The sequence below is a fragment of the Manis pentadactyla genome, chromosome 13, assembly GCF_030020395.1.
Source record: "Manis pentadactyla isolate mManPen7 chromosome 13, mManPen7.hap1, whole genome shotgun sequence".
Taxonomy (NCBI): domain Eukaryota; kingdom Metazoa; phylum Chordata; class Mammalia; order Pholidota; family Manidae; genus Manis; species Manis pentadactyla.
In genome coordinates this window covers 65,424,998-65,713,355 of record NC_080031.1, presented here as the reverse complement: position 1 = coordinate 65,713,355, position 288,358 = coordinate 65,424,998, and the positions used below count along the sequence as shown (strand labels likewise).

Here is a 288,358-nt window from a genome sequence, read left to right as displayed (position 1 = left end):
CCCAGAACTCATTGCCACTTAAGAAGATTGCCAGCAGGAATTAGTCCTGAGGAGAAATATATATTAAAATAGATTAAAATTCTAGTGAACACAATAGGAGCTCTTTATACTTTTTCTGGTTCCTCAGCCCTTTATCTAACCCCACTCCACCCCTGCCTACACACATGCACGCATGCACGCACATACACACACACACACACGCACACACACACACACACACTATAAGGAAAAATTTGATTCATCATGCTCAGGGCAGTGGGTTCCAGTTTTACCAGCATCTTGCACATTTTGGGCCTGGCCTCTGTAGAGTCTTTGCACTGCCATCTGCAGCCTAAAGAACTGTATCAGCAATCATGGAATTGCCATACCTATCCCACTTCAGCACAAAAAAATAAAAAAAGATCATTTCACAGAACAGCAGCAGACTCACAGTACCCAAGAATGGACTAACAGTTACCAAAGGGAAAGGGACTGGGGAGGATGGGTGGAAAGGGAGGGGTAAGGAGGGGGAAAAAAAATAAAGGGGACACTATGATTAGCATGTATAATGTGGGAGGGGGGCACAGGGAGGGCTGTGCAACACAGAGAAGACAAGTAATGACTCTATAGCATCTTACTATGCTGATGGACAGTGACTGTAATGGGGTATGTCGGGGGGACTTGATAATAGGGGAAATCTAGTACCATAATGTTGTTCAAGTAATTGTACATTAATGATACCAAAATAAAAAATAATAATAATGTAAAAAAAAAAGATCGTTTCATCCTTACAAATACCACAATGAGGTATATAAGCCCAGAGTTGTAGCAGTTTTGCTCTGTTTTTGAAATCACACTCAGTATGGGACTCCATCTTCACTAGCAGCAGCCACAGTGCTGACAGGAGCAGAGTGGCAGGCTGGGATCAGCAACTCAGCAAAAATGAAGGGACATGAAGCTTCAAGTCGCGGCTCAGCAAACAGCAGTGAGGAACAATTGTGTACGTATGCGAGCACCCCTTGGCCGGCTCTGTAAAAAGACTGGGCTTCCTTGAGTCAATAAGAAGCTAGTCAAGCGGTTTGCTCACTACTATTGATATCTGGGGTTTAAGATAATGTGACTGCATTTACTTACAATCAGTAGCTGCTAAATCCTGAGACCCTTGGATTACATGCTATAAATGGCTTTTGCCTCTAAGTCTATGAAATTCACAGAGATACAAGCCTGCACTGTTATAGAATTATTCTGTGATTTTGACCCATTCTTCTGGCCATGTTTTCCAGAATGCCACTAGAAAAACTTCCATGCAAAATATGTGAATAAGTAATAATATCGGAACACCACCTATACATACTATGTAAAGTGCTTTACCTACCTTTTTCTCATTAAACCTCTACCATGGCCCTAAGAGGTAGATATTATTATCCTCATTTTAGAAATTCAAAAAGAGACTCAGAGATTTCAAATACTTGACAACCAATATTGAAACTGCTTAATCAAAGTCATGAAAATAAGCACTGAACTAGGGCAACTTAAAGCTTCTGACACCCTTTATCTTAGGTCAGGCTCTCTATAAGCAAAATTGGAAACAGGGATTCATATGCAAGTGATGTAGTGAGACCTTCCAGAGAACACCGATAGGGTGCGAGGGAAGCAGGACTGGGAAGGGCAGTAAGTCAAACAGATGTGTGATCTCAAGTAAACACAGCAGAAAATGACTTTATGCTCCTGCAGGGGCACTTTGGGGAGTAAGCTGCACCTCACAGTGGTCCAACCAGGCACATTCCTACCAGGGCCATCCCCTAAGAAAAAAAAGTCTCAGACCTGGCCACTGAAAAAAAATCATACCAAACCCACCAGTGCACACAGACAGTAAGAGGAGTCTGGCCAGAATGCAGACATGATCCGCTAACCCATGGCAGAGCTGCCAGTCATCCAGCTGCAAATCCTCAAAATCACCTCAGAGTGAGAGCAGAATAAGAGGGGTGTTTCCATAATTTGGACTTCAGATGGACTGCATATACCCAGAAGGAGTAGAAAGACTTAGGTCAGCCTTTCTGTTTATTGAAATTGATCTGTGATTTGGAAGCCCACCATTTTCAGGTTTCTGTAAGGGGAATAAGTGTGTGGTCAAAGAGGCAGCTTAATTTGACCAAAGGACCTCTGGCCTTACCCAAAGATGATGTGCGCCTCCTGCACAAGCCCCATTGCCCAGCTCTGTGACTCTGGACAAATGAGTTAACCATGTGAGCCTCATTTCCCCTAAAGAGAAAAAGAAAATAATTCACCCCAGAATTTGCTGGAATAATCAAATGAGGTGATGCCTATAAAAGCGTTTTGTAAATGGTTGTGATATAAAATTAGTTATTAGTAGTATTTGGTATTAGTTATTAATAGGATTAAACAGAGAATCATATTTCTATTCAAATGGGCTGCACATAGGCAGATATGACCATGGTTTGATGTAAATTTCATAGAAATGTAAGTTTTTTCTTATTCACAAAGCAGCCTGATTTTGCCTATTCCCTAACATCTCTATCCAAGCCATCGTCCAGCTGGAGATTAGATGGACTTGGAAAGAGAAAAGCTTTGAGCTTCAGGAAATTCCAGCTCACAATGACACATACCAGTCCATTTCTCCAGAGGCTTGGGCCTCAATGTCTTCTCAGCCCTGGAGGGGCCTGCATCTCACACCTTTACATATCCTGGGGCCCTGGCTCTCCCCATACAATGTGCACTGAAATCTCCTGCACCTGCAGAAGAATATGACTTGATAAACCTTCACGTGAAGGTGCAAAGGACATAAAAGAATAAACATTCCCACACTGGGTACACAGCCTTAGCCCAAAGAAATAGCTTTCAAACGTTGATGAAAAGCCGGTTACAGGGTGTGGGGTAGAGATTTGAACATCCAGAGCAATAGTCTGAACACCACACCAGATTTGGTAAAATGAAATTTGCATTGTTTCTAAGAAGATTGTTTCTCTTGAGAGTGACTTCCAAGTGCAGCACACATGGGGCCTCAATTATCACAGAATATTTCTTTCCCTATAATCTTTTGGGCAACCGAATAAGGATAGATACACTTTGGAACCAGAACAACCTAAGTTTTACTACTGACTTCAGCATTTGCCAGTGGTGTGATGGTCAGCATTATCAGAACCTCAGCTTTCCCAACTGTGAAATAGTATTGAGAACCCCCCTCATGAGGTTACTATAAGAATAAAGTGCATGCAAACTGCTTAGAACAGTTCCTGCTACACAGTAGACATTGCATAAATGTTAACAATAGAATCAATGATAACATGCAAAAAGCCTAAACCAGTGCCTATGATAGAAACATTTTATTATTATTATTATTGCTGTTGTCATTGTTGCTGTTTTGCTCCTTAGAGAGCATGTCAGTGATCTGTAGCTGGTAGACCTGTGGGAAATGTTGGTCTAATTAATGAATACAGAAATGGTTGCAGCCAACAAGCTTCTTAACCCCTACAGGAAGGAGGAAAATTTTGAAGTCCATGCCTGAAGAATCCCTCACCTAAATATCTTAAAAACAGTCCCTGTCCCTCAGCCCAGGTTTCATGTGCCACATTGTCATCACTGCAATTCCTCCCACACCAGAGAAAAAGCAGTCAGTGGTACACACAGCCTTCTCAGAAGAGGAGACAGGCATATGAGGGTGTCACCTCAGCAGGGCTGTCAGCCACCGGTCTGTTTGGAATTGGGGCAGGAAGCGCTGTGACCATAGGGTTGTGCTAATCTACCTGCTCCAAAGCCAAACGGCAGAGTGGGAACATCACAGATGTTTGGGTTTGTTTCTGGGATGACATCTACTTTGACTTTGCACAAAATATGATTAGGTATCCAAACACCTCCTCATGTCACTGAAAAAAGTGCAGAGATGCAGGACACCACCACAGTCACAATGAGATATCCTCACTCTCCCTCAACAGCCATCCCCACCACTGGCCGAAAACCCTTCTTTTGTAGATTTTGAAGGGGCAGAAGAGGGTGGACTGGCTGCCTCAAGCAGCCTATCCCGAAGAAGGCATGTCTCCGTGAGCCAGGATTGAAAAAAGCCAGAGGTAAGAATCCAGAACAGAAATAAGGGGAGGCTATGGGGAGAGGTGGCCTACTGCCCACGAAGAGGTTGTGTTGGCAGCATCCTCTTGGACACAAGAGAAAGCACCATATGGCCCAAAGTCCAATCTCAAACAGGCACCACAGGGGCACAGCTGAGGAATCGTGGAAAATTACAGCCTCTTCTGTGGGGTACAGAAGGGAATAATATTTACTGGATATCTACATGACAGTAACAAGTCACTTCTTAAGGACATATGTGGAATCTATGCAAAAATTATCTCATTTGTCTGCACAATAACCCTATAACAGGTACTGTATTAGTTGGCTAAGGCTGCCATAACAAAATGTCACAGAATGATATTAGGCAAGCACAGAAATCTATCTTCTCAAAGTCCACAGGCTGGAAGTCCAAGATCAAAGTGCCAGCTGGGCTGGTTTCCTCTGAGGGTCATAATGGAAGAATCTCTCCCAGGCCACTCCCTTGGCTTGCAGGTGGCCATCCTCTTGCTACCTCTTCACATGGCCTTCCATTTGTGCATTTACACCACTGGTGTCTCTCCTGTGTGTTCAATTTCCTCTTCTTTTAAGGTCACCAGTCAAACTGAATTAGGGCCCACCTTAACACGCTCATTCTAACTTAATCACCATTTTAAAGACCCTCTCACCAAATACAATCATGTTCTGAGGTACCAGGCATTAGAACTTCAACATCTGAATTTGGAGGAGGGGACAGAATTCAGCCCATAACAGGTACTATGATTCCTAGCTTACTGACGAGGATTTTTAAGATCTGCCATGTGTAACGTAGCTACCAAACGTACAGGCAGTATTTGAATTTGGGTCTTTTTGACATGAAAGTCTTATCTCCGCCATGTAACACTGTCTGTAAAGCTGATGAGCAGGGCAGAGACGAAGCTAAAAGTGACATCAACTTCAGTATTTATAAGCTATTGGAATGTCTAGAAGGTTTGGGTGGGTGGTTTACTTAGAAGCTTGCCTTGAAATGCATAGTAAATCCTGCAGTTGTGGATTAATTTACATTTTGTTTCTTCGTTACTATAGAAAATTTATCTAAACAACAGAAAAATCTGTTAATCTGCCCCTACACAGGCATATACCTGCCCTGACTAATTATTTAAGACATTGTTCAAAACTATGCTCCTAATTAACAGTGTGCACTGCTTATGCCAAAACAGGAGGCCAGCATCTAGCACAATTCGTAATCCATTGGGCCTTCAGACCCACACTGCCAGAGGCAGGGATGGCGGCATCCACTTGTTACCTCTGCCCGCGTGGGTGGGGAGGAGGGGTCCATGGCGGGTGATGAATCCATAATGCTCAGCCAACTCTGGACTTTGTTGACATGCATGGCCAGTTTCTCTCATGATTAATTACACTTGCTTTTGCAGGAGGATTAATTCACATTTCTGGAAAGCTTTTCTGATTTCTGCTATCGAAAAGCAAATCTCAACAATCCCCCCAGCTCAGAAGGAATGGAGTCTAGTTCACTGTGGGTGACTGCAGTTGTCAAAATCCACGGCTTGAACAAGGATGGTTACAGATGGAAGGAAGGATGTGTGTTTGTTTGTGTGTGTATAGGTATGTGTCATATGCACATACATGAGCATAAACATAAATCTTGTACAATTATGATTTTTCTCACTAATGTAACTGTATCTCCCTTTTTTCATGGTTGCCACCTATTTCAAAAAGCCTACTTAAATAAATGTTCAAGCAAATCAGATACTGCACATTTTGGATAATAGTACAGTCAAAAGAGAGGAGCAGATAATTGGAGACATATTCACAATTAGACACAACTCTCCTCAAACAAAGAACTACCCCTAGTTAATTAATGTTTGTCAAGCACTTTAAGATCGTACAATTCAACATCCTAGACATTGCCATCTAAAGGTAGGAAGACAAAAGGAAGGGGGGAGCAGCCTAGGCTGGCTCTGGGTCTGTCTTGCTAGGTTATTCATCAGATTTACCAAAGGTGGGGTGGAAAGCATATGCACACAGAGTAGCTGGAACTAAATTTCCTTAAAAGCTATTGCTCTGTCTCTCCCTCTCATTTTTCTTTATGAGTGAATGGGGAATAATTCTTCTGAAAATCATTTCACAGGAGCAGTAACATCAATTCTTAATTATTAATATCACTATTTGTTATTTATTGAGCATCAACAGTGCATTAGATGTTGTATAAAACACAGATAGCTCCAAGTCTTAAATCAAGCTTATTGACTCAGAAATGTGGGTGTCTAGCCTTTCTTTTTGGATGGGATTTGGGCAGTGAGATGGATAATGAGGTGCTGCCTGCCTTGGAGGGAAGTGTCTCTCTCTCACACTTAGGTTTTATCACCCACCAAATAAGAGCAGAGCATTTCCCTGATAATCAAAGACCTTAAACTAAGGAATGGAGCTTGAAGGACGTGACACCCAGTGGTCTCCAAACTTGGTTGACCAGGTGTCACACTTAGTAAATTATTTGAGCATACATCATTATTTTTATATATTGACTTAACATTGTATATATACACTATTGTACTGATACACCATAAACATTATAAAAGCATATAAAATGAGAAAAACTTGAAAGAGAACATGAAGATAAAATGTTTTAAGGTAATTTTTATTGTATTTTATTAATAAGAACAAAGAATTTTTGCTTTCACTAAAAAAAAATTGCCACCATCATTCCTTTGCTGAAACAATACAACTGAGTGTGATTCATTATTTTTTAACATCTTAGTTTAATATTTTCTGGCATAGGGATTTGAAAATCCAGTGCAACTTTAATGACTGCCACTGTTGAGAAAGATGCTTCTCAAAAATACATCCATCCATAGGAAAATACAACCTTCCAAGGCTGACCGAGGAAGAAACAGAAAATCTAAACAAATCAATTACCAGCAACGAAAATGAAGCGGTAATCAAAAAACTACCCAAGAACAAAACCCCCAGACCAGATGGATTCACCACTGAATTTTATCAGACATTTAGAGAAGACATAATACCCATTCTCCTTAAAGTTTTCCAAAAAATAGAAGGAGGGAATACTTCCAAACTCATTCTATGAAGCCAGCATCACTCTAATACCAAAACCAGGCAAAGACACCAAAAAAAAAAAAAGAAATGTATAGACCAATATCCCTGGTGAACATAGATGCAAAAATACTCAACAAAATATTAGCAAACCGAATGCAAAAATACATCAAGAGTATCATAAACCATGATCAAGCAGGATTCATCTCAGGGATGCAAGGATGGTACAACATTCGAAAATCCATCAACATCATCCACCACATCAACAAGAAGAAGGACAAAAACCACATGATCATCTCCATAGATGCTGAAAAAGCATTCAACAAAATCCAACATCCATTCAGATAAAAACTCAACAAAAAGAATATAGAGAGCAATTAACCTCAACATAATAAAGGCCATATATGACAAACCCACAGACAACATCATACTTAACAGCGAGAAGCTAAAAGCTTTTCACCTAAAATTGGGAACAAGACAGGGATGCCCACTCTCCCCACTATTATTCAACATAGTACTGGAGGTCCTCACCATGGCAATCAGACAAAACAAAGAAATACAGATTGGTAAAGAAGAAGTCAAACTGTCACTATTTGCAGATGACATGATATTGTACATAAAAAAACCCTAAAGACTCCATTCCAAAACTACTAGAACTAATATCTGAATTCAGCAAAGTTGTAGGATACAAAATTAATACACAGAAATCTGTTGTTTTCCTATACATTAATGACGAACTAGCAGAAAGAGAAATCAGGTAAACAATTCCATTCACAATTGCATCAAAAAGAATAAAATACCTAAGAATAAACCTAACCAAGGAAGTGAAAGATCTATATACTGAAAACTACAAGACACTCTTAAGAGAAATTAAAGAGGACACTAACAAATGGAAACTCATCCCATGCTCTTGGCTAGGAAGAATTAATATTGTCAAAATGGCCATCCTGCCTAAAGTAATCTACAGATTCAATGCAATCCCTATCAAAATACCAATGGCATTCTTCAAAAAACTAGAGCAAATAGTTCTAAAATTCATATGGAACCACAAAAAACCCAAAATAACTAAAGCAATCCTGAAAAGGAAGAATAAATTGGGGGGAGGGATCTCGCTTCCAAACTTCAAGCTCTACTACAAAGCCACAGTAATGAAGACAATTTGGTAATGGCACAAGAACAGACCCATAGACCAGTGGAACAGAATAGAGAGTCCAGATATTAACCCAGGCATATATGGTCAATTAATGTACGATAAAGGAGCCATGGATATACAATGGGGAAATGACAGCCTCTTCAACAGCTGGTGTTGGCAAAACTGGACAGCTACTTGTAAGAGAATTAAACTAGATTACTGCCTAACTCCATACACAAAAGTAAACTCGAAATGGATCAAAGACCTGAATGTAAGTCATGAAACCACAAAACTGTTAGAAGAAAACATAGGCAAAACTCTCTTGGACATAAACATGACCAACTTCTTCATGAACATATCTCCCCAGGCAAGGGAAACAAAAGCAAAAATGAACAAGTGGGACTATATCAAGCTAAAATGTTTCTGTACAGCAAAGGACACCATCAGTAGAACAAAAAGGCATCCTACAGTATGGGACAATATATTCATAAATGACTACCCAAATGATAAGGGGTTGACATACAAAATATATAAAGAGCTCACACACCTCAATAAACAAAAAGCAAATAATCCAATTAAAAAATGGGCAGAGGATCTGAACAGACACTTCTCCAAAGAAGAAATTCAGATGGCCTACAGACACATGAAAAGATGCTCCACATCACTAATCATCAGAGAAATGCAAATTAAAACCATAATGAGATATCACCTCACACCAGTTAGGATGGCCAACATCCAAAAGACAAACAACAACAAATGTTGGCGAGAATGTGGAAAAAGGGGAACCCTCTTACACTGCTGGTGGGAATGTAAATTAGTTCAACCATTGTGGAAAGCAGTATGGAGGTTCCTCAAAAAGCTCAAAATAGAAATACCATTTGACCCAGGAATTCCACTTCTAGGAATTTACCCTAAGAATGCAGCAGCTCAGTTTGAAAAAGACAGATGCACCCCTATGTTTATCGCAGCACTATTTACAATAGCCAAGAAATGGAAGCAACCTAAGTGTCCATCAGTAGATGAATGGATAAAGAAGATGTGGTACATATACACAATGGAATATTATTCAGCCATAAGAAGAAAACAAATCCTACTATTTGCAACAAGATGGATGGAGCTAGAGGGTATTATGCTCAGTGAAATAAGCCAGGCAGAGAAAGACAAGTACCAAATGATATCACTCATATGTGGAGTATAAGAACAAAGGAAAAACTGTAAGAACAAACCAGCAGCAGACTCACAGCACCCAATGGACTAACAGTTACCAAAGGGAAAGGGACTGGTTAGGGGAGGGTGGGAAGGGAGGGATAAGGGGGAAGAAGGGGCATTATGATTAGCACACGTAATGTAGGGGAGTCATGGGGAAGGCAGTATAACACAGAGAAGACAAGTAGTGATTTTATGGCATCTTACTATGCTGATGGACAGTGACTGTAATGGGGTATGTGGTGGGGACTTGATAATGGGGGGTGTCTAGTAACCATAATGTTGCTCATGTAATTGTATATTAATGATACAAAAAATTAAAAAATAGATACATCCAAACAGGGAAGAGATATGCATTGTTAGCTGTGCTTATTAAATCCTTAAACTTATTTTTAATCTCACCCACCAATTATGTGAAAGTTCTTGTAAAAATTTGCTAGTAAATTTTGATTTTTTCCTGCTCTGTCACTTGTTCTTGCCAAGAAATCAGAGCTTACTGTATTTTTATATATTTAATAATGAATTCAAAATACACTGAAATTCTTCATTTTAAAATCAGTTTGGAACTTCTATTACTAAGTTTTTCTAAATTTGTGATGTTATGGGTTTTAAACTTTACACATTTAAATAGCTTTGGCAATAAAAAAGTACATTAATGATGGAAACTTTTTCAGCTGTTACTTTTAAAATGCTTTCTACATAGCCCAAGTTTCTTGCAAAAAGCAGCTGATTACATATTTTAGAGAAGTTACATTAGTTGACCGATTAAAATGTTTCATTAAATCTTTCATTGACTGAGTGATCTTGGGAAGTGACCGTCCTATGCCTCCATTTATTGATCTGTAAAATGGAGTTAGTAGTCCCTGTATGAAGACTAAGAGTCAATGACTTAATCCAATTAAAATAGAACAATGCTTGACCCATACTAAACCTTATATAAGTGGGACATGTTAAGTGTGTTTACTTTTGCAGAAATTAATGCCAAGAATCCTACTACCAACAGCTCCTTGTCATCACAGGAGGTCAGCATAATTGGACCCATGTCTTTGTAAAAGAAAAATACACAGCTTTAACTTTGACAATGCTTTAACCATTTTGATCCAAGATAACCCACAAACTCTCTGTGACACAAAAGATTGCCATGGTTATTCCCCATTTTATTCAAAACACTGTATAGATGCTACTATTTGTAATTCTGTTATTTAAGGTAATATTGTCTGCAAGGTTCTTTAACTGGGCACAATGAACCACCACATATGACAAAAACAAGCTACTGTGAATGAACAAATGAAGATGTTATACAGCCTTCAGCACTGGAGGACCCCTGCTCTACCCACAGCACCTGTGTGACATCTCAGGTGTGACATCAAATACTAGTAAGCTTACTTCATTTTTTTCACTTTTAGATAAAGTGTAACTATTAAGGAGATGTCCTTTTTCTTCTGCCCTCCACTGCAGAATCCATGCATCTAGCCCAGTGGTTTCCCAACAGAGCTTCTTGGGATTCCACCTAGATCTGCTGAATCAGACTGCTGGGATAGACCCGTTTCTCAATTAGCTCCCATCCTGTGTTAGTCTGATGACTAGATGACTCTCACCTCCCCACGAGGGAGGCTCCTTTGGCATAGCCCTGACAGGTGGTCATCTTCTTTGGCATTTTTGATGACAAAGAGCTTATTGCCTTTCAGTGCAGCCCATCTCATTTCTGGCGTCCTGTAACTCTCTGAAAATGTTTTCTTCCTTCTCCCAGTCATTTCTCCACTGGTGTTAGTATTTTACTCTCCGGGGTCACACAGAAAACAATTCACACCATCTGCCCTACCATTCCCCCTCTCTCCTTCCAAGACACTTCAATCAATCCCTGTTTGACTTGGTTTCAGGGGTGTTCTTCCATCCCTATTTCCCTCCCTTGGTGCTCTCTCACTTGGAAATGTTGCTCAATATCCCATATGTCATCAGACCAGGTCAGGATGCTGTGAGTGTGTGACCTCCTCTGCCTGTTGCTGCAGGGGCATCATTAATGTGAAAGAGATTCATCATTGCCAGGTGAGTTTCATGTGTTCTTGCCGCTGGGGGGCTCCACGTAGATGCACCATATATATTTATTGATAACAGAAATACCTTTCATAATTGAGTTGAGGTATTTCAAACTCTCATCAAGAGATTCTTTCTGTGTCTTTGTGTATAGAATATACTAGCTCACCGCACAAAACCCTAAAGATCTGATATTTTCTATTTTGTGTCTCTATCTCAGTCTTCTTTTTCATACCATAAAAATGATAGGATCCACACCAGTAAGGATCACTACCATCCAAAAGACAAACAACAACAAATGTTGGCGAGGTTGTGGAGAAAGGGGAACCCTCCTACACTGCTGGTGGGAATGTAAATTAGTTCAACCATTGTGGAAAGCAGTATGGAGATTCCTCAAAAAGTTCAAAATAGACATACCATTTGACCCAGGAATTCCACTTCTAGGAATTTACCCTAAGAATGCAGCAGCTCAGTTTGAAAAAGACAGATGCACCCCTGTTTATCGCAGCACTATTTACAATAGCCAAGAAATGGAAGCAACCTAAATGTCCATCAGTAGATGAATGGATAAAGAAGAGGTGGTACATATACACAATGGAATATTATTCAGCCATAAGAAGAAAACAAATCCTACCGTTTGCAACAAGATGGATGGAGCTAGAGGGTATTATGCTCAGTGAAATAAGCCAGGTGGAGAAAGACAAGTATCAAATGATTTCAATCATATGTGGAGTATAAGAATAAAGAAAAACTGAAGGAACAAAACAGCAGCAGAATCACAGAACCCAAGAATGGACTAACAGTTACCAAAGGGAAAGGGACTGAGGAGGATGGGTGGGAAGGGAGGGATAAGGGGGAGGAGAAAGAAAGGGGGTATTACGATTAGCATGTATAATTAGCATCTGGGGGGGCATGGGGAGGGCTGTGCAACACAGAGAAGACAAGTAGTGATTCTACGCTGATGGATAGTGACTGTAATGGGGTGTGTGTGGGGGTACTTGGTGAAGGGGGAAGCCTAGTAAACATAATGTTCTTCATGTAATTGTAGATTAATGATAACAAACAAACAAACAAAAAATTATAGGATCAAGACAAACAGTGAATACAGAAAAAGGTTAGCTGGTACCATTTAGGCCCCATTGTGCTGTGTAACTTTTAGCAGGATGCTTACCCTTTCTACATCTCCCTCTGTTTACCAGTAAAATGAGCATATCAGTGCCTATCCTGGCCACAGAAAGTTTTTAGTGAGAATTAAATGGGCTACAAATTGTGAAAGCCTTTTAAAATGGTTTTAAGAAGATGTTTTCTTAAATAATAATTTATTATTTATTATTATTACAGTGCAACCTGTAGGCACTTAATAAATATTAATGGAGAAATGAAACAGAGAAATGATAGAGAGCAGACTGAATAATGACAAGAAGGGAGGATCAGAAGAAAGATAAGACATAACATCAGTTCAAGCTTTTGGCACCTTAAGCATTAAGAATCACAATGCCTGAAGTCCAGTGCAGTGTTTAAAGAATGCAGGGCATAGTTTCTGCAGAGGGATCATCTCACCCACAGTTTCTACAGTTCCATGTGGTTAATGAGGCATCTAGAAGCACCTGTTCAGAATTCACCCAGGAAGAAATGTAATGGGTAGGAGGCAGGAGCCAAGGAGCAAGGCTCACATTCATCAGCAGACATTGCTAGTCTTCCAGGGACAGCAAAATATTAAACTGCTGAGCAGCAAATCCCATTTGACTGTTTAAGTAAAAGGTAATGATTAATATCAAGCTAAAGTGTGTGCCTTTCCACATTTTATTATGTAAAATACACTAATGGCATATATATGAAATAAAATTGCATTTTCAACAAGTTTTTCCTTCTCCCATGAACTCAGCATCACAGGATATTTGGTCCTATGCATTCAGTCATACATCCATTTATTCAAATAAACATCTCTTAAGTGAATATTATGTGCCAGGCTTTATCCCACATAGAGCAGGACTAAAAGATGAATAACCTTATAGTCTGAGCACTTAGGAGATGGCAGGAAGGAGACAGAGAGGGAGAGAGCAACTTAAATGCAGTATGACATGATAAGAACACAGCTGACTCAGGGTGCAATGGGCTCACAGATGATCTCTGAGTGGCAGGTAAGTCAGGACTCAATTGCAGATCACAGAAACTACTCTAACTACTTTAAGTAGCAAGAGTTTTAGTGCAAGGAACTAGGTGCTGACAAAATCCTTGAGAGGTCAGGAGGAGCAGTCTCTGCAAAGCCTGGAAAGAAGAGACCTAGAGCAATATCGCCAAATGCACCACAGGGAGCTGCCCTCCCTGCCATACCCAGGAAGCCTGGGAACCAGGAGGCTGCCGAGGCAATGCTGACTCCAGGAATGTGCCTCATTACTAGCTCTCTGGGGATCACAATTGGTTGGTTCTGCTAAATTCTTACTGGAAAAATAAGTAAGTAAATAAAAGAACCTCATTGCTCTTGCTATTTAACTCGCTTCTGAACTTAAGTCGTATGTGAATGCATCTGATTAGCAGAGCCCTAAATCATATCTGGAGCTGCAAGGAGTGTCCAGCCTCTGTGGTCCAAGAGCACGGGGAGGAGGTGTGGACAGCTTTGAGTGGGCGCATTCAGTACACTCCGCCCCGTGGAGAGTGTAAAGATGGAGAAATCTCAGGGCAAAGAAGGGAAAGGGCTGAAGGTGGGGGGATCAGCATGTGCGTGAACCTAACCAGCATTGAACTATGCCCCTGATGAACTACGCAAAGAACCAGGGACAGCATTTCAAATGTCACGATCTTTCTTCACTGATATTGTAACACTCGGGTCAAATCCACATGAGTGCAGTGTTCTGGCAGAGTGAATATGAACTCAGAGTTGAGAGACAGCAAAGCTCTTCCTGTCTCTGCCACTAACAGTGCCCCCTCTGGGGGATGAGGGGTGTCACTTAACATCTTTGACTCAGTTTTTCCCATCTGTGAAATAGGGAGAGATTCCACGATTCTCTGCTAATAAACCAGGAATTGATAAGAAACAGAAACATTAAAACTCATCATCTTGGTGTGAATAGTTTTACACACACTAGTTGGATATTCTATTTAATGGGGAGAGGGGAATCTTCACAGTATTTGTAGAAACTTACCTTATGACTGGTAAATTCCTTTCCTTAATGATACAAGATGGCAGTTTTATTAGAATAATATTAGAACAAAGGGCTCCCAGTAAGCCCTTGTTGAAATAAAACGTGAGCATCACAGAATTCAGTTCTCCTTGAAAATGCACAACACTTCCCAGTTTTCTCCTCATAGCCTGTTGCAGAAACCTGCACTCCTGCTACGTGTGTTGGCTGGCAAGGTAAATAAAGGAGAGTGACAGAGCTTTGCATATTTGCTGGGCCTTGCACTCAGCCAAGGTGAGTGCTTAGCACACGGATGTCTTCTGCTTCGCAGTTTTCATGAAAACTGTACTCAAATGGTCACAATGGATGTATTACAGGCAGTTTGGAAAGCCACATATTATTTCCCTATTGTAATGGCCTTCTCTGCCCCTGTTTAGAGATGAAGAGGCTCAGCAGCTGTTCAAGGTCAAGCTACCACTCAGTTACTGAGATACAGCACACAGACAGTGGAGACCATGTGGCGTGCAAATCACCTGCAGGAACACAGGTGACAGTAGATGGTGAAGAACTTTAAACACCTCCCATCCCCCACCCCCACCCACTCTCCAGACCAAGAGGAAAGAGGAGTACAAACAATCAGATACTATATAATTAGATAAGCTTTTAAAACAGGTGATAGGTGGAGAAAATACAATGAAGCATGAACAGACTATTATAATTTTTGGTTAGATTTTCCTACCTCGTCATCTGTGCTCATGTGAGAATCAGCAGTGATCAGGAATGAGCCCAGTGCTAAACAAGGAAGCCTCAAATAACCCAAGAATTAGATTCAGGGTGGGGAGTGGGCAAAAACTGTGGGTAGATGTCTTCAAAATGACTACCTCACCATAGCAGAAGGAAAGAGTAATACTGGGTTGTGAGCTTTCCCCAGATGAGTGGAGCTAGTAACATATGTCTCTGCGGTATCCCTGCCTCTCCATTTCTAAACACACACACACACACACACACACACACACACACACACACGGGAAGACAGAAATTCCATGAATATGCTCTGCACCTTAACTATAATAATTACAAAATAAGAAATATGACTATACTATAATTGAATTGTCACCAGCAACACAAGAGGGCAATGCCAAAGTTTGTGTACTTATAATGAGATTTTTCTTATATTGAATGTCTTGTATTAGACCAAACTTAAGCCAATTACTTCTCTCTTGTCTTTCTGACAAATGCGAGTAATGGATCCCCACTTCCGTTCTAATATTCATATCTGCCAAATTATTATCTTTCAGTCTTCCTGCTTTTTTCCCATAAAGTAGCTAACGCTCTTGATTTTATAAAGAAGCTTTTAAAATGTATTACCATTTCAAAAGATTTCTTCTGAATCCTGGCCAACCTGACTTGCTGTTATTAAAAAAATGAAATGTTTCAAACCTGAGAACGCTTTGTGCCTGCAGGGTAACACGGACCAGTGGGCAGCTGTGCAGCTGGTTTGAGCTGAGCTTTCCTTTTCCCTCTACTTTAATCTTTCTAGTGTGTGGTAGCCATTGAGAGTTTGCACAGAGCTATGAGAAGATGGTCTTGGGATTAGGGTTTGGTCACAATGTTGTTATCATAGAAGACTGGCACCTCTTATATCGGAGGAATATCCATCTTTCAGCGGTTGTTGCGAGGACTTACAAGGGCACAGCAGGAATTACAGAGAAGACCACCATACAGAACTGGAGAGCCTGGCACATGGTGGAGGCTTGGGTCAACCTCAGAGGCCATTCCCCCAGCAGTCTCTGGGCCAGCCCAGCACCCCTGGCCCTGACGTAAGTGCCCACTCTGCACAGGACACTTTCCCTCAACAGGCAGGGGTCACGCAGACATGGTTTGGTTCAAGAGAGACCAGCTGGTTCTGGAAGGCTGAAGAGCATGACTAGCAGGTTGACCAAGAGGACCCATCTTCCCTCAGCAGCCGGAGAACATATTTTCCCTGACATAATGTGGGGGAATGGACAGGGTAGCCAGCTCCTGCAGGGGTAAAGGAGAGCATTATCCAGCCACTCCAATGGACACCCAGGCAGGGTTCACAAAGAGGGAGAAGACATTACAGATCTCTTGCCCAAATATCCAAACATAACCTCATATTGTACTCATGGTCTCTGTATAATTGCTCTGCTTTTTGCTTCATTTGCCTGAGGAAGAGCCTGCAATATAGGGTGAGGGCTTCCATAGAGGCACGATGTATGAGCCACAAATAACACCTTGGCCAACAGCAAAGTTTCTCATTTTCTTCAAGCTGCTTTCAGAAGAAAAAAAGACAAAACAAAAACCTGCTTTATTAATTATTCTAACCATTTGCCATTACTTAGGTTTTAAGGAAGGCCTTTATTGTTTTAAGCCCACATTTGTGTTAAATACCAGCGTAAATGAAGCACAGAAATGAACAGAAAGGCTGTCGGGTAGGATCATAGTTTGTGGGGATGATAGTTCTTTCCCATTTCAGCTATGTCACTCTGAGGACACTAAGCTATTACCAAGACCGTCGTCTCTTCCAGGCCTCAAGGACAGATTTAATTTTGTACAACTCTCAAACTTGATGGCTAATAGCAATAATGCTGAACACAAACATCTAGACTCACTATGGGAATCATTTCCTTCGTTTGGACGCCGGGGCCCAAACCAGAGTGAAAGGTGTGGAAGAGCTTTCTCCCTTCTGCCATGGACAGAGAAATTAAACGGAAAGGTTTTCTATGACGTAAGAAGGGAGGCTGACAATAAATAAAACCTGAACTTTACAGAATAGTCAGTCTTCTGCCATCAAAGTGGTGTCTATATGGAATTTTTATATTTAGAACATGGTAGAGCAAGAGATAATAGCATACAGGATTTTTTATTCTTTTTTTAAGTAACTCACAAACACTGCTCATTTAGATAAAATCACATACTGTACACAAAAAGGCTGATAGAACAAAGTGAAAGGGAAGATTTTTTGTAATTATATTTGTAACCTTGGTTGTAACCCAAAAACATGGAGATAAGCATGACCCAAACCCCATGCTAGAGATGGTGTGGAAGTCCAAAATACCTCCAAATATCTGGAAGGGGAGAGGCATTTAGAGTCACAAAATTACTTTTTTTCAGCTTTCCAGCATCTACGGAATTATTCTCTGTGAGGTTTCCTGATGACACCCTTTATGTCAGTGACCCTAACACTGAACAATAAATCCTTCTTGGTGACTCCGCTTGTCACTTACCCCAACCCCATATCTACCACCAAAGCATCAGTGAACACCCGCAGCAGAACTCTGACTGTTAAGGTGGGAGGCACCACATGGGTACAAAGGGAGAGACCCTGTGCAAGCCGTCACATCTTACACTGTAAGAAAAGCGCTTAAAAACCCCATATTTGTCCTTTCAGCTATCCAATTTCTTTCTGGCAGTAGCCACTCAGGCCATTAATTTCTCACAGTTTTTCTGATCTCTCCCTTCATACCTGCTATGAGTTGAATAATGTCCCCCAAAAAGATATACTCAAGTTCTAACCCTGATTATCTGTGGATGTGGCCTTGGTCAGAAAGTGGGTCTTTACAGATGTGATCAACTAAGATGAACTCACTAGGGTGGTCTTTGGTCTTAACCCAGTACTACTGGCGTCCTTATAAGGGATGGAGAAGAGGCACAGAGGCACACGGGGAGAATGGCATGTGGCCGCAGAGGCAGAGACTGGAGGGAGGCAGCGACAAGCCAAGCAACGCTTACTTACGTATACATAAGTATACATATGTATATAATTTAAGACTGCCAGCAACCACCAAAAACTAGGAAGAGGCAAGGCAAGATTCTACCCAGACCCTCAGAGAGAACACAGCCCACTGACACCTTGATTTCAGACGTCCAGCCTCTGTGAGAAAACAGATATCCCTTATTTAAACCCCCAGTTTGTGGTACTTTGTTACAGCAGCCCTAGGAAACTAACACAACACCCCTCTCTTCCTTCTATCTCCTCCCTCCCACTTTCTCAGCAGAGATATTTAGCATCTCTTTAATTACTTTGACACCTACCCTCAGATCCTCAACTTTGACCCACAAGCCTCTAATGTATGTTCCTATTGAAGGACTGTTCCCTCCACAAGAGAAATTCTGGGGCCAGAGGTTAAGAAAATATTTTTTCTCCACTACCTATAGTGTATTTAGATTGTAAAAACAATCCAGGGGCCCAAATTAGATTTGGGGGTCAAAATGTAATAACTTAGCTATTGATCAAATAAGCAGACCCTCGCTCATAACCATGGAGGGCTTACGGCTGTCAAAGGGATGAGGACCCTCAGTTATCAGAACCCATAAAGCTGGTGTGAACCGGCCTCTGACTCCCTCTGCCTGGTAAGAGCTCTGACCTTAAAGGCTTCCTTCAGCTCATTTTCAACACATACTCCCTTGGCTCTCCCAGCATCAACTCTCCTGTTCTGGCAGCATGCAACTCTTTTTTTCAGGACCCCTACCCCAGCCCCCCACTGAGAAAATGCCAGATCTTTCATCTGATCTCAGCTCAACTGTCAAGTCCTCCAGAAGCCTCTCCCGCAGCCCCAGGGCTGAGTCACATCCCCCAGTCACAGATCTTAATGGCACTCACTGCTTTTCTGTAGTAATGTTTATTAGTTTTTAATTACAATAGAAACTCTTTTAATTGAACTCCTTGGGGAATTAACTGATGTTTTCAAATCCATCTGTACAGCATAATGACCAATTGCCCAGAAGATGACACTTTTGTCCTCTGCCACTTAATACCTTCATCACTTCCACCCTCCACCACGAGGCTCAGTCCTCACTAAGAGGGGGTTGTCCTTGTTCCCAAACCTGTTTATGGCAGTCGTACTTGATTACCATCATTATGTAGTTTAATTAAATATCACATAACCTGGTCAAATATGAATATCAAAAGAGAGTTGCCATTTCTATGAAAATATGTTAAATGCTTTGGAAAGACTTGAAAAAGCTGGAGGAAAAAAATTGCTCTTAAATTAGTCATAAGCAAGGCAAGTGTAAAAGAGTGGCAAAAAAATAATAAAATCTAAATGGATTGAAATTACTTTGCAAGTGACTAAGATTTCCCTCCACTTTAAAGTGTCTGAAACTGGAAATTGTTGATGATATACATTTTGAGGGGGACTTTAGGCAAGAAAATGACCCTATTCAATTTAGCAAATAAATATTCATTTATGTATTTTAAGTAGAAAATAAAAGTATATATGTGTACCTGTATCTATAATTTTATTTATATATATACATATTATACATATGTATATATATACATACATGTACATATTTTAATAATTTACCACTTTAATTGCATTTTTCAGTTACCTAATCAGCTACTAGTCTTGCTCTCATTGGAAAAAGTGCCTTCTACAATAAATATTTATTGATGTGATCATTTGATTAACACTCATCTCCTCCACTTGACTGTGAGTTCTGTTACAGGCTATCTGTCTGGTTCCACCCCAGAGTTCTAGCGTCTAGCACTGGCACATGGTACACCCTCAGTACTCATTATTCTGAATAAATGGCTGAAAGATAATTTGCTTTTATTCTGGGCTGTGCAGACATAGCAGCAGGTAATATAACAAAATATTTAAGCGTATTTCTGAAAGATGCTCAAAGCAGTGAAAAAAATTATCCCTTAGAATTTTTCTGAGCAATAAGCATTAACTTCAACTCTGTGGCAGACTGTTCAGTATGTCAGGGCATGTTTGAAGAGAGCAGTGTCTTTTCTTTCTGACAGATCAGCTGGCTGCCCTGTTTTGTCTGAACAGAACTCCCTGGATGGGTGTGGATCTGAACCAGGGAACAAAGGAGGCACTTTTGATTCTCCTCTCCTCTCTTTATACTGTGAGAAATCTATCTATCCTCCTCCATGATCTAGGCTTAGTGAACATAACAGATGGGTTCAATCCATACAAAATGAAAAACTTTTCCCATTTCAACTCCATTTCCTGCTTCTCTAGGTAAAAGAAAACTTTCCCTGAGGAAATGATGTAAATGCACTCAAATCCTTTTGAAATTGCTATGAAATAAACCATGTTTCTTTTCACTCACATTTAAAAAGAATATGAATGTAGTGATAGAAAAAATACATAGATATGAGTTAGGAAATGTTTTCTAATCCCTGGTTTATTATGATCGCCCTCCATAAGCTACAACTTCCTTGTCTGTAAAATGGGTTTGGTAAAAATACATACCATACATATCTTATAGAATTATTACAAAGGATCAAATTCAATAATATACATGAAAATCCTTGACATACCACAAAAAGCGATACAGAGGCTTACTGTCACTGTTACTACAAGGTCCCCATGCCCCATTTCCCTAACAGCTCCAGTCCCTGACCTTCCATGTGCTTGGCAGGCTGCTCATGATTCATTTTCTTTAGCACAGACACATGTAGTCTTCTGTTACTGCATTGGAGGCTATTGATTTTGGAAGAGGCAATAATAGTCCTGCTCCAGCAAGCCTTCTGGAGAAATCCATGGGACACTCAATCCACATCTTCCCCCACAGTCTTTTCAAAACAGATCTAGAGAGAGGGCATGAGTCAAGACCCCTGTGAAAACTGTAATTTCATTGCCTGTATGGGTTTAAACTTTAACAGCTTTGGTATCCATCTGTAAAATGTCATTTCTGTCAGTTCCATCCTAGTAGCTCAAACAATAGAAAAATCACAAATCTACCTCAATAAAATGTGAAAGTCTAGAGTCTCTGTATAATGTATGTGCACTCAAGCTACACTAATTTATTCTACAATTGTTTTTATTTTTTAGCATTTTTATTTGGCTCTTGTACTACATAATTAATGATGTTTACATGGAAAGGTTCTTTAACTAATGTAAATGGCATAAATGGATTACTGAGCAAGCCTTAAAACAAATAAACATTTTTCTCCTTATAAGATTTTCCTCATTCTCCTCTGAATGTCTAGCAGAAGAGCAGAGATCTTTTTAAATGTCCAGGGCGGTAGAGAAATCAGGCTTCTGAGGTCCATTCTCCCCTGGTAAGACAGTCTTATAATTCTTTTTCCTGTAATAGTTGGCCTGGGGGAGTCAACAATAACCCTGCTGACCTACGACATCCAGACCCAGAAGCCTGTCTTTTCTTTGGGAGGTTGCCATTGTTTTTCTCCATGACCTTAAACTTAACACACTATCTGGCCCTTACAGATAAATTTCCTGCAGTTTGCAGTACTGAGGATGAGACACTCATGAGATAAACAAGTAAGCTCACTGTAAAGACCAGGAAAAAACCAGGAAAGAAAACCTACCAGGTTTCCAAATACCTACACCATAACGATTGTATCACCTAGTTGTGGCAATTACTGGGACTGTCCCTCCTAGTTAAAGTTCAGATTGCAGGTTATTTGAGTGTCAGCACAGAGGCAGTTAGTGTAAACCAGAGTTGACAGGACACTCACTACCTGTCAGGACATGTATTATTTTTCTAAGATATTCTCAAGGGAAAGCATTGACATCAAAAGCCGTTTCTTTACTCCTGCTCTCCCAGAGGCAAAGCCAGGGGAACTGGAGCAAAGACGCCTCCCTCCACACCCTACATCCAGCCATTAGGAGGCCTTGGGGGAAGTCTGCCTCCAGATCATCTCTGAAAGAGCAAGCAACGTGTCCTCTAAAGTACCCTTGGCAATATCTCAGGGATTGCAGACCAGACTATACCAGCAGGCTTTCTCCAGAGTAGTCTTCAGCCTCAGAACTGACCACCAAGCTGGCAGGGCCTTGAGATCTAAGAGAACTCAATCCAGATGAGTTCTGAACTGACATCCCAGAACACAGAGATCCTTGCACCAGTCCTACCCGGACTCCCAGGGCAAAGCTTGGAACTGGGGTCCAGATCTAGAGGACAAGATAAAGGTCGAACGCCTGTGACAACATGCATGTTTTGAGGGAACAAAATTGTACAAGCCCCATGGTTATACTAGGACATTCTTATTCTCTAAACACTCTTACTTTCAGATCACTTGAAATATTAAAATGTATTCATATCCCACATTTAATAGTTCTGCTACAAAGGATTTTTTAAGTTTTGCTTTTGGAATTATTTGGCTAAAGGAAATAATTTAAAATATGCTCTCATTTCTCAGCAATCATCATATATATTTAAGAACTCTCACTTGGGAAGAGCATCTCATCTAAAAACTGATTTCAAATACAATGAAATTGTTATGAACACTAAATGCAGCAATTAATGAAGCTGAAACAGTATTATATTTTGTGACCATTTAAGAAATGTTTATTAATTTGGCTTTGGCAGTTTTCTTTTTTTATGTTGGAGACAATATTTTTCCTGGTTAGAATCCAGACATTTTCCCAAGCACAGCTCATAAGCCCAGCACTGAGTCCTGTACCTAGAGGCTGAACTGGTCTCATGGGCTCATGGCAAGTAGCCAAGCATTCCCAGGTACTGGGCATCTATCACAGTGAATTCTTCAGGATTCCCAGCCATTTCATGGGACTTCTGACCTCAACCAAAACAATCATGTGGAGGTACCAAGTCTTGTGGTACCACCTAAACACCCAATAAATTGTTACTAATCAAACTCAAATTCTGAAAGTTTTGTGAATTTTTGGCTCCTTGGATAAATTTACCCATAAACAATGCTAAAAGCCTCTACTGTTGGCCTTTGGTAAAGTCATTCTTCTCCTTTAGTGGATGAAATCAGGTTTTATAAATTCAATTTATTTCATTTTCCAACAAGACATTAGATTTGGAAGCTGATCTGGAGTTGTATTTCTAGGAAACTTTTCTATCATTCATGTGAGTACACATGCTCTACCAAAGGTGTTTATAACTAGACCCAAGATAACTTCATTAAAGATATTATATTATCAGTAACTGTTAAGTAAAGTATACTTTCTCAATTAACCTTTTTTCCCCCAAAAAGATTAGATTGTCTTATCAGTGTATCAACTCAAAAATACTCATAAGTAATCTGTTGACTGTCACAAAATCCCCTTTTGCTATCAGCAAATGCTGAAGTGATAAGAATTTAAAAACTACTTTCTAGATGTGTTCTACAACAGTACCATATAATCAATGTGGTTATTTAGGGGATTCATTCCTGACCTTGGTTTACTTTATATCTCTTTAGAAATCACCGAATACATATTGACTAAGCTCATGGACACTGGCATCAGAGAGAATGAGATGGAATTTTCTAGCTCTGAGAATTAGGGCAAGTTATTAAGCCTCCACTTCTTCATCTGTAAAATGGTACTAATAGTACTTAACAGGATTGTTCTCAGGATTAAACAAGTTAATGAGTGTAAAGCTGATGGTGAGCAATCAAAAAATGTTAGCTATGGGTATTACTATTATTAGCCATCATTTCTCCACTATTTACAGTACCACCATTCAAGCCAACACATCTCACCCCTGAACTACTTAGTGGCCTCCAGCCTTCCCTGCTTTGTACTCTAACCCCTGTCCCATCTCATCTCCTTCCAGGAGTTGACTGATCCTTTCAGAATGGAAAGTCTCTGATCAACCCCCTTCCCACATACAAACAGAAACTAAGTAAAACAAAAATTCCTTCAGCTGTACTTAGCACAAACATGAAAGGCCCTGCTTGGCCTGGGTCCTGCCTTCCTTCTTCAATCTGTTTCCATTTCTCTCCCACTCCCTCTGTGCCTGAGTCACACCAGTCTTTTGCGCATTTCCCATTCTTGGTTCCCTCCAGTCCTACACTTTCCTTAGGCCTGGAGAGCTCTGTTCTTGCCCAGTGGCGCCCTCCACATTCCAGCACAAAAGCTACCTCTTCAACTGGATCACACTTTCTTTTCATAGGTCCATTATCCTTCCTTTTCAAAGCACTTAGCTCAGTGAATGCATGACCTACCTAAAGGGAAATTTCCTGATGTCTGACTTGCCTGTGAAACTTTAAGTTTGAAGAGGATAGAGTTTCCAGTTTCATTCATCATCTCGTTAGGGAGGGAGGGAGGGAGGGAGGAAGGAAGGAAGGAAGGAAGGAAGGGAGGGAAGGAAGGAAGAAGGGAGGGAGGAAGGAAGGAAGAAGGAAGGAAGGAAGGAAGGAAGGAAGGAAGGAAGGAAGGAAGGAAGGAAGGAAGGAAGGAAGGAAGGAAGGAAGGAAGGAAGGAAGGAAGGAAGGAAGGGAGGGAGGGAGGGAGGGAGGAAGGGAAGGAAGGAAGGAAGGAAGGAAGGAAGGAATGAAGGAAGGAAGGAAGGAAGGAAGGAAGGAAGGAAAGAAGGGAGGGAGGGAGGGAGGGAAGGAAGCATGCAGGGAGGGATTAAAATGGCTCGGGTTGCACATTCTCAGAAGGTTGGCTCCAACACATGAGACTCATTATTATATGGTTCCCGAACAGGCAGGGTCACTTTTCCGTGGCTTTTTTTTTTTTTTTTTTTTTAACAATTCGTCCTTGATTTTTGCACCTCTCTTTCTGCGCTCTTGAATGCCCAGGCGTGGCCACCGCCGCGACCACTCTGAGCGGCCGTCTGCTGGGATGTGGGAAGACCCACCGAGCGGCGGGCCGCCGGGGCGGAAGTGCACGGGGCGGGGAGCGGGGCGGGCGCCCTCGGGCGGAAGTGCCGGGTGCGCGGCGAAGGCGGCGCCGTGGGCGGCGGGAGGCTCAGGTGGGTGCCGGCGTCCTGGCGCAGGCTGGTGGGCGCTCGCGTCCCCCGCCCCGAGCTGGTGCGCGGGCGGGAGGGGGGCCCCGCGAACTCATTGCTGCGTCGCACTCTGCCGATTTCGCTGGTTGTTAGAATGTAATTAAACCGGGGACCATAAATCCATGCGCCGCCGCGGGGAGATTGTAAGCGTGTGTGTGTGTGTTGGGAAGTGAACAATATAACGCACGCATCTTTTCAAGAGAAAGCAGGAAACATCTCAACTTCATGCTTCTTCATGATTCATAGATGACCCGTTCCAGGTGTAATTGAATTATATGAAGTGATAATATAATCTCAATTGGCTGCCTTTTTAAATAAATATTTTTGAGCAGCCATATTGACCTTTATTGGGGGTGAAAAAGGTTAAAAGGTGCAGTAGAAACATTGTGAGTCCCGGGGATTTCTGGACCTCCTCTTGGGCTTCATCTGGCAAAAGCAGCCCTCTGGGTGCTGAACAATGAGAGAATAAATCAAAGACTGTACAATTCTCCATAAATACTTAGTCTTGTCAGTCACCCCTGACAAATATCAGCTCATACAATTTTTTAATAAGTCCAGAGGTAGAAAAGTTGCAACAAAATTGTTATTAACATGAATAGGCAACTGTCTATTTCTAAGGTTGTTCCGTTAAAGAACAGGAGGGTTTTTGCCTGGGTGATTTTTATTATTCTTTCTTAACAGAAAGTATTTTATATAATACATTATATTTCAGAACACTGTCTTAAAAAAATCTATAGTGTGGCACAGCTTGACCCAAGATTCTCAGATCCTCCTGGAAAGGGACAGCATCTAGGATCTGTTATACTGCCAACACTTCCTAGCACATTTACCTACACACATAAGCAGGCTCCTGCAACTACACATTTCCTTGGTTATGCAGCCATTATAGCCATGTTTCAGTGTCCATGACACTGTACAAGTTGAGGTAGCAATTAGACACCATGCTCTTCTCATTCTGTAATTATCTGAGGAATAGCTTATGAAAAGCTCTCTACCAAAATCTGGAGCCATATACATTGAAACTTAAAATATTTGGAAAAAGAGGTACCCTAGAAATAGTGAGTGATTATAGTAATGTTGGAGTAAGGTAGAACTAATCATGGTTCTGTGTGAAAGGTCATAGCCTAATAACCTGGGTTCTGCTCTGCTGAGGAATTGCCTGGAATCAGAAAGGTCCTGTTAAGAAAATTCAGATTGGTGAAGCTGATGTTTTAGACGGACAGACTGCCTGGATTTTCTTTCTTCATGCTTGCTGTGGTCAGTAGAAGCTGCCTGCCAAGGAAGAATCAATATTTTTTTGTCTCCTTCACCAGAGGAAAATGTGGCTATGTGGTTTTATTTAGATAGATTGATGGCAGGTAAGGTAATAGAAATGAGGATTTTTCCAACCTGAGAATTTATTGGACTGTATTTCTATTTTATTCCAGATGCCTGGCTCTATTGTACCCTTAAGTCAAAGGCAATGTGAAGATATGCCTTCAAAATAAGTGGGTTTTTTTATTAAAGTTTTTGTATTTCATAACGTGCACACTCTAGGTAGTTGATAGATTCACTCACTCTAATGCCAGGGCTTGGAATTTCACACACAGCAGGACCTTGAGGTGATCTGGTACAAGTAGTAAGGTTTTTATGTTTCTTATTTTAAATCTAATTTGCCTCTGCTTTATTCAAGGAGTGTACATCAGAGGAAGCCAAAAGCCAGCTGGAATAGTTCCTCCATGCAGTTTTAATCTTGTTTGCAATTATTTTGAAGAGAAGAAACCATCTGGATACAGGGATGTGTAACTACACAGGTAGCAGGAACTAGGTGAGTTTCCTTAGTATCCTGGTATCACATAGCAAGTTTGAGGGACACAGTCATGTTAGGAAGAATATATAAAATAAAAGGTTTTGGCTAAGTTTTGCTTGAGTATTATTCCACATCCCTAACTCCCCAACCCAGTTACAGCCATGGGAAGCTAGAAGCACGAAAGCATTATTCTCTTTTTTAGTCCAGTCCTTACCGAAGATAAGGTTTTCAGAGGTAGAGGCAAAACTCAAAATACCTTCTATTTTAAGGAAGTATCTATCTCCAAGGATTTCAGAGCCTTTTACTAATAATATCTAGCAATACTCATTTTACTGCTATAGACCTCATCACTGTGGTACAGAATTATTTGTTTGTAAATCTTTCTCCTACCCAAGATGTGAGGTCCTTAAGGGCAGGGTAAGTATCTTAATCACTTTTATATTTCTAATAACTGGCACAGTGCCTGGCACAATGCAGACACTTAGTACATGCTATGGAAATGAAAAGACAGTGTTCCTGAAGGGAGGCTGGTGCTATAACAAGTATGAAAACATTATTGGCAACAAGGTAGAGAAAAGGATATAAAATACTAACCTTTCAAGGGGTTACTAGATGCAGTTATAAATGCTGCAGTTACTAATGCCTTGATAAACAGCTTGGAGTAGGGAAGGACGTATTTGAAAGTCAATAGATGGTTGCCAAACTTTCTTCTAAGGTGATCTGGCCTGGTCACTTTGCAGGGCCTTCATTGTGCTAAATGAAATATGCAAGCCAAAAGGCTCCACCAGCCCTGTGTCCACCCTTCCTCTGAGAACTGCCATGCTCTACTCAAAGCACCCATTGAGTCAATATTTGAAGACGATCCATTTGAAAGTATACCACATTATTAGCTTACCGAGGGCCTCAACATCATACTTTGGTCCTGCCTTAAGGATAGAGGACCTATGTATGGTCACTATTTTCAGGTAGTTTGCCGAAATAATACTGAAAAGAAAGCCACAATCATCTTTTTAACTTTACTAACATTCCAGAGGACCTCAAAGTTGACAGCATTTTGTGTTGTCATAGGGCAGGCATGTGGTATATACTGCTTCCTTCTGTTGCCAATGGGATTGCAACAGAAACCAGAATGTTACTTCTGGAAACAAATGAGCTTCCTCTCATTGTTTCTGTACGTTTTCATATTGATCATGAAATAATAGGAAAATGGCTCCTCATTTAGTCAGAAAAATGACATGAGATTGATTTTTTTTTTAACAGGTGACTTAAAACATGTAGTTCTTCCAGTAAGCCAAGAGAAAGGATACTATTGTTTAATAGAAATTCACTCACTTGAGTCATCTTAGGACATAAGACATAAAAAGAGATCTAAATTCAGTTCTGTTTCTCCAGGTTCAAAAACAAAGTTAATCTGAATCTTCTTAGATTTGGAAATCAGAACCTCATTCTCTAAGGAAAAGAAACCTGCCATCCGAAGCTGAGAGTTTCTTCATTCTCTCCTTCTTTAAATTAAGCCTTAAACAAAATGAAGTATCTGTTATTTGATATACTCTGAGGATTAATATATAAAGCTTTTTGAGATTTCTTTGGGAAAAGGGGTTGAACTTGGCGATCCCTTCTAGTTCTGAAAATTCTGTGCTGGTCTCATTATGTATAAAAATAGGGCATTGTTCAAGGAGAAAATATACAGAAATGAACAAAAAGAGAAAAAGGCAGTATGAAAGGCTTTGGTTAAACATTAGTTTCTTTATCCATAAGCAAGAGCATCTCCAAAGGTATTTCCCAGTTCCAAACATTAAGAAATTTTATCAGTTATAGCTCTTAAGTAACAGAATAGGATTCAGAGGATTGTAGAATCTCACATAACTGAGGGCCTGACTTCAAGAGTGGTTGGTTCCCAACTTACAGGCTACAAAATGCCTAAAAAATGAATGAAACCCTTTTAGGTCCTTTGTGGTTGTGAGAATAACTGCCTCCTTGGCAAGAGGAATTGGAAAGGTAGAGTATAAGTGACAAATAGAAGACATTGCCTTGATGGATGGATTTTGAATTGCAGTTGTTTTGGAAATGGGATTGTGTGCTTTTTAAATATCAAGGAAACCAGCATTACTAGCTAAGTACAATAGACTAAGATGTATTAATGAAATTGCCTTCTTTCTGGGTCACTATTAAATATCAGTGATATCTTCAAAGGGAATGGGTCATTTTGGCTAGGAAGGATAATGTGAAAAGGAGCCTTCATAATTCCTTTTCCATTAGTTTCTTTATCCATAAGCAAGAGCATCTCCAAAGGTATTTCCCAGTTCCAAACATTAAGAAATTTTATCAGTTATAGCTCTTAAGTTCCCATCCCTTGAACTAGAATGATTTTGCCCTCATCTTAATGCTATCTTTATGGATTGAAGGAATTTTCAAATTGGTTTTTAAACTCTATTAAGCCCTCATGTAGGATATAACCCAACCACATTATTCAGGTTTTCTTGGCTTTCAGGAACAGCTTTGCAGCCATTATGTTGTAATTGTTCTGAACATTGTTGCACACTCTCAATTCAGAATGTGCCTCTCTGGCTCCAGGCCAGAGGCTGAGTCAGTGTCTTTGGGGTTGAGGATGAGGGGAGGGGTGCAGTGTATGCAGCCCCATTGTGTACTGACAGGAGTTAGTCCAGAATCCCCTTTGGGCCTCTGGGTGTTAGAGGGCTAGTGTATAGTAATGTACATTACTGTTCTTGATAAGCATCTTCATTTTGTTTTTCTCAGCTGAATGTTTTCCTGGAAACCCTTCCCTGACATTGTCATGTGCACCAATCCCATTACTGAGTAGACTCCTCTGAAGCAGTGATCTGGCAACTGACTGCTAAGGTCCAAAGATTCTAAAATAAATGCTTACACTGAAGATTCCTCTCACCTTCCATGACATTCTTCAGCTTGCTATAGGCTGAGGCAAACACAGCGGGGCTTCTGGACGCGTAGGAGAATGGCACAATGATGTGTCCTACTGGTGTTTCTGCCTGGTCCACACCGCCATCCTTTCTCACCCAGACTCCTGCAGAAGCCCCCTAACTGGGTCTCTGCATCCACTCTTGCCCCCAACAATCCATGCACACAGTAGGCTAGTTGATCATTTAAAATTGTATATTAGATCATGTCACGTCCCTCCTGTAAGTCTAATTATACTTACAACCTCAGTTCCTAAACATACCACATGAGGCCTTGGCTGATCTGGTCCCCACAGTCCATTTTTGAGCCCTGTCTCCTGCCACTTCCCTCTTGTTTACTGTACTTCAGCCTCATGGTCCCTTTCATTTCTTCCAGTAAGTCCAGGTTGTCCTCAGAGTCCTTTGCACTTACTGTTTCCTCTCCCCAAAATGCTCCTCCTCCAGATTTTTGCATCGCCTCATCCTTTGCATAGTCTCAGCAAAAATGAAGCGTGCTCAGAGTACCTTATTTAAGGGACCTGCCTTAGTCGCCATCACATCTCCTTGTTTTGCTCCCCCCATCTACTGACTACTATCTGATGTCTGATATTAAAGAGACCTGAGGGCAGGTACCTTGCTTTCCTATTTACTAATGAACCCAGAACCTGAAATAGTAGCTTATATATGGAAAACATCATATAATTGTGGAATGAATAAATGAATGAATCTCATCCCACACCTGGATTGTCTTGACCTCTAATTCTTTCCTCCCTTTATTCTCCTTTCTACTGCTGCATGCTGCTAGATCAGTATTCTAAAGTACTGATTTTGTCTCATCACTCCCTTGTTCAAAATCCTCAGTGGCTCCCATCAAACAGGCTACGGCATTCCTACCTCAACATCTTTATGCCTGACCCCATGTTTGGAATGTTTCCCATGTTTTCTACATATACAAATCCTACATGATTTAGGATCTTTTTCTTGTGAAACCACCTCCAGTCTCAGCCCACCATACTCTTCATTTCTCCTATAACATTTAAAGTTGCCTATTAGATGTCCCTGTTGTAATCTCTCCTACAGTTGTACTGTTCCAGTTAAGAATTTAACTCTCTTCTCCTGAATCCACTGAAGTATATCTCTCTATAATTCTTGTTCTTGTATCTAGCATGTGGAGTTGATTTCTCTTCCTGAGAGTTTTTTTTTGGAGAGAAAGAAATGGGCTTCACCAGAATGAAGAAAAAAAAGTCTTAATTTTACTGAGAATTTGAAGGGGGTGGGATATGAGGACAGAGTATGTACTAAGTGGTAGATACGTAAATGCTGTATATCTTCGGTGAAATTGTTATCTTACTGGATAGGCAAGGCCCACATTTCACAGTTTTTCACAGAGCAGTGTGTTGAATGCAAATTAACATATCACCCACTGAATACAAACAGTGGAATAGAGACATCCAGATACTTGGAAATCCCACAGTTGTGATAATGATTTAAAGGGAAATAGAAAGGGGTTTAATCTCTAGGCACTCATGTGACCAGTCGTTCCTTTCAGGGATTGATTCTCTTCCAGCTTCCCTTTCTGTGCAGCCCCTGTGCAGTGAGGCTGTTGGCACTGAAATCTGCAACTGGAAACTGTAGGGGGTGTGGTGGGCATGTGTGTGAGAGCTGTTCCTCACTCCCCAGTACCGGACATAATGTAGGCCTTCTCATTGTTTCATATGTTGTGAGATCAAATCAGCAGTCCAACTGCATGGTCAGAATGAAACTGTGGTGACCATTTCACAATGTATACAAATACTGAATCATTATGTTGTGCAACTGAAGCTAATGATATAATGTTATGTCAGTTAACCTCCAAAAAAAAGAAATGATGCTAAGCCTGATGCTGTGTACAAGTGCGCCCACGGGTGGGTGGTTAGCTTTGGATCTTTGTTGCAATATCTTATTTGAGTTGGTTCTACCTCCTAGGGAGTCGCCCTGGCCAGATATCATGACTATTAGGCTGAAGTGCTAGAAAAGCACCTGAGATCCCACCCATGCCAGTGAGGGCCCCACTCCAGGTTAGGCCTTCTACTCACCACTCCCTGTTTCTGTCTGTAGCTAGCCATGCTTAGCCCCTTGGGATCGACACTTCAAAGAATCTGCTCAATTTTCAGCTTAGGTTATGTCCTCTTAGGCTGCCTCTCCTTGTCACTCTTAGCTCCACACTTGTGCCCAATATCCCAAGCTAGGCTCCTACTTGTTTGGGACAGAGGGAGGTTTGAAGACAGTTGACTGACCCAAAGCACGGAGGAGCAGAGGAGGCATCATTTGTCCCTGTTTCCCTGGATTAGGGAGAGCCTAGTGACCCAGATGGGTCCCTTAAGAGCAACCTCACCTCATTATATAAACTTTCAGTCATCTAAAAGAACATGTTTTGTTCCCAGTAGAGGTGTGTGTGTGTACATGTGTTTCTTGTCATTTGGGTAAAAATAGGAACATTATGCTTAGATGTTAATGAATGTGAAATGGAGCACTTAACATCTCACAGGGCACAGATGATTAAATGGAAGCTCTGCGCCTCTCTTTATAGAACATAGGTTCAGCAAAAGCTACAGTAATAGTGTTTGGTTAATGTCAGCTCAGCATTAAATTTACATTATACTCTTGTGAAGAAGCTACATTACCTGTTAATAACCAAGGCGGTACCTAGGCTTATACAGAATTTTTGATTTTGCACATGAACTAACACTGCAGCTTGCTGGTTATGGATCATGTGAGCTTGGAAATTCCGTGTGCCAAAGGATTATTTGTATGAATAAAAATTCTGGTCAGTGAAGGTCAGTTTCTCTACTCAAGCAAGAACAATGTTATTTCCCTTCTAATCAGACACACACACTGTTTGAAGAATCCAGGAGCCTGAGATACATGATATGCAGCCATAGCCTGGGCAGCTCTTCATGCAAGAAATGAATAATCCTTAATAAAGGCTCAAATGACCCTGGCTTCTTTCTGTACCATAATCAGTCGCTTTAATGGTATGCCCTTCAGTGCTTCGCAGGGAAAATGTTATAAAGCTATCTTCCTTATGTTGCTTCAAGGTGGTTCTGAATTGGTCCAATCAGTTCTCCCCCCATATTGTGTTTGATTCTACCATAAAGACCACTGAAGTCAGCCTCAGTTTTGTTGAAAAACCAGCATTCCCATTCTGTTTGAGGGTGATCCGTGCCTCTAAGCAGCAGTGGACTTGAAACAGCAGGAGTCACCATCTTTACTGTTAGACTGTGCACATTCTAAATCCAGTCTTATACCTTTTTTGTTGTTGTTTTATTCTGGTCTGTGACAAAGGTGACCCAGTTGTGCTTCTTTGATATTATGAATGCAGCTCTTTTTGCTCATATGACAGAGGCATATAACGAAATACAAAGGATAAAATTGTGTTTGTGTGTGTAGTAAGGACACATATTTCAAGACTAAATTCAGTGACATAATCAAGAAGGTGTTGTCCTTTCACAGGCATGAGCTAACAGGCAGAGACTGCCTTTCAGAATATTTTTTATAGTGCTGAGATACTGTTAAAAAATAATAGAACTAATGAAAATGTCACATTGACAGAGTAGCCTGTATTAAGATTTTACTTCAAGAATGCATGATTCAGTGAATGTGACACTGACAGCAATGCTGTTAGGGTTTACAGAGTTAGTAAAAGATTCTAAAGAATATTATAGAGTCCCAACTGGAGTGTATCATTTTTCATTTCATTTTTTATATCTAGAACTAAGTGAACTCCAGCATTCAGAACTTCAGCCTTAATATCTTATTTTTGCCTAGGATCGGTATAGGGAGCTTTTTCTTTATATCAGACCCTAATATGATTTTATAATACAGTGCTTATGAAGAAATAAGTTAATTTAACAATGTAAAATGTACTTGCCTTAGGGCATTTGGGAAATAGGTAGTAAAATTGCATAATGCTAATGAATTTCTCAATAAACAAATGTGCCATGTTAAATGATTAAATGCATGTAAAAAACAAGTGGAGACTAACAGTAGAAAAGAGAACTGGTTTTAAACAGAATGTTTTTAGCACCACTGAAGACTTTACTTAGCTTTTTAGGTTGTTTGAACAAATACTCCAGCAAATCTGGAATGAATAGCAACTTTGTTTACTATGACAGGTTTTATTTGTCTTGGGCACAGCCAAGACCACATGCCGTGTTTTTTCATGTTGGAAATACTGAAGCAGATTTCCATTATGAACTAGAATTTTTTAAAAGCCTTAACACCTCAGTCTCAACTCAGCTAGGTAAAAGCAGTAAGTTTTCCTTTCCTGATCAGCCAGACATCAATAAATCTTAAATCCCTCCACCAAAAGCATATAGCTGCAGTTCACTGTTCTGGTTGTAGTCATAGGTCACTGCCAGAGATGGTGTGATCCTTCTTATTTCCAAGCACTGTCTTCCTCCTCCATGTAGTGCAGCTTAACTCTACACCCTAGGAGTGTGTGCCACTGCTGGCATAGGGCCTTCCGAAAACCAATGGTGCAGAAATTTATACCTAGTGTAAACATGACTAACATTCTACTTTCCCCCTCACATATATCCTGTATAGACAAAACCATGTTTAGAAGCTGTTGTCTCCAAACACATTTATCTAGTGGAGTTTTTGATTCTGCTGAATTTATGGAAAATGTGTATACCAGGGCTTAACACTTAGTTGAGAGTCGCTCAGCATATTGTGAAATTGTTTAGATCCACTTTCCACCTTGGAATAATGCTGGGTAGCAGATCATTGCAAAGTTCTCAGCACATTCCTTTTTTATGCATTATCAGTATCGTTTAGTAGCAGGGAGAGCCAAGAAGAAGTGGAAGACTACAGGGTTAAGAGTGAAGGGAAGATTATTGTTTTCACAGATCAGAATCCGATCTTTCTGTCCTGTGGTCTTTACTCTGGTTTGATATGGGTTGGTGTTTTTCTCTAAAGTCATATCATTCTGTTTGAAATGAGTTTTAGGCTAATCTTTTTTTTTTAAATTAAAGTATCATTGACATACAATCTTATGATGGTTTCCACATTCACACATATTATCAAGTTGTTCTCCGGCCCCACTGCAGTCACCATCTATCAGTGTAATAAGATGCTATAGAGTCATTACTTGTCTTCTCCATGCTGTACCGCCTTCCCCATGACCTACCTATATTGTGATTGAGAATTATAGTGCCCCTGAATCCCCTTCTCCTTCCCCACCCACCCTCCCTAGTCCCTCCCCTTTGGTAACCAGTAGTCCCTTCTCCGTGTCTGTGAGTCTGCTGCTATTTTGTTCCTTCAGTTTTGCTTTGTTTTTATACTCCACAAATGAGTGAAGTCATTTGGTGAGTTTGTCTTTCTCTGAGTTTTAAGCTAAACTTACACTAGAAGCCTAGCCACCAGGGGAGATGAGCACATAATATTGTTCCACTCTGTGAAGCAGAGCAGGGTAAGATTCAAGGTGGTGGTGAAGGGGTTGGGCCAGCTACAGCACCCTGGCCACAACCTCATGGCCATCCAGAGGAGCACTAACCTTTAATTATGATATGAGATCTGCTCAAATAGTGACTACTGTGCACACTGAATGTCTGGGCAGGGTTGGAGGTGAGAATAAAGAGGAGGAGAAAGGTTCACTCCAAAACTTTCAACATTGAAACAAATATTTGAACACCTACTATATGCCAGGTTAATAGTAGATGCTCAGAGATACTGGGGTGAACAAGTACCTGCTCCTCTGGAACTCACATTGTAGTACACAGGACATGCAGGTAAAGAAATAATTCTAGATAGTGGGGAATAAAAGAAAACTGTAATAAGTTATAAGGACAGAGAGTGGTGGGCTGGCCAACATTGGGAAGGTAGTTAAACTAAGGCATCTCTAAGGAGGTGACATGATCCCAGGTCAAAAGAGGAGAAGCTACTTAAGAGCTTTTCATGCAAAGGAGCAGCAAATGCAGAGATCCAGATGAAGAAATGACCTCTGGGTATTCAAGGAATAGAAAGAGAACCTTCATAGCTATAACTTGTCAAAATAAGGGAGGGAAAAGTGAAAGATGAAGTTGGAGGGATAGTGTAAAAGTTAAGAAATAAAGATCCCAGGAATGAATTCATCTTGCGAGTAGCTAAATGAGAAAGTCAACAGTGCATATGTGTTTTGAAAGTGAAATTACCGTTTTTGTAGTTTTAAGGACATAGCTGGGGGCTCAGCAGAATAACTAGGAGTAAGTACGGTGCCTTATGTCGAGCAGAGTAGCAGGATGAGGGAGCTTCAAGGCCTAGTGTTTGACATGCTGCTATTACCAAGCTGTTCTTACTGGAATATCGCCAATAGAAACACCAGTACTCTTGTGTATGTTTTCGAAAATGGTGACACTCTCCTTTTAAAATTCTTCTTAAGAAGTTGAGTAGACTTTTGTTTCTGACTAGTTAGCTCGGCCTGATTCTCCCCAGTAGCCTCTCTAAGCCCAGCTGTGCGTCTCCCCATCTCTTGCAGCAGAGGATGCACAGATCTTGTGATAGCCTTAATCTGCAGCTGGAGACTTGTGCTCTACCCTGTTGTTTCCTTTACCATGAAGGTGCATGGCTGTAGTTGAATGCTTGCCAATAAGATGAGTTATCTCTGCCAATAAGTACCATCTCAGGAAACCTCCCCATCTTAGGGAATCATCAGGATGTTGGCAAAATCTGAAGGTAAAATTAAATTTTGTATTTAAATTAATAAATCCATGCAGTTTGCTTACAGAAACCAAGTGGTTAGGCACACAGCTTATCTATAAATATGTATTTTTTTTCCCATTCTAAATTCTGTTTTGTTTGGAATACAGTGACTGTTGGGATGTCATGGAGACCTGCCAAACATCTGGGCCTGTCTGACACTCCAGGACTCCAAGAACAAACTCTGAAGTCTTCAAACTCCATCATCGGCTTGCAGCTTACTGTTCATACTATAAAGAGCAAAGTCAAGGGCACATAAATTTACTGGCCTATTTTTCTTTTGGCAGAATTAAGATGCTCTGGTTTCAGAGAAATAGCATGCAACTTGCCAAATACTCCTTTCGACTCCTCCTCAGAAACCTCTCTGCCTCCAAGACTACTCTGCCTGTGCTGACCTTATTCACAAAGGTACAGAGTGAAAAAGTAAAATTACTACTTTAAAAACATAAAGTATTAAAATTGTTGGATGAAGAAAGTTGTCTATTTAAGAAAGTTGTCTATTTAAGAAAGCAATGGAATAAACTTTTTTCAGACCTGTTCCTTAATTTTTCTGTTCAGTTACAGAAGTAGTAACTGTTGCCTACCCAGATAATTCATTGTCTCACAATTATCAGAGGGTAAAGCAATATATTTAATAGTTTTCTGATTCCTACCTTGAAAGAAAGAACTATCAGATTAGAATATGATGTTTACAAATGTATCACTTAAAAATATAGTCAATGCTCATTATTTGTGATACTTACATTCCATAAAGCTGAATTAGGTAATACTGAACCATTGCTCCTAGAAGAAATGTAGGACTAGATACCCATAAACTTCTGGTCACATTTTTGTCAATCAATCAATACATAACCTTGTTTTATGTATGCTTCTGTTAAGGACAGCATATTTAAAATATATTGTTGATTCACTAACAGTGAACTTACGACCAATAGCACTGTATATATAAAACGCATGCCTGAACACAGTATTTTCTCCATAAGGCACAGCACAGCCTTCTTGTGCTTAGAAACACTAGACAGCACTTCAGCACTATGCTTGGGGAACATTTTAAACAGCAAAATCAACAAAAACACAAAAATGTGAAGAAGTGGCACTAAATAAATCGTGGAAAGGACACATGTTTACAATATAAGAGCTGAAATAAGGCAGAGCATTGTCTTGTTTGACCTCAGCTGGGCAGGTGGTCTTTGGGCAACTCAAATTTTTCGCTGCTCTGTTCAAGTGTATGTCCATGAATGACAGCAGAACTGCCATAAGTATTGATTTTGGGTTACAAATATATTTTAGAATAGGCAAGTCCCCAAATATGGAATCCATAAATAAAAAGAATTGACCATACGTGCTTTCTTATCCCTAACACTAGTTTTAAGCCATAAAGCTAGTTTAATTTTTTAAGAGCTTTTTCCCCCTGAAATTTATAATATGAACATTGCTAGTTTCCTTTGCACATTAACATTATTTTGTGAGATTTATAATCAGAAAGAAATAGAGGGTTGGGTAATAGAATTAAATTAATAATACTATAGTTCAAACAAGAAAGGTCTCTTGTTTAATAGATTTTTCAGATTCAGTCATTTTAGTAATTTGAAGATACCTGTGGTTATCTAATAACAAAATTTAAGTGTTTTTAAAATAAATTTCTTACTGACAATAGTTAATCTAAATATTTTCCATATCTATAAGTATATACCACACTGTTGGAAATCATGTAACAAAATATTTCATCATCTATATCTACATATGAAAGATGCATGTGAGAATTAACCACAAAAGTAAAAGAATTCCTTAAGACTAAACTGCTCACTAAGCCTAACTATGAGCAATAGCCAAGTTGGCTGAATATGTTTGCCAAAAAAACCACACTAATCTTCCTTTCAGCTTAAAATGCGTATTGAACCCTTGATTTGTGTTCATTAAGCCTGTAAAGTAACAGTCATCTTCAGTTCACAATCCAATGAAAGAAAAAGTACAGTATCAGTTGTCTTTCAGTTATAAATAATAGAAAGTACTTCCCAGAGTGACTTAGACAAAAAAGAGATATTTATGGGTTGATCTGGTTCCGCAGTAACTTGAATCAGAAACTAAGCATGTACCGATCTCTTCAGCTCCACATCCCCTGGGTTAAATCTGTCCTCACTCTGACTCTTCATGGATGACTGCAGCAATCTGAAACCCCAGATCTCATACATTGGGTATCTACAGAAACTCCAGCAAAAGCATCTCAGTTTCCACTGGCTCTGATTGGTCAATCCCTAAACCATTAGGGATTGCCTCAGCCTAAGTCAAATGTTCCAACCTTGCTGGAACTACCTACTACAAAGCAGGAGGTGGATGACCAACCCAACAAATGTCTACTACTACAACTCAGAGTAAATAAGTGCTCTATTGACACCATGGAAAATCCCAGAAAAGGATGTTTGAATGGTCTAAACCAATGGGTCTGACCCTTTTTTCGGTTCATAGGCCTTTTTAAAATTCAATGAACCTTCCTCATAAAAATACATATACCTGTGATAATTTGAACAGACTTCCATGTTTAAAAAACAAAACTAAACAAAAACCCTAATCTAGACTCTCCTAAAGTTTTTAAATATAAAAGCAAAATGTTGGTAGTTCTGCAATTTAGCTTTTTCTTGTTTTGCTTTTGCTTTTAAGATCCTCTGTTGACTTTTTTAAACTTTCTCAGAAAATTTCAACACAGTCACTTTAAAATACCAGACTATCCATAATTTGTTTCTTACTGGTTAATGCTAATAATCACATGATGAACCTAATTCTGTAAGCCTGGAAGTTAGGGCCAGAAAGACCCTTCTGAAGCGAAAATGCCTTTTGGTGATCTGGGTCTTTACTTCACAGCAAGCTGTGAGTTAAGCTGGAGGAGGGGCCTTTCTTTAACATAACAACACATCTCTTCCTGTCATGTTAAAAAGCAGGTTTTATATAAGCATCAGTAATGTTGAGTCTATTTGGAGCTCATGCAAGAGAACCTGGTCCCTGGTCATAGAGTGAAGGACTGAGAAGCCTTTAAAATCCCAACAATCCATAGCATGCTCAACAGACTTATCCAGTAGGTGGTTAAAGAGTGCAGATAACAATGGGCACTTAAGTTTCCTTGATCCTCAGACAGAGAATTAGTTTGGGAAACCGCTGCTGACAATTTTATTGAGAAAACAGGCAAAACACTGAAGAATTTGGTAAAATCATCACCCAAAGTAAATAGAGATTTTTCCCTTTTTAAAGATGGGGCAGTCACTATCTAACTCCATCTCAATGGATTTATTCCTATGGACTGAGAAGGAAAAATAGGCTTGCAAAGCTCACTGTCCCCCAGTCACAACTGACTTTAAGTCATTCTGGTGATATCAGCCAGGCCAGAAAGATGCTTCTGACATAGAAAGCACAAAGTCCTAGGACTATAGATCAGTGAAAAATCATCTTCCCAGATATCAATTAGATGAACCAGTAACAAAAAATAAATGTAAATATCTGATTTTTTTATTGAACTATATTGCTATACAGTCTTGTATTAGTCTCAAGTATACAACAGTGGTTCAGCAATTACCCACATTATTAAGTCCTGACCCTAAATAGTGCAGCCACCATCTGTCAACACAGGGATGATACAGAATCACTGGCTATATTATCCATGCTGTGCTACCATCTCCATGACCAAAGTGATGCCAGGGTTCTTGTTCATGAAGCTGAAGAATGAGCTTCACAAACACTCAAGGTAGGAGAGCAAGGTACAGGCTTTTATTTAGAGATAAAGTGAGAGGACAGAGCTCCTGGCTCACGCCAGGAGGGGACAAGAGAGTCCGTGGTTGGCTCATTGTCTAGGGGTTTTATGCGCAGTTGAGGATTTTCAGGAATGAGGGTAAAGGGTTAGGGGTGCAGACTTGTTGAATGGTCCCAGAGTGCTCATTTTTGATGAGTAATAGAAAAAAATTTCTGCTCTGATTCTTTCTCAAGGTAGCAGTTTCCCTCTGGGAGTATGTCAATTAAGACCGCCTACCCTGCCCCCAAGGTGGGCTGGTTTGTTGCCTGTTTGCTGAATTAAGTTAAGAATTTTACTTCTTAACTTCTTGGGCTGTTTATAGTTGGGCTTGCTTACTAAATTAGTCTTTTTCCTAAGTTGCAGATTACTTGGTTAGGATCAGAGAAGGAAATATAGCACATAGGTAAGGTTAAAGTAAGCTGGGCCTTTTAGCAGGCTAAGGTAAATTTTACAGTGTCATGTTTTAAATTGATACGGTGAAGTCACGGGTTATGCTGAGACACTTTTCTTTATCTGCAGAACACTCAAACATTCCAGGTCAAGTTACTGCTGGCCTTTTGAGTTTTACCTGATCTCACTGAAGATGTCTATATTCCTAGTCTGGTATCTTTACCCTAGAGAATTAGTGTGACTCTGACTTTGCCTAATGCTTATCACAGAGTTCCAATAGGGACTTCTTTGCACATTGCTACATTGTTCTGACTGTAATTATCTTGCTCTGCTTTTTCTCCAGAGGCCCTCACCTTACTTTGCCTAATCCCATGGTCCCTGTCTCAAAAGCATATCATGACTGAAAATTTTTGTGCTCCTTTACCCCTTCACCCTCCCCTCCCCCCCACCGCAACCCCTCCCCCATGATAGCCACCAATCACCACTCAGTGTACCTGAGTCTACTGTTTTGTTCATTTTGTTTTGTTTTGTTTTTAGATTCTGCAAATAAGTGAAATCCTATGGTATTTGTCTTTCTCGACCTGGATTATTCACTTAGCATAATACCCTGTAGGTCCATCCATGTTGTCACAAATGGAAAAATTTCTTTTCTTTTTAATGACTGAATAATATTCCATCATGCACATGTACCACATTTTCTTTATCCATTCATCTGTTGATAGACACTTAGATTGCTTCCATATCTTGGCTGTTGTAAATAATGTGGCAATAAACATAAGGGAACAGATAACTTTTCACATCAGGGATTTTGTTTTCTTTGGGTAAATTCCTAGAAGTGGAATTACTGGGTTGAATGGTATTTCTATTTTTAGCTTTTTGAGGAACCTCCATACTGCTTTCCACAGTGGCTGTACCAATTTACATTCCCACCAACAATGTAGGAGGGTTCCCTTTTCTCCACATCCTTGCCATCACTTGTTATTTCTTGCCTTTTGGATAGTGGCTATTCTGACTCGTGGAAGGTGCTATCTCATTGTGGTTTTGATTTGCATTTCCCAGATGATTACTGAAATGGAGCATCCTTTCACGTGCCTGTTGGCCATCTGTATTTCTTCTTTAGAGAAGTGTCTGTTCAGGTCATCCACCCATTTTTTAATAGGGTTATTTGTTTTTTTGGTGTTGAGTTGTATGCGCTCTTTATGTATTTTGGGTGTTAACTCCTTATCACATAAATCATTTATGAATATATTCTCCCATACTGTAGGATGGCTTTTTATTCTGCTGATTCAGGTGTCCTTTGCTGTACAGAGAAGCTTTTTAGTTTGATGTATCCCACTTGTTCACTTTTTATTTTGTTTCCCTTGCCCAGGGAGGTGTTGCTCATACTTATATTCAAGAGATGTTTGCCTTTGTTTTCTTCTAAGAGTTTTATAGTTTCATGTCTTACATTTAAGTATTTAATCCATTTTGAGTTTGCTTTTGTATATGGAGTTAGACAGTAATCCAGTTTCATTGTCTTTCATGTAGCTGTCCAGTTTTCCCAACACAAGTTATTGAAGAAACTCTCATTTTCCCATTGTATATTTGCTGTTCCTTTATTATATATTAATTGGTCATATATGTGTGGGTTTATTTCTGGGCTCTCTATCCTGTTCCATTGACCTATGGATCTGTTGTTGTGGCAGAACCAAACTGCTTTGATTACTGTAGCTTTTTAGGATAGCTTGAAGTTAGGGAGCATAATACCCCCAGCTTTATTCTTCTTTATCAGAATTGCTTTGGCTATTTGGGGCATTTTGTGGTTCCTTGTGAATTTTAGGATTATTTACTCCAGTTCATTTAAAAATGACATTGGTATTTTGATAGGGATTGCATTGAATCTGTAAATTGCTTTCAGCAGGATAGCCATTTTGGCAATATTCTTCCTATCCATGAGCACAGGACAGATTTCCATTTATTTGTGTCCTCTTTAATTTCTCTCATGAGTGTCTTTAGTTTTCAGAGTACAGATCTTTTGCCTCTTTGGTTAGATTTATTCCTAGGCACTTAATAATTTTAATGCAATTGTAAATGGAATTGTTTTCCAGATTTCTCTTTCTGCTAGTTTCTTGTTAGTATAAAGGAATGCAACAGATTTCTGTGTATTAATTTTGTATCCTGCAACTTGACTGAATCCAGTTACTAGTTCTAATAGTTATTTGGTGGAGTCTTTAGGGTTTTCTCTATATAGTATCATGTCATCTGCAAAGAGTGACAGTTTAACTTCTTCCTTACCAATTTGGATGCCTTTTATCTCTTTATCTTGTCTGATTTCCATGGCTAGGACTTGCTGTACTATGTTGAATAAAAGTGGTGAGAGTGGATTTCCATGGTGGTGTCAGTTGTAATTATTCCTTTCTGATCTTAGAGGAAAGGCTTTCAGCTTTCCACCATTAGCTGTGGGTTTTTCACCTATGACCTTCATTATGTTGAGGTATGTACCTTCTATACCCATTTTGTTGAGAGTTTTTATCATGAATGGATGTTGAATTTTGTCAAATGCTTTTTCAACATCTGGTGACATGATAATATGGTTTTTACCCTTCTTTTTGTTAATGTTTGTATGACATTGATTGGTTTACAAATATTGTGCCATCTTTGTATCCCTGGAATAAATACCACTTGGTCTGGTCATGATGGATGATCCTTTTGATATATTTTTAAATTTGGTTTGCTAATATTTTGTTGACAATTTTTACATCTATGTTCACCAGAGATATTGGTCTAAAATTTTCTTTTTTTGTAGTATCTTTGCCTGATTTTGGTATTAGAGTGATGTTGGCCTCACAGAATGTGTTTGGAAGTATTCCCTCCTCTTCTACATTTTGGAATATGTTAAGAAGGACGGGTATTAGCTCTTCTTTAAATGTTTGGTAGAATTCAGCTGTGAAGCCATCTGGACCTGGAATTTTGTTTGTTGGAAGTTTTGATTATCAATTTCATTATTGGTAATTGGTCTGTTCAGATTTTCTGCTTCTTCCTGGGTCAGTCTTGGAAAGTTGTACATTTATATGGAATTTTTCCATTTCTTCTAAGTTGTCCAATTTATTAGCATATAATTTTCATAGAATTCTCTAATAATTCTTTGTATTTTTGTGGTGTCAGTTGTAACTATTCCTTTTGTTCCTAATCTTGTTTATTTGTGTCCTCTTTTCTTAGTAAGTCTGGCTAGGGGTTTATTTATTTTGTTTATCTTCTCAGAGAACCAACTCTTGGTTTTATTGATTTTTCTATTGTTTTAGTCTTCTCTATTTATTTCTGCTCTTATTTTTATTATGTCCTTCCTTCTACTGTCTTTGTTGCTTCATTTGTTCTTTCTTTTCTAGTTTGTTTAGTTGTGAGTTTAGACTATTTGGGATTGTTCTTATTTCTTGAGGCAGGGCTGTATTGCTGTGTACTTCCCTATAGAACCACTTTTGTGGTGTCCCACATATTTTGAGCTGTTGTACTTTTGTTTTCATTTGTCTCTATGTGTTGCTTGATGTCTGTTTTAATTTGTTCATTTGCCCATTGATTATTTAGAAGCATGTTATTTAGCGTTTATGTATTTGTGGGTTGCTGTTTTCTTTGTGTCATTTATTTCTAGTTTCATATCATTGTGATCTGAAATGATATGTGCTACAATTTCAATCTTTTTTAATTTATTGAGGCTCTCTGTTTCCTAATATGTGTTCTATTCTGGAGAATTTCCATGTGCACTTGAGAAAAAGGTATCTTGCTGCTTTTGGGTGGAATGTTCTGTATATATCTGTTAAGTCTTTCTGATCTAGTGTGTTGTTCAGTGCCTGTTTCCTTAATTTTCTGTCTAGTTGATCTGTCCATTGTTGTAAGTGTTGTGGTAAAGTCCCCTAATATGATTGAGTTGCACTCTTGTTTCTCCCTTTAGTTCTGTTAGTATTTGTTTTACATATTTAGCTCCTATGTTGGGTGCATAGATATTTATAATTGTTATATCCACTTGTTGGACTGACCCCTTTGTCATTATGTAATGTCCCTCTTTGTCTCTTGTTACCTTCTTTGTTTTGAAGTTTATTTTGTCTGATGTAAGTACTGTTAGTCCTGCTTTTTTCTCCCTATTATTTACATGAAATAACTTATTCCATCCCTTCACTTTGTTTAAGTATGTCTTTAGGTCTGAAATGAGTCTCTTGTAGACTGCAAATAGATGGGTCTTGTTTCTTTACCCATTCTGCCACTCTGTGTCTTTTGATTGGCACATTCTGTCGATTTACATTTAAGATAGTTATGGATAGGTCTGTGCTTATTGCCATTTTACTAATTGTTTTCTGTTTTCTTTTTTATAGTTCCTCTCTGTTACTTTCTTCCTCTCTTGTTATTTGATAGTTTTCTTTAGTGCTGTGACTGGATTTATTTAAAAAAATTTTTTTTGTATATCTATTATAGGCTTTTGGCTTGTGGTTACCATAAGGTTCATAGATAGTTTCTTAAGTATATAACAGTCTATATTAAATTGATGGTTGCTCTATTTCTAATGGGCTCTAAAAGTATTTCTTTTTCATTCTTCCTCCTCCCCCACACTTTATGTATTAGATGTCAAAATCTGCATTTTTTGGGTATCTCTTGACTGATTTTTGTGTCGTTGGTTTCACTACTTTGGGGGTTTTTTTTCCTATTTTTTTTTAACTTCATACTTGCTTAGTTAGTAATTGGCCTACTACCTTTACTGTGAGTTCATTTTCACTGATGAAAATATCTAGGCTTGAGAACATTTCCATCTACAGAAGTCCATTTAACATATCCTGTAAGGCTAGTTTAGTGGTGGTAAATTCCTTTAACTTTCGTTTATCTAGGACATTTTAATTTCCCCTTCAATTCTGAATGATAACCTTACTGGGTAGAAGATGCTTGGTTGAAGATCCTTCTGTTTCAATATATTAGATATTTCATGTCACTCCCTTCTACTCTGTAAAGTTTCTGCTGAGAAAGCTGCCCTACTTACAAGGTTTCCCTTGTAAGTAATTTTTTGTTCTCTCTACTGCTTTCAATACCCTCTCTTTATCCTTAATATTTGTCATTTTAGTTATTATATGTCTTTCTGGGGTTCCTTTTTTTATATTAGGGGCTTTCTGCACTTCTAGGAACTGGGTATCTGTTTCTTTCCCCAGATTGGGGAATTTTTCAGCAATTATTTCTTCAAAGAGACTTTCTACTCCTTTGTCTCTTTTCTCTTTCTGGTACCCCTATTATGCAAATATTGTTTAATTTGGATTGGTCACACAGCTCTCTTAGCATCCTCTCATTTCTAGAGATTCTTTTTCCTTTCTGTTCCCCAGCTTCATTTTTTTCCTGTTTTCTAATTTCCTTCTCACTGATTGTCTCTTCTGCTTGCAGCAATGTATTGTTCGTTCCCTCCATTGTATTTTTCATTTCAGTTACCATGTCCTTCAGCTCTGAGTGGCTCTTTTTCCACTCTTCTATCTCTTTGTTGAAGTCATCCTGAAGATTGTCAGTACTTTTCCACAGATCAGTGAGTATATTTATGACTGTTATTTTGAAATCTTTATCAAGAAGATTGGTGATCTCCATTTCATTTGACCTTCTTTCTGGTGTCTTACCCTGTTCTTTTGTATGGAACCTATTCCTCTACCTCCTCATTTTGTCAGGGTTTCTGTGTTTCTTCCTTTGTATTACATAGATCTGCTATGCTTCCTGGTCTGGAGAGTAATGGCTTTTTAAAGAAGGTGTTCTGTGGTGCCCAGAAGCTCAACTCTTTGCTCACCTATGCCTGGTTCTCCTTTGCAGTGGAGCTGCAGTTGCTGTTGGTGGGCTGTAGACTGTCCACCTTTGTTTCTACTGACAGTAGCTGATCTGTTAGCAGAGGCCCTTTGTGGGCCTTCCAGCTGTGCTTCTGCTGGGATCATTGTGGATGGGCCTACCCTCTGCCTGCCTGGCAGTGATGGCAGCACTGCTGGGCCAGCAGAGTGGGTGGGGTGGGTACCAAGGGGAGCATAGGGGCAGAACTGGGCTGCCAGCAAGGAGGAAGGAGCATTCGAGCTGGCTCCCACAGGCACCCCCTAGTTGGGCTGAGAGAGGGCCAGGAAAGCTTGGAAAGCTTCCCTCTGCCTGCCAGTCAGCAAAGTCTGACCACTGCTGGGTGGAGCAGGTAGGGTGGGCCCACACGCAGGGAAGCCCCTTGGGGCTAAAATGCCAGTGAGGGGGATGGAGCATTTGGGGCTGGCTCCTGCAAGTATTGAGCAGTTGGGCTGAGGGAGGGCTGGAGAAGTGCTGTCCACCTGCCCTTTCTCCTGCAGAGAGAGCTCCCTCTGACTTCCACCCACACTTCCCACTGCTGGTAAACCTTCCAAACTGCCACCTCTGTGTTGGGCCTCAGCAGGACCAACAGAGCATGACTGTCCTTCACACGTGGCAGGAGTCTCAGCCTCCCAGAGTGCTCCAACTCTCCCTGGTGTCCAGCCCTACTAATCACCAAAGCCCAGTGTAATGTGGACTTGTTTTCCACAGCAGATCTCCAGGGTCAGTTGTGCAGAGTTCCTAAGAGCTTATCCTCTCTCTTCTCCATCCTCTCCCTCCTGCTTGAGGCTGGAATCAGGGAAGGGCTTGGGTCCCCCTCCATCGCAGCTCTGCTACTTTACCATTCTCTGTGTGGTCTTCTTCCCCAGGTGTAGATGGTCTGTTATTCAGTCTTCAGGTCTTTTTCAGGCTTATTTGTATTTGCTGTAGTTGCTTCCTTGGTGTGTATGTGGGAGGAAGTTTCCACCTTGCCTTTTTACTTCATCTTTTTCACAGTCTCCCCATAAATATTAAAATTTTTTTTTGTGTGTATATATATCCATCTGTCCATATATGTAATAAATTAAGATGCTTACATTTGTTACACATATATATGTGTCTATGTATATATTATATACACATACATATACATAGTAAATATGTCTAACAAATGTAAGCATCTAAATTTATTATATACATGGAGAAATAGATAGGTAGATTTGTTTATGGAAAAAAATCACGACAAAACAACCACAAAATATGAGAGCCCATTTATGATGAAATACTAGCTATTTATAAGATTCTGTGGCAGTGTTTTGCTTTGGAAATAAAACAGTGTAATTAGCCTGGTATAAGTATAATCTGCTGCTTGTGGTTTTTGTCAAGCTGCATGCAACTCTTTGGATTTAATGACTTTTTTTTTTTCCTGTAGGATCCATGCCCTCTTTGTGATGAAGCCAAGGAAGTACTGGAACCTTATAAAAACAGGGTAATACAGGTTTCCTCCACTATCCAAGAGTGGAGCAGTCCCCATGAAAGCTTTCATGCATAAAGGGCACAAGTAATTACCATTAATTTATTTGGAATTTTTTCTTGAGTGTTCCCAGATCCAAAAAATAACCTCTCTTGGGCATTTCTGGTACCTTAGGACACATTTTGCTAACAGATGCACAAAATAAATAGATACAAAGTATAGCTGCTCAGACAGTTTAAATCTATGGGTGGCTTGATAAGTCAGGTACTGAGTGTAGTTCCCAGGGAAAGAGCTCAGCTGTGCCACTCTTGCTGGTCGTGGTACACACTTGCCTCACTAATGGCTTGTTGCAAAACAGGCTGAACACTATTTTCACTTTTCACCATATTTTGTAAAATTTAAAATCGTCTTTGGATTCCTTCTGGTTAGCAAAAACAAGTACTAATGTAGGTCTTTTGTAAAAGGTGAAGTGGCGTAACAAGAACTTTTGAAAAGCAGGGGATACCTGTAGAATACAGTGGGACTTTAGGATACGGAGCGGATAGTGTATGGGGTATAAAGTATCTGCCTGGTTCCTTTCTTTAGGAAAAGAGATTAAATGATTTTCATTTAAATTCTCTTTCTATTCTTCAGAGAGAGATTTTTAGAGCTAATTTCCATAAAACTCATTACTTCTAAGTGTTTTTCTCTGAGCAGTACTGGTTTTCTTACTCTGACTCTTAATATGGATCAAAGTTAACTAGCAGGTATAGTATTCATGCTTTCTTTAAACTTTTGTCCCCATCCTTTTTATCTTATTTTGTCATTTCCATGGAAACATTTTCCTGAAGCAAACCATGACACCTTTCCCATTCTTAGAACCAAAACAGGTCTGTCCTGATTCTCAGGCAGCTTCCCAATTGGAAAATATTTTATTTCATTGAGAACTGAGCAGTACTGGATGCTGAATATAACATAAGGTGTAACAGAAAGTAGCAAAATTGGGAGTTAGGGAATATACTGAAATCAAGTTGTGGAAATCGGGCCATTAGATCATTTTGGATTTCAAACAAATAACAACAAAAACCTCTGCATTAGAACTAGTCTGGGGATCAGTTTGTCACTGCAGTTGTTCCCATGTTCTCTAAAATGTAGGGCTTTAGTCTATCTCCATTTCAGTTTATTTTACAGGAGGTGGACATCACACTTCCAGAAAACACTGCGTGGTATGAAAGGTATAAATTTGACATCCCTGTTTTTCATCTGAATGGCCAGTTTCTGATGATGCATCGTGTAAACATCTCAAAACTTGAAAGCGACCTCCAGAAACTTGAGCAGCAAGGTGCTGAAGGCTGATGAATACCTTTGTGAATGCCCTCCTTGTTCAGAAGGCATCTTCCTGAGGAAACGACCACAGCCTCATACTCCTTTTGTCACTTCACCTCAGCCCTAACATTATTCTGTACTCCATGTGCCAAATAAATGATAATCCTTTTGATTGATGGAAGTAGCAATGTGGGGACTGTTCACCTATTGGCATTTTTTAAAATAAGAAGAGTATATTGGCAAGGAGGAGATGATGTAGAGGGGAGAGATCCATTTGTTTTATTTATTTTTCCCTTTTGAATTCAAGTGGAAGCATTTCACATTCACTGGACAGTGCTGTTTATAGGAGGAAGGCTCTGCATCCCTGCTGCTGCCCTAAGGGCTTAATTTTTTAATGAGAGAATAAATGCTCTTCCACTCAGTAGATAAAATGAAATGTGAATTGTTAATAACTGTGCACAGTCAATAAGGGATGTTTTAACAAATACATCTGCATGAAGCCTATTTCCGTGGGATTTAATAATACCTGTTTAAAACCAGAGTTCTTTTTGGGGAGGTAAAAGAGAATAATTATCCTGGTCAGAAAGGCTTCATTTGAGAAAAAACAAAAGAAAGACATAAACCCCCAAAATGTATATAAGAGTCTCAACATGATTTACACATAGACAGTGAATTGATTTGTAATATTTGAGGACTGCCTTTGATGGTTACTCAATTATCATCAATTGAGTTAATTCAACTTATAAAACAGTTTTACAAGGTTTTGATATCTTAGGGAAAATTCAGTTCTGACCATAACTGGATGGATATATCAGATATATAGACAAAATAATTCTTCACCATTTTACATAAAGTATTTAAAATGTAGTTGTGTACCCTTATTTATATTTAGTCAGGTTCAACCAATATAGCAACAGATTCATTTAAAAATTAAACTGTCTTTTCCTCTGAAAATCATATTGCAATTTCATCTATGAAATCCTTTTGTGAACTATTTTAATGAATTTGGATACTGTAAATCACTTTGCTAGATTTTAATTTGAGTAGGATGATTCAGTCTTAGAAATAATAGAATATGACAGCTGACCAACCTTATACATTGTGTAGTCCCACCCTGTCATTTTATGCACAAAGAAGAATGTGACATTCTAAGGGTTTCAGAGACTTAGCCTAGGGTCACACAGCCAATCAGCTGTCAGACCAGGTCTTGCCACTCACTCCAAATTTCCAGTACTACCTGGGTTCACCATAGCAGTCTCATTGTGTTACCTCACATACAGCATCCTCAACAATTCTAGATCCAACATAAATATGAAGCCTTCCAAAGTGACAATAGAAAAAAAAATCTTACAATTGAATTGCAGTGGTTATAATTTACAAATTTCTGGAACACATCTTACTTGATATTATAAATATTGTCTGAGCCCTGTAGTAAGCAAAATTGTAGGATGACCCCAGTGAACCCTCACCCTTGTGTAATGCCCTCCCTTTTGAGTATGGGTGGAACCCATGAATATGATTAAATATCACGACTGATTATTATTGTGGGTGAGACTGATCTAATCAGGCAAGCCCTTTAAAAGCAGAGAATTATCTCTGACTAGTTGCAGAAGAGGAAATCAGAAGGACGTGCTACAGCTAGCTTAGAAGAGAGCAACCGTCAATGTTGTAGAACTGCATAGTGTGGCCACATGGCAAGAAACTATGGGCAGCCTCGAGGAGCTAAGAGTAGTCCTTGGACAACAGTTGGGAGGAAAATGCGGACGTCAGTCCTACAGCTTCAGGAAATGAATTCTGTCAACAGTCGAGCCTAGAAGAGGATCTTGAGCCTGAGATGGAGACTATAGCCCTAGCTAACACCTTGATTGCCCAGGATGGCATCAGCTCAGTGAGACTAATCAGAGAATCCAGCCACACCATGCCTAGACTTCTGATATATAGAAACTATGAGATAATAGATACATGTTTCAAACTGCTAAGTTTGTGGTAATTTGTTATACAGCAGTAGGAATCTAATAGAAATCCCTACAACACTGAAGCATCATGGTAGATGGTGGGAGCACAAGAATAAATAAAGCACAGTCCTTGTCTTAGATACTCACTGTCTATACTACAGCAGAGTGCAGTAAGCTGGAACATAGACATGAATAAAAAGCAGCTAGATGGGGAAAGTAGCAAGAAGGCTTCACAGAAACTTAGACTTAAACTAAGTTTTGATAGTTGAATAGAAGCAATGGGGGTGGAGTGGTAGGGAGGTTAGAGAATGAGGATGATATTCCATCCTGAAGGAACAAAATGTGAAATAAGAGTGTGGAAGGGCATGGCATATTTAGAAAATGGCAGGTAGCTGTGTGTAGTGGAGTGAGGAAGATTAGTGAAGGCAGTGAGGCCGGCAGGAGAGACTGGGGTCCACACCACGAAGGACCTCAGGTAATGTGATCTTTTCCCTGTGGCAGTGTCCTCCCATGCTTCCTGCCCTTCTGGCTCCTGACTCCTCAGGAGAGTCTGGCCACTCTTCCCTGCCCTCCTGAGGCCTTCTAGCCCTCAAGCATGATAAGCTCAACAGTCCTTCTCTCTAATAATCCTGCAGGATATTCACACATCAGAACAAGCAGGGAAGAGGGGACCATAGCCATGATCGCCTGCTTGTGCCTGTGCATCTGGTCCTTTCTCCCTGCTCCAGGTAGCGTGATAGTCATGGGTCCCTGTGTTCAGGGTTGCTGAGCCTTCTCCTGGGCCACCAGCTGGAAAAGTTCAAAGAATTTCAGTCTGCTCACCTAAGAGGGAAAGAATACAAGGGCTGGCCAGAGAACTCATGGGGCTGGTTCTTTCAGATCCCTTCCTGCCTGAGTGTAATCACATGGTTAGGGGCATTTAAGAAGTACAGTCAACCAAACAACAAATTTCTGACATTAGCATTTCAAAAAAGTAAATAAAAACCCATAGATATGCACAGTGTGTTAAAGTGCTCGCTAAAGCTCCCAAGAAACAAAGGTGTTCCAACCAAAGAAAACACTAGATCACTTAAGGACTGTTGGAGATTGGGGATAAAGGATATTTGGAGGATATTTTTTAAAGAAAGGTGTGCTCTCACTTTCCACCGAAGTAAAATGTTGAGAGTCACTTAATGTCAAGAGGAAGAGACCTAAGTGGGACTCACCAGAAAGCCTAATGTGTGTCCCATGGTAGAAGAGCACAGTGGACTAACTCCCTCCTGGGAAATCACGTGAGAGCTGGGCCAGCAACCTGCTTCTGCGGCAGTGAAGGAGAGTTGCTGTTGCTCCAAGTTCATCCAGGGGAAGAATGTGTGTGTTTTCTTCACTAATCAGATACCGGCCATATGTTAGAGAGGCCTGACTTCGGGGCTCCTTAGGTGCAGGCAGGCCTCAGGAGAGAAGCAGAGGGAGAGCACTGGCTCCCTGGGGCTGAGGAAGCTGGCAGCTGCTCAGATGGAAAGCACATTTGCCTGAATCAGGGAACTGCAGATGAGACATAACAGCTATGAGAGCAATCTCCCAAGAACCCACAAAAGCCTCTGTGAAATGTGGCCTTTTCTAAATGTCAACCAGTCCCAAAAGCTGGAGGCCATCACCCCAACTTCATCATCCAAGTGACAACACACGTGCCCCTCTGCACATCCCCTGCCTTCCCCCATCCCAACCACAGAGGGATCAGAGGCTGCCAGGAGCAAGGGAAGAAAGACCTTCCCCTTCCACAGCTTCCCACCTGCACATGGCTTCTCACTGGGCTATAGGCAAGACTCAACTTTAAATTGTTTACACACTATTTAAAGTGACCAGAGGACTTTCTGTTGCTTGAGAATGCCAAAAGTCCTGAGTAAGAAATTCCCCACTGAATACATTTTATAGAGAGAGTGGGAGACATAAATAAAGATGCTGATTGGATTCCACAATCAGAGTTTTGATTACATACGTCTCATGCTGTTTTAGATCTATAAATGTTCAATAAATGTATTTATTAATTCTTGTGACTAAGATTCCTAGAGATAGTTAGCAATTCCTCTGGTCTGGCAGTTGGCAAATTGAAAGGCAGATATCTAGAAACATGGCATCTAAAAGGCGATTTGATGATCCCACTGTTGATAGGTATCAGACAATGTTATATCATTTATTATAGTCATTTTCATACTTTTCCTTTCTGAAATGATGTGTGCAGGGATCCATTTGTTTTTATATAAAGATTAATTTTTACACAATTTAAAAGATACATCATATCTTCCTCCTCCCATATGAAATAGTGACAGAACCGTCTCTTTTTTTTCCCGAAGCTAATGATTTTAAAGGAGCAGAGCAAATATTGAGTTTGGGATGGCATATTGCTCCTCTTAGTTACAATGCTGCTCTTCTTCCAGATGTCTTATCATAATGCTAAAAGGGCTTACCAGAGCACATATCTCTTTGGCCAATTTATTGCAGAAATGGGTTCACTCAGGCTAGGGTTGTTTTGTTTGTTGGCTTATAATAATGCAGCAGCTCATGGAAATCTGACAATAGGAATCACAGTGGGGCCAGGCCTCACAGTATTCTTAAAGAACCACCCATGAGACAGCACGACAGCACCCTTCTCCTAAGGCCTCAGCTTCTTTCTGTCACTGTTCTGTTCTGGCTCACCAGCTCCCCTGCTTACTCACAGTACCTGCTTTCTCCTAACTGCAGCTTACTCATGCCCATTTCTGCTGACCTTTCTGTTCAGCAATACAGTGAGTCTCAGCTTCTGAAATGCCAAAAGAGGAATTTTACTCAGCTTATATTTTACAACCAGCCATCCAAGTCATATGTTGGCTGGTCAAACCTATAGAAGGAGCACCTTTGGGTCAGGTACCCATCCCAGACCCAGTTAACTCTGGGGGTCACGATTAGGTGGTATGCAAATCAGTCATGACCCACTAAGCAGAGACTGAAAGCAAGCTGGCAATGATCAATCACGCTGGTACACATGCAAACAATTGAAGAGCATGTTCTTCTATCATATTCAAATCGAGAGTGACAGTTTGGTAAGTTCACTCATATCCTACTCATAGGAGTAACTGAACCAGAGGAGGACTTGAACCAGAGCAATGGGAGTTAGAAAGAGTTATTGGGAGATATTTGGGAAGGGGGTTAACAATATTTCATAATTGACTAGAGGGAATGGGAGAAGAGTGAGTAGAAGAGAAAGGATGGAGTCAGCGATGATGCCTAGACTTGTTGATGTGCCTATTGGGTAAATCCTGGTAATTAATATTCCCTGAGACAGGGAGCATGAGAGGAAGGTAAGGTTAGTTCTGGGACATGTTGGTGGATGGGAAAGATGAGACAGGATGAACTGGACCTGCTTGTGGGATATCCAGATAAAGATTAAAGTTGGAAGTTCAAATCAGAGGTCCGGGCTTGAGGTGCAGGCTCAAAAACCCACAGAATATGACTGGAACTGAATCCATTTAGCATACAAGGAAAGACATGGGCTAGGACTAAGCCCTGGGAAGTAAAAAAATTGACCACATGGGTAGAAGAAGGACCAGTGGAAGAAAATGAGAATGAGAGGTGATAGAACTGGGACTGGGAAAAATTCAGCCTGCTTATATTATTTGATGCCTTTCATTATTTGACAGCACCAGGCATTATTCAAAGCAGTCGGAGTAGAGCAACAAACTAGATTAGGCAAGGTTCCTACTCAGGGGCTTGCATTCTAGGACAGACCATAAAAAGTAGTGGAAAACAGCCATATCTTAAAAGTCAAGAGGATGAGTTTCTCATAGTAGTTGACAGTATCTAATGTCAGAAGAGCTAGGATGAGGAGTTAAAAAAAGACACTGGATTTGGAAATCAATGGTGTGGTAGGCTGAATAATGGCCCCCAAAGATATATAGGTTCTAATCCCTGGAACCTGTGAATGTTACTTTATATGCAAGAGGTACTTTGTAGATTCCATTATATTTAGGATCTTGAGATGGGGAAATTATCCTGGATTATTCAGGTGGGTCCCAAATGTAACCACAAGTGTTCTTATAAGAGGGAGACAGAGGGAGATTTAATTATAGAAATGGAAGCAGGAGATATGACAATGAAGCAAGAGGTTGGAGTGATACAAGACAGGAGCCATGAGCTAAGGAATGCAAGTGGCCCCAGAAGCTGGAAAAGGCAAAGAAACAGATTCTCCCGTAGAGCCCTCACAAGGAACAAGCTCTGCTGACATCTTGACTTTAGCCCAGTGAACTTGATTTAGGACTTCTGACCTGCAGAACTGTAACAGAATACACTGGTATTGTCTTAAACCACCAAGTCCACGGTGATTTGTTACAGCAGCAATAAGAAACTAATAAAAATGGTAACCTTGAGAGGACTAAAGATGGCAGCATGAGAGGTGAGACAGAGGCTTCCTCCTAAAACCGCATATAATACGAAAATATAATTAATACAACTAATCCTGAGAGAGCAACAGGAAAGAGGACTGCGCCAGACTGTATACACCTGGAGAAAAGAGCAGACCTCACAGAACAGGGTAACATACCAAAGCTGTGTCCCAGCGGGACCCAAGTCCTTCCCCTTCCCCAGCTCACCATTGGGAGGAAGAGAAGCTGAGCAGGGAGGGAGTGGAGGCCTGGGACTGATGAATACCTAACTCTGGAGATCTGCTCTGGGAGCACAAACATACATTTCATGGTGCTTTCATGATACTCTCGTGATTAGGGGATTGGAAAGCTAACAGAGGCAGAATTTCTGGAGAGACTGAGATTTTAGCCACTTGTGGAAAGCAGGGATCCATATCCAACTGCTCTGGGACAAAAGCTTATACCTATGTGCTCAGCCCAGTGGTTCAAGCAGTGGAGACAAGGCATAGCAGCCGGGAAGAAGGAAACAGCTCTTTCCTCCCCCCCCGGCACCAATCCCACTCCCCTGTGACCCATGACACTGCCTCAGGGGCTGAGCAGCTCCAGAGAGTAGAGCTTCTGGACACTAGAGGGCGCCACACACAAATATGAAACGCCAAAGGAACCTGGTACAGAGTAAAATTAATATAACCCCTGAGAAAGATGATATGGACCTCATGACTCTTCCTGAAAGGGAGTTCAAAATTAAAATCATTAACATGTTAATGGAGATATGGAAAGATATTCAAGAACTCACGAATGAATTCCAGTCAGAGATCCAATCATTGAAGAGCACAATGGAGGGAATTAAAAGCAGATTGGATACAGTGGAGGAGATGATAAATGAAATAGAAATTAGAGAAGAGGAATACAAAGAAGCTGAGGCACAGAGAGAAGAAAGGATCTCTAAGAATGAAAGAATATTGAGAGAACTGTGTGACCAATCCAAATGGAACAATATTCACATTATAGGGGTACCAGAAGAAGAATAAGAGAGAGAAAGGGATAGAAAGTATCTTTGAGAAGGTAATTACTGAGAACTTCCCCAATCTGGGGAAGGAGATAGTCTCTCAGGCCATGGAGATCCACAGATCTCTCAACACAAGGGACCCAAGGAAGACAACACCAAGACATATAGTAATTAAAATGGCAAAGAGCAAGGATAAGGACAGACTGTTAAAAGCAGCCAGAGAGAGAAATAAGATCACATACAAAGGAAAGCCCATCAGGCTAACATCAGACTTCTCAGCAGAAACCTTACAGGACAGAAGGGAGTGGCATGATGTACTTAATGCAATGAAACAGAAGGGCCTGGAACCAAGATTATGTTATCTGGCAAGATTATCATTTAAATGTGATGGAGGGATTAAATAATTTCCAGATAAGCAAAAGCTGAGAGAATTTACCTCCCACAAACCATCTCCACAGTATTTTGGAGGGACTGCTATAGTTGGAAATGTTCCTAAGGTTTAATAGCTGTCACCAGAGGTAATGAAACCACAGTAAAGAAAGTAGAACAGCGAATTACTAAGCAAATGCAAAATTAAATTAACTATCTCCAAAGTCAATCAAGGGATAGACAAAGAGTACAGAATATGATACCTAATATATAAAGAATGGAGGAGGAAGAAAAAGGAGGAGAAAAAGAAAAGAACCCTTAGATTGTGTTTGTAATAGCATATTAAGTGAGTTAAGTTAGACTCTTAGACAGTAAGGAAGTTAACCTTGAACCTTTGGTAACCACGAATCTCAAGTCTGCAATGGCAATAAGTACATACCTATCGATAATCACCCTAAATATAAATGGACTGAAATACCAATCAAAAGACATAGAGTCACTGAATGGGTAAAAAAACAAGACCCATCTATATGCTGCCTATAAGAGACTCACTTTAAACCCAAAGACATACACAGACTAAAAGTGAATGGATGGAAAAAGATATTTCATGAGAGAAAAAAGCAGATGTTTCAGTACAGTACTTGTATCAGACAAAATAGACTTCAAAACAAAGTCACAAGAGGCAAAGAAGGACATTACATAATGATAAAGGGGTATATCCAACAAGAAGATATAACCACTATAAATATCTATGATCCCAACACAGAAGCAACTACATATGTGAAACAAATACTAACTGAATTAAAAGGGGAAATAGAATGCAATGCATTCATTCTAGGAGACTCCAATACTCCATTCACTCTGAAGGACAGATCAACCAGACAGAAAATAAGTAAGGACACAGAGGCACTGAACAACACATTAGAACAGATGGAACTAACAGACATCCACAGAACTCTATACCCAAAATCAGCAGAATATACATTCTTCTCAAGTGTACATGGAACATTTTCAAGAATAGATCATATACTAGGCCACAAAAAGAGCCTCAGTAAATTCAAGTAGATTGAAATTGTACCAACCAGTTTCTCAGACCACAAAGGTATGAAACTAAAAATAAACTATGCAAAGAAAAAGAAAAATCCCACAAACACATGGAGGCTTCACAACATGCTCCTAAATAACCAATGGATCAATGACCAAATAAAAATGGAGATCAAGCAATATATGGAGACAAATGACAACAATAATTCAACACCGCAAAATCTGTGGGATGCAGCCAAGGCCACGCTAAGAGGAAAGTATATTGCAGTACAGGCCTACCTCCAGAAAGAAGAACAATTCCATATAAGCAGTCTAAACTCACAATTAATGAAACTAGAAAAAGAAGAACAAATGAGGCACAAAGTCAGTAGAAGGAGGGACATAATAAAGATTAGAGCAGAAATAAATAAAATTGGGAAGAATAAAACAATAGAAAGAATCAATGAAAGCAAGAGCTGGTTCCTCAAGAAAATAAACAAAATAGATAAACCCCTAGCCAGACTTATCAAGAAAAAAAGAGAGTCTACACACATAAACAGAATCAGAAATGAGAGAGGAAAAATCACTACGGACACCACAGAAATACAAGGAATTATTAGAGAATACTATGAAAAATTATATGCTAACAAACTGGATAACCTAGAAGAAATGGACAACTTTCTAGAAAAATACAACCTTCCAAGGCTGACCAAGGAAGAAACAGAAAATCTGAACAGACCAATTACCAGCAATGAAATTGAACTGGTAATCAAAAAACTACCTAAGAACAAAACCCCTGGACCAAATGGCTTCACCGTTGAATTTTATCAAACATTTAGTGAAGACCTAATACCCATTCTCCTTAAAGTTTTCCAAAGAGTAGAAGAAGAGGGAATACTTCCAAACTCATTCTATGAGGCCAGCATCACTCTAATACCAAAACCAGGCAAAGACACCACAAAAAAAGAAAATTACAGGCCAATATCCCTGATGAACATACATGCAAAAATACTCAACAAAATATTAGCAACCGAATTCAAAAATACATCAAAAAGATCATCCATCATGATCAAATTAGATTTATGCCAGGGATGCAAGGATGGTACAACATTCGAAAATCCATCAACATCATCCACCACATCAACAAAAAGAAGGACAAAAACCACATGATCATCTCCATAGATGCTGAAAAAGCATATGACAAAATTCAACATCCATTCATGATAAAAACTCTCAATAAAATGGGTATAGAGGGCAAGTACCTCAACATAATAAAGGCCATATATGACAAACCCACAGCCAACATCATACTTAACAGCAAGAAGCTGAAAGCTTTTCACCTGAGATCAGGAACAAGATAAGGATGCCACTTTCCCACTCCTGTTCAGCATAGTACTAGAGGTTCTTGCCACGGCAATCAGAAAACACAAAGAAATCAAAGGCATCCAGATTGGCAAGGAAGAAGTTAAACTGTCCCTGTTTGCAGATGACATGATATTGTACATAAAAAACCCTAAAGACTCCACTCCAAAACTACTAGATCTAATATCTGAATTCAGCAAAGTTGCAGGATACAAAATTAATACACAGAAATCTGTGGCATTCCTATACACAATGAACTAACAGAGAGAGAAATCAGGAAAACAATTCCATTCACAACTGCATCAAAAAGAATAAAATACCTAGGAATAAACCTAACTAAGGAAGTGAAAGACCTATACCCTGAAAACTACGAGACACTCTTAAGAGAAATTAAAGAGAACACTAACAAATGGAAATTCATCCCATGCTCTTGGCTAGGAAGAATTAATTTTGTCAAAATGGCCATCCTCCCTAAAGTAATCTATAGACTCAATGCAATTCCTGTCAAAATACCAACAGCATTCTTCAACAAACTAGAGAAAATTGTTCTAAAATTCATATGGAACCACAAAAGACCTCGAATAGCTAAAGCAATTCTGAGAAGGAAGAATAAAGCTGGGGGCATTAGGTTCCCCAACTTCAAGCTCTACTACAAAGCCACAGTAATTAAGATAATTTGGTACTGGCACAAGAACAGACCCATAGACCAATGGAACAGACTAGAGAGCCCTGATATAAACCCAACCATATATAGTCAATTAATATATGATAAAGGAGCCATTGACATACAATGGGGAAATGACAGCCTCTTCAACAGCTGGTGTTGGCAAAACTGGACAGGTACATGCAAGAGAATGAAACTGGATTATTGTTTAACCCCATACACAAAAGTAAACTCAAAATGGATTAAACACTTGAATGGAAGTCATGAAACCATAAAACTCTTAGAAGACAACATAGGCAAACATCTCCTGAATATAAGCATGAGCAACTTCTTCCTGAACGCATCTCCTCAAGCAAGGGAAACAAAAGCAGAAATGAACTCACGGGACTACATCAAACTAAAAAGTTTCTGTATGGCAAAGGATACCATCAACAGAACAAAAAGGCATCCTACAGTATGGGAGAATATATTTGTAAATGACATATCTGACAAGGGATTAACATCCAAAATATATAAAGAACTTACATGCCTCAACACCCAAAAAGCAAATAACCCTATTAACAAATGGGCAGAGGATATGAAGAGACAGTTCTCCAAAGAAGAAATTCAGATGGCCAACAGACACATGAAAAGATGCTCCACATCACTAATCATCAGAGAAATGCGAATTAAAACCACAATGAGATATCATCTCACACCAGTAAGGATGGCCAGCATCGAAAAGACTAACAACAACAAATACTGGTGAAGATGTGGAGAAAGGAGAACCCTCTTACACTGCTGGTGGGAATGTAAGCTAGTTCAAGCATTGTGGAAAGCAATATGGAGGGTCCTCAAAAAACTAAAAGTAGAAATACCATTTAACCTGGGAATCCCACTCCTTGGAATTTACCCAAAGAATATAACTTCTCAGATTCAAAAAGACATATGTACCCCTATGTTTATCACAGCAGTTTTTATAATAGCCAAGATATGGAAGCAACCTAAGTGTCCATCAATAGATGAATGGATAAAGAAAATGTGGTACATATACACAATGGAATACTATTCGGCCATAAGAAAGAAACAAATCCTACCATTTGCAACAACATGGATAGAGCTGGAGAACATTATGCTCAGTGAAATAAGCCAGGCAGAGAAAGACAAATGCCAAATGATTTCCCTCATTTGTGGAGTAGAATAGTGAAGCAAAACTAAAGGAACAAAATAGCAGCAGACTCAGAGACTCCAAGAATGAACTAGTGGTTACCAAAGGGGAGGGGTGTGAGAGGGCGGGTGGGGAGGGAGGGAGAAGGGGATTGAGGGGTATTATGTTTGGTACACATGGTGTGGGGGTTCATGGGGAGAGAACAGTGTAGCACAGGGAAGGCACATAGTAGGTATGTGGCATCTTACTACACTGATGGACAGTGACTGTATTGGGGTATGGGTGGGGACTTGATAATATGGGTAAATGCAGTAACCACATTGTTTTCTCATGTGAAACCTTCAGAAGAGTGTATATCAATCATACCTTAATAAAAAATGGTAACCTTATTGCAAACAGTTTTGGTGGGGAAAGGGAAGAGGTAGACTGAAAGAAAATTACAGTAGGATGATTAGTGGAAGTTTCAGAAAAGATAGCAGAGTACCCATCTTTCAGGAAACATATCTTGTTTGATCCAGTAAGAAAAAGCATCAGAGAGAAGACCTGAAGACCTGATAAACTGCTTAACTCCATACCAAAATATGGCAAGCCATGTTGGGGAAGTACCGTAACCTTCAGCCTACCTTAGAAGAGTGAACAAGGTGACTGTAATTTTCAGCCTATCCTATAAGTGCAACAGAGTTCAGGGCTTCCGAGTGGCCCTGACCCTGGAAAGTAAACCGTGGCAATCCATTGTAGCCCACAGACACATGCACCAGACCCAGGGCTCCTGGTCACCACAGAGAGCAGAATACTTTGTTAATGGAACCCAAATCCTACACTCAGCTCAGGTCTTACCTCTCTATTGACACAGAAATCCATGCTGACCACTGAGAATAGGCTTATCTGGCCGATCTTTCATTCAGGCAGTGATGTTTTGCATTTTACCTCCCCTCTCAGGTTCAAAAAGGGTAACTACTAAAGCCAAATTACTTTTGAATTCTGAAACACAGAAGGACATAAAGCTATAGCGAAAGGGAGAGGTATTAAATACATACAAAAGGTGGAGAAGTGCAGCTCATGGGAGCAGTACCAGCCAGCAGGTTCAACACAAGAAGAAGAATCCAGCCATGGGCTCACACTGAATGTCAAAGGTGACCCTTCCTTATGCCAAAATGTTTGAACTATTTTCAACTATTCGAACTATTCCTGTCAGAAAGCTTTCTACTCTCAGAACCAGGATAGGACTTGTATTAATTGGACTTTTCTTAATGATTCAGAAACACTAAGAAGTAGAGAGGATGCAAGTTAAAGACAAGTTCAGCCTATGGCCTGACTGTGCTACTCACAGGGCACCAACACAACCCAGCTTCCCTGAGAAGCCCTGGTGGCCTTCCTGCAGCACTGCATTGCACAGAAGACCCAAGCAATGATCCCAAGTCCTCTCAGCAGGGTCAATCCATGGCCTGTCCACTAAGGCAGGAAGAGGGAATTAAACTGTGGAAAATACTTCTCTCAAAGCTAGGCTAAAATGTACAATCACATCATGGAACTGTGTTAACTATCAGCTAGGAAACTCCCTTATTCCTTGACCAGGCGAGGAAGGCACTGCCATATGTTCTTTGTAATGTAATGCTAAGAAGAGGAAATGATCTGGTAATAAAGAGGTGTTAGAAGTTGGGAAGAACTGCTGGAAGAATTAAGTTTCAGGATTGAACCCTACCTCCTCCATGTTTTCTTTGTAAAGTTATCCTCAGAGTAAGGCCAGCATCATTCTTGTAAGGTTGGAGGAGATTAAGACATTCAGGAACCACAGATTGTAGGATTTATTCCCATTGTGACTGCTGACTTCTAGTATCAGCCTTTTGTTCTGCATAACAGCTCTCATCTTTTAAACTAGCAAGATTCCTGATTTTAGAAAAATGTGAAGCATTTTCAGGTTAGACTTTTAGCAATGTCACATTTCTCTAAGGCAGTAATAAAGAAAAGGTTGGGCAGGCAAAGGATACCACTGAGTTCTCACTTAACAGCACAAAACAGCCTTTCAGCTGGCAGGTCCAGGCCAGCACATCCAGGGTGATCACCACCTTTGAGTTACAAATGTTTTTGGTTTTTTAAATCTCTTTACCTTATCAAGAAACTTTAACAGATCAAACATAATTAGATATTTCCCCCTTTCACTCTATTCATTTAAAGTGGTGTCTCCTATTTGTATATATGTGGCTATATGTAAAGTACAGTATTGCCTTTCTCAATGTTTTATGACCTGTTCACAATGTGAGCCCAAAGAGTGCCACCAAGAGAAATAAAGGACAGTGCTGTCATATTTCACGGATTTTCCCAGAGGAGTAGAGTGGGATAGATGATTACAAACACCTAGGAAGAAGCATCACTTTGCTGATGGTGCAGAGCCTACAATAATAGCAATTCCCTACTTAGACTTTTTAGTTATGCTAAACGTTGAAAAAAGCTAAATGATGGGGAGGAGAAAAGAGGGAGAAATTTAAAGGGGGCAGTTAAGAGTTTGATAGGTGCAGTGGCATTCTACTGTCAAATAATCTTCTTTTCCTAAACCAAGATGTGGGATTCTTAAAAATCGTCCTTATTATTTTGAAGTCAAGAATGGGTCTTCCTGCTCACAAACCATGATCACTTTTCATTGATATTTTTAATGCCCTGATTGGTTTTGAAAATCTGGAAAAGATCAATCTTCAGCCCTCGGAAATAAATCTTCTTTTTCTCTGCCAATCCATAAAATGATCCTTTTCTGTCACTCACAGCACCATCAGACAAGTAGGTGTGCTTTATATGGTTAGAAGTGTGCTGTGATTTTCAGCACAAATAATAACGTAGTTGGAGACTCAGACTAAGACATGTTCACTGCATGTGACAAATTCTTTTTGGTTCTGTCCTGGAGGTGTCCCCTCAAGTCCCAGTTTGACTGTGGGATTCATTCAAGACTGATATCCTCTCAAATCAGGTATTCTAGGTAGGGGAGAGAGGAGTCCTTCAAAACTTGGTCCACAGTAGGTGATGTGAAGATAAGACAAGATGGGTGCAGGGTGTTGGCACTCTGAATAAACTGGGCAGTGGGAGGCAAATCTGAAGATAAGCAAACCATAGGATCATTCAGAGGCATCATAAAATGAAACTTGAGATTGTACAACAGCACAGGTGTTTTTTCTTGCTTCCTTTCATCATTTTAAGTAAAATTAGACCAAGAGAAGGGGAACAACAGTCACACTACCTAGAGTTGTATGGTATTTTCTATTTTTCTCCAACTTTAAAAAATACATATATTTGAAAAATATACTTTATTCTTTCAGCAATCTCATAATATAAATAAGGCTAGTATTATTATCCTTAGTTTTGAAATAAAAACAGTGAGGCCCAGAAAGGGGAAGTGGTCTCCATCAGGTTATGCAGTGAGTCAAAGACAGCCCAGGGAATGATACCCAGTTCTGCTTGCATTTAATCCAGAACATTTACCCTACTGGCTTTAAGGCTCCCTTTCCTCCTTCTCCCCTTGGTGGTTCTCTTTTGAACACAATCCCTCATCAACTGTGAAGTGAAGCTGGATCCCTGTTCAGAGTTGCAGAGAACTGTTGTTTAAAGGACCCCGAAGGGGCTTGTTTCCATTGCTTACCTGCAAAGCCAAAGTTTGATCCTATGATGGAAGTCCCTTAGAGGCATCTGCTGGGATTCCTCCCACCCGAGACTGCTGTAATTAGCTCTGCTAACAACTGTGATTGAACACTGCTTGTTGTAGTTATTGTTCACTGGCAGGCACAGATAAGAGCCACATCTCAGCAAGTGGTGTTCTAAATGGTGTTCCCTGCTTGGTTAAACTCATGTGAGGCACTTGTCAGGGACGCTGTTCCCAAACTCTGCTAACAGCAGGCAATGTCATTGAAGCACCTTCCAGAGCCCACAAAGAAGGCCATAACAGATCCCAGTGAGTGCACTACCATGCAGTGGGAGAGACTGTTCCTATTTTGACCTTGCCCAGGATCTGGCTTCCCTTCCATCTTCCAGACAACATAAGTGTGGCCTTGCACGGTTAAGAGAAAAGGTAATTTTTGTCTTCCTGATCTTTGAGTCTCCCTGTGTTTCAAACCTTCCCTCTGAAAACACTTGTAAATGAAAGTTATAATGTGTAATACATTCATTCAGCCTATGCTTTTCAGACACTGTGCTCTTATTAGAAACAAAACAAAATGCTGCTTATGAGCACCTGCTCGTGAGGACCAAGCCAAGAGGCAGCGTGGGTGTTAGATGGAGGCGTTGCCCTGGCAGTAAATCCAAGTTGCTCACACCAAAGGAAGTGTTTCTAGGGAAGCCATCTGAGCAAGAGGTAAATACTTAGTCATTCAAAATAGCCACAAATTACTGCTTCATTTCCAACAAGGGAAGGTCTGATTCTAAAGACTCATAAAATGGTAGGGTAGCATTTCTCTCTTCAATCCACTCTTTATTCAAAATACACATTCCTTTGTTAAGAAATATAAGAGCCTCTGTTATCAAACTGTTGTTGACAAGGTGCTAAAGAGCTGCAAATTTGGCTGCAGGTGTTATTTCAACAATAGTTTTTGCATTATGATTCTAAATAGCTTCACGACAACAAAACCTAAGCCCTTCTGTGGTCAAACATGCTGTGCCATATGTATCCGACGCCTCCTCACCTACTCCCCAGTGTTGCCAAGTTTTATGAATCTACTTAAACATTTTCTCTAACCCCTTTCCTGTTTCAGTGCTCACTGCTGATGTCATAGATGAGGGCTTCATCACCTCTTGCCTACATATCGCAATAGCTTAGCCTCCTAAATGATCTCCCCTGCTCACCGCCTTCCCACCCCACCTCCCATCCTCCTCATCACCACCTCCAATTATCTTTCCAAATCATGGACTTGATCAGACCACTCACAAACTCACAAACTCAGATACATGCTACAACATGGGTGAACTTTGAGAAAATTGCCTCTCCTAGGCCTACAACATGAAAAACAGCCTACAGAACTTACATTGCAGTAAAAAAGCCCTTCATCTAGCCTCCCTCTACTCTATACTTAATGTACCCTAAACTCCATCGATCCCAGATAATTTGCCCTTGCATGAAAGCACTGTACTTTGTCTGGCTCTTTGAGCATGCCTTCCTTCCTTACAAAATTACCCTTTTTGACTCAGGTCAGATGTCAGTCGTTTGTTCCAGGAAATTTTCCAACACTTTTTCCCAATATAAATTAATTAATCATCTTTCAAGTTCCTATGTGTGTGTGTGTATACATACAAATATATGTATGCATATATATATAGACATTCTTGGAAATATAATTCACATGCCATATTATTCACTCTTTTAAAATGTACAATTTAGTGGTTTTTTAGTATAGTCACAAAGTTGTGAAATAGCACCACAATTTTAGATTATTTTAATCACCCCACAAAGAAACCCCATACCCATTAACAGTCTCTACCCATCCCCTCCTCAGTACCCGCCTCCCCCTAAGCCTTAGGCAACCACTATTCTATTTCCTTTATCTACAGATTTGCCTACGCAGGCCATTTCATATAAATGGAATCCTATAATTTCATTGTGACTGGTTTCTTTCACTTAACATAATTTTCTCAAAGATCCCCCATGTTGTAGCATGTATCAGTACTTGATTACATTTTATTGGTGAATAATAGTCCATTGTATGGACATACCACTTTTATTTATTTATTTATCAGTTGATAGACATTTCAGTTGTTTCAACTTTTCAGCAGTTAGGAACAGTGTTTTATGTACACTTTCATTATCATTTAATATGTGTGGTTTGGTATTATAGGATCTCTGTGTGGCCTGTTTTGGTTTTATCACTTGATTATAAATTCCTTGTGGACAAAGCCTATTATTTTTACTCTGTAATCATCACATAGCAAGTATTCAATAAATGTTTGACAGATGAATGAATGAGCAGGTATTATAGGTTCTTCCTATGTTGAGCATCATACAAAGTCATCACAATAAAAACAGTAGAGTGGACCCAGTAAATTTACTCAGTAAATTACAGCATTCCAGCACTGGTGGTTCTTAAACATTAATCTCTGTACTATGCTCTGGAATTCCAACACATGGCTACTACAGCTGAGTATTTCATGGAGGCAGTTACTTTGCTAATAATAGTTGTAAACTGGGTGGACAGAAGCCTGGAAGATGCCAGACTTTTTGTCTTAGATTGAGTCTACAGTTTCTTGTTGTTACTCTTGGCTTGACTGATGTTGTTATTCTAGTCTAGAGTAGTGGTTCTCAACCTTGGCTGAGCATCTGAATCTCCCATGGAGGTTTTTCAAGATACAAATTATCTGGGTCCCACCTCCCAGATTATGATTCTGTTTCTTGGGTAGGGGCTCTGGTGGTCATGTGTTCTAAAAGCTGTAAAGATGTTTCTGATGCATAGCTAGGTTCAAGAATTCCTGTTTCAAAAGTTGCCCTGAGGTTAAAAAGAATTTATCTTATAGAGCATGTATAAGCACTTTTATTCCTGGAGAGTCCTTTATTCATCCTGGGATCATGCCCATTAATACTACCTCACATTTATAAAGCACTTTTTATTTGGAAAGAGTTTTGCAGTCATCTTTTATTAACGAGGCCTGCATACTGGGCAACCTTATACAAATCACATTATCCCTTGGTGTCTTACATTTCCTCAAATGTAAACTGTAGGCGGTTATACTGACCCACCCTCAAGTGGTATTGTGGAGACTAATGGGAGACAATACAGCTCTCAGCAAACATAAAAACATTATATGCATGTGTATTAGACAGCATGAAGTCCTAGCCTTTTAAAGTGAAACAAATACCAAAATAAACTCAAGCCTTCCTGTAACCTTCATCATCATCTGAAAGATTCTTTCCCAGCACCAAAGTACAGCAATTCCCCCTTTCTACCAAATCTAATAAACAGACATAAGCTATAGTAACAAATAAAGACAGAACTTTGAGGGCACCAACCCCCTACATAGTCAAACATCCGCATATAAATTTTGACTCCCTGAAAACTTAACTACTGATAGCTACTATTGATCTGAAGCCTTACCAATGATATAAACACTTATTTTGTATGTTATAATTATATACTATATTCCTACAATATAGAAGCTAGAGAAAAGAAAATGTTTTTTTTAATTGTCACAAATCTTCAAATAGCTTTCCAATATAATTATTGGGAAAAAAACAAGTATAAAATAGAACCATACTTTCAAACCCGTATTGTTCAAGGATCAACTGTAAATATATAAAACCATCCTGAAATATAGTTTAACTTTCTCATTTATCATTCACAATGCAATTAGAGATTATCTCTATAAATACACTTTTCTGAAAAATATCTTTAGACAATATTTGTGCATGTTCACACAAGTCTTTAAGCTGATGCTATATACTCACTATTGATGTTAAGCCTGAAGTTGTCCAGTTTGCTGATGATTTTTACATGGCTGGATTTGGCCTCTTCTCATCACCCCTATGTAGCTGAAAGAGTATATCGTCAAAATGAGACCTTGAGACCTGTCTCAAGTTGGGACAGCAGATAAGAATAGGGAGGCAAGGGAAGAGTCTCCAGGAGCCTTGAAACCAGAGACAGATCTTGTAAGGAAGATGACCCACAACTAAAGGCTTATTTGTACTGTGTTTTCAGCTCCTTGGTAAATGGAGTCAGAAAGCAGACATGATTTTTCCTTTCTTCCATTTTGCTTGGAAAGGACCACAGAGGTTTCAAGGGCCAAGTCTATATACATATTCCAGTTCATTTACAATTGAATGATTTCTGTGACTCTGAATGTGAATTAATGCCCTCAAAGCCACCCTAGCTGATCGGAGCTATGAATCCTAAGTAAGCACCAACTTTCTGGGGCCACTTGACCTGACTGTGCTCTTTCCTCTTTGGACTCACTCCTAAGGGCTTGGGTTATATTCCCAAGGGCAGTTGTCTGCTTTGTTTAAGCTCGGGATCTGCTGTCAATTGAATTCTGTTAAACATACATTCATTGAGTACTTAGTCTGTGGATAATACTGTAGTACTTACTGTGGAAGCTACCAAAAATTCTCTGAGATGCTTACAGGGTTGCTATCATAATGACATTGGGTCCTTGAGCCAGGACAATACCAGCAATCCCTGCACAGAGACCTCCAGAGTTTGGTCAGTGTGACATGCTGGTTGATTTCCTGGGGACTCCAAGACTGGGCTTCAGCAGACACCAAGTTGAAACATCATTTAACTTCTTACACATTTTTCTATCTGTGATATTCCATTAGGCCTCCATCAGCATTCAGAAGCTCCTATGAAAAAAGCCTCATTGCAGGGAGCCTCATTGATTGGGGAAATTACCTATTATGCATAGTTATTGTATTTTAAATAAGGTTAATTCCAGCATGTTTCTACCTCAGTAATCTTTGAGAGTCTCAGCATTTTTGTCGAACATTTTAAGGGGAGAAAGAGCCACACAGGCTTCATTTTAGTAGTTAAGAGAAATTAACACTAATACATGCCTTCAATGGGATTCACTTAGGTATCCTGAACATTTTCTTCCATCAGTAAGGAAAATCCCCAGATTGTATGCATTGTGGATTTTTCCTCTGTAAAGAGATGCAAATAGTTACAATATGTTTATGATTTCCTGAGTCTTTCAAAATCCCACTTTCTCTCTGCATTTCAAGGTAAACATCCCTGCTTTGCAGATTGAAGCCAGACATCATGAATTACTTTCACCACTTTCCTCAGTGAAACACAGGCCACCATGTCCCAGATCATTGCTCTCCTTGATATCAGAGGAAAAACTCATGACATTTTAAGACAGAGGAGCAATCAGGTACAATTTTTTGGTTTAGTGCTTGGTTTCCATATCTTTCACAGAAGATCCTTAAGATCTTAGATGAAATTTAATCATCCTTACAGGTAAACTTTATTTTCTCTTTTCAACTTCCTAAAACAAAACAGAACAAAAAGCGCATAGAGAAACACTCAACCATTTACTCATGAATCTCTATGATTTGGGTCATAAACTACAATCTGGGCAAAGCCAAGCAAGGCACTAGAGGGTTGAGAGACAAGGAGAATGTTGTGTATTGGATTTAGAATTTTGAAATGCCCCATTTTGGTGGTCTCCCACTTGTCTTTATGCACAAGGTCAACAAAGGTCTGGCATTTATGGTAGATATTTGCTCTTGAGAAAGATTTCTCTGACTGATCATGTATAGGAATTTAAAAAAAGAAAGAAAAAAAAGCTCTTCCACAAAACCAGATCAATAAGAAGCACTCTATTTAACAGATGTTAAAATTTTCACAGTTTTAATTTTTATGTCATCCAAGTATCCACCCACCTCCTTAGAGCATCTCTTTATTTCTTTGTAGGAAGATATAAGCAATCTGTTTCCTTTCTAAATATTTTTGGGTTAACAATACTTCTCTCACTTTATTTTAGTCCTGATGATTAAACAATAAAAATGCTCATTAGTAACCTGTATCTGGAGAGAAAAAGCTATTTCTTGATGAGCAAAAGTCAAGCTGAGATGAAGACCTCATAGGGCACAATGTTAAATGGGTTAGTTGCATGCTAAGAGGAAAGGATTAGGGACCCAATTGACCAACTCCAAGGAGAGATTCTGGTTTAGTGGAAAAACTAACCTAAGATCAGAATATATTAAAGATATAAGACTAAAGTTATCAAAATGCAGATATTTGTTGTTAATTATAGGGCACAAAAAATAGGAGAAAATACCCATTGTCCTTCTTTTTGACCTGGAACTGACTTTAAACATAAAACAACTTACATGTGAAGAAATAATTTTATTTCTCTTTTATTTATTTTTCATTTCTAGAAAGCCACTGAGCTAGGGTGATGGGGTATATTTTTAGATGGGCATCCTGAGAACACCATCCAGAATCTGCACTCATTCTTCCCATAAAGTATCCATGAACAAGTCAAACTTTCAAATTTCACATCTGTCAGTTATTAGCTACATGATTGTGGGCGAATTGGAATCTCTAAATGCATTACTTTTTTCATCCATTTAAGGAGGAAAAATAATATGTATCTCATTGGAATGCTGTAAAGGTTAGAAAAACCTATGTATGGGAAAATACCCAAGAGTAAGCAAATATTAGCACTCAGTTCTTGTTAGTATAATGAGAGAATAGGAGAACTCAGAGTTGAGCCCAGCCCCCATGGCCCATAGGCTGAAATCCATATATTTCGCTGGGCATTCACTGTTCTGGAAAATCCGGTCCTTTCCAGTCTCCAGCCCTTTTCCACAACCGCCCTGCTGTGGTCAAACATTCTTTAATACATTTTGAATGTGCCCACCTCCGTGTCTCAGTATGTCTTTCCCACATCCTTTAGCCTCCATTTGCCAAAATTCTACTATCTCTCAAGGGCCTCAAATCCTACTGTTCCAGGAATCTTGGGGGACTCAGCTTGTCCTCCTCTAAACCCTAGTCCTTGCTTTCCAGAGCCCTGGTAGAGATGTAACTCATGAACCACTTTACAAGCTCCTGAAAGGAATAGGCCACATACACAGCACCGATCTCTGTGCACCACAGAAAGTGGTGCCTTGCCAAGAGTAGGTGCTGAATAGATTCATCATTGATTGAATGAATGCACAATTTCTTGTCCTGCCCTTTGTGCTCTTGGACAAAACACTCTGCCTCCTTCAGGCTCAGTTGCCCCAGCTGTGAAGAGGATAACGGCACGGATGTACTCCCCAGGTGTCCTGTGAAGAATAACCAATGACTGAAAAGCAATTTGAGAATGCAAAATGAAACACTATATATAAATGTTACATAATCAAAATCATTTCCTGCTGTATTATGTTTTATTTGGCTTTATATCTTGGAATCCTTTGTGGATTTCAGAATTTCACAGATGCAATACCATCCACATTAGCACCTAAATTCTCTTGGGTAATAAACTATTTTGTGTATTATAGCTCACGGCTACTCTTCCCTGGCATACTTACACATGAATCTGTCATAATTTGGGGTATTCATAATAACTAATGATACAATTCATTTCTAAGGGATAATCAATTTTTTCCCTTTTTTGGCTGGCCAGTTATCATTCCCATATTGCTGCCTCAAGGGAACTAACTTCCATTAAACCCAAAATCTAGATGATAAATACATTGTTCAGAAACCCAAAGCCTTTAGGAGCTTATAGTCTGAGATGCCAAAAGTGGTTTTGATTTTGAAACACTCCTTGTTTTCTATGGCCCTTTTGGTTCCCAAACTCTAAATCCCTCATCTGTTTATTACAATATATGGGCTACCAAGTGCTCAATGCAGCTTGATTTCCTAGTACCAGGAAAGGCTGGTTAGCCCTTTTCACAGGAAAACAAGGCAATGCTAGTTTACAAATGCCATTTTCTTTTTTGATGCGTTCAAGAAAGAAGTTGCCTACAGAAAAATAAAATTTTTGGAATATTCCAGTGACTATAAAAAGTGGCTTTTGACTTTTAGTGCATGGCAGAATATTATTCTTAGAATAGTCCTTCGACATAGAAACGCTGAGGAAGAAGAGATGGCAGTGACATCACAGGGAGGTCATGAAGATCCAGGGAGTCAGGAGATGAAAGGGCTTGGCACAGTGCACAGAACAAGTGCTTGATAAATACTAGGTATTGTTATGATTGGCAGAGGGCCCACTATGAACCTGGTCCTGTGCTAGGAGTTACACAGAATATCTCACTGGAGATTCCTAACAAGCCAATGAGAAAAACCTAATAATCACCTTTCATGCCCCACCCCATTTAACACAGAGAAACTAAGCAACTTGTCCAAGATCTCAAAGATAGGAAGCAGTGAAAATAAAATACAGCCCTGTCTAGAGTGTTTCCAGAGCCCATATTCTTTATCCTGTTTCTTACAACATCCTACTGTTTGTTCCTATTTTTTACTTAGGTTGGGAGTCCCTTTTTCCTCCCTGAGTACACGATACTTCCTTTCCAAATGACTGTCTAATCCCTCTGCATTACTCATTTTGTTATCAAGTTTTAAAATTAAGAGTATTTTTTATCTCTTCTGGCAGACTTCTAACCAATTTTTCTAGTTTTATATGAGACCATTTTTTGGAGATCATTCTAGTCTTTCATCAGACTTGTCCTCACATAATGGTATCCATTTTTTAAAGAAGTTCAATGTAATTTTTCTTCTGGGGCATATATGAGTAAATCCTATATTTTTATGGAATATAGGCTTCCCTTCCCCACCCATTTCTGTTATCACATTTTTACTTACTTGGATCTGTGGCAATATAACTCTCATAGGGATACTTGCATTGTCATTCAAATGTAATGAGATATCATTGTTTGGTGGGTGTTATCACCCTGGCTGCAGATATTGTACCAGAGTAATCTCTCTGTTACAAAAATATCTCCTAGTTATGATATACAAACCAACACCATACTAGTTTGCAAAATCACCTATTTGTTATTTTGTAATTTATACAGCAATTAATATTTCAAAGTGCCTTATTAGTTATCTCTCTTATCTATGTGAAATTAAGCAGAAGCATCACTGCAGTGTTACAGATGGGAAACTAAGGTATTGAGAAGGTTAATGGCTTGCCCAAGCTCCTAGAATGAACCGGTATTAGAATCTGCTGTTTCTGATTGCATTTCTTTACTAAGGTCTGCAACTCAATCTGTTCAAATTCTGAATAATTTTCAAAGTGAACATCTCCAGAAAGGCGGTGGAAACAGAAAGAGGGGGAAATAAAACTGTTCACTTATAAAGTACAGCTTCCAAAACATTTGATAAATAAGAATAAGGATTGGGGGGCCCTTTTCCCTCATTTCTATTTACAGAATGAAAGGACAGTAATCCAGTGAGATTAAAATGAATACAAATTGCAAATGTAAAGAGTGTTCAGACCTCACTATTTTCCCATTTCAACATCATTTTGTTCTTTTCAGCAGTCAGTACCAACTATAAATGCCATGCATTTGCAGTGCTTTGTAACCATTACCACGGCATACCCCTTAAGCAGCTAAACACAGGGGGTCAATTCTGCCACTGCTGTTTTATGGCCTAAGAAGCAAGGGTAAACAGAGGTTAAGTGATTGCCAGGAGCACTCACATCTCAGATTAGAACCAGTGATCCCATGAGTCACACCCTATAGAAATTTGGAAGGTTCCAAATTATTGTTTCAGTGTCAGAGATGGGTAACAGTGCCTGAAGGCAAATTTGCTCACCATCCACAAAGGGACCTGTCCTGCTTCCATGTCTCACCTCCATCTTATTCCCAAACCATTCCACAAACTTCTTACCCCTTTGAGGGAAATCTCCTTTGATGAAATAGGTTAGAACTAAACAAGTGATTTCCACATCTAGATTTCCAAGGTTTTCTGTTTGTTTCATGCAGACAGAGCTATAAAGAGTTTTTGGACAAGTAACAGATCTCATTTTCCCTTACAGAATATTGGGATGGCTCCAAATCAGGAGACCATAAAGGTCAACTGCAACCAAAGGAATAAAAACAGTGTCTGAGGGATAAACTCTTGTCAAATACCAACTACAACAGAAGACGGTATGGAAATATGAATATAGCCTAGATGTGTTCTCTTTCATGTCATCCATTCTATAAGAGAAAATGAAAACCAGTTACTCACCCACAAACCCACAGACAGGCATATCTGTATGAAACAAACAGAAAACCTTAGAAATTGGAACATAGGAGTAACTTATTTCATGAAAACAAACTTCCTATTTTCTTTTTTCATCATCTACCATAAATACTATAACTACAGTCAACAGACAGTGTTTGGCTCCTATTATCAGGGTGATTTTTTAAAATAATCATTAGCATCTGTGAAAAACCTTCACAGGGTGTTAATATGATAAACACTGCTGGCAAACTTTTTTTCTAGTTATAACCAGGAAAAAATTCAAGGAATATATTTTTCTTCTTACCACCCAATCCCAACCAGGGCAGAGACATGATGTATATTCCACTCAAATGGTCTACATCTAATTCCTTGTGGGCAAAGGCCATTCTTCCAGGCCATTCAGCAACATGCTCAGCAAGCACTGGAACTGAATGTGGTCTCTCTCACCTGTACCATTTCTTTGATTCAACAGATGAGGAAGAGTTTAAATTATGTGTAATTTCTACATCACTAAGGACTGTCCAGGCAGATTTTCTTGTCTTTTGGACAACCTGCCTTTGCCCTGTGGACCGTTCTCTACTGAGTCAGGGAGCTGAGGAGACACAAACTGAAATTCAATACAGGCCAGAACACACCTCACAGCTGTAGCCTTCCTTGCTGGAGGGGCCATTCCACTCCTTTTCGGGCACAGGTCTTTGGCCTTCCTTCTTGTCAAAGACCCTCATCAGACCTGCTCATAAGAAGCAGGTTATGAAGCAGGTTCTCATGGGGGCCACCCAACCACTGAAATACCTGTAGAGGTGCATACTCCTCACACAGTATCTTGAATAGTTACCCACACTGAGAGACTAACACTTTTGTGACTTCTAGGAACTAAGGGGACAAAGCTCAGTGGTGAAGAGGAGTGTCAGGGCACCAGGAAGCCTTACCCCTTTCTTGCCATGCATGCCTTCATTTTACTAACATGGGTTGGGTGCCTACCTATGAGCAGTTCCAGGCACATAAAGGCCACCATGCATACAAAGGTTACAGTGTAGGTCTTGCTAACATTTTCATGGCGTCAGCCTGGAAAGCAACACCCAGCTTTTTTGCTCTTTTGCCTCTTTATACCCAGAGCTCCGTATAACTGTGTGCTGTAGCCAAGGTAAGGGCTTGCAAACCAGCTTTAGGCCTCATTCGTCGACCAAACAGGCAGCAGAGAACCGGCCGGCCAGAGCCCACAAAGTCTTTGGGGGTTACCCCGCCACGACTGGCCCAGCAAGCTCAGGTTCTCCCATGCCGGCCACTGCAGAGGTCTCTGAGCTCGGTCCAGGGACTTTCGAAGGCAAAGAGACGACAGTGTGCAGAGTGGGCTATGTGGCTCGCTCTGTGGCGTCCCTGCCAGAAGACGGACGGTTCTGGCCCATCTGCGGACCCAAGAAGCAGCAGCAGGAGCAGCAGCCGCTGCGTATGCCACCCTGCTGGGCGGCCCGACTGGAGGGAGGTCCTCGCGGGTGCCGACCACGTCGAGCGCGGGACCCTCCCTGTCGCCCCAGGCTCTGCGCAAGTGCCCGGGGCGTTTTGGGTCCAGAGGGGGCCTAAGCGCCGGGGAGGGTCCCCCCTTCCGGCGGTGTGGAGAGCAAGGGTGAGGAGGGGGCGTGTAAGGAACTTTCGGAGTTTCGTTTTGGAGATAAACCACCAGACCGCAATCAGAGCCTTTTCCAGAGAGCCCGGGGCTCCCAGGTCGGGCCTGGGCCTCCACTGGTGACTGGGTGTCCGCCTGGGACCCACCCTGGGTCTCGGTTTCCTCCAACTGCTGCGGCTCCTTGGGGCGGCCAAGCCGGGCCTCCTGCGGGCGCCAGGTGTGGACGTTGCAGACCCGGTGTCTGCCGCGCTGCGGTTGGGCTGTTCTCTTCACAGACAGCAAACAGGCGGCAACTCTGGAGGCTCTGGGCGGCCCCAGGTCTCTCTCAGCCAGGAGCGGGGCCGCCACTTCCTTCCCGAGGCGCCCGGGTCCCGCCGCAGCCGCCCCCACAGCTCCAGCCCTCAGCCACCGCTCCTCACCACAGACAACTTCCCCGCCAGCCGCGCGTGTCCTCGCCAGCCCTCAGCCGCAGGCGATTGGATGGCGGCGGGAGGCGGGGCCAGGCTCTCGACCCTGCCCGCGGCCCCCCGGGGCCCCTGAGACACAGCGATTGGCTGAAGGTCCCGCCAGTCACGGGTTGAGGGGCGCCCCGCCCCTGCAGGGCCGGCCAGGGGCTGGCTCCGCCCCGCACGCCGCCGGGACCCGCCTTCCTCCTGAGCTCTGTCTGCTCAGCCCGGCGGTCCGCCTCATTCGCTGAGCAGGTCCATGAATTGTCACGGCGTTCCGGGAGGCTGCTGAGCCGGGGCGCCCGCCGGGCTTGTCGTGTCCTCTCTGAGGTGTCTGCGGAGCCTAGGTGCCCCGTCCGCTGAGGCGAGAGCGGTCTCCGATTCGGGGCAACTTGAAATTCAGGACCCGAAGCAGGGGCGCCGGTTTGCGATCGCGACTCAGCGAGGAGGGTGAGTGGCAGCTCGCGAGGCGAACGGCTCCTCCCGGCGCTGTTCGTCGAGTCGGGGGCACTGAACGCGTCCCGGTGCGCGTCGGTCAGTCGGTCCGAGCGTGGCCGCTGTGGGGAGATCGGGGCTGGGCGGGATTTGCTCCTTGCCAGTATCCCCACTTCCGAACTTCTTGTTTCAAAGCGTCGCAACCCGGCCCGGGACGCGGTTCTGCGTCCGCACGAACTTGGCGTGCCGTAATTGCCATCATTAGGTGGGGCGCGGGGACGCGCCCCTGGCCCTCTGCGGCGGCAACACGCGCGGGGTGTATGGCCAGCAGTCCTAGATGGCTTGCGGACGGGTTTCTGAGAAATGAACCCGCGCGGGAGGCGGTGAGGCGGGAGCCCGCGGCCCGTGTCTGATCCGTAGCTGGAGCCAGAGATCGTCGTGTTTGGGGTGGCTCCTTGGCGGTCGGCCAGAAAGCTGAAACGACCACCGGGTTCTGTAGCGGGGGCTTCAGTTCTTTGCGGTTACTGAAAGGAATTGACAGCACGTATATTAAACTTTGTAAAGTAATTACTTTTTATTAGCACTTGAATCCATATCCCTCATGAGGTGCTCGGACTTCCACATCACTTGCAAGGTGTGTCCGAAGGACTTCGTTAGGACGAGGGGGCAGCTACTGTCTGTCCCAGAACCCGGGGCCCCGGAGAATCCAAGAGCAGACCGTAAAAAGGACCACCAGACCAGCTGGTTGATGTTTGAGCACCTGCGTGTTTAAGTGATGAAGTTGTGACAGGAACTGACAACAGAGGATTCAAGGTTAATCATGACACTTCATTTGTGACTCAGTCTGGGATAGTTTTTTTTTTTTCTTTTCTTTTCTTCTCTTAATGATAAGGGGTAAAAGCAGCTGGTTTTTCTGAGGGCAGTTACATACATGTAGTTTATATTATATATAGGTGGATTAAATGAAATTCAACACAGTATTTTCTTGTACTTCTTATTTGACATGAAGGAGAGTTAATTGAGAGTACTAGACAGACTTGCATAAAGAATTTGGGACTTTTTTGATTTTTGAAAATATGTAAAAGTTGAGATATATAGCTATTCATCCATGTATATGCATGCATTTGTACATGTGTGTGTATAAAATTGATACATGAATGAGGTAGAAATATATGGAGGGGAAAACTCAGCCTTGAACTTCCCCTGCATGGAGAGAAAGACCCTCTCATCTGGGAGTTTATGATGAGTGTGTAAGCATGTCTGGATCTGCCTGGTCTGTCTGGGTCAGTGTATGTCCATGAACTTTACGAGCATTCAATTCAATACCACTCCGTGCAGATTTGGAGTTCCTGTTTTACAGCCCAGCAGTCGCCAGTCAGCCCATCTGTTAAAACATAACATGTACACTTTAGTCAGAGAACTAGGGTGGAGTGTGGGTAGGGGGCAACCCTTACTAAAAACAACATGCTACAAACAAAGCCTGCCTCTTAAGTTCTATTTTCATTTAATATTCAGTCTGAACTTGTGACTTTGGTGACAAGAAAAGGAGTGTTTGACTCTTCAGAAATGGCAGACTACATTTTGTGGAGTAATGATAGCCATGGTTTGGGGTGGGGAGTTGATAGGAGAAAAAAAAATTCCTCTAGAAAATAAATATGGTGCTTGTCACATTACCATGCAACACTGGTTTACTGCTTTGCAGTAGCATGTATATCAGAAACTGTTTTCTTTTGCTTCTTTAAAGAATGCATTAAAGCTGAATTGTTTTGCACCAAAAAAAAAAATCCTTAATAGAAGTAAATAGAGCTTTACTGCAGAAGCTATTTAATCTACTAGAGTTGACTGCCTTAGTAATTCTGATGAAACATTTTTTTAAGAATTTATAACTTGCATATGAATTCATATTCAGTCTAATCCTTAGTTGCAATGGTTCACAATTTATAGTTTTAAAAAATAATAAAAAATCTTTATCACAAAAATTCTGATGACTAAAAGGGTATATAGGAGGAACATAACAGCTTAATAAGTTCCTGCAGTCAAGTGACTGATACTTAAAAAAACTATAAATTCCTTTAATAGCATAATTACTTTTGGTGACAAATAAAGACAATATTTTTGAGAGACAGTTGATATTTTTCCCAATAATTTTAAGCTCATAATTACATTTTAATAATGGTGTTCATTATTTGTGGGCAGAAGAATGGTTCTTAGGAACTCATTACAAGTATTATTTTCATTTTTATGATACTTAAAACATTTTATGGAAAATATGCAAATCCCAAATCTGTGACTTTAAATATATAACAGACTACAAAGACACCATAATTCTGCCTTTATATGGATCATTACCATGATGAATCAACTGGGTTGCTCCTTAGAAATTCAGTTTGTAGGCTGGACTCTGGTCTCTGGGATTAGATTCAGGAATCTGGGGTGGGGCTTAAGAATCTGCTTTTTTAACAAGCACCCCCAAGTGATTCTGATGCCAGTGATCCCCTTACCATATTTTGAGAAACACTGGAATGGTGGTTATGATATATAAGAACAACATATAGGCTGTGAGTTGATTTAAAAAATAATTGTTTTGAAATTTCCAGGTGGCATTAACCAGCCTTCTGAAATTTATAGGTGACACTTTAACTCCCTGTCCTCAACAACGGCTCCTTTTGTCCTGTGTTCAGAAGTGTTTTGGAATCCTCAGATATCCCTGTCCCAGATTAGACTCAGTTGTTAGGAAGTCTGTCAGGGGAAGCAATGTTATTTAAGACCACTGTCCATCTCCATTCCCTACTCCAGGTATAGTGGGTTCCTGGGGTGTTCTGGGGTGGCTGCCAGTCCCAATAACGTTCTTGGGCATTTCTCCCTGGAGGGTAAAAGAATACCAGTCCTTGGAACCAACTTTGCCTCTTTAAAGTCATTCCAGGCTTTGGGACCAACACCTTAGCAGGGGCTAGTACAATTTATCTGAGATCAACGATCTCTTTGGAAGGAAGGCTGTAGCTGATACGCTTCTTGGTCAGAAAAGTATCCCACACCACCCACTCAAAGGCCCAGGGAGTCTCAGTTTCTGAAAGTCATCTTAGAAGTATTTGAAGCCATCCAGTTAACTGGGTAGACTTTCTCAGCATCATGGAGAGATGGGATGAAAATTGATTACGACCTCTCTTTTCAAATCAGTGTGAATTTTGACTTATTAATTATTACCAATTAGTTGATTTTTAGTTTGATACTGACACTTTGATATGGTTCTCCCATTTCAGACTGGTGTAATTCTCCACTTAAGACTTCTAGATAAGATTTAAAAGAGAACGTATGTATCAGATGCTGTTGCATCCCCATTTCTATCATTCAAGTACCTGAAAAACCAAATGACTTCTCAGAGGTCAGAAGTACCTGAAATATTTCCTTCCCTGATGACAAAAGGACATAGGCTGGGGCACTGAACTTGGATTGTTCCAGGCAACTGGGGCTTTTACAGAACAACTGCTGTTTTAAGGAACAACTTGGCAGACATGTTTATAGGTCACTTATCTTAATAATTCTTTGAGTACAATGACTTTTTTCCCATGTTGTTACAGATGAGCAAACAGCAGCCACAAAAGGAGAATAATATTTAGATCCTGTCTTTCACATTCAAAGATGACACCAATAACTGAGAAGTTGGCCATGCATTTTGAATTGTTTTTATTTAGCATCATGGTGAATGATAGGGTTGTGCTTAGTTATTCATATCATCTACATTTTTTTAACATCATTCTTCAATTTTTTTTCATACTGAATATGACCATGGAACAGTTTTTTTAATAAAGTTAACCACCCTATATGATAATTGGTTCAATGACTCTGACCTTAACCAGCCAGCCTTGACCCAGAATGGCAAATAATTTGCTAAAGGTCACAGAGCACAATGGCAGCAAAGCCTACATATAGAATTCTCTGGACTAATATTTTAAACCTGTGCTATTTGCCTATTGAGTCATGTTATACTGTTAATAATGTTTTTACACTGGTAAAATTGAGTTGCTTTTATTTCATTTGCCCAGCTTCTGCATGTTTGGAGGGACCAAGAAAATTTTAAAAGCCGAAGGTATAATCACTCCTGATTATACAATGGGACCAATTTGTGCCTAGTTAACAAACTATAGTAGAATCCTACTGTTCTTGAAACTGGGCCATAGGCCACTGCAAGCTTCTAAGCAACAATTGTTAACTTCTTTTTCCTTCTGACCGTGACATACTTCTGGCAAAATTCTTTGGTGAACAGAATTTGGCAAATTCTTTTCAACTTTTTGATCCTGCTTTCCTTACCCTATTCCATGGTGAAATCTACTTTAAAAATTCACTTCTCAAGTCAGTCTGCCCTTTTAACATCTCCTAATACATAAGTTTTAGTCATTTTGACTATTTCTCCTCCAAGCACCTGTCTTCCACTTTAGTATTTTGGATCTAATAATGTCCTCTAATCTAGAACAGTCAGCAAACTATAGAATTTTTGCTTTAGGTTTTTGAACTTAATTATAACAATGGTTAGAAAAAAAAGAAAAAAGGAGGATAATATCAAAGTCATGTTGATAAGTGTATCATATTAGATACTCCCAGCTTACAGTTTCTGTCAGAAATTTAAGATCCAGATGAATGAAGTGACAGAAACACTCATGTGGCCTTACAGACACTCTTCTGATACAAGCTGAGGAATACAACTGGAGACAGCATCCTATGTTACAGAAGAAAAACAAATGTGAAGCTCTGAGAAATGAACGGGCAAAAAGTGAAGGGTCAGGGATGGGAAAGGATGGGGAGAGTGGTGGGAAAGAATACCTGCAAGACAGGGTGGTAAGAAATAGAGGTGCCGATGGTTTGGGGTTTCTTGGGGCCATTGATTCTGTTTTATATTGTCTTCACAACCCACTCACCCTGCTTGCTTTAAATAATTTATTATAGCAGCAGGCCTTCCTCTGGTTAGTTTCTTTTTTTTTTTATAACTTTTTCCTTCTCATCTCTGGGTCTAATCAGAGGCATATGTAATAATGTGACTGCTCTAGAGTACTTAGGAAAATCCATTATCAATATCACTACATTATAAACCCATAGCTGTTCTGTTCTATTTTGCAGTGTTTTCTTCCATATTGTATTAACTCAGTATATGTGTTTCAAACAATATTTTATTAATCTTTGCACAATGAGACTTCTAGGCTTATTCTTCTTGGCTGGAACTATCTTTTGAGTAATCCATCATCAGACCACCATCGATCTAATGATGTATTTATTGCTCACTATTGCAGCACTGGCAAGAGACCCAGTATGGGTCTAAAAATTTGATTAAAAAGAAATCAAGGTTTTGCAAGGCATAGCCATGCAATTATGTTAGCAGCTGCCGAGTATATTTTATGCTAAAATACACACACATATTTCAAGTGAGCAAAATGTAATCTTTTCAAAAGCTTTAAGAACTTTTTGTTAAGAACAAGAAGATGCCTGTAATTAGAAAAATTATGAGTGTACTCTCCACCTTAGCCAAAGGTTAGGTATGATATTTCTTTATATTATATCCCTCAACACTAAAATAGATAATTTTATCTTTTTAATTCACAATAACAAAAACAATGGTGATAAGAACTAGCTCCTAGTCCGTGAAGGATCTTCCATGTAATCATTACTAATCAAAATGAGCAGAAATTAATTAACAAATAGTAACTGAGTACCTATTATGGGTAGCACCGCTTCTCTGCTTAGCTAACTGCAAATGCAGTTCAAGTATTAGTGCCCTTGGGAAGCTTTTCCATGTCCCCCTTTGGCGCACTTGTATACTGTCCCAGAGCACTTCCTATAATCACCCCCTCCAACATGGAGCCCCTTAAGGGCAGGGATGACACCTTTCATCTTGTAGGTTCTCAAGAAAGGGCATTTAAGAAATAGTTGCCAGGCATACTGGAAGCTACAAGGAATTATAAGTGAACACTTGCAAGGCCTTAAAAGGATATGCACAAAGATATTCACCAAAAGTTTGAAGGTGGCAATAACTGAAGTCTACCGCCAGACTTCCAGCTTTAGCATCAATCTCAACACTTCACCTCTCTTCCATTCCTGCCCCCCAATCATCTTCAGTGTCCCTCCCCTTCATTCCTGCCTAGCCTCCTCCTCTCACTACTTCCCTATTGTGACTTGCTCCAGAATATCTCCTGCCGCCCCACTCTAGGCCTTCTCCCCTGGTCCCTTCTTTGTTCCCACACCCCTTGTCACATCTTGAAAAGGCAGCTGACTCATGGTGACCCACTTTGAGACTTCGGACAGCCTGACTCTTTTCTTCTGAAGTCTAGATAGCTTGGTTCCCTTATAGCATCGCATGCAGGTGACTAGTTGGCTTTGGCTGTGGGGGCTTGGGGCCTTGCAGGCATGTGATGGCACTGGGCCTAGGGGCTGCTGACATCCAAAGGTCCACATAATGGGGAAACCTGACGTTTGTTAAGAGAAGCTTTTTTTTAAATTTCAGATTTTTATTTCAACACTTTCATAATTTCCATTTATGAATCTCTTTTTTGTCCAAGAAGCACGCCTTACATAGTCATGTTTATGACAAGGTCTGACAGCTTAGGTAGACTCTACTTCTTACCTCAGAGCGGGGTTACTGAGGTCATGCACAGACCATGTGTCCAGGTGGAGTTTACGGATTTGCTGAATTAAGATAACTGCTCAAGATCAGGGCCGCTAGTAAAAGCCCTTTTATGTTAGATCTTAATGGGCTTTGAATAACTACAAGAGATCAAGGACCCCCATTTTCTGTCTCATCTGGGAGATTGTCTCACTTAACAAAGGTGCTTTCTTCTCATATCTGCCAGGAAAATATCATTAGAAAATTGAAGGATTCCATCTAAAAGTTATTTAGATGTTCAAGGCAACAGAGAAGATGAGCCAACCCTAGATTAGGTCATGGACTCAAACACTGGTTTCTTTTGGATCTTGTAAGTCGGGAGCACCTGCCCCTGCTTCTCCCAGAGCTTCTGCTTTCACCACAAGCTGGGGCTGAGCCGGGGCCCGGGAGGACTTGGGAGAGGCTCCAGTGAGGGACAGAGGCAAACATCTGTTAATTTACCCCGCTCATCTCCTTTACTGGATGCCTTTCTTTTGGCATTTTCTCAGATCTGCTTTTCATCATCCCAAATACCAAATCTTCCTCTTAAACTTTGCGTGTATATGATGCAAACAGATTATCCTAGGCATAAAGTTCTGCTTCTTAACCTATGTTTCCCTAATTTCCACTTCTCTCCTTCATTTAGCCTCACCCTCCCATAATGTTTTCCTTTCTTTGACATTCTCTTTCCCTTCTGTTTAGGTAAAAACTCTACTTTATCAATGGTTACTATTAATCTTTTTCCTGCAGGAGTAACTGCTTTTCTGACCATTTTCAAGGCACTTTCCTAGAGCATTCCAGTGTGTCTTTCTAATGCTAAGAAAAAGAATCACAGTAAACAGCTTCTCCTCTCTGGGAAACTGACAGCCTTACACAGTGCAAAAGTAATTAGCCTCACAAAACCTCACTCTTCACCCACCTAACCTATACTTGCCAGTGAAAATTCCCCCTTACCAGCCTAATCACTCTCACCAACCCCTGCTCACTTTTATATCATTAAGAAACATGATCACAAGTCTCTACTAGAAATAGATTCATTGCAACCAAGGAGATGCAGCTTTCTATAAAAACCAAAACAGATATACTCAGAACAGGGAAAAGAGGGCACTCCTGATTTCTTTAAAACCAGGACATGTCGCCTGATCCATCTTTTGTTAAGTTCTTGATCTTTTTTTTCTAACTAACCATGGCCTGTTTCTCTTTTGAGGCTGGATTATTGTTAACAGCTGACATTAGCTTATTGCCATTGAGTTTCTGTTTTCTCTCCTTATTTATTTTACTCAATTTTTATTTTCAGCATTTTAGGTTGTTTTTCCTGATCTACCTACTTCAGGTGTGTTGTTTCTAACCTCTCTAGGTAGTTTTCTACCACTTCCCTGCCTCTGACAATATCTCACAGTCCAATAGCATTCTCACATGGAATGAATTTCCATTTTCGCTGCAGATTGGTAATGAAGATATTAAGTGGAATCCTGATAGTGACCCTTTCAATAGCTAAGGCACCATTTGCTGTTTTAATTATGGTCTTGTAGAAAATTTTCACCAGTTATAATGTTCACCCATTTTCTAAGTAATGTTTCTCAAATATTGTATGGGATTATGAAATTTGTGTGCCTTACATTTTCTGCTCTCCATTATGGACTAAATTTATAATTCTATAATTTTCTTGTAGGAAAAATGCTTAATAGACTGGAATGGTTAATTTGGTTTCAAGCCATATTGCTTTTTTTACTTGTTGTGAACCATTAGACATTTATGTAATCCTTGATTTTACTTCATTCCCAACCTCCACCCACTGCTCCCCAAGCAGTAATCTCAGTCCATCCCTTCCCTCTACAGTCAGTTATCATCTCTGCTTTTTTGTGTAAGATATTCATATTCTCTTACTGGTCTCTAGCATTTTCAAATTTAAAATAAGGCTACATATCTGAGACAAAATAGGCAGTGTCCTCTTGTTATGATACATCCCCATCCTTTTGAGGCAGGTCTCCTTACTGGTGGCAATCACAGTGTTACACCTCTTCTTTGCAACGTTTCTGCCTCTTAATCCTTGTACAGTGGAGTATGAAGCTGCTTCTGATTCTTAATATCTGGCCTCTGCCTGGGATCTGTGCTGGTCTTATGTGGTTTCTGTTGAATTTCCTGTAATTGAATAACAGCTCAGAACTGGTAGCCAGCCTTCTGGAGCAAAAGACCAGTGAGCAATGTGCTTCATTTAGTCTTGGGGGACAACGGATGTATGAGGGAGGCAGGAGGTGAAAGTCAAAGTTTTTAAACAGATAGGGAAAGCCAAAGACAGACTATTTGGTACCAGGTACACATGCCGAAGTACTATCTTCCTGTTGTGATTTCTAGGGTGTTTTCCCCTAGGGCTTTTCTGGGTGATAATCATAGTGTTGTAAACTAAAATGGTACACCATCCTAGTTCCATTCCGAAACCTTCCCAGAGACAAAGAAGTGGGTAATGTATCCAAATGGAAATGTCCATGTGGAGGTAATGTGGTACACCTACTAGGAGACCTTCAACACAAAACACAAGACCCCATCTCCAATAGGCCTACACAGTAACAAAGGGTATTATCTCATGGAGAAGTATGGGCAAGCAGCAGGATTGGTTGATTCAGTTGCACAGTGACATCATCAAGGATACAGTTCCCTTCATCTCTCTGCCACTGCCATCCTCAGGGACTATTTGACTTTAAGACTGATTCTTTACTTCTTTGCAAGAAGGCTACAGTCATTCAGATGTCACTTGTGGGCAAGACAATATCTAGAGCACAGAAAATGGATTCCCCCTTCCAGGGCCTCCTTTTGAAGGGTGTGAAAGCACTACTAGGAAGAATCTGAGAAGACCTCTCTTCTCACCTCATTGATCAAAACATCATCACATGTCCCATCTCTAAATCAGACACTAACAAGAGGATCGCCATTATTGCCTGAAGGAGGGAAGAGGTGAATTTAAACAAAATCAAGATTCTGTTAGTAAGAAAGAAGTAAGTGTGTTGAGAGTGAGGGAGCAATAGATGATGGCAGGCAATTTTAAGTGTCTACTATACAATATAACTTGGAAGAAACTATAAAATTCCCTCAATGGCTGCTGTGTAGTTGGTAGGTACCATTGAACTGCTACACATTTCTGGATATAAAATGGCTAGACTCGGTTGACGGGGAGAGAAAAGCCACAATGCAGACTAATTAAGAACAGAAAAATGCACCAAGATTAATAATTATTCTGATTGGAACCACAATAAACCATAATGAATTTGAATGCACTAATTTATGTCCATTTGTACTCGATAAGCATGTGATCTTTGCTGAATGAAAGAGATTAGAATAATTTGCTTATTTCTCAATACTTCTGTATTTCCAGCATTATTTTGCCCTATAGGTCCATTTGAAGATAAAGGGTTATTTATTAACTTTATTTACATATCATAGCATTAAATCATAATAATTACTTATGATTGTAACTGGCTATTATTTATTGAGGGCCTCTTATAACTTAGGTATTTAGCATTGAAGAGGAGATAGTAATTTGCTTAGGTCCCATAGCTACTGAGTGGTTAAGCTAGAATTTAGACTCAGATTTCTATCTGCCCATGTCCCTTCCCTGCTCTCCATGGCTTCCCTTTGCCTTGGAAGACAGTCACAAGACGACCATGGCCTGCAGATCTCTGTGACTTCCCATCTCTATGACTTCATTACTTACCTTCTTGCCTTCATTTAGTTTTACAACCACAGTAGCTTCCTTGTTGTTTGTCTGATAAGCCATTCTCATTCCCACCTCTGACGCTTTGCATTTGCTCTTCCCTCTCTTGGATTACATATCCTCAGTTTGTATAGCTGCATGCTTTCCATTCAGGGCTCCTCTTCATAGGCACCTCCCAGGACTTTCCTATCTGATCTATTCAGGGGACTTGCCCCTACCCCTTCTCTTTTTCTGCCCCATTTTTGTTTCCATTATGGTAGTTGCCATAGTCTTATGTAATTCACCTATTTGTCTACTTGTTATAGTCTGCCCCTACTACAGTATAAGTTCCTTGAGAGCAGAGGTCCTGACTTTTTATAAAATGAATGAATAATCAAGTGAATAAGTTAATGAAGGAATGAACATTCAGAAGTTACGAACTCCTTCTGTCCCACTAGGATAAAGTAGGATGCTGACTGTCATTGAGCTGAGTACATAAACCTTAGATTTTTTTCCTATAAAGTCTGAAAATAACAGAACCACTTTTCATTCTCAGGGTAAAATAAGATACAGATATACAAGTTCTTTGGAGAAAAGGTAGACTTACTACAATAGTATTCCATAAGAGTTCAAGTAAGCTCGGTACAAGAGGAAAATTTGAGTAATACTCTTTAGTTTTTATATTGATTATAGTTTTAAGGATGCCAACTCCTTTTAATTTTATTTTAGGGCATAAATCCTTAAACATAAGGTACACATCTGAAGCTAAAGTGTAAATTGGGAGAATTATAATTGCATGATAACTTGCAGTGGCAAGCCACTTAAAATATTTTCCCTGCTTACACATAATTTTTCATTTGAATTCACATATCTACTAAAATGATTTATTCTTAGAACTGGGTTCTTAATTATTCTGAGGTAATTATGAAGGTGCAAATTGAAAAATTGCTTTACCTCCCATATTAATTTGGGGGGGATTGACAGTAATGAAGCAGAGTGCCTCCTCTGAAGTCCCTTTCCCAGGCATTCAGCTCAGGGTCTTCTCCACTGAAGTACGTGCTTATTGTGTCTTTTCTTTTCTTGTTCTGTGGGTTGCTGTACCATTTACCAACTACATTGTGAGCCATTATTTTCTGAGGCTTGCAGTGTGACTTATCACTCACCCAAATAAATCATCATTTCAACTTCAACAACAACTTCACGTTTCCTTCCTCTTCCCAGGTGACCTCACAAGCTACAGTGTCTCTTCTGTGCAGACTATCTGTCTAACCCCCTGTGCCTTTTCAGACTTGTGGGGTTCCCACTATCACAAAAACCTGTTGGAGTTGCTTACTATGAAATATGCTTCTGAGCTATACTCTTTCAGACTTTTGAAAGCAGATCTGAATTTTATAATGAATAGAATGCGTCTATAATTGAGAGTAATTTTTAATCTAGTTCTTGCAGATTGTTTCTGGTTTTGCATCAGAAATAAGTGAGAAGAAATTGAAGGGGGAGGAAAGGAATGAGGATGTTTTTGATGTTGTTCACATTGTACCTTCTTCCTATGTATCCTGGCAGGGGCTCCTTTCTTCCTCACTTTATAACCTGGGTAGATTTGGGGAGGGTAATAGGGTAAGAGCCCATCAGGATCCAGGTGACAATGAGATCAGTAATTAAAGGGCTGGGTCAACATGTCATTGCGATTTAAGTTAGACAGGTGCATGGGCTATGTAAGCTCCTGAGAAACTGCCTTTGATGGGGTGGTTTTCATATACAGTAGATTGGCCCTTTTATGGCTAAACAAAGGCTTTCTTTCTTTCTTTTTGTTCTAAGCTGTGTGGGTGGGAAACAGCATGAGGTTATAGAAAATGTATAGCAAAAGCAGTAGCAATGAGAAAGAATCCATAAAGGGTACACACACATTGCTGGAATATTTCCCAAGTACTTGGGGGTGGTCAGGGGTGGCACTGAGGCTTCGTTAGCAGAGGCAAAGTAAAACATGTGCTTCTGCATGTGTGAACACTCTTCTTTGAAAGTTCCTTTATGATTCACGAAAGCAGCCGCTTTTTGAGCTGGTAGCCATGGAGTTTTGGAAATTCACTTAAATAAGTGTATTGCAGACTCTTGATATCTGTTTTGGGGATTCATTGAGTGTTGGGAATTTGCTTACTCACAAGTGCCATGGAACAAATATTCTTCCTTAGAGTGTTGGGCCCTTTGTTCATTTCTTTAAGGTTTATAGATCAAGGCTAACAAGAAAACACTTAACACTTTGAACCCTCATTTGCTATGTTATATACACACCTACGTAAGTTTGTAATGATGGCTTTCTTCTTAATTTTGAAAGCTATGTTATGACAGTTTTACTTTGACTAGTAAATCAACTTCCCTGAGTTACTTCCAGACTTATTTTGTTGCATTGTAAGTCTTTCTTGCTAGGTATTTGAAATCTTGTTATACATTGTTTTTTGGTGAGCTTTTAGTTTTGCTTGTAGTTTTACCTAACAAATCCTGTGGCTCTGTCTTTTTTGTACAAGTCTATTCCATTTCTGAGTATAGTTCTTCCCTACTCTTTTATCATTAATAAGTTATTTCCAATAGTCCAAAGATTTCAAACATAAATAATATCAGCCGTGTTGTTTCCTGTCACTTTCAACAAGAGTCATCTCTGTCCATTTCTTCCAACAAGATAAATAACTAGGACATGATTCTTTCACTTTTTGCTAGTTAGTTTTCAATTTATTAGATAATGACATAACATAACATTTTCACAGGTTGCTTTTGTAAAAAAGATAAAGGTGAAAGCTTTGTTTTTAATGGGTCATAACTATGTTTCTAAATGACAAAGCAGAAAAAGATTGCCACAAAATAAGATTAGTGTGGGTATCTTGAACTGGAAATCATTTGAAATGTTTCAAGACTATGCTTTGTGCTAAATATAAAAATAATTGTGTTTCCCATGTGTAAGCATCAAAAGCCCCCAGCTGGAAAAATCACATGGTATAGCAAGTAGGTCACTATTGATGGTAGAACATGAGAAGGAAATGTCACAGCTGAGAGTAGAGGTCCAAGCAATATGTCTCGCCATGCTTGCTGCATTGTTCAGCATAAGAAGTAGAAGAACTCAACAGGGTATAACTAACTTTAGCCCAATTTGAAAGTATCAGCAAGGATAGCCTTTTAATCTGTCATTCCCCTTCGTTTCTGATTAACTCACTTTCCCAGTTGGGCAAAATAATTGAACTGCTTGGGTTTACACATTGGCAGACCTCTGAATACCAATTAAAATGGCAGACTTTATGTTCTCAAAGTATAAAGGTAGAAATAAGCAGCTATAAACAGTTACAGCTACAGATTTACTGGTGTTTGAAACCACTAACAAGGAATAAGCAATCAGTTAAAAAGGAATTATCTTAAAATCTCATTTATCTTCATATTTGAAAGTGAGATGATGTAGGGATACGGGAAAAAGTACATTTTTAGGGAATCCAGTTTCCTTTTCCTTTCCTCTTTTGAGCAATATGAGGAAGATTTGATATTTATATGTGGGAATTTTCACCACAAAAAGTACCTATATTTGCATATTCTAATTTTTTAATAAAAGGCTTGTTTATTTTAAATGAAAGGCTAAGAAAACAAGCAGTGCTCTCCTGCATCTGCCTCAATGAGAGATGATACCTCATTTTAGGGGGCTAGACCAAGATGGAGCCCTGGATTCTGAGAGAAGCCATCTCCTCATGCTAGATTAAGCAGTTGAGCACAAACCCAGAAAGCCGGTGATTATTTGGATGAGTGGATGGTGGCGTGCGGAGACTGAATTTGAACCTGTCGTTAGAGCACTGAGTATTCCTCCCATCCAGCACAGAGTCCTTCACAGAAATGCCCGGCTTTTGGATTCTGTGTACTCTGCGTGGATAGTTTCATTGTTTGAACCTCAGAGGTCTTCCTAGGCTCATATTTTCAAAGGTCATTAATGCAGATTAAAACATTCTATTTTGAACTAGGATTATTTAGTGCAGATTATAGCTTTCAGAAGGGAAGATGAGTGGTGTGGAAGCTCGATGGAAAAAGCATTTTCACAGCATTTTTTGTCCTTACTGCTTTTCCACATTGAACACAGAGCCCAGATAGATTTCTCTCCCTGATCCAGGGATGGTGTGCTGGAAAAGGTGTGGGAAGCACACTCTCCCTCACATCCCTCTGGAGTGAAAATTCTGGGAATGGTTTCCAATTGGCAGGAAGAGGCGCTGGCTTCTGATCGGAAAGAACGCAAGTGATGTGGCCATCAGGCCTGATTGTGCCGGTATGTGTACCTGGTTCTCACGCATCATGAAGCAAGCTGGTGGTGAGCTCCAGTTAGCTCGTTTTTGAGGCCTCTGTCAGAGAAGATCAGTTGACAGAGGTTGATGGGAACATCCTGGAAAATATTCTTGGGTGTCTGAAATAGATTATTGCTTTGAAAACCTGTGAAAAACCCCATTTCTAGTTTCAAAAAAGTAGGAATAGCTAATAAATATCTAAATCTTTATGTGCCTTGTGGAACTCCTTTCCATCCCATGAAATTGGTTATCTGATTTTAGTTAGTGCTATGAGATTTCTCTTTGACGTCACTGTCAATGACCAGATGGCCAGGTCCCCCACTCTGCTTCCACTCCAGTCAGAACCATGAGCCTGTTCCTGGCTCGGCCACTGACTAGAGGTAGATGTAGAGTGAGTCACCAGGCTCCTCTCTAGGCCTATGTTCCCCTGTGAGAAAGGAATGGAAAACTGGATCCTTTCTATGGACTTGTTCCAGTGTTAACACTATGTGGTTCTATTCATCTTTCAAGACTGTTTTTTTCTCCCTCCTGTAGGTAGAAAGATGTAAATTTTTCTAGTTGGTAACTTCCAATTGTAAGGACAATATTCACCAGGTTACTAGTTGGCTGCTTAAGTTCTATTTTGGCTGTTTCTTTTACCCGTGTCGCATGGAAGAGCTCAAATACAAGTTGATCACAAATTTCAAGCAAGAGTAACTAGGTTTCCTACTTTAATGCAAGAAACAGCAAGACTTTTTGGGGGGTAAGGGTGGGGTGAGGTGGTTGGGATTTGTGGTGTATGGAGGGTCTGGTTTCATAGGAAAATAAGGAGAGAGAATCCAGGATGCAAACATGTAACAGGAACCCAGTCAGGAGTCACACAGGTACAACCTCTGTCCCTTCGTATAGGAAATACAAAACCACTGCTTATAAACCTGTGTGCAAGGGAGTAGCACAAATAAAAACTTCATTTAGAAGAACTGTCTTGTCACTTTCTAAAAGGTCTAATGAAAAGGGTTTTATAATTTTAACTGAGATACAGGTTAATTTTAACCTCTATTACCTTTAGTCTTTCTAATGATAACATTGGTAGAATCTCTAAAATATAGAAAACAACCTAGATTGGATTATTTTTCCTGTGGTCTTCCTTTTTGTTAACAAAACATTTTTTGGAAGACAGAAATACTGAATGGCATCGACATTCTCTACACCTTCCCTTCCTCAAACACAGACATAGCCAATCAAGATGCTTTTCCTAAGGATGAATTATTCTTAACTTTTGTGAAAGACTCTCTGGTTGGGTGAGTGGTTGACCTCTGAAAGGATCTGAATCTGCTTCTTAGAGTTCTCAAAAAATAAGAGAGAATCTAGTTTTCATGGAGAAAGTTTGGACAAATTCTGGAGATCATCTTCTGGTCGTATCTTTAATTTAAAACCTACACCATGTTGTTTTAAGTTAGTGCCTTAAGAGATTTTACTTACAGGTAACCAGGTCTTGCTGCTATATGACTAATTTCTCCTAGATGTTATGACAGTTCTTTCAGAATCTGGATATAGGCCTTGGTCACTGGACTGGTTGTCTGGCCCACTGCCTGGCATGTGACTGTGTTACCACCGGCTGCAGTCAAGCACACTGGACTTCCTGAGCTCCTGCTCTTCAGTCTGGCAAATGTAGAAAACAATAATCCAGGTGATAAAAGACTCTAAATTTAGAAAGCTTCCCCCTTCCACATAATAGAACATGGTTTGTTTCTTCTTCCCACACAAAATAGAGCTGTCCAGAAGAACAACCACAAAAACACAGGACCCCCGGCACATCCCTCCCACTTGCAGCTGTCAAGGCTTCCAAGTGAAATTTGTGTGCTGAATAATTTTGCTTTGAAACACATCACAATCACATGTCCTAATATTTATTGAGGCTGAAAACTGCCAGCCCATTTGAGGGGTCTGTGAATGTAGGCTAATGGGGAGACAGAAACTTGTTGACCTTACCAGTTCCTCTGGATAGAGTCAACCCAACTCTCTTCAAGGTGAGATCAGGAGAAAACTCACCCAGGTAACCCCTTCATTCCTCACTCAGTGGGCTTTTGGGTGGCATGTTTCTCTGGCGCTACATAAGTTCTTTGAGCAGTCAGAAAATGAGAGCCAGTGCCCTTCTAGCAGAAACATCCATTAATTTTTTATGTTTTAGTTGGAAATGGCACTAGAGATTACCTAAATCAGGGCTTCCAAAGTGGAGCTTGCAAGATAAACTACTGGGGCATGGGAAGAAAATACTTAAACTTGTATTCACTTTTTATACACTCCCAAACAAGGAAAATTGTTTCGCTAATATATGTAAATTGATATTCTCACCCTCCCTTGGTCTTTAGATCTGAAGACCCTATGTTCTGGGGGAGGAGTATGTTCCCTCAACATATATGAGTTGAAGCTGGTCACCTCACTTGTCTGCAAGAATGTGGCATTGTATTTGTATGTGTCCAGTTAAAGTAATTTGCATAATTAGTCTTGATTAAACTAGCCTTCAACATAAAACAAGGCAAGTAGCTTAAAAAGATTCTGGGAAAAACTAAAACAAATATGGATTGAAGATATCACTATTGTGCAAGCAAGCTCAAGGAACAATTGAGAAACGGAGGAGCTAACACTTCATCCTAGAACAACCTATTTGTTAGCCAAGCTATGAATTAAAAATAGTAACAATGCTATCAATTCCAGTCAGGAGTTAGCCCCCAAATCTGGCAACTGTGGAGATGACTAACTGAAATACAAATTTATATCTACTGCTATTAAGAATGGACATATTAGAAGCAAGTATATACTTTGCCTTGAGAAATTTCTTAATGATAATAGGAAGGTACCATGATTAGAAAAACATGGAGAGTAACTTCTGCAATTTAAAACCAGTGCTTAAATTCACTAATCTTTACAAAATTTTTATAAAATTTCACTAAACTAAATGGTGTTTTGAAGCCTCTTTTGAAGCTTTTTACTTGTATGCAAAAGTAAAAATGTGGGAAACACTTGTTCTTCCTCCTAATACAAGACCTGATAAAATAATATGTTAAACACTATCTAAAATGAATTTCTTTGTCAGAACCTGCTGTTGAAAGTATTTTGAAGATACTATTGAAACCTTAAAGAAACGAATGCTGCATTAGGACAAGTCATGGAGGACAAAAGACTAGCTTTACATCTGTAAGATGTTACATCTAACCTATTGTATTTGTTCATTTCAGTTTCACCAATGAAATAGACTGCTTCTTTTTGGTGAGCCACCACTGGATGAGATTCATTCACAATCTTTGTGGAAATGTTTTGTGAAAATAACAGAGCAGTGTTTCCTCTTAAGAAGTAGCTGTTTCTTAGAGAAGGATTCTAGGGTAAGGTTGCAAGAGAGAAATTCATCCACTGCACCATTCATAAGCCAGCTAGTGCAACCAAGATGCTCAAGCCAGAGAGATAAGCAAAATGCTGCAGGATGTTACTCTGTAGTTAATTTTATAAAAACTAAACTTCTACATGCAGTGTAGTAGAAGCCATACAAAATTTTTATTAAACTGAGAAGGGTCCATGAAAATCTTTTGTACCTCACAGAGGGTTGCTTGTTATCTTGTTGAAAAATAATTTAGTTGTCAAACTTACAGATAAGTTATATTCATTCTTTTTGTGAAAACAAAAAGGTTCCATATTTTGTTAACCATTTCTGTGGTAATCAGTAAGTTCAGTACTATCTACCTAGAGGTCATTTTTTTAAAAAGCATAATTAATTTGTCCTTTCGAGATAAAGTTGTCATTTACACTAAGAAGTGACTGGTGGTTACCATGGGGGAGGGGTTGGGGTGGGTGGCTGGGGTGGGAGAGGGGGATAAAACGGCACAAAAATTCTCAATCGTAATATAAGTTGGTCACCAGGACGGTAGCACAGCATGGAGAATATAGCCAATGATTCTGTAACATCTTCTTAGGTTGACAGATAGCAACTACACTAGTGGGGGTGAGGATTTAATAATATGGGTAATTTATTGTGTACTTGAAACCAATATAAGATTGTATATCAATGATACTTCAAGTTTAGAAAAAGATAAAGGTGTCATTTTAAGAATAAGACAATAACTGAATTAAAAAAAAACTCTCACGATAGGTTGTAAAAACCAGTGCTTGGAAATGTTTACATTGTGTGTAATTTTATTCTTAAAACTGTAATAGCCATTAAAATCAAGCTATGTTAAATAAAAGAACTTCCAACTAGGCCTTCAAATTAACATATCGTGAAAAATTAAATCCAGATTTTCAAACATGAAGCGTATTTGTTCATTGCTCTTGATAAAATGATTTAGTAAGATTTAAAAAGGTTTGAACTCTAAGATAAAATTAAAGATAATATTTAAAATATTTCTTTCATATTTACCTTATACTTCAATCATTTTGATGTTCACTTTACCTAATGTAGTACATTCTACATATTGAGTACATGAGATGGTATGCACATTCAAAAGTTTTAGTTTTGGGATTCATAATCCAGTAATTTTGGAGACTGTTACTCCTAGCTAAAGATTCTTAAACTTTTGGGATTAGGGAGCAATCACAGATTCCTTGAGACAATAAAGGATAATGTACCCTCATTTCAGAAAAATTATACCTACATACATTCTTCCAAATAAAATTTTGCCCAGAATTTTAGGGCAATCACATGCCCCCGATGGCTGTTGTCATAGATTCCATTAAACACCCAAGATTACATTCATGGATGAGGACATGAATGCCCTAAGGAGTTATGTGACTTACCCAGGGTCACACAGTGACATCATCTGAACTTCCAACAAGACCTTCTGAGCCCACATCATTCCAGCTTTGGTCTGGCTGCTGGGGGTGCAACATGAGAAGGGAGCTATATCTGGGCTCCTAAAGAATTCACAAGTTCACTGGGGACTCCAGCGTGTAACAAATAATCACAATACTATTTGTGTTTAGGAGAAATTTGTTTATTTGACCACCAATAAACTACCCCAGCTGTGTGAGGGCTTTATGCTGAACTCCACAGAAAATGCAGAGATGGGTAAGGCAGCCCTCGTAGAGACCCAAGTCCCGATTACTTGCTTCAGCTTCCAGTGCTTTTCCTAATACCTGTTTTATATTGCTGAACCCCATGATGCTCCTCATTGGGGTTTACAGCTCTGTTTCCTTCATGTGCTGAACGATGATGTACCAGGAAAGGGAGGGACGGAGGGCGTCATACTCTTTCCTATTTCTAAGCCACCCAAAGCTTGCTCTTTGGGTTTACATATACTAACATGCACTTCTTTGCCTGTGGAATAGAGAACTGAACTCTCAGATAAATTGGCAAATGGAAAAAAACAGTAATAAAGGAGGTATGGAATTTCATAAGCTTCGTGATCTCCTTCCCCAAAGGCCTGGAACTATATAATGAGGTAGTACAACAAATTCTTGCCGACTCTGAATTTATTCCTATAAAAAAAAAAAGGAATGATAAGAATAAAGTAAATGTGAAATTTTGTTTTCTGCCTAGGTCATTAGTTGGTGATATTCTTAAAAATGATACAGAGTTTTCTAACAGATATGAGGCTCTTTGTAGCTTGTAGGGGCTAAAAATAAACAGGGCAGGGAACAGGGAAATAAGCAAGCAATATTGATCTGGGTCGGGGCCATTTCCACTTTAATGTTTGCAAAAGGCACAGACCAGTTTTGCAAACCTATTTATAGAGAGCAGCTCATTCACTGCTATATATAGGTGATAAAAACAAGATGGATTGTCAGGTAAATTTTGGTTTATATTAGAAAATGGGACTAGAAGGAATCTCCTTCGAAATTAGTGAAGAGGGCTCATCCCTTGTGTTCCTGTGGAACAGAGGACCGCACGGTGGAGGTCGTGGCTGCATTGTCCACAGACGTGTTTCGGCCCTGGGTGCTGCTTCCAGCCAGTGTTCACCCCACCTCAGCCTCCCTCAGCCGCCCCTCTGCCGTGGGAACAAGGGCTAAGCCGAACAGGGCGCCCCCCGCCCCTCTTCTGCCCTTCCATCCTTCTGGAGATTTCCAGCTCCTCATTGCTACTGATCTGGCTGCCTGCACGTGCGGGCACACCTGCAGTATGCGTGCGCATGCACCTGTGCATGAATGGGATTTTCTGTACAATCCTCTTTATCATTTGGTTCTCCTTTCACTTCTTGTACATTTCTGTAACTTTTTTCTCTCCACTCATTTCCCACCAGAGTTATTTACTCCTTTACTACACCCAAACCTGTATTTTTCTAGTTTCCTTCCTGCCCCACTCACCAAGCTTCTATCCCTGAGCTTTTTCCTTTTTCTTTTTTACAAGTGTCAGTTCAGTTCAATAAGCATTTAGTAAGTGCTGGGCACCTGCAAGGTTCTGGGACTAAGGAGACAAATAAGACAGAATGTCCTGAAGTTGCTCAATCCAGTGAGGCTGGCAGTCTGTGCTCTGCCTTCTTCCCTCTACTGTGGTTATCGATCGCTCCCTCCAGGCAGTGTCTCCTGCCAGCATTCTCCATTGTAGTAATAGCTAAGCACTGGCTCAGTAGAAATTAATTCCCCCAGTAACCTCTGATTTATGAAAGGAACTGGGCTTGTAGCAAGGGGCTCATGCACCCTGAGATGTGATCTGAGAGAGGGTTGAATTCTGTGTGTGTTCAAAATGCCAAAGGGATGCTAATGGGCCCCACCACTTTCTAAACGTTCTGTGGTGATGTTTCACCTAAGGGCACAGTTACCCAGGCTCTCGAAAATGGGCTGCTGACAGCTTCGACTCTGATGTGGTGATCTTACTGTCAGTGCAGCACTAGAATGCAAAAATACCTAACCACTTTTAAATCAGCACAGAAAACAGACAAACCAACCAGCCCTAAGCATAGTAACAGTTTACTCCAGTTTGGGGCTGGTGACGTTTGCTTTCCACCATCTCTGTGCCCATCTCTTCCCTTTAGATCTTTTATACATAAAAGTTTCTCTGCTCGTCCAAATGCAGCATGAGTTTATTTTCCATGAGTTTATTTTCAAGTGTCCAGGAAAAGGAAATCCCAGGACAAAATACCTCTAAAGACTGAAACCAGTCAAAGGGAGAAATAAAGTTTAAAATCCGTTTATTGTTCACAAACTGCAGTCCCGGGTGGTCTCTTTCCTGCTCCAACAGAAGCAAAACCAGCCCTCCCCCTCACCTCTCAGGTATGGATTAGCCCTCCATTGTCCAGGTAATTACCCACTGATATGGAGATGAACTTCTCTCCACCCCTGAGGAATGATGCAAATGCACTAAAGCCATACTTCTTTCCACCTCTGAATGCCTATTGATAAGATGTACTGAAGCCAGGCGAGATATTCTGGAAATACCACAATTTTACCCACAGGCCACCCCTCCAGAAATCTCGCCTTACAAGTTACCATGAAAGACCTTAGGATAGTGACAGGCAGTACATCTTTGACAGTCACAAAACTCTGCCAGTTGTATATAGGGCCTGCAAATAAGCAGTGGGGAAGTAACTTGAAAAACAACAAGCATTTTAAATATGACCCTCATCTCTGTTGCTCAGTCTTCTGATAGTCACCAGACAAATGGTATCAGGGCTGAGATAATGCGAAACCTTTTCCCATCAAGACCTTGCTGTGTGTGGATGGAATTGTTAACTGGTGTCATCATTCTTGATGGGGCTAACGTCTTCCTGGTGGTTGGCTCTCAGTGGTTTCCCAGCTTCATTCTTCAAATCCTTTTACACCATGTCATTCTCTACAAAGTGTACTCCGTTCATCCCCAGCCTTCCTCTGTGTCTCATTCCATACCCCCTGGAATGTGTCACTATGTGCAGCATCCATTCTGTAGTGTCTCCAAGTGGCATGTGTCCAAGTGATTACAGCTGTCTTCCTTGAGCCTTATATAGTTATTCATTCTTGCTTTTTCAAAGAAGAGTGATGCTATGAAGTCCCTGGCCCTTCCAACTTCAAGTGACTCCTCATCCCCCTGCATGCTATTTCACTGCCCAATGTTCTAAGCCTAATAAAAGTTGTTGGGACCAAATTCACCACAACTGACTTGCATGCTCTAGGCAACCTGATCACTGGCTGTTGTCTGGAGAACAGATTGCACACGGCCAAAAATGGAGGCAAGGCAACTAATTAGGAGATTACTCCGGTAATTCAGGTAGGATCTGATGATGGCTTTGGTAAGGTGATAGCAGTGGAGATGAAAAGAGGTGTACCATTTCAAGGTGGTAGAACAGTCTTGATAAAGGATTTAATAAAGAGTTGAATACATGGGGTGAAGAATGGAATGCAAGCATGATGCCTGCTAAATTTTTGGGAGAGGGAGAAATTTTTTTATGAGGGAGGTATGCCATAGGGGAGGGGAATAGAGATAGCACAAATACATGTAAGTGGGGTAAAGGCTTTCTTTCAATTAACTAGTATTTGCCATAAGATTATTAATATTAAAATATATGTAATAGCCCTTGGAAAACTATAAGGTTTAAAATAACCCTAAGACTTTTTATTCTTTTTTTTTAATTGAGGTACATACAGTAAAGTGCACAAATCTTAGGGTACAGCTCAATGCATTTTGACATGTGAATACTCTCATATGTGATCACCCAGATCAAAATATCAACCATTCCCTAATTTTTCCCTCTTCTCATATTTCACCCATCCCCCACTGTCCTTAAGACATTGATAATATTTTCTACTCCGCATAGTACATTAGTAATGGGTAAGTTCTTTTAGGGTAAAAGCAGTATCTTCAACATGAACAGTCTTGCAATAATAGGTGTTTGGTATATTTGTTGAACAAAAAAGTTAGTTCATGTATTTGATTCATAGAGAAATTGACAATCTGGAAACAAATAGAACATTTTGAAAGTATGTATCTCTTTGAGAGGAAGTGTTGTCCTTAGCAGTGGCCAAGTGCCAGGCTACCAGGGGGCTGAATCAACTGTAGGACACAGTGAGGTAACTGGATGAGCAGGAATTGTGACAGTGGTGAGGTAAATTTACGCCTGGAAGTAGAACAGTGAGGGTCAACCTAAAAGCCAGTGAGAGGATAGCCTGGAAGAACAAGCATGGTAGTTGGGCTTCGAGGCCTGGGATGCAGGTCAAGTCACCCAGGATTGTGCCCTGTAAATAAACTCTCCGTCCTCAGTGTGCAGGCTGCCCGCAAGGTTGCACTGGGCTGGCTGGCTCTAATGGGCTCACTGGAAGCTGGTCTGGACACATAAAAATGGGCAATGTGTAAGGGGGAAAAAAATCTGTCATCTGGAGGAAACAAGAAAATGGACCTACTTTCTGCATCATCTCCATTACATTACAACTTCTTATCCCAACTGGCAATATTTTATGTGTTTATCCCAACTGAGGCCTATAGCTCACAGACCTGCCAGTGTTAGAGGATCGATATAAAAATTCCTGTTGTTTCGCTGACTTGGGTGTTCACTGAGGGATTCTTTGGAAGACAGACCTGAGAAACAATTATGTGAGAAGCTTAGTGTGCTAGTTCTCCTTGAGAGGGGTCCCTGAGAGGGAACTTACTGGGATCTTCTCCTGTTTTTTTGGCACGTGCATTCTCCTTCTAATGTCTTGTGGCATGTGGCAATTTATCTTCCAATTGTTCATTTTTTACTTCAGTCTATCAGTTTGGAGCCTTTTTAGATAACATCCACAAATATTTTGGTATTTGTTCTTTTACCATAAATCTTTACAACTTTTCAATTTGTTTTTGGGGATTGACATGGAGGGAGTGGAGCAGGGGAACAAATGAGACTTTTGTTTAAAAGCTGGCCCGGCATGAATTTTAAAGCATTCATGAGGTGCTCTCCTCCCCACCTCGTTCTTGACTTTCCCCCACCTCATCTCTCAACCTCTTCTCCCCAGTGTGAGAAAGTACATTTGTGGCCATTACCACCTGATGGCTTCTGTATGTGGCCTCAGCTCTGGAATGCTGAGTTGTTTGCACTAGACTTGTCAAGAAATAAGCACGTTTGCATGCGGCCATGTGCTCATCTAGTGTAGCTGCTCTGGTTTCACTCCCAGTCAAGCTGGAGCATATTCTCCCAATCTGGGGAAGGCTGAGGAGGGACTTGAAAAAGAAACAGGAACTCTGTGCTTTATTCCTAGCTACCAGGCTGGAATTCTGGGCCACCATAAGTCAGCACTTTGCCTTTTCTGAGCAGCAGCTGGGCCATACAGATAACATGGTTATACAGGGCTGACCCCTGGTTATACAGATAACATCTGCCACGTGGACCACTTGGAAGCTGCTGCTTTTGTGCTTCCACAATGCCCCCAACCCTTGTATGTGAAACTTCCTAACTACCACAAAGTAAAAGAAAAAAAGTTCTACCAAGACCTAAGATTTCCTGTGTTGTGAGATGTATTATTTCCTGCCATTGAAGAGATTGTTTTATGATGCCAGCCAGAAAAGTTTTTAGGAATAGGCTAATACTCTTTTTTTTTCTCTTAGTATTTCCTCGGTTGTTCTTAAATGGTCAATAGTTTCCAATGGGTTTCTCTAATAAAAGTACTTCAATATTTTCTTTCCAGTGATAAATAATCATCTAATTATTTATGATTATTTTAGAAAATAACTGTGTTTCTTCACTATATTGATACTATAGCATAATTGGTTAATTTCCCAAGAATGATAGCAGTCAAGCCTAGGTTGACCAGATGTACTAAATGGACACAGAAAATTATTACTGATCTAATGTAATTTCTCAAGAGATGGAGGAGGTATGAAAAAAGGATAATCCTACCAAAAAATAAAGTATCTGGTCATCTTGGTTTTAAAAATAAACTGAGTACATGATTGTTTCTATTAGAATAAGGATCTGAGTCTATAGGAAAGACTACTCTGAGGCCCTCCCCTTGCACTTTGGGGTAATAGCAATGGTGAGTAATAGCAGGCCTACGGATTAGGGAGGAGATTCTCCTCTTCTTACTCCCTTCCCCATACTTGCAAAAAGAGGACAGAATTTCTCAAGAATGTTCTTAACATAGAGTACTAAGCAAATACATTTACAATGAATGGTCTTTTAAAAGGGAGGCTGGCTGCTTTAATTAAACATTTTTCAAATATGTGGTAAAGCCTTTTACCTCTGATACAGAAAAGGAGCTTGAAATTTGTTTTAAAGTGCACGTGTACACACTCAGGCACACATGGTGTGGTGGGGGAGGAGATTCCTTAGTAGTGTTCTCCCATTATTAAGTCTAGTCGCTGGGTCTTGGTCCAAGTAGCTTCAGTCTTTTTTTAAGCCTTGGATGGAAAAGTATTCCCTTGGTGACTGAGAGTGGTTGGGATTTTCCGATTTGGTGATTCTTTCTTCCTTCCAGTATTAACTGGATCTGAACCAGAATTAAGAAAGGCAAATATCTATTTGTCAAGCAAAGGGCTCATCATACTGTTTTGTTTTCTCATTGTTTCTCTTTCTTTGCTGCTTCTGCTTCACTAACCCAAACCCTAGTCCTTGCCTCCATTGGGAAGTTGTCTCTGGATGGCTTTCCCATACACTCACATCATGTCTGTTGTCTTTCTCCTTGTCTCAACTTGCCACTGAACTCTATGGTTAGCTGCTCAAGGATTGGGACAATAACATATCCATTAGCCACTTATTTAATTAAACTGTTTAGTCGTTGTTAAGTTGAACTTCTAGGCTTGATGGGCCCTGTTACAAACTTTAACCACTGGTCCTCACACTAAATTGCAGGTCAGCCCCAGGAAGTATTATAAGTATTCTGTACAACTTTATATGATCATCAGCATCAACGGCATCATCATCATATGCACCAGTGGTTAAAAATAAACTCAGTTGCAGAAGGGTATACATTGAAAAGTAAATGTTTCTCTATCTTCTACCCTCATTTTTTGCTCCCCAGTTGTAACCAGTGTTAACAATTTTTATGTATCCTTCTAGAAGTTTGTATGCATATTCAAATGTAAATGGAAACCTATTATACATACTCTGGTGCACCCTGATTTTTTAGCAATTTAAGTAACTTATCCTAGATATCTTTCTATCATCTCACACTGTTTTTTTTTTTCTTACTGGCTCTGTACTATCCCACTGTGTAAATAAAACAGTTCCCTGTTGATGAACATTTGAATGACTTCCGTTTTCTTATTAGTAATGGCAGTGCTGCAGTGAAGGTTCTACTGCATTTGTTATAGGGTTTTTTGCTAATACCTCTCGCTGATGGGGTTTAAGATCCTGGATCCATCCCCAGCTAGGGAGGAGAAAGTGCTCCAACCCCTCTTGAAACTGCCACCAGCATGCCCTCTTCCCTCTTTCCTGTTGTTTTTGTACTCAACTCTTCATAACTCAATCTGCTTAAACTAGGGTCCCCACTGAAATGCCTCTATGGACAAGTGTATAACTTAAATGTGTGAAGCTATAGTGTATGAGAGAATAGGAAATGGTGAAACTCCTGAGGCCTGAAGATGCTGAAATTCCAAAAAGAAATGTAAATACTCATGGTTTTCAGACTTTAGATGCCAGCTGATGATAACAATCTGCAAATTTAAACAAATCTGCACCCACAAGGCCCTTTATGCAAAGTTGTTCTTCACCCTGTAAGGTCTGCTGTCTCTCATCTCTATCCTTCAGGGGGCCCAGTTTAAATTCCTCCTTTCCAGATTGTTCCAGTCTCCCCTTCCCCTTGCTGCCTTAGCACTGTATTTATGCCTCTGTTTATCACATATCACACTCTGCCTTCCACTGCAGTAACTGTAGTAGGTTGCAAAGGCTGGGTCTTTGAGTTTCTCTGTTCATCTGTCCTTAGCATATATTTCCATATAGTGGATTCTCAGTAAATGTTTTTATTGGGAGAAGGATGGGGAGAAACAGAACCTTGTTTTAAATCACAGCTATTCAAAGTGGACACAGTATGTTATGGTCATGGTATTCAGTGGACAGTGGAACAAAAACCTAACAGTAGTTCTGTACAAACAATCTATAAGAATATCACTGACTTTAGGGGAGTCCTTCTTCTGTGTGTTATGTCCAGTTGGAGTAATAAAGATTGCTTAATTCATTCATAGATGTCTTCACTTATTTCTTCATTTATAGAAAATACCAGTACAGGACAGTCTTGAATTCTCAGTCTGAAATAATTTCTTGACCCCAGTGACATCCAGGCAGTTAGACTCTAGGTGAAGTGGGAACACATCCAGCACCCAAAAAATAAATTGCACCTTCATGTCAGAATGTCAGATGCTCTCTATGAAGAGCAAGCTTGAAAACATCCTAAATGAGTCACCCCATGTGTGGTAGCATGCTGGTGCACAGGCTGTATTGATTTATGTACTGGTGCTTGATTTAAACTGTGTGCCCAAGATTAACTGAGTGCCTGGCTTCTGAGTGCTACCAGACACAGTTTAGAAGAAGGCCTTCAGATCTGAATGTAGATGGGAAGGTATTCAGCTGTCTTGAAGTCTGCCTGTCTTAATCACTGAGTATTTTACACTGAGATTTTGTTTTCAAGTTGGGTATATTGAGGTATAATTCACATGCAGTAAAAATCATTCTTCATATGCAGTAATATTTTAATAAATGTTTACAGTTGTGCAACTACCACCACAATGAAGATACAGAATTGTGCCATCACTCCCAAAAATCCTCTTGTGCCCTTTTGAAGTCAACTCTACCTTCCACCCCCAGCCCCTGGCCACTACTGATCAGTCTGCCTTTTCCAGGCTATATAGAAATGGAATCCATATGGTATGTAGCCTTTTGAGTCTGTTTTTTTCCACATACCATAATGCACTTGAAATCCATCTATGTTGTTGCATGACCAGTGATTAGTTCCTTTTGATTGCTGAGCAGTATTCCACTGTAGGATATACTACATTTATCTCTTAACCAGTTGAAGGACATTTGGGTTGTTTCCAGATTTGGGTCATTATGCATAAGTTCACTATAAACATTCACATACTATTTTTTTTTGTCAACATATGTTTTCATTTCTCTTTCAAAAATACCTAAGCCTGAGATTGCTGGGTTGAATGACAGGTATAGGCTTAATTCTTAAAAGTAACTGTGGAATTATTTTCCAAAGGGGTGATTCTATTTTGCATTCCTATAATATTCACTGAGAAAGGTCTAGGACTAAGGTTACATCTACACCATTTGAGATCATTTCAATAGGATTATCTATTTCAGGTAGATTGAAAGTCACTTTAAAGGTGTTGATTGGGTTGCTCCACCTCAGCTATGGTTTCAATGAGAGTATGGGAGAGAAGTGGAATAGAGATGTTGACCCCATCTCAGTGAGTTAAACTTTTTATTTATATCCAGAACATTTTTTTTTTCTGCCTGAAAATGATTAAAGTGTTTGGCTGCTTGGCAAGACTCTGCCCTGATATTTAGGGGAGATTACAGCAGCTTTGAAGATAAACTCAGAAAATCCAGGGGGCCACAGAGTAATTTCCCAGGTCCTTCAGGCCGTTGCCAGTGTTGTGGTGTGGATGGGATCTGATTATTTCAAGTTTGGGAACCTGATGATGGCACATCTTTTAAGGATGGTATTTCCAAGTTTTATTCAAACTCTAATTGTAATAACTAATTTCTTTTAGTTCTTTACCTAAATGCTTTTAGATTCTGAGCATGGAGGTAACATTGCTCCTAAGGCTTCCTATCATCTAGATTTCATATGGTGGAAACAGGGGGTTATGGATTTGACCTCCACACCTGGCCTTGGAACCTCAGCTCTAATCAGGAGAGATGCACCTGTGTGCTTTCTGGCTGCAGCTGCAGTCAGCACCTTTGTACTCCACAGGAAGATCAGTTCAAAGTCTGGCTTGGAGGCCTCGTCCTCCTGTGGCTTGTGTGGGTCACGGTGGTCTGCTTTTGAATCAGCTGGGCATCAAAAATAGGAAGGAAAAAAAAATAGGTGATGTGTGGACCTCTCATGCCCCTTTGTAACCTTTAGAGTTCTGGGGCAACCATAAGGGCACCCTAACCTGGAAATCTGGCCAGTAGCCTTCAGGATCCAGTTACTTGTAGGACTTCAGTAGGAATGACCAGAATGATCCTGACTAAGGAAAACTCTCAACCAAGGGCACTATACTCCATGGGGGTTTTGTACTTTTCTCACAAGCCACTTGAACAAAATGAAAAGGAGATGGGAAAGCAAATGGAAAATGATTAACTTTTGCCTGATTTTGCTGCAGGGGCTTGTCCTTTCAGTGCCTGCCTATCAACGGCAGAGCTCCAAGCTCCCCACCCTTCCCTGAGCTGTGTCCTCAGAGGTGCTCCGGAAGGCTCTGCAGCATCAGTAGGAACGTATTGTGCTTCGGGCTGATTTGACATTCTTATGGATGCATTTGGACAGAGTGGTAAAGAACAATAAATATGATACCTGTGGTATCTAGAGGAAGAGGTTGGTTTCATTTCCAAAACCAAATTTGACGGCAGGTGAACTTTTTAAGGCTGAGCTGTCAGAATGTGAGAGTAGAATAGAAGCTGGCGAAGGGGCGTGGGGAGGAGGAGCAGGCAGACAATCCCAGATTTTGAGTGTACCCTATACCCTCGGGCACCCAGCAGGTTTGTTACTCTTCACTGGGCATTAACTAAGTTCACAGAATGGCTTTTCCTTTTACTGTCCTGTAAGTCCTTTCCCCAGAGCTGCCAGCATTTACTTTGTATATACCATGTGGCCTGAAGAAGATCCCAAAGGCAGACCCTATACATTAATTGCGAGAGGCAGCAAGTACATGGAAATATCTTTGGGAACTCTTTCTTACTAGGCATATGACGAGTTCACAAAGCTAGACATTTCATCAGGCCAAGGAATACAATTTGCCAAGGAAATGAAAACAGGAAATGAGAAGAAAACCCAGTAGTAGGAGAAGCTATCACGCTGCTCAACTTTACTCATAAGGCAAGTTGATGTTATTGCAGAAGACACCAAGGATCATAGCATAATATAACAGGAAGCAGTTGAGAACTATCACTGGTCTGCATTAAGTGTTATAACTACTATATTCATGCTAGTAGAACATCCCCTCCTCCCCGTGTGTTACACTTCATGGTTTGCTACGTCAGCGTGGTACTAAACACGCCACAGATCTCACTCCTCGGCCTAGGGAAGGGGTCACAATGAATCTGTGGCCCAGCTTGTCCAGTATTTGGTCCATTTTTACAGTTGATTTTGCAGGGGACTGGTACCCACACACTGACGAGATCCACAGCATCTCAGGGAGCGGAAAGCGTTACTAAATTGTTTTTTAAAACTTCTTTGCTTTCTGACAGAGGACAGTTCAGACATTTCCAAATTGTCTTGCTGCTTGAGCCTCTGAATTTGCATTTGAAATTGTTCCTCCTTAGTCCTGTTATTACAGGCTTTTTTCTTCTCCCCTGAAGCGTATTGGTGATATTGGTGTGACTTACATTTTAAAAAAAATCTCCTCCACCTACATAAAAAATGCTTCTCTTTCATGCCTGAGGGAATGAATGTTCTCGAAGAACTTCTTTTTCTCCTTTTAAGTTTTTGTTAAAATGATACATTGTAATAAAATAGCACAGAAATGCTTATATTGGAAAGTCACCATTCCCCGCCCTCCCCTGCCCCACAAGGCTCTAGTTTTAGTCAGGAGTTGGTGGGTTGGGAGTGGGCTCCAAATGCCTGATGGGAGGGCTTTACTCGAGAGTGTCAGCAGAGAGTTTCTGTGTATCCCTCACCCAGCTTCCCTTAATGTTACTATCTTACATACAGTACAATTTCCAGGCAATTTTCAAATTTCTTTGTAGCTGTAGAGGCCTCTGCACATAGTATCCACTCTAGTGGGGGTGAGGATTTAATAATGTGGGTAACTGTTGAACCACTGTGTTGCGTACTTGAAACCAATGTAAGATTGTATAGAAACGATACTTCAGTTAAAAAAAAAGAGTCCTCTGCTGGTTGCCCACGAGTACAATTGTGGATTTCTAGCACAATACATGGGCCCAAGGCAGGGGACAGCGAAGAGTGTGACGTGCGCCCACAGGCCCTGTGTGCCTTAGGCAGACTTCAGTGAGCTTCTGTCTTTTCACTCCACTTTGAAATCCCAGCCTCTGTTGCAGCTGCCCAATGAGCCTGGGGTTTTACTAGTATATTGTCAGGCAGCTCACCCTCACACTCCTGCTTTCCCAAAGTTTTCTCCTACGTGTTCTAGGTTCTTATATTCTCTCTGTATCAGTCAGGGTTCTCCGAAGAAACACACAGATCGATGTAGAGACCCATGTAAAGGACAGAGGACAGAGGATAGGGATAAGGATAGAGATAGAGACAGAGAGATAGATCTGTGTTAAGACATTGGCTCACATGATTGTGGGGACGGGTGAATCCAAAATCCATAGGTCAGGCAGACAGGCTAGAAATTCAGATAAATTCAAACACTGCCTGAGTCCCAAATCCATAGGGCAGGCCAGCAGGCTGGAAACTCAGGCAGGCTTTCTATGTTAGAACCTTGAGGCAGAATTCCTTCTTCTCTGGGAAACCTCAGTTTTTGCTCTTAAAGCCTTCACTGATTTAAATGAGTCCCTCAACCCCCTGCCCCCAGTGCATTATAGAGCGTAATGTTTGCTTGAAATCAAATATCCTAAATGGCAATCACTTTACAAAATACCTTCACAGCAATTTTACACTAGCATTTGCCAAGCTGGGCATCATAACCTACCCACGTTGACACATAAAATGAGCCATCCTCTGCTCTGTTCTCTGTGCCATCCTCTCCTTGACCTCCAGAAACTTGTTGAGATCTTTCTTTTTTCCCTGATGTTCTTTTCCAGTTGCTTCACTGGTATGTTGCTCCCACTTTTAGCATCATTTTATTAGCATCTAGGGAGACACATGCTTTACTCATTCCACTATCTTCTTCTAGTAAAAACCAAAGTTTATTTTTTAAGGGAAGCTAATTGCTCACACAAGTACATCTCCTAAACACTGGCATGTCACCCAAGATTGGCAGCTCTTTTGAGATTGTTTTTTTAAAAAAGGCATCACATGAGTTAGCTCAAATTTATTTGCTTTACATATTACTCTGGACAGGTTTGCCAATGTTGATTCTTAGGTATCTGTTGCACTGTACTTATTTAGAATTTTTCAAATATTCAGTTTATTTCATCTGACCTAGTTAAATGAAATTGTTTATTTTCCTACTTGTTTCCTACTTGTTCAATGTTGAAATATTTGAAAAATCTTCATAATATGAATTCCCAGCTTTCTAATCTGTTGACTTAATTTTTAAAATCATAAGCAAAGGTCTTTGAGGGCTTATTCACCTTTAATAATTCACAACACTTAGAACAGTGCTTTGTCCAAAGTAGGCACTCAAAAAAATATTTTTAATAGGCTTAAGTTTTCCAAAAAATGCCTTAGTTTTATGTAATACTGGCATAATTTAATATGATACTTTAGAGATTTCAAATGCTTAATTTCTGGCATTTCATTCACTGCTCCCATTTGATGCTACTTATGAGGTAGGAAAATGGCCATTTTTAGTCTCATTTTGCAGGAAGGATACTTGGGCTCTGTCTGAAATGGTAAATAATTTGCCGAGGTTGTGTACCTTACATTTTCTGTATCTGCTTGACTCTATGTGTTCCAACTCTGCTCTTTATTTTGCATATGTTACAGTAGACTATACATATCCCTGGGGACGTTAAACAATGAGCATATTTCTATAAATCGTAGTACTGTTAGATATACTTCTGAAGGACTCATATTGAGGGGCATGTTCTGCAATGATCTAAATTAAAAACTCTCTTTTCTTTTGTAAGAAGGTAAGTTTCTTTGTTTTGTCAGTCCACCTCCTTATGTGTTCTGTACCCATGGAGAGTCATGCGCGACAAATACTCTCAAAGTCAAGCTCTCTCCCAGCAAAAGTGTGTTTAAGAATCAAAAACCACTGATATCCATTCATCTGTTGATGGACGTTAGGTTATTTCCATATCTTAGCTATTGTAAAGAATGCTGCAACAAACATAGGAGTAGAATTACTGGGTCATGTGGCATTTCTATTTTTAATTTGTTGAGGAACATCCATATTGTTCTACATAGTAGCTGCAGCAGTTTACATTCCCACCAATACCACACGAGGGTTCCCTTTTCTCCACATCCTCAGCAACACTTGTCATTTCTTGTCTTTTTGGTAATTGCCATTCTGACCAGTATCTCATAGTGGTTCTGATTTGCATTTCTCTGATGATTAGTGATAGTGAGCATTTTTCATGTGTCTTTTGGCCACCTATATATCTTTTTTGGAAAAATGTCTATTCAGGTCTTCTGACCATTTTTTAATCGATTATTTGGTTTTGGGTGTTGACTTGTTTGAGTTCTTTATATATTTTGGATATCAAATCTTTATCAGATATATCATTTGTGAATATATTCTCCTATATAGTAACTTGCCTTTTTGTTTTGTTGGTTTCCTTTCTGTGTAAAAGCATTTTAGTTTGATCTAATTCCATTTGTTTATTTTTGCTTTTGTTCCCTTTGCTTGGGGAGATATATCCAAAAAAAAAAATTCTAAGGCCTATGTCCCAGAGTTTACTGCCTGTCTTCTTTTAGGAGTTTTATGATTCCAGATCTTATATTTATATATTTGGTCCATTTCGAGTTTATTTTTGTATATGGTATTAAAACAGTAATCCAGTTTCATTCTTTTGCATGAAGCTGTCCAGTTGTCCCAGCATCATTTATTGAAGACACTGTCTTTTACCCATTGTATATTCCTGCCTCTTTTGTTGTAGACTAACTGATCATATAAGCATGGGTTTACTTTTGGGCTCTCTCTTCTGTTCCACTGAACTATGTATCTATTTTTTGTGCCAGTACCATGCAGTTTTGATTATTATAGCTTTGTAGTATAGTTTGAAATCAGGGAGTATAATACCTCCAAGTGTGTTCTTCTTTCTTGAGTATAATACCTCCAAGTGTGTTCTTCTTTCTCAAGACTACTTTAGCTATTTGGGGTCTTTTGTCATTCCATACAAATTTTAGGATTATTTGTTCTAGTTCTGTAAAAAATGCCATTGGTATATTGATAATGATTACATTGAATCTATAGATTGCTTTGAGTAGTATGGACATTTAAACAATACTAATTCTTCCAATCCATGAACACAGTATATATTTCCTTTTACTTGTGTCATCTTCAATATCCTCTATTAATGTCTTACAGTTTTCAGAACACAGATTTTTTAACTCCTTGGTTAAATTTACTACTCGGTATTTTATTATTTTTGGAGCAATTGTAAATGGGATAGTTTTCTTAATTTTTCTTTCTGCCAGTTCATTTTTGGAATACAGAAACACAACACATACCTGTATATTGATTTTATATGCTGCAACTTTATTGAGTAGATGAATGGCTAAAGAAGATGTGGTTATCTATATATAATGGACTATCACTCAGCCATAAAAAAAGAATGAAATCTTGCCATTTGTGACAACATGGATGTACCTGGGGGTATTATTCTAAATGAAATAAGTCAGACAGAGCAAGACAAATACCATATGACTCCACTTATATGTGGAATCTAATAAACAAAACTAATGAACAAACAAAAGACAAATAAACTCATTAACACAGAGTACAGGCTAGAGGTTGCCAGAAGGGAGTGGATAGGGCTGTAGGCAAAACAGGTGAAGGGGATTAGGAGGTATAAACTTCCAGTTCTTAAATAAGTCACAGGGATGAAATTTATAGTAAGGGGAATATTGTCAATATATATAGTCAATATGTAATAACTCTGTATGCTGACAGATGGTAACCACACTTACCATGGTGAGCATTTTGTAATGTATATAAATTCAAATCACTGTGTTGTACACCTGAAACTATTATGTATCAACTATGCTTCAGTAAAAAAACACTGATAAATAAGACAGAAGGATTCAATGTACCACACCACCTGGGGAATATAGTTAGTAATATTGTAGCAGCTTAGTATGGTGACAGATGAAAGCTAGATGTATCTTGGTGATCACTTCATTGAGTCACTATGTTATACACCTAAAACTAATACAATGTTGTATGTCAACTATACTTAAATGAAAATTGTCTTCAGAACTAGAGCATCCTCACAACCACCACCAAAAATTCATCCATACAAAAAATTCAATCTCTATTGTTAGTAAAAAAATACCCCCCAACTTAAACCTGTCACAAAACTTACTAACAGCAATCAGAGCTGCAACCCTTTCCTTCCCATACCTCCCAAAACACACCTTTTAAAAAATCAGATTGTGGTTTCGTTAAATAACTAGATGAAAAAGAGGGATACCTCAGTTGAAAAAAACACACAAAAAAACACCATCTCAATATAAATACAGGCTCACTGTCACCAATATTGACATCTCCTTTTTTTAAAGAAATACCATATGTCTTAATTTAATATGAAACATATGTCACAAAAGCCAAGAGTGGTCCCCAAAGACAAAATCATATCATTCATGGCCATCCACCATTGCTCTGAATTAACTTTGTCCCACCACTCCCTGGGGGTGAAAAGAGGGAGAGTATCCTTGCTAAACACTCTCCACCTGCAGTTTTCCAATTTTTCTTTATTCCTCCTTTTTTCAAGGCTGCTTCTGAGACTTCTCTCCTGCCCTCCCTGCCCCCGCCTTTCCCCTGGACTCACACGCACACTGTCATCTTAGGAGCCTAACTAATCTTTGCCACAAATTATGTATTATCCAGACCAATTTCAGTCCAGGTCTCATACTATTCCATTTAGTTTGCCAGAGGTTTAAAGCCTTCAACAATCCTTCAAGTATTTCCTGTTATCTCTCCTCTTCCTCAGTGCATAGGAGCATCCTTTGGGCCTGGGGTTCATAGTCTTGGGTCTGGGACTTGGCCCACAGGGACCTGTGAATCCCCACAAGTGAAGGTGGAATAATGTGAACATAAGTACATTTTCTTAGGGAGTGGCTTTCTAGTTTCCCTCAGATCCCAAAAGCGACCTGCGACCCAAGAATGTTTCAGAAGCAAGGCTGGCTTTCAGAGGCCCTGTGCTCTCGCCAGCTCTTTCTGTTTATTCTTGAAGCCTGGGCTGGGCTCTGGCCTCGGCCTTCATCCTGCAGGCTTGGGAGCAAGCAGCCTGTCTCCCATCTGCTTCCTCTGTCAGCCTCCCCCAATCTGCTGGGCTTGGCCTCCTGCACTTTCTCTCCAGTCTGCTGCCCCTTGGCTGGACCCAACCTCTGCTTGGCATTTCTTCTCCCTTCCACATATCCCCTGTCCTGGTGTAGAGTGTGTTCCTGTTCTATTTATTTCCCAAGGACCGTTACTGTAGTTTGATTTATCCTAGAGTTTCTTTTCTGAATATAAGAGACTCACTGGCAGTTTTCCTCAAGCCCCCACTCCCTCGTTAGTGCCCCTGACCCATCCCAGAGCCACCCTCCTTGAGGGTGACACATTCCCTTCTCAGAGAATCGCATCACTCAGGGAATCGCACCCCCACACCCTGAGAAATCCTGGCATTGTCTTGCCTCCCAAACCCCTACAACTGCAGGATCCCCACACTAACACGGTATCATATCCCCCCACCCAAGTCCCAGCTAGAATCTGCAGCAGGTCCCAAGTAGGTTTTACAGTAGCAGCTTCTACATTTTCTGGTTAATTTTTCAATGCTAGCATTGTAAAAATGGCCAACACCAATTAAGTATGAAAAACATGAAGGAAGCTGGACATAGATAAAAGATAAGAATAAAACAAAGGAACGTAGACTTCCAGTGCTTTTCTTTGGTTTGGGTCTTTGCTTAGGCCTCTTCTAAGAGAACCCTTGCATCCTGTGTACTGATTTGCCACCCGTGAAGTGTCTGACATGCGGAGGCACCCAGCTGGGAAGAAAGTTGAGGGATCTAGCTCCTCCACCGTGTGAGCCCCAGTGGGCTTACCGTCTTGAATCAGGTTGGCAGTGGGGCTGGGCTTGGAGCCCTGAGCACACTGCCGTTCCAGTCCAAAGTTAGCTGCCCACGAGGTCTACGTTATGAGCCTGCTGACACTTCCGACAGCCTTGCTGGTACCTGAACAAGAAAATTCAAGTGCTGCCACATTTAGATCTGTCCTAAGTCGGAGCTCTGAGCTGCTGTTGCAGTTTCTGATACACGATCCTGAGCTGAGGAAGTGACCAGCCTGTGACCCCACAGACACACAGGAAAGCCTGGTCATGGGCAGAGAGCTGTTCCTGTCCTCAGGCAGGGATGGGGCGCTACAGCCCTGCCAGGTCACTTGCCCATCCATCCCTTCTCTCCCGTCCCAAGGCTAACTTTTCAGGAGGAATCATCTGTTCCTTCATTACTGAAAAATAAGCAGCTCTCCTGGGAAGCCAAATCCAGCTCTCTCCTGGGACCCATGAGAGCTGCTGGGTGCTGCATGCGCCATCCAACTATGTGATTCCTCCACGTGTTTGTTCATTTAGTGCTCTTCCTGCAGAGGGAAGATAATGAAGGCATGCACAGCCCACTCCACAAGAAGCCTTTTTCACAGTTAAGAATCATCAACTAGACTTTGCACAGAATTTTACAGCCCATTGCTACCAGGTATCTCACTCAGTTTAATCTGCCTAAAGAGCCTGTAGGAGGAGAAAAATTATGCTCAGTGTTTAGTTGGCTGTGTGAATCTGGTGCTAAGAGCAGCCTAAATCTGTGTGTACACAGAGGAAGTTTCCACCCATCACACAGCACATCAAGTTATGACTGTAACCCCACATCCCTCCACGCACCACAGTGCCTACCTGCACTACCACTCCTTCCTACATTTTAAGGAACTAAAACAACACAAAATGTTGGGGCCCAGAGGGGCCCCTGTGTCAGGATTAGTTGTAAAGTCCATAGTATCCTCAGACAGCTGAGTCATTTTGTCTTTCATCAAAGGAGTCACCCTAATATAGGGCCTTGTGGGAGATAAAGGGGTTCTTGGTGGTCACCAAGCCATGTTAGCGGTAAGACAAAGCCAATTCAGAACAAAGCATATACACACCCCACTCCACACCCCACTTTCTGAGGGCATCCTGTGTGCCAGGCCTTCCACTTGTATACACTCAGAGCATTTCCGTGAAGGCATATTTAGCCCATGTCACAGATGACAAAATCGAGAGTAGAGAGTTAATGCTCCAATTATCACAGGTCATCTTGCAGACCAAGGTGGCACCCCAGCCTTCTGATGCCAGGAGCCCTTGCTTGTCCTACCACACCATGCTATTGTGGCAGTGCATCAGATCCTGGAACTGTACATTAGAATCATGTGGGCCCTCTTGAAAATGAGTCTGTCCAAACCTCTTGGGGGCAGGGGCCCAGGCCACCTAGGGAAGAATTACCATGCACTCAGCTTCCTCTCCAGCACCGAGAGACCAGCCTGCCTCACCATCATCCCAGAGCCCAGCATGGGCCACAGCAAAACCACTAGCTCCCCTGCTTTTCCTTCCCCACACCTGCCCTCGAGTTGGAGCAGTTTACTACAGTTCATCCAGCTCAGAGCTCAGCCATGGAGAGATTGGAGGTGATTGTGGAGCACTGAGCAGGCAGGCTTCAATGGGATGTAGGGTGAGGGGGTGTCACTGAGGGTGGGAAGGCAGGTTAACAGGAGAGGAACAGGGAGAACTGGCATTCAGCACAGTGATTGCTGAATTAGCCCTGTCAAGGTAAAAATGGCTAGGTTTTAAAATTAGTGCAAGCAGAAGGTTTTGTTGTTAACAAAAATGAGTAAATGAAGAGGAGTACTGTGTTTAGAAAAGGAAAGTACTGAGATCACGCTGTATAGGCTGAGTCTGAGGTGTTCTAAATCTTGATGTGGAGATGTCTATTGCCAAGTGAAAATGTGTCATGAGAGACTGCAAAACTTGCTTAGTTTCCCAAATGCATGGAGAGGTGATGTGAATACTCTGAAGAAGGTGAGGAAGTTTAATAGCAAGAACAGCACTGCCCAGGTCCTTCTAAAGCATTCAGCTGACACTGTGTGTGTGTGTGTGTGTGTGTGTGTGTGTGTGACATTTCTCTCTCTCTCAAAAACATTATGCTAAGTAAAAAGAAAAACAGACACTAAAGGCCACATATTGTATGATTCCAATTCTAAGAAATGTCCACAAGAGGCAATTCCATAGAGACAGAAAGCAAATTAGTGGCTGCCAGAGGCTGGGAGAAGAGAGTTATCCATACCACTGATGGGTATGGAATTTTTTGGGGGGATGATGACAGTGTTCTAAAATCACCTATGGCAATAGTCACACAACTCTAGGACTGTAGTAAAACATACTTTAAATGAGTACGTTGTATGGCCTACGAATTACATCTTAATTAAAAATATGGATATATACATATATCCTACTCAAATTGTCATTATTTACTTGACTGAAAATAAAATCCAAACAAGAAACAAATTCCACATCTTAGCCAACATTTAACTCAAGTATATGTGGTCTCCTTGACTCCTTATGCAGAGAAAAACAATACCTCTTTATTCAGCTCCCTTTCATAGGTGACCTTAAATATCAGTGCGAGAAGCAGAAACCTGCAGTTTAAAGAATAACTAGATTCTCTGTCTAAAGACCCACATTGATTTACAGGAGAGAAAAAGCCATGGTCCTTTGCTGCCTTGTTTGTTCACTGTGAGAACCATGCTTACTTCACCTCTATTGAAATACAGGTTCTTATATTTAGGAATTGAAAAAATGGGATAGAAAAGGAGAGATTGAAACACAGGTTCTTTCTCTGAGATTTGAACTAAAATATAAATTTGATCTTGGTCCACCATTTTTAAACCTGAAAAAGTACAAATGTTTGGATGGGTCACCAGGTTTCCCCATTATTGGGCTGTCCTTGTAATATATTGGAACTAGGTATTGAAAAATGTGAGATAGCCTGACACTTAGAAAGGCACAATCTATCAAGTTGACTTTCAAGGAAAGTGCTAACAAAAGCAGAAAGTACTGTTTGGAAACAGCCTTAGATATTACATGGAAAACCTTGAGAATACTCCAGTATAAGAATTCTAAATACTGTAGTAGTCAACTAATGCTTTCTTTAAATATAAAGTTAAAATGAGCATTCCTGGCAGCCAATGAAGAACTAAGCTTCACTCCAAACATAATATTTAATACTGTCCACACTTTAGTACTGTTTCTCTTGGCTTAGGTATCAGCTGTGCTATTTTCTTTTGTTGTTGTTTCAAGAAAAAAGGTTGAAAATTTCTCCATTTGCTGGTATGGCTAGAGGAAAATTCTGTGCATGCCTAAGCATAGACCTAAACTAAACATATATACAACACCTTCAGTTTGAAGAGAACACTGTTTCCCAAGCCCTGCAAAGTACATTAACATTCCACATCCATTTCTCTAATGTATTTATAGAGAGGCATGAGGACTTTTTCTCTACATACAATTCTTAGATCTGAGTGGGACATAATTCTTAAAGGTCTCAAAAGTCTTGTCTTCTAAACTGTGCTTTTGCATGGCTTTCTCCATCAAACTCTCAGAGACCATGCTGTCCAGGAAGCAGACTGAGGGCCTCAGATGCTCATATGACAGAGTAGCTGATCTCTGAATGGACCCAGATTTACCTGGTGTTTCGCACAGTGTTACTTGACAGAGAAAAAGGCAATGTAGGGTCCCTCAATTAGGAAAAAGCCCCTTCTGAGCAGCCTTTCTTCCTAACTGGACAGGAACTATCCAAAGAAATCCTGGAAGCCATCATTTGTTCATGCTGGAAGCTGATGCTGCCCCACAGAAGCATGTTCAATGCAAGAAGACACGCAGCAGGCTGTGGATTTTCTGCAGATTCAGCAGAGTACTGCACACTAACAACCAGCTTGAAGAATGCTGAAGTCATGTGTCCGTGGACACTAGAACAATTCTTTGTGCAGCTCAAAGCGTGACTGGTAGCTTAAGGGAGAAAGTCGCACACAGCTATCACTACCCACTCTTGATTTTTAGTTTGGGGCCATGGATAGCTCATTTCAAATCCACAGGTAGTCTAAAACCAATTGTAGCCTCTCAACCACTTCCTTCACTAAACCTTTCGGTAGAGATGCTAACTAGCAGCAAAACTGAGACTATTAATTTCACCTCTCGTGCATATCCTTCATCTGCCTGACTGGGCCAGAAGATGATTCTGGGTGTTCCCCAAATGAAAACCCAGTTCAAAAACTAGCTGATGGGCCACAGGCCCACCCCCACACAGGCTGTGTTGTACATAGCCTGTTCAGTGTCTTTTAAAACATTTGAATGAGTTGTCAACATTTAAAACTCAAGAAATTCCACATAAAATCTACATTTCTGATTTCCCTTAAATTTCTGAAGAGCTGGTCATCCAGGGCCCCCATTCTCCGTGACGATGTGGTGAGACCAAGGGGTAAGTCAGCCCTGCTGACTGCATGTGGCTCCCTTCCTGGCTGCCAGCCCACTTCCTTTGCCTGCTGCTGTGGGGCTTGGGAGCCCCATCCAGAGAAGGATTCCAGAAGAGGAGAGATTCGCTTTCCTTGCAGATGTCCATGGTGGCACAGTCCTTGCCAGTATGAAATTTCATGTAGTGATAAACAAGATTATCGTAAGCACACCAGAGTCCTGAATTCAGAGACAGGTAAAATGAGCTCAGTGAGAATACAGCATTTCACTTTCATCCCTAATAAGGAATAAAGACTATTTCAAACAAAGAGAGGTGTAAGGAAAAGTACACTTAAATGAAAGACAGGTCACCTGAGTTTTTTATGCAATTCCCCTCCCTCCAATGCTACTAGCTTGGTTTCCTTACTTGCATGATGGAAGTGTTAGTAAGCACCCTCTGTCATCTCCTCCAGCATTCATCCATTTAATGACATTTATAGAGTGGTTGACTTGGAAGTTTTAGAGTCTTACATAGATATGCACTTATGATTTCATTTTCCTCATCTATAAAATATGGATCATAATAAATACCATAATACAGTAATAAATAAATATCATAATAAAGCCTGGTAGACTGTCTACTTGATCATTATGAGCTTTTTGTTATTATTGTTATTATTATTACTAAGTACCAGATGTTTGCCAAGCTTTGTGCTAACCTTGGGAACATGAGTTTTCTTTTAGAAGAGTTCCTTATCAGCTGTCTAAATCAGAAGTCCTGGACCTTTAGGGGGGCGTCCCATTGATATTTGAAGGAGAGCCATGACCCGCTCCCCAGAAAAATGTACACCTGCAATCATTGGCATGACATCCCAGGGATTTGGGAACCCTTGAAGCCCACCCAGGGCATGCTGCATTAATTCCTTACTGGGTTGGTCACATAATATGTGGAAGCAGTGGTTCCGGAAAAGACAGAGCTGCAGGTGGGAACAGACAGGGTAGTTCCGTGTGAGGGCAAGGGGCTGAGGTACGCAGAGGTGAAGTGGGCAGAAGGGGAGTTTTTAATGAAGACTTTTTTTTTTTTGGTCAGATAAGAAAGGTATTCTATAACAAGTAATGTAGTCAGAGCTAGCATTCTGTCTATCATGTGTATAATTGTAGCTACTCTGACATGTTAAGTTCTGGAATTTTCTTCTCTCCTGTGATCCTTTTCACTTAATTTTCTAAATTGCTATCTATCATCTCAGGTATGAAAACAAATCTCAGTATTTATTAAGCTAGACCCTTGCTTTTGCATAGGGCTGATTTGGCTTATTGCTCTTTCCTCTTTATTCCAGTCTTTTCCAAGTCTCCAACCTACAGTTCCCAATAAGCACAGAACTAATTGCACAGGAGACGTGATTATCTGTTGGTGGCCCAGATGGAGCTAGTCACTCTGTGCCACCTCTGTCCTTAACCCTCTCTGACCTTTAGTCTGGATGCAACACTTTATTGCATTCTCTCCAAATAAATGTGCTGCAAAAGTATGGGGAAACAGATAGGTTTACTGAGGGTTTGGGAGGCACAGTGAGAAGAAAATATGCTGAATTTCACACCAAAATTCCCACTAGGTGACCCTCAACTGCCGAAGCTCTTCTCTTTTGAAGGCCACCCCCTCATCTCTACTTTACCCACCCCCCACCTCTTCTCCCTCTATAGCTTGTGCTAGCTCAGAGAATGGAGCTCCCTAAGCTTCTGCAATTTTGCTTCCTTATTCCTGTTATTTAATACTGCCCTGAGTTACGAGAAAGCCTCTGTGCTGAGGATGACAATTTTGTTTATACCTTCAGCCCTCCTTAGTATTTGTGCTATTTGTGATAGGGTCGGGAGGAAGTTTAAATAACAAATGTGTCCTCCTCTTCTCCCTACCCCCACCACGAATTTCTGTCTCCACTTAATACATCCAAGGCATCCTTGAGGTTAAGACATACACACTCATCTCTCATTTCAGAACAGCTGCACACTGTGTCATTGTATTCATGCAACATGATGTATTTAGCCATTCCTGGACACCTACTTTATTTCCTTTTCTTTTTTTCCATTACAAACAATGCTACAGTCAAACAAATATTGCACACTTCTGTATGTCTGTAGGATAGATTCCGGAGTTTTTATTTCTGTGTCATGAATATGTACATTATAACACTTAGGAGCTATTGCTGTCCAGAAATATATCTTCCAACCAACTGTGCAAAAGAGACTCTGTTTCAGTGTTCCACAAAATTACCTTGTTTTATATCTTTGTTTATTCATATCCTTCTTTGATTCAGGAAAGGTTTAAGGTGGCTGGCAGGGAAATATAAATTAGAGGTAGATGGGAAGGGAAAGTGGAAAACAAAGATAAAAACAAAATGGACTGGTGAGAAAGGTTATTATAAAAATTCATTCAAATTCATTTGGTGCCCCAGGCAGCCATCAAGTTTGGCTTTAAGCTTTCCAGCAGCCAGTGCAAAGAGAGGAAACTGACATATTATAGAATCCATGACTGAAAACAATGCACGGCTTAGCAGCCTCAAATAAAGATGTTGTACAGTAAGACAGTGTCCTCATGTGAACTCCAGAGCACCCCCCCACACCGAATGCCCATTTTTCTCAGAGCCAAACATGTTGTCCAAGAGCAGAGCCCTATCTTCAGGTACACATGTGCTGATCATGTTGGGTGGGGAGCAGCCTGGCCCGGGCTGATAAACACCTCTGCCTCGGAACGTGGCCAAACAGCAGACATTCAGAGCGGGTATTGTCTCTCAAACACATAGACCCTGCTTCCCCCTAAAAGCTTCTCGAATTGACTCAGAGGATGAGATCAGAAGCCAATCCAGGCCAGAGTGTGTAAGCCAGGTCAGGAAAACCCTCCTAAAGGGGCATTTCCAGGTACAGCATGTGGGCTGCCTGCAGGGTGAGCAGCCAGAGGGCACGAAGGATGTGCTCTCCGTGCTGCCCTGCAGGGTGGCAGGGATCCCCTGAGAGAGTGAGGAGCCAGGAGCCACTATGCAAACTGCAGACACCAAAGAATGGGCTCTTCAAGGGGCCTGGGGCATGACCTCAGAGAGAGGTGCTGGGCAGCTGAGGGAGCTGGGCTGGGTGGAGAGCCTGGGTTCCCTGCTGTGGAGCTGGTAGAGAGCAGGTGGAGGATGTAAGGAGGCTAGACAGAAAGCAGACTCAGTTATACCAGAAATCACCAAGGGGCTCAGCCTCCTGTTCAAGGGTCAGACAGCTCTGCAGGGAAACTGGCCAAAGCAGAGGAAGTAGAACTGGACATCAACCAGCAGAGGAGCTAAGAGAGCTGGGCTCGGACCTGAATTTGAAAGGAGGGCAAACTAGCAAGAAAAGAGAGGGACTCCAAGAGTCAGGGCTGATAAAACACAAAACAAAATTGACTGGGTCACCCAAGATTTTGTTCCCAAGCCCCAATGAGTTATGGATAATTTTACCCACAAGATACCCCACTCTGTGGCATGGGTGCCCATGTCCTATAGAAGACGTTTGGGGAATGTATCATAAGCAGGCAGAAAAAGAGTTAAAAGTATGTGGCTCAGCCCCATGAATGCAGAAGTGGGAATTTCTTCCTTTGTCATTCCCTGGATGATGAAGTAGAAAAAGGCATCCAAGGGGAAGAAAAATCAGATAATGGACATCTGATGAAAGGATCTTGTTTTGAAAGTCATCCTGGAGAGCCACAAAAGAGAAATAAGGGCCTCAGAACAGTAGGTGGCTCCAAAGGAAATAATGGAAACCAAAAGAGGCGCTGGGACAGGCCTACTGGGGATCTGCAAGTGAGGTACATTTTCCAGTTAGAGAAGACTGATCCAATAGAGGGGCTTTAATTTCCGTGATCCCTTTCAAGTGCATCCACATGAAGGTTTGAGTTTTGAATCATCATGAGTTTTAGCCAGAACAGATGTTTGGGGTTTTAACTTCACCCACAAAGACCCTGATCCGCTATGTAAAACCTGCTGCCCTTCACATCAGTCTGCTAACAGACTCTGCGTTCCTGGGAGGGCGTCTTCCTGGCTGGTAGCAAGAGCTTCCCAGGTGTCTGGTTTGTTCCACTGGTGAACGTGGCTTATGAGGAAATATGACCCCAGCTTAGGTTCTGGTATAATTCTGGTACAATTTTACCAGAATATTATACAAGTAAAAACATAATTTGAACTTATATATGGGAAAACATGAAAATGTGATGGTAAAGTTTCAGTGTTAGAATACCATATTCTACTTTAAAAAAGGTTTAAGAATGAATGTTACCCAGATGACATCAGCTGTCACATGTAACTTAAAAAAGCTCTATATTAAGACTTTTAAGTCATAGGTAAGAATTTATTGGAATTAAGTAATGCTCAGAATGTAATTGAATATGTAAAAACTTAATAAATGGAGCATAGGTTACAAAGAGACCCATTTCCTTATTGTCTAAATAAGTTCCCATAAACTAATGTGGTGATCTGAAATCTTGGTCAGGAACTCCCTGAAATCTATTTTTAAGTGAGGTCGTCAGATGAACACTGATAGAAAAGTGCCACCTTTGATCAATGTAATGATTTTGATTTGAAAACCCCCAATTAAGGTTCTTAATCATTTCCTTGGTAACAGTTTTGAACAAAACCCAAGAGCAAGAGTGTTATAAAAAGGTTACTTATTTTTCCCTCCACCTTTGATTATCCAGAGAACAATGCCAAGATACAGAGGAAAACAAGGTGCTCTTTTGGCCAAAATAACCAAATTCAGAATTAGAACATATTAGTAAGACTTCTCTCTCCTCAGACGGTGGTTTCTAGGATTCTATTCCCCTCAGTTGGGTGTAGCCTTGACAGAGGACGACAGGAGCCAGGGACTGGACCATTATCCCCAGCAACTAAACCCTCTTGGGAGAAGGAGGGTTCCCCTTCCATTTTTTTCATTCTGGGCCCCACCTTAAAAAAAAGCTTTTGCTTAGTATTATGGATATGAAGTACATATTCCTCTAAGTCATCCTTCAGTCCCTAAGTAATGATGAATGGTTTTAAATAATGTATTTTTCTGCCATCACCTTAGGCAGTTTTTGTATAATGATGATCTACAAAAATACTATGATGTATATTCTAAGAGTGATGACATACTACTCTATAACTGCAACAGAAGCAATAATCTACAAACATTTTTTTCCTAGCACTATTGAATGGGGTGAAGTGATTATAATGCATTTCAGGCAAAAGGGATGTAGGATTATGGATTACAGAGGCTGCATGAATCAGCCTTGAGACCTCCAGGCTGCCACGCGTGCACATGCATCCCCTGCAGGTGGAAGCCTTACTTCCTGTGGCTGGCCCCACCTCCCAGGAGTCCCAGAAGTGGAATTCCACTGGGTTGCGCTTAGGCCTCCACTCTCCAGGCTGCTGCAGAACGTGTTTGCTCGGTTAGTTTGACCTAGCACGCAACATGTGGACACAGGGTAGGCACAACTCCCGTGGCAGCCCCAAGGAATTATACAGGCCAGGTTGTGAAATAGCCCCCATGGTTATTTGGAAGGGCGTTTGGGATTCCCGGGAAGGCTGGTTTTGTTTTAAATTCTGCTCATTGCACAAGTAGAAAACAATGAGTGTAATTACTCACTATTCTCCTCCCTAATATCAGTACTTCTCAAAGGACATACTTGCCATGTGATTCTCCAGGGAGACATGGTGACATAGTATTTGGTCTTCTACCCAGGTATATGGCAAAAATAACTAAATAAAGAGCCTGGGAAAAAACACTGAAATCAGAAGTAAAAGCAAAATGTGAAAATGTGAGATTATGAACAAAGATATCATTTGTATTCAATATAAAAAGGAGAGAAAATATTTTATAACTAACATGATATGTGATCCAAAGAAATAGGTCTATAATTTTTGCTGGGTACAGAGGGAAATGCAGTATATAAATTATGCAGAGAACAAGTTTTTCTCCATCGCCAGAAGATATTTGGAATTCTTCTCTAAATCCTCTGAATTTGCAAGTTTTTTCAGGGTTGCTTTTACATCCTGTCTCAACATCTAGGGCCTAGATATTGGAACTGTCTTCCCCAAGATCTGGATATTTTTCTCTTTCCCTCCTTTGAACAGGAGGCCAGTGAGAATAAATTGGAGCAGACAGTGGTAAAAGCCTCTCTCTCCTTCCACTTAACATTTTTACAACAGCCCCAAAAGATGAAACCTGCTGGGGATGTGACTGGATGGTGATAAGGCTGTGCCAGGTGGAAGGAATATGCTGAGGGAGGAGCTAGCATGCAATTAATGAGTGACATCAGTGCCTTTCAAGTTGAATGGCACACCCGAGGGCTTGGGGAGACAAGCAGGAAAGAAGAGAAAGATCCCATCTTATTAATTGACCTAATTGTACCTCCTCCCCAGAATCACAGGTAATTTGTAACATAGAACTTCCTTTAATTTCATCAAACCACCTCTCCCAGAAATGAAGCATAGTAGTGATTATGCATAGTGATTATGAATGAGGAGATACTCTGGCCCTATTCTTACCATTATTTCTTCTACGAACTTACTCAAGGAAAGCTGACATGAAACTCACTCATGGTTTTTTGGGGTGGCTGTGGGTTTGTGTATGTGTCGTTTAATTTTAAGCGGTCACACCCTCTGCTCCAGAGTGCAGATCCTACCCTTGTATTCCTAACTGCATTATAAATGTTGGCCTCTGTGAAAGCAGCAACAGTAATGGTGGAACCAGCGTGGATAATGGAAGCTTTTGGTCTTGGAAAGAAAAAAATGGAAAGACCTGCTCAAAATTGTAGGGCCAGGGAGTCTGGCATTTCTCCTCATATTTCTAGGTGATAGACAAATTGTTAGCTACCACATGTATAATTTATTAATAATTGCTCTAATTTGCCCCCTCAGTTTCTAAGTTGCCAGTTCACTGAGATCAACTATTTGTACCCATAAAATAGGAATCATGTGATAATTGAATGAAGTACCTAGCCAGGCAGGGCGATTTCTGTGCAAATGCAGTTATTGCCATTGTAATGTAGAAGTGGGGGAGGAATAACACAGTCAAACGTCTTAGAAGCCCAGTGACTATTATCACTCCCTGGGATGAAATGCTACATGCATATTTTCCTCTTGTGGACATATGGATGCTAAGATAACTGGCTCTCCTTTGGGTTAGGTTACAGCCTATCTAAATGAAAATGCTTCCTTCCTCCTTGGAAAATGGTTAAGAGCTGCTGAGCGATAGATGCTGAATTCCCCCTGTGAGTGGTCTAGAAGGACAGAGGGCTCAAGAGTCTGCAAATGAATGTAGAGCAAAGTTGGGCGGCCCAGCATGGATGTTACAGACAGTGTTGGCATAGAACTTTTGCTTCTTCTTCTCAAAGCAAATGTTCCACTTCTCTCAAAAAATAAGTAGCTGACTTCAGCTGTTGTTGTAAAAGCTTAAGTGCAAAATGTCGTCTTGAGGCAAGCTTGTCAGATTTTCTCTCTGTTCCTGAGTCTCCTCGATTTACCAACAGAAACATTTTCTGTTTATCTTTTCTACTGAACAGCCAAACAAGCTGAGGTCTCATTCTGTCTCTGTGCCATCAGCAAAACTGTGAACTCCCTTCTGTTTACTGAACTCTGAGATTCTTGCTGATTTGTAAGGGGCAGGAACGCAGCTTAACTTCTGGTTCTCAGGTTTAAGCTTGTGGTCCTGGAAATGGCAGAAAGTAAGACAATGAAGTTTTTAGCTGGCCTTTGAGAAAACTGGAAGTAGAAGTGACAGAATAAATGTGGATTGCTCAGGATGTTTTGGAAAGTTACTCTTTTGCCCAACTCAGCTGGCAAACATCCTGGGACTGATAAAATGCCTTTGCAATTCATCAGAATTTAAGTTTGGCTCAATCTGTCAAAGTCACAATGGCATCTCTCAAGAGTACTATTTGGCTACAGGTCAAGTCCATTATCGCAAACACAGTGGATGTTCCTGAACAGCATTCCTAATCACAGCTGGTGTCCACATGCATCGAGCAGGATCAAACACCAAAAAGTATCAGGAAAACAAAGTGATTTAGATGATCTCTGTTAGTTTAATGAAATCAAGACACTTTCCCAAGTGACCAAATGGCATTTGGAAAAATGACCAGACTTCTGGAACCTGAAATTAGTTTGTCAATGACTAAGAATTTAAACCAAATTTGGAAACTATATCTAAGGCCCATGGCTTCCTTAGTATATTATTAGCATGTTCATGACCATGGAGGAGGACCAGATGAGTCTCCTGGCTTCACACTTGCTTGGTCAGTATTCAGTAAGCAACAGGGCTGGGTGGGGAGCTCATTTATCCTCAACGTGTGGTCTTAGGGCCAGTATCATTAGCATAACCAGGGAGCATATTGGAAAGGCAAATTCATAGCCCCACCCTGGCCTACTGAAGCAACATTTCTGGGGATGGGACCCAGGAATCTGAGTTTTTACAAGCTTTCCTGGTGATTCTGATGTTCACTCAAGTTTGAGAACCACTAGCCTCAGGGTCTCTAGATCAAATTGTCAACTAGCCATGGTTTGTGGTTGTACCTGGTGTCTTTCTTTCTGCAGGCGAAAGAAGTGTGGCCATCACGCTCTCCTCTTTTGGAAGCTAGGTTCCAGCTGCTGAGTTTTTTGCTTACTTTTCTTCACAGCATTTACTAATATGTGGATTAGAACTATGGGGCACCACACTTGAAATTGACTTAAGATGACACCGTGTTTCTAAACTTGGAACTGTAAGAAGCTCCTCCTATATACACTTAGACTGTTTTAGTATTTTGGTATTAAGAGGTGACCATACACATAAGTAGTAATATACACTTTCCCTGAATCAGCTCTCTGAACATCTCAGCAATCTGCACTATAACAAAAATCAGAAACTACACAATAAATACTTATCATCACTTAGGTATAAATCTTTGTGATCTTGGATTAGGCAATAGTTTCTTGGATATGACACCTAAAGCACAGATAACCAAAGGAAAAACAGACAACTAAAATAAAAAACTTTAGTGCTTCAAAGGACACTCTCAAGATGGTAAAAAGCCCACAGAATATTAGAAAGTATTTGCAAATCCTATACTGAAAAGAGGCTAGTATTTAGAATATGTATTTTAAAAACTATTACATCTAAACAGTAAAAAATAATAATAACCCAATTAAAAGATAGGCAAAAGAATTGAATTGGTACTTCTCCAAAGAAGTATGAATGTCTGAAAAGCACACAAAAAGATGCTCAACATCATATGTCATTAGGGAAATAGAAATCAAAACCACAGTGAGATACCATTTCACACTAACATGCCTAGAATAAAAGAGATAAACAATAACCAGTGTTGGCAAGGATTTGGAGAAACTGGAACCCTCATACATTGCTAGTATGACTATAAAATGGGGCAGCTACTTTGGGAAACAGTCTGGTGGTTCCTCAAAAAGTCAGAGTTACCATATGATCCAGCAGTTCTACTCCTAGTAATATACTCAGTAGAACTGGAGGCATAAAAACTTATCCATGAATGTTCATAAAAGTCTTGTTCATAATAGTCACAAAGTAGAAACAACCCAAAGAGCCATCAACTGATGAATGGATAAACCACATGTGCTGCTTTATACAGTAGGATATAATTCACCCATACAAAGGAATGAAGTGCTGATACACGCTACCACATGAATGAACCTTGAAAACATTAAGCTAAATGAAAGAAGCCAGCTACAAAGAGCCACACATTGTGTTAATCCATTTATATGAAATACCCAGAATGGATAAAGCCATAAAAACAGAAAGCTGATCCGTGGCTGTCAGGGGCTAGGGGAAGTGGAGAATGAGTGACGGCTAATGGGCTTCTTCAGTGGTGATGAATTAGGTGATGGTGATAGTTTCACAACTTGGTGAAATACTAAAACCACTAAATTGTACACTTAAAAGGGTATATTTTATGGTATGTGAATCTTACCTCAGTTTTTTAAAAACAGGCAGCAAATTGGATTTGGCCTGCAGGGCCACATATTTCCAATCCCAGTTCTAGGAGAGGAGCAGGTACATGAAAAAGACTGACAAAATGTTGATTCTTGTTGGACTGAATGACATGGTAGGTCATTAGAAGATCTTTTTCTACTGTTGTGTATGTTCCAACATATACAACCATATTTCCATAATTTAAAAAAGTATGATTTATACTGAATTAGATATTAGAATCACCAAGGATGGAGCTGGGCATCTGTCATTTTATCAAGTCTTCAGGTAATTCATTCACTTGAAATCAATCAGTTGCTGGTTTGAAAAGCAGTAGTTGGGGACCACTGTGCTATATATATGCTACTGATAATTTGATTATCTGAGAAAGTCAGAGGAAAACAACTCCTATAGGGTGATAAATAGGCAACAGCAAAAAATGAAAGGTTACTGACATCTCACCAGAGAGAGATAGGGAAGAATATGCAAATACAAAAACTTAAAAAGCTCAGTATTTGAGACCATTTAGTACAGAAGCAAACAGTCCTATGTGCCATAACAAACTGCAATCATTACTGTATATAGAATAGCACAACTTTTGGTATTCTTAATGGTGTCCTGGAGACATTCAGAGAGGATTAAATTGGGTTCAGTAAATGTTATTTAAGGCATGTGGAGGTAAATATTCATTTTAGAAAATAGCATTTTAAGAATGCTCCAAGTGGGATGGGCGGAAGATGGCAGTGTGAGTAGAGCAGCGGAAATCTCCTCCCAAAACCACATATATCTATGAAAATATAACAAAGACAACCCTTCCTAGAATAAAGACCAGAGGACACAGGACAATATCCAGACCACATCCGCACCTGAGAGAACCCAGCGCCTCGCGAAGGGAGTAAGATACAAGCCCCGGCCTGGTGGGAGCCGAGCGCCCATCCCCCCAACTCCTGGCGGGAGAAGAATAGGCAGAGCGGGAGGGAGACGGAGCCCAGGACTGCCGAACACCCAGCCCCAGCCATCCGGGCCAGAGTGCAGACACAGGGTGTGCGCAGGGGGCCCTGGATACTAGGGAAACAGGGCAGCAAGAACAGTGAGCGGGCACCAGTGGCCTGGCGCTGGAGGACACCAGAAAAGTGAGCGACCATGTTTTTTTTTTTTTTTTTTTTGCTGTTTTGTTTTGGTGAGCACTTTTTGGAAGTCTTAAAGGGATAGGGACCCCAATACTAGGGAAACAGGGCAGCAAGACCGGTGAGCAGATGCCTGAGGCTGGCGCCAGAGAATAAAGAAAAACGAGCGGCCACCTTTTTTTTTTTTTGTGGTCGTTGTTTTGTTTTGGCAGGTGCTTTTTGGAAGTCTTAAAGGGGCAGGGCGGGACACTTAATCCAGAGGTAGGGAATCCGGGGATCTCTGGGCACCCTAACCTCTGGGCTGCAGGGAGCAGGGAGGACCCTTACAGAGATAAATAGCCTCCTGGGCGCTCCCCCTCCAACGAGACTCCACCACTTTGGAGCAGAGGCCCGAACCAGGCCACACCCACAACAACAGCGGAGATAAACTCCATAGCAGCCGGGCAGGAAGCAGAAACCCTGTCTGCGCACAGCTGACCAGCACAAGCCACTAGAGGTCGCTGTTCTCCCAGGAGAGGAGGGCCACACACCAACAAGAAGGGAAGTTCTTCCAGCCGTCACTCGTCCCAGCTCTGCAAACTATTCCGATCACCATGAAAAGGCAAAGCTACAGGCAGACAAAGATCACAGAGACAACACCAGAGAAGGAGACAGACCTAACCAGTCTTCCTGACAAAGAATTCAAAATAAGAATCATAAACATGCTGACAGAGATGCAGAGAAATACGCAAGAGAAATGGGATGAAGTCTGGAGGGAAATCACAGATGCCACAAAGGAGATTGCAGAAATGAAACAAACTCTGGAAGGGTTTATAAGCAGAATGGATAGGATGCAAGAGGCCATTGATGGAATTGAAACCAGAGAACAGGAATGCATAGAAGCTAACATAGAGAGAGACAAAAGGATCTCCAGGAATGAAACAATATTAAGAGAACTGTGTGACCAATCAAAAAGGAACAATATCCTTATTATATGGGTTCCAGAAGAAGAAGAGAGAGGAAAAGAGATGGAAAGTATCTTAGAAGAAATAATTGCTGAAAACGTCCCCAAACTGGGGGAGGAAATGATCGAACGCAGCACAGAAATACACAGAACCCCCAACAGAAAGCATCCAAGGAGGGCAACACCAAGACACATAATAATTAAAATGGCAAAGATCAAGGACAAGGAAAGAGTTTTAAAGGCAGCTAGAGAGAAAAAGGTCACCTATAAAGGAAAACCCAGCAGGCTAACATCAGACTTCTAGACAGAAACCCTACAGGCCAGGAGAGAATGGCATGATATATTTAATACAATGAAACAGAAGGGCCTTGAACCAAGGATACTGTATCCAGCACGACTATCATTCAAATATGACGGTGGGATTAAACAATTCACAGACAAACAAAAGCTGAGGGAATTTGCTTCCCACAAACCACCTCTACAGAACATCTTACAGGGACTGCTCTAGATGGGAGCACTCCTAGAAAGAGCACAGCACAAAACACCCAACATATGAAGAATCGAGGAGGAGGAATAAGAAGGGAGAGAAGAAAAGAATCTCCAGGCAGTGTATATAGCAGCTCAATAAGCGAGCTAAGTTAGGCAGTAAGATACTAAAGAGGCTAACCTTGAACCTTTGGTAACCACGAATTTAAAGCCTGCAATGGCAATAAGTACATATCTTTCAATAGTCACCCTAATTGTTAATGGGCTGAATGCACCAATCAAAAGACATAGAGTAATAGAATGGATAAAAAAGCAAGACCCATCTATACGCTGCTTACAAGAAACTCACCTCAAACCCAAAGACATGTACAGACTAAAAGTCAAGGGATGGAAAAACATATCTCAAGCAAACAACAGCGAGAAGAAAGCAGGGGTTGCAGTACTAATATCAGACAAAATAGACTTCAAAACAAAGAAAGTAACAAGAGATAAAGAAGGACACTACATAATGATAAAGGGCTCACTCAAACAAGAGAATATAACCATTCTAAATATAAATGCACCCAACACAGGAGCACCACCATATGTGAAACAAATACTAACAGAACTAAAGGGGCAAATAGACTGCAATGCATTCATTCTAGGAGACTTCAACACACCACTCACCCCAAAGGATAGATCCACCAGGCAGAAAATAAGTAAGGACACGGAAGCACTGAACAACACAGTGGAGCAGATGGACCTAATAGATATCTATAGAACTCTACATCCAAAAGCAACAGGATATACATTCTTCTCAAGTGCACATGGAACATTCTCCACAATAGACCACATACTAGGCCACAAAAAGAGCCTTAGAAAATTCCAAAAGATTGAAATCCTACCAACCAACTTTTCAGACCACAAAGGCATAAAACTAGAAATAAACTGTACAAAGAAAGCAAAGAGGCTCACAAACACATGGAGGCTTAACAACACGCTCCTAAATAATCAATGGATCAATGACCAAATCAAAATGGAGATCCAGCAATATATGGAAACAAATGACAACAACAACACTAAGCCCCAACTTCTGTGGGACACAGCAAAAGCAGTCTTAAGAGGAAAGTATATAGCAATCCAAGCATATTTAAAAAAGGAAGAACAATCCCAAATGAATGGTCTAATGTCACAATTATCGAAATTGGAAAAAGAAGAACAAATGAGGCCTAAGGTCAGCAGAAGGAGGGACATAATAAAGATCAGAGAAGAAATAAATAAAATTGAGAAGAATAAAACAATAGCAAAAATCAATGAAACCAAGAGCTGGTTCTTCGAGAAAATAAACAAAATAGATAAGCCTCTAGCCAGACTTATTAAGAAGAAAAGAGAGTCAACACAAATCAACAGTATCAGAAACGAGAAAGGAAAAATCACGACGGACCCCACGGAAATGCAAAGAATTATTGGAGAATACTATGAAAACCTATATGCTAACAAGCTGGGAAACCTAGGAGAAATGGACAACTTCCTAGAAAAATATAACCTTCCAAGATTGACCCAGGAAGAAACAGAAAATCTAAACAGACCAATTACCAGCAACGAAATTGAAGCGGTAATCAAAAAACTACCAAAGAACAAAACCCCCGGGCCAGATGGATTTACCTCGGAATTTTATCAGACATACAGGGAAGACATAATACCCATTCTCCTTAAAGTTTTCCAAAAAATAGAGGAGGAGGGGATACTCCCAAACTCATTCTATGAAGCTAACATCACCCTAATACCAAAACCAGGCAAAGACCCCACCAAAAAAGAAAACTACAGACCAATATCCCTGATGAATGTAGATGCAAAAATACTCAACAAAATATTAGCAAACCGAATTCAAAAATACATCAAAAGGATCATACACCATGACCAAGTGGGATTCATCCCAGGGATGCAAGGATGGTACAACATTTGAAAGTCCATCAACATCATCCACCACATCAACAAAAAGAAAGACAAAAACCACATGATCATCTCCATAGATGCTGAAAAAGCATTTGACAAAGTTCAACATCCATTCATGATAAAAACTCTCAGCAAAATGGGAATAGAGGGCAAGTACCTCAACATAATAAAGGCCATCTATGATAAACCCACAGCCAACATTATATTGAACAGCGAGAAGCTGAAAGCATTTCCTCTGAGATCGGGAACTAGACAGGGATGCCCACTCTCTCCACTGTTATTTAACATAGTACTGGAGGTCCTAGCCACGGCAATCAGACAAAACAAAGAAATACAAGGAATCCAGATTGGTAAAGAAGAAGTTAAACTGTCACTATTTGCAGATACTGTACATAAAAAACCCTAAAGACTCCACCCCAAAACTACTAGAACTGATATCGGAATACAGCAAAGTTGCAGGATACAAAATCAACACACAGAAATCTGTGGCTTTCCTATACACTAACAATGAACCAACAGAAAGAGAAATCAGGAAAACAACTCCATTCACAATTGCATCAAAAAAAATAAAATACCTAGGAACAAACCTAACCAAAGAAGTGAAAGACTTATACTCTGAAAACTACAAGTCACTCTTAAGAGAAATTAAAGGGGACACTAACAGATGGAAACTCATCCCATGCTTGTGGCTAGGAAGAATTAATATCGTCAAAATGGCCATCCTGCCCAAAGCAATATACAGATTTGATGCAATCCCTATGAAACTACCAGCAACATTCTTCAATGAACTGGAACAAATAATTCAAAAATTCATATGGAAACACCAAAGACCCCGAATAGCCAAAGCAATCCTGAGAAAGAAGAATAAAGTAGGGGGGATCTCACTCCCCAACTTCAAGCTCTACTATAAAGCCATAGTAATCAAGACAATTTGGTACTGGCACAAGAGCAGAGCCACAGACCAATGGAACAGACTAGAGAATCCAGACATTAACCCAGACATATATGGTCAATTAATATTTGATAAAGGATCCATGGACATACAATGGCGAAATGACAGTCTCTTCAACAGATGGTGCTGGCAAAACTGGACAGCTACATGTAGGAGAATGAAACTGGACCATTGTCTAACCCCATATACAAAAGTAAACTCAAAATGGATCAAAGACCTGAATGTAAGTCATGAAACCATTAAACTCTTGGAAGAAAACATAGGCAAAATCCTCTTAGACATAAACATGAGTGACCTCTTCTTGAACATATCTCCCCGGGCAAGGAAAACAGCAGCAAAAATGAATAAGTGGGACTATATTAAGCTGAAAAGCTTCTGTACAGCAAAAGACACCATCAATAGAACAAAAAGGAACCCTACAGTATGGGAGAATATATTTGAAAATGACACATCCGATAAAGGCTTGACGTCCAGAATATATAAAGAGCTCACACGCCTCAACAAACAAAAAACAAATAACCCAATTAAAAAATGGGCAGAGGAACTGAACAGACAGTTCTCCAAAAAAGAAATACAGATGGCCAACAGACACATGAAAAGATGCTCCACATCGCTAATTATCAGAGAAATGCAAATTAAAACTACAATGAGGTATCACCTCACACCAGTAAGGATGGCTGCCATCCAAAAGAAAAAACAACAAATGTTGGCGAGGCTGTGGAGAAAGGGGAACCCTCCTACACTGCTGGTGGGAATGTAAGTTAGTTCAACCATTGTGGAAAGCAGTATGGAGGTACATCAAAATGCTCTAAACAGACTTACCATTTGACCCAGGAATTGCACTCCTAGAAATTTACCCTAAGAATGCATCAATCAAGTATGAGAAAGATCAGTGCACCCCTATGTTTATCACAGCACTATTTACAATAGCCAAAAATTGGAAGCAACCTAAATGTCCATCGATAGATGAATGGATAAAGAAGAAGTGGTACATATACGCAATGGAATACTACTCAGCCATAAGAAAAGGGAAAATCCAACCATTTGCAGCAACATGGATGGAGCTGGAGGGTATTATGCTCAGTGAAACAAGCCAAGCGGAGAAAGAGAAATACCAAATGATTTCACTTATCTGTGGAATATAAGAACAAAGGAAAAACTGAAGGAACAAAACAGCAGCAGAATCACAGAACTCAAGAATGGACTAACAGGTACCAAAGGGAAAGGGACTGGGGAGGATGGGTGGGTAGGGAGGGATAAGGGGGGGGAGAAGTAGGGGGGTATTAAGATTAGCATGCATGGGGGGTGGGAGAAAACGGAGGGCTGTACAACACAGAGAAGGCAAGTAGTGATTCTACAACATTCTGCTATGCTGATGGACAGTAACTGTAAAGGGGTTTATAGGGGGGACCTGGTATAGAGGAGAGCCTAGTAAACATAATATTCGTCATGTAAGTGTAGATTAGTGATACAAAGAAAAAAAAATGGCAGTTCCTGTGTGGTGACCTCCAATGAGTTCTACACAAGGTTATAAAGGGCATTTAAAAGTGTAGGCAAAGGGTCTGTTTGTGTTTATACAGAGGATCAAAGCCTAATTGGGCTACCCCGAAAATGAACTAAGATACGATATGAAAAAGAACTTCCAACATCTGCACTCTCTGGAAGACTCATGCCAGAAGATGATCATCAAAAAACCCCAACAAAGATCCACGCACTGCTACAGCTGTAGATGCACTCATCCCACCAGTTCCTGGACTTGCCATGGGAATGAGGAAGGAGATATCTAAGCTGGCCTGTGCATACAGTAAAACAACAAATTTGACTGGATCTATACTGTTGGAACTCAATCAAGAATTAGGAGAAGTGCAAATTGTAGTGGTCCAAAATCTTATAAGTACAGACTATTTACTGTTAAAAGAACATAAGGGATGTGAACATTCCCCAGGAATGGATTGTTTTAATTTGTCTGATTTCTCTCAGACTGTTCAAGTTCAGTTGGACAATATCCACCATATCATAGATAAGTTTTCACAAATGCCTAAGGTGCCTAACTGGTTTTCTTGGTTTCACTGGAGATGGTTGGTAATTACAGGTATGCTTTGGTTACGTACTGTACTCCTATTATGTTAATGTGTGTGCGCAATTTAATTAGTAGTTTAAAACCTATACATGCTGAAGTTACTCTACAAGAAGATATGTCAAAGAAATAATCAATCTTCCCATGTTTTCTTCCGTCTGCTACTTCTATAGCTTTTCTTCTTCCTTCCTAATTACAACCCTTAAATAGAATTCGTGCCTCATATCAAATTTACCGAGTATCATATTTCTTCCAAGTGGTAAAGATACCTCAAGACAAATGCTGGGCATAGAAGCTACAGGGCATAAATATGCAAAGAAATAAAAAGCTAACCATTTCAAACAATAAGGCTTCTCTCTCACTTACCAACTTTACATTTCCCTGTATGGCCCTGGAAGATGACTGGTTAGCCAGAGACGGGTAAGATTCCTCAAGGGAGGAACAACCTAAGACAGGCACAGTTGCAGGGGGGTCATCAGGTGAGAAATTGGGGATCAACAGAGGTGAGGCTTAGAACCTCACCCCCCCTGTTCTGAGAGAAATCTTCTGCATACGTGGATGTTTTATTGCCCTTGTCTAGCTTGGATTAACACATAGTCTACAGGCACACACCTGATCATCTACATTTGCTCTCTTACAACACTAAACTATGTTTTCTACCTTTATGTTGTATCTACCTACCACTTCATCATTTTATTAAAAATAATAATAATAAAGAGAGAAATGTGGTATCCACATATAAATCAAGTATAAAAATCAAATGAGTATTCATATTTGAACTGACCGTTTATAGTTCATAATGCATGAGCAAAACCGAAGGTTTCTGTGATGGCTGCCCTTGTACTGTTCACCATGTAAGAACTTATTCACTATGTAAGAATTTGTTCCCCATGTAAGAACTTGTTTGTTATGCCTCAGAAGATTGGAGACTGATGAAAATTAGGCTTGGGGTGGATTAATTATTGTGCATTGAGCATTGACTCCTCTATACAGAATTTTATTGTTGTTAACAACCATTTGATCAATAAATATGAGAGATGCCCTCACAAGAAAAAAAAAAAGAGAATGCTCCAAGTGCTGAAAAGTGAAATATCAAGGAAATCTGTTTATCCCGGTAAGACAGTTTATCCTTAATAGCTTCAAAGTCTTCTAATTTTTTCCACTTGGCTTTTATAAACAAAAATCTACCTTGCAACTAAGGAAAAATAACAGGATGTAAACTTCTGGAAACAAGCATCAGATACAGAAAATATTTCGACGAATAAAAACTGAGATGGAGGAATACTTATATTTTAATGCATATGCTCTTCTAAGCCAGTTTTTTTTTTAAAACTTTATTGGCTGTTCCTGACCTCTCAGGCCACTGCTTTCTCTGTCTGGGAGCATCCTTTTGCCTCACTAAATAAAACTGTCTTCTAGCCTTCTCAAGAATAAATAAAAATAAAAAACTTTATTGAGGTGTAATTTACATGTAATAAAATATCTTAAGATTATTTGAGTACCTTTAACAAATGTTTACACACACCCATGCAACTGCCATCCCAATCAGCACATAGAATATTTCCACCTCCCCAGAATTTTGTGGCCCTCTGCAGTCAATCTTCCCTGCCCTTAACACCCACCTTGTCACAGGAAAACTGCTGTTATTTTTATCCCTATGGATTAATTTTGCCTCTAGAATTTCAGGCCCCTACTGTCTATATTCTTGTTGTAGCTTCTTTCAGTATGAGATGCATGTGATTAGTAGTTCATTCCATATTATTGCTGAGTAGTACTCATTATATGAATAGAACAAATTTATTTGTCCAGTCACCTGTTGTTTTCTGTTTCGAGCTTTTAGGAATAAAAATGCACTTTTATAGACATATGTGTTCCTTTATCTTGGTAATGCTGGGCCATATGTTCATGTTAAATATATTTTTAACTTGATAAGAGACTTGTCAGATTCCTGTCCCAAGTAGTTTCTCCATATTATAGTTCCTAGCAATGCACGAGGGTGCCACTTAAAGCCCATAAACTTGACTCACAAATTAGTACAGAGAAAATTCTCTCATTGGTGTTCATCTTCCATTGTCTCATTAGTTTGTCTACTGACTTAGAAGCTTCACCTTGTATTTATGTAGATTTTTCTCCATATGGTTCCAAACCCTCTTGAGGCTTCAACCAGTATTAATCTTGACATACTGTTAATTAATCACATGTATATATAATTAACATTATATGTAATATATTGTTAATAAAACTGAAGTTATAAGGATGAAATATTTTTTTCCTAGCACTGATAGCTAATAACTGTTTCTAAAACAGCGTTTATTTATGTTTCTTTCTCGTAAGTAGGCAGTGACTATGAATGAACCCTTCAATATCATGGCAATTTTTGTTGTTTACCTTTCTGAAAGTTGACTTTCTGTGGAAGTGAGTACCTCTGCTCGTGAAAGAGGAGCAGTACAGTTTGATTATGAAGAGACAGTCAGACCAGCGTAAGAACCTTGGCTTCTTCCCACGGGCCCATTCTGTAACATACAGAACCTTGGTTTCCTCATCTGCAGTGTAGGGAACAAGGTCATAATTATACAGGTGTCATATGATTACTCTAAAGACGGTGATCTCAGGTATGTAAAGTCTTTGGCAATGTTCTAGTCCATATTCATTGCTCAACAAATGGAAGCTTTAAAAAAGTGCATTCCAATGTGACTGAAAAAAGTCGTCATAGGAAACACAGGATATGTTCCAGAATGTAAATTCCCCCTCCCTAGCTTTGACCAGAATCACATTTTCCCAGTTCCTTTGGAAGCCAGACTCCCCTTTCCATTAGTTCCCAATAAGCTACACCCTCCTCAAGGTCATTCCCTCCCAGCCCTCTGCTCCTGCTGGGGCTGGCTGGTGGGAGCAGGTGTGACCCTTCTCTCACCAGGTTCCAGTCAAGCTCAGAAGGCTGGACTGGAAACTGGCCGACCGTGTTGCCCGCTGCCTCAGCTGTTTCAACTAATCTCACATCGAAACATCCTGCTTCCTACAGGAGCTTTATAAGACCTGTGAGCTGAGGGATTAGGATGGATCTGTGATGTGGATCCTTGCTGCAAACAACCATAACAGGACAATAGGAAAAAAAACTCACTAGACTCACATCTTAAAATTCCAGAAAATTTTCCAACGACATGGACCCTAAGGAAGGGAAACCCTCCAGTCCCAAGCTTTCCATGTAAAGGCCATTTGGTAAATGTGTCTCTTTCCACCTGTGATTAGGGCCCTTATTAGCCAGTACTGCATCTTCCTTCCCCACCTCCTGAATCTGAAGAAACTGAATCGGTCTGCCAGGAGTTGCCCTCTGCCTCAGCTGTGCCTCAGGAGGTGAATGAATCATACCAGTAAGCAAGTTAATTAAGAAAATTAAGAAATGTAATATGTTCATGTGTATCTAGCAAATAGAGCAACTAGAGAAACTCAGGTTGAACCAGCATTATGATGTCAGACTACTCATCTGAACACCTCATTGAGGCCAATCTTGTTATCCATGCCTATGTGCCCTTGGCCCTGTGGCATTATATCCACCTTCTGGCCAAGGACAGATAAGGCACAGATGAGTGGAAAGGGGGAGGAAGGTGGAGGTTATATTCTAGCAGTATTTGGGTGAAGTCATACTAACCTTAGCTCAAAATCTTTCTGCCAAGTACCTTACAAGGTATCAGCTGAAGGATAGGCTGTCATCTCTGACCACCTGGTGCTCACAAGCAGCTAGCTCCCTCAGGGAGTCCCCTTAGCCAAAACTGGTAGAGGTGTGAGACAAACTTTTTATTTAATACTGAAAATAGGGCCATCTGATGCAGCCCCTTAGTAAATGCCATTTACTTCTATGCCATTCCAAATGAATAAGTGAAGGTCCTTAGATGTGAAGTGGCTAGCCAACAGGGACACGGCCCCATTAACTGGATTTCAGAATCAATCAGCAGTTGTATACCGTGTATCTCCTGTGAACCCAGGTTCCTCAAACCTGGGTTAGCAATTTGTCCAAAACTGACTTCCCTGAGTTCTCACACTGCAGAACTACCGTGCTCATAACACAGACCCCTTCTTGTTTCTTCTTGGTTGTCTTGTGAAAGTGTAACCATGGTAACTCCAGAGTTGTCACTAGCAAACCTGCCCATATAGTTGTGAAGTGCTATCACTGGAGTTGTGAAACCACCATGAATATATGTCCTTGTGTTTATATTTAGCAATGACTGTTAATGGTGTGATTATAGGATGTAAACAAGCCCCGCCCAGAGTGAGGCTGAATGACTAAATGATTGCCTGGGGGCCTAGGTTACCCAATGCATATTGTGCTCTGAAATGAAAATATCCAGCACAGACAACTTTATTATGACTATAAATTTGGCCTCCTACTATTACCACTTCAAGCCAAATTATATATGTTTGATGAGGCATAATTTCTTATTAGATCCAGAAAATACCAGGGCAGAATACATCATGATGGAATTACAATTTGAATTTTAATCAAGTTTTGTTCATTCCCCAATACAAGCTAAGGAAATAAATTTGATACAGTGGTTCTACACATGAGTAGGGGGCAACAGAGGACAAAAAACGGAGCAAATTGTAGTGCTTACCATAAACATTAATACAATATTTTATAATAGTTAAGCATAAATTTTGGTGTTTTTCTCCTGACCGTTCCACGTACCCTCCCTTCATCAGCTGTACGGTGATTGCTTCTGAAAGACAGAAGTGTGTCTGCCTCTGGGGTTTGGCGTTTCTGATTAGGGATTTAACCTACTGAATCCAGCCTTTTAATGATTCTCTAACATTTTATTTTGATAACCTCTATGCAAGCCCAGCATGGAGATCAATGTTCCTCATTTCTGACAAAGAGAATGTGTTGAAACCTTTCCAACAAAACATCATTAGTGAAGTGGCAAGGGAACTGAGTGTGAAAGACTCTGGTTTGCTCCATTCTGCTTGCTGTATTTCTCTCCTTCATCTAGCAAACCCAGAATTCAGGCATTTGGAATAAATGTTTATAACAAGAGATACCATTAAATGTATGAAGTCATAGCTAGAATTACCTCTAACATTTCATCTTCCTGCATCCGTACTAACCACACCATCAGCTACATGAGAATAATGTGAATAACAGAAAATTGAGTTTCTCCTTAAAACTAGGCACTTTTAATTTATTCTGGTGAATACTTAGCTTCTAACCAGGGTATTTATTTTCTGTTCATTTTTCTAAATCACAATTTCGTGTTTGAGTATCACAATTAGAGTTTCATAAACATGGTGTCAGGTAGAATAAGCCAGTGGCATTTGAATATTTAAACAATGGCATTTGCCACACTTCAGGGAGCTCTCTCTTTTATTAGTGTGCAAAAAATAGCAAAATACCATTTCTGTAAATGGCTTGGGAGCCCGGTGATATATTGTTTTTCTAAAGCATTTAAGTCATCAAAGCAGTAGTGGGAGGTCAGTGTCTAGTGTTGCTTAAGTAGCTAGAGGCAGATCAGGACAATCTTTGACTTGCTTTTCAAAACATTTTCACAAAGGAAACTACTAATAAAAATTAAAAAGAAAAGTTTTAATTTGCATAAAATAAGCAGAAATAAGATTTGTGCTCTGCCTCACTAAGGGTATTAAACATCATTTTAGTTTGCAAATATTGGTACAAGTGCCATATTACTTTCACATTGTGACAATTTTGTTTTCTTCACTTGAAACATTGTCCCAGGGGGCACTGTGACTGTTAATCTAATCTTCATTCATGATTTATGCAGTCTGAACTCAAATCTCTGAAACAAAATAAATAAATCATATGTTGATGGAGAGAATGTCACACATAGACAATGTGAACAATTTCTATGTCACTGGTACTGCTTGTGCCAACCTTCAGCTTATGGATATTTTCAATTTAAGATATAAAACCCTTAGGACCTCCTGGAAACTAGAAATTCATTTTCTTGCCTAATTTACTCCAAAATGGGCTGAAGCCAGACTGGACCAAACCAATATTTGGTTGACTCACCCTTTAAAGATAGTCAGCAAAGAATAACACAGCTTGACTTCACAGCACACCCAAACTCTAACTCTAGCCCTTCCTGCTGCAATTTACGTCCATTTGTTCTTGCTATTTTCTCAGAGGAGCTCTTAGTGTGTAACTCAGCACCCTCTGTGGAAACATATCTAAGCAATAACCTGGGAGACAAAGAAAGGTACATTGGAAATTAGTCCAGCAAGTGATGCTGTTTGGAAACCAAGCAGGGCTGTTAGTTACTGAGTTGTTTTCCATGGTGGTAATCACAGCTTTAAGATCCTTCAGGAATTATTGGCTATAATTAATTAAGGTGTGACTTTTTCTTCAATAAACTTAATTTTTTAGAACAGTTTTATATTTACAGAGAAAGTGCACAGACACTACAGGAAGTTCCCACATACCTCACACCTAGCTTCCCTGATTATTAGCATCTTACATTAGTATGGCATATTTGTTACAACTAATGAACCAATATCGGTATGTTATTAACATACGCCCATAATTCTTCACTCCGATTGTCTCCGTTTGCTACCTAATATCCTTTTTCTGCTCCACGATTTAATTGTCATTTCTCCTAAGTCTCCTGTTTTCGACAACCTCGACAGTTTTAACGAACACCAGTCAGGTATTTCGTAGGGACTGGTTTGATGTTTTTCTCATAAGTAGACGGGGGTTATGAGTTTCAGAGAAGAAGACCTCAGAAATAAAGTGCCAGTGTCATCACATGTCAAGAGTACATACTGTCAACATGACTTATCATTTTCGATGCTGACGCTGATCACCAGACACAGATAGTGTTTTTTCAGGCTTCTCCACTGTAAAGCTACTCTCCCCCCAACACCCCTCGACCTCTTCCCATACTGTATCGTTGAAGTCAGTGTGCAGAGCCCACAGTTAAGGAATGAGATGTTATGCTTCACCTCCTTCAGGGTGAAGTGTCTATATATATTATTTAGATTTCTTCTGTACAGTCATCTCTCTTCTCTCTCCTCCTCTCTGTGTTTATTTATTCAATCACTTATTTGTATACATATAGGTCTTATACTTTGGGTTATAATGCAGTACTATTTTATTGATCTTGTTGCCCAGATTGTCCCACCTCTAGTCATCTGAGCTCTTACACTTGGATCCTATACTTCTTTGAAATAACCCCATCATAGTGGGTTTTGGTTTTTTGTGGGGTTTCTTTCTTAGTGATTATTTGTTTTTAAGTGAACTGTATCGTACACATAGAAATCAGCCAAATAGGAGGTTATTAACTTTTCTCCTCTGTATTCCCATAATCAATTGATTTTTAGTCAAGTGAATAAGTAGCATTTAAAAAAAAATGAGTCACATTTGGTTATCAACCAGAAGATTATGCAGTACCTTTGATTTTTCTTCTCCCTATATATATACTACCCAGTCATGAGACCTTATTTGGATTCAAAGAGTAATTATTTTAAAAGCAGTGAGAAGCAGATTAGATCAGAAGAAAATGAGATCAGAAGATACAGAATGGAATATTAAGAATTAGATTATGAAAAACAAAAAAACTGCAGAATACAAAAGCACTGGGCTTTTAGAAAGAATTTTAAATGAATTCTGTAAAAAAAAAATTAAATTCACGATAAGTAGGTACACTAGACCTCTTATTGAACTAACACACATCTTAATAGACTCAGGAGTGTCTCGGCCAGAGAAACAGCTTAGAGCATACTGAACAGCAAACTGGAGGCACCTCGTTAAAATCAGAAACAAGACTCACTTTTCACCATGACCATTCAGTACCCTTCTGGAAGCTACAGCACATCCAAGAAACAGAAAACTGAGGAAAGGAGAAAGTTAATCATTATCTGTATGTCATAGTTCTCTTTACCTAAAAACTCAACAGAGTCAACAAAATAGTATAAATTGAAATATGACAAAACATTAAAATATGTATAGAAAATAAACCAACATAATAGCTTTTCTATGAATGAGCAATAAGTAGTTGCAAAATACAATGAAAAAGGTCTCATTTACTACAGTATAAAATATTCAGAAATAAATCAACATTTGAACATTAAAATACTTTACTGAGGGAAATAAAAGAAAACTTGAATAAATGCAATGTACCTAGATGGGAAGACTAAATATTTTCAAGATGTAATTTTTTTCGATATTATTGTCCAGGTTAAATATATTTTTAACAAAATCTTAACTTTAAAATGGTGACACACACAAAAAATCTGGAATAATAAACAAAAATGATGAGTAAAATCTAGGAAACAAAAATGTTGAGATATTCCTTTGCCCATTATTAAAATGAATTATAAAGCTGTAATAACTTTAAAATATTATATTTTATGAAAACAGACAGATTAATGAAGCAGAACCTAGGAAAAGATTCTAGTCACGTATCAGAATTTACTATAGATAAAGGTGACATATAAATGAAGTTATCAATAAAGAGGATTGAAACAACTGATAAACCATTAAGAGGAAATGAAAGTTAGCTTTTGACATCATACCAGACACCAAAATAAAGTATAAATGGATTGACAAATTTATGAAATCATAAAAGTCATAGAAAATCTGGGATGAGTATTTACCTGCACTTGGAATGAAAAGCCTTCTAAGCAGAGGAATAGTAAAAGAAACCACAGAGAATAGGATTGGTAGGTTTAACTTCTAAAGCTTTTGTATTGAGTAGGTGATAAAATGAGAAGACAAATAACAGGATTTCTTAAAAGTTAAATATGTATAACAAAGAGTTAATATTTTATATATGTATATATATATATATATATACAAAGTTCCTAAACACCACTAATAAAAAGGCAGAAAATGGAAAAGAGGATTGGCAAAAAGTCATGACTAGACAAATCAGGAAGACAAAATACTGTGGCCAAGAAATACATAACAAAGTTTTAAAGTAATATTTATTAACTCAATATTTACTTAAATATTTAGTTATATCAAGAAACTCTAATAATAAAATACCATCCTTATCCTGCCAATTTGAACAGATGTTTAAAAATGATAAAACCTAGTCTTGGCAAAGATTCAGCAAAATGGACAGTTCCATTCACTGATGGTGGAAGTAAAAATTTGACTGAAAATGGAAACTTTAAGGGGAGGGAACATTAGTGGAAAGAGGCTTGTAATATCAGCTAATATCCTAAGCCAGGCTTTCTAACTATCTTACTTTGCCACCCTGAACAGGAAGTGTAAGATCTCTGCATCTTTATTTCTGCATCTGTGAAAGTAGGTTTAAAAATATGGTCATTGTAAGGGAAGATAAGAGAAATCCTGAGATTGGGAGAAAGATGGGAAATTTAGGGACTAGATATGATATTATAATCTCAGTCCTATTCATTCTAACAGCCTAGAACCTCCTAAAAACAATCCCCAAAATGGATGTGAGAACTTGGTAGAGAGTAGGCATTAAAAATAGGTGGCGAAAGGAAGAATTTCTTAATAAAAGATTCAGCTCTTGTTATGAAAAAAGAAAAGTAGACTAATGCCTCACCTCATACAGATGAACAATTTTAGATGGATTAAGGGCCTGAATGTGTAAAATAAACCTTTAAAATTATTAGCAGGAAGTACAGGAGAATATTTTAATGACTGTAGGGGAGAGAATATTTTTTCAATCAGTACACAGAAAGGACAGGTCATGAGGGAAAATATTACATTAAGAAGTAAAACTCTTTTATGCAAAAGCTACTATAAATAAGGTTAAGACACAAACCCCAAACTGGCAAAATATATTTCCAATACATAAAACCGAAAATATGTTGGTTTCCAGACTATATAGATGGAGAATCCTTACAAATCAGTAATGAAAAGACAAACAACTGACTAGAAAACTAAGTAGTAAAGGATACCAGGATACCTTCAGGCAGATTTAAAGGATAATAAATGTAAGAAGGGATGCTAAGCCTTACTAGCAATTAGGAGAAATGCTTACTAATACAAAGAGATGCCGTTCCTCACCCATGAGAGGGGCAAAACTAAAGAAGTATGACTGTCCAAATTTGGGGCAGGATGAACTGAGCAGAGAATTTCCTTAGCTTGCTGGGCATGAAATCCGGTACACCACTTTAGAAGACAAGTTGGCAATACCTGGTAAAGTTGAACATGTGGTCTATGAACAAGTTTTGCTCCTAAAAATATTCCCTAGAGAAGCATTTGTAACAGAAGGACATTTGCTGAAGCATTCCTTATCATGGCAAACCTACTGTTTGTGAATGGAGGAAGAATAAAATAAATCATACTGTGTTCATACATGGTTTCCTTCATTGATGTGTCCTCAGACACCAGACCAGTTCCAGGAACATTGTTGGTGCACGTATCTGTTAAATGAATGAATACCGAGACACTCACAGCAATTAAAAATGAATAAACAAGATCCATATGTATTGACATGGATAGACTTCAGAACTGGTGTTAGGTGAGCAAAATGATTTTGGAATATGAATGCTATGGTACAAATTCGGTACACATAAAACAATACTACGTACTGTTCATAGATACCAGTATACACAGTAAACATATTCAAGCATAGACTGGAAGAAACCACACACAATTTACAACAGTGGTTGCCTCTGGGAAGGAAGGGAAAGAATGTAGGAAAGAGAAAGAAGAAAGAAAATGGGAATAGGGGCTGGGAAACAGAGAGACTTCAGTTTACCTATATGGTCTTATTACTTTTAATAAGGAAATTCATCTGAAGCAAAAATGACAAACTGTAAACTTTTCAAAATATTCTGAGTTGTAAATATTTAGGCATTTATTTTTCTCTATTTATAAATCTTTTTAAATAAAAATATTTTATATCCATAAAACAAGAAGAGGTAGCCATATAAATAAGAGTAAGGAACAGTGAAGACTAAAACTATGGTGGAAGAAATTTAAAAATTCATTTACTGGGTTTAAAATAAAGTCAAGTAAATCTAGAACTTAGAATAAAAAGACAAGAAGATAGAATATCCATGACAACATTTAACGAATCTGGACAATCAATCCTAGAAGTCCAACACCTGATTAACAAGAGCTCCAGAAAAAGAATAAAGACAAAGGTAGATACAAATATTTAAAGAAATAACAACATTTCCCAGAGTTGAGAAAAGGCAAGAGCCTTCAGGTTAAAAGGGCAAATCCTTATGAAATTCTGAGCACAAAAGAAGAAAGAGAAGTTGCTAACGGTATTCAGAGGTTGGAGGAAACTACAAAAAACATAAGAATCAGGCTGGCATTCTATTTCCAGTTAGCAGCACATTAGATGAATGAATTCACAGCTCTGAGAGGAAATTATTATGAACCTAGAATTTATATACTATTGAGCTATTTATCAGTGTAAAGGCAGAATAAAGATTTATGGAAATCTTTGGAACAAAGGACTCTGGAGAAAAAAATGTTTGAGAATATTCTCTAACAAAGGAAGCAAGAACCCAAAAGAGAGAAAGGAGAACATCATTCAAGAAATACCAACCCTAATCTCAGAGAGCACAACAAAAACAAGTCCTAGGGTTGTGGCAGGTTTAGAAACAATATTTCTGAATTACAGCATGAAGTCAGAGAGCAACAGGAAGCACAACTTAAAGAAGAACATGGATTATCTGAAATGATTTGATTTACCAGCTGAATGATCTTAACATTAAGGTGAAAAATGTGCTACTATTGTCAACAAGAAAAAAAAGGCAATTCGAACTGTCAGGAAAAACAGAAAGCTCCATAAGAAATATGTGGTCCAAATATGAAGCAAATGAAAAATGTGTTTTGATTTTGAGCCATTGATACAATATAATAAAATAGAAAGAGGCTTAACTTTGAAGCTTGGCAAGTTCTCTTACAGAAACGTGGATTAAGGAATCCATCATCTCCTGTTTGGGCCCAATCACCCTCCTCAGTTCTGAAGTAATTAATATCTATAGAGAATCATACTACTAAAATGCTCTTTCTTGGTTTCCATTTTATACATTTCCAAAGAATCTGTAGAAGGCAATTGTTATTACAAACAATTAAATTACAAACCCTACAAGTGCAAAATTAATGTTATGGCTGATAGAATTGGGGTGATGGAAAAGAGGAACAGTGCAGGGAGGTGAAAAGGGGCTGGTTTCCTCAACTTACACTATTGGGGGAGCTTAAGAGATACTGGTTTAAGTTAATGGTTAAGAAGCATTTAGCAATATTATTTAAAGCTATAAAGTTATCAAAGAACTTAAAAGTAAAAAGTATAATAGAATTTGGAGAAAGGAGGGAGGAGGGAAGTAAAGGTAGTGAGCTAAATTTCCAATGTTTTTAGAACAGGGAGTTAGCTGATACTGCTTAAATTTGATAATTTAAGAGAAGAAGTAAAAGAACTGCAGGAAGAACTAAAACCAAGAATTGTTACAACTGGTTACCAGGTCCAGGGGTGGTATTGAACAGGAGGTGTATGTCTCCATTTACACTCTTCATTTAATGAGTGAATTGGTATTACCATGACAATACATTACTTTTATAAAAAATTTGAAATGAGAAAAAATTTAAGGTTCTCTCTTCCTTGCTGATTTCCCCTGCCCATCCCATAAAGAGAGAGTCTAGCTGTAGAAAGTGTCAGAGGTTGCTGTTGAAGCTGTCTATCTTGTTAACTTCCGTAGAAGTAGAGAGCCTAGATTTTGGTGGTGCCAAAACTCAAAAACCTGCAAACACTGAACAAAGGACAAAAATGTCCAAAGAACTCAAACTGAAACATTAAAGGTCAATGCCTTGCAGACAAGGCTATTGTTGTACATCTAACTACTCTTGGCTAGATATGTCAAACATCACTAAAAGTCAACTGATGAGTCTCGTGAACACAGTCAGCAGAGAAATGGATGGGCTTGGAATGATTCCAGGGAGTGTAAAGAGGTATAATAATAAAGGTGAGATTCTACACTCAAGTTCATTGTTCACTCAAAGGAAGTTGAAATAAAGTATGGCTCAAAATATTTCATGAAAAAATTCTGCAAGTAGTACATTTTGAACTCCATGGTTATTACAAAGGTAACAGTAAATAACATAGACTTTAGGGGAAATAAGATTAGGAGACCATCGTAGTGCTCCAAGCAAGAAATGATGGTGGCTCAGATCAGGGTAGAAGCAGTGGAAACCATGAAAGTGGTTGGATGCTAGGCATGTTTTGAAAGTAGAGCCAGCTAGATTTTCCAATAGATTTGGTGGCCGTGGTTAAGAGAAAGAAATGGTCAAGAATAACTACAAGTCCTTTAGTTGCTGGAGCATCTGGAAGGATGGAGATGCCATTGGCTGAAATGAACACGAATGCAAGTGAAGCAGCTTTTTTTGCAGGGGGTGGGGGGTGGGGGGAGGGGGAGTCAGCTTTTGATATGTTAAATTGGAGAAGTCTCTGCTAGGTCATGAGGAGATGTTAAATACGCAGTTGGATATACAAGGGTGGAGTAGAAGAGCAGGGTCTTGGATAGAGATATAATTTGGGATTAACCATCTTACTGGTTGAGGATTATGAAGACATGAGTGAAGACAGAGAGGAAAAAGAGGACCATGGACTCCACCCTGGGGCTGTCTAGCCTAACGATAGTGAGAGATGGGGAGGAACTAATAAAGAGCATCAATGAGGTAAGAAGCAAACCAATCAAGTGTGATGTCCTGACAATCAGGTCAAAATGCTGAAGAGAGCTCAAGTAAGATGACTGAAGATTGACTATTAGATTTAGCAACATGGAGATTACTGGTGACCTCGACAAGCAATTTCTTTGGAGTGGTGGTGGCAAAAGCTGGATTGGAATGGGTGTAGGAGAGAAGGAAAGGTGCAGAAGGAAACCCTTGAGGGTGATGAATAGGTTTGTTACTGGGTTGTGGTAGTGGTCTCACCGTGTGTACATATGTCAAAACTGATCAAACTCTACACTTAAAATTTGTGCACATTAGGGTATTTCAGTTATACTTTAATAAAGATAAAATTTGAGATAATGGAAATAAAGAAATAAAAATCTCTTTGGAGGATATTTGCTGCAGGGGGAGCAGAGAAGTGAGGTGACAGTGACAGAAGAAGGTGGGTAAAGGATTTTTTTGTTGTGTAAGAAATAACCACATATGTGTATGCTTTGGGGCATGGTCCAGAAAGAGACAAATTGGTGATATGGAAGATGGGAGAGTTGCTAGAGTAAGTCCTGTAGGGTTGATAGACCTGTGCGAGGTAGGGTCTAGGGGACAGATGGAGAGTGAGGAGCACAGGCGGTTCATTTATGGTGACAGGTAGAGAAGCAGAGTCTTCATGTGCACATATCAGTAGAGGAAGTAATGGCATGGTGGGGTCTGTAGGAGTTCTCTCTGGATTGCTTCCCTTTCCTCCATGAAGTGAGAAGCAATACCATCAGTGCAAATGAGGACATGGTGTGGGTTTGAGGGCAGAAAGGTCAATGTGAAATCATTGTCAAGGAGAGTGAGACTGTGTAAAAGCACAGACTGAGGAATGGTTGCTGGGCAGCATTTAGGTCTTCTTGAGTTTTGAGATCATGAATTTCTATTCAGTGCAGTTGTGTGTTTTTCTACACCACGTTCAACAGCAAGGGTACAGGCATAGAACTGGCAAAGAATTGGGTCTTGGTTTCACCAAGAAAGGTGAGAAAGGCAAAAGAGTTGTAGGTACACGCAAGAGGTTGATTGTAATGATAGGCCTTTTGTTTACACTGGGTCAGGAGGGAAGAAGGGAGTTCAAGAGGGTGAGGGAGACTGAAAAGATGGTGGAATCAATTGATCAGAAATCCCGGGGTAGTCAGAGATTGTTGGAGGTGGGGTACCTGAGGGACTGAGTCAAAACGGTGGGGCTAATGGTCAGAGAGTGGGATACAGATCACAGTATCCCATTATGTGGATGTACAGTTTGTTCAACCAGTTAGGGCCCCTTCCTAAGATGAGCCTGTAGGATTCCAGAAGCTCCCTCCTTTGCTTCTGCCATCTCTGACTTGGCCATTGCTGATTGTCCCTGTGAACCCAAGATTTTCTGCAAGGTTCAAGCCCTTCCTTCTCCGATCACTTAACCCCAACCTAACTATTCTCTGTGAGCACCCCTGTCTCTCTGACCACAGCTCTCTAGTAGCATCTACCCTTGAATTATGCTGAGAATTCTGTGATTCCTTTGAGAACCAGAAGGGAAATGAAGGGAACCAGTCCACTTGCCCTATGTCTGTCCCTCCAGGGTCTCCCTAGGGGCAGTCCACCTTGTAAAGGGCTGAAGCTTGAATGAAGCACTGTTAGCACGGAGAAAGGGTGTTTTCCTTTTACAACTGGGATTCTAGCTCCCTGATGCAGAACTGCAAAGGTCAAAGGGTTTAGGCTTTCCAGAGTGTAGCTTGACCCTTCTAGGGATCTCACTGTGTAGAGAGTGATCAGCCACTTTGTCCTAGAAGACACTCTCTGTGTACTGTTCCTTCAGAACCATTAAAATGTTATGTGGAGACACATCAACTATTGAGATAATCCCATATTTTTTTTTATTTAAATGATCTGTGTGTTATGCTCTTTATGGGAAATCAGTTTAACAGGATAAGTAAATCCTTTAGGGAGGATTAATTTGGGATTTCCTATCATTTATTAGCTGGTAGTGTCATGTTTTCTTTAACATACGTACGTGAAGTGGTTAGCATTTAGATTTGAATGCATTCATAACTGTGTTTTCCTTCTAAACATTGCCTCATAACATCTTTTAAGGTATTTCCTTCACTGGGATTTCCTTTTAATAGAGCTAAAATTCTATTCAAAATAATTTCTTTATCCTGGTATAAGCTTTGTTGATTACCGAGAAGGATTTTCCTTCATAGTGGGAAAAATCCCCCCAACTCTGTCCATGCCACCTCGTTCCCCTTCCCACCCTCCACGGCCACAAACCGACAAAGGCACACATCCACAACAACACTGGTATAAACACTGCCCCGCCAACAAGTCTTCCCTCACCATGGCTACTCCCACAGCCCGTTAACAACATCTCACCGGCACCTACATGTCTGTTAGTTCCCTGTGGACTCTACCCATTTTGTACACTCGTCTTTCTGTAACTGTCACCCAGTTCCATGCTGCTGGCCTGTGTCACAGGTGACACAGACGTGATGAAATCCATGCGCACTCAAGAAATAACCCACATCAAACCTAACCCAAAGATCAGACCTACACAGAACTCTGTAATAGAGAAACACCAGGGCCACAGCTTCAGGCTCTTTCAACTCTTCCCTTCAGTATGTGGTTTCTCCAAGGTGCACACAGGTCCTCAGGGGCAAAGTTTTCTCTATTTCTTTGTGTGTTTCTGAATAAGCCCTAGTGTGGTGCACACAGTGGATATTCAGTTATTGACAGATGAGCGAGAGACTGGCGCTCCCCGGAGGAGAGCCACAGAGCCTAGCAGGGACCCACCCTGCAGGGGGAAGTGCTTTCAGTAGTGTTAGGGCAGTGGGAGTGCGCAGTTCCTGGCTCAGGGTTGTTTTATTGATGTAGGAACTATACTGCTTTCTCCCTCCCCCAGAAGATGATTTTGATGAGAGAGAAGCATGATGGGAAAATGTAGTTAAGCCAAGAAGTGGTACCAGCAGATCACTGATGTGGATGTTTTCTCCAGCCAAATACACAATTGTCATGTTTAGGGTATCTGTTCTCATACTGTCCACGTCCCCAAACACACACCCTTCTAAACCCCCGTGAGAGCTGGTCTCCTAATGGCTGTAAGTTCAGTGCCTGCCTGAACTGGGTGCATGATGGGCCCATGTGGGGAAAAGATGTTCTTTTGCTCCCTCACCTTCCTCAGGGGCATCAAGGGTTTAACGGTTCTTTTTAGCCACTTTTCTCAGGAGGGAAAGGAGAAGAGGGAAAGTGAAGGAGCCTCTGCTGCAATTTCCTCTAAAGAATGGGCTTTAAAGACATCACTGGTGAAGATCAATTCCTTTGTCAATAAATGTCAGCAGCTAATCTAGTGCCAATTGCACATGCCTGGGGAATGAGCCCTGTGCAAATTCAGGAAAACTAGATCATTATGCAGTGTGGTGCTTGTTTTTCTCCCCAACACTGACCGGCATCTGCCATTACTTCCATTTTTCAAATTGCAAAGGCAAAAGAAATGCCAAATGGTTTTTGCAACTCCAAAGGGCAGATTGGATATGTTTTGACATATGTTGAAAACAAATTGTTCTAAAATCTATTCACATAATCATCTGTCTGGGACACACCAAACTCGGTGTCAGTTTCCCTGCTCAGGTCCTTCCTGGTCTAAGCCTCTGAGCAGCCTCCTGCCATGGATGGTTTTAGTTACTAAGTTAACTCACAGTTGAGGTTGGGCCTAGTAACAAGAGGGCAGTCAAAGGTCTTTATTACCACTTCCCTATAAACTCACCAGCCCTTGCTTAGGAGAGATGCTCTCCCTCCCTGGCCTTTGCCTTAGGAGTCACTTTTTGGGCTGTTAGTTACCATGGCTGCTCAATAGCAGATAAAGGTGAGGGTCCTACCTGGTCCAAGGTGCATCCCTTTTCATAGGAAGCTAAAACCTTTGGAAGCCTAATGGGGTGTCCATCCCTACTGGAGACATTTCCAGGTCCTGAGGCAGGAAAGGTCAGGCAGCCAGCTTGCCTCATCCTCCCTTCCCCAGCCCCCAAAGCTCAGGAAGTTTCCTGTTGGAGCGGGGCTTTCACCCCTTTTAACTGCTGCCCCCAGGAATAAATTTTAACTGGTAACCCAGTACACACAAACACAGCGAAACGTACCTTGCAACATACAATGGATTCCAGGGCTTGTTTTTTGACTTGGACTTAATTCCACTTAATTCCATGTCTTTTTTTTTAAGTGCTGCTCAAGACACTAAAATTGATTTAGAAAAACACTGTCCTAGACTAACAGGACCCCAGTATTCCAAGATGGGCAGGGACTGCAGAAACAACTCTTCCCCTTCAGAATGCGGGCATCTGTTCCGAGGTTGGTGGATCTGTTCTCGGATGCCTGCTGAGCAATCTGAGGAGTCAGGCTTCTGCTGCACACTTCCTATGCAGCTTCACAGCCACCCGCAGAGGCCTGAGCATTAGAATTACCCTCAGTGCGCAGATGAGACTCAGCTGAGGTAAGAAGCTCGCCTGAGGTCCCCAGCTGGCAGAGCCCGAAATCAAATGCTGTCACTCTGACTCTGAGCCCCACACTCAGAACCATGACCCTGCCTGCTCAAAGCCCATTGGTAGCCACTCATTGCCTCAGGGTCAAGCGGAACCTCTTACTGCTCCAGCTTTATTTTTCTCCTCTTCTTCACCCACCCCCAGTTTTGCACTACAACCTTAAGGAACTTCCTTCAGCTGCTCTAACACCCTGGGTCTTTATGCATGTTGTTATCTCTCCCTGGAACTCACTTCTCCCTCCCCTTTGCCTGGCTGGGTCCTCTCATTATTTAGCTCTCATCTGAAACCTTATTTCCTCCAGGGCACCTTCTCTGAATGCCTTTGCCCACACACAGCCTACACGCATCCCTGCCCCGCAGCCATGTAAGTGCCTCCCTCTATGCTTCCAGACCACTCTGTACTTTCCCTGTCCCAGCTCCTGGGCCATTTTATTATTTTGCTTCTATACCCAGTGCTGGTAAATATTCAACAACCAATCTCTAGGGAAAAAGAGAGGGAGGGGTGATTTGTTAACTCTTGCCATGGTATAAGTATTTCCAGTGTTGCCAGTTTCAAGCCATCAACGTGGCTTCACTGCACGTGGAGTTGGGAAAAATTGGGGCACGCTCCAGGGTATCACCCACATGCCACTGGATGTCTTGTCCTCTGTGACCTGGGGCAGGGGAGGGATCACCTTTAACTTGCTGACCATTGCATATCTCCAACAAATCAAAAGGAGGAGCTGGCAAGAAAAGGGGCTAGTATTCTGAGAAAGTATTCTAAGACACCCAACTGTTTTGCTTCTTCACAGTGAATAGAGAAGAAAGGGGAGCAGAAAGGATAAAGGCTGTGTGTAATAAAAATAATAACCAACACTCACCCCCTCCTTATAGATTATAAATTACTTCCACACACGTGTCCTTTGATCGTTTTCACAGAAATGTAAGGATAGGTGTTATTTAGCAGATGAAGAAACTGTGCCTCTCAGAGGTGAAATGCTCCACGCAGTCACTCAGTTCACCCCTGAGCTAGAAACAAGGCCTCTTAAATTTTAGCCCCACATCCCTTTGCGTTCAGTGTGCCCATCCATATCAACATCCCCATTCATGGTGTGAAAGCAGATATTTGGACACATGCAGGGATTGAGTAAGAGAGAGTAGCAATGCCAGGGAGGGCAAAGGCAGTGCCAGTGTGATGGATGCTGTGTATATGTGTGTGAACAGGCCAGCACACATGTGACATGGTACCTGGGAAAGGAGGGCCAAGTGAGTGACAGAGCATTGGCGGCAAATCCCCTACTGAGCACTGGGAGGTGGGATGTGAGTGGTTCAGAGCAGGGATTTAGGAATCTGGTACCTGGGTTCAAATCCTGTTTCACCACTTCACTACATGACCTTGGACCTATAACCTTTTATGCCATTATTTCCTACTACTAATAATTGTTTTAAAAAAAGAGTTCCTATCTCAGAGGAGTGTTAGGGTGATTAAATGAGATAATACATGCTAAATGCTTAGAGCAGTACTTGTCATATAGTACACATTCAACATTACTTTTTTTTATCTTTTATTACCTTCTCTTTTTTCTTCAATGTTTTCCATATGACACTGAGGTACTTTAGCATCCCTTACTGATGCAAATCACAGGAAAGAAAACCTTGCCAGTAGTGCAGAGCTGTTAGTACAAGTAGGGATAAACGCCAGCCTGCGTTCGACAAGTGTGTTTCTGAGGAAGTTTCCAAACACATCAGACAACTGTCTGAGGCAGTCACAGAGTTCAAATGAAAGCCAGCGACCACTTGGACTTTTCTCTTAGAAAACCGCGAAGATTCCCCTGCTCCGTGTTAACTCACTAGTGGTTTAACATAGCCTAAGACATGCTTTGTAAATAAAATCATGAGTAAAAGGTTAAGAGACATTAAATTTCATCCAATATAAATGATGTATCCTCTACCATCTTCTTACCATGGCTGGTGTATAGTTACTTCTCTGTGTTTTAATTGTATGTCTATGTCTATAGTCCTCACAGTGCAGATGGGAAACCCCGTTAAGGTAGGATCGTGCTTGGTCTTTGGGACCAAAAAGATGATCTTTACAGCTTTTACTGGTTTTTTACAAAACTAAAACAAAGACTTATATTTTGTGACCTGTAAAAATTATATGATATTCAGATTTCAGCATTCATAAATAAAGTTTTATTTCTTTTCTTATAGCCAGGCTTTGTTTAATATTGTCTGTAGCTGTTTTCATGCTACGATGGCAGAGTTGAGTGGTTGTTAACAGATCATACGGCCTGCAAAGCCTAAAATATTTACCATCTGACCCTTTATAGAAAAGATTTGCTGACTCCTGGCCTAGAATAACTAGTAGATCCCCTAAAAAGTTAAGGTTTCATCAGTAAGTGCTACGATGGCCATATTGATGCTTTCCAGATTTTTATTGCTTCTTAAACCACATGGGAATGGTGGAAATACTGCTGAGGTGACATTTTTTTTAAACCACAGTATGATTAAATAGCTCAAAATGCTCAAGAAGGCTTCCTTTCGGTCTCTAAGATAGCTCTGACGGAGTTACAAAGTTAATTTTAAGTAAGAAACAGAAGGCAGAAAGACGGCAACCTTGATTCTCAGGCAGCACCAAGATTCTCTAAACGAGCAAAAATGGCTGAGGTTGAACAGGGCCCTATACAAGATTAACTGAGGACTATCTCTTCACTGTTGTAAGATGCCGTCATTGCTTGCTTACATCTTATAGGACCCAAATCCCAGTTCCTCCCCAGACAGACCTCTTCCACAGGTTGAGCACCTGCTGGTCTGTCTTGGGTGCAAACAAGGGTGGTCATGGGGTCAGCGTGACTGCTGACAGCACCCCCAACAGAAGGGCCCCGGGCACATCCATGGTCCTCCCACCAGTGAACCTAAATGAGCAAACGAGCATGCTTTCCCTGCATCGGGGCCCAAATGCAAACAGGGACTCTGCCAGAATCTTACCTGGATGTTGTCTCAGACCTATGTGCACATCAGTCCTGCCTCATTCAGATTCTACTCCGTGGGACATTATGTTCACATATAATGCATGCTTTGGCTTAAGTTTTAAAAACCCAAGCACAAGTCTGAAAACTGTTTCTAGCAAGTGTGAATTTTCCCACCTGTTTTTTTTTTTCCCCCTCACCTCCCATGTTGGGTGGATGATGTCAGATTTTTCTCCATAGGTTAGAGAAGACAACGAGTTTTAAAAATTGAGTTTGAACTTCTAATCTTTCCTTTGGTGTTAGAATGCTCCCGAAATGCAGCTTTTCACAAAGGGACTTTGAGGACAGAGGCCTTATTTTTCACTCATGAAGCTCAGAATTGCTCCCTTTCCACAGTATTTAGTTGTTCATCATTCTTCTGCCAAATTCTGAACATACCTTTTCAGAACCAGAATAAGTTAATGCACCAATGGTGGTCTTACCTCAGTTATAAAAATTAACTGCTGTGTATGTTCAAATGATAACTCAGACTCAACACTTTCTCTATTTTCTTTCTAAAACAGGGAATCATAGGAAGTTTTATGAACTTGTGGTTTTAAAGTTTCCACCACTCACAGTGTAATGTTCATTAATTATTGAAAATCAAAGCTTCTAACACCCGTTTACTCAAAAAGCAGCAAAGCAAATAAATGACACACAGTTGCACTACGGTTGTAATGGCCAGTTATCTAGCATAAAAATATTTCTCACTATCTAGCATGAAAGATCACTTCGATTGAAGCCATATCAGTATTTGGGACAAAAGATGGTAAACAATGCATGCTCTGCTATGGATAAGAGGTAGAATTTCTACAACCCAATTCCTATTATTCACGGATTCCATATTTGAGAATTCACCTACTTGCTAAAATGTATCTGTAACCCCAAATCAGTACTCACAGTGTTTTCACAGTAATTTGCAGACATGTGCGGAGTAGCAAGAAAGTTGAGTCACCCAATGCACACATTCCCAGCTGAGATCTAGCAAGGCAATGCTCAGCTGTTTCAGATCTCATAAAATCACAAGGTGTCTTTCTTTATAATCTACTTTTGTGTTTTTGTTGGTGATTTTTCCCTTTAAAATGACCCCGAACAGGGCTGAAGGGCTACATAGTGCTCCTGGGCACAAGAAGGTTGTGATGTGCCTTACAGAAAAAATTTAAGTTAGGTAACTTTAATTATCTAACTTATATAAGAAAACATATTAGATGAGTTTCATTCAGACATTATAGTATTGTTGTCCTTGAGTTCAGTATAAGTAAGCCAACAATATACATTAAATGGTATCTTCAAACAGCAACACACATAAAATAAGGCTGTGTATTGATTGATAGACAAAAATGTTGTGACCAGAGGCTTGTAGGAACCTAATCCTGTATTTCCATTAGAAGCAGTGGTTCATCATTCACTAAGTCAGTGTTCACTGCAATTGATAAGAACATAACTATTTCAAATAACAACAATCAACTGTATTTGAAATTCCTTTCTATTCAAGCCTTACATTTGGGGCTTAAGTACCTTGAGTCCAGAAGAATCTCTGGCTGTTAAAATTATGACTATTTTTTTATAATTACAACAATTATTTTCAGAGCACTAACAGGAATTTCTTACAATTCTTCCAAGATAATCACAGTTCTCTATTTTATTTATTATTACTGTACCGTGTTCCAAAACGAAGTACAGAAGGTTGATCACCCAACATAGATGATATATGAAGGGGTCAGGGATAAGAGGGAAATGAAGAAATGGGGAGTGTTAGTCAGGGTGCTCCTATCCCAACCACTCCTTTTGTCCACCCAGGCCAAACAGTTTATGCCACTTGGGGAAGCCTTCCTTTCAAATGAAGAAAGAATATAAAGAGAGGGGGATTGTACGGGTGATACATTGATCCTAACCTTTTCCTATAGGGAAAGATACTCAAGGGGATGGAGCTGCCAGTGAATAAATAGTAACAGAGTTTAATTTGAGGGTCACCTGTTATAATCAAACCTAGCATAACATTTTGTTTGTTACAGAGTCAGACACTAACAGGCATTTGTACTTTTGCTATAATTCCACAGTAACCAAAAGGGGGGAACCTCTGGCAACCTTTATAATGTTGAAAAAGAGCCATTTGCAACCTTAATGTCTAATATATCCACAGATTTCACTTTCATTCAATGAGAGGACTCTTAAACTTCCTCGCCCCCACGCCCCAAATCCCTGATTTTAATAGCAAAGGAGATCTAGATGGTTTTTCTTGTTGTTGGTAAGAAATAGGAAAACTTTATCTTGGCCTCTGCAAAACTGAGGAAATATTACATTTTCTTCATTGTAATGCACATGTGAAATTATTTCCCTCAAACCAGATACTGATTTTCTGTAATTCAGTAGGACAGCTCATAGAAATGTCTTGCCTACCTACAGTTCTACAGTGCTGTGGGGGGAAATTAAATCATTGCACAAGATGGGAAGTAAATGCGTTGTGATGCCCAGAAAAATACATGATGACTCAGATATGAAGGGAGGTTCATCCCCAGTGTGAGACGTTAGGAATACTAAGGGAAGTAATTTGGCTTTAAGTTCCTTTGTATTCATTCTCTACTTTCTTGCCCTCTACATTAATTCCTAGCTTAGGAAAAAAAAAAAAGTTCTATAGAATCAGATCAGTGGAGCTGAGAATTATGCTCTCCTCTCCTCTAAGTTCGTAAAGTGGGGATTGAAAAAATTTGAGGTACTTGTCAATGTCAGTGATAGCCAATGCAACCATAGATTGTAAAATTTAATCATGAAATCTTGTAGCTGTTACACACGGTCTTGCCCAAGCATAAAATACCAAGAACTGTTCCTATTTCAGAATTTGAGTCTGATCCAACGAGCACATACTTTCCTTTTCAGCCTTCAATCTTACCCAATGTTATTAGGAAACTCGGGAGCTTTGGGGGAAATATGCTGGTCATAATGGGAGAAGTGACCTGCTTTGTTAACTTTAACTTTGGGGAAGAAAGATTTTTTATTTCTGTTCCCCTGCCCTACTCTCCCTTCTTACCCCAACCAGGATGACGAAGGGCACCTTGCATCATACGTGCATATAATCAGTATTTAGTAATAACAGTGGTAGCGAGGCACCCTTGGGGTGAAATTGGGGTCAGAAATGAAGTTACCAGATTTCTTCTGCTAACTTGAGAGAGCTGAGAAAATCATAAAATCCCTTTGCTTTGGTTTCCTTATTTATGAAACAGAAGTGAAAATATTCACCAATCCTTGCAAAACTGCATGGTTTAAATATACCCTTGATGGCCAGGCAATTTGGATATATAAATTCCAAACAGGAATGATAAATGATGCTTTAGAAAAGCTTGTCTGATTATTCACAGCTCCTCTTTATAGATTTGTCTTCTCTAGCAAGGATATGACTCATGTTAAGTATATGCATTCTTAATCTAAATTGGCATGTTTCTGGTTAAAAAGAAAAAAGCCAACCAAATGTTAATTTAGGCAGATTGTATTTATATGGGGAACAAAAGAGAACCTATCCTGTCTGGGTCATTTTGTCTCTCCACTGTTGGCATCTGTGACCTCCATCAAGTGGGGAGGAGGAGCCACCAGAGGATTCAGTCCTGAACCCCGTGTCCAGGACTGTTGATGACTGTTTGTTATGTGGGTGCAGCGCTTTGTACTGGGAGCGTTTGTGAATTTACCACTTCATTTTATTCTGACGGCCAGTGTGGCGCCGAGGCTGTCTTAGTTCTCGTGTATTACTGATGGCAGAACCAAAGCTGGCGAGAAGTAAACGACACACTGGTGGCCCCAAGGCCAGTCAGCAGCAAAGAGCCAGGGCCCCTGGGACCCCTTCCAGGGGTCTCCTCACTACCCCAGCTGTTTCGTGGAGCAGGCTGCCTCGACGGGCTGCTGAATTGCCTTCTCTGGATATTCTGTAATGTCACGTCTGCACCTGAGGAGTAAAGGAAAGGCTTGCAGTCCCTTTTTGGGTCGTGGTGATGATGGCATATGCTTTTTTGGGTTTTGGTTTGGCTTTCCTTGGTTGGGTTTTTGTGTTTATGGTTTGCTTCCCCTCCTGAAGGCTATAAAATGTTATTTTGTTCATCCTTTTCTTTTTCTAAATATGATTAAAAAAATTTTCCTTTTAGAAAATTTAGAAAATACAAAAAACATAAAAAATACAAGTAAATATTACCCAGAGAGAACCACGGCTCACATAATGATGTACCACCTTTCTGTCTTTGCTGGCTGAAATTATAGACACAGATATTTGTATATCCTAGTTTTTCCACACAGCCTTATATTATATTTCCCAGGACCGGTAAACATTTATTATAAAAGTAATGCTAATGGCCTCACTCATAACCCATATGGCTGTACTCTATTTATTTAACCTTTCCCCAGCTGTTGGACAGGTGGTCTTCAGCAATGGGAAAGGACCAGTGCAGTGTACCAGAGCAATGCAGGGTGTGCTTAAGCCCTTGTTTGCATTTCTGATAATGTCCCTCAAATAGATTCCTTAAAGAAAAGACTCACACATTATGTCCTAAAAATAGATTCCCTAAAGGAAAAGGCAACCCTATTAAGGCTGTGGGTATGCATCACCCAGTTGCTGTTCAGTGCGTGGGAGAGCTCGTCACCCACACTGCGAAGAGCCTGTGTCATCTCTGTCCAGCACGCTCCAGTCATCCACGTCCTTAATGTGTGATCAGGGACCAGGGACTACTTTTCACATAGCCTGTGAGCATCGCCAACAAAGTGATTGGGAATTCGCTTAAATTTTACTTCATGGATTTTAAAGCTGTATATTCATGTACATACATACATACGTTTTAGATTACCAACTCTTTGGTGTTTCCTGCTGTGTTAGCATTCTTTAGAGAAACATAAACAACAAGAAAGGGGATAGATAGATGATAGATGGATATAAAGAGATTTAGTGTAAGGAATTGACTCATGCAGGTATGGAGGTGAACAAGCCCCAAATCTGCAGGGTGAACTGCAAGTTGATAGTGTAAATTCTAGGCTAACACCTGGCAGGTTTGAGACCCAAGGAGAGCCAGCGCTTCCATTTGAATCTGAAGGCAGGAAAAAAATGATGTCACATCTCAAAAATAGTCAGGCAGAAGGAAATTCCTTCTTATTTGGGGGAGAGTCAGCCTTTTGTTTCATGCAGACCTTCAACTGATTAAATGAGGCCACCCACATCAGGGAGAACCATCTGTTTTACTCAGTCTATCTTTCAAATGTTAAATTCATCCAAAAGTACTAGCAGAAACAGCCAGAATAATATTTGACTAAATGTCTGGGCATCCCATGGCCCAGTCCAGTGGCACATAAAATTAACCATCCCACCTACACTCTTGTACCACCTGCCTGCCTGTCTGTCCCAACCATCTGCTACAGGTGACTGAAATAGCAACATATTTTTTTCTTTACAACAGTAGCTGTTTACTACTTCTTGTCATGCAGAAACAGAAGCGGCAGCTTGGGAGCTTGGTATATTGTGACAAATAGAAACCTGATCATGTGATACTTAGATTCCAACACCAGCTTATAGGAGCCCGGTCACCTGGTCGTGTTTCTGAATATGGAAGCAATGGTACCATTTCAACTATAATCAGCCATTCCCCCATGCTTCTGCCTCACACAGCAAACCAGCAACCTGGGCCCGGGTAGACAGAATGAGACATTCTTTGAGCCTGAGATCCTCCTGTCCCTCACTTTCAAAGTGTCCTGAATTGATAGGAAAATAGGGATTGCTTTACCTCTGAAGTATTTGGGATCTTTACTCATTCAGTCATTTATTCACACATTCATTCATTCTTTTTTCATTATTTAAACAATACTCTATTTGCCAACTTAAGGAAACACCATGTGGGTGAGTAGGGAAGGATATTAGAAGGTCTTTGTTTTAGATATACTTTTGAGCCATTCCTAGATTAAGAGTTCAAATTCATGGTCTGCCTATTAATCTTCCTAAATGACCTGTACTGGGGAGCATCTGATCTCAAGTTTGGCAATGAACATAAGGATTATTTAAAATTCAAGAAAAATAAATTAAAATATAGGCAAACCACCAAAGAACAGAGGGAGTATTAGACTGCTCAGGATTATGTCAGATAGAGGATATTGCATCTCTAAGTAAGAAGACTGTGTCAGTCCTAGGATTGTGTGACTTGAAGCCTGGATCCAGAATTTGATATAAAGGCAGTAAATTCATTTATTCATTCAATGAGTCAGCAAATATTTCTAAGTACTATGTATATGGCAAACACTTGTGAAAAAGCAGTGAGTCTTAATAATATTTAAGAAAACAAAGAAGAAGAAGGTAGAGAGGGCCTGGAATGTGGAGGGAAGATCTATAAAATATACCTTTTAATGCGATCTTCCTAATCACTTCATTGCCATTAAAGAAGATTGCTCATGTGAGGAAACTGCATGTTTTTTGTAGTTTAAAAAATAATGCCGTTTACTGAAGCAAATTGAAGCTTTATTCCTTGAACTAAGAAAAGGAGCTTTGTGGGAGTTGGAAAGAAATAAAGAGAATGACTTAACAATCATTTGTAGATACACAAGTATCTTTAGATGGCCTTTTTACTCTTTTTTAATGAAAATATCCAAAAACCTCCTCAGGAATGGGCCATTCACCTAGGAACTCATTTCCATTATTTGTGTAATGTTTAATTCCCCCAGCTTTTAGTTTCGTGTACACCAAAAACACTTAAGGACTCTAAAAAGGTACTGAAGGGAATGCCCTGTTTTTGAGCAGAAAATTCTATTTTTGAATTTCCCATAGTGATCATCATTTGTAAATCTAAGAAATTAGTCCAATTTATGGACAGACCAAGCTAAAGAAATCAGCACACCTTATTTGCATACACACTGTCATCATAGATTAACTTTGGTTACATTTTTTCCCCTAACAGACGGGACACATATTTATGTCACCTTGAAAGTAGAACTTAATAAAAATCATGATGTAGTATATTCTAGCCCCTTTCAAGTATCCAGATCTTCATGACCCAGATATCCAAAAAGATGTAAATTTCACCTTCTGCATGTTCCTGTTTTATTAAAAGAGCATACATTTCTCCCTAAAGTACCTAGTAAACATCTAAGTGAGCCCTGTGCTAAGTACTGTGTAAACAAGATAAAGAAGGTTTTAGAAATGTTGGCATCAACAGATGGAAGTGGAATTACAAACTCAGTCTGATTCTCGCCTTTGTTGATCAGAAAGTGCCAAGATACATCCTCTCCCAAAAAGAATGGGATCATTCATACCTCTGTATCTCACTTGCTTCAGAGTAGCTACCCCATTCTGGGGCCAAAATGGTACGTGGCTCTTAGGCAAACTCAGGGAGATGGAGAGAAGGTTCCAAGAGCTGTCATGGCCACCTGGCTCCCCAGAGTCTCATTTTTGCCCTCCAGCAAAAACAAAGGGAGACAGGTTTCTATTCTGTGTTGTATTGATGCTGTGTTTTAGGACAATTATCTCTGCACACTTTATCTTCCAGTAACACCTAATTTCTTTAGATTCCAGGTGCTCCTGGGTACGTGTGTTTTTGCTCAACCCAATATTCCCCTGACAAGTTCTGGTCCATCTGCTACAGCCCAAGATCATCTGATGGCAAGAGCTAAGGAGGCCCAATTCCATCTCTCCCAAGCCTTATCTAATATTCTGATAATAATGAAGGACACCACTGAGAGGGCACCTACCGAGCAGGGCACTTTACAAACCTTGAGGGGGAAGTTATCTTCCTTCTTTTTCACAGATGGTCAAATTGACACATAGAGAAGTTAAGTAACTTACCAAGACCGAACCCTAGTAACCAGTGGCAAAAGCCAGGAGTCAAAGCCATGTGTCTGATTCCTAAGCTCATATTCTTTCTCTGCTCCCCAGCTCTGCTTTCAAAGTACTGTGGTACCTTCTGTATTAGCATCGGTATTGTGATACACGTCTGCTGACCTGAACAGAAATGACAAAAGCAAGACATGTCCTGGACACGTTTGAAGGTGCCGTGGCCCTAGCCCAATAGCAGCCAGCACTATTTGCTGTGTCCCCAACTCTGAGCCGGGCACGTCATATACATTATTTCATTTAATACTCAGATATGAAATGGGCACCATTTTATCCCCAGCCTGAGGACACATAGCTGATAAATGGAGAAATTGGGATTCCCCAAGTCTCACGTGCATCTCACATGCTGAATTGCTGCAGCAGGTAACCTCCCCCTGCTTTGTTTTTAAGAAAGAAAATTTAACGCTGTTTACTGGGGAAGCTAGTGATTTCTGGCCTCTATCCCAGTTAAGTTGACAATTGCCACTGGATATGATGGCCCCTATTTCTCTCCCTTTGTTCTCATATTAGAATTTTACAGTTGGGATTACACTTCAATAGTGCTGAATGCCATGGCTAAGTCCAGGATGGTACAACTTCATGGTGAACCATTAGCAGAAAGATGGCATTATATATATATATAGAGTGTGTGTGTGTGTGTGTGTGTGTGTGTGTTGGAAGATGTGCTTTTATTTGCATTAGCCAATAAAATATGACTGGAGATCCAAATATATGAGTAACAATATTGCTTTCTGACAAAGGACTATTTACTAGAAAGATTCTCAGTAAGAACTGAATTGCTTGTATTAGTTTATTTATAGTGTGCGCATCCCTTTTCGCCTCTATTCGAAAAGAGGGTATTCATGCCTTTTCAGAATGTGTGAATGTGCTCCACTTACAGAGTCATGGAAGATATTTTTTGCCAGTTCCTTGGTTCAGCAGCTCTCAGTGAGCTCCAAAAAAAAAAGCTCCCATTCTGCATGTCCTCTTTAGCATGCATTTCCTAAGCTAGTCTCCTGCTGAGGGCAGCCATCCCCACACTGGTGTCTACAGGGTGGTTTAGGAATCTCCATCCCTCTGTCACTCCCCTTCTCACTGCTTTGCTGTTCTACACTCAATCTCCAACTAAATGGAAATGGAAGTAGGCCTGTGAGCTTCTGAGTTTCCCAAAATACACGTTTTTTATGAGTGCTTCCCTTTTAAAGTGTGTGGACAGAGCCAGCATATTATCTTCCCATTATCACTCTGTTTTAATGTCTAACTGACAGATGCCTGTCAGTAAAACAAGCCAATAATGGGTAAAAAATGTCTCTGCTCTTAGCAAAAAAGACAGACCCCAGATTCCTGTCAGTCTCAGAGACACTCGCCAGCCATTGTTAAGGACTTATAAATGCCTCTGTGGGGAATACCTATGAATGGTCCAAGTGTTTTCACCCTTATTAATGAGAAGAAAAAGGAGCTTTTTCTCATACATGTGCAGATTCTGCCCCCAGTGGAAGCTTGCCCAGCATGTTAGTGTGTCACCACCACCACCATGGAGCAGGCTGTGGCTGTGCCAGGTGGCACCTACAGACTTCAGTGGATGAGAATGGCTTCCTGATGGGACAGCCATCAGACAAGGTCCAAGGTGATACAGGCTTGATGACCTCAGCTTGTCAGACCGATGCAGTGCAGTTCTGCCAATCCACCTCCCCACCTCCGAGGCACCTCCCGATGTATCTAGTAACTAATGTGAAAGTGAAAGTCTGCAGGGGCAAGTGACACCAAGTGGTCTGTGCTGCAGTAAGCAAAAGAGGGGATATTTCAAAATAGTTCTTATTTTCCTAGGTGATCAGTTGATGCAGAAGACCTCTGACTGCAAGGAGTATTAAGGCTAAGAAGAGACTACCTCAGCCATAAAGACAACAGTCAGATACCAATGCAGATGAGGGAAATATCACTTAGCCTTCCTATGGAGAGTGCTACAAGATATCAGGGACCCTGTCCTTGTCTTATTTTGTGTCCCTTTAAATGACAAGTCTAGTTCTCTATACTCAAGAAGAAGGATTCACTATGGGGTGGTGATTTTTTTTAAATTTCAGTAAAGATAGGTGGACCTTTAAGAATACTATAAACAACAAGAAACACAATTCAGTTACTCTAGCATGTAACTAGGGCACTGAGCCCTTACTCTGAAAAGTGCCTTTCAAGGAATTAAGCAGTGACTATGTCTTTTCTGTGCAAAGTGTCTTCCAAGGTAACCAGATTTGCATTGCTTGATGAAGGAAAGTTCCTTAAATGAGAATTCCAGCTACTAAATGTGGATGAGATGTTAGAATTGGAAAAGCATAATTTTGTAGCCCCCAAGTGGAACCAAACAATTATCATCAGTGGATGTCATCATTAGACCATTAAAAATGTTGGTGGGGAACTTCACAATGGAGGAATCAGGCTGCCGTCACCTGAACCCACTAAAAGTGGGACAGTGACACTTTGGGAGCCCCCTGATGTGATGCAATGAGAAGTACACTGCATCACCTATCAGCTATTGTGTGTAAGAGTTGAACTTGAACTTCAGCAAGCCAATCCATAAGTTTCCAGAAAATATAGAAGACAGAGGAGCAAATTAAATGATACCACAAGGAGGCAAATAAAGAATGTGGCTATTGGGACAGGGCTCAAAAGAAGCCCTGTGTGAGTTTCTTCAGCAAAACAATGGCATGGCATGGGAAAAAGAGGGAGGTGTCTGTGTGTACACAGGAGAGATGTCAGAGACACAACGTCCAAATGCTACACCTTGTTTGGATCATTCAAACAAACAACATAAAAGATTTTTTGAGACAATTGAAGAAATTTGAATACAATTTGGGTGTTAGATGATATCAAGGAATTATTGTATTTGTTAAGTGTGACAATGGCATTGTGGTTATATAAAAAAGGTCCATATTTTTAGAAATTCATACAGAAGGATATAGGAGTAAAATGACATGACTTCTAGGATTTGCTTATAAATCTTAGTAGGAAAGAAGGAGAGGAGGGAGGGGGAAACAAAATCTTGATTAATTAGTAGATTGGAGTGATGGAGTATATGTGGGTTTACTGTAATATTCCCTCTATTTGTTTGAAAATTTTTATGATAAAATTGTTAAGGAAAAGAGTAACAGATCTCTTTCAGAAATGGTGTTAGGGATCCATTGGAGTTATGACTAGGAAAAGGTCATTATCTGATGAGCAAAACTCTTGTGCTTTTTTAAGATATCCTTTATTTTAAAATAAAACTAGTTCTGTTAGTTTTTTTTCAGATAGTCATGAGAAACCAATTTCATTGCCTTACATCAAGCAATTGGAAAAGAATTTGGGAAACAAATAATCTCTGGTGTGGAAGTGAGTGCTGATCTTAGCTGGAATAACTTGCTTTCTTCAGCATCTGCATGGCTGATCTCTGGGGACTTATCTGGCTACATGTGTTTTTCACATTTATTAATGAAATTGGAGATTCAAGAATAAAACACAGTCCTCAGGAACATTGTGTTAATTTGTGACACGCTAGAGATTTTTTAGCCCATAAAGCAAATGAATGAGCTCCTTGGGGATATAACTGTTATTTTCACCCTGGAAGGCAGTAAAGACCCACTATATTTATTAAGCACTTAGAGAATGGAAAATGAATAGTGCTATGAAAATAGAAAAATACTCTCGCCCTATTGCTATTAACAGTGTAATACTTATGTCGGTTCTGAAGGAAAACTACCCTCATATGAAAATGTGCTTATTTATTAATTTTTAATTGAAAAATAAAGGTAGACCTCAGTATAATATTTGGTGGTTTTGTCGGAGATAGTCATTTAATTCAATGTCAACATAAAATTTTTTGATGTCTATCAAACAGGCTGGGTCAACTTAAGGAAACTTACCCATTATTTTTGGCATGGCTGCATATACAGAGGAATGAACAGACTGGATATTTGATTCAGAACCGTCCTTTGAGTGGCTTCTGGGCCTCCAGGGAAGTTCTGGTGGCAGCACGGCCCTCCATGTAAGCTGAGGGGCCGGGGCGTTTCTAACAGGCTGTAAACACTCAGCTCCTCAGGAGGTGTGGGCAAAGAGCAGGCTGGTCCAAAGCCAGAGTTCCAGAAGGTGAGGGCTGTGTAAGATGCAGCCCCCAGAGTCAGGTGCAGGGTGAGCTGGGCCTGGCAGCCAAAAGAGCACGTGCAGAAAGGCAGCATATGCTCGCTGCAGAAAATGTGACTCCTCAGAACTTCCTGTGGAGGGGCTTGGAAGTGCCTTGCACTGAGGGAAGTAGGACGTAAGAAGGAGGCCTCACTCCCCATCAATGTCATAGTCCACAAGAAGCCAGGATATACAGCTGTGAAGAGATTAAGTTTTGTGAAGCAATCTCAGGTGACTTGGTCCTTGCCTATGTGTTGCTTTTTTCTGGTGCATGTTTGTATCTTGACGATTTAAAAGACTGGGCCCCTTTTAGGGAAGCAAGGATAAAGAACCTGTGCGTGTGTGTGTGGGTGCGTGAGGGTGTGTGTGGGTGTGTGAGAGGATGTGTGTGGGTGTGTGTGAGGGTGTGTGTAGTGGTGGAGCAGGGAGCAGCATCTAAGGGCCGAGGAGGCATTTCAGGGAACGTGTTTGTGCTTTACTCCAGCGTTCACACAAGCCTGCCAAAGCAGATGTGAGCAGTTCCACCTGCATGAGATGTTTGTTTGGAAAGATGGGAGGATAGTGAGGAGGACCGCTGAGGTGGGTGGTGAGGCAAGGGTGCCTAGAGGTAGGATCTAGAAGGCCCTCGTTTCCCCATCCTGGCTGCTGGTTGCTGTGACATGCCCCTACTGCATGACTGTCTAAAGCGCTGCCCACTAAGCACCCTCCGCATGCCAGGTACACACCTACCCCAGGTCCTCAGTGTCAGGGAGGAAACTGAAGCTTAGTGCCAAATGACGCTCTTCCTTGATAAACACTGGGTGGCTGTGCAAAGCCAAGATGCCAGACCCAAAACCAGAGCTCTGTCCCCACCCGCAAAGGCTCCCAGAGGGCCCCTGAATCCAAAGCCGAATATGTTCCAAGACAGAAACAGGCAGAGGTTCCAACAGGTCCCTCAGCTGCAAGTGAAAGGGCAAGTGGGGTTTGCAGGACCTGTAGCAAGATGGAGCAAGTGCTCAGGAGGCTGTTTGTAATACCAAAGGTGGGGCTGGACAGCACTGTGCAAAGGGTCCTAGTCTTCACTCTGCATTTGTCTTAGCATTTCTTGGCCAGCTACATAACTTGGTTATCCTGTGTGTAAAGCAAAGGCAATGCAGCCGAGTCCTTGGGACCTCTCAGGCGAGCTTGGACACTGCCCCATGCACAACAAGACTGCAGCTTCCTGCATGTGGGGAAAGGCAGGCAGGGACAGCCCCCAGGAACCCTGGCTTCAGATAAGCAGGCAACTGGCTTTGTTCCAGGATGTTAGAAGTTAAAAGTATATCTTTCTAGCTAGTACTGGGCTGTTTGTCCAGAAGACAGTGAGTGAGCTACCACTTGGAGGGAACCCCAAATGGCATCCTTAATTTAATGCTGGGCATTCACCTGGGTGCTAGTAGAAAATGTGTATGAACTTGAGGACAAATTGGGAACTTCATGTTCTTATCAAGTATTGAGCTCTCACGTGTAGCTTTTCTCCTGTATTAGTGGATATCCTGGTCAGCAAGCCACACCCTCCATCCCTTTCCTTCCACCAGACAGGTAGCTGTTTGGCACTGGGCATTCTGAATGTCATTTGAAGAACACACTTTCATTTTTCATCAGCAAGTAATGTCCCATGAACATCTCATCCTATCTTGCCTGCTCCCCTCTATTTTTTAAAACAATGTTTAAACTTTCCTGATGTGCCCTGCCTGTTCCCAAGTCTGCAAAACACATCTGCTCTGTTCCGCTCCCCAGCGCACTGCCCCGGCTCAGCAGGGCAGCTCAGCAGGGCACCGTGTGCGGGAGCCAGTTGTTATTTACAAGTGTAATTCAGCTGTCACTGTGTCTTTGAACGCACAGGGTCGTTCTGGGATTCTTAATTGCCATTTTCATCTATATAATTAAAATTAAATGACAAAATGGATAGCCTCCAAAATCTGAATTAATTTTCTGAGTACTTCTTGAAAGGAATAATATGTATAAATACGATAATTGTTCTTGATTTGCCTGCAGTAGAGCTGGAGGATTTTACCTGGCTGAAGAGAAAATACAGTAATTTTAAATGGAAAAAAAAAACATCAGGCTATTACTTCTGATACTTTTTATGGCCGAGAATCATAATGAATAACATGGATGGGAAATGACAAATAGCTCTGGATACAACTTGCAAATAGTACCCTGGGAATGTGTGCTTGTAACTGGATCCTGCCTGCCTTATGCTGGTCTGGGGTTTTTTCTCTTGGTTCATCATTGGTTATTTACACATTTCTCAAAAAATGCCATTACCCCCAAACCAAAAACCTCCTTCATTTTCAGAAAACAGGCATTTCACCCGCTTACTCTGCTCTGTAAGTGTGACAGTGAGCACATAGCAGAGAATAATGAGACAACAAAAAGAAAATCGTTTTTTAAAAAATTCCCTGGGCCAGCCAGTGTTTCACTGTGCAGACCCACCAAGTGCCTGATGGACATGTTTATAAAGACTTGGACGGTCGCTTTATTTGGAACGACGAACTCCACATACTGAGGTCAGTGAAGCATCCCGAAAGGAAACGTGTAATTTGGTAGCATGGGTCTGTAAGCGCAGGCCCGCCGCGGCTATTTCAGTTTAATGAAGCTGCTACTTTGCCGCTTCACACTCTTACTGAATAGCCTCCTTGGCGTGTTTTTGAAAACTTAAGTGTTGCTGGTAATCACATCCCAGCAATCTCCTTTGAGAGCCTTCATGCCCTGTTCTCAGAAGAAATATGCCACTTATACATGTTAATGGTTTTGAAATTAGTCATTTGCTCCCTTTTCATTGGAAAGGAAGGTCAGTGCGTGATTTCCTGCCTGCCTTCATTTTCTCTGAACATTCAGGATACTCTAAGTCTGTTCATCAGGCATGCAGTGCACTGTCTGGTTGGGTTATAAGATGCCTGGAAAGCTAGGGAAATGTTCTATCAAAGAGCATTCCTTTTCTCAGAGACTGTTCTTAGAATTCAAAGCCTAAAAACCTCACTCAGAGGGGAAAGTTCCTGGACAGGCCAATATTGCTGTTTTTTTCCTGTTTCAATCACTGACCGACTTGTAGGGCCCATTCATTGGTTTCATTAGGAAAGGTCTCGCTGCCTGAGTACACAGCCCCTTGCAGAAATCAAAGGGACATTTTAGGGATCCTTGTTGAAGCAGATTTGCTCATGTAAAACCAAGGTCAGGCTTCTGGTCCCTGGAGCAGCATTAATGATGCATATAACTCTGGGAGCAGAAAGGCATCTAGCCATTCCATGGCTCTGCAGTTTCATTCCCCTAAATTCAGGGCAGCAGGTGTTTTCCCCTGAATTAGCAAGGGCAGGATTGCTAGTGGGAAGGAGCCATGTTCTCATGGCTCTGCAGCCCTGGAGAGGGCCCAGGAGACGTTCCAGACTGCTCGGTGGCCTGTGCCTTTCCTTGGGAAATGTAAAGCAGGACCTGAAATGGCTGGACCCTGGCACCATTAGAAACTTCCTAGGAATACCTAGTAAGTTCTCAAAAAATATTTGTTTGAATGGATGAAAGAATGAATAAGTGAATTTGCTTCTTTGATTTGCCTTGTTGACCAACTCTAATTATAGAGGTGACACAGGACCTTCCAGGACACGTTGAGATCTGAGAGACCAACTTCTTAGAATCTCTGGAACAGTTATTAGGGTCGAATTTGGAGGTCCAGTCTTGCCCCAGGCTGCCCTTCCAAGCTTGGGCCTGCTCAGAACATGCCCCCAGAAACCTGCCTGACCACCTGAGGGCAAGCCAGCACACACACTCTCAAGCTCTTGTTTTCACCTTTAAGCCCCATGGTGATTTTTATACCCAGAAATGCCAGCCTAACAGATTCCTCGCCCAAACAGCCTTCCCATCCTAAATCTAAGAGTTTCAGGATGACTTGGCACTGAAAATATGGTTCTGACTGATAGAAGCAGGCCTGAAAAGGCACTTGGGAGTGACTTGTATTTTATTTTCTAGTGTGCTTATCACGTGCTAGATTAGCTAAAACAATAGGAGCTGCTATAGCAAATAGACCCAAGTGTAATAATAGGCTTTCATCAATATCCATACTGAACATTTTCATGGAAGAGTGACACGAGTGTTCAGGGATCTGAAGGAGACAGCACCAGGGGCCATGACAAAAAAGGGAGCATGCAAAGAAGACATTCCCTTTGTGCCCCCTGCCAAGAGAGGGTGTGGTAGAGTGTCAGATCTTACTGTGATCCAATAGTACAGTGTGGTCAAAGTTGACCAGCTATGGGGGAAAACAGTATTAAAAGACAGAAAGGAGAAAGGAGATGCAGCCCATCCCAGAAAAAGAGCAGGCATTAGGGTTAACGCAGTAATAAAATGCAGCCTTCTATGGCTCATGGCTCATTCCAATTTATAAAGCATGTTCACGAGTATTATTTTAGACCTTGCCAACAACCAGATGAGGTAGCTCAGGAAGCATTAGTGCCCTTATTTCAAATATGCAAGACATCTCAGAGCAGTCTGAGAGGCTGAGTGATTTACCCTGGTGAATGGTGAGCCCAGGCACAGGCTAGGTGTCCTGCCTCAGAGAACCAAGCTCCACGTCTTGGAGGATCGGGGTGGGCGGGGGGCTGCTGAGACAAGAGGGCTGCGGAGGTGAGCAGAGTTGAGTCCCTCCCCATCACTCATGTCCTCTGGCCTCATCATGATGCCAGTATGTTCCCATGGAAATCACTTCCCAAAGGCAGACTGTTCAGAAACACAGCAACAGCAGCCTGGTTGGGTCCTTGCTCTTGTAAAACCTGTACTCTGTCCTTTAAAGGGGTCACAGTTTAACAGACGGGCCTTTTTATCTTAACAATTGTCTAATCAGACTTTCATTTAAATGGCATTTAATTAAACCACTGCCCCCTTATTTACTGTCTCCCTCTCTTCCCCCTAGCGCCACTCTGCCCACTGTGGGCAGCTGAATTTGGTTGGTGCCAAATCATATTTTATTCTCAGCCTGAGAAAGAAATTACACAAGGTGTCAGACCTGGCCAACCAAAGGACCTGTCCTACCAGTGTAATCTGAGGTTTCAAGTTGACATAGACACTGCTCTCTCCCAGCATTGTGTTTTTGTCCTGAGAAATCCCAGAAATCAGAATTCTTGGGTGGACTAGAAAGGTACTATCCCACCAGAGCAGTGATATTGATAGGAATCTGGTCAAAGGGTGTTTGAAATTTTGCAGAAAAATCACAGAAGACCAGTGCTAGGCTGCATACTGATAGCTCAGCTCTTTCTAGCATCCACAGCCACAGCCTGCTGTTTTCCCAGGTGACTCTGAACGAGACAGGGACATGTAGTGGGCCATTTGTCACTGCCCCAGCTGCAGCAGCTGATGCCAACTGGTGCACGCTGCCTGCAGAGGCCCACTCCTGCCCCATGCCTGGGTTCATGTCTCTGGGCTTCCTTGTGAATGAGATTGGGGAGAAGGTGCTCTCTTCTCTCTTCCTTCTCTTGAGTAGATGCTTAGATCCATTCTTCTGGGGTTGGAACCAACTCAGCCCTTTCCACCACAATCAAAGGTGCCCATGCACTGTGTAATCCCTTCCAACCTATTTCACTTCAAGCTACGGTCTTTTAGGCACGGGAACTCATCAGAGGCATGCCCGTCTTAGTATCACAGGTCATTCTGGTGGCAGTCATTGGACACACTGATGTGTTTTTCAGTGAGTGGTGGTCTGGACGATCATGTCACTCAGGTCCTAAGTTGGGTGCAGAGCTCTATAGAGATGGTGCAAGGGAAGGAGCCAGGGCTTGTCTGCAGGAGAACGCAAGGTAAGGAGACTTTCTTCCTCTTTGTGCCCAACTCAGTGCCACTATGAATGGAATAAACTGATCAGATGACTGGTAATAATCTTTTTGCCTTTGAAAGAGCAGCTAAATGAAGTTTGCCATCCAGAACTGAAATTATAGAAATAAAATAAGGTTAAAAGAAACTCTACCTCCAGAATAATTTCAAGGGCATTTTACTGCAGATTTAGGTCATACATTTAAAACTACTTCCATCAATGAGGACTTAATCTAAGTTATAAGTGAATGAACTTGGGGACGTTATGTGCCTGAGTGACAGTCCCTTCACTAAGGGTAGCCTAACTAACTACTGACAACCCTGGTCTCATTTTCTCACTCTATGCATCCCTTCCCCACCTCCTTCCAGTTCCATCAAGTGTAAGGAAGCAGTGTCTGGCCCTCTGAGTTGGAGTTTTGCAAAACCCAAAAATAGACTCAGAGTGCACCCAGACATAATGATTCCATGCAGCAAGAAGGTCACTGTGTCTGCTTTTCCTGCCAACACACCCCTGGCTCTTAATCTATGGCTGCCTTGTGAAGCAAGAGAGCTGTGCCAGGAAATTACACTTTGTGACTGTGAAGCATTATGAGAATTTAAAATCATGTCAATGGGGTCTTATAAGGGCAGGCTAGGGGAGGGGGATTAGACACAGTTTAAGAAGACGGTTTTTGAACATCCTTTTGTTCTGTGGCCTGGGAGCTACCACGATTCAGTTTTTTTTTTAAAGGAGGAAAGGGAAAAAAAGCTATCTAGCCCCAGCTACAAATCAGCTCCACCTTACCAACCCTGCCAAAAAGTAAAAAGACATCCACCCAAAAAGTTTACTGTGGTTACTGGAGTGGTAGGGTTATGAGTGAATTTTATAGTTTTCTTTGTGCTTTTCTATACTTTCTATAACATGTATTTCTTGCTTTTGCAATGTTAAAAAAAAAAGGCAACAAATCCTATTTAAAAAGCCAAACTATACCAGCTAATGATCTGATTGTGATGCTCAGTACCTGGTGGTTGAGAAGCCCAGCAGGGCCATGACAATGGCACGGAAACCCTGCCTCTGTCCCAGGTTAGGCCTCAGCCCAGGGCTGGTGCCACAGCCCTCTCCCCACTGCCAGTTTCCATAGAGCTCTGGGAGCAACCAGACCACAGACCCTAAGAGGACTTGGGGCAGCCAAGGATGACAGGAAAGGGAGCATGCTGGAGGGGAGCCAGCCGGACACCTCAGCGGCAAGGAAAGGACTCTGTTCCCATCCAATTGTCTCTCATGGTCAGCCTTGCTCGACATGAGCTTGTCAGGAGGGACAGTGTCAGCTCAAGTTCATCTGGAAACACTGTGTTCTCATGCTAAGAATGTCCAGTTGATGCACTCTGTTCTAGAAGTTGGGAAGATCCTTTTTTCCAGACCTATCGGAGTCAAGTAAAATGTAATAAATCGAGACAAATATCTGGAAGAAAAACAACCCTTTGAGGAATTTCAAAAATCTAGTTAGGGTGGGAGGTGGATTTATTTAGACTTGGGGCCTTGATCACCCAGACAAGTTATTGATGTGAACTCAGTCTGTCAATCAATCCTGCCTCTGTCCTCTGAACTCAGGTCATATCAGGCTGAGGAGCTTGAGGTACAGGCAGAGCAGAAACAGTCCATATGGACTGTGAACCTGTGTCATCTTACCTTTAGGCATAAATAATTCCTCCTGCAAGTTTCTATAAAGGCCTCTATTCCTCACATGTCACCTGAAGACCTATTACTCGATGTAAGTGGGGAGGGGGGAGGGTTCCTCATTCCAGTAGGTCTGAATGCATTGAACTTGAGGTCAAGTTCAAGCCCACACCACACAAATCAGGAACAGAATTCCCTGCAGTCTGTATGTCAGGGAAGTAAGGCCCTTATTAAGAATAGATAATTTATAATAGACAATAGAGAACACATTCATCAGTTTCTTTTAGTCTTCTATGTGTCTATAATGATGTCCTTGGATTTGGGGTAGTATACAAGCAAACAAACCCTCAATAGAAGGCAAAAAATATAAGTTCACCAAATGAATAATTTAGTGAATAATGCTAAGACAAGGCTAAATTTGTTTTTTTTTATTGCAGTATAGTTGATATACAATCTTGTATTGGTTCCAAATATACAACACAGTTGTTCAACAATTACCCATATTATTAAATCCTCACCCCCTTCAGTGTGGTTACTATCTATCCATGTAGAAAGATGGTACAGAATCATTGACTATACTCCGTGCTGTACTACTATCCCCATGACCAACCTACATTATGATTGAGATTTTTTTTGTGCCCCTTTATCCCCCTCAACCTTCCAAACAACCCACCCCAACCCCTCCCCCATGGCAACTACTAGTCACTTCTCAGTGTCTGTGAGTCTACTATTTTTTGGTTCATTCTGTTTTGCTATGTGTTTATATTCCACAAATAAGTGAAATCATATATTTGTCTTCTCTGCTAGGCTTATTTCACTGAGCGTAATACCCTCAAGATCCATCCATGTTGTTTCAAATGGCAGGATTTTTTTTAATGGCTGAATAATATGCCATTGTGTATATGTACCACCTCTTCTTTATCCATTCATCTGTTGATGTACACTTAGGTTGCTTCCATATCTTGGCTATTCTAAATAATGCAGTGATAAACATAGGGGTGCATGTATCTTTTTGAATCAGGGATTTTGTTTTCTTTGGATAAATTCCTAAAAGTGGAATTACTGGGTCAAATGGTATTTCTAGTTTTTGAGGAACTTCCATACTGCTTTCTACAGTGGTTGTACCAATTTACATTCCCACCAACAGTGAAGGAGGGTTTCCATGTCTCCACGTCCTCACCAACACTTGTTATTTCTTGTCTTTTGAATAGTGGCCATCCTAACTGGTGTAAGGTGATATCTCATTGTGGTTTTGATTTGCATTTCTCTGATGATTAGTGCTGTGAGCATCTCTTCATGTGCCTGTTGGCCATCTGTATTTCTTCTTTGAAGAAATGTCTTCAGGACCTCCGCCCATTTTTTTAATCAGACTATTTGTTTTTTTGGTATTGAGGTGTATGAGTTCTTTATATAGGTTAAGTTTTTAAAGGAAGTTAATTTTCAAGTTTTAATAAGTAATTGTATTATTGAACATAGATATGGTAAAAGTCCATAAGTGGTACATTAATTAAATGATTCATGTACGGCAAATATTATTCTATAAGGTACTACTTGACCAAATTCTTTTTTTTCTTTCCTTCCTTCCTTCTTTCTTCTCTGACTTGTTTTTTTAATCTTAACATCTCAGAATGAAGCTGAATGTGGAATAAATTGCTTACAAGAAAAAAAGAGTTGCGAATGGTTTTAATAATAATCCTAGTAACTTTGAAAGAGCGTCAACAAGGACTTACTGCTTCCCTGGCACAGAGCAGGAGAGCTGCTTATCTTCTCTTCAGATCTGGCTTCGGAGCCATCACTCCCTCCGGTCTCCCAGAGCAGGGATCCTAAATGTTTATGTACACCGACGCTGTCTTGCTCGTAACCATGTCCACTGTTCCTCCTGAGCTGTGCGTGTGTGCACACGCGCTTACTAAATGGTAACAAGATAATGTGCCACATCTAGGCTACCCCCGTTATTTATATTAAATAATGCCATGATGATGTTGGTGGCCTGTAATTCTCCATTTTCTATTAACCACCCTGCCCAAGTAAACTGTTTTTCTGATCTCTCTTAGATGGAAATCCTGTATGAATGTGGAAGCCATTAGCAGAGTAATTGCTGTCTGTTACCATGACAACGAGCCGCTGCAGTCACCTGCCCGAAGTGCTGCCAGACTGCACGAGCTCCGCTGCGCCCGTGGTGAAAACAGTGGAGGAGTGTGGCGGCCTATCGAATGGACAGCCGCAGTATGTCATGCAAGTTTCGGCCAAGGACGGGCAGCTGCTGTCAACAGTAGTGCGGACCCTTGCCACCCAGAGGTAGTGCCGCAATTAAAACTAATGCATCTGTAATTGATCTGGAGGACTCTCTATCAGATGGGAAATGCTAAAGGGAATGCAATTAGTGCCAGGTCTTTGTGTCAGGTGAGAGGAGGTGCTGGGGGTAAAAAAAACTATACAACTTCCATCACCGTTTCTATAGCAATGGGGCATAAAGGTAGAATTCATGTTGTCAAGTTTTCTGCTTAAAGTCACACTTGCAGAGAGCCAGGCAGGGAAGGATCCCACAAGACCAGGGTTGCTTGCTTTACATTTGTTATTTTGGTGTTGCTATGGTAATTACACTCTTATTGTCTCCAGGTGCTAGCAAAGGTAACCCTTCATGAATAGAATGAAGGAGGCACCTGATTTCAGGTGACTGGGTCAAAGTGATCAGATGTGTGGGCAGAACTTCTGAAGTAACTCTACTGGGAGCACACTCATCGGCACGGCCTGATGGGAGCACTGTCCTGGCCACTTCCTGGCTGAGTCTCTTCTCTGGCACATCCCCATTTGAGGACCTCTTCTTTTGGCTCCTCCTTCACTCTCCAGGCGCCCCCCACATGGTCCTTCATACACCCCTACCCTATGACATACTCCTGGCACACCCCCAGAGCTCAACTCTCCTACATGATGAACTACAGCAAGGCCAAAGGCTCTGAACGGCCCAGATACAGCTTATCCAGGTGGCACTTTGTCCCTGGAGGTCTCTGTGTGCTACTGCGGCCAGTGGCAGACTGAGAGCCCCAAATACAGCCTGCCCGGCCAGCAGGTGCTCTTCGGCCTCCCCAGCTGTCTTTCAGAGTGGGCAAGTGGGACTTTGACCTATAACTGGAAGATTGTATATCCACACTGGACATGCCCCCTGATATCCCCATTGACACATGTGGTCCTGAAACTTTGGGTCACTTACACCTTAACCACTTACCTTGGTCTGAGCAATTCAGCCCCTTCACCCCTGCAGGCACAGGCCTACATGCACCTGCTGCAGGGCGACTGTTGCTGCTGAAGGTGCTGTCAGCACCAAAGCATTTTCCATCGCCCCCAGCCTGGAGGTGTCAGCCAGACATAGACTCCTACCCTGTGCGTCTCATAAACACTGTCCTTCTGCTTCCAGGCTGTGTGGGTGGCTATCGCAAAGGAAAGAAACAGAAAAATAAGTCAATATATATTTTTCCACCTCCTGAAAAGTTTCTAACAGTTGGTCAGGACTCAGAGTACAATGAGGCAGTGAGCATCATTGCTCATCTGTGACCTAACACTGGTAACTGCCTGTGTCCGTGTCACCCTTGCAGCTATGGAAAACCTCATTTGATCAAGCTGAAATGACTGAGACTTGTGAGCCAGTGTGTGTGTGTGTGTGAGAGTGTGTGTGAGAGAGAGAGAGAGAGAGACATTTTTATGTGTTCTCCTACCACACAGTAATGTAAGCCAGGTTTCAGGATTTGACACACATTTGGCTCAATGTGAATGAAGGCGGTCAGGAATAATGATAGAAAGAAATCAACTCTTTAAACTTTCTCCTTCTGCCACTGAGCATGAGTGCCTCTTCTGGGCAAGTGAGAAGGACACCCTTTCCTCTGCTAATCCCTATTTGCTCTTCACTAATTCCCAGGATCATCCCCAGGCGGTCTTTGGAAAACAGTAGTGTTTGCATGGTTGTTTCCATTTGGACCAAAGATGGTGTCAAAGAGAGTGATAAACCAGGGTCACTGTCATCTTGTGGGGGCAGGAAGAGGCATGCAGGGTGGGGAAAGAGGCTGGCCTTCGTGTTGGCACATAAAAGGATGATACACTTTAAAATCTAATGCCTGATGAAGGACAGCACAGGCAACAGAAGAAGGTGTCGGTCAGAGAGGGATGGTCCTCTCACAGGACACAGGGCGGCTTCCCCGGAGAAGGGAGACCATATCCGTTTGAGCCTCCCCTCAGGACCTGACTTGTGTGATGAGGGCCATGTTGCTTGCTTTTCCCAGACCTGAGTTTTTCAAGGAGTGAAATTTTTAGCATTAACCAGGCATTTACTTCGTGCTGGTCTGGATTCTAAGCATCGGACCTGGACTGTCTTTCCTCATCCTCACAGTCAACATACGAGGAAGGCACCATTCTTTGCACCCATTTTAGATATGAGGATTCTAAAGTACAGAGAGGTGATGTTTCTTGTCCAAAGTTAGCCAGCTTGTAAGCAGCAAAGCTGGGGTTTGAGCCCAGGCAGCTGGACTCCAGAGCCTGCCTCACAGATCACTTACATTATCTACCTCCATGAAACAGGCAGGGCTGGGTTTTCCAAACTGAAGGTAGAGTTCAAGAGCTCTAAGCTAAGGCCACATCAGTGGTACATACTCATAGCTCACTTTTAATGTAGCATCCTTAGCATCCCAGAGAGCATCGTAGGGAAGCTCAAAAGACCGACCTGCCACTCAGCCTCATGCTCCAGCTCAGGCTCCGTTGTGTGTGGCGATTTCAGGGTTGCCTGCCAGTTAACTTCCCTCTGCTCAATTCTCCCACCCTCATAAAGGAGAAACAAAAGGAACCTATAGGTATTCGAGTGTCCTGGCCCAGTTCAAAAGACACAGTCTATCTAGAAACTACAGTTGGTATCATTTCAAAACAACTTCTGTTCTTTATAGTGAGCGATGGTCTTTACTTTTTTGATTAGTAGTTTGCCTGAACTACATCTATGTCCAAGGCAAAAACAGCATATTGCTCGTTTTCACTCACCTTTTGGCCCTGGGCCACACCCAGCTACTTTGATATTGGCCACCACCACCACCCCTTTCTTTGTATGGCAAAAGCAAGTGCCAGCACTGGCCTCCACTGCTGAGTGCCAGTGTAGATCATGGGTTTTAAAGAAGGTGTCTATTCTGAGCAACTGCCCAGGGGCAAAGGACACAGAGCCTGGGAACCGTCCACATGGTGGTGGTTCCAGCCCAGTGACCCTCCTTCTCTTGCAGCCCCTTCAATGACCGGCCGATGTGCAGGATCTGTCATGAAGGCAGCAGCCAAGAGGACTTGCTCTCTCCCTGTGAATGTACGGGGACCTTGGGGACAATTCATCGGAGCTGCCTGGAGCACTGGCTGTCGTCCTCAAACACCAGCTACTGTGAACTCTGCCACTTCAGGTTTGCGGTGGAGCGCAAACCCAGACCGTTGGTGGAGGTCAGTAATTGGGGCACGTCCTGAAAACTTAGCTCTAATGAGCAAATGATGTCTGCTTTTATGCCCAGATCACAAACCCACTGCAGCTTCACTGAAGCACAGTAATAGCACTGTGTGTGTGTGTGCATGCATGTGCACACCATGTGGGTGTGAGTGTGTGTGTGTGGCACAGACAGAGACAACTCAATAGCTCACTCAAGAGCTGGCAGTAGAAAGGTGACCTCCACAAGGTGGAGACAAGAGTAGAAAGAATCAGTATGAGGAGAAAGGGGAAGTTTACAGACTTGCTCTCCATTTCTCCATCGCCACGAAGCAGAACAGACAGATGAAACACTTTCTCATTGCTCACCATGTGGCCACGTTGAAGCAACAGATAAATGATATTTGGCATTTTGGTTGCACATCCTGAAAGGTCTTCATGGAAAAATCTAAGTGCACAGTATAATGGATATTATGCTGTAAGACTCATACTTCCTGGGATTGAATAGCTCCATGACCCTAGGTAAGCTACTTCACGTTTGGAATTACTATGAGGATTAAATGAGTCAATATTTATAAAGCACTTAGAAGACCAGGTACCTATGCAGGTGTTTGAATAAAAAAAAATCTCTCCTAGGAAATTACATGCAAGCTTTTTTCAGCTAATAATCTAGTACTGGAGTCTCTTTTCTTAAAATGCAGTCTTATCAACCCAGCAATGAAAATGTCAGGACATTCTCTTTCCTATTTTAGGAGCCACATAATTCTTCTTTAGACTGAGGGTCTGGTCTTGTATGAGCTGGGGGAATTGGAAAATACATTAGACTGTTTTTCCCTCTCACCTACCCTCAATTTATATTTCTACTAGCCAATTAAAAATTGGATATTGGCAACAGTAAATACTCTATATATCATAAGCAAGACTAACTGAAAGAGACCAAGACATTGTGCCTATTATCCAGACCTGCTGATAACCTCCGCCTTATTTCAACAGCTGACCCAGAGAAACTTTGACATTAAATCAGAGCTAGAAAACCAAGAAGCCCTTCCTAGAGACTATTTAATTTAAAACAGTGTATTAGTGCCTCAGCATTTAAGGCTCTGGAGAGCTCTGTATGTACATTCTCTTGGGTTTGACCTTGACAGTTTACTCAGGACCTGTAACTGGGGCCTGTTTTAGCTATGACTGGCTTGCCAAATGGCACAAAATATATTAGACTTGACCCAATATGCCCTATGCTTTTTTAAAGACTGTGGATCAAGTGACTTCTTAATTTAGCTGTCTTGCTGCTTGACATCCACTTTAGAAATTCATATTTGTAGAGTGCCCATCAGGGGTCTGGCCCTATGCCACTTTCCCTGGGATTTACACTTCAGAACTTCACTGCAGAGGGAAGAATATAATTAAATAATAAACAAAGGAGATCGAAGATCGCTCGAGTTCAATGGCAAAAGTTACAAAGAAGCCTATTTCTCCTTTCCAGAAACATTTTGAGACCTGCCCAACTTGATATTGCAGCTTCTCCAGGGAAGCTGGTTTCCCAGAGTAAGAAAATCCTGCTTTCAATGGACTTCCTCCAGGGGTCTTCTTTACTAGGACCCCGAGTAAAGAAAAACCTTTACTTTTGCTTAGTAAACCTCCCAGTGTGTATCTGCCTAATGTACAACAAAGGAGGGTGTGAGTACATGCACCTTAGTTTTTCCCAGATCACCCACATGTGTCGAACCAGCCCATGACCTCTCCAGTCTCAGAGAGGGAAACATGTACCCACAACCCAGAGGTTTCTTGCAAGTTGCCTAGGCTGGGCTGCAGACAGACTCCAGGATCGTAGGCAGCAGTCATTAAACGAGGAGATGAGGCAAAGGACCTTGAGAATGTGTGAGATGCTTTCCAAGATTTAGGGCCTCGCCTACAAGAACTTCACCCAAACCGCCACGGGTGGTGAAATGTTCATTGCACAAATGGAATGTGACATTTTTCAGAGTTAATGAGGATTGAACAAGTTGAAAGGGAAAGGCAAACCTTCTCCCGCCGGGAGGGGCTGGCCGTTTGATCACCCCATAGCGAAGTGAACTTGCTGTTTGACCACAAGCAGTAAAAAGAGGCTGCCTTTGGTTTCTCAGCTGGACGACAAATGAGAACCAGGTGCGGGCACATTTTTAAACAAACAACATTACTAATTGACTTTTCTCCTCCTACCAAAGGGCAGGTTTTTTCATAGGGAGCATGGCGATCTTAACACTGTTATCTCCAGGTAAACATGAATCTTTTCAGTAAATCAGCAAGACGTGCCTCTTTGGGCTAAGCATTAGGAGTATTGCTACTTTATTTTTCATTTTCATTCTTTTCATTGCTTTAATCATTACTTTATTTACCAGTTGGATCTGCCTTCTCATTAAAGCAAGAAAATTCCATAACATTTAATTTCAAAATCAATGAGATAATAACGGCTTCTGTTGCTAGAGGAAGCAGTTGAAAAAAACCATTTATAAAGTTTATTTGTCAGTATCCAGACATTAGCATTGGTTGGAATTACCTTACCACCTAGACTACCACTCCAGTAAACTCTGTGTCCTTCATTCAACATGCCCCTAGTCCTCCGGAGCAGCACTGCGCCCAAGACACCTCACTTCCAGTCCTGTCCTCTGCAGCCAGCTGATGCATGTTCACCTTTAATAGATCAGAAGCCCTGGGCTGTTGTCCATGAGTTTCTCCTTATAAGGGCCAAATCAATGGGCTGGTTTTTATTAGCACCTCCGAGCTGAGCATCCCCTTCCCCTTCTCTGAGCTGCAGTATGGAGGAGGGTGAGCTGGGGCTTCTCCATGATGGCCTTGACCTGCATAAAGCTTAAGTTCATGTGCAAAAAATTCATTCTACACTTAAGATGCTATGTAATTCATACCTCAGTAAGGGGTGCGTGTGCATTTATGTGTGTGTGTGTGTATCTACTTACCCACCTTCATGGCCAGACTAAATCTTTTAGTCTCTTTTGGTAATTTCATCACCAATTTTATACCCTAAATATTTTCCTGTTGCTAAGTAAGCCAGTAAAAGGAGCACTACTTCCAACCCAAGAGAGCTACACTGTGATCATCTGGTTTATTCTGATGTGGGTCAATTTCCTAGTCAGCTAATACAAACCTCATAAGGTCTGTGTCCAGTCAGGCACAGGTGGAGAGGAAAGCATGCAAACTGCACGCAGCAAGAAGGAAGAACCGAGGTAACACTCACACGTCTCATGCCTCCACAGCAGTGCTTCTCTCCTGAAGGTTCCATATTTTTTGTTGATGACCGAAAATGTACCCAGTGGCAGTTTGTCAGATGAATTATCCCTAGGAATAATGACCTGGTAGAACACAGTAAATAGACATCCAGTAACCATAAAAGGATTCACTGAATGACCAGCCTGGGTGGTTTTACAGTCTCCTTCCTGCTCATTTTTAGTTTTCATTTCTCTCTATAAATTAAACTCTCCTACCATTCTTTTGTAACAACGGTAACATACAGAAATCCAATAAAAATACTATTTTTATACTTGTTCCCCAAAAATGCATGCCTTGACTCCAGCCCCCTGACGTGATTGCTCATCTTACTATGTGCAAATAGCATGCTTGCAACATCACTTTCTAGGGAGAGGGATATCTGCTGCCAACTTTCGTAAGACATGTATCAGAACACCCACCCGTGCCAGGAAACATGCAGGCGTAGGTCAGCTCGAAATGCCATGATTAAAATGAAACAGCCAGGATATGGTGGAAATCTGGGAGGAAAGGCTTTAGGATCAGGGAAAGACAGTGATTTTTTTTACAAAGTGATGAACTTCCTGTATTCCTCTTTCCTTTACACAGACTCAGTTGATTGATAAGAATTGTATGAACAATTTAAGAGCTGCTCCCTGTGAGTCACAGGTTTAGCTAAATTGAAACAGTGTTTTCACACATATCAGTTACTCAGAATAATGGGATGTAAAGCTAAGGAGTTGAGAATTAAGGGGTTTTTTTTTCCTAACTTTTTATTTATGACATTTTTTAAGTCACTGGAGGAAAATGGTTTTAAAGGGTGCCCTGGATTCTGTGTAATCTGAATTACACAGGAGGAAGCAGAGTTGAACTGCTGTGGAGAAACCACCTTGTTCCTTGGCACTTGCTATTTTATAGATTTAAGACCTCACTTAAACCCTCCTAATATGTGTGTATCAGACTTAGGTGAGGATGTTACTTGATTCTTATCCTAGTAGGTTTGGTTTCATTTTGATTTTTAATATTGTCATTTAAGTAAAAACGTGAGTTTGTGGTGTAGGAGGATCATTTTCACCAGCAAACCCGTTCCATGAATTCAGGAGGGCAGGTGGTCTCCCCTCCTCATTCCAACTAGCAAGCACAGCACAGCCGGTCAGGTGGCTGGGCCATAATCACAGCCTGCAAGACGCAAGAAGCAGCTGCTCATTAAGTAAATGGATGAATGGAGAGCCTGTCCCCCGATGGCAGACCATACATCGTATTTTTGGCCTATGGTTGTAAATCAGAGAAACTGACTCCTGCCCTTGACAGAGGCAGTTGAACAAGGACTTCTATGACACAGCCTAGCAACACAGCCTTGAGCAACACAGCAAATGGAATGATTCTGGCCATTCCTGGCTCCCACCCAGTCCTTGGTCCTCCATCAGGATTTGAGGAATGGCAGGTGGCTGAAGCCCTGTTGTCTTGCCAATGGGTTTCAGTCCCTGGCAAGTTCACTATGGATTCAGTGTGACCAAAGAAATTGACAGTAAAACATTTTTGGGGTGAAAGGGTTATGCCCAACTTTATTTCCAGGTAGCAGGTCAGTCACTAGACTCCCATTCACTCAGAGCGAGTCTGTATGCAGCAAGCCAGTCTCTGCCTCTGGGCCCCTCTGTCTGCATAGCTGTCCCACACAGCCATCCTCTGGGCCTCTGTCCTCAGCACTGCCACCCCTCCAGCCTCTCCTCTGCTCTGCTCTCCTGCAGCCTTGCAGCCCTGCCACCATGTCATGCCCAGAGCACTGGGCAGAGCTCTTTATATAGAGTCAACAGCCATGTATTGCCCACAGGTGTGCAGTGAGCTAGTCAACCATGGGCAGGTGAGAATCCCGACCTCAGGAACTCTCATTTTATCCACACCTGTGTTCACTGACCAGTGAGGAGAAAACACATGCCTCAGGGCTGGGCAGGGAGGGGGTTAGAGGAGCAGGGCTGGGGGTGGCCGCCTGAGCTGGAGGAGCAGGTATGCCAGGGGCCGGCCCAAGTCAGAGGAGCGTAGTTGAGGGTGGGGCAGATTCGGCCAGATAGAAGATTCAGGCCCAGCTAGGCTTTGTCACGTTTTTAGGAATCTGAGCACTATGCACACAAACACCTCACCATAGTCTTACCGTCCCATAGATGAAGAAACAGGTGTACAGAGGTCATGGAGGGTCAAGATCTCTTTGCCAGACAGCAAAGTCCCAGGTGCTGCACTCAGGCCCTTCCTCCTTCATGTTGGATTCTGGAGGGACAATGGGAGAGAAGACCACAGCCCAGCGTCTATAAAATGGAATGAAGGAGGGGTGTTGCTGAAGCCCCCCTCGAGTTCCCATTTCCCACTCTCACCTGCACTGCCCACTGCAGATGCTGCAGCCAGCTGAGTTCAAGGGCAGTGAGCCCAGGCTCCTGTTCTGCCCCTCCCTGGGCTCATTATCCAGCCTTCCCAGTTCCATCTACCTGAGGCAACTCGCCCTCCAGGTGAGGCTAAGGCACCACCAAGCAGGGAAAGGACCCTTGGCCTGAAGGACAAAGGGAATGTCAAGTACCGGAAAGGGAACTGTGTTGAGGAACATTGTGTATTTTATAGAAAACAGAAGGAAGGGCCTCCTGCTGAGTGACATCTGTGCTGGGGACTTTTCCAAGTAGGGCTTAGCTTCACGACCTACTGCTGCTGTTCTGAATCCATAGTGCATCCTGCTCTGGGCTGGCAGCTGGGAGCCCTGGATTCCTGCCCTGGCCATCCGCAACCTGCGGTGAGAACTTGAACAAGTCATTTCTCCTCTTTATGCATTAGCTTCCTCAGCAGGAAAACAAAGCAGAGCTCACAAACTGGCTAACTCCTTCATGCACACAGGTGCACTTCATTGAATCACACATTTCTTAAGGATCTGAATGCCTTTAGTGGGACGCGCACACACCAGTTCCCCAAGGCCTTAATTCTACTTAATCCACCCAGCCCTCCTTACCTTCTTGCATTGCCCGCCTGCTGTGTACATTTCAGATTCCCAAGTGGGTGGTTTCTCCCAACTTTAAAGGAGTTCTCTAATGCTATGTGCATTCCACTACCATCTTTCTCTCAGGGTAGTACAGCCCTGGCTCAATGATCTCCCACCTCTTTTTCCCATGTTACAAGTGAGCTGAAATGGCTGGTTCAAAATCAAAAGGGAAGTGAGCCACCAAGTGATAGTGTACTAGCCTGGACAGTGGCGAGAACAACAACAGTTTAAATACCACGCACCGCAGTATGCCTTTGTGTTGGCCATGCACTTCCTGGGCCTCTGGTGGACCTCCAGCCCCCACGTGGTCTGTGGCCCCATCCCTGGGGCCAGCAGTTGAGATGACAGTCCAGTCTGATGGCCTAAGTACAGCAATCCTTGGCCCTGCAGTTGTTCTGGAACTTTTCCCTTAGTTTTGGTGGCTAATTTGGCAGACGCTTTGTTACTTAAAGCTCAGTTACAAAGAAGCTGTTTGAAGGTATCTATTAAATTCACAGCTTGCTTCATTAACGATCACTTCATTAAAAAAGCAAGCCAGCCGAAGTGCTCACATGGCCATGCCAGATGGAAGTGAACTAACTGCCTGGTGCCTGTGTTTTCAGCCCATCCACGGTCAGTAAAGGATTCATTTGGAGGGAAAATCCAGTTCCACGCATAAGAATTACACAACCAGATTCTCTTACTTTAAATTGTACTGACTTGGGCTGTGAACTTGGGCTGAAATATAAATCAGGATCCACGTTCACAAGAGGACCCTTGTCAGTCCTGGCAGCTGCTCCCTTTCTCTTGCCATCTGAGAACCTATAAGAGCAGAGACTCAAAGATGGAAAATACCAAGACCTGCTTCACACAAGTTTTTCATTTTCATTCTATGTTTTAAAAAATACAGAGGAGGATGAAGAACAATATATCAAACAGGTGTGTGTCTACCATCTCGAATTAACAAATGTGAGCATTTTGTGAGCCACATGCCACTCAAAGAAACACAGCCTCTTGCAGGGCCAGAGAGAAAATGCCTGTAGTGTTCACGACTTCATTATCAGGTATTCTCAAGTACAGGAGAGAATCCAGCCAGGTTTTCCTGAAGCACCTCTGGGCCAAGAATAAGAAGACATAAACAAAATGAGGCAGATAATCCTGAAAGATTCCAGACCCTTCACGCTAACTCCAAATGTCAGAACAAATAGCACAGCTCGTGTTCACCGCCAAGAGGTCCACTCCTTTGAAAGGCGGACAATGAGACGTTATTATAGGGGAGTTTCGGGAGGTGCTCGAGGAGGTGGGCAGCTGGCAGCAGAACTCTGTCTGGGGAGTCAGCTGGAGGAGCAGTGAAATGGCCCTGAATGACTACAGCTGGTAATCATCTCTCTCCTAAGTCCTGCTGAAATAGCAAGGCACAGTTAGCTCACAGGAACTGCCCTGTGCACGTACAAGGTGCCGGGGGGAGCTGCAGACAGACGTAAGTGCAGGTTTCCACTGCAGGGTTAGAGGGTAGGCATAAAACTCCCTGCTGAGGGCTGCTTCGGCCAGCTCTCCTCTTGCCTCTTCAGTTTTAAGTGTCAACAATGGACACTTTTAACTCCAAAGAAAGAACACACATTTTTAAATAAATAGTGGTATGAAATAGTGTGAGCAGTACATGACTAAATGCTGTCTCGTAGACAGTTGTGCCCGAATGAGCAAAGTGGAGAAGTACCTTCAGTCGGGCAGTGGGAGATCAGTGGTTGTTTATTCAGACTAACGCCCGGCTATGCCCGTTTGTGCTAAGAACTTTGTTTTCCAGAAGACACACAGATCTTGACAGAAGACTCAGGTCCAGTGGAATTAATTAATTTCACTTTGACTCCATCTATTTTTATCCTTAATATGTTCACACCCTAAAGCTTTTTTCTTCTTATTTACTCACTTCTAGGCGAAGGGAAAATATGACATCTATACACTTTCTATAACCATCTTATTTCATAATGTCTCAGGTATCCCCATGCAGATAGTATCCCATTTTATAGATAAAGAAGCTGGGACTCTGAGATGGTGAGTCACTCTTCAGAAGTCTTAAATGCAGCCTCGGGGCTAATAGGAGGAGAAGGCAGAGGAACCCAGGCCTCCCTGGCTCCTTGGTCCCTGCTCTCCCCACCATGCCTGGCTTCTTCCTTCCTTGCTCAAAAGTACTTTCTCTCACTTGCTCATTGACGCACACAAGCAAGCGCACACAGAACGAGGGCTTCGTTACCAATAGCCAATTTTCAAAGGGAATAGATGTACTTTAGGAAGAGAAAAATGAAAAAAAAAAAGTTGATTAAAACTCCTCTTTCCTCTTGACACTGATAATGACATGTCACTGTGGGTTCAGCCATTACCACAGAAGGAGCACTCTGACGGAGGTGCTGATAATGGGGGAGGCTGTGCTGTGTGAGGGCAGGAAATACATAGGGACTCTGTACTTTGCACTCGATTTTGCTGTGAACCTAAAATTGCTCTGAAAAATAAAGTCTATTTAAAAACAAAAAACAAAACTCGAGCTGTGCCAGACTGAGTGCTGGGGTAGTAGAATGGCATTTCTTGTCAGTGCCTTTACATATCCTAGTCTAGTCGAGAAATAATGCTCTTAGGTACACCCACCCCCACCCAATCAGAAGCGAAAAAAGCCAATCTTAGTTTCCAAGTGACTTTTCATACTTTTTTTTTTCTTCTCATTTACTTACTCTTTCTCTACATTTGGTCTTCATTTTACTGAGTTGTTATGTCACTAATTTCTTCCAGGATTTATCTAAAGGGAGGTGTGTTATTAGAAAGCCTGGTGAACTCAAAATTATAAAGTGCCTCTCCCCTCTTTCACAATCTTTTGTGAAGGTTAATCATTCATAGATATGGTTGTGCTTCTGAGGAAAATTTCTTTAAAGAAATTTTTCTTTTTAAGTCCCCTGTCAGGTCTTGGGGCTTTCCTTTTCCTTCTCCATGTCTCACAAAATACCCATGTCTACTCGGGGCCTCGTCACAGCCGGCCTTCATGCTTGAAGAAACAGGGACCATCTGAGATTGTTGGGGCCAAAACTTTTCTTTGCAATCCATTCCTACAGAGTCAGGGGGACAGATTTACACTGGGATGGGTATGTGAGAGAAAAGGTGTATCTGTGCTTGTATAACACAAAAGGGGAAAAAATACATCTGAAGCTTTTCACTTAGGATACTGAGAAACAGGTTTAATGCTTAGGTGTGCTACTTGTGAAAGCATGTAAAGATCTGTTTATGAAGATCAAGATCGAGTTAGAAGAAAACAATATTTTCTACTCATTATTTTTTCACTGTTTCACCTCTAGCAATGCTATCTATCAGAGACAGAAAGTTGGAGTAAATGGTGAGGCCCAAAGTCTTTTAGGGCTCTGAGGGAAAATAGCTAATCTAGTAGAGATGAAATGTTGGCAGGTAAGTGCAGCCAGATCATTGTAATGTAGAATTTATAGGCATGTCAGAACTTATATCTGGGAAGAATCAGTAAAAGCATAAATTGGGAGATGAAGGGAAAATATTCCCATCCTAGAAAATAATGCAGCCCCTCCTAACAATTTACCTACTTGCTCTTTGCATTGAAGCTGGTAGATGATGGGAGAAAAGGTCTGAGGGATAAAAGGGAATAAAATGGCTCTAATATTTTTCTTAGTACTGGCTCATCTACTTAAAACCTATGACTTGCATGTTGAACCCTGCAGTCAGTCATTCGTTCATCAGAATATACACACTTTCAGCTATTTGTAAGACATATCTGAAAATAACCTTATTCGATGAAGATGTGGCAAAGCAAAAGGAAATTCTACCAAGTGGAATTCATGCAAGGTGAAGGGATTCTTTAGAGAAATCTACAGGACACTTCAAATTATTTTTGCCAAGGGAGATCTCCAGTCTGAGATGTTTTAAAACAGTTTTGTTGAGATATGATTCACATACCATACAGTTCGCCCTTTCGTTCTAGGCACTTTAATGTTCTGTTTGTATGTATAACATCTCCATTTTAGAGAGGAGGAAGTTGGCACAGAGGTGACAATGAATTTTCCCCCTCTTAACGTTTTGCCTTTTCCCTATTGCAGTTCATGTGATGAAATCCTGTTCATATTTTAGTCTTTTCTTTTATGGAAATCATTTGTATATTGATTGTTTTATATTGTCTGAATTTTTGCCATCCTAGCTCAGTAAAAAGTTCCTTTCTTGCTTTAAGCTCTTTAATTTGCTTTCATGATCCTGCTGCTCTACAACCGTACAATTAATATTTTAAAGATCATGTTTGATGCCCTAGGTTGATTTTTTTTTTTTAAACCAGGGTCTGAGAAGAAATTATGGATTTTCAGAAGGCAATCAAATCCTACTGCCCATGTTCTTAAATTCATCAAAGCTCGGAAAGTTGGCCTGGACCAAGAAGTGTGTTAAGACCATTGAGGGAAATGTTCTAGAACAGTGCTTCTTCCCCTCAGACATGTTTGAGTCTCATAAAAGCTTGCACTCTCTCTGCTGAAATGCACAGTTATCCAGCGTTCAAATATCTCAAAGGCGTCACGGGTTTTCTGAAGCTCTACATCCTAGGGCAAAGACCTAGATCTAGAAAGATAGGTGCATAAACTGCACATAGATTCTCCAAAAGCATTTTCAACTGTTTAAAGCATGAAAAAGTAAACTTCTTGGCACTTCACTACAAATTTGCTGTTTCATGAGGAGATGGAATTAAAATTCTGTGGGTGCCATACCAGTGAATATGATTTTCTAGCCTTGAGGGAGAGCTGTGATTCAGTTATGCTCATATACAGGACTGGGCTAGTTATTAACTCAGGTTCTCCCATGGTTGGCTTGGTTCTGCATGGCAATGCAGTAGGGGCACATGTCTCAGGATCACTCAAGCTAAAAATGTAGGTGTGTCTCCCAGTTGGAGTAGAGCTTTCCCACAGATGGCACCTGTGTTCATCAAGCCAGGCCCCTGCCTGTCCTTCTGTAAATGCCAGTGCCTGATGTCATTACCCGTGTCATCTGAGCTGTTGCTCTACCCCTGAAGAATGTCTTCACAAAGAGAGCTCTTAGATGTGTAGCAAAATGTTCTACAAACATAGGACACAATCAACAGAAATCATGTCAGCAAAATGGAACAAGTTGCCCTCCCCTCATAAAACACCATGGCATGCCTTTACCTGGTAAACTGATACTCCGGGCCCCTTCCTAATGAAGGAGATCCCAAAGCCCAGGGGAGCAACAAAAACAGGTGGCTGGGTTGGCCTGGACAGAAAGAGGGAGACTCTTTAATCTGGACGTGAGGAGGCTAAGCAAGGGAGTGTCTGAAATGTTGACAATCACCAACAGCTTAGATAACATGAGCAGGGAGTGCGTAGCACAATCCAGATTACTTGAACCCTGGTGGGCTCCCTTTGAAATTTGAGGTTGAGGCATTTGGAACAAAACTAAAGAGGCACCGCAGCTCATGATCTTAAACCAGTGCCCCAGATGGAGCCAGGAGAGATTCCAGACCCATTCGTTGCTAGGATGTGTATCCTCTCAGCAAGGTCAGCCAGGCCTTCCTAAATATTGAGGGGTCTATTTTGGCAGCAAAACATTGGGCTGTAAACACTCTGAATCAAAAATTCCTCTGTTCTCATAGTTCTTCTATTTAGCAGAAATGTTTCCCTTTCCCAAAGTGTTCCCATTCTTGTTCACTTGGGGAGAGCATGGCCCTGCTGAGAAGCCTCTTCTGTCCTATTTCACGCACGTATCATGTTTCATTGAAAAATCCCTCCACCACACTCTGCTTGGACGGTGTTCATACTCACACTCCCACTGCATCTGAGGCACACAGATTTTTTTATGTGGTCCTGTTTTGAGGACCTGGTTTTGAATTTGATTTCTCCCTCCCTGTTCCTTTAAACATCTCCAATTATCAAAACAGGGAGTTATTATCCTTATTCGTGTTATTTATCATACTCTCATTTTTTGTCCAGTGTTCCCACTGGGGCTCACTTGGTCCACTGTCCTGGCTCCTTTTACTCTGCAACCCTGTCCTTCTGCTCCAAATAACTATTCAAGCCTTCAGAAACCTGGGCTCCAGCAGCGGGCCAGCAGAGAGGGTTGGGTGCCAGTAGCTTAAATGGTTGGAGGGCCAGGGGCCCATAGAGCCGAATGAACCAGGCTCAGAGGACTGGGAGCCACTGTGTGTGCCTGGTAACAGACTACACAACATGAACCCATTGTCTCCCATAATTAATCATTTCTTCCTCCTCCTAACACTGTCGGTTTTATTTATCAGGTTTATTCTGGAAATGTCTGTTGTCTTGTTCTCCATACAATGACGATCTAAAATAATTAGGGCAAAATGTTTTCTATTTTACTTCCATCTTACTTCCATCTGAAGTTGCCAATGAATATATAAAATTATTTTGCCATCTAATCCTGCTATGCTGATAATCTTATCTTTGGAAAATTTCAAACCATTGGTAAGTGTGTGCAGCATTTGTTTAAGTAATACTGGAGCCAAATTATAACATCCCAGCCACAAATATGATATTTATGGAGTATTATAGCCCATTAATTGGCTTACTGGCCTAAGTCCTCCAGGGAGCATTATAAATGTCCAGGGTGTCCTTGAATATGACATGCTTCAGCCAGATCACAGTTGTGTATGCCAGAGCCCCTGCTAGGCAGGGTTTATGGCAAAAATTAATGTCCTGTGTTTGACCAGAACAGTCAGAGTGAGTGGTCTTATATATGTATGCATGTATTTTCATTAAACTCATGTGATTTCTGCTCAAAATGAGCCTCGGACTTGGAAGGATTTATATATTTTTTCAGCTGATACTTATCAAGCACAAATAGAGTACTTTAGGAAACGGGGATATGACTGTGAACAGGCCAGAGAATGTTGAGTCCTAATAGAGTTTACCTGCTCGGGGAGAAGGACATGGAGGGAACAAGTAAACAAATAAAAAGGTTATTTCTGATAGTGATCACAGTTACAAAGGAAGAAACAAGTTGTAGTAAAGAATGGCTGGTGAGAGAATGCGCAGAGGGTTGTGAAGGCCTCTGAAGAGGCACCATGGAGTGCAGATGTGACCACCAGCAGGAGCCTGCATGGAAGGAGAGGCCTGCCAGAGGGAGCAGCCCCTGCTCAGCTCACAGCAGGAACCAGCCTGGGGTTTTCCAAACAGGAAAACTCACTGCAAAGGAACATTTTGAGAGATCGAAGGGCCTATATTCCAGGTGCTTAACCTTTCCTGTCGTGGATCCCTTGGCCATCTGTTGGAGCCTGGGAACCCCTTCTCAGGTTCATGTTTTTAATTACGTAAGATAAAATACATAGGAATGAAACAAAAGCCAATTACATTATAACCCAGCTATCAAAATATTCAAGACAGTTGTGAGATATAAGTGCTTCTTTAACACATTTTGTGGCAGATCTAATAACTAACTATGAAGTAGCAGTGTGTCAAGATAACCGCAACAGTTGTAATGTGACTTGAAAGATCTGTGATTGCTCTTGGTGACAAAGCCACAGGACTGCTCATGCCACTAAGATTTTCTGCAGAACTCAGTGAGATGCTGAATTTTCAATTAGGGGTTACGAAAATCCCCATCCAAAAATCACAGACACTGTGAATCCTATAGTTGGACCCCTTGGGGTGTGTGGAGCCCATGGTACAAACACCTAGGCTGTATCATGCAGGCCTTGTGGACCATGGCGCATTAGCCTCAGCACCTTGGGGAGCCACTGAGGCATTTTAAGCCAGAGAAGTGGTGTGATCTTGCTGCTTTATAGAAACTGGACTCTAGGATAACAGGGATAGAAGAGCGAGGAGGCTATCACATGGTTCAAGGGAAAGATGAGGGTGGCTTGGAAAAGAGGAATGGCACTGGAGAGAGAGGTATAACTGGTTCAAGATGTGTTCCAGAAGAATGGCTGGGACCTGCTGTTAGAGTGAATGTAGGGGCAGGGGATGGAGGAGAGAAGAGGTGGTATTAAGGTTGTTTGCAAGTCACTGGTGTTGGTGCCAGCCTACACAGGTGTGGAAAAATCCATCCGGGGGAGGAGAATCCAGTGTTCCACTGTGGGTCTTACAAGGGGTCGGATGTTTATCACATGAGTGGAGGGATACCCAGTAAGCTGCCGATAAACAAGCCTGGAGCTCAGAGGAAGACTGGGCTGAAAGATGGTACATACACTCTTTAGTTGAACCTGGTGTTTTGAACAAAAATGGGAATGGAAGACTACTAGAGAAGACCCTTCCCCATTCTCCTCAGAGCTGCACCTTCCTCACTTCTTTGAGCAGGCGTGCCATTTCTTACTCCCCCAGAGAGTTGAAAGAACTTGATGAAGGTTACATAGCATGTGGAGGAAGCAAAAGTGGTGGCAGCTGGAGTACGGCCCATCTCCTGCTTCCAAGCCCATGTTGTATCCTCCGCACAGCTCTCCTTCAACTTTAGCCATTGTGGGAGCCGAAAAAATTAGGTTCAAGATTTTAGATACATAGTTCAAAAGCAAGCTGAAGGAAATAGTTGAGAGAGCAGTAGGCTGGAGATGTCAAATCCTGGTTCCTCCATCATTTAACTTTGGGCAAGTAACAGCTTCACCAAGGCTTGATATCCTAATTCAAAATAGGATTAGTAACACTGCTTGGTGTTATTAAATTCAGTAGAAATAGCTGGCACATTATAGGGACTCAGTACATATTTTTGGTGGAACTGGAGTTGTATAATTTTTTAATGGACATTTGGTATTGTCTTTTCATACATGTTGAGGTGGTTTTCATCTGGAAAAAAGATAGTAATTGTGACTAAAACAGTAAAAAGGACCTTGAATAACTTACTGGCTTTCTCATTCTATTTCATGGCCTATGGAAAACTGATGGCATTACCTAGTTATTTATATCTTAGGAAAAAAACCTGAACAGAAGCTACAAGGTTTTCACCTTGTAGCAACAAAACAATGTGTAGATGTTGGTGAAGAAGGTGCAGCTCTGAGCGGAATGGGGAAGGGCCCTCTCTGGTTGTTTTCTATTCCCAGTGTGTAGAGGGATACATAGGACACTTGAGTCTAGAAGACTGAAAGTAGTGAACCTCAGGACTTGATGTTTACCCATCAACAGAGTTTCTCCACACCAATCGATTTAACTGTCTAACTAATATCGTAAGACCATTTCTGGTCAGTGCTACTAGTATCTCAGATGTTTCTTCATTCACTTTCACGAAGCAGCCACTAAGTTCCAGCACTGTTCTTGGATCACGGTATGCGAGGATGAACAAAAATGAAATCCCTCCATCACGCAGCACTCGTTGAAGTGGGGAGCAAAAAATAAATGACTGAACAGACATAAATAAATTGCATCATTTCAGAGAATGCCATGTGCTCTGTAGAAAATACAGGCAGGTAATGTTCACAGGAACAGGTAGTGTTTCCGATGAGAAGGTACCATTTGAGCTGAGACCTAAATGCTAAGAAGCCATCCATGCAAGAATATGGGCAAAGCCTGCTCCCCACATGGGAGCAGCCACAGGTGGAGGGGGAGAGGGAGGAGGAGATGTGGTGAGAGAGGCAGGCAGGGGTGAGGGCAGGTCTTCCTGTGGTCCCGAGTAAAGAGTTCGCACTACATTGTCACCACCAGAGAATCTTAAGCAGAGGAGCGACGTGATCCGATTTGTGCACGTACAAGGTCACTGGCTGTTTTGGAGCCCGACTGTAGGGCGGCCAAAGTGGAGCCCGGAGACCCCTCCCTGCCCAGCAGGAGACGGTGGTGGCCCAGGCGTGGCGGCAGCACAGATGAAGAGAAGGCACAGATTCCGGATGTGTGGTGACGGTGGGGTCAGAGGACGAGGTGTGTGGGGTGAGACACAGAAAGGAGGCAGGACGCCTGAGCAACAGGGCGGGGGGTGTCAGGTACTGCGAGGGAGGAGCCTTGGCGTAAAGAGCAGCAGTGAGCGAAGTGCTAGATCAAGAGTTCCGTTTTACACAGATTTAGTTTGAATTGCCTGTTAGTCACCCACATGGAGACGTCGAGTGGTTGTTGAAAATGCCCGTGTGGACCTCTGCAGAGGGGCCAAGGCTGGAGACGGGCACTGCGGGGTCCTGAGCAAACCTGCAGTTGTCCTTCGAGGGGCGTCTCTTTCTCCTCAGCTCCCCGGAGTCAGGATTTCCTTCCGTGAGACTTCAGCTGCCCTGGAAATGCACCGACAGACCGTGGAGTTTAGGGATTTAAAGCACTGGTAGGAGTTCGTTTGTTTTGTTCTCTGCTGTTTCCAGTTAAATGAAATGCATGATTTTGAGGTTTCACGTCAGTTTTAAATCATTCGAGGGACCCGTCACGTATCTTCTGATCATGGCCCTGCCCCTGCCAAGGGCTCCGCACGCAAGGCAAGAAAACTCAGGATGTGTTGGGCTTCGAAAGTAAGAGCCGCCCAAGAAAGGGTGAAACCCGGCCCCGTGTCAGGCTAACGGAGACGCTCAGGCAGATGGACCCCAGTGAGTGAACACCGTGAGGCTATGCCGTCTTTTCCTTTTTTCCTCCCCATAAACGTGTTATGGTTCTATCAGTTGTTATCCTTCCCATCAGTTTCTTTCATTCCTGTGATGGTTTCTTATTAAGGAGATTCACGGGGAAGGTTGTGGTGGATCACAGCTGTTAGCTGCCTGAGAGTGATCTGGTTCTAGGACAAACCGACCTGCACGGTGTCCTCTCTACCTTGGGGATTTAAGCCATTAACTCGGAGCCTGGGGTGCAGAATCCAGGGTTCCGCGGCACTGCACCTGCTTCGGGCCTACCCCTGCCCCCACTAAGGGATTTAACAAACTGCCACCGTGATTAGCTCCGAGCCCTCCGTTAACCCACCCTGAAAGGACCTGGCTCGCCCAGGATGGACGTTTGCAGCCAGAGGATGCGGCAAAATGCTGCGGTGATCCCCTCGCTGCGCAGGCACCGTGCCGCTGATCACCGTGCAGCTTTCCATCCCATTTGTTGGTTGGATGGTTGGGTTTGTACCTCTTCCCAAGAGTAGGTCAGTCTCATGGCTGTGGAACAAGTTAGTGATGGAATGAGATCACCACAGAAAAACAGGCAGCTCGCTGCCAGGGCTTTCCATGGCACCATCTCAGCCTGCCTGGTGGTTTTGATGGAACCAGAGAATAAAGGGCAGGCGGGCTGCCCTGGGCTGCCCACAGATTCCCGGGGCAGCCACATCGGTTGGCCTGTCCTGTAAAAGGTACCATACAAATTAGTATTCTCGGTCACTAACCTCAGCTTTTAAAATACAGCTAGCCACCAAGAATAGGCTGAAGACTAAGGTTAAACTAAAGATTCTTCAAGAATGATATTTTAGCTGCAAAAGCTGGCTGTCCACAAATAGCACGAAAAACTAACTGGTATCTCACAAGGGGAGCCACGATGAGTACGTATTCCTTCCTGCGAGTGCCCCAGCCATCGCTGAGTAACAGCTTTTCCACTCTGTAGCTTGCTGTGCACCAGCTAGATGCCTCCCTCCCCAGACTCCCTCATCACTTTTTGTCTCTCACTCTGTATCTATGTCTCTCTACATGTTTTGTACACAACTTATACATATATATTTACACAGGTAATCCATGTTCATTTAGGAAAAGAAAATACAAACAAAAAGAAAAATACTGAAGACCACTCATGATTCCACCACCAAGAATAGCCACTATCTTGCTGGGTAGCTTCTGAGCTTTGATTATGTAAATGTACAAATGTACTACATCTATGTAGATGTGCAAAGTCTGTGTGTATATAAATACATCATTACATATACAGGATCATGCTATACCTTCTGTCCAGTAGAATTCTTTTCCTGGTCAACAATAAATATGTCAGAGAATATAAAATGTACATTATCATATGACATTAGCCTGGTATTCTATTTTAGGTAAATTCCATAATTTATTCAGATTACCTCCTATTGTTGTGAATTTGAGGTATAATGAAATTTTCTCTGCTATAAACTGCTTGTATAAATTTTCTCTGTTAAAAACTTTCCTGTGTCAACCTATTGGATATTTTGGCAGAGGCAGGGCACACAGCAATTTTTTCTCGACAACAGATACTTCACCAGTTTTAGTCATGCATTTGTGTAAGGGATAAATAGACATGGGGTTCTTAAGAAGTCACATATTTTAATATAACAGTACCTGTTTAAGAACTTCATAGCATAAATATGACCCAGCCACAAACAACACAAGGAGTAAGCTGAGACAAAAATATATATATGTAGTGTTAATAAGGCACAGAATCCAGGTCCTGGGTGGACATATAAAATGGCCTGGAAATATTTCAGGAATATAAGACACCAAAGAACAATTAGAAGCCAGGAAACTGAGAATGAGCAATAGCAATTTCCAGTTCACCTTTGCAATTTATTTTACATCAGGCGGGGATAAGTAGTGATTCCCAATTACTCCCTTCCATACCTGCATCATTTCACTGGGTGACATCAAAGTCCTCATAGGTAAGTAAAGTACCAAATCAGTCTTAATAAAGTATATCAAGAATCCCCAAGCAAAGGAGACTGGATAAGGTCTCAGCCAATGAGTCAGTTTGTCTGTACACACCTGTCACGTATTTGTTGAGAACCTACCACATGCCAACAAGTGGGGGTACTGGGAAAAGTAGTCCAGGCTTCCAGATCTGCTTCCAGGGAAAATGAAAACTGCCAGGGGAGTCAGGTGACTACAATTTGGGAACCACCCCTTAACAATCTGGATTTCTGAATGCCTTGGAATTTTAATTTTCAAACATTTTACTGACAGGACGTCTGAACAAGAGTGGAGAGATCCTGATCCTCTCAGTTGGGCCTCTGAACTACCCGGGCAGCCATTTAACCTGCTGAGTGCTGTAAAATTAGGATGATAACACCCAACTTCTAGTCTCCACTTTGTAGCAGTATTTAGGCAAGAAATGTTAATTAATAAGAGCTCTTTGAATTTCTTTGAAGCAGCCAAGATGTCTGAAGCAACACAGCAACATATGGCAGGGTTAATATCGTTTGTACTTAATCATGTGGTACTTACATTAAATTTTTATAATGCTGTATTTATATTCACAGACAAGCCAACTCTCTGTTACCTATGTTTTAATATTTCTGAGCTGAGGTTGACTTCTTTCAGCACTTCAGCCCATTTTTAAGGTGGGTTGTCACTGCAAAGTGGCATGTTGGGCATTCCAGGCCATTTAATAGTTGCTTCAGGCAAACATCCAAGGAAGGACACCTCCAGAGGACTTTCTTCTGGGCCTTTTCCCTCCCATCTCCTCTGCTCACTTGCAGTGGCTTTTGCTGACCCTTGCGCTGCTCTTTCCTCAGCCTGCTTGCCCTTTTCACAGCTCTTCTCTCTCTTCCTTCCACCCTGGAACATGGCCTTCCCTTCCCTCTCCTGCCCTGCCTACACCCTTCCCTCCTCCACTGGTTTTGTGGGACTTGCTCCCCTGGCCACATGCTTAGCCTCTGCTTGTTTGTGGGATGAGAGGGAAGACAGAGTCGGCCAGTAACTTTCCCCACCCCTCTCCTGTCATCCGTGTTAGACCCCATTCCTTCTCTGGAGTCCTTGGCCTCTGTCACTGCTACATGGGATACTGAGATGAAAGTCAGATGATGTGCAGAAATGTTTCAATGCTAATCAGAATAAAAGCCACCGGGCCTCATCACCATGTGCACTAACACCAGTATGTAAGTGCGACTTTTCCTAGAATGAATTATGGAAAACATTTCAGCAGGCAGTAAGCAAGTCCCCAAGTGGGAGGACAATGATCCTGTTTCCAGTCCTATAGGAATTCTCATCTCTAGTCTTTCCATAAGCACAGTTTTCCCTATCCTTTTTGGGGTTGGCTCAGTCAAGGTGGTAGGTAGCACAATTAAGATGTCAGGGTGTCAGGGACAGTCCTAAGAAGGAGGGTCAGGGTCTTAAAACATGAGGGAGGGGCATTCCTGGTTCATGGAGTCAGGTGGGTCTTGTGTGTGAGGGCATTCCCAAGACCACCCTCAGTCTCAATGACTAACAAGCAGGACTCACAGCACTCAGAAAAGCTTTTATATTCAAAGTAATGGTTTATTACAACAAAAGATTATGAATTAAAATCAGCAGAGCAAAAAGTTGCATGAGACCAAGTCCAGGAGAAACCAGCCATGAGCTCCCAGCTGTCCCCTCGCAGTAATGTCACATCAATGTGCTTAATTTTTCCAGCAACAGTTTGTGACAACATGTGCAAAGTGTTATTGACCAGGGAGCTCACTCAGACCTTGGTGCCCAGGGTGTTTATTGGGGTCAGTCACACAAGCATGCAGTGCCTGCATAACTGACCTCAGCTACTCGGACTCCAGTCCCTGAGGGCAAAAAGCATGAATCACACTGTTGGCTTACACTATCTAATTACACCAGTGCCTGTGTGGCCCAAAGCCTCAGGACCCAATCCTGAAAACAAGTCTTTCTGGGGAATAGAGCAACCCAGGCCTGCTGAGCTAACCTTTCCTGCACACGTTCCCACAGTCAAGACACTGGAAGGCTTTTGCCATGTGACAGCATTTCTTGCCCCTCATCCTTCCAAAAATGGCATCCTCTGTACCTTCCACGCAGGGTCATTGTGATTCATAACAATAACCACTGAACTATTTTGAAAAGCAGCAAGCCATCTACAGCAAGGATACTTTTATTATTATTAATATTAATTATTATTACTATTTTCATAATCACTAATGTCATATTATGTTATTATCATAATCACTATTATTCAGTGGGCAGGGGCATGGGATTGAGCCCTTAATGCTTCATTGTGATCTCAGAACAGGTCACAGGTGCCTTTTTTGCAGATTCTGAAGACAAAGACAACTTCAGAGCAGTGTGTCTCCATTCCACACCATCATTTAACTTTGTCCTTGCTTCTGTCTCTCCCTCTCCCTGGCAGTGGCTCAGAAACCCAGGCCCCCAGCATGAGAAGCGGACTCTGTTTGGAGACATGGTGTGCTTCTTGTTCATAACCCCGCTGGCCACCATCTCGGGCTGGCTGTGCCTGCGGGGCGCCGTGGACCACCTGCACTTTAGTAGTCGGCTCGAAGCCGTTGGACTAATTGCACTCACTGTCGCACTCTTCACTATTTACCTCTTTTGGACACTAGTAAGTATGGCCCATGGCCTGGCGGTTCAAGCCCGCTGGACGCGGCGGCCCCACTGCCTTCTTTCTAGCACGTCCACCTTACCCACCCTGTGGAAGACAGACCTTCTGATACGGGCAGGAGCGTGATTGGGTTTAATACTGAGTGTATGTGTGTGTGTGTATTAAATATGTGTGCTGCAGGGAAGAGTAGATGAAGTAAAGAAAAAGCCCCAGCTTCTCAGAGTCCATCAGTCCAAGACATACCCCTGGACATTTCTCCAGTCTGACTCCTTCTGTGGCGAGGCCCGGCGTTCCTTCCTCTTCTTTATGTTCCTCCCGTTTGCGGGCATGGTAGTAGGTTATGAATGAGGCACTTGGCCCCTGTTGCTGTCACTGCCTGCACAGATCCTGAATCCTCCTGCTGGCTGTTTTCTTCTTACCTCCTGACACAGCCTAAAGTCTTTGTTGGACGTGGAGCTGCACTTTGCCTGACAATTATTCTGCCTGTTGGGTACTGACTCTGCTGCCCATAAAAACACTAATTCATCTCACTGAGAAGCTGCCAGCAAGGGAAAACCACTTCCCGACAAGTGTCCCCACTGTATATGAAAAAGAGTGCTTAAATGTCTCTGGTTTTTTATTCTTTTAACTCATGAAGTAAGCTGACTGCTCGGGCACCAGTTGGCAGCACCCACAAAGGGCAGCATTAGATCTCTCTTTATGCTTCCCTCGGGGGCCTGCAGGGAAGGATGTCACACTGTCCTCTAGCTTCAGAAACCAGGCCCCTGCTTCCAGGCATTACTCTTCCTTGCCGGCTCATTTCTAATCTGAGCACGTTCCATTGTTATTCGATATATATTTCCTGTCTAAAGGGTGCCATTCCCATGTCCCACAGCAGTGTCAGCTCACGGAAGCTTCTAGCACTCACACTTGCTCACTTGCTCTGTCTCGCAAACCCTCCCACCAGCTGCCACTGCTACCAGGGGGACCACCCCGCCCTGCTCCCTTCCCCCTTCTCCATCCAGTGGCTCTTCCAGGTCTGTGCCTCCCCTCTGGCGCGAAGGTTCAGACAGTAGGTGGGGGACACAGTTGAGTCTCAGGAGGAGGGACGTGCCCTGAGCCTCTGTAAATAAGGGGTGTGCTGTTCCGAGGTCCGAGCTGCCGCGCATCTAGACTCCAAAGGCCCGTCTAGACCCAAGATTCAGCATTCCCAATAGCTGTGTAACATCAAACAGCGTACCTGACCGCTCTGATAATCCTTCCCCTTACTCAGAAATGGGGGCAAGGATTGATCACCTCTGGGCCAAAGGGCTCTTCAAAGGACCAGGTGGGGAAACATGTGCACCATCTATCCGCACGGAGCACAGGCAAGGTGGGGGGCAGGGCGAGAGGGGTGCTTCCTTCCTCTGGCTTCTCTGCTCCCCCGACCCAGGCTGCCCCCCAGCCCTCCACAAGATGTAAAGCAGCTGGAGGGAAAGGAAGGCATTTCTCCCACGCAGTCAAACGTGCTGTGAACCCCACAATACCTTAGTGAATCCAGACCAATGCCTTCTCAGCTAAATGCCCTGCCGAGTGTCCCCTGCAGGAGCCCTAACTCAGAAGCTGACAGCCCTTGGAAACTGCCCCGCGGCAGAAACCCATTGTAAACAAGCTGTCAAGCCTGAGGAGAATATGCTGTGAAAATGTCTCAGATAAACAAACGCGGTGTTGTCCCCCCCTCCCCCGCTCCTCACAGGAGCTTCCTGAAGGCCCCTGCTGGCCCTCCAGCCCTGACTGCGGGTCTGGGGCTCCTGGAAGCTGCTGTGTGCAGACACCAGCCTCTGGGACCCAGCAGGCCAAGGGGGCAGCACCTCCTCTCTGGAAGCTCCTGCAGGGCCGCCCCAGAGGCATCCCTGTGCACGGCAGCCCACGCGCAGACATCCAGGGAGCTAGACGAGAAGTCCGGGTAAGCGTGAGGAAGTTGTCCGTGGCGGGACTTGTATGGGCCCCAGTCCGGAGGTGGGTGAACCGAGGAGCAGGTGCAGGGACCCCAGGAAGCCCTTGCCTCCCCACCACCACTCAGCAAACGCTACACCTGAACCGCTGAAATCTCAGCTCCAAGTGAACACACGCTCTGTCCCCCTGGGGGACTCCCAGTCCCAGAGTTAATCATCGCAGTCCTCGTTATAAAGGGGGGACCTCCAATAGGAGAGGACACTGCGGGCTGGCTACACACACTGCCGATGGCTGGGGCTGCCTGGAACGGCCAGGTGACCCGCAGGTGCCTGTCGGTCCCTCCACTGCATGCAGCCTTCCAGAGTGCAGTCCCAGAGCAGTGAGCTGGGCCCTCTTCTGCAAAGGCAGCTTTCAAAGCCCCCCCTTCAACACGCCGCAGTCACGCCATAACCTCCAGAAAGGGCAGGATAAAAACACCTAATGAGAAGGTTTCCCAAAGCCTGCCATGACTTACCGGCAAAACTTCACCCACAGCCTGCCATCTCCCCAGCAGGGAAAGGTGGATGTGAATATACTCTGGCCCTCTCTGTGCCATCCACGTGCCCACAGCCAGACAGACCTTGCCCAGGAGAGGAGATTAATAAATATCCTTTGGGTGAGGAAATGAATAGGCTTCAAGAAACCAGCTCCATAAGACTAGGTATTTTTAGAATAGTGACCCTCTTTCTCCCTTCCTGCTCTCTCCTTAAAACCTCAGAAATTCAAGAAATATCTGAACAAGGTTCCCAATATTACCATTGCCGTCACTTCTTTTTGGTTTATGTTAGTTTTTTCTCACGGCCTCTCCTCTGCATCAAACCTATGTTCCTATTTGGTGCCATGGCAGGAAGTGTCTTGGAGTTCTTGGAGACAGGGTGGCCATAACCCAGGGCAGGTGCCAACGCACGTCCCCTCTTCATTGTGCCCAGCTTCCTTTACTTGTCCTGATAAGAAGTCATCTCATATGATGCTTTCTTCTTATTGATTGAATTTGCCTGCAGACTGTGGTGGCTAACAGCAATTAAGACAGATGAATGCAGAATAAGATCTCATTTGTTTGTCAGAACAAGTGGGCTGATTTTTGTGCTTCCTGGCCAAGGAACCAGGAGACCTGCTAAGTCATTGCCTCCCTGTGTTCCTGGAAGTGGCGCATCTCAGCCTGGGAAGTACGTGCCAGTCACCTGGGAACCTTGTTAAAAGCACGCTCTGATTCCTTAAGTCTGGGTGGAGCCCCAAATTCTGATATTCTGACAAGCTCCCAGGTGATGCAGCCCGCCTCCCACAGCCACACTGAGGGCACAGGAAATAGCCCGGCGTTTTTTTCTTTTTTTCCTTCTGTCTCCCTTGTAGCTAAGGAGCATCACAAAATTGTTCTTCTTTTTCATATTTAACATATCAAAAATAACAGGCCAAGAACACTAACACATAAGAGGCGCTGCGTGAAGTACTTGTTTATGCATTATCTCAGATACCAGTCTTCACATGTTGCAAACGAGGTAACTGAAGCTTGGGAATGGCACACAAGCTTTGCAGTCACAGAACCGCTAGGTGCATGGTGGGGATTCGAGCCCATGTGCCTGACTCCGGGCCTGCAGCCAGCTCCCTGTGCCATGGAGGGCTCTGCCTGCTTGCACGCACAGCTGCCACTCTGCTCACCAGTGCCGAGCACACAGTGTTCTTACCATCATGGATGAAGCCACTCTGGATTTGAAATGCAGCTCTGCTGTAATATTTCCAGATTCCAGGCTTCTCGTACTGCCAAAGCTCTTCCTTATACTTGTCCGCGTTCTGCCTCATCCCTGCTCTTGGCCCTGAGCTGCAGGCTTTCCCACCTGCCTCTCTTAAATGCATGAGCAGCACCAAGCAGCAGCAGCACACAACAGGTATAAGGGAATCAAGCTTCAAAAACAACACCTTGATCCACTTTGGCATGTTCAGGGCCTTTTGGAGAAAAGCACATCTGTGTGAGTTTAAAAGGTTATACCCAAAGCTCTCTGGCACTCAGCCCGTGGCATCTGCTTTCTAGCTTCAGAAATTTGAGCTTAGCAGCCCTGCATTTCAGGAGCCTGTCATGAAGACTACCAAGGCCTTTCTGATCAAGGGCCTGTGCTCCCCTATACTTGCAGAAATGCCGAGCTCAAACCATCAGATCAGCCTGCTTCCTGCCCACCATGGACCCTGGCCTGGGGTCAACCCAACCCAACCCACCACCCCAGATTAAACAGTCTATACCTCTGTAATTTGTCACCGTAAACTCACGGGCACCTTCCTTCCCAGCACCTACCTAGTCATGCGGCTGCACTTAAACTGGAACCTCCCCCATTTGTAAAGGCAGTTTGTACATATTCTGAAGTACAGTCTTTTGAATTTCCTAAGCAGTCTATCACTGCTTTGTGCCAGCCTTCTCCAAAACAAACCACAGATGTTAAGTGTCTCATTCCAGTATATTAACATGAGAAGCAAGCACTTCTCCGCAAAGTTACATCACAATTGACTGCCAGTTTACTGTTCCTACTGTTGTGTATTACTTACGGGAGGCATAAGTCTGAAGCTGTGTTGCAATCAGAAAACACAGGGTATTTTTTCAGTCATCCATTTGCTCAGCAAACTCTACTGAGCAACTTCCTAACTGCCAGGCATGTGAGAGGTGCTGAGTGTGCAAAGGTGAGCACACCACCAGCTCACTCTCAAGATACTTCTAGTGCAGGAGGACAGAGAAACACATACACTGCAGTACAGGGCACCTCCTGCCATGCAGAGGCAGGTGCCAGGCACTGTGGGTGCAGGTGGAAGTGGAACCTACCCAGCCTGAGGCCCAAGAAGAACTTGGGCTTGGTGCCCATGCCGAGGCTGACCCACTGCCAGCCACAGAATGCTGAGGCTGCAGGCACCTGGGGATCAGCCGTCAGGGCCAGTAAGTACAGCATGGCACAGTTCAAAGGGTCCCCTTCCTATTGCAGTCAGCATGAAGTACAGTGTCCAGCTTGTAGGAAGGTACATGAAGCCCTAGCATCCCTCTCACTGAACAGAGAGGACGCTGAGGACCAGTGTGGCACCCTGCCCAGGCCCCATAGCTGGACAACGGCTGGCACTGTACCCACTCTGCCCAGCTGCCCTCAGTCAACCTGCACAACTGATGCTGTGGGGTCATGGGGTAGAAGCACCATCCGCCAAATAAATCCAGACTCAGAATGAACCTCATTTCCTCTGCACACCCTTGTTTTATCCAGTGTAAGGAGGCATGAAGGAGCCCTCCACCCCGGTGTCCGCACAGGGACGGGCGCTCCTTGGTCACTGCCCAGTCTCCCAACATCCAGCAGCAGGCTAGAGCGGTTTGGCCCGGGGCTCCTGCCCCATGGCTCTGCTGACGGCTGTCGGGAGCTGTTTTACATGATGCATTTGCTTCTTGGGTTGATTCTCAGCCTCTGCTTACCTGAAACTTTCCCTTACTCTTCCTCTCCCACCCCCAGGTGTCATTTAGGTACCACTGTCGATTGTACAACGAATGGCGTCGGACCAATCAGAGGGTGATTCTCCTCATTCCAAAGTCAGTCAACATACCTTCTAACCAACAGTCGCTGCTGGGCCTCCATTCAGTCAAGAGGAACTCAAAGGAGACAATTGTTTGACGCTCGTGTGGTCGATCAGTTGCCTTCCCGTTCGGGGTTTGGAAGTTTCTGCACTGGGGCCGTGCACTGAGCCACCCCTCCCTTCAGCCCGTGGGTCTGAGAACATCCGGAACCGCGGAAGCACATCACCCAGGCCAACGAGCTCTGCCAGGAGAAAGCCAGTGCTGTTTTACTTCAAATCACGGATGCTGCGATCATATGATATTTGCTAAGCTGCCAAACATGTTTATTGAGCAGATACTGAATGGAATTTTTTGGACACCTCTTTAACATAGGAGGAAGGTTTTCCTGCTGAGGATGCACTTCAATTCTTCCTTTTTTATTACTATTTCAAATATATATATATATATATATATATATATATATATATATATATATTAAACTTAGATGATAATCAAATGCGAAAAGCCAATGTTAAAACTGCCCTCTTGGTTTGGATGGGTTTTCTCTGGGTCAGGCTGTTTGCTTCCTGGTTTCCGCTGTAGATTCTTTGGGATGATTTGATACCTGGAGTGGTCTTTTTCCCCTCTCTCCTGTCCCTTACTTTAGGGGACAGCCTAATACCTGCAGAACATGTCGTATTTGAAGGACATTTTGTACTAAACTTCATTTAATTATTCAGTTTTTAAAGGGAAGAAAAAGCCGTGGCAACTGTCCCTACAGTGAGCTGTTTATTTAAATCTCATTAAGGAGAAAAAATATATATATGGTGGGAAGCACGCTCCTTTCAACTTGTTTGGTACTGACAGCTGATAGAGGCTATTTTCTAATAATAAATATCCAGTGTGTGAAAGACAAACCCCACTGATTGCAGTACTCATTCTTTTTTTTTATCATAAAACCTGTGAAGTTTCCCAAAGTAGGTTTAAAAAAGAAGAGAAAAGGAAAAGCGGAAGGGTTGGTGTTCTCCCTCCCCTCTCCTTTAATGCGTGTCTTAACTCTGCATTCGCCATGAGTTGGAGGGATCATGAGACATTTCTAGGAACCCTGGACCTGTTTTGCATATCAATTAGCATTCCCATTGCTCTATTGAATTTCTAGCTTGACAGGTAGATGTGACAAAAAAGACTGTCCTGGCAGTTTAAGGTCCCTTTGTCTGATTTTCAAAAAAAAAAGAGTCCTACACAGTGCCTTGCCCCAAGCACAAGCCAATTCTGTCACAGGCTGAAATAGACTTTTTCTAAGGGTTTTGTGTCCCTCTCATCTATCGCAGGGGACAGGGTCCAGACTGCACCCTGCCTTTGTGTGTCCACTGAAGCCAGGGAGCGGATGTGTGTCTGAGGAAAGCCCTGGCTCTGCTGGCGCCCAGGCTCCCGCTGCCGGCCCGCCTGCCCACGCCTGAAGAAGGCGGAGCCCAGCTGCGGAGAGTGCATTAAAATGGATTTCGAGAACATGACCCACATTTGGAATATCACTCCAGAGTCTGTCTTATGCTCCCCAAGTGAGAGAGCGGAAAATGCAAAGGAACTGCCAGTGAGGAAGGTAATGATTTTTGTCCACAGCCAGATCAAGCTGAGGCAGGTGTCGCCTTTGTCTGCAGAGCCCTCCATTCACAGACCGCCCTGCACGCTGCCTGGGGAGGCAAACAGCTGCACTGCTCTCTGCTGCAAAACTCGGATGTGCTTTATGGCTTGTGACAATAGGTTCCCTCCCCACCACGCTTCACTTCCACACATCAATTCCAGGAATATACATCTCAGCCCTTCTATGTACTCAGCCCTGCTCACCCCTCTGGGTTGTCATTAGCTGTGCCACCATCAAGCGCTTCGTAATTGACCTTTTTAAAATGCTGGATACCACTGGCCGCATGCAGCTGTCACACATTAAATTTCCAGAGCCAAGAGTCCAACTTGGTAGCTTGTGAACTGCAGCCCTGTAATGTAGTTGATAAATAGCATCCATCCAGCCTTGGTCCCAGAACTGTCAGGTGAACCAGTGGCACTTCTCAGCTGAACGGCACATTCATGAGAAGACCACACCTTTTGTCCTCCCTGCCTCTTCCAATGAATTAGGGGAGCGGCAGATTCCCAGGATCATTCCCTGCTGCGGCCAGCTGAGAGAGCTCCTACCATCTTGGTTCATGAGAGAGAGAATGATGCAAAACATAAAAAGCAGCCAGGTCCCAGGCAGCTCACTAGGCTTCTGTGCTGGGAAGCACGTTGGCATGGTGTCTGTACCATACCTCTTTACCCCATATTTGCATCCTCATCCCCAGAAATAAAGTCCAAATGCAATTAGATGGCATATGGAGTGATGGACAGGATGCTCCTAGCAGCCAAGAACATCCTCGGTGCCTCCCTTTCCAGGCCACCAGGGTGGGACCTCCTTGGTACAGACTCAGCTCCACCAGCACCACAGCCCATCTGGGATTCTGAAAGTTCTTGGGGGACATTTCATCCCCTTGGCCCTTTAACCCTGATGCCAGCCACGTTGGGAGAGTGTAGGGAACTCCAGCAAAGAGGGCAGGAGGCAAGCAGGAGGTCCAGGCTCTGCGTCTGTCTGCAGGCCATGCGGCATCTGCCTGGCAGAGAGGGTGATTTCTGCTACTGGTGCAAGGGCTGCACGGGTTACCAGCAGCCCTGCTCACCTCCTACTCTTTCTTTGCTTCTTTCTTTTTGAAAGATCAAGAATGAAGCAGGGAAAGGAACGGGGAGGGGCAGGGAAAGGATTCTGGTGGTTCACTGCACCTGCCCATCCTCTTCCTCGATGGTTGTGTCTCATCCATGCTCTTCGATAACCGTCCCAACCATTTCTCTTGAGACTACTAATTAGACAGACACAAATGTGCATCGCGGCAAAGCCAGAGAGGAAACAGACATCTGAACGAAGTCCAGCGTGCTTCCCGCCTTCCCCGTGTGTGTGCGTGTGTATCTCTGCCTGTTCCCATCTGGGGGAAGGACAGAGAACACAGAGTTCACGTAAATTCTGGGGCTCCTCAGAGAACTCTGAGGAAACTCAAGACGAGCTGTAAAATCCCATTAAGAATAAAGGGCGCGACTCGGACATTACTTGTGTTTGTCTTTTGTGCCCCAGCCTTCCCTTCCCCAGCCTGAGTGCCATTGATTGTCATTTTCTGCTGGGCTGTAGCCACAGTTGTTTCATTTTCAGTGAAAGTCACTCACCCGGGGGCGTGGAGGAGCCAAAGGAGGAAATGGAAGGGGCCTGGCCACCGGGCTGCCGCCCACCAGCTGCCCACTGGGGGCCCGTCACCCCCCTCGTGGCTCCTCTCCCAGCCACAGCTGCCCACAGGCCGGGTCTGTCTGGCCTTTCCTGACACTCCACATAGCGTGGCACGCACAAAAACTTTTTCTTCAGCCTGCCCTCACCAGGGAGTGTCCCAAAGCCAAAAGAACCTGAGGAGGAAAGACACTAAGAAAGGAAATCGGCACAAGCGTCCCTTCCACTGTGATCCAGAACATTCCAAGAAGCCACATGAAGATCAGCCACGCAGCCTGGTGCCCTAGTGCTGGGTGAGACCTGTAGGCTGTGATTCTGAAGCCTTGAATGGGGTGGAGACGGGGCTCAGGACTATTTTAGGATCAGAGGTTGGGTCCAGGATGGACCTGACTGGGCTCCATCCCTCCTGGATCTATGGACTGGCAGGCTTGCCCCGTGAGGGTGGAGTCCTGAGAGACTCCCCCCTGGGTGGTGATGCCTCTGAAACATGTCAGTTCTGCTGAAGTGCCAGAATGTTCTACACCCCACCTTTCTTGGCTTTACAAACATCTCAGTGTCTAGGAGCTGGTTTTGGGACACACTGCCCTGCACACGCTGTTCGCCTGTGCTGGGGTGATTCCAGCTCTCTGCTTCCCAGTGTGACAGCAGGAGAGACCCTGCTGTGAGTCAGACTTCCTGCATCGGACCTGGCCTGCGGATTGTGGACAGCGACCCCACCTATCCAAGCTCAGTTTCTGGCCTCTAAAATGGGGATAATACCTACCTCTGGCAGTCCCTGTAAGATCTGGAAGCTCCATTCCTAGTAGCTGATGAATGAATGGTGGTGACGCCACTCTGCCCCGGCCACTTCTTCCACGCACAGTGACTCATGTCGAGGTTATTCGACCCTAGCTTGGGTTTTGACAAATGACTTTGATGAATGATTTGCAGGACCATAAACAAATAGTTTTAAATCCTTTTAAAAAGAAGAGGGACTGATTTTAAATAATCAACAGATATTTGGGGGGCACACTGTGCTCCAGAGTAAAAAGAACAGTGAGAGATCTCCTGGAGGTGGAAAGCAATGACTTGATGGAGATCTTTGAATTACTACAATTTTCTTTGCATTTCCTGATGCGGGAGCCTACCGCTTATTGAGAATTAATCACAGATGAAAAATTAGCTAGTTCTGGATCCAGTGCTACAGAAGAAAACAAATACAGTCCATCAGTTGTCTGTGTTCCCAGAAATTAGGGGCTCCCAAGTCACTGAGCTTGCACATCAAGTGCCTTCTCTGAGGCTCTGAATTCTGTGCACAAAGACAACAGAGGAAGACAGGCTCCAGGAGTTCTGCTTCGTTCTGAGAAACTCCCCTTTTTGGACACACTTCTCACCTATGAGGGCCACAGTTACCCTATCAAGGAAATGAATATATGTACCCTATCAGAGGTTTTTATTGTATCTTATTTGTGAACACCAGTGCAAAGAATTGGGTTAATCATACATTGTAGTCTATGACACAGCTCTGTCACCATCAGCCTATATAGGTCCCTTTTCGATTTTAACCCACACATATGTACGTAGCGCCAGACTCTTCCTAAGAGCCATGTGCACTTCAGCACTTTGAAAATTACCTCCTTAAATCCTCGCCACGACCTCATCTATTTATGGCTGCCTAACAAACTACCCCAAAATTTGCTATTGCGAAACTCCATTTTATTGCAACTCTCTATTCCATGGATTGGCTGAGGCTCAGCTAGGCAGTCCAGGCAGTGCCTCCTCTGATGGCACTTGGGTGTCTCAGCAGCCCAGGTGCTCCTCCTGTGGCCTTCTCTCTCCACGTGGCATCTCAGCTTCAAGGGTGCCTCTCTCCATGGTGGCTCAGGGCTCCAAGAGGGAAGGGCCATCCGTCCTGCTTAATGTGTAAGTCCCCGAGTGTTCCTTCCTTGCATCCTATTGGTCAGAGCACTTACGGGCCCCACCTCCTGGTGGGAGGAGCTGCTGCACAGGGGAAGGGGTGGGGCAAAATTGTTTGGGGACATTTTTAGAGATTTGCTACCAGACCCTTTTTCTGGACGGGGAGCTTAACCAGCGAAGTTAAGTCACTTGTCCAAGGTAACAGAGCTAGTAAGGGGCAAAGCTGGGATTCAGACCCAGCTGGAGTCCGGCGTGTAAGCTCTGATGCCTCTCAGCCTCTATTTATAATATGTTTCCCTTCTCCCTAATTTCCATGCTCATCTCCTTCCTTCATTAGGCACTCGCTCTGATATGTTTGATATGTAAACCGAATATGTATGCATCTTTGCAAAACATACCGTTTTGTGACTCTATAACGTAACTTTACATAAACCTAACATTGTGCTTTTAAGACCTCTCTGTGTCACTGCGCGTGTATCTAGTTCATTGCTTCTGGTGGCTGCCTGGGGCTCCATCCCCTTCATGTCACTGCAACTCCCTGGGCCATCCAGTGGTGCTGTGGCGGCCACCGTGGTCCTCCTCTCCTGGTGTCCTGTTGGACAGGCCCTCTGGGTTGGTGCCTTCAGTGGGAATGCTGGGGCACAGGATGCGGATGTCTCTGATTTCAAGTTTTTGTATTGTTCTCCAGAGGGACTGTCCCACTTTAAGTGCCCCCCCCAAGCCAAGGCTGAGTGTTCCCATTTCTCCACATCCTTTCCTCCACTGGTTATTGTTTATTTGTTCATTTTTAGCCAATCTGATCATAGGAACCTGTGTCTTAATATTTATATCTGTTCGAATTTTCCCTTTATTTTTCCTCTTAGGTTGGCTTTCTTTTCTATGTCGTTTCCCTGATCGGTTTGATGTGTTGCAAAGTCTCTCATTTGTTCAACTCTTAACTTTGTGGTCTATTTTGTCGAATGGGAATCCACAGCTTTGACAGAGTCAGATGTGGTTAGTCATGTGGTTTGTATGATGGGTGGTCTTATCTAAACTTTAGAAGTCCTTTGTCCTTCCATATTTTCTTCCTTTAGATGTATGGCTTCATGTACCACCCATAGGCCTTTGAGCTATGTGGATTCACCTCTGCATATAAGATAGGGATCCAACTTCACATCCCTAAGGTCAGCTGTTTTCCTCGCCATCTACCCTTCTTCATTCACCTATCCTCTAGTACCATGGAGTCCAATCTCAATTTCCTATTTCTGTATTTATAGCTTCATTCACCAGCATCCTTGATCCAGTTCCATGTAAACACAGGTCTATATTTGCACTGTTAATCTATGGCTTCAGTCTACCTCTCTGGTCCCCGAATTACCTCACTGTTTTTCTTACTACCGCTTCATAGTGTGTCTCAATCTCCAGTGGAATATGCAACTCCTCTCCAGTCCCTGACAACTTCACTCTACTTTTTTTCAAAACTGACTTAATTATTTATAAACAAGCCTTTGATTCCTGCGTATAAAGTTGAGAATAGTTTTGTTAAGTCGTTTAAAAGGTCTTCATGGAATTTTTATTAGAATTGTAGTGGAATTCATGTAGAATTCATATATTAATTTCATGGAACCTGACATCTTTACAATTTTTAGCAATCCTGTATGATGATCATAGCATAACACCATTTATTTAGTTGTTCTGTGTGTCTGAAAAATAGTTTTAACCATTGTCTGTAAAATTCTTGGACATCCTTTGTTAGTTTAATATCTAAATAATTTATAGTTGTGTTGCTATTGTAAATGATATCTTTTTTCTATTCCATTTTCTAGTTGGCTAGTGCTAGTATAGAAAAACACTTGCTCTCCTGAACTAGCTCCTTTGCCAACCTATGTATCAGTTCTCATATTTGCTGAGCCCCTTCTAAGCCTGCTCTGTGCTGTCTGAGTGCAGAGGCCAGGCTCCCCAGGATTCCTCCATTGCAGCCAGGCTAGCAGGCATATTTGCTGGTTTTCCAGTCTTAAAGAAGATTCAAAGTTTCTCCACCACTGATATTTGCTAAACATTTTTCTTGTATAATTTCGTTGACTTTAGTTTCCCTTCTATTTCTAGTACTCTGTGAGTTTTTACATTATTTTAAATAACATATTTAATGAGTAATAATAATTAAATATACTAAATAATAATATAGAGAAATGTATGTGACTTTCTACTTTCATCCATGTAGTAAGATACACTGCTGTTAAGCCATCCTTTCATTCCTGGATAAATCTTATTTAGTATACCTCTCTGTATACATTTATTGAAAATGAAGAGTTCACACCAATACCACTGATTCTAATCCGGTACCACGGAGTCCAATCTCGATTTCCTATTTCCATATTTATAGCTTCCTTTTCTTTCACGAGAAACTTGGTTTCCATTGTCCTTTGATTTACTTATTTAATCAATCTCTCTGCATGTAACCCATCTCTCGTCTCCACCACCATCCCCTCCCCTGGGTAGATGTCCCCTTCACCACTCCCCAGTGCTGACACCTCTCAGTGGGGACATCCACCTTGTCCCAGTCAAGACTCTGGTGGGGCCTGAAGATGTTCCTCACATTCATTCAGTCTGTACTTATTTCCTTCTTCAGTCGGTGTTTTATTTCCATCCTCTTTTTCATTTTGCTTAGCCAGTCTGAATTAATGGTGTATTTCATTAATCTTTTGAAAGAATAAATTAAAAACTTTCTTAATCATCTTTTCCTCTAATCCGTGTTGTCCTCTACTTCATTGATTTTAGCTTGATCTTTATTATTGCTTTCCTTCTTGGTTTTTTTCTTAATTCACTTATTTAATCCGTTTTTGTTTTTGTTTTTGGATAAGTGATTTAAAGCTATAAATTTACCTCTAAGTACTACTTGAGCTATCTCCCACAATTTTTGAAATTTTTCAATGTTTATATTTTAGTTCTAAGTATTTTTAAATTTCTCTTCTATTTCTTTCTTTAACCCAAAAATCATTTAGCAGTGAACTTTTTAGCTTATAGCAAATGAGCATGGGGTAGGGAATATTATTCTTTTGTGTTGTGACTATGGTCTCAGTGATGCTGATTCTTTGAAATTATGGCTTTTTCTGTGGCTTAATACATGCTTTATTTCTGCAACTGTATATACATATATGTATATACAAATAAAGAAGCTACAGTGTATTAATTGTGTACTTCATGTCTTCCTGTCTCTATTTTTTTCACTGTCAGTTTCTGAGAAAGGCCTATAAAATTTCTGATTACAATTGCTGATTTATTTATTTCTCCCTCTAGTTGTTAGTAGATGCTTTATGTATTTGAAGCAATGTTTACAGATTTATCTTTGTCATTATATCTTCTTGAAATAGTGTTCCTCTTCCCAAAATATAACATTCTAATATTCTACTAGTCCATAGACATTTCTATATTCTTTTATGTCTGCTAGAGACAGCATACTGCTAAATATTATTTTTAAAATTTAATCTGAAAATGTGTACCTTTGGATTAGTGGGTTCAGTCCATTTACATGTATTTTACTGTTATGTTGGGTCTGAATTCTACCATCTTATTTCATGTCTCATCATTTTTTCCTGTGATCTCATTTGCTCCTAGGCTCCTGACCACCTTGGCTAATGATGTGTAGGGGTGGGGGGCAGCAAGGCACCTGGTGGCTCAGAGGAGGGGGTGGGCGAACTTTCCACTTGCTGCACCTCAGCAGGCGACTCTGCCCTTCAGGGGACATCCCCATGCCTCCAGCCTGATCTCCATTTTCAAGGTCCCATCTGCCTGGATTGTGACCAGCTTGCCTTTGAAGCACAGAGGGTTGGGGACTAACCAGACCTGCTTGCACTGATGTTATTTGCACCTTCCCCAGCACAGATGCAACACAGCTCTAGTGTTACCCCGCTAACCCAGTGGCCCTGGGCCAGCATTGCTCTTCTCTGTGTTCTGGGGTGTGGTGAGCAGGCAGTGATCCACCCAGAGCCCATACAGAAGGGAGAATGTGTATGCACACTGGGTGTGGCATGTGGCCTTCCTACACCCACACCTTCAGTACCCCTGGTGTTCCTTGGTTTTTATATTCTTTCCTCAGATCCACCACCCATTCTCTCACTTGTTTAGCACTTCCAGGGGTGACTGGGGACAGAGGGGAGAGGGGCCTGGAGTCAGGGTAAGTGTAGCATACTATCTGCTAGCACGTCTCAAAAAGTCCTCTTGGAGCCGAGTTTTGTGGGGGGCAGGGCATGGAGGAAGGCCCCCGTCTTTGGCCCTGGTGCCCTGGCTCCATTCAGACACCTCACCTTTGCTTTATTTCACTGGAAAGAAAAATGATCATCAATGGAACAGAATAGAGAGTCCAGATATAAACCCCCACATATATGGCCAATTAATATACAATAAAGGAGTCTTGGACATACAATGGGGAAATGTCAGTCTCTTCAACAACTGGTGTTGGCAAAATTGTACAGCTCCATTTAAGAAATGAAACTCGATTATTGTCTAACTCCATACACAAAAGTAAACTCGAAATGGAACGAAGACCTGAATGTAGGTCATGAAACCAAAAAAACTCTTAGAAGAAAACATTGGCAAAAGTCTCTTGAATATAAGCGTGAGCCATTTTTTCCTAGACACATCTCCTTGGGCAAGAGAAACAAAATAAAAAATGAACAAGTGGAACTACATCAAACTAAAAATCTTCTGTACAGCAAAGGACACCATCAGCAGAACAAAAAGGCATCCTACAGTATGGGAGAATATATTCATAAATGACTAATTTGATAAGTGGTTAACATCCAAAATATATAAAGAACTGACACACCTCAACACCCAAAAAACAACCTGATTAAAAAATGGGTGGAAGGATCTGAACAGACAGTTCTCCAAAGAAGAAATACAAATGGTCAACAGACACATGAAAAGATGCTCCACATCACTAATCATCAGAGAAATGCAAATTAAAAGCACAATGAGATATCACCTCACACCAGTTAGGATGGCCAACATCCAAAAGATAAAAAACAATAAATGCTGGTGAGGATATGGAGAAAGGGGAACCCTCCTACACTGGTGGTGGGAATGCAAATTAGTTCAACCATGTGAAAAGCAATATGGAGGTTCCTCAAGAAACTAAAAATAGAAATATGATTTGACCCAGTAATTCCACTCCTAGGAATTTGCCTGAAGAAAACAAGATCCCTGATTCAAAAAGACATGCACCCCTATATTTATTGCAGCACTATTTACAATAGCGAAGATATGGAGGCAGCCTAAGTGTCCATTAGTAGATGAGTGGGGTAAAGAAGATATGGTACATATACACAATGGAATATTATTTGGCCATAAGAAGAAAACAAATCCAACCATTTGCAACAACATGGATGGAGCTAGAGGGTATTATGCTCAGTGAAATAAGCCAGGTGGAGAAAGACAAGTACCAAATGATTTCACTCATATGTGGAGTATAAGAACAAAGCAAAACTGAAGGAACAAACAGCAGCAGAATCACAGACTCCAAGAAGGGACTAGCAGTTACCAAAGGGGAGGGGAGGGGGAGAATGGGTGGGGAGGGAGGGAGAAGGGGATTAAAGGGTATTAGGATTAGCACACATAATGTGGGGGTTCACAGGGGAGGCACAACAGCATGGGGAAGACAAGTAGTGACTCTATACCATCTTATCACACTGATAGACAGTTACTGCATTGGGGCAGGGGGATGAGGACTTGATAATATGGGTAAATGTTGAAATCACAATGTTGTTCATGTGAAACCTTTATAAGGTTGTATATCAATGATACTTTAATTTTGTAAAAATTCACAAACTTTTAAAGAGAAAAAAAAAAAAAGAGTGTGCTGAAGTCCTTTAGTACTTTCTTACTCTAAAATTTTGGTCGACCTCATCTGGCTCCCTGGTCTTCAGGAGGCTGTGTTTGCAAAAGGCAGTGAAGCGCTTGGCAGGAAAGGGAAAGGCTCTGCTGCAGGGGCCTGTCCTGCATGAAGGTGGCTCTCCATGCGCTCACCGTGCTCTCCCGCTCCCCACCCAGGGCACAGAAAGGAGGCATCTGTGACTTTCAACCGAGCTGCAAATAAGTAACACTTAGCAGACATATGAACTGCATTTTATTCTCAGAGAGGGCTTGAAGGCTGCTGATGTTAGGATTTTTTTTTTTCAGTCAATTTTGAGATTTATGAGAGAAAATATCCAAGAGCTGCGGGGAGGGCAACTCTGCATCATCACAGACCAGGCAGAGCCGTGGAGGCCCCTCCAGGCCAGGCGGGCAGCGGAGAGGCAGTGGTATTCCTCTACATATAACAACCAGAACTGTTTTCCTTCCCTTTGGACAGACTGGAACAGTCTGGAAGCTTAGACTGGCTTTTGGGCAATTTGCGATTACCTTTGCTAAACTATAAACCCATTCTGGGCTCACAATTGTCACTGGCTGTTCTCCATCACGTGCCTTCCTTTTCGCTGCCCCACCTGATAAACGCGGGGCAACTGCCCCTGAGGCCTCCCACACAGCTGAGGGTGCTGGGCGGCATCAGTAAGGGCTACAGGCAAAGCTTGTCCCGGCCCTGGATACAGACTGGGGGGTCTATGGTAGGCCACCGAAGACACTGCTGAATAGATCTCTTGTGGGTCTATTCTGTGGTCGATGTGAGGGTACAGGACTCTGTCGTGGGCAACTCCATGCAACAAAATCAGCAGTCCTGAGTTCGGAGGTCTGTGTGTGCAAAGACAAAGGCAGGCACCATTCTGGAAGGGGTGGGGCAGCCCCACAGGGTTCACAGGACTGGTCTGGGCAGCCCTGGCCAGAGCAACCCCAGGAGCCCTGCAGAATCCTTTGCCAGGGCCTCAGTGAACCTCCCGCTCCAGAAGCCCGTGCCAGCTGGGGGACAGGAAAGAATCTAACATTGTTGGTAAACCCGCTTCATCCCAGATGAGAACTAGGACTCAGGCAAGGTCAGCGAAAATTAAGGGGCTTTTGAATGTGCACCCCGTCTGAGGGAGTCCAGGCGGGATTATTTTGTTTATGCATGGGCGGTGGACCATGACCCTGCACAGACTCGGGTTGCCCCTGTGTCTGTCTCTCCCAGGGCCATCACTATGCACGCAAGGTCTTCAAAACCTGGGCACAGCTGGTGTGGCCTCTAAATACCAGTTTCCTACTAAAAAGAATCACATCTCCTCGGAGGAATGTCTCACTCTAGGTCAGGAACAGGAAATGTGTAAGACGGATCTGCTATACCTTGTCATAACCAGAAAGCAGAGAAAACTACTGTGGTCGAGCCCAGAGGACACAGGATGCAACTTAAATGCACTCGCCCAATCTTACTACACTGATGGACAGTGACTGCAATGGGGTGGCGGGGGGGGTGGGTGGCGGGGGGAGCCGATAATATGGTGAATGCAGTGGCCACAATGTTTTTCATGTGAAACCTTCATAAGAGTGTATATCAATGATACTTTAATTTAAAAAATATATAAAAAACAAATACACTCGCCTAGCCTAAGATGGAACAAGATGAGCATCAAAAAGAATAATGACTGTACTGGATTGTTACACATCATCTCTGTTAAAATTCAGGAGTTTATAATGACCTTAAAAAACCCTCACCAGTCACCTTTGGAGCATTCTAAAGAACCAGATCATTATTCTGGTAACTGCTTTTTAAAAAGTATTGCGTGTGCACTGTTCCTTGAGTTGTAATTGATGAAAGCAAGTTTTTTTTTTTTTTAGCGTCTCAGGTGCATTTATTCATGCCACAAAAGGAGCGGCACTTCTACCCTTGCATGGCAGCCGCCTGTGCCCCCATTTAGCAGCCTGCTGAGATTTTCAGCCAGAACAACGTTCCATCTGATGCATTCCCCAAGTAGGTCTGGCTAATGATGACCATGAATAGGCGCAGGACTTGAAGGTTCCAAAGCTTTGCTTCTTTTAGCAGCACTCCTGATTTTATAGACGATGAAGCTCATCAAACCCATTCCTACCCAAATCTCCTGGTAAACCTGGGTATAGTAGGGCTCCATGGGGGTCCAAACATTTTTAATAAGGCTTTGAAGCATTGCGGCAACTGACCAACAGCTCAAGACACCCCCAGCCCAGATGGCCAGCGACTCGGGTAGTGAAAGCAAGTTCTTTAGAGAAGACTTTACACCTGACAAATGTGGAAATAAAGAGAGGCTCCAAATGAAATCACTGATCTGCCTAATGATTATTAATAGACGATAAACCCATTAGCTGATGGGGAACTAAACTTTGTAGAAGGGAAGACTCAGACCCTCAACACCTACACCCACGAATCAGCCTTAGCATCACAGAAAAGAGAAGACTGACGTCGTGCACCGCCCGCTGTGATGAACAGGAGGTGCACAGACACACCCACGAGCTATTCTTGCCACCCACACCTGATGGAACACGACCATCTAATCCTTGGTTCACAGGAACTAGAATATGAGGGATAAATAAATGGTTAAATGACACTAACAATGGAGTCAGCAGCAGCGCTAGCGACACTTTGGGCCAGATAATTCATTTAGAAGGCTTAAAAAAGTGTTACCGACTAATATGCCATGTGGACTTTGTTTGGATCCTGATTCAGAAAACCAAATGGAAAAAGAAAATCATGGGACTATGAGGGAAGCCTGAGTAGTTGAACATATTAAGAAATTACTATTTGTTTTAGGTGTGATAATAGAACTATAGCTATGTTTATAAAAAGTCCTTGTCTCATAAGGATACATTCTGAAGGAATCACGAAGAAGTTACATGATTGATATCTGGGATTCACTTTAAAATCATCCAGCAGATGGCAGAGCAGCAGGTGGGAATATGGAGGAAACATTGGCCGTGCATGGATGATTGTTGGAGCTGGGCAATGGGTACCCGGGGTTCATTATGCTATTCCCTCCTCTCTCACATAGGATTATGCTTTTCCATTATAAAAAGTTATTTGAAAAATAAAAAAGGGTTGTGCACGCTGCCTGACCTAAGCTATAAAGGAATCATGGCCCTGTGGAGACCAGCAAGCTGGGGAGGGGGCGGGTATCACTAACACAACAGTTTCTTCCACACGAGCACTGGAAGCTAAGGATGGGCTTGAATCAGCGGCTGTGGGTTCAAGGTTGGTCATTTTCTGTAGAGGTGTTACCTGTGGCCAAGGTCACCTATTTCGATGTTTGCCACGCCAGAGTGACATCACATCAGGCAGGCCAGTGGGGACGGTGGGGGACTGCAGCGACTGCAGAGAGAAGGTCAGAGGTCAGGGGAGAGGCCTCAGCTTCTGTGCCAGGAATGGTGGATGATTCCACCAAGAGAAAGCCGATGTCCTCAGAGCATCCGATTAAAACACCCCACATCCTGCTGTGATCGAGGTGCCAGTGAGGCTCAGACAGCCCTACTGCGGAAACAGACAGACACCCTGCCGCCTCCGGGAAGAGAGGGAAATGGCCCCACACTGCCCCAAAGCCCCGAGACTCCTGTAAAGCATGTGGTGCCCTTGCACACGTGTGGCTTGGCTGGGAGGTGGGGGTTGGGTTCACAGAGGTCGCACTCTCAGGGAGGGATGGTTGTCATTAGCGCGCACTCGGTGTCCTCTCTGAGTCACAAGGTCAACACAGGAAACAGGGCAGCCATCAGAGTGCCCGGCGCTGCTGACCCAAGGGGGCTGCCCCGGGGAAGTCCACCCAGCTGTTCCATGGTGGCCCGGGTCCCAGGCCGGCTGGCAGAGGAGCCCTGTGAGGGCACATCCTCTGTGATCAGCCTAGCCGGGCACAAGGAACGTGGGCCTGTGGGCCCCAGGGCAGAACAGAGACTTGCCCCCCCAAGGGACAAAATGAGGAGCCAGCTTTGCGAATCAGGCCCCTCTGGTCCAGAATGCACTAAGGCATCTGACAGAGGACCAGCAACAGGTGTCGTCTCCTAGAGGGAAACTTCCCAGTCTGAGAATTTATTCTGGACACAGAAATACACCCCCACATACACACACGCATGCACACATGCACGTCTAAGAATCCTGTCACACACACACACACACATACACGCAGCACTAAGAGAATCCTGGGACAGGCAACTTTCTATTGTCAACATTAGTGTCTCCTTCCCAAGTCCTCCAAACACCGGCACCCCCTCTTCCCCCCCACCCCACTCCTAGACAGCTCCACGTGGCTCTCGGGTGCCTGCCTGCAACAGGGCTGCCGGAGGACAAGGATGAGGAGCCGGTGTGGGAAGCAGCCGTCTGCTGGGAGGATTCCGGGAAGAAGTGGCCACAGGGCCCCTGCGGCCAGGGGATCAGAGATGAGGGGAGGGTCCGTCCACAGCCTCCTGGTAGGTCTTTGTGACCCAACAGGGGTAACAAGGCACCAGATGGGGACGATCTGCTGTACAGGGAAGTCAGTCAACGGGTGGCACACAGGTTCACACTTCCTGCTCTCCCTGCCTCTTCTTGGAACCGCACGAGCCCCTTCAAACACCACTTTCTGGCATCGGTCAGCGTCCTTGTTTCCCCAACAGAGACAATACCAGTGAGCGTCAGCTTGTTTCCCCAAATAACCATCCAAAGCCGCTCACACCAGGTCAGCCTCCCCCACGGAGCCTGCTGAGGAAGAGCAGGGAGCGTGTGAGCCCCACCAGAGGCCTGCCCCTCACTGTACCGGGGTCCCAGCACCAAGGATGACAGAGGAACCCCGCCTGCCCCCCCTTATCATCATTCAGTGTTTGCCGACCTTCTCCACACACTTTGCGGAAGAATTGCCAAAGACACGTAGTTACTTCTTTCTGTAGCAACATGGGCGGAGAAGAGAGGGGAAGTCTGCCCCGGGGGGGTCATATGTTGCTTTAGTAGAGCTTCGTGGAGCTGTCTGGGGTGGGGGGCGGCAGGGGAAGAGGGGGCGTGGGGGTTTGGAGGACTTGGGAAGGAGGCACTAATGTTGACAATATAAAGTTGCCTGTCCCAGGATTCTCTTAGTGCTGTGTGTGTGACAGGAGATCTTAGAGGAGTTCTTTAGAGGCTCTGCCCCGTGACACATCACTGCTCTTGCCCAGCTGAAGGCTGGAATTATCATTTATTTAAATGAAAACCTGGATTCCACCTGCAGTCATCCCTGTCATCTCAGATCAAGCACGGTGAGTCGGTGGTCAGCAAGTGCGCAGAGCACCGGCGTGACGCCCCCACAGCGGGAGGGCAGCCCTGGGTCAGTGTGCAGCCCATGCACTGGGAAAGCGCTGAGAGTGAAGGATGGCCAACGAGCCGAAAGATTTTCTCAGTGTTTGGGTCTCAGTGGAAAACTCAGAAGTGATTGCCAAGCAAGGGATTGCCAGAATCCTCTTGGTTTCCCCTTGGAGCCCCGGGCGCCTGGGGCCCGCAGCCGTCCCTGTCATCTTGGATTTTAGACAACAGGGAGAAGGTACCGACGTGGCCCACCTGTCCCGAGTACTGCCAAGAGCCCACAAATGCCAGCTTGCTGTCAGAAATGGAGAGGGGTCCAGGGGGGACGCTGCACCTCCACTCGGTGGAGACGAGCCACACGAGAACATGTTTAAATGCCATGGAAGAAGTCAGTACAATGGAGATCACTCTGGGGGGCTGCTGACATTGTCTAAAATGGAAAAATCCACGTGTATTTTTCAAAGCATCGAACTGGGAAGTAACCATCCTACCACATGTAATATCCAACTTTCAAAGGTGAAAAAGCAGATCTTGCTTTTCATCAAACTCAGCATCGTTTTCACAAGTCTGCAACAGGCGTAGAGCAGGAATGGAGGTGAGTTAGGACCCGCCTTGGGCATGGGCTTCTCTTCATGGGTGACACACGAAACCTACCTTTGGGCAGAATTAGGCCCCAAAACTCCAAACTTCCAGGTGCGTCCCGGCTCCAGCCTGAATTCTTATCAGTTGCTGCAGAGCCACGTCTAGGAACCCACAGGAGGCCTCTGAATCCACTAATCCACTCAGACGGACAGAGCTCGCGTGCTGCCCTCCCTCGGAGCCTCTCCGGCTGGCCTGGCCCCCCGAGGCGGGCACTTGTGCATTTCAGGTCTGGAGCCCCCGAGCCCGAGGAAGCTGGCCGTCTGCAGGCTGCACACTCGCCTGGGGTTGACCACCTGGCCTCTTCTCCCCCGTGCAGGGGGCCCTGGCTGGAGTTGGACTGACCGATCCAGGGCTAAAGCAAAACGGCTCCCTGATGTGCGCAGGGCTAGGGCTAGGAGAGGCGGCCCTCAGTTTTCAATAAGCTCAAATAATGCTACTGGGAGGCAGAGAAATCAAGTCCAGTGAAATTCACACTCACCAGGATGTGGGATTTGCGCAGCTGAGTTCTTCCAAGGCACGACGGTCATCTTTGCCACTCAACCTCCCCTGGACGACTCTCTCCTCATGGCCATCCTCACGGGACCCTGGCTGCCCCCAGAGCCTGTGGCAGCGCCTCTGTTCGGTGCGCCCTGGGGTCAGCTGTCGTTTCACGCATCTGTGTGATTGTGTCACTGATGCCCATGCTGAGCTGTCAGCTCCATCAGGGTCAGGACAAGACTTCTGTTTACTCCATGCTGCTTCACCAGTGCCTCCTACACAGCAAGGCACTCAGCGAGAACTTAACACGTGCTTGCTGGATTCATGAAATGCGGAGAATGCATGCTTCCAGTATTCTCAGTGGAGTTCCTTGTTTAACCAATGACCGGGGGAGAGTGAACTGCCCAGCACCATTTTCACTGTAGACTGGCGCACGCTAACCGTGCACACCTGCCCTTTCCCTTACTGCCCACTTTCCCCCCATGAAAAAGTGTGAAATAATCACTACTGTTAAATTCCTATTTACTTATTGAGACCTACTATATTGGCACGGTCTATCTATATGATCTACTTTGGTTCATCAACTCTCTGTAGTAAGACTTTTTAAATATTTTTGGAAATAGGACTTATATTCTCAATTTATATATATAAAGATACTAGGAGCAAGAATGTTAGTTTTCTCAGCATCACACCATTAAGCAGAGCAACTTAGCGTGGCTAACTGCTGCTCGTACCAGGGGTTTCCACGCACACAGCCAATTCCAGGGCAAAAACAATACTGCCCTTTCTTCTCTCTGCAGCCTGTCTATGGAAAAGGCCCATCCGTGTGGGAAAGTACAAATTTGGGACGTACACCATGACTACACTTGGCATGTTTTAAAGAATGGTTAATTTTATATTTTTTAAAGCTTTTTTGGTCTCCTTTCTAATCAGAGCTGAATCACCAGTTCCAATAACTCCTGTTATTCATAGCCTTACCCACCAGGCACTCGGATATCTGGGGGTGTGCTTGAATGGTCTCTGGGTCATTTTCAACCATTCCCAGATACTCTATTAACATGGGGCTTCACTGTAGCCCAACATGCTCTCAGCTACTTGCTACGTATGTTCCCCCCCACCTCTGTTGAGCTGACCTAATGGTGACTACTCCCCATATGAGACTTTTTAAATCAGAACACTTAATTACCTCACTGATGCTAGGAAAAATGCATCCTGAAACGCAGCCAGCTTGGGAAAGGGAAATCCACCCGGGCCGTGGCTCTCTGTTTTGTCTGGGAGTGTAGAATGCAGCAAAGTGGGAGGAAGACAGCACACAGCCCAAGAGCTCAGGCCGGGCAATGCAGAAAGCCCTGCCTGTCCCCAAATAAGCCACATCTCCAGGGACTGATAGGCACACATCAGTGCATCTAAGTGAGCATTTTCTGAACTGTGCCATGCAATAATATTTTTACATTTGCCACTCATTTGAAGAAACATTAGGAACAACAGAGATTTGAAGTAGGGATTTGGCGATTGTCTGGCAGTTGCACTTGTTCCCATTCGTTTTTGACAATGAACAGCACTGCTTCCATTTGTCAACTAGCTTTGTAAATTATTTTCTGACAGCTGCCTGGGTCAGAACAGAAATCATTGTCAAAGATACAGACCCGTGTGATCAGACTGAGTCCCCCAGAACAACTGGTTCTCTCATCTTGACATCCCGGGTTCCTTGCTAGGCAGGGTCTGGCGAGAGTTAGTCCCCCAGTGAATGGCTGGTGGAGGAATGAGTGAGTGGAGAGGGACACCCTCGGGGCGGTGACCCCACCTACAGGACAAGGAGAACACGTGTGCTGCAAGCTGCAAGTAGGGAAAACGTTTGGTGTGACAGCCTCGAGCAGGTGCCTGGCTTTGTGAACATGCATAATGTCTCGGCCTTTCCTTTCCCCCTGCTTCCTCTTTACGGATCATGTGTTGCTTTTGTCTCCTCCTGTGTGAGAATGAGTCTTACAGGTGTCAGGGAGAGAACGGCGGCCTTTGTGCTCCCCACAGGGCGTCAGGGCAGCAGGCGTATCCAGAGCCCTGCCCCTGCCTGAGCTCCCCCACTTGTACACACAACTAAGGCTCCCGTGGTAACTCCAGGTTCCTATAGGAACCTCTCATTTGAGGCCACCCTGGGTCACCCACAGCATTCCCCTCTGATGCCACCTGAACCCCTTCCTTCTCCACGAAAGGACACCCTTCCCCCGATTTGTAAATGTAAGCACTGTGCCTGGGCCCCCGTGACCGGCAGCTCTCAGAAGCCCACTATTCCTCTTATGACCATCACAGTAACTATTCAACAGACACTCACTGAAGGTTTTCAGCTTTTTTCCCCTCAGGGTTGAAATTTAAATTTAGAGTATTTTTCTTAGGAGGACATAAGAGAAATGGGCACTGGGGGAAACTGTTCAGAGGAAAATTTGGCCCCAGGAAGAGTTTGGGTTGAGCCTGTTCCTGACACTGGTTTGGAGACAGCCTGACAAAGGGGTGGGTGTTTGGCAGTGAAGAGGAAGCCTGGGTCACGGTCCCAGACTTTGGGAGAGAGCGCACCAGCTGCCAGGGGCCACTGCAAACCCACCCTTGATAAAAGGTGGTGTGAGCTGGGAGGCCGGCTCACATGCAGACAATGGTGGGGCAGAGGGGAGGGGAGGGGAGAAGGCAAAAAAGGGAACAAGTGAGCTGGGACTCAAGAGTTTGGGGAACTAGAGTGAGCAAGTCCTCTGAGGATCCCTCTCAGTCACCATGCGAGAGAGCTGGTCTCTGCCGGAGGTGAGCCCCAGGCAGCACAAGAGCCATCTGTGTCCCTCTGGGGTGGTCACACAGTGGGCACTTAGCTGGTGCTGGTGGGTAGACTTTAATCGTAGGACACGGGACTATATGGAAAGGGCTGTGGAAAAACTCAAGTGTATTCCACAGACCAAACCAGTTTGAAAATTATCCAGACCGCATCACAAAACACTCAAAAGGAACACTAGTGAAGGAACCTCCAGACTCTTACAACCATGAGGACCTGCCCTGTACGCCGGGTGCATGGAGTTCAGGCTGGCAGGTGCGACCGTGGCACAGAGGACTGGGACCCACAGGCTGGGGGCCAAGGGGGGCCGTGAAAGGAGGCTTAACAGGCAGGTGAGGACTTTCTTCTTTTAAAACAAAGAAACCAACACCAAGATTTAAGAAAATGGCATACAAAATGCAGAGAAATATTTAGGATCTGCAGACCAGTGTCTGTCCATTCACAGCCAAAGAAAGTATAAAAGTCACAGAAACTTAACAAGAGTTACATCACCCTAAGAGCAAACTTGGCTGGCATTTAAACCAAGAATTTCAGTTTAGATTGGTGCAGGAAGCACTGTCATAATAAATCTGGGTATGTACTTTATTGTTATGAAGTAATTAAGCTACTCAACAGGCTGTCTACTTAAACTGAGAGATGCATTTCATCTCTGGAGAAACGTCAGCAGAAGACAGGATTTACTGTACTGTTAGAAGTGAAAGAAAATACATTTTTGTGGAAGTGAGGGGCAGGTGGCAGAGAGGGAGGTGACTGTGCACCGGGTCCGATGTACGTCTCTAGGGCAAACTGCCTGCTCGTCTGTGACGCTTTTCTGCCCTCATGTGACCCCAAAACGGCCCCGCAGCCTCGGCTCCCATGTTCCCTATTAGCTATTCTTACCACTCAACACTGGTAACATGAAGCTCCCTCCCCAACAAGAAATACGACTTGTTTTACATTTACTTTGCCTAAGGATTTTCCCCGTTCCCATCAACTTGGTTCTGAATGTCCCAGTAGTGAGGCAGGCAGACGGCAGAAACACAGAACCCCGAATACCACCTCCTTCACAGAAGAACAGTCTGTCCCAGTTTCAGAATTCTGGGTTTTGCCAGGTAAATATCATTGAAGCACCAGAACCTTGTTCTAGGGGCCCAGAAGGCTGAACCCTAAGTCATTCTCCTGTGGTGATACCACCTAAAATTCATATTGATGTTGCTCCTTCATCAAAGAAGATCTGCATTTTGTTTAGAAGACAATTATCTAGAAGCATGGATTATTTAGATTCTTTTCAACTTCTGTTTTTAACATGTGATTTGGCCAGAAAAAGAAGGGGCACCCAAGTAAATTTCTTTGTAATCTAAGATTTGATGAAAAGAATGGTGGGTGAAAAACTGAAACCAAAAGGAATATGATTTAGGATCATCAAAACTCTCTCAAAATAATACACATACATGCAGGCAAATAAGTGTGCGTACATTTGTATTCATGGATGATGTGGAATAAACTGACAAGGATGACCCCTCCTTCCACTCTAAAATTGAGAAATATACCTAAATTTTTGTTTTAATATAGAGCCAAGCTTAAAAGAAGAAATACCCAGGTGCCAAAAAGGAACGAACTTTAAAGTTTAACACAAGCCTCAGGAGCTGGGAGTTGGGGACAGGAAACGTGGCTTTTAGTCCACGCAAGGGGAAGGACCGAGAGCAGAACAGAATTCTGAAGGGATCCCTCACCTCCCACTACAACACCGCCTACAGCCTAGCAAAGGCCGACTTCTGCTGGGGCTCGGGGCGGCGCGTTTAAGATGCCTGCGAAAACCAGAGAACTCCCACGCACGGGAGTCACAGGGGATTTTCACTGTCACAAGGTGAGAAAACAACAAATGTCCAAACCACTGACCACTCTGGAGCTGACACAGGAAACCCCCAATTGCTCCGTGGTAAAACCCTGGTGCACAGACCACTCACAAAATAAAAAAACCCTTGCTGAAGGTAAGTTCACAATCCTTAAGCCCAGGAGGATGCAAATCGCCATTTATTTTTCTGCAGCTATCCTCAGATCTCAAGAAATTAGCAGCATCCTCAGATCTCAAGAAAATAGACTACAAGTATGATTAAAAAGTGACTTTTTAAAAGGAAGAGAACTAAAGTGAAAAACAGAAAGGAAGCTGAACAGACAGATTTGAAAAATTACCAAAGACAACTTCAAAAATGCAAAGTACAGGCAATGATATGAGAAACTCAATGAGGGGCTGAGCAGCTCAGACAGGGCTGAGGACAGAGCGAGGTGAATACAAGGGAATTACTGAGCACGTGGCCCAGAGAAGCCTAAGCCGTGAGAGAGGATAGCTTACATCTAAGCCTAAGAGAAATCCCAGGAGGGAAGAACAGTGAATGGCCATAATCAGAACACCCAGAATTGTCTTAGGATGCTGAGACCTGAACAAGAGGAATAAAAAATCCATTTCTAAACAGTGTGAAACTAGAATGTGGAAGATTAAAAAAGGGAGAAGCTTGCATGCTTGTTAAGAAATAGTTCAATAACCCAGAAAACATACCCGTAACCTCCATGAGTGCAGAGATACACTGAATGCGCGAGCGGCAGCCTGCGCTCTGACCCCCGGCCTCTCTGCACTGTGGAACAGACCTAAATGGCGTTTGCTGTCAGAAAACCTCACTCAGTCTCAAGTTTGTCAGCCTAAACAGACTCAGTATACTGCCGTATGTTCAGGGACACCAAACTACGTGCTAACTGAATCCTGGATTTTTAACTCTAAATTTCATTGAAGTGTACACTATCCTTCTGTACTGTGAATTTTTCTTAATGCCTAACTGAATGTTGATTTCTGTAACCTACTTCATCCAGCAATAAAGTTACCTAGAGATGGATTTTGATGACAAGAACCCCATCTTGTGGCAGAATTTTTCACAATCCAGTTTGGCTGTCCTACCGCCTTGCTATCCACAGTCCAAAGATAAATCTGTGTTGAGAAGTCGTCATTTTATCTGCTTCACCAGACAGGAGTTCGCGCCCAGCATTTATCTTGTGTCTGTGACAGCTCCGGAGCAGGAAGGCCATATGCAGAGCCCAGTAATTCTGGGGCTGTGTGAGTTACTTCCAAGCGAACGCCAGTAGTCTTCGCATAGCTCACAGCAGGAGTATTTTAAGAGAAGCAAACACTGACTGTGGTTTAGCTTCTGAAATGTTACCAAATGTTCATTCTTTGAGTGACTCGGAGAATGCACTTTCTAGGAGATTAACCCACTCTGCTGAAGCGAGCTTGACACAGACACTCCTAAAGCCCCCGACAAAATGCACCCTCACCACCACGCACAACGAAGCTCACCTGCATGGCCCCCACGTACTGCAGTGCCTGCCAGCCCCGCCTCCTCTTCTAAAGGGTGGCTTTTACACATATCATTTCCATATTATAAAAGACATTTAAACTAGATTATAGAAATATTTTCTTCATTTTTTTCTTCAAAAAAAAAAAATGTCTTCTCCCTTGCCTTCTCCCACTGTCCCTATGTTCCTAATTTCGCTTTCCTACTTAAAGGTACTTTCAAAGGTCTGATATATGATTAATAAGCTAAAAAATGTAAAAGCACTGAGCACGGTGTGTTGCTCCAAAAAAAAGCAGCATTTATTGTTGCTTTTTATTACTGTTACTACCATTATTATTAATAACAGAGTACTTTTCTGAAAAGGGGGCCAGACCCCAAAATCGTTTATCTTCCTCATAGCCAAAGCCTTAAAGAAAAGTCTAGTATGAACAAATGATTTTTAACAAAAGTAAAACTGAAATATTTTTCTCCCCTCCAAATGTTTTGAAAGTGAAAAGAGAGTAATATTTAAAAAGCGTTTTATTTGTTAATGTCACATAAGAAATTTAAGAAAGTTACATTATCTTAAAAAACACAATTAACGCATTTTAAGAGTAACCCTCCCCCACCCCGCTTCCCCTCATGAGCTAAGAATCTAGAAGTAACCACAAACAGTTTTGTGGAATCCTTCATCCAGAGCGCTGACATGGTGATTAGGTTAATGCCCCCTTACAAAACTTCTCTATTAAAAAAAAAATTTGTAGACTTGTTTATTACAAAAACTTCAGTACAAAAGTTCTATATTGAAAAATGCTTTCCCCTCCCTCACAGCACCATTGTACATAGAGAAAAATCAAGAGCAGACTGCTGTCTAGATGGAGCAATCTTCAAATTATATCCAGACACACAGTGGTTTATTTACCCTCCCCTCCCCTCCCCTTCTCATAAGCACTTAAAAAACACACACATACAAAAAACTGTCAAAAAATTTGAGGGACCCTTTCCAAACAGTACACAATTAATTCAGTGTCAATATTCCACATCTTGAACAAAGTGTATGGGTATGAGTTTATTTTTAAAAACTTTCAGTGTCAAAAAAGGAAATTAAGGCCATCATATTCGCAGCGTAAAAATTCACATAAAGAAGACATAAAAATACTCTGTGCTTCGGAGAAGGCTCTGCACTGCGTGTAGGGAAGGATGACCACCCTTCCTTACTCTGAGGAAGACAGTTGACTTGAGAAGTTCACATAACTGCACAGCTTTTATTGGATGCTCTTGGGGTTCCCTGATGAGGAAAACAGAAAAATCTGTGTTCAGAAGATGGTCACAGTATTTTAAATAGGACAAAAATACTCCAAATCCATATAACCTAACTTTAAATGACCTTTTCGTTTCTCACTTTCCCCTTTTAACCCTCTCTTGCAGACTTCTCCCCTGGAATGTCTATTTACGTGTCACTTGGAAGCTGAGTAATGCTAATACACAGCTGAAGGTGAAAACTGCTGTTCAATGACCTGCACACTTAGGAAACGAGACCAACCACACCAGGTAACATGCCGGCTGATTCCTCTGCTGCACTTCCCGAAGCATCAGCACCAGGTTCACCAACTGGTCCAGATGCCTCTCCTGTTATCCATTTTTTTATTACTCACTAATTCCTTAAAACTTCACAGTATGACTTGCAACTCGTCACTTGACTAGACTGAAACTGGCTTCTTGAAGGTCACCAAAAACACTTATCAACTTGAAAGACCTCTAATGTGAAGTCAAACAGCTAATATACCCTCTTTCTTTTTCCTCTTGAACTTGGTATCATTTTCTCATCACAAAAGCTAAAAACCTCACCCACCTTAATGTGTTTCCTTTCTCCCATCCTCAAGTTCACCAGCACTCTGCCCTGAGGAATCCCCATTTCTGTAGTCCTTCAGTGTCTGCAAACTCCCTTCTGGAGTCCATTCCTCTGACACTGTCTGGGTTTCTGTCTGGGTTTCCTCTCTGCTCCCACGTGTGCAGAGGCTACCTGCCTCAGCATTCGGATTACGGCCATTTAGCACGAGCCTTCCTACTTTATCTCTCACTTGCACCCTACAATACAACTGGATGGATGGACAGACAACTTGGTGCTTAAGTCCTGACATATCCCTGTGATGAATTAAAGACCATCACAAATTCACCACTCCTCACCTCCAAGAAGCAGAGACTATTTACCCTCCCCATGGAGCCAGAGCTGGCCGTCTGACTGTGACTTAGAGAATACGGTCCTAGCTTTTAAGAGATCTGGGGCTCTCCATTTTCACCCTCGTGGAAGCCACTGCCGGGTGTAAGAAGTTTGGCTTACACTACCAAACCAGAGGCCACACAGAGAGACGCATGGACATCCCAGCCCCGGCCAAGCTCCCAGCTGAGCACAGCTGCACAGCCGACTTCACTCCCCGTCACATGGGCCAGAAGAACCACCAGCTGAGCCCAGTCACACCACAGAATCATGGGAAGTAAGAAACCAATGTTGTAAGCCACTAGGTCTTGGGCTGGTCTGTTACTATAACAACGGACATTCCAAACACCACCTGCCACCTAGTACCCAAGTGACTACCCATCCTTCCTAACACTGGGCAAGCAGATTTCCCAGAAATCTTCTCAACTATTCCAGGGTCTGGACAACCAACCCTGCGTCTGTCTAACCGGCTGCAACCTGGTGCTCTGATGAGCTCGCCAGAACCTTGAGGTACCTCTTACACTGTTGGTTTCCTTCCAATCATTGTAAAGCTTCCTGTGAAGGCCAGGATCTTGTGCTTATTTCTTGTTAAAGACAAGTCTGAAGTATTTGTTTTTAAGTATTCTTCCAAAATGTATGAAGGAATATACAAGTCAAAACTTAATTCTACCTCATATATAACCCATCTCCAGCGTTTCTCAGCCCCTGGGGGCTGAACACAGAAGAGAACGTTCATTTGGAGTAGGACTGGGGGTAAGGAAGCAAAACGAACAGATTTTTAAATCTGAAAACATGGAGACAGCCTTTAGGATAAGGACAGGAATATTTTATTAATGATCAGACTCAAACATAGCTTGATAATGTAAACCAAAGACTCATTACTTAATAATTCCAATTTAATTAATTAAAATCAAATTTGGAGTTTTTTTATTTCAAGGGTTCTCAAAAGCCCAAGCATCAGCTAAAATCTATCTTGCAATTAATGATTAGAAACTTCACATAGCAGGGATTTTGTTTCACACTGAAGTTGAACATTACACTTCAGCTTTTTTTAAGCTTATAGCAGATACTTGCTCTAATTTAGTGATCTAAGTCTCTCAACCACAGAATCCTGCAGTAAATCATTTTGAGCATGCATTCCAAATCACATATACTTATTAGTAATGAGACACATCCTACCATAACATACTACACTGTAAAACAAAAGACAAAACTGACATTTGATGTGATGAGAAAAAACATTTTCTCAAAGAAGTGTTAACATTTCTTCCCATACCTGAAGGTACTGTCTTGAATATTCCCCGAGGAAAAGCAAACCCCACTGGGTAGATCACTGACTGGGCTTATCAAATATGGAAAAAACCTTCACTGTCAGTTTTGATGTTCATGTAATTCTGTCAACAGTATTTAAAGATGCATTCAAGCAATACCTGCTGGTGGAAAAGTTCTTCCTCAGCAGCCACTTCGGCTGCTGCTTCTCCCTCTTCCTCTTCGGGTATGGTTGTTTTAAAGACTGTACTTCTTTGGGCAACCTCCTAAAAACGAGTACAGGCATACTTCATTTGATTGTGCCCACTGCACTTTACACGCATCAGCTGTTTTACAAATTGAAGGTTTGTGGCAATCCTGCATCCAGTGGGTCTATCAGCACCATTTGCTCACTTTGTATCTGTGTCACATTTTGGTAATCCTCACAGTATTTCCAATTTTTTCATTATTATTATATTTGTCTGAATGACAACACATCTGTTTACAGCATGGTTTACTGAATATTTTAAACCCACTGATAAAACCCATTTCTCAGAACAAAGATTCCTTTCAAAATATGACTGCTCACTGACAGTGCAGCTGGTCACCCAAGTGTGCTGCTGAGAGAGGTACGAGAATGTGCTCATGCCTGGTAACACAACATCCACACGTCCACGCTGCAGCCCATGGGTCAAGGAGTCATTCTGACTTCCAAGTCTTACTATTTAAGAAACCCATTAGGAGAGACTAAGTTGCCAGAGAGAGTGATTCCTCTAATGGATCTGGGCAAAGTAAACTGAGAACCTTCTGAAAAGACTTCACCATTCTAGAATCATTAAGAACATCTGTATGGTTCAGGGGAAGAGGTCAGAATATCAACATTCACAGGAGTTTGGAAGAAGGGGATTCCAGCCCTCATGGATGACTCTGAGGGGTTCAAGGCCTCAGTAGAGGAAGTCACTGCAGATGTGGTAGAAACAGCAAGAGAACTAGAATTAGAAGTTGGGCCTGAAGATGTGACTGGATTGCTATAATCTCGTGAGATAACCTGAATGGATGAGGAGTTGCTTCCTAAGGATGAGCAGAGAATGTGGTTTCTTGAGATGGAATCTACTCCTGGTGAAGATACCATGAAGACTGTTGAAATGACAAGCATTTAAAATATGACACAAACTAAGCTGACGGAGCAGCACCAGTCTTTGAGAGGACCGATTCCAATTTGGAACTAAGTTCTGTTGTGGATGAAATGCTACCCAGCACCACCACATGCTGCGAAGAAATCATTCATGAGAGGAAGAGTCCATCAATGCAGCAAACTCACTGCTGTCTTACTTGAAGAAATTGCCGCAGCCACCCGAGCCTTCAGTGACCACTGGCAGCCGGCGGCATCACGGTGAGACCCTCCACCAGCAAGATTATCACTTGCTGAAAGCTCAGATGATGGTGAGCATTTTTTAGCAATGAAGTATTTTTTAATTAAGATATATACATTGTTTTTTCAGAACTAATGCTACTGCACACCTCACAAACTACACTACAGTGGAAACACAACTTTCATATGCACTGGGAAACCAAAAAAATTCACTTGACTTGCTTCATGGAGCTTCTGCTTTACTGCACTGGCCTGGAACGCAGTCCACAGTATCTCTGAGGTGTGCCTATAGTTCGATTTCAAGTTAAAACCATACTTAAAGCCACAAAGGAGGTAGGGAGAGGGAACTTTATTTTGCTTAAATTTAAGATGCAGCATTCCTACATCAAGGACTTTCTCAAAGTGGCTCATCAGCAGCTTTAGCTACCAGATATTCTTGTGTAATTAGCAGCCGTTCTTGGATCTTAATATCCCCTTGCAGGGCAGCTACTGGCATCCAATTAGAAACACCTGCTAGACGTCCACTGCGTTTTATCCCTTTCTGTTACTGAGGACTCTGTACATGACTTGGCACGCTAAATTCTCTGTAATGCTCAACATGAATTCATCTAAAAGATCTCAGCTCCTAGCAAAGCAAACTTGCTAAATGAATGTTGATAAAATGAAGCTGGAGGCCAACTGCTATGACCTCAGGGCCCACGGCTGCAAGAGGACCCTCTGGGGAGTGAGGTGAAAAGGACGGGCTCCTTTCATTCCTTCAGCAACTGGTTCCTCTTGAATGAAATGCAATCCAGACCGATGAGCATTATTTGCTAATAACACACTAGCGGAGCTCCAACATATCCCACACATAAAACAGATCTCCTATCATTCACGGAGGTACAACAGAAAGTAAACATATCCATTTTCTCTGAAATGCTCAAATAGAACTTTCCTTTAGAGAATTCTGACATGCACAAACACAGCAGTATTTTTGTTGAAGCTAAACTGATGATCTGGCAGCAAGTAAATGTGTGTGTCCTACAGGGAACTGCAGGGCACCTAATTTTACTCGGTACCATGTCCTAAGGTCATTCAAGAAAGATAACTCCAGAGAGAAAGACAATAAAATCACATCAGTAAAATTTTATCTGAAATTTAACACGGACCAGCTAGTCTAAAATGGCCAAGAGAACAAAACACATTGTCATAGAAATGAGAATTCAATTCTAAATATGTCCAAGGATTTATTTGATAAATGAAGTAACACACAGTACAGAAGTATGGGGGGGAATTTGATTATTGCTGCATGCTTGCCAAAGAAGATGGACCATTTCTCAGTCTCAGTTAGCCAAGAAGTTCAATTCTGTGTAATCAGTCGGTTTACACACACAAATAGCCATTTTACAAATATAAGGCTACTTTAACCAAATTAGTCCTAATAAAAAAAGCATATGAATCCTTTGATCAACTACAGAAATTTGAACTAAGATACTGATTGGGGGATGACTGCATACAAAACAAAATTCTCAAAAAGCTTTAAGAATACCCAGCTTTCTTCAACTCATCTTAAAATAAGGAAAGAAAAGTCAAAGAGATTTTGTTACAGATTTCTCACATTCCAGCTTCTAGCAGTTGGCGACAGTATACGTCCTATGGAAACACTGTTCTTAAAGCTTGTGATGTAACCTACGACTATTAGCCTCAAATGAGCTCAGAAAGCAGCAACTTGCCCAACTTCATTAATTATGAATACTTCAACATACCTTTTAATGTAAGCCTGCTGTTAAGCACTTTTCATTTGACAACATTTAAAAACCAAGTAATCTAATATAGAAAGACTGTATGTAAAATGAATGAACTAAGAAACAACTAAAAATTTACACAGAAAAGTAATAAATCTAGAACCAAAATTTTGGTCCAGGAAATCATTAGTCAGTAGGCTAATAAATGAATGTCTCTGCCAAAAAAATTCTTCTCTTCTGCAGCATCTTACTACGCTGATGGACAGTGACTGTGAAGGCGTATGTCGGGGGGACTTGGTGAAGGGGGGAGCCTAGTAAACATAATGTTCTTCATGTAATTGTAGATTAATGATAACAAAATTAAAAAAAAATCCTTCTCAACAAGATACCCTTGATATTCAGCAATTTGCATGATGGAGGGAAACTGAGCTCCAGCTGGCTTTGCTGGCACAGCACCAATACCACCACCTGAGGACACATCCCATGCTGTGGTTACCTGCTCTGCTCACGTGCCACTGTATCTTCACTGTGGGCTTTACACCTGCTTCATTCCAAATACCCTGCCCTAAGATCGTTTCTAATTTGGCATACATTTCCATCCAGAAAAAAGTGGCTAAGATGGTACCTAGATCCCATGGACCACAGATGTTTCCTCTGCCATGGGCCCTTACAACAGTGCTCTTTAATCTGCGCCAATCACCACTCCTAACAATGTTCTGAGAAGGACATGTATTCAGCCCATTTCAGACGTCAGGGGAAACCAGCAGCTTAGGGGCGGCAGTGATCCCCGTGCTCAGGCAGCAGCCCCACCAGGAGCTGGGAAGGATTCCAAAGTGCTGAAGGAGATGCAAGCAAGGGCTTCCATAGAGAGAACAGGAGGAAGATGCTTCAAGTCTGCGAATTACTGAAGGCATCTGTGAACTCCCCTCCTACCCTGAGAACCCAGGAGGTCTATGAATTCCCCAGAGGCACCCCAAAATCTCACACATCTGTACTGAGGTCTACAGAGAAAACCAGATGCCATTTCATTTTCAGTTCCAGTCTGACATCAAGGGCAGTCTTCATTCAGGAGACAGTGACTACCTTATGAAGAGCTCCCAACACCAAGAGGTGTTTATAGCGAGGAATGAATGGGAATGTGGCTGGGCACAGGACTTACGCTAATACCTAAGACCCTCATCACGAATGCTGTTAGTTATTTTACTTCTCCAAACCTCAGTGAAGATCCATGCTTGATTTTTAAAGTTTTATCCAGTAAATTCTTGCTGAATGTGTATTATGTGCCAGGAACAATTAGAATAGGTCCCTGCCCTCAATATGCTTCTTACTCCAGTGAGAGAGGCCAGCCCAACAAGCACCCCCATAGGGGAAGAGGAGGCCTGAGAGTGACACTGCGGGAGGCAAGGAGGGCCCGAAAGGGGAGACTGCAGCTCCACTCCACACCCCTTCCTCCACAGGCGCTTCCCCTCCTGGAGACGGAGACAGAGAGAGAGAGAGAGAGAGAGAGAGAGAGAGAGAGAGAGAGAGAGAGAGAGTGTGTGTGTGTGTGTGTGTTATGGGTGTCAGTCCCCTCTGGAAGGTTCTTTGACAAGAATTCTAGGACTGACTCTGTGTCTGTGTGTCTGTGTGTGTGTGTGTGTGTGTGTGTGTGTGTGTGTGTGTGTGTGTGTGTGTTAGGGTGTCAATCCCCTCTGGAAGGTTCTTTGATTCTTTGACAAGAATTCTAGGACTGACATGCTGAAGACATACCCACCAAGCAGGTGCACCATCCACAATCTTCGACCTCAAGACTTTCACAACCACTCCGAGATCTAACAACAAGGTTAGTAACATCGGCAGTTCCTAGAGGCCAGATACTGTTCCAAGCATTTCCCAAAGATTGTTTCATTTATATTTTCTCATTACATTAACATTATTACATTTATATGAATTGTCTTGTTATCATTATCTCTATTTTAGAATGGAAAACTAGGAGAAGTGAAGGAACTTGCTTGCAGTCACAGAGCTTGTGTGCAGTGGGGAAAAGTGGATGGAGAGACTGGAGCCTGTGCTGCTCACCAGACTCCACGACACACTCGCACTTCATCCCTAACATCTGAAGTCAGTGCCACTCTGATTACTCGCAGCCTCAGTCTGACTTAAGCAGTTACTTCAGATTCCAATTTGATTTTGAAAAGCAATCACACTGGCACAGCGCCTGTTGATGGAAAGGGGCACTGCGGCGGTACTGACGGATGGCCCTACCTCTCCCTGGGAGTTCTTCAGTATGACCTTCACATCTTTGCCAGTGCCCCAGGAGTTCTGGTTCTTCCAGATGAGGTCAGTGGGAGGACTGGCTGTGACTCCAGCATTTGCAGCCCAGATCTGGAAAACAGAAAGAACATCGGGGTACTCAGAACCCAATGACAGCAACATGACAGTGACACTCCACAAGGGCAAGGGGACCGACTCTCAAGGTCTCGGAACTGTGCCCTGGCGGCATATGCGCTACACTAATAGCCAAGTGTCCACAAGAATCCAGAGAGCTTATCTAGGCCTCAGCTTCCCCACCTCATCAGTGAAAATGCTGACACACAGGGCTCTTAAATGAAGTCGCCTGTGTTTGCATCCTAGCTCCTCTACATGTCAGCTGATCTTGAGCAAGTTACCTTGCTTCCATCGTCCGTAAGATGGGACAGAAAGGCTACCTGTAATTCATGGGCTTGCCGTGAAGAGCATGGCCACCCATAGAGGGGGGACAGCTCACTCAGTGACCGCTGGCCCTCACTGCCAGCACTCTGTCATTCTGTGGGTTTCATGGACCATCCTTCCAGGCCAGTGCCTGCTGACCCATCCAAGAGTAACCTCCAACTGCCCGCAGCTGAGGGCATGGCCAACTTCTCTCAGAACCACTGCAGCAAACAGCCCATCTAGGACAACTCTCATGGAAACTGGTTTGTCTCCGACCAGACAGTGTCACAATGTCCCAGGGTGTCTGAGACTGAACTCCAGAAGGAATACAATTCACCCATTATTCAATGAAAAATATGACTGCTATTGAAATGTGCAAAACAAGGAAGTAATTATATTTCCCTTCTCAAAAGCATGGAAATTCTGCAACATTTGATGTACTTATTGGCAGAAGAGTATTGCTAGAGTGGAGAGAATCTGACAGTCAGGAAGTCTGTTTGCATCCTGCATAAATTGCTGCCTCTGTGAACCTCAGCGTCCTCATCTGATGGGAATCCACCACCAGACCTCGTCTTTCTGAGGCCACGTGAAAACAGAGAAGTTGTGTACTCCATGAACTGTTTCACAGTGTAAAGGGCAGTATGACGGCAAAAGGAAAGCTGGAGGCAGTATAGGCCGGTATTTTCTTCAACAGGGAGAAAAATCTATGAGTTACTGATCAAGAGTGAGCCTTCCCTCCTCAGATGTTCACTTCATGAGTCCAGATTTTCCATCAGCATTAGAAATGGAAAGGGGCAAGAAGTATCTACTGGGATAAAACAAAAAAGGAACTGGATCTGTGCTGACTTTCAGGTTATGTGGAATTACCAGTATTTTCCTGATTTCAAGCAATACTTTTCACTAGTCCATATGGAATCATATATTTGGTTTAGTTTTAATAATAATCACAAAATGTCAGTAACCTTACTGGGTAATTTAGTCTAAAACTAGTACGGCCTATAGCTGTGTTGTCCAACATGGTACCCACACATGGCTTGTGAGCTCTTGAAATGTAGTTGAACTGAGATGTGCTGTAGGATATGTTAAGTTTGAAGACTTAACTCAAAAAATTAAGACGACTAAACATGTAAAAATTTGTCTGTTGATCATATTGAAAAAAATACTATTTTTTTGACATACTGGGTTAAACAAAATATAGTACCAAAGTTAATTTCCCGTATTTCTTACTTTTTTTAATGTAGCTATAAGAAAGTGTAAAATTACACACATAGTTCTCGCATCTGTTCTAGGGTTTTAAATTGATCTTTGCTCTTGCTTTGTACAATTTTACAGAAAGATCACTGATCACTACCAGTTCCAAGGAATTTACCACATGTGGTGCAAGCTATTCAAGAAGAAAATGCATAATGTGATTTTATATGCCGACTGAGCTCCACTAGACCTACAGAATATACAACTATTTAGTCCCTGAGGAATTCTATCTAGTAGAAAAGGCAGATGATTGGCCAAATGGTTTCACACTGCTTTAGAGAGTATCCTCAAACCTGAATCTTACGAATTAAAATGTTGGATTCTTCCCACCACATTATGCAGCTTCCCTACAACACATTAAATAGGACTGAGCAATTTTCCCACTATAATAATTACTAAAGAGAAGAAACGATAGTGTGGTTAGAGTATTTGTTCCCATTTTTAGCTAGTATTACAAAATTAGAATCTGATAGTAACATAATGTGGTGTTCAGTTCTGTGAACATACTTTTTTTTTTTGAATATACTTTTTTAAAGAGAACTGCTAACCTATTTGAGCCTCTAAGGTTAAACACTAAGGTTTCTATCAATCAAAATTTAAAACATGTTTTAAATATTTTTTTAAAAGATCAGTAAAAGGAGACAGTCATTTCTACATTCTTTAGAACCTTCTACTACTTTAAAATCTACATCAAAGTTATCATATTTCAGTGTTTGCTAAACTTAAAGCAAAAGATCTTGTGCTTGGTCAATGAAGCATACATACTTCACTAAAAAGTTGCTAATAATATTTAGTAACTATTAAAGACCTAGTATACTTCAGAACATAACAATAGAGAACCATTTAGAACTCAAAATGGAGTCAGAATGGCAGTAAGTCTGCCTCTCTCAAAACTAGAACCTTAGATACTATATAAAAACCATGTTACCCTTACTAAAATATTAAGTTTAAAGTATAACTCTTTAGAACAATACCTATCACCTAATGAGACTTTTGTTCAAAACAGAGGTTCCTATCCCAACACCAGAAATGGAGACTGATTAAGGGTGAGGTGGGGCCTAGACCCGAAGCCACCACCCAGTGATGCTGTTGCTCACCCTGAGCTGAAGACTGGGTTTTAAGACATACGCTCGAGTATTATGTTTAGTACTCATGGTGTGGGGATCACGGGGAGAACAGTGTAGCACAGAGAGGGCACATAGTGGATCTCTGGCAACTTGCACTGATGGGCAGTGACTGCTTTGGGGTATGGGTGGGGACTTGATAATATGGGTGAATGTAGTAACCACATTGTTTTTTCCTGTGAAACCTTCATAAGAGTGTGTATCAATCATACCATAATATATTATATATAAATAAATAAATAATGTTTAAAAAGACATACCCTCAAATTAACACATCACTTCCCTAACAGTTCTTTATGCCAAGCAGTATCTCCTGAATTACACTGGGCTACCACTATCAGGCAAAAGACAGCTGTTTTATATCTACTAGAATAGACAAAAAGAATTCAAAGGTCAAATCTTTCACTTTTAATAGTCAATTACCAGTTGCCATAAGACAGAATTTTTAAAATCATTAGTAGCACCTGCAATTCTTTAATAATGTCAAAGATGTTGCATTTTTTGGTCAAAGATGTTTCAATGCCCATTTATAAAATGCTTCTTTTTAAGCCAAAAATTTTATTGAATTATTTTACCTGTGAATTAAGACAATGAAGTCAAATTTAATGACCAATTCACTTACTGTAACTGTCTGCCCCGCCTTCAGCACGTATCTTGAGGTATATTTATAACTGACTGCTGTGTCTCCAATTTTTCTGACCATCTCCCAGCCTCCCATTGGCTGATCCTATTCACACAACAAAATAAACAAGGTCACTTCAAATATACAGAGAGTTATGAAATAATCAAACAAATGAATCTACATATTAAATGAAGACAGCTTTATGGTTGTCTACTCAGGACTCATGTTTTCCTACTATATAAAAAGTTTTGTCATTCAGCAAAAAAGAAACTTTAACAATGCTACAGTTTTAATTATTAAGGTACTTAATTTTTAAGAGGACAAAACTGGAAAAGGGATATGAACCAAATTAATGACCAAACTCACTGCTAGATCAGGTGGATCTTTTAAATTTACAGCATAACCCAGCTGTCATCATCACAATTACAAGCATCTAATATTTGATTATTTTCAGTTTTTTAAATACAGAGAAGCTTAGAAACAAAAGAGAACAAGAAAATGCATTATTTTTTCTTCTGTATCTGTACCACTTCTGCATGTGCCACACTCAATTCTCTCACCTTCAAGCATAAAGGGCTCAAAAAGGGCCAGTGATGCCTTGAGCCAGTTCCAAGTGAGAGGTGCCTGGAGATGCCTGACACCTGATGGAGGCGCAGGACAGCCAAGCCACGAGCTACTCGTTCACACCCCTCCCCCGTTCAGAGACAAGAGTGAGCCAGGCTGAGCGCCGGCCTCAGGACGCTGCATGCAGGATTGCTACGCCTTTGGGAAAACCGCTGAACTACAACTACCGGGCAGCGGAGACAGCTGTGTTGTGTTCTTTAGCTTTTGAAGTGGTGATCAAGAGGGCTCAGTGCCTGTTCTCTTTAGCGTCACAACTGCTAATGCTCTTTTGCCCACCCAAATGACTTATCCACCCACACGAAGATGGTTTTAATAGCTCTGAAGAGAAAGAGAGCGGAGAGACTTTAACCAACAGTGCTGGACAAATCCTGAACATGCTTCAGGAAATGCCTCCCCCCACTGCACACCCAGACCAGACTCCCCCCAGCATCGCCCCGCACCGTCCACCGTCCCGGCCCCAGACCCATGAAGCCCAGCCACGGAGCACCTGCACTCTTGAGCTCCCAAAGTCCCAGCTCCAAACTTCAGCATTCCCTATGAATATTTTATGTTCACTTTTAAACAAATGATTTCAAGATAGGGCTTCATACTACTCTTAGTATAAATCAAATCATAAGCATTCATTCATTCATTTATTTAGAGAGAAAAACTCCCCCTGCATGTATCTGAGCCTAGGCTCCTATTTCCTTCCTTTCGTAGGGAGTAACGGCAAGAGAACAAACACCCACCAGTTACACCCACACTCCAACTGCCTCAGAACCCTGGCTGTGCAGGGGGTAGTGACAACTCACCCTCAGGAAGGACACGAGACAAAATGACAGTGAAAAAAAGCCCTGGCTCTGTGAACGCTAATGAGGAGACCCTTCAAACCACTCGGTCCACCATCTCCTTCCTCCTCCTATTTTAATGCATACTTCATGACTTCAAATAAAAACGATGAAGGAACCCTCTTTTCAGTAGTGAAGACTACTGAATCCAAATAAAGGCTGAGAAGTTACTACAACTGTCAGGCCGCCCACCCATCCGCAGAGCCTGGCTGGAAAACAAGGAGGGGCCTGTGCGCGTTACCTGCTCGGAAGTGTTCTTGAGGCGGACAAACTTCCCGTCCACGTCTATCTCTTCAATGCAGACATTCCCAGTGGCTGAAGCAGAGTGGGAGATGCTGACACTGCTGCTGGCCTCTGACTCTTCCACATCGACTCTCTTCCGCTTCCCTCTAGTTGTGCGAACGCTGCGACTTGAGGACGCTCGCGACACCATCACGCGGGAGGAAGGGCTTGGAGGGAGATTCAATCTACCCGGAAAAAGGAAATGCATACGCCCCTCCCAGCTTAGGGAAAAGGATGTAAATAGCTTGCACATGCATTTCTAAAGCAAAACATTACTGGCCACTTATTAGACAAAGGAGATATGCATCTTAGTAAGATCAACTTACTTGTGCTACAGTGCCCACCATCAATTTTTAAAAAATAATAATAATAATTTGCATGTTCTCCCTAGGTGTAGACGGTCCATACTGCAGGAAGTTTAAAAAATAGGACGGTAAATCATACCATCTATCCCCACCCTACCATACCAGTTAATACTAAATACACTTCCCTTAGCTTTTTTCATACCTGTTTTCACAAAATTATAATCACAATGTGTATATATATAATACTGACCCCGAATGACACTTTATCCAAAAGCAAACACTTTCCCTTTGGAATTTTTCTGAGAATGGGTGTTAAAGGATTATTTGTAGACTTACCAGATTTGAAAAGTATGAAGTCTCTTTCAGCAAATGTGGTATTTTACAACATATAATATTTAATTAACAAAACGTTTAAAATCTCAAAGGAAAGAGACTCCATCCTGACATGGCCCAGAATTTAAAATAACCATGAAAATAAAATAAGGCTCACTGAACATTTTCTGTTGCTGAGACAGAAATATGATCTATATTACCTACCTCTACACCTAGGTGTTAAAAGACATGACAGAAAATAAAATGCCTTAATTCTTTTTAAAAAAATCCTATTTATTTAAACTAGTTCAACCATTGTGGAAAGCAGTATGGAGGTTCCTCAGAATGCTCAAAATAGAAATACCATTTGACCCAGGAATTCCACTTCTAGGAATTTACCCTAAGAATGCAGCACTCCAGTTTGAAAAAGACAGATGCACCCCTATGTTTATCGCTGCACTGTTTACAATAGCCAAGATATGGAAGCAACCTAAATGTCCATCAGTAGATGAATGGATAAAGAAGATGTGGTACATATACACAATGGAATATTACTCAGCTATAAGAAAAAAACAGATCCTACCATTTGCAACAACATGGATGGAGCTACAGGGTATTATGCTCAGTGAAATAAGCCAAGCAGAGAAGGACAAGTACCAAATGATTTCACTCATATGTGGAGTATAAGAACAAAGGAAAACTGAAGGAACAAAATAGCAGCAGACTCACAGAACCCAAGAATGGACTAACAGTTACCAAAGGGAAAGGGACTGGGGACAACGGGTGGGAAGGGTGGGGAAAAAGGAAGAGGGCATTAGGATTAGCATGTATAGTGCATGGGGGGTACAGGGAGGGCTGCGCAACACAGAGAAGACAAGTAGTGATTTTACAGCATCTTACTATGCAGATGGACAGTGACTGTGAAGGGGTATATGGGGGGAACTTGGTGAAGGGGGAAACCTAGTAAAGATAATGTTCTTTCTGTAATTGTAGATTAATGATACCAAAAATAATAATAATAATAATAAATAAAGAAAAAAAATCCTATTTACTTTTCTTTAAATAAAAAAGAGTAAGGGCAAAAAGCAGACTGCGGTAGGGTGACACCAAAGTTACTTACCTCTCCTCTTCACCCTCCAGAAGTTTCCTGTAAGCGCTGATTTCCATGTCCAGGGCCAACTTTACATCGAGAAGCTGCTCGTAGTCATTCAGCTGTTGCTGCATCTGGTCCCTTATTTCTGCCATCTCCCTCTCTTTGTCAGACAGCGTGCGCCGAAAGTGGTCTCTCTCCTTGGCAAGCAAGTCCTCCAACTCTTGAGTCCTCTCCAAAGATGCTCTAGCCTTCAGATTCAAGGGAACACATTGACTTTCTAGGAACATTAGCATAGGCAGCTATTTTAAACTATTTCCTGGGCTGGAAAACAAAGAGAACCCTAAGCAAACTCAAACATAGAATTCAAAGGATTTTTACTTTAAGAAATTAGAAACCACGATACCTCCAAATACAAAATACAGACCTCAAGACAGTTTTGGCTTATAGAAGACTAAAAAAAGATGTCCACAAATCCACTGTTAAGTACCATAAATGTGCATTTAATTTTTCTGTATTTGAACAAATACAACAAATTTTTAAGCTGTGATTTTAGTAAAAGTCAAGTCTGGCTCCCTTACAAGCCTTTTAGCTTTAAAGTACAAACAACAAAACTACAAAACTAAAATAATAGGAAACGAATTCATTGACAAAAGAAACCTAAAAACGGAGGAAAGTATGCTTGAGAGAACTGCTAGAAGTATTCAGAAACTGAAGAGAAGGGATCTGGTTACCCCTCAGGCTGCTGTGCTCTCTCATGCTCAGCTGGCACACAGACTGTACAGTATGGCGTGGTCCATAAATATTATTGTAAATATAGAAAGTTTATATTTGGTAATTTAAAAAAGAGAAATCACACACCTTACACCAGAAAGTTCATCTTAGCAACCTTGTTGCTCACTAGGTGATTATTCTGTAATTTTCCAAGACAGAATTCATCTCAGTAGCCTCAGAAAATGACAAAGATAATCAGCTCATAAAGACTGCTGGACAGCGTAGGCCCTCAGAGTCACAAGGAGCTGCATTAGAGCAGAAAATACTGTGCAAAAAACAAATCTGGATGGCTAAAGATAAAAAGAAGCTCCACACTGTGCAGACACTGGCCTCAAGTTAGTAAATTTATTTCAAACAGGGGTAGAGGTTAAAAGTTTTGAAATTGCTTTACACATACACTGGGGTTGAACAACTAAGTAGATGGGAGGGTAGAAACCAGATTTCTTACTCTCGGAGAAAAGTTACAGATAAGCAAGAAAGGAAACCTAAAAGAAACGCTGTGGTAGTGAGTTAGCATCACAGACATCTGCATCAACTCCTGTTCACCTTAACATAAACACACACAAAGTTCCAGTAAGTGTGCCAACATAGGTCAGCACAACCATATACATTACCCAGCTCTGTCCACAAGGGGGCCCAGAAGCAGTGACCAGGTACCAACAGACATTCAGGGCCCACATCTTAATTTCTATATACCATTCTCCAATAAAAAGAACCAGGGCTTTAAATAACCCGAAGAAATTCAGATGGCCAAACAGGCACATGAAAAGATGCTCGACATCACTAAGCATCAGAGAAATGTAAATTAAAACCACAGTGAGATATCACCTCACACCAGTAAGGATGGCCAACACCCAAAAGACAAACAAATGTTGGCAAGGATGTGGAGAAAGGGGAACCCTCCTACACTGCTGGTGGGAATGTAAATTAGTTCAACCATTGTGGAAAGCAGTATGGAGGTTCCTCAAAAAAGCAAAAATAGAAATACCATTTGATCCAGTAATTCCACTCCTAGGAATTTACCTGAAGAAAACAGGATCACAGATTCAAAAAGCCCTATGCACCCCTATGTTTATCATAGCACAATTTACAATAGCCAAGATATGGAAGCCACCTAAGCATCCATCAGTAGATGAATGGATAAAGAAGATGTGGTACAAAGAATGAACTAGTGGTTACCAAAGGGGAGGGGTGTGGGAGGGCGGGTGGGGAGGGAGGGAGAAGGGGACTGAGGGGTATTATGTTTAGTACACATGGTGTGGGGGATCACGGGGAGAACAGGGTATCACAGAAAAGGGACATAGTGGATCTCTGGCAACTTGCACTGTTGGACAGTGACTGCATTGGGGTATGGGCGGGGATTTGATAATACGGGTAAATGTAGTAACCACATTGTTTTTTCATGTGAAACCTTCATAAGAGTGTATATCAATCATACCTTAAATAAAAAATTAAAAAAAAAAGATGTGGTACATATACACAGTGGAATTTTATTCAGCCATAAGAAGAAAACAAATCCTACCATTTGCAAAAACATGGATGGCGCTAGAGGGTATTATGCTCAGTGAAATAAGCCAAGTGGAGAAGGACAAGTACCAAATGATTTCACTCATATGTGGAGTATAAGAACAAAGGAAAAACTGAAGGAACAAAACAGCAGCAGAATCACAGAACCCGTAGGACTAAGTTACCAAAGGGAAAGGGACTGGGCAAGGTGGGTCAGAAGCGAGGGATAAGGGGAAAAAGGGTTATTATGATTAGGACACATAATGTGGGGGTGGGGGGGCACCGGGAAGGAAGTGTAGCACAGAGAAGACAAGTAGTGACTCTATAGCATCTTACTAACTGATGGACAGTGACTAGAATGGGGTATGTGGTGGAGACTTGATAAGGGGGGAATGTAGTAACCACAACGTTGCTCATGTGTTTGTGTATCAACGATACCTTAAAAAAAAAAAAAAAAAAAGAACCAAGGCTTCTTGGAGAAATAGCTGATTCTAGGGCTGGGGCAAGGAAAATACAAGATGAGCCTGGAGCACCTTATAGTACCCGAAAGTGAAGAAGTGCTCAAAAAAGGGAGGACATCTTAGCCATTCTGACAGAACTCCTAAAACTGGAACAATCTGAGATAATAAATAGTAGAGAAATGGATTACAAAACCCCAAGTATAAAATAAATATCCATGAGCCCACACTGATATAAACAAGTAAATGAATAAGTAAATATACAAATAAACAGGGAAAGAAGAGACAAATCTTCACAGAAAAATTCTACCTGATAAGTGTAGATGTGGAGCTTAATTCCTGCCCTCCACCCTTGAGGGTGGGCCAGACTTTGTGACTTGCTTCCCTCAAGAACGGAGTATATGGAAAGGGTAAAATTGCAATCCGACAATGGAGAATGCTGGTAAAAACTACCTTAACCAATGACAGAGGTTAACAACACCAATGATGTCATGTGGGTGGCATGTAATCCCCAAGAGGGTATGATAAAAAGGGCACTTAAAAGCCACGACCCCAGAAAAGTCATGAGAAAAGCACCAAACAAGATTTGGGGACAGTCTACAGGACACCTGCTGTTTCTCCTCAAGACTCTCAAGGTCATGAAAAGCAAGGGAAACCTGAGGAACTACCACAAACCAGAGGAGTCTAGGGAGACAAGAGGTACCTACAACAGAAAAAACCAGTAACAGCAAGTCTGTGAAATCCAAGTAGTCTAGAGTCTAGTAATAGTAACGCACCAGTGTGCGTGTCTCATTTTGACAAGTACATCATAGCAACGTAAAATGCTAACGGGAACCTGGGTAAGGGAGCTAGAACTATCCTGCATGCTTCCCAACCTTTCTGCAAATCCAGAATTACATCAAAATAAAAAGGTTATTTTGAAAAATAATCAACCAATTAGTGAAAATCCAGAATAGCACCTGATTGGCATTCTACATCAGAAGCAGACATTCACCTTAAAGAGTAATGTTAACCACAAGCCCTATGCCTCAGAGAACTTGAATTTAAATACATTTTCAAAAGCAATGCTAAAATGAGGAATCTTACTTGTTTCCACTCAAATTCCTTGTATTTTATTCCCTCCAAAAGAAAAATATCACACACACACACAAATATATAAATACACATGTATATCTATATATATAAACCCAAAATGTTTCCTCTTCAATTAGTCTCTCCATATTTCCCACATGAGAAGCAGACTGAACGGGCGACAAGGTGGAATCTACAGGAGAGCTGATGAGAGGAGAACGACCCATGGTCCAGGGAGAAGTCCTGAGCCTGGATCTGTAAATCCAAAGAGTCTCAGTCTGCCTTTGCTGTCACTGAGTTCTTCAAAAGGGAAAAACCAAATCAAGATATATAAAAGTTTTAGTTACCTTAAATCATTTTGTATTTCCAAGAGAAATATTACATGTTATTTACATAGCTGTCCTACCCCCATTAACTCGTGAAATACAAAGAGCATGAGAGACAGACCCAGATTCTCCTTCCTGATTCGGCCATTACCTGCCTAGGAGGCCCCCGGCCGCTGTAACTGACCTCACTCACTCAGTTCCCACATTAGGATAAGGAAGAGGTCTCACTAGATTATCTGTAAGAGCTGGCCTCTAACATGTTCTGACTGACTTCTGATGGTCTTGGGGTTTTGTGTGTTTTTTTTTTAATAGTATGTAACATAATTGACTACTTTGTTATGGTCTAGCTGCAATTTAAGTTTCCAGAGTCTGGATGTTAGAAAAAAAAAATTAGAGGTGTTTTTAAAGTCCCACTGGAGTCTCTTCTGCAAGCGAAATGGACCCTGACTAACCCAATAATTTGGCCAGTCACAAATCTAGATAGAAATGTTTTCCAGTAATGTACAAAATACCTAATTTCAAAACATAATACTGCTACCATCTACAGCGGACCCTTAAATAACTCAGAGGTTAAGGGTGCCAACACCCCATGCAGTCAGAAATCTGCATAATATCCTTCAACTCCTCAAAAACTTTAATGAAAACTACTGTTGAGCAGATGCTTTACCAGTACAATCTATTACCATATATTTGTATGTTACGTGTATTATACACTGTATTCTTACAATAAAGTAAGCTAGAGGATATTTTTCAAACTATCACAAATCTCCAAGAAATTTATTTATTGAAAAAACATCCATGTGTAAGTGGGCCTCCACGCAGTTCACACCCATGTTGTTCAAGGGTCAACTGTATACTTTATTTTTAAATATTATCTAAAGTCAGCATTTTAAAGGCTATGTCAATTTGAAATAAAATTTAAGAAGTACTTCACCACCATGGGTCACGTAACTGAAAGGAAATTCTATGGCCCAACAGGCAGCATGATGAAACTGATGTGACTCAATAAAAAAGACCTTTAAGACACACAAGAGAAAAGTATCAAGAAAGAGAGCTTTTTTTCTTTTTGATGATCTAAAATTAACATTTATCAACTAATGATGATATTCCACAAGATAGGTTACTTATCATAAAAGCTGATAATGAACAAATACCAGTAATGAATAGAGGAAAAGGTCCCTACTCCCTGCCAACCTAGACAGAGAACTTAAAACTACTCTGTTGGAAGGAGGTGCTTCTCTATTTCCTAAGGAGTTTCCTAGGAACCTCCAGGGCTCTGCCAAACATTGTTTAAAAACACTAACATGAAGTTAACCAAAAAACTTGTAAAAATGGGAACATAAATTAACAGACAAACAGGGAACCAGCCCTGAGCCTGAATCAGAAAACATGGCCACCTCGTTTCACAGTCCACTGCTGACCCCAAGCAGGTCTCAGTCTCCACCTCTGTAAAACACCTACACCTAACACAGTTGAGTGGAGTCAACAGCTGACAAAAAAGGGTGCAGGAAAATGCAAAACTGTGCAGCAGGGGGTAAACAGAACATGATTTACTAAATGGAGAAAAGTATTAAATGTCAACTCAGAGTAAGAACAGAGGAGCCTATTTGGGGAAAGCTACCTGTTAGGATGGTGCAATGGAAAAAAGATTATCTGTGAAATGCCTAAAGAAAATCTCTGAAGAGAGTGAGGTGTAAGGGGAAAAACTGGGAACTAGGAGAGAAACCCATTTATCAGCCTGCAGTCTCTGGACAAGTCATTACACTCGCCCAAGTCTGTGGTTGGACAGAGTGAACTCAAACATCCTTCTAGCACTACTGGTACATGAAACTCCAAAATACTCTCAGGACACATAGGCCTAAAATAAATTTAAAATTTTTGTTATCAGGAATAAAGGACATGTGACAGGCAACGTAAAAGCTTCTATTTAAATTGGTTTTTATTTTACATTAGCCTGTTTCATGTAATTCGTCAGCTTTGTTTTCTAAATTCCTATAATGGCTTCAGTTTTACAATAGAAAAAGAATTTACTACAAATATAATAATAAAAAGACAAAATAAAAATGAAGAAAAGCTTAAGCAAGAATAAGGTTCATTTCTATGTGGAAAGTGCCAAACACATTTTCTTCCCTTAAGGAAAACAGAAGCTGAAGTTACTTCCTAGGTCACTAAGGGGAGCAGATTATCACAGCATCCTGAGTACTTATGTGGTTGTGTATGTACTTTGTGTCTGCATCATCCTTAGACTGAATCAAATTTCAAGTGGTGTCCATGCCTGCACCATCATGTACGACAGGCACTGGTCACACAACCAGCAAAGAGGTCCTCTGTCACTCAGTTGTACCAACAAATGAGTGAGTCCCTAAATTCTTAACAAATAGGCAAATTAATGCTGCTTCCCAAGATCTTAATTACTAAGATTTTCAAGCACTGAGAGAATTTGTCTAGAAACACAAAGCATTTACCACCCACAAAGAATTTTTGCATGTTTTTCTTCATTATGGTTTTGAAATGTAATTTTAAGTGTGTTGGGAAGACATTGTGTGGAGATGAGGCTGTGGGACTATCAGAAAAGCTAGGACTGGGTAAGCCCGGAGAAAAAACCAGTAGCCTGCTTCCTCAAGGGAACTGCCTTAGGTCTGGGAAATCACTAATTCAGGAATAATAGTCTCTACTCACAGAGGATGTTCATGCAATGCAAGATGAAAAAATCGGGAGCACTAAAATTGGGAGTGCAGGACAATACCATCCTCCCTGAAAAGCGACATGAGACAGAACAAAGTGGGTGGCCTACTATGGTGGTTCAACTTTGATTCTTCTTCGGGGAAGATGCTTACTCACCTCTTTCTGTAGATTAGAAAGCCGAGATGAAAGGCTCTCAATTCTCATGCGGCTTTCCATCAGTTCTTCCCTGGCACTGTTGACAGTGGAAGTATTCATTTCCGATGACAGTCTGGCATTCTCGAGCTAAAAGCAGCAGCAGAGTATAGTCAGTCTTATCCAGTGACTTAGAACAAACAAATGAGGAAGGATGATTCATCTCGAGGCATTTCACTGCAAACCTAAGCCCTGCTGGTAACTTGGCTGATGAAACAGGAAAAGCATCATGAAGTTTGCTGCCGTATGAATTACCTTCTAAGTCTGACTTTTCAACTCAGTTCCCAGCATATGAGCTTTAACAATGCTGGTACACCTAGATCTTTACCCAAAGCTTGTTACTTCAGTGTTCCATCCATTTTCTCTCTAATGTCTCAGATAATGCCACTACTAAGGTGTGGCCAGCAGTAATTTAACTGTGGAAAACAAACATCACATATCCCTAACCTAACATATAGACTCTAACAGAAATCTTATCTAATAGAGGATATAAAGCAATAGGCAGAAAGTACTAATTTACAGATTACTTCAAACCAGATAGAAATACATGCTTTCTGAAGCAAAAAACCGCTTCACAGGTAGAAACAATATTCTGTTCCTGCCAATGCCCCTAACATTCTGTTCTGCATGTGTTTCTGGCACATCTTTATGCATGTCATCTCTTCCCTGGCTCCCTGAGGCCACAGTCTGTGGGACCAACCAATCCTTACTGTAGCTCCTTCACTGCCCAGCACAATGCCTAGCACTGAGTAAGTGCTGGATAACGGAATATAAGGTTTGAAAGAGCTCTCCCATTCATCTGCCAACTAGTACTTCATAAAATGGGTTAAAAGCAACACGAACAGTCTGAGCCCATGCAGTGGAAATTATTTTCAAAACCTCTATGACCTTAATTTTCCAAGTCTTCCACTAATAACTCCTGTTAATCAAATCATGCAACACTTAACACACTGGGGTAAAATCATTTACTAGCAAAGCCTGTACTCATTGGTCAGTCTATGGATTTTTTGCATTGTCTGCTAAAACAAGTAGGAAATTTCTATAATATTTTTTAAATAAATAGTAAATAGTGGCAGAGGAAGCAACATCAGACACTTTCCAATTGGCCTTTGTTCAAAAAAAGGCCAAAGAAATCATCATAATCTACATCAATGAAGACATGGAAGTCAGAACCAGATGCAGTCCAACATGCATTTACTGATTAAATGGATCTTGCAGGCCAGAATGATTAATAGTTGTTATGGGAAGAAAAATATTTTCAGATGGCTTCATTTACCTACTATGACAGGACATAAATCATCAATGGGATAAAAAACAAGAAGATAAACCCCTACCTCTGAAAAAATGGAAAAACACTACTTTCTTTGAATAATTCCTAGTAACATTTAAAACTGCTTAAAAAAAAATGTTTTCCATATTCATGGAACTAGGGGAATTCATTTCAGAAAACCTGAACAAACCAAACATCAAGTCATGTTCTTGAGGGTGACTATTAAATAAAGTCTTAAGTGTTGAAGCCAGTCCCCAGAAGAGACCGCTCACTTTGGCGTGGTAAGTCTGCTCCAGCTCCTCCTTGTACAGCTTCACTTGGGCATCGTGTTGCTCTCTCATCTCACGAAGGGCTTGAGCCAGATTGTACTCATACTCGATCTGACTCCCAGAATCCACCTCTACCAGGCGTGTTTCACGCCTCCTCCTGGTTTCATTTATCTCCTGGAGGAACAAAATAACATAAAACCAAGTTACTTGCCATGGCTGCATTGCTACAAGTCTGAGCGTCATCAGGGCCACCTGAAATTTTACAGCCCTTGTGTCTGTCCTAGGCAGGCATGCGAACAGACACTTTCTTACCTTTGTTTTCACATGAGAAGAGCTTTGAGATGTAACTAATGACAGAGGTGGTAGTACCTCAAAACCCAGGAATTTTATGTTTATTATTTCTCTAAAGACAAAGAATAGCCTGGACGACATCCTAAACTACTGTGCAATCATGCATGGTATGTACACTGAATAGTAATCATTTTTCTAAATTGTTGTGATGATGATGCTTAAGGACACCTCTGTAAAAAAAAAAAATCCATACGTAAAGTCAAGACTTATCAGTCAGGACAACTTCAGCTAGAAGTCTTACGCATAATAAAACTATTTTCTTAAACATACTAAAAAGCTAAAGGCAGAGAAAGCTTATTTACATGATGTTTTAACAGCTAGTGCTAAGGTATCAACATCAATTGAGATGGAATTTTATTAACAATATTACTTTACATTTCAAGTAAATATGACAGTTCACCATTAAAGAGTAGAAATAGTAGACATAATCCTTCCCTGGGTGTTTTTAAGGAACTATCCAAAACTAGAAATAGTCAGGAACACAAGTTCAAGAATGAAATTCCCGTTCTTACAGTTCTGAAAATACCAAAGCTGTCTTTAACGGCAATAATTAAAGAGGCCACAAGGGGGGGATAAAACCCAGTGACGTTCTTGTTTCTGTATCATCTTCCTACAGGCATTTTTAAATGCATTCCTCATCTTTTATAAGAATTCATTGCAGAGGAAAATGCACTTGACAGAATCAGAAAACAAGGGTTCAAACTCCAGTTCTGCAATTAACCCCCGTGGGTTCATATCTATTTAATGAAGTGAATGATACTTAAATCATAAAAACACACAAGTGAAAGGTTTAGTTCAATACTGAGCACCTACTGATAATTTTGTCCTTTGTCTACCTCCCTCCCCCTTCCTGTTCCTGTTTTTTCCCTTCTTTCTTACCCCCCCTAACTGTTCCTAGTAATACATTTAGTATATTTATTGAATAGAATTATATCACCCATGAAAAAAAAAGAGTATTTGAAATTCATTCTCAAAAAGGCACAAACCAAAAATTCAAAGATGCAATCCAAGTCCTCTAAAAGTGTTACTTTTTACTTGATGCCATTTTTCATGTATTATTTTATATATACATGAAATCAGTGACTTGCAAAGAAAAAATAAACCCTAATCCTGTTTTAAAGAATCCTTGTGGAATCCACACAGCATCAAAACTAAGGACTAATAGTTCACAGACAACTTTAACAGAACAAAAAATAAGCTAAGTTGATAGTACAAAAATATCTCCATTTATAAAGCAAAACTGTAGTTAACAAGTATATGATAACCTTTTTTACCTAGTTTATAAGAAACCTACATGCATGCTACTCCACTTTGGTCCTCACCACGCCATGAAAAGACAGCAGGTACTGGTCCTTCATTTTTAAATAAAAAACAGACTTAAGAATTGCCCAAAGTCTGACTGCCTGTCCAGTGAGGGCACTTTGTCAACACCTTTTTGTTTTAGTACTGTATTGTTACAAAAAGACTCAGATTTCTCTTATTTTTTCTCCAACTAAGAAAGTTAATTGAATTTCTACAATAAATGTCTATTTTTAAATCATTGTTAGTTGCTGTTTTCAAAATTCATTACTTTTAAACACATTAAGTATTTAACTGCATGTTCTCCCCTCCAGGTTAATTCCAACGCTGGTCAACTTTTAGGAAATATAAATTCCTATTTCTTCAATTTTAACTTCTTTCCTGGCAACAGTTGCTGCCTTCAACCCTAAGGCTGACCACAGAAGTCATTTAAGGCTTGTAAATGATGTTTAAAACTATAAGAAACAACCATAAATGCTGTGGACAGCCAGCCTTCAAGATGGCCCGGGGTTGCTGAGTTCTGTCTTCACAGCCTGTGTAAGCCCCTCCACACTGCATCATGGACTGCAGGACAGAGGGACGAATACCACTTCTGGGGGCAGGGTAAGGAAGGTAACGAGGCTTCTGTCCTGCTCTGTCACTCACTCTGGGGGAAGCCCTACTTGAGCAGCCCTGTGGAGAAGCCCATGCCGACCAACGGCCCATGAGTCTGTGAACAAGCTCAGAGGCCGTCCCTCCAGCCCAGGGAAGCCTGACTGCAGCCTGAACAGAGACCTTGGGAACGTACCATTCCAGCTGCATGGCTTGCACATTCCTAACCTTCAGAAACTATGAGATAATACATGTCTGTGGTTTCAAGTTGATATATTTTGGAGTAATGTGTTAGGCAGCAATAAATAAAAAATACAAATTCCTAAACAAGTTGACAGTAATTAACTGCTGTGACCAAGGCTTTGTAAGTCAGAGGAGGTAAAGTCTGTTTCCCTAACAGCTTGAGAACTTATGTGCAGCCTTTACACAGCAGTACCTCAAACAATTCACCAACAGTATTTCTCCCACTTCTGAAACATATACTTGTTAACAAAGCTGTTTGGGATCCCTCCGTTCCTTAAAAAGGCAAAATCATATATAGTTACCTCCTCATACATGTTTTTACGGAACTCCAGGTCCTCACTAAGGCTCTGACAGTGGTTCTCCAAGTCCACTTTAAGCAAAGTTTCATCTGCTAACTGTTTTTTGGCAGCAGCTAAGGAGGCTTCCAGCTAATCAGGAAAAAGAATTGATGAGAATTACACAGCAGTCACTTAGTAATTAATCATTTAGTAATAGATACCTACGAATTGAATCAAGTGCAGTTGACCCATGAACAACACAGGTGGTAGGGGCACCCCCGCAACACCAAGTCGAAAATCTGCTTGACTCCCCAAAAACTTAACTACTGAGTACCCTATAACTGTTGACCTTACTGGTAACAGTCAATCAATACGTATTTTGTGCTTTACATATCATATGGTAGTCTTACAATATAGTAAGCTAAGGAAAATGTTTTTTTTTTACAAATTGTCCCAAATCTCAAAAAAATTTTTCCAATATGATTAGTGAAAAAAAAAATCCACATAGAAGTGGACCACACAGTTCAAACCTTTGTTGTGCAACGGCCACCTACATGATAATTTTTATGTATTTAACAGTGTATGAGAGTCATTTATTACAACTTTTATCGCAGAAAGGTCTGCCCAACTCCTGGTCCTACGCGGAGTGCCTGGCCAGAGCACCTCGCATCCCGTCATCGACATCAGGGACTGAACTGAGACCTAAGACTTGTATTTCAAAACTCAACCAAGAGGTAGCTTTTATCTTTTATCTGCCATTTTGGTTTTCCCTGTGTGCAGAGCAGCTCTACACCTTCTCTTTGCTACAATACTGAGGCAGCTTTCACAGCAGGCACAGAATGAGGGCACAAGCACAACGGAGAGGAAGAAAAGCAGCAACAGATCTGCTCGTCCAGACACGATGATGGGGGTGCAGGTGCTCTGCCTGTTGGCTGTCTCAAGACTGACCTTCAGGCGAGCCGCCCCAAAAATTAAGTTAACACATTAAAAAAAATACGACCTACATTTAAAAATCAACAATCAATCCAGACAACTAACCTGCCAAGAATGGCTCAAGAGCAGAGCTCACCTCACCTGGGCCATCTGATCCTTCAGATCCTCCAAATCTCCCTCTAAGATTTTTTTGTCCCCAAGAGCGGTGGCTAGAGCTGCGTCTTTAGAATTCAGAGCTGCTTCATATTCTCGAAGCTTCAGCTGGGCTCCAGTAAGATCAGATTCTTTCTTAGCGTAACTGTAAGACATTTGAACAAGTGCTAGTCATCAACTTAGCCGTGTTCTGAGGCCTTCTCCTCCCTGCTTGAGGAGGAAACAAAACTGAGGAGTGTAAACAAAGGCTGCCGTAATCTACCACAGTTAGAGGAGCAATTCAGGCGCATTCCGTGCAGAGATTCTGGAGGCTAAGAACTTTCAACGATTCCCCTTCCAGGACTGCTAATCACTCCAGGTCGGAGAAGTGCACAGGACCCACGTAAGCAGACCCCTGGTTCTCGAGTGAGAACACACGTCCTCCTTGTCTATGAAAAGGCACTATGTGTTTCAGTGAGGGAAGATACTTTAGAAGAAACAGAAATTTATTAAAGTACAATGAACATTAAAAACCAAGATGTACAGGAGACATAAACCATGATACAAAGACTGAATGAAAATGAAAAATTACTTTAAAAAGTAATTTCCTAACTATCTGATATGCCACAGAAACTCCTTTGATACTACATAAGCACCGACCCCAACCTTGCAAATTGTTTCTTACAGAAGAGGTGATTTTAAGATATCTCTAACTGCAAAAAAGCACCTCCCCGGTATTTTAAAGAAAAATGATTTCAGTTTATATATTAACTACCCAAAAATGAGGTTCGAATTGAGGTTTCCTTTTCTTCCAAATACCACTTCTTATTTTATTATTTTATTTTTTCATTGAAGTATTGTTGTTTTGCAATCTATACTGGTTTCAAATATACAGCACAGTGGTTTGACAATTACCTATATATTCAATCCTCACACCCTCTACTGCAGTTACTGTCTGTCAACATAGGAAGATGTTACAGAACCACTGACTATATTCTCCATGCTGCACTACCATCCCCACGACCAATTTATATTATGGTTGAGAATTTTTGTGCCCTTTTATCCCCCTCACCTTCCCCACCCTCCCACCCCAACGCCTCCCCCATAGTAACCACCAGTCACTTCTTAGTGTCTATGAATCTATCACTGTTCTGTTCATTCTGTTTTGCTTTGTTTTTATATTCCACAAATAAATGAAGTCATTTGATATTTGTCTTTCTCTGCCTGGATTATTTCACTGAGCATAATACACTCTAGACACGTCCATGCTGTTGCAAATGGCAGATTTCTTTTCCTTTTATGACTGAATAATATTCTGTATGTGCGCGTACCACATCTTCTGCATCCATTCATCTGTTGATGAACACTTAAGTTGCTTCTGTATCTTCCAACACCACTTTTTATTAAATGCAGTTATACATCATGAAATTAAAGTTTCTTTGGATGTATTTTATCAATTATATTGTATATGAAAAAAAAATTTTACATGCAATTGTTATCATTAATGATACCAGAAAAATCTTACTATCAAAATTCTCAGTACCTGTTCTTAATTAAAACTGCTAATGTAGAAGAGTATTTTTACTACTGATTTAGGTTAAGGGTGGACGAAAAGAGAAATCTTAATAGAAATGTAAAAATAATCTTGAAATATTAAATTAAAATGAAGGAAAAAACTATCTAAAAGAGAACAAATGTTATTTAAAGAGAATATTTATTTCATTTCTTACTCATCTTGGTATCATAAACTATATTCAAAAAATCTCAGCAATCATAGCTCATAAATTTTTCTTAAATCCTTTATTTTTAACCACCACAAGATGGCAGCCTTTCACTGACACCTTGTTCGGCGGGGGGTGGAAATTCAACTGTTTAAAAAAGAAAAAAAGATATTCCATACAGTCATTAATTTACAACAAAAATGTCTAGTTCTTACAAACTCTGGGTCCTAGAGCTGGGGATTCCACAGAACCCACAGATCAGTGTTTGTGGGGGAGCTACTAATTTATCCCACTGTATGAGGCCAGAGCAAGGCAGCAATACGTATCAAAATACGTATGATTTTAAAATAAAATCAGTTTTGTAGAGCATTACAGAATATTTACAAAAGCCACAGACTCAAGATTACTTAAATTACAAAAACCTCTGTATCACAGTCTTAAGATTTAAGTATTCGACATAATGTGCTGCCCTCTCAATGTGGCGCCACAGAGGAGCAAACCTGTGTTTTCTAGACACCAACAAACCCACCGAGAAAGATACTGAATTTTAAAATCCCAATTTTACAGGCTACTGCACATCCTGTGTACCTGACTTTCTAGATTTAATGGATAATAATTATGCACCTTTCAATTTCAGAATGTTTTACCACCAGTGAGAGATACTGTGTAACTTCTGGTAGAGTATGGGAAACACAGAAGCCCAATATTAAGACAGTGCACCTAAATGACTAGAATATGGTGATTTCTGCAACCAAAATCAAGACTAAGTAAGACAAGGAGTGGCGAACTAAAGGAGATGAACTGGATATGCTATTAATTTGTGGCACCCTGAGCCACCCAATGGTGCCAGTTGAAATTTGGTATCACAGTCTTAGTCACTCATGCCCACTGTTATTTTGTAAAAAATATACTCTTCCATTATAAATTCCTTCTTAAAGTTAAAATTTTCACATTACTGAACAAATTAAGCAGATATAAATCAGAAGTTGGAAATGTACGTAAGGTTGCAAATACACACTAGCCTATGTGCCTTGGCTCAACAGGGGGAAAAACGGAGAGATGAATACTACCTCTGCACCTTGCACATACTTGTCTCACACTTACCATACAAATCCGTATTTGTGGATGTATTCAGCTATCTCTAGAAACTGAGAACTCTCTGAAGGTAAGGGCCATGACTTATTTTCCCTGTATCTTCTGCTATATAAACAACCTGTAATGACTGTTTTGGTAACCATTAAAAGAAACTTCCCAATAACGTCCCCCAAAGACACCACCCTGCATTTTTAATGCTATGAAAAACACTTTTTCTAGAAGAAAAAAGTAACTGCGACACTTGTATTATCTCTAAAACTCATACCTTCCTAGATAGATGCCCTTCATAGCACCCTGCCAGTTTTCCCAGGATGGTTGGATCATGAAAAAAGTCTCCATTTGTTAAGAAGCCACGAATCAATCACCTTTATATGCCATGTGAGCTGCCAATACCAAGGATACATGAGGGCCTATATAGCATGTTAACATCTTGTGAGTAATCTTGTCATAGTTTTCTAGCTGTATTACTATTTCTCATTCATTAAATATGATCTAGGAAAAAGCAGAAATCTGCACAATTAATCCTAAAACATAAACACATGAACTGACTATAGCCATTACCTAAGCACAAAGTAACATCTCAAGATGCCTCAGAACAAAGGGAACTTAGACAGGATTCCAACGTTACCAGAAGCTATCACTAACCGGTTGGTGGCCATTTTTCTGACTGTATCTCCTAACTGGATTTATTCAGTGCTACTGACCTAAGTTATCCCTATCTTCAGATAAGGGGACCTTTTTGTTTTCACTTACATTCAGCATGAAAATCTAGTGATACAAATATGCATACTGCCCAATTTAAGTCAGAAAACACACCCACTTGCGCTGTAGATGTTCACAGAAGAACCAATACTCTAATTGAAGCCAGAAAAAAAAGTTGACACTCCATTCTAAGGATTTCCTCTCAATAAATGCATTTTCATTTCAAGTAAGCTTGAATTTCACCAGTCATAACAAGCAACCAGGTCTAATGAAATATATGAAAATTAAAAAAATCAACTGGAAAAATATACATTTACTTACTCCCGTTAACGTTCTGTAGCAGTAATTCAATTTTAACAAACACAGCTTCAAGTGATAAGAGGGTGGATATACTTCCTTAACAGAACCTAGTACCATTAACTATCTGGGACCCGCCCCTACAATCTCCTGAGGCCTGTAGGACTAACATGAAAGTAACTGGTTACTTGCACTTTTTCTGTTACTTCTGACCACCTCCTACTACCAGCAATGCCCCTGTACTTCATCCACTGCTTTCATCATCTTGGTTTTCCAACCTACCACCTCTTTAACCTTGACTTGCTTTAGGATCATCACTTCAACCCTGGCTTCTGCATAACTACTTGGATCTGGGACTCACTGTCTGCTTGGACTCTGCCTAGGTCAGGTCTGCACTGCCCTTTCTATTTGCCTCCCACTCCAAGTGTCCTTCATTTGCCGAAATGAACTCAACTGCAGACGAGCCCACCAGTGAGGAAGCAGAGATTAGAAAATGCACCAATTACAGAATCGCTGGAAAATGCATGCTCAAGCCCCTAGGGGAAATACATCCTTATTAGGTAATAATCATACAGAACATTTTAAATAAAGTCACACCACATATACGTAACACACAGAAACTCACTCAAGCCCCGGTAAGTGCATGATTATAACTGCTTGAAAGTGAATCAGAAAACACAGTATACCTGTATCACTGAAAAATCAGATGGACCACTTAAACAGGAAGCAAAAATTAATGTGAACAATAGTCTACAGGCACACACCTGATCCTGATCATCTACATTTGCTCTCTTACAACACTAAACTCTGTTTTCTACCTTTATCTCGTATCTACCTACCACTTCAGCATTTTATTAAAAAAAATAATAATAGAGAAATGTGGTATCCACATATAAATCAAGTTTAAAAATCAAATGAATATTCATATTTGAACTGACTGTTTATAGTTCATAATGCATGAACAAAACCGAAAGCTTCTGTGATGACTGCCCTTGCACTGTTCACCATGTAACTTATTCACTATGTAAGAATTTGTACTCCATGTAAGAATTTGTTCGTTATGCATCAGAAGATTGGAGACTGATAAAAATTAGGCTTGGGGTGGATTAATGATTGTGCATTGAGTATTGACCCCCCTATACAGAAATTTATTGTTGTTAACAACTATTTGATCAATAAATATGAGAGATGCCCTCACAAAAAATATATATATATATATATATATATATATATATAAACACACTTCCAATTGTTAAATAAATAAGTAACCGGGATGTAATGTATAGCATAAGGAATATAGTCAAAATATTGTAAAAAAAAAAAAAAAAATTAATGTGAACAGAAATCGAGTAAACGTAGAGAGACAAATACTTAGAATATATTCATCATAGAACAGTTTTAATTAGTTAAGAATTGGTAAACTATTGCCCTTCTGTTAACACTCTGTTGATCAGTTTAAATCACAAGGGCCTGGGGGAACGCAATGTCTTGTCTGTCTAGTTTGTCCAGTAGTACAACCATGAAAGAAATCTGAATCAGTTTCTCTAAATCACCCACAAAGTACCTGTGAACAAAGAATCTGTGCTCATTCATTTTCAGGACAGGATCTATACACACGCTTGGGTTTGGTTACTTCTATGACAAGTGCCATAGTTTTCACGAGTTTTTTCCAAGTACTTTCATCCTAGTTCTTTGATTTTCATACACAGAAATACAGATAAAAACAGTCGGTAAGCAATGCAAAATAAGAGACCCAAACTGTAGGTGGTCTCCAGGTAGAATAATTACACACACAGATAAAAACATAAAGTTAGTTTCTGGATATTTGATGTCATTTCCATGAAATTTACCAGCAATTTACTATACTGTATATATACAACAGTAGACAAGGGCAAGAATTTGTGTTCGATTAAATGCTTGCAAAATGTATTAAATCTGTTGGAGGTATGTGCTCTTAAGGAAAAATTCATCCAACATGTAACAGTGATAGACTCAAGAATATACTTTAAAAGCTACAAATCTGAACAAGTGAACTAGACAAGAAACATTCATGTTTCTAAAGATAAAAAATAGAAATACAAGTATCTGGATTTTTTTATTACTACCTTAATATTTCAGACAAAACAACAGCTTAAGGAAATTGAAAACAGACCACTTCCAAAGCCAATTTTAAATTTCACTCATAATATCCTGTAGAAATTACTATGCAACTGTTAGGTTGCTTAGATTATTTCTGAGAGATTTTGAAATGCTGTTGTAGATTATCAGGTCCATCCTACAGAAGAGTAGACAAACACAAAGTGAGAACTTCCCCTAATGTATATACAGCGATCGCTAGATGGAAACGAGACTACCAAGGCAGATGGCAGCCCAGGGAAGCCCTTTCTCCGCCGCTGTCCAGCTACCTTTCTTAACCCAGCACTCATCACTGACATTTCACTTCAGTACCCTTCTTACTTAGAAAAACAAATTAACTACAGGGGATAAAAGGGAAAAGCCATTTCATTTTTCACCTGTAATCAGATAATGTAACAGAAATCATTCTATATAAAATTGTTGCTTCTAGCCATATCCACAAGCATTTTTAAACCCCTCAAAACAGACCCACTCTACTTGGAGCACCAGGCCAATCCGGCCCGGCTATCCAAGCTCTGTCTGAACATACCATAAGGCACGTCTGAACAGCTGTCTAGAGGCAGCTGAACACTCAACACTAGAGCAATTTATTCAAGAGACTATCAAATAATCCAGTTTCTGAGGCTCTCTTCATACCTAGAGTTCAGAATCAACATGTTCTTTATTTTATAGCCATGGTCCTGACTTTGAGAGGAATAAATAAACTTTATTTTGAATTTAAGATAAAGGTTAATACACCCAAACAAAAACCTGCTGTCCTGAAACTAAACCATTTTAAAATAATAGGCTCAGGACTGCATATTAAATATGCACTTGTTCCAACATTCATTCATCAGCTTTGATACTGTCCTCAAAGTATCTTCTCTTCCAAAGGGAGAAAGAGTTCAGTGATCCACAGTATTTCTGCTGAGGAAAATTAAATGAACTTGTCTTCATTTCAAATAAATATATAAGACACAAAAAGCTCCAGAAAGTCATGTGATCACAATTTTCATTAACAAGAGTCTCTTCTGGCACAAACAAAAAGACTAGGATGAGGACACTAACAAATGTAAACTCACTCCATGCTCCTGGCTAGGAAGAATTAATATCGTCAAAATGGCCATCCTGCCTAAAGCAATCTACAGACTCAATGAAAACCCGATCAAATTACCAACAGCATTCTTCAACGAACTGGAACAAATAATTCTAAAATTCATATGGAACCACCAAAGACCCCGAATAGCCAAAGCAATCCTGAGAAGGAAGAATAAAGTGGGGGGGATCTCGCTCCCCAACTTCAAGCTCTACTACAAAGCCACAGTAATCAAGACAATTTGGTACTGGCACAAGAACAGAGCCACAGACCAGTTGAACAGAATAGAGACTCCAAACATTAACCCAAACATATATGGCCAATTAATATATGATAAAGGAGCCATGGACATATAATGGGGAAATGACAGCCTCTTCAACAGCTGGTGCTGGCAAAACTGGACAGCTACATGTTAAGAGAATGAAACTGGATCATTATCTAACCCCACACACACAAGTAAATTCGAAATGGATCAAAGACCTGAATGTAAGTCATGAAACCATAAAACTCTTAGAAAAAAACATAGGCAAAAATCTCTTGGACATAAACATGAGCAACTTCTTCATGAACATATCTCCCCGGGCAAGGGAAACAAAAGCAAAAATGAGCAAGTGGGACTATATTAAGCTGAAAAGCTTCTGTACAGCAAAGGACACCATCAATAGAACAAAACAGCATCCTACAGTATGGGAGAGTATATTCATAAATGACAGATCCAATAAAGGTTTGACATCCAAAATATATAACAGGCTCATGCACCTCAACAAACAAAAAGCGAACAATCCAATTAAAAAATGGGCAGAGGAGCTGAACAGACAGTTCTCCAAAGAAGAAATTCAGATGGCCAACAGACACATGAAAAGATGTTCCACATCACTAGTCATCAGAGAAATGCAAATTAAAACCACAATGAGATATCACCTCACACTAGTAAGGATCGCCACCATCGAAAAGACAAACAACAACAAATGTTGGCAAGGATGTGGAGAAAGGGGAACCCTCCTACACTGCTGGTGGGAATGTAAATCAGTTCAACCATTGTGGAAAGCAGTATGGAGGTTCTTCAAAAAGCTCAAAATAGAAATACCATTTGACCCAGGAATCCCACTTCTAGGAATTTACCCTAAGAATACAGCAGCCCAGTTTGAAAAAGACAGATGCACCCCTATGTTTATCGCAGCACTATTTACAATAGTCAAGAAATGGAAGCAACCTAAGTGTCCATCAGTGGATGAATGGATAAATATGTGGTACATATACACAATGGAATATTATTCAGCCGTAAGAAGAAAACAAATCCTACCATTTGCAACAACATGGATGGAGCTAGAGGGTATTATGCTCAGTGAAATAAGCCAGGCAGAGAGAGACAAGTACCAAATGACTTCACTCATATGTGGAGTATAAGAACAAAGAAAATACTGGAGGAACAAAACAGCAGCAGAATCACAGAACCCAAGAATGGACTAACAGTTAACAAAGGGAAAGGGACTGGGGAGGATAGGTGGGAAGGGAGGGATAAGGGTGGGGAAAAAGAAAGGGGGCATTTTGATTAGCATGTATAATGTGGGGGGAGGCATGGGGAGGGCTGTGCAACACAGAGAAGACAAGTTGTAATTCTACAGCATCTTACAACGTTGATAGACAGTGACTGTAATGGGGGTTGTGGGGGGGATTTGGTGAAGGAGGGAACCGAGTAAACATAATGTTCCTCATGTAATTGTAGATTAATGATACCAAAAAAAAAAAAACCACCCAACAGAACATCAAAAAAAGAAAAAGACTAGGATGCTTCTGTTGAAACTCAAAAGCCCCAAGGATAATTTCTGGTGGAAATAAAATTCTGCTACTCATTCAATAAACTGAGCAATCAATAAATTAGCAACAAGCCAATTAGAACCAGACAAACCCTATCTGAAATCAAACTAAAATTAAGGAAAAATACTAAGTAAAACTGAAACTGGACCAGAGAACCATTTGCTTGAACAAAATAAATTCCCACATAAATAGGCACAGGGGTCAGTAGTAGACACTACAGCTTAAATCCTAATAAAAAAACTTATTGGAAAAAAAAACAACCAACCATGGTTTATTATGTGTTCCAGGCCACCCATCTGGGTGTTTAGAAACCAGTGGTGAACAAAACATACTAAGTCCCTGCTCTTCTGGAAGGTACATTCTAGTGGTTATAGGCACACAGTACAGATACATGTATCACAGGGGTAATCAGTGCTTCAAAGAAAAACAAATCAGAATAAGGAGTTAGGGAAGGGAAGGATGGACATTTTATACAGTGTGATCAGAAAGAGGTTGATTTTATGCCTATAATGAAAACCAACAGCCATTTTCCACATCAGAAAACTACTTTTCAAACCTAGATTTTACCTACATACAATTATTAGTATCATGATCTACATCACTGCTCCTCTATGAGTTATATGCAACCCAATTTTACAGGAAGACAGCCTCCTACAAAAACAGTAATCACTAAGTCAATAATTATCTTGGGGAAGCCTAGAGAATGCTAGAAAGGAAAATGTGCTGGTAATAATACAAAGCAAAATCATACATTACCCCTGTCCACAAAGAGATCCCACTCTAATAAAGGAATCAAATCAGTCATACAACATTTTCTTAAATAACAAAAAAAATCAAACTTGTCAGCAACTTTCTTGACAAATTCTAAAAAAAATAAAGTACATAGTGCTACCAGTCAATGATGTAACTTCTTGGTACAAAAATGGTACATTAAACACAACTCCACGATTACCCCTTCTGGAAATCCAACTAAAAAATGGCACAAATTTGTAGTGAAAAAAATTGAAGAGGAAATCACAAAAATTTGGAAGCTGAAAGCAGATGGATGAGTGAAAATGAGCTTAGCCAACCTAAGAGCGCTGAGTCCTAAGCCAGACACAGGGTTATCTGACAAGTACCCTAATTTATTAATTTTATTATAGTATCATTAATATACAATCACATGAGCAACACTGTGGTTACTAGATTCCCCCCATTATCAAGTCTCCCACCACACACCCCATTGCAGTCACTGTCCATCAGCACAGTAAGATGCTATAGAGTCACCACTTGTCATCTCTGTGTTATACTGCCTTCCCCGTGCCCCACCCCCATTATGTGTGCTAATTATAAATGCCTCTTAAACCCCTTATGCCTCCCTTCCCACTCACCTTCCCCAGTCCCTTTCCGTTTGGTAACTGTTAGTCCATTCTTGGGTTCTGTGAGAGTGCTGCTGTTCTGTTCCTTCAGTTTTTGCTTTGTTATTGTACTGCACAGATGAGTGAAATCATTTGGGACTTATCTAACAAGTAATCTAATTTATACTGCAGATACTGTTGACAGCAAGAAACACCCTGGTACTCTGAAGTAGGACTGGGCGAACATCTATTTAAGAAATAAAGCAGAGCCCTACCCTAACTCCATGCCCCTGGGCACATGGACCTTCATCGACCAAGGCAAAAAATGAAAGGTTTACTCTCCAAGGACAGGAAAGCAGAATCTTAGACCTGACAGTCCCCTGGCACATCTGAAGGAAGCAGTGCCATATGGAACAAGTAAGGGAATTCAGTGGACTTTTTGTAGATGACGATATCCCCTCTCAACTTCCCTCAGCTTACAGTTTACTGAGCAGGCAAAGCCCAAGAGAGTAGACGAAGATACTGACATTTGGTGTTCCCAATGAAATGATCCTGCCATTTCACCTACAATGAAGCTTGGTCAACAAGCCCCACTCATGCACAGAACTTCTCATCAGATTTTTAGAGCCCCTCTTCTGAATATAAGGGGACACACACTAGTCATCAGACGTCTAGGAAAAACTCTCACTGTGGATTAACTCACCCAATGTTCCCTCCACCCTTCTTGTTGTGCTTTCCTAAACTACAAAGCTAGAAACCCCATTTCCCAGAATCAACTGCAGCTAGGATTCTATATACAAATTCAGTACCTCAAGGCATCCATAAGCATATAAAAGAAGGAAGTACCATGGAGCCACCTCCCTGGACCTCCGTCAGAAATTTTTCTGCTGACAAGCAAGGTTGCCAATCTTAAGTGTTTCTGTCCTTAGCTCAATACTACACACATTACTACAGCTTATATTAAGCTTTGAAATCAGGAAGTAAATCCTCCGATTTTGTTCACTGGCAAGATTGTTTTGGCTATTCTGAGTACCAGGCATTTCCATATTAATTTTATGCTCAGCTTGTCAATTTCTGCAAGAAAGGCAGCTACGATTTTGATAGAGATTGCACTGAATCTGTAGGTCCATTTGGAAGAATTGACAGTTAACAACATTAAGTCTTCCAATTCATGAACTTGGAGTATCTTTCCACTTACTTAGGTCTTAATTTCTTTCAACAATGTTTTGTAGATATCATTACACAAGTCTTATGCTTCTGTTTAATTTATTGCTAAGTAGTTCATTCTCTTTGATGCTACAGCAAATGAAGTTTTCTTAATTTCATTTGTAGATTGTTTATTGCTAGCATATAGAAATACAACTGAGTTTTGTATATTGCTCTTGTATCCTTGCTAAACTTGTTAATTAGCTCTGAAATGAGTTTTTCATTTTTCTATAGTCCTTAGACTTCCTAAGAAATCAGGTCATCTGCAAATAGTTTCTCTTCCATTCTGAATGCCCGTTATTTCTTTTTCCTACCTAACTGCCCTGGCTAGAACCTCCAGCACAATGCTGAATGTAGTGGGCATCCTTGTTTTGCTCCTCTACTTAGGGAAAAAGCAGTCTTTATGATTAACTATGATGTTAGCCATAGGTTTTCCATAGATACCCTTTATCAGGTTTAGAAATTCCCTCTTATCCCATGTTTGTATGTTTTTATCAACAAAGAGTGGTATACTGTGTCAAATGTTTGTTCTGCATCTACTGAAATTATCAGATATGGTTTTTGTCCTTTATTCTATTAATAATGGTGTATTACATTGTTGACTTTATAGACTGAACCACTTCTGCATTTCCAGGACAAATCCCAGTTGGTGGTCGTGTATTCTGCACATGTTGGTAGGTGTGGTTTGCTAGTATTTTGTTGGGAATTTTTGTACCTATATTCATAAGGGATATTGGTTTGTGAATTCTGTCTGGTCTGCCAAGTATTTAGGAAATAGTGTGTCAGTATCCATTCTCTGGTTTGCTTGGTGTCACAAGGCAGCTGCATTCAACACCAGAAGTTGCAGCTTCCTGGTCGTGATTTGTAGCTATACAATGTTTTTTTTTTTAAATTCAGTGGTTTCAGTGGTGGCCTCAGACATAAAAACTCCCAAATATCAGTTCTACAATGTTCTAGGCCATTGTTCCTGCTCCTCTAGCCCGTCTAATAATTTATTTCTAAGCATCTACTTCCCATAGTTTTCTTTTCTGCTCAAAATATCTAAAAGTTTGATTTCCGGCACTGACAGATACAAAGACCTAGACAAATAGAAAAAGAAATTAATTTGTAACAAACAAGAACTATGAAGGAAAATAAAGACTTCTGAAAAGATGAGAAGCTATTGAACCCATAAAATTTAAATAAGCTCAGGATGCTATAAAGAAACTCCAGGAAAATAAAACTAAAAAGAAGCTATTAGAAATTTTAAATGATGGCAAAAATCAGAAGGTAAAATCAAGAACATCTACTACAGAAAAGAAAATTGAAGAATCGATTTAAGAGTCCCAACATGTCAATAATAGGAGTCTCAGAAATTAATAAAAGAGGGAAAAAATCATCAAGAAAACAATATAAGAAATTCTCCAAGAACTGGAGAACACAAATTTCCAGACTGAAAAATTCCCACCAGATGGAGACAGACCCACAAGGAACATCCTTTTCGAACTTCAGAACTGGACCAAAAGATCCTACAAGTTTTTTAATTTTTCATGTGTTAGTGCTTCTTAGTAACAACGAAAGGTAGGAAACTACAGAACACGACTTCAAATCCTGAGGAAATACTTTTTTACAACTAAAATCCTGTATCAAACTATCATTGCTTATGCAATTCAAGTAAAGAAGAGCGTAAGGCTCCAAACCATATTCCTTAATAGGATAAAACAGAAAACCTCCTGACTCCAAACGACTTAATGTTTTAACAACTGACATCAAGTATTTCTATAAAATTAGACAAAACTAAGTGGGAAAAAACATTATTTTCATAGGCAATCAAAAGGTGGTAAAGGGAAGAAAACGAATCATAGTGCACCACTGAGTTCTGCTGGTCTATGTTCATATACCATAGTATTTGATACAATAGATGTGTTCCTGAAAAGTCTTACATTCTGCATACATTAAAAATAACAGCAGATGGGAAAAATAAGGTTGGAACAAACCACTCAAACCTACTCATCTTTGTAATCAGAGCATCAGCAATAATGTAAGTAATTAATACCTCGGGAGATGACCTGGACCACTCAGGCAGTCCTCTTCATGCGACTAGCTCTGCCTCAAGAGCGCTTGAACACGCACGAGGCCAGAGTGGCCGTTCTGGCTTACAGGAATTGATACAACAGAGATAAAGTAAAGCTCTGAACAGAACACCTGCTGCCTCTCTGGGGGAGGGAAACATGCCAACAGGAACTTTTAATTTTCTTGAAACAAGAGTTGAAAGTGGAGCTGAGGGTTTTCCCCCTGAACTCTACTCTTGGTATTTTGGCTTCCCTTCACCAGGAGGAGCCATATGTAAATCAACACAACCTCCAATTATAATATGAGCTAATTGGTGTTATAGAAGCATTTGTAGCAAAACACACTGAATTAATATTTTAAATACCAAAAACTGATCTAAACTGATCTAAACTAAAATACAATGTATGACTATTGGGAAAGGGGCGAGATGTGCTATGGAAAATACAATGAAAAACTCAATTCTTCATCTTCCACAGCACAAAGGCGAATATGGCATTTACGTATACAGATAAATACCAAAGAGCAGTGAAAATAGTTGAAGGTAATCTTTGTCATGAGAAGCCTTGGAGAACTCTTCTTGAGTCCTTAAATTATGTGCGCACGTACATGCTGCTGCACACTCATAGGCTAGGGATTTCCCCCCCCGCTCGTATTAGAAAACTGAGAGGGAAGAGTTCCCCAAGCAATGAATGCTGTGGGAATCTGAAGGGTGAGGAGTTAACCCAATGAGCCAAGTCCAGACAAAGGAAACCACATATGCAAAGGTCCTGCCATACTAAGAGGGAGCATGTAAAAGGGACTGAATAAATGACTTCACCGTTAGAGAATAGGGGGCTAGACCAAGTGCGGTGTGAGAGACAGCTGGAGAGACAGACAGGAGCCAGAGCTCATGCAGGGAGAACTGTCAGGTAGGATGTCCACTATGTCCCAGTTTGCCCAGGACAATTTCCATTTATGCCAGCTGTCCCAGCATAATTATTAATAAAGCTTCCTCATTTCACACTCAGAAATATCCCTGTTTGGATGCTAACTTAGATGGTCATCCTATTCGGTCCTACTAAGGATTTGTCTTTATCCTAGAGGCTACTAAGTTAAGGGGTGAAGTGAGCATTTTTTTAGTGCACTATCTTAGAGGCACAGTCTGGTTCCCTACCCAATGTTTTGTCATTTAACAAGAAAGCATCTATTTTAAATAGACCTTTAAGAATGTCTCCTACTTTTCACAGCCAACATTCTTGTACAACTAAGCTAAAGCCATCTCTTTCTTTCTATTCCTTCCTTGATAATGATCAGTGGTTTTGACCCCACTGCCCTTGACTGGCACTAGGCACTCCTCACAGCGAACAATAATCTCCCAGGCACCAAAGTCAATGGGCACTTTTGAGGCCTTATCACACCAAAAGTGTATAGCATTCCTTCCGGTATCTCCTTGTTCCATGACTCCGTTCTTGCTGGACCTCTCTGGCTATTACTGATCATCTCCACTGTGGGTTTTCCTTTTTCTGTCTAGTCCTGATATGTAGATATTTTCCATTTCTCTGACTTTGCCACTCTTTTTTCTCTCTCTATCCCCAAATATCACCCATGATCACACAAGCTCCTGAAACTGTACCTCCAATCAGTCTCTCATCAGAATTTCAGAGTTCTCCAAATTGCCAGCTGACTTCTGGAAGTCCAACAAATACCACTCACTTGTGACTAACCCTGAGCAGGGTCGTCCAAACTGGTTCCTTCCCCCCTCAATCTCTCTCTTTTTTTTTAATGTCTGGAGTGTATTTTAATATTTTACATGAATAGTGTCATTAATATATATTTGGTAAATTTCATTCCTCAGTAACATGTCTTGAACTTTTGTGTTAAAGCATACAGATCTTGCTCATTCTTTTTTGTGTAACATCCATCAGGCTTATAATGAGGTACATATTCGGCAGGGTGAGAGCTTGCCTTTGACACGACTGGTAGTCAAAGGGTACTTGGCTTTTATGAAACATTTTGATTTTTTTTTAATAAGGTGAATAACTCCATTTTGACTTCTGTAATTAAAAATTTGAAAAATGAGTAGCATTATACTGGTGAAAATGGCAATTAGGAGTAAGAACAGCATCATTTGCTAGACAACTTCTTTGACATTTGGGGATTTTTTTTTTTTGAGAGATTCTTTTTTATTGAAATATAGTTGGTATACAATATTATATTGGTTTTAGGTGTACAACATGATGATTTGACAATTACACATATCATGAAATGCTCACCATGGTTTAAGTGTATTACCGTGTCACCACGCAAAGGGTACAATGCTATCGGTTACAGTCCCTGTGCTGTACTTCCATCTCTGTGACTAATTTCATGATTTCACCCATTTCACCCACCCCTCCAGCCCCTTCCCCAATGGCAGCTACCAGTCTATTTTCAATGTTTCTGAGTCTATTTCTGATTCCCCCTCAATCTCTTTTAAGAGCAATGCTCACTTCCCAGTCACCCAGGCTCGGAAGCAGAGTCATCCTGACTCTATTTCCCTAATCTCACACCTTCTGTCCTTTCCCGCTGCCTAGACCTCAGTTCAGGGGCCACCTCACTGCTCACCATTTCCTTACAGTGTTCTTATCTCTACTCCTTTTTTCCTTCAAGGAGTAAGGGAATAGCCAGACTGATCATGTCATTCTTGAGACTCCTCATTACCTAAAAACCTAACCCTCCCCTCACCATGCGCACATACACACACACACACACACACACACACACACACACACACACACACGCACACAGCTCTTGTTAGGTGAACAATTTGCCATTCATGCAACACCCTCTCCATTTTGCCATTCAGGACAACACCATTATCCTTGTAGAAGCTAACACCTACTTACCTCCCAACACTCGCTCAGATTTCACTGCATCCCCAAGTCCCCTGGGATGTCTTTCAAAACTTCACAAAACCTCTGGCCTGCCTTAGGTACTCTCTTTCTCCAAAGCACCATGTGGATACTGCTCTCATAGCACTCACTGCGCTGTACCATGGAATGTGTTTATATATAAAGTATCACAATACTGATGTAATGTTTGTTTTCTGTCTTCCCCACTAAACTGTAAGCAACTTGATAACAGGGACTGAGCCTCCCATATCTCTATTCCCAGCATCTGGGTCAAGGCCTGGCACATAGTACTTGTTCCACAAATGTGTGCTGAATAAAAAATGAAAACATTTCTGTCAGGAGTACCAAAGACTTATTTAAAGATTTTGATTACTTTTAAAATTATTAAGGCGTGAAGTAAGAAAACCACTTTTTAAGTTTGAAGAGTCTCTCAGTAATTCATCTTTATCCTTTCCTTCTTAGTAGGTGAAGCCCACAGTTGGTATTTCACACAGCTGCTTTATCACTGCACCATCCTGACAAATCCAAAACTCCTCCCCAGGAGCTGAACTATCACTGTGAAGCACACATCTACTGCCAGTTCCAAAAGTAGCACCTTCTTCTGTCGTCCCATGTTAGATTTCTGTCCTATGTAAAACTTAAGTCCCAAGGAGAGATGCAGTGCTCTGTGAGCCTGCTTCAGTCAGGTAAACGGGAATAATGACTGCAGAACAGCAATGATATAAAGATTAAATGAAGTGATACACATAAAACCCCTCTGGCAATGCTAGAAACAAAGTGCGGATCTATTCTAGGCCTGTCGTGTATTTGCTAAATTATCTGAGCAAAATACTTAACCTCTCTGAGCTCGCTTCCTCACTCATCAAACAGCGTTACTACAAGGCTTAAAAGACAGTGTCTGTACAGTGACCGCAGTGGTTTGGGAGGGACTTGATAATGTGAGTGAATGTAGTAACCACAATGTTGCTCATGTGAATCCTTCATAAGATTGTGTATCAATGATACCTTAATAAAAAATAAAAAAGGATATATAACCCCACAAAGAAAACAGAAAAAACAAAACAAAAAAGACAGCATCTATAAGTTCTCTAGATAGTGCCAGGCAAACAGCAGCACAAAATAAATGTTAGCTCTTTCTGTCCTGCATCTTACACAAGTATCTTAATCTCTCTAGGTCTCAATTTCTGTATCTACACAATAAGTTGGTTAGATCATATGCTCTAAGGCCTCTTAGAGAGGAAACAGTGCTGAAATTCTATCTATGATGAATAAATCCAAATCCACGGAGAGGTGGGTAGAGGGATGGGTACAGTAGGTGTAGGGGGAAAGAATCAGTGAGAATGTTTGACATCTTTATCTGGGTGGTAGTTACGTGGCTATATCAAAACTCATCGGGCTGTACACTAAGATCTGTGCAATTACATTGTACAATTATATTGTATGTATCTCAATATAAAAAAAGTAGTAATCATGCTATTCCATGATTAAAAGAAATACTTAGGTTGGAAACTCAAGTCAAGGATACATGGTATCTTCATTCCTTTACATTTAATTGCTGTTTGTAATACTTTGGTTCTTTCTTTATCCCACTTAATGAGGATAAGTAATTTCAACTACAAAAACTACAAAATAAAACAAATCCAAATGCAGTGAAGACAAAAAATTAGAATTAAAAAAGGACCAAATAAAGAGATCAGCTAAGGACATTTAATATGCTCCAAAAATATCAGCAGAAACCTAAGCTTATGACCCACATTTTGACGTTTTTACTTCCCTTATGTTAGCAACATGAGCATAACAACAAAAATGATCAAGAACTAGAATGAATCTCAAAAAATTAAAATTAAATTCAAACAGGAAATGGACACTCATCTGCTGGTGGTGGCATCAATAAATTGGCAAAATTGTAATTACTTTATCCAGTGGTTAACATTTAACTATTAAGTTAACAGAGGTGGGGAAGAAATCTGGTATTGTCAGCAAAAGAAGATAATAACCATGGTCCTCTGTGGCATCTGAGAAATAGAACAGATACAATCACTAAAGCCCACAGTCTTGGTCACAGCAAACTAAGTGGCCAATAAAGGTTACTGACCCATCTTTAAAATGTGTTAAATGATGGTACAGTACATTTAGTGACATGTAAAGATGCTCACAAAATAGTGTTTCATGAAAAAAAGGTTACATATCAATATTTATCATGGACCTATTTTTTCTATAATCTGGATATGAACAGAAAATCTTCAGAGCTCTTATTTATGAAACTAGGTGACTTTTTTCTTCTTGGTGTTCATCTGTATTTTGTATTTTTCCAAACTAATTTTTGTGTATCAAAAATGTTAATTTTTAAAAAATACTCAAATGTAGCAGTCAAAACACAATACCCTTATCACAGACGTAGAAGGGGAAAAAAGTCAAAAAAAATTCTGATTAGGAAATGTCCTTGGATCCCTGAAAAAAACTGGGAACTTCAGTTAGACAGGGTCCCATCACCTAACTGACACCTGGGGTTCATTCTCACTCTCTGTACATGAAATACATCTACACTGATGATATAAAACTGAAGATCTCTAACTCAAGGCATACCAGAAGTGACAACATCTGGACAAATGAAAGAATATACACTGTGTGAGGAAAAAAGACTCAGCAGCATATTTTAAGTGCCTTATCTTTCATTCCGTGTTTACTTCCTTGAATCTGGGCACACCAGAAGATTACCTAGTCTAATCCCCTAGGTTAAATAAACAACTCCAGATGATATCCTGCTCTACCAAACATCCTTTGAAAGTATGGGAAGGAAGTGTCATGGCAATTTAAATTTCTTAGGACCTGCTTCCTAGACTTAAGACCAATTCTACGGGTTTCATCATTCCAGTTCTTCCCTTGAAAATTAAAGCAGTATCTAACACAAAGTTTTACAGCTGTCATATTAAAACCAGGGTGTTACTGTCAACTTGCTTCTACCACAGCAAAGTTAGGACACAAATGGCCAAGTAATATATGGGATGATGGTTTTTGTTTTATCAATTAATTATCCTATTACAAATAAAACTCCTTAAGCAGATTACCATTTATTATTTTATGTTTGAAAACTAAAAAATATGGAAGTTAAAACACCCCTACAGATTTTGTTTAACCTATATGAATTTCCTAAATTTCAATCCATCTGTGAACAAACTATGGAAAAAGCCAACAGTAAATACATAAAGTCCAAATGTATCGTAAAATTCCCCACCGATCTCCACTAAGGAAGTAGTAGGAAAAAATTAGTCTATCATACTTGCATTTCTGTATACTTCCTATTTCTTCAAATTGCTAAACTGGGTAAAAATTCATCTATTAAATGAGACAAGTAAATCAGGCTAGAAAAAGGTCTGTTTCTTAATTGTTCCTGAGATTCAGAAAACTACTACTTACTCCTTATCCCAATCATACAGATGAGGAAACTAAGGAGCAAAGGATTAACCTGCTCCAAGTCAAAAAAGTAGGATGCTGCAACTTCCTGTAGTACTCTCACTTGACACTACCCCACTCCTGTTACTGTGATTGACAGTGTCCCAGTTGTCTTTGTTAGGAGCAAATCAACATCTGTGCCCATTTTTAAATGGAAACACGCAAATCCACATTTCCCGTTGTAAGTTTACTCGCCAATCTACTGACGAAGCAAAATCAGAAGAATGTTTCCCCAATATACTACATAGGCTTGATCTCTCAACCTCAAATCCATCCCCTCAAAGCAATGATGCTTGGGGACGGAGGTACAAGTCTACAAATCTTCAGGTGCGTAAGTACCATGAAGAAACTCAATCAATCCTATACCTATTGCGTTTGGAGAAAAAAAACATTTTATTTTCATAAAATTATATTTTAAAAGAAGCATCGTTTTGAAAAAGTATGAAATTCTGCTTTAAATAATAGAATCTTTGTATAGTATCTCAAAGATTAACCTTGAGTTTGGGGCCTAACTCTAAGACATTAAACCATGTTTCTGGGGACATCCTTTAAAAAATTTTTTTTCAAAGAAGGCACAGTAAATTGGCTTGCTCAGCCTCTCAAATGATCCTAACATACTCATTATATTAATTACATACCAGTGAGCCCCCATTACAGTTTACTAACTCATCATTCTCCAAGACAGAAATGTACTTTATAGTGAATTTTGCTGCTTTTCAAGCTTAAATAACTACCACAAACCAAATGAGGAATAGAAGACAACTTCTAGAGTCTGGTAAGTGAACTCAATAAGCAGTCAATTTAAAAACACAAATCCACACACTCTTATCTGTACTTTCAGTGTTCTAAAACCTAACATTTTCATTGACTCATTGGATGACAAAACCAGACCTGAGTGGATGTGAAGCCATTTTTAGTTGTCCTTCTCCACTTACTGTAACTATTAATATCTTTCACTGCATAAGTATGTTTTAGGGAGTGCTACCCCAGACCCTACTGGGGATGTCATATACATTATATGCATCATAATGCCTTCTTAAAACTGGAACTGCTTTATTTCCAAAACACATCACCAAAATGGTTTTACATACAAGACCGGGGACCTATATCACTCAAGGGAAAAAAAATGTATGCATCCATAACATTAGTTACTAAATGTTTGATCAGCGTACTTAATTTTCTCTTTTATCTAGTTTTCCTCCATAATTAGTAAATACTGAAATTCTGAAATAATCCCATTTTATTTTGCTTTTTTGTTTAGGGTTGACTGATGGTATTCATCATCATTCTCAGAAACTGTTCCCCAAAAAGGCTTCCAATGAAGTATAATTAAACTCAGACTGAAGCAGAGTGGTTACATCTTTTTTTTTTATTAAGGAATCACTGATATACACTCTTATGAAGGTTTCACAAGAAAAACAATGTGGTTACTATATTCACCCATATTATCAAGTCCCCCCCATACCCCATCACACTCACTGTCCATCAGTATAGTTAAGATGCCAGAGTCACTCACTACTTGTCTTCTCTGTGCTACACTGTCTTCCCCATGACCTTCCCCACACCACGTATACGAATCATAATACCCCTCAATCCCCTTCTCTCTCCCCCACTCCTCTCCTTTGGAACTGCTAGTGTCTTCTTAGAGTCTGTGAGTCTTCTGCTGTTTTTCCTTCAGTTTTGCTTCACTGTTGTACTCCACAAATGAGGGAAATCATTGGTATTTGTCTCTGTCTGCCTGACTTATTTCACTGAGCATAATACCCTCTAGCTCCATCCATGTTGTTGCAAATGGTAGGATCTGTTTCCTTCTTATGACTAAATAGTATTCCATTGTGTATATGTACCCATAGTGGTTGTATCTTATGATCTAAAATCTATTTTTAGATGACAGAACAGCTACATGGAAACTGTTGTCAAATTTTCTCCATCAGGAAGCATACCCATGAATTCTCCTGTCTTTGAAGTATACTGAGGAACCAAAAAGGGACTAAGTAATTTTGTAATCTATAATTCTCTAAAGACTTTTTTATTATATAAATCCACCTAAAGACGCTCATTACAAAGACTCTGACTCCAAATAAAGTTAAACACAGAAAATTATTTTTAGACATATGAGCTAAATGAACCCACACAATAAAACATTTCTTCCTTTTCTTTTAGAAAATAAACTTCATTTATTGCTCAAAATTAAATGATTTCCAAATTGCTATATGCAGACAATAAAGTAAAGGCACTAAAGTATATGTAAACCCATTGTAACAAAGTGAATAGGAAAGGGATCATTAGCCGACATTTCAACAAACTTCTAGATGATGAACTTATCACAGAACATGCACATAGTGAATGCAGGGGAAAGTGATGCAGACTGAGAAAGTGGGGATTAAGTCATGGAACAGCTTTGTACATGGCCCTCATCCACACCCCTTACTCATGTCTGCTAAGTAACTTAAATCTGTGAAAAAGGTAGCTTTAATCAATATTTTTTTCCAACAGGCTGGCCAATAGCACATCCCATTCATATAGAAAGAAGTCCTAGTTTGTTCTTCCATTTAAAAAAATTGGTGGGAGGAACTACCTGAAAAGAAGCAATAATACTCAATTATTACCTAGTCCTTCATTTATAAATGTAAACAACCAATTATCAAGTATGTGACAAAAATCATTAGCAAAAAAAACAAAACCAAAAAAAAACCAAGCCAAACAAAAAAGTCACTAGAAGGAAAAAGAGATAATCCAATTAACAGAAAATAATTTTTTAAAAGACAGCCCTAAATATTATCCTCAGACAGATTAAAGAAAATGCATCTTTAAAACAGAAACAGGTGAAAGAGAAATACCGGTACAAAAAGACTTCTTGGAATTAAAAATATGATTGTTAAAATGTCACCATTGAGCTGGATAAGATTCAAAGTAATTTCCCAGAATAGGAAAAAAATTAGAAGATAACGAGAAACAGAAGATTCCAACTAGAGAGAACAAAGAAAACAGCACAGAAAAATTCTGGAATAAAGTAAGTTTCCCAGAGTTAAATAAAGATCAAGCCTTTAAGCTGAAAGAACACACTTGTAACAGCTAGGATGTGGAACAGAATATCCATATTGAGACCTATTACCATACAGTTTACAGAACCCAGGATAGACAAAAACCCCAAAAGCTTCCAGAGAGGAAAAATAAAGGGATTACCAAAATAAAATATTATTGTCACTGGCATTAGAGACATCACAATACTGGATGCTGGAAGACAATAGAGCAATATGATACTACCTAAGTTCTGTGGGAAAATGTTGAACCAGTATTCTATACCTAGCCCAACTATCAATCAAGCATGAGGCAAACAAAATGATTTCGGACACAGAGGACACAAAACATTTAACTCCTGCCATCCCAAGCTACTTAGGGTTATTCTCCAACGAACTTGAGGGAAGAAAGTACACTTATGCAATGGATATTTTACAATTAGATATCGTCAAAAAGTTTGAAGATATGCTGAAGGCAAATTTTTCTTTAGTCAACCACAAAAATGAAAGGCTATATGGGGACAAAATGTGCAAGGGAAATCAGGGTTGAAATATGAAAGTAAATTGTGGCATGTTTTGAGCAATTATGACATGTTACAGAAGAAAATACATCTAATCCTGACAATAGCAATGTATGGACAGACCTAATTACCAAAAGAAAATTATATCCCTAATACTTATTGTGTAACCAGAATTGGGTATCTTTTGACCATCTTCCTTCAGTTCCCCCTGGCCACATACAGAGCATTTTACAGCTAGAGTCAGCCAGGTGACAGTCTTGCTACTGTGTGAAAAACCTTAGCTGTTATCCTCTGGAAAGATTATAAACCACCAGCATCAAAATGCTTCAGATTAAATAAAATACAATTTTTATTTGCTTGCTGGGTATCTCCCCTACTGCACTCAGCAACGTTAAGGGCAGTAATAATTTTTCTTTCAAACCTGTTTCCTCTGCACATGAATCAGTGACTTGTACATAACAAATATTTAATGTGCCATATTTTAACATCTCTGAAACTAGGATGGGTCCAACAGGATCAATCCATGCCCCTGATATTTTTACCTTCTAGGTGGTACACATAATGACAAGTCATACAAGGAAAGGCATCTAAGATTTAAGAAATTCAATAACACAAACTATGGAGGAAGATGGGAGTCGTGTGACTTCAAGTGTTGGTAAATCCAAGATACAGAAATATTAAGCTCATTATTTTGAGTTATGGAACTAAATATTTAAAGAAATAAAAATAGAGGGCTAAACATAATTGTCTCCTGAGAAGAGGCAGTAGACTGTTACTGCCTTTCACTATAAGCCAGTCTAAACTATTTTATTTTACCAAGTGCTCAGACTTTTTATGAACCATTTTCAAGTATTTACTAAGGAGCAAAGTAGATATTCACACATACAAAATCACAGGAACTCAGACAAGAACATTCCCACGGATGCAGATAGGCATTCATGGGCAAACAGTCAAAGTCAGAACCAGGCATCTTCAAAAATTTCAATTGGCAATGAGGGTTGGAGACAATGAATTCTGGACACAAATTAAGCAAATTTCTAAAGCGTGACATCAACATGAGCTGCCTACTAATGAAATTACACCATTTTGCTCATCAGAAAGTCAAGGCAGGATAAGCAAAAGCTAGCAAGTTTATCCCAGTGCCCTGACTGAAAATTCAGACCTCACAACCCACCCCCGTAGGTGGAGTAATTACTAGTTGTCCCTCTCCGAAACACTCCACATTTACACAACACCCTTTCACCTGCCCTGGCCAGTCTACACAATGACAGACGCGCGAAATGAACATGCTCTCTCCACTACTCGAAAGACCAACTGACTTTATTATGAAGGCATAAAAGCTGGGGAAGGGAACTGCTGCTTAGGGGTAGGCGGTCCACGCATCGGAGGACGGCGGCCAAGACATTCAAAATCCCAGCTGGCGGAGTTTGGTGCACAGAAGCATCCAAGGGCCTGCTCCAGTCTCCGGCAAAAGAAAGCACGTCGTTCCCCAGAGAGAGCTAACGAGCTTTAAAACCCATTTTGCCCTAAGCCGACAGTGGCGTTCAGTTCAGATCCCGCCCCTCCCTCCTAACCCGAGGCAGATTTCAAACTGTCACACGGCCGATACTAAGCGCGCCAAAGTGGGACCCACCCCCGGGTAGACCGGGACGCAGGAGGCAGGTCCCACCCCTTCCGCCCTCCGCCCGCGAAGGGTTCATTCATCTCCAGGCGGGCAGCTGCTACTCCCGGACCCGCCGTCCCTACACCGCAAAGCCACCAAACGCTTTGTGTCGGGCCTGGCCGGAAACCGGGCCGCGCGTTCGACCGCGCGCCCAGACACCACCTCCCTACCCCGGCGACCCGCGGGGCTTCCGCGCCGGAGAACCCTTCTGGATCTCGGGGTCTCGGGTCCGAAGCCGGGCGTGTTCCTCTTCCGCGGGCACAGGGCGCACCTCACCCGGTCCTGCTAGGTATCCCGGATCGGGAAAGGTGTAGCCGGTCCTGCCATCGCGGCAACTCGAGCCCCCTCAGCGACCCCTCTACCCCACTAAGAAACACTCGATCCCTTCGCTTTCCCGGAGACGGACACCCTGTCCCTTCCGAAGGGCGTGGGCACTGACCCCGTCCTCCAGCTCGGGCTGCAGCCCCAGCCCCTCGGGAGAGTTCACGCGGCCGCCTGGCGAGCACTCACTTGAGGAGCAGCTGGTCGTGCTCGGCTTTGATCTTGCCCAGGTCGATCTGCAGCTTGGCGCGCTCGCGGGCCGTGTCGTCCAGGGCGCGGCGCGCGTCGGCCAGCTCGGTCTCGTACAGCGCCTTGAGGCCGGTGAGCTCGCGGCCGCGCACCTCCTCCCGCTCCGTCACCTGTAGCTGCAGCGCGCTGTTCTCCGTCTCCAGGCTGCGCACCTTGTCTATGTACACGGCCAGCCGGTCATTGAGCTCGCGCAGCTCCTCTTTCTCCTGCAGCCGCGACAGCCGCGTAGGGCTCAGCGGCGTGGCGGGGCCGCTGGCGCGGCTGCCCGCCTGCGGCGGCACGGGGGTCGCGGTCGCCATGGTGGGCGGCGGGGCGATCGGCGGGGGAGAATGAGCAGGGGGCGCTGCAAGAGCGAAGCCAGGACCGAAGGCACACCGGCGACCAGCGCACGCGGAGAGGCCGGCGTGGGGAGGAAGCAGCACCTGCGATGGCGGGAGAGAGGTTACAGCACAAAGGGCAAAAGGGGAGGGCTATGAACCGATCAGTCGTAAAATGCCCTTTGTAAGGAAACACGCACACACACTCGGGAAGACCGCGGAGAGTGTCACCGGGAAGGCTGAGCAGGGTCCGCGCACGCCGCCGAGTCTCCCGCCCGCAGCACTTTGTTTCCTGTCAGTCGGCGCGGCGCTGCGCGGAGGGCCGGGGAGAGGGGCCCAGGGGGAGGAGGTGGAGGAGGAGGAGGTGGCTCAGACCACGGCACCCGCTCCCCAACATTGCCAGCGCGCTCTGCCACCCCACCTGACCATCACCAGCCAATGGGGAGCAGGCGGCGCCCCTGAGAGGCCCGGGAGCGGGGCCTGCGAATTCAAAGCCAACCCCGGAGCAACTGTCGGCCGGGCGCGCGGGGCTGGGCGTGGCAGGGTAAATGCTGAGGGTGTCCGGGAGGGGCGTCTCGGGCTGCTCGCCCTCCCGGCCACCTTGGGCCCGGTGCGCGCCGTGCCGTCCCACCGCCCCGCGGAAACCCTTGCAGGGGCCAGGCCTGCGGCTGGCGGGAAGGAGCCCTGAGGTTTCCGGGGCGGGCCCGCGCCCACGCCCACGCCCGGCAGTTCAGGGAAATTCAAATGTAAACGTCCCCGGCAGCCACCCGTAAGAACTCGCGGAGGCCGGGACGACCTCGGCGTTGTAACCTTATACCCGCCGGGCGGACAGGCCTCGGAGAAGGGTCTGGAGGCCCGGCCGCTGTGGTTACGTAATCGGCGCTGTTGTCCAAGCTTCAAAACCCACGGCGCGCGGGTCCAAGCCTTTTTTTTCCTCTCAGATGGAAACCGGTGTTGTCAGAGCACCTCCTCCCTGCCAAATTGACGTGCTCGGGTTTTCAAACCGACAGGTGAAGACCCCAGAAAAAGCAGAAGCCGTATCATTAAATTGGTCCATGATCTGTGTATTTTTTTAACAATTTAGGGGCTAATAAAATCAAAACCACAATTGATATTGTTAACATGTGACTGAAGTAAATAGCACAAGCTGTTAATTGTATTCCTTCACTAAAA

General features: G+C 41.6%; 4 protein-coding genes and 1 long non-coding RNA gene across 11 annotated transcripts; 3 read left to right on the top strand and 2 right to left on the bottom strand.

The window, feature by feature from the left end:
- The first annotated feature begins 25,162 nt into the window (after positions 1-25,162).
- C13H5orf63 (chromosome 13 C5orf63 homolog) lies at positions 25,163-49,929 on the top strand. Of its 4 annotated transcripts, none has more exons than XM_057490573.1 (6): positions 25,203-25,248; positions 26,712-26,771; positions 26,957-27,091; positions 36,993-37,113; positions 48,096-48,152; positions 49,308-49,929. In XM_057490573.1, exons 4-6 carry the CDS (start codon positions 37,000-37,002, stop codon positions 49,470-49,472), a joined length of 336 nt encoding a protein of 111 aa, XP_057346556.1. In that variant the 5' UTR covers positions 25,203-25,248; positions 26,712-26,771; positions 26,957-27,091; positions 36,993-36,999; the 3' UTR covers positions 49,473-49,929. The 4 variants fall into 4 exon arrangements, with proteins under 4 accessions (XP_036759106.1, XP_057346556.1, XP_057346553.1 ...); XM_057490570.1 differs by having other exon boundaries at positions 49,296-49,929; XM_036903211.2 differs by lacking the exon at positions 26,712-26,771 and having other exon boundaries at positions 25,163-25,248; positions 49,296-49,929.
- Positions 49,930-77,261: 27,332 nt separating this feature from the next.
- On the top strand, positions 77,262-210,634 carry MARCHF3 (membrane associated ring-CH-type finger 3). Of its 2 annotated transcripts, XM_036903208.2 has the most exons (5): positions 77,262-77,489; positions 179,482-179,725; positions 182,680-182,884; positions 204,039-204,248; positions 209,672-210,634. In XM_036903208.2, exons 2-5 carry the CDS (start codon positions 179,538-179,540, stop codon positions 209,828-209,830), a joined length of 762 nt encoding a protein of 253 aa, XP_036759103.1. In that variant the 5' UTR covers positions 77,262-77,489; positions 179,482-179,537; the 3' UTR covers positions 209,831-210,634. The 2 variants fall into 2 exon arrangements, with proteins under 2 accessions (XP_036759103.1, XP_036759105.1); XM_036903210.2 differs by lacking the exon at positions 77,262-77,489 and having other exon boundaries at positions 179,701-179,830.
- A 12,113-nt stretch (positions 210,635-222,747) lies between these two features.
- Positions 222,748-222,984, bottom strand: LOC118921429 (ATP synthase subunit ATP5MJ, mitochondrial-like). Its single transcript, XM_036903206.2, has one exon. It carries the CDS (start codon positions 222,949-222,951, stop codon positions 222,769-222,771), a length of 183 nt encoding a protein of 60 aa, XP_036759101.2. The 5' UTR covers positions 222,952-222,984; the 3' UTR covers positions 222,748-222,768.
- Positions 222,985-233,592: 10,608 nt separating this feature from the next.
- LOC118921430 (uncharacterized) lies at positions 233,593-236,111 on the top strand. Its single transcript, XR_008993303.1, has 2 exons — positions 233,593-234,197; positions 234,714-236,111. It is a non-coding gene; the product is annotated as an uncharacterized LOC118921430 (long non-coding RNA).
- On the bottom strand, positions 234,335-288,074 carry LOC118921428 (lamin-B1). 3 transcript variants are annotated; one of them, XM_057490697.1, is made up of 12 exons: positions 287,996-288,074; positions 286,809-287,290; positions 261,342-261,498; positions 260,292-260,417; positions 257,509-257,679; positions 255,931-256,056; positions 248,985-249,205; positions 247,207-247,432; positions 245,515-245,619; positions 242,092-242,211; positions 236,934-237,038; positions 234,335-234,573 (listed from the first exon to the last, which is right to left on the bottom strand). In XM_057490697.1, exons 2-12 carry the CDS (start codon positions 287,165-287,167, stop codon positions 234,532-234,534), a joined length of 1,758 nt encoding a protein of 585 aa, XP_057346680.1. In that variant the 5' UTR covers positions 287,168-287,290; positions 287,996-288,074; the 3' UTR covers positions 234,335-234,531. The 3 variants fall into 3 exon arrangements, with proteins under 3 accessions (XP_057346680.1, XP_057346679.1, XP_057346678.1); XM_057490696.1 differs by lacking the exon at positions 287,996-288,074 and adding an exon at positions 287,392-287,774; XM_057490695.1 differs by lacking the exon at positions 287,996-288,074 and adding an exon at positions 287,388-287,773.
- Between the last annotated feature and the right edge of the window lie 284 nt (positions 288,075-288,358).

What these genes read in the sequence shown, in the direction of transcription:
- C13H5orf63 (XM_036903211.2), top strand. Translation starts at nt 37,000, where the DNA reads ATGCTCTGGTTTCAGAGAAATAGCATGCAACTTGCCAAATACTCCTTT. An exon ending in TGCTGACCTTATTCACAAAG is followed by an intron (nt 37,114 to 48,095) that starts GTACAGAGTGAA and finishes TTTTTCCTGTAG; the next exon opens with GATCCATGCCCTCTTTGTGA. An exon ending in TGGAACCTTATAAAAACAGG is followed by an intron (nt 48,153 to 49,295) that starts GTAATACAGGTT and finishes TCTCCATTTCAG; the next exon opens with TTTATTTTACAGGAGGTGGA.
- LOC118921428 (XM_057490697.1), bottom strand. Translation starts at nt 287,167, where the DNA reads ATGGCGACCGCGACCCCCGTGCCGCCGCAGGCGGGCAGCCGCGCCAGC. An exon ending in TGAAGGATCAGATGGCCCAG is followed by an intron (nt 260,418 to 261,341) that starts GTGAGGTGAGCT and finishes TTTCCTGATTAG; the next exon opens with CTGGAAGCCTCCTTAGCTGC. An exon ending in AGCAGACTTACCACGCCAAA is followed by an intron (nt 256,057 to 257,508) that starts GTGAGCGGTCTC and finishes TGCTGCTTTTAG; the next exon opens with CTCGAGAATGCCAGACTGTC.
- MARCHF3 (XM_036903208.2), top strand. Translation starts at nt 179,538, where the DNA reads ATGACAACGAGCCGCTGCAGTCACCTGCCCGAAGTGCTGCCAGACTGC. An exon ending in CGGACCCTTGCCACCCAGAG is followed by an intron (nt 179,726 to 182,679) that starts GTAGTGCCGCAA and finishes CTTCTCTTGCAG; the next exon opens with CCCCTTCAATGACCGGCCGA. An exon ending in AACCCAGACCGTTGGTGGAG is followed by an intron (nt 182,885 to 204,038) that starts GTCAGTAATTGG and finishes TCTCCCTGGCAG; the next exon opens with TGGCTCAGAAACCCAGGCCC.
- LOC118921429 (XM_036903206.2), bottom strand. Translation starts at nt 222,951, where the DNA reads ATGCTTCAAAGCCTTATTAAAAATGTTTGGACCCCCATGGAGCCCTAC.